This window comes from Vanellus vanellus (assembly GCF_965231255.1).
Source record: "Vanellus vanellus genome assembly, chromosome: 1".
Classification (NCBI taxonomy): Eukaryota; Metazoa; Chordata; class Aves; order Charadriiformes; family Charadriidae; genus Vanellus; species Vanellus vanellus.
The window spans coordinates 214,160,636-214,440,399 of record NC_138905.1 but is presented as its reverse complement, the minus strand read 5'-3'; the positions used below and the strand labels follow the sequence as shown (position 1 = coordinate 214,440,399).

The window sequence follows — 279,764 nt, the reverse complement described above, 5'->3', positions numbered from 1 at the left end:
GGGATAAATTTGCAGTGCTTAAGTGCTTTTCAAAATTCCCCTTCTATTGTTAAAAAAAAAAAAAATAATCCCTATTTTATTATTTCAAAGATGCTGGGCTTTAAAGATTGCAGCTTCTGCTGACATCAGTAGACTTATGCTCCTATATGATTTTGATGCCTGGATTTCACAGCGCTGGCTCTGGGTGCAGAGACATGAGTGTTGGAGCCCCGAGTCAGCCTTTCATTTTTTCCCCTCCAGCCCAACTCATTTTCACCAGCAAATCTGAAACTATTTGATCCATGGGCTTTAGGGCAGTTTCCTTCTCTGTGTCCTGATGTCGGAGTGGGATTGTGCCCCGGAGTAATGACGTAGCCTCAATGTGAGTATGGTCGTTCTCATTTATTAGGTGTTTTAGCAGAGTATATATAAGCTTGCTAGTAGCAGAGTATATAAAGGCTTACAAAAATAGCACACATAAACAACATGGTGAGTATATATATGTTTACAGAAATAGCACACATAAACAACATGGTGAGTATATATATGTTTACAGAAATAGCACACATAAACAACATGGCGATTGGTTTAACCCTCTTGCTTACACGTAACTCCCCCCAACCTATCAGCGATGTGCTATGCCCGTGGACATAGCACACGCTGATTGTTTTCCCTTCTGCAGTTTCGCTCCTGGACCAAGTTTGCTCCCACGTTGTTCAAAATAGACTTCAAGGACAGCACGCGTAGGCCTCTCCGCCTGGCTAAAATTCTGGGTTGCTCATTGGAATCAGATCATGACCTCTCTCCCTCAGGAATTCCTCCACATCCTTTCATTAATACAAGCTTTATAGCATTAATTATATTGCTAACAGCTAATTCTGTTGCTACCCTGAGCCTCACCGAGGTGGGGACCCGCTCTGGCCCCTCTGCAGCCCCGTGATGGAGGACCCCCAATTCCTGGGGTGTGATGCAGAGACAGCAGATGCCCACAGCAGTGAAAAGTGAGAACGTGCTTCTGTAGTGCAGAGCACCCTCTATTTGTGCTCTCTGAGGCAGTAATAAACTATGCCAGCCATTGCTTATCTTGAAGTTGGGCTTTGGGTGCCAGATGTGAACATTTGGGTGCCACTTGGCTGTTGGGGTGCTTTGGGTGTAACACATGGGCATCTCCATACTGGAAATTGTATTTTCTATAAGGCCTCGGTGGTTATATCCCAGCGTTTCCCCGGTGGGGAGCGAGGGCTCCTCGGGGCGGGCAGGGGGCGGCCGCTGCCCAGCTCTCAGGCTTTCCCCTCCGCTGGTGATTTGCAAAATCTTTTAGTTCAATCCCCCAGTTTAGAAAGTAGAGGCAGTGAAACACTGAGACCGGGAATAGCAAATCCCTTCCGTTTGTCTTGTTGTTTTCTAATGTATGCGACCTCTCTGGGTGGTTTAAGCGGTTTAGGTACTTTCTATAAAAGGGATCTTTTAATGACAAAACTAATGTGATTATCTTACCGAGTGTGAGAGGCATATTCAAGGTTTAAAGAAAATCTGTTAGAATAGCTGAATGTATCTGCTTAATCCTTTCTCTAATGTGGGTGGACAATGCTCTGGGAAGCAATTGGTCTTTCTTTCTTAGAGTAAATGCCTGGTCTCCAGAGGTAGGAACTTGTTTGCAGCTTTTTATACCCTTATGCTTCACCTTCTAGAGAATACAAAGGCGCAGGAGAGAGGCAGAGAGCTTTGAGAGGCCAAGTTTTTCCTCAAATAGCTGGGGGTGTAACCAATACGGGCTCAATTCCGGCAGGCGGCCGAGCACCCTCCGCTCCCTTTGACTGCGACCTGAATAGAGGGTCCTCCTTTTGCACTCCTGCAAAACCACGTCCGCCCGCAACGTGAAATACAGAAGGGCTTTCTCCTTTCTGAGCGTGCTGGGATGACAGGACCCTGCCTGGTTTTGTGTGTTGGGTGAGCCGCCCTTCCCAGGCGGATCCACGGCTTTGGGGAATTCTCCAAAGGTCCTGTTTTCCATGTGGACCCTTTGGAAAGGTTTGGACCTGCTGACAAGTCATCGCAGGGTGATGTCTGAGCAGGGGTGAACACGGCTGTGCTCGGACAGGGAGGACAGCACTGGGGGGCGATGCTGTGGGATGCAGCCATGGCTGGACCTCGGCTGGTACCAGCCTGGAGTTGCTCAGCCCCTCTCCACTGTTCATAGGTCTGTGCTTGTGAATTTTTGACTTCCCCGTGTCCTTCTGGATACACAAATCTTAGAAACATTAGGAAATCCTATCGTCCACAACAGTTAGCAAGGAAGGTAGAACCCCTCACCTTCCCAAAGTATTTAACAAAGCAAGTAGTGGCTCTGGGACTCTTTAGCATGTAGATTTGGCTTTGTAGCAGAGGCAAACATGTTGTCTTTTATAATTTGTTATCCAAACATCCTCAAAACAGCACATAAGGAGGAAAAAAGGATATTGAGCTGCTGCCTTTCCCAGTTTGAGTGAAACGCGCTGTCTCTTCTCACCACCCCGTAGAGTAACACAGGGAAAAGAGGTGCCTCAACATCAGTGTATCCTCTTCACAGAGACAGGCACTGAGCTGTAGCCCTACACGCTTCCCGGGCTGTGCAGTTGGCACTGGCTTCTCTGTGGTGGAGAGAGTCAGTATTCAAGGACTTCGTGCACAACCTAAAAACCAGTCCCAGGTTGTATCAAACTCAGAATTTTCTGAAGAAGGTGAAAGCAATTTGTGCAGATGAGACCTTGGCATCTCCCCAGCTGGCTGCTGAACGATCAATAGCCGTGGGATGGTTTAGGTTGAAGGGACCTCAGGAGGTCTCCGCTCCAACCTCCTGCTTGCAGCAGGGTCAGCTGCAGGGTCAGACCAGGATGCTCAGTGATGTAAACATCTGGGTCCTGAAAACCTCCGAGGGTGGATCCTGCACAGCCTCTCTGGGCATCGTGCTCGACTGTCTGCATGATGGAAGAGTTTTGCATCTAATCTGAACCTCTTGTTTCAGCTTACATGTGCTTTTGTCCTCCCACCATGCACCACTATGAAGAGCCTGGCCCTGTCATCTTGATGACCCCCATAGGCATTGAGGGCTGCTGTTAGGTGCCCCCAAAGCTCTTCCTTTTCCAGGCTGAACAAGTCCAGCTCCCCCATCCTCTCCTCACAGGCCAAGTGCTCCAGCCCCAAACATTCCGGTGGTCCTCCCCTAAACTTGCTCCAGAAGACCAATGCTTTCCACTGGGAGGCCTCAATCTGAATGCAGTATTTGATTTGTGGTCACCAAGCACCTACTAGAGGGGGATGATCCCTTCCCTCAATCTCCTGGCGCTGTTCCTGTTCATATAGAATCATAGAACCATTTTGCTTGAAAGACACCTTTAGGATCATCACATCCAACCATTAACCGAACACTGCCAAGTTACCACTAAACCATGTCCCTCAGCACCACATCTACACTCCTTTTAAATACCTCCAGGGATGGCGACTCAACCACTTCCCTGGGCAGCCTGGTCCAATGTTTGACAACCCTTTCAGTGAAGAATTTTTTCCCAAATATCCAATCTAAACCTCCCCTGGCACAACTTGAGGCCATTTCCTGTTGTCCTATCACTTGTTACTTGGGAGAAGAGACTGACCCCCACCTCACTGCACCCTCCTTTCAGGGAGCTGTAGAGAGCGATAAGGTCTCCCCTCAGCCCCCTTTTCTCCAGGCTGAACAACCCCAGTTCCCTCAGCTGCTCCTCAGAAGACTTGTGCTCCAGACCCCTCACCAGCTTCATTGTCCTTCTCTGGACATGCTCCAGTGCCTCAGTATCACAGCTGTAGTGAGGGGCCCAAAACTGAACATATGGCCCAAAAGGCTGTTGGTCTCTTTGCTGCCAGGACACACAGCTGAGTCATGACTAGCTTGATGTCCACCAGGTGCAGAACCTATTCCACAGAGCTGCTCCTCAGGCTGTCGGTGCCCAGACTGCATCACTGCAACGAATCCTTCCTTCCCAAAGGGGCAGGACTTTGTGCTTGCTCTTGTTGAATTCCATGAGGTTCTTGTTGTCTCCTTCCTTTAGCACGTCTGTCTGAATGGTCACCCTTCCTTGAGTGTATTAAGTCTTCCCTCCAACTTGGTGTCACCTGCAAGGGTAAGAAAAGCCAAAGAAAAACTTGAAACCTGATAAGAACATGTTTTCTTTTTTATCTCTGTGTAGAAGATATGCTTGGGCTAGTCTTGGGAGCACTTGTTCTTTAAAATATTTGCAACGTTGAAAGGATTTCATCTTACCTGACCACCTTCTTGCTGTCTGCATCCCTACATCAATTCTGCCATGGGTTCTGCAGCTGCGATCTGACTGACTGCCAGGACAAGGGAGAAAAGCCCCACGCCGCTCTGCCCTCAGAGCCCCGACGTACAGCAGGGCTTTTAGCTGTGCCTTGCCGCAATGCCTGCTGCCACACGAATGGGCTTTAGGAGTGACGTTCAGTCACCGCAGCCTCCATGCTGCAATGAAAACAGAACCCAGTCATTTCTGCGAGGGACCGCGGAGCAGCTTTAACAGTTAAGCACTGCCAAAAAAACTGGCCCAGGGAAGAAAAGCTGCCTGGGTGACCTCCTCTAAAGCAGCAAAGGATTTCTTTTGGAAGATGGTTCATATGGTCAAACAAGTCTGAGAGAACTACGCATTGGGTCACCATTATTATACCATGGGTATTTTACCACCGTTTCTTAAATGAGGAATTTAGACCAGAACAAGACCAGAGAGGTCCTGACTGTTTTTATTCGGGAAGAATTATAAACCTTTTCATGTGATATCACTGTCTCAATCTTAAGTAGTGCTCCAGGGCTGCCCACGAATCCCAGGGAAGTTATCCAGTACATCTGGGCAGATGCTGGGGGTGGTTCAGGAGCGATGGCAGGCACGGTCCAGTGGTCGCTATTTCCAACGCTTGGCTTCCCCGAGCACCCGGAGTTCTGCTTCCGTACCTGCAGGTGCATCAGTTTGATAAGAAGTAACTCAACACTTTGGCTGTGTTTAACACATTGGTGTTCCTCCAACCACCTCCCCGATCCACTGCCTGCCCTCAGCGTCTTGGCTGAGGCAGGTGCTGGGGCTGTGGAGCCCAGTTCCTCTGGTCCAAGGGGAGAACGGTGGTCCCTTCTCCATGAAATGTGTATATACATATGAGCATGCATGGGGAAAAAAATAGCGTTCGTCCTCCAGAAAGAAAGGAATGACCTTCTTCTCCCCACTTGCAGCCTGCTGATGTGTCCAGCCTTGCAAACTGGGCTCTTCAGCTGCCCCTTAACATTTCACCATGTGCCAAAGAGGACAGGAGAGGAAGCGAAGAATGTTATTCCTTTGCAAAGACGAGTCCCCTGTTCTCAATCACCACAAACGGGGCCACTAGAAGAGGCCAGGGCCTCCCAGGTCACGCTGGAGGAGAGCGGAGGCTCCCACCTTTCCTCCCAACAGATGAAGTCAGTACTTGCTACCCAAACTAGACTAATAAATGTCGGGGCAGCAGGAGGTGAGTGCAATCAAGTGCGAGAGCCTGAGTTATAGCGGTAACCTGCTGAATTCCTGGGTCACAAAGTAATTTACAGAATAACCCTAATGTCATTCAATAATTATTCAGACAGCCCGGACCCCGGGGGGCACAGCCTCCCGCTGGCTGTATTATTAATACCATCAACAAGCAGCAGGATGTTGGTGCGAAGAAAAGAACCACAACACAAGTGTGTGAACTTAAGGAACAAATGTAAACCTGTATTAATAGGATATTTTACTGCTCCCTAATGAGCAAAAAAAAAAATAATCTATCTATCTCTCTATCTTGTCCTAGCAAGTCATTCAGCGGAATATGAGTGTGTCCCCTTATGCTTTCAGTGAAAATTGCTCGCGGCGGTTCGCAGCAGAAGGGGAGGAAGCTCGGTGTGTCAGCGGCTGCCCATTGATATCTCCCAGCCTCTGCGATAGTCCCCATGGAGACTGAATGAGGGGGGTTGGGGGTGGTTTCCAAGCGCCCCAGAATAATTTAAATTAATATCCAGTGAACAATGTAAACCTTCTCTTTGACATGGCGTGGGAATAGGCAGTCACAGCGCTCGAAGTGGGTCAGCTGAAAAGAAAGGTAATGCCACAGCCCGGGATTTGATCAGCAGAGTAAGGCAGGGGCTCGACCTCTGCTATCTTCGTGCCTCCCTTCTCCTCCCACCCCCCGTCCTCCAAAACATCTAGAAATGGCAGCAAATTCCCTTTGGAAACTTCTTTTTGTGAATGGAGACTTCCTGGATGAAGAGGATGTGTATAAAACCTTAGAGTGGGCGTAGAGGGCAATGTCTTCTGCAACGCCTATGGACGCCAGCACATGGGTGCCAGGAGGTGCAAGTGTCAACAGGGAAGTGTCGCCACAGCTGCAATTTTAAACCGTTTTACATCACCGCTTCGTGTTTTGTGACCCTTCCTCACTCAACTGAAGCTCTATGTGGCCTAAAGTTTGCTGCAAAGGTGCAATAAGGAATTACGTGGGCAAAGGCTTATGTCAATCACACCCGAAGTAACCTGTGAGTCATTTCTCAGCTGGGGATTGACAGCCGAGGGCTCCTTACCATGCTGCTTTGTCCTGGTACACACTGCTAACAAACAGACGAGCAAAACCTCCCGGGTTTTGACCCTTCCTCCTGCAGAGGATGACATTGTTTATTTAAACGTGGGGGTAAATGTTTCCCAAGGGTATTTCAGGGATCAGAGAAGGCTTCCTGGCATCATCTCAGGGATAAATAGCAGATGTTGGCTTATAGCAGAAGAGATTTTGCTGCAGAGTTGTTCACATAATGCAGTAACAGAGCTGGGCTGTGGCCTCAGGCACTACCTGAGGTGGTAGACCCATGTCCTCAGCTGATCCACCACGTGCATGGCAGAGAGGTCAGTGCCGGTGACTGGTAAGCAGCTGTTGCATCCAGTTCTTCTGCACCAGCTGTGTGTGGAGCCCTCCTGGAGCATCACTCTGGCCACAGAATGAGGATGATGTTGTTATGGGAGAAGCAGCATCAACATTTTGACTTGAAGTATGAGATGAACTCAGTGGTTCTCTTTGGTCCTTAAAATAGCAAAATGAGTAAATCTCCACAAAATTGTGCAGCAAAAAGAAGCTGACCATGGGGAGCTGCCTGGTGGTAGGCAGTGCCCTGGACTGGCGCACTGGTGAACCTGTTCATCCTCCACTGGGAGTGTCTGGCACGTGAGAAGTGAACAAGTGACCATGGGTCTATCTGCAGAGCTGTCTGGGTCTGTGATCCAGCAAAGCACTTACGGCTCTAATGAGTCTCGCTGGCTCAAGTGTCGAACAAATTATAACTGCATTATTGGCTCAGGAGCTGCCAGAACACGGTCTGGAAGGCTGTCACCTCCCCAGTGGAGACAGAGCGGAGCAGGGCCTGCGACCAGTCTTCACATTGCCTATCAGAAGACAAAGTGTGCAGGGTGGCTCCCTTTTCCCACCTGTCACAACTTTGGCCAATTCACTGCTTTTTCACAACTTCGGTAGAATTCAGATGGCTGTTTAACTAAATCAGGATTAGAGCAGAGGTTCAGCAGCTGATAGGTGTTTTTCTGCCCGGGAGAGGTGCCCTTAAACCTGCAAAGCCACCAGACCAGAAGTCCAGTAGGAAGGCATTTAATATATTTAGGATACAGGGATAGATAGTCCTATAACTGGATGGATGCCCCATCATTGGAAGTGTTCAAGGTCAGGTTTGAGCAATCTGATCTAGAGAAAGATGTCCCTGCCCACGGCAGGGGGGTTGGACTAGATTATCTTTGGAGGTCCCTTCCAACCTTCTGTGGTTCTATGAAACACACGCAGATGGGATCTCCAGCTGGGAACTGGGGGGGGTCTAGGATTGACAAGTGTGTCCTACATGCACAGTGAGCAGCCACAGCCTGAGGTCTGGGAGAAGGTCAGCCACAGAGAATGTTTCGGTGACCACAAATGACTCCTCTCTCTGTGGCCTCATTCAATGTTTGTTTGGCAAGTGCTGTTTCCAGTTTTTGGTTTTGCTTTGCTTTTCACTGCTAGTGCCCAGCAGGCAGACAGGAGAGCCACAGAGCTCCACGGGCATTGGTGGCAGGAGGTACAGGGGGCTCTGATGTTAGTTTTGGACTCTGGGCCCTTCCTTTTGTTCACAGTTTTGCAATAAATTTCTAGAGACATCCACCCCCATCTAACATCCCTCCTTGACTTCTCCCACACGTGCCACCACCAGAAGTGACCACAGTTTTGTGCCTGTGCTGCTTTTCTTCGAGGGACCCATGGAAAAAGGGCAAGAGATGCGTTATTCTGATGTTATCATTGTCACTGCCTAAGAACAACATCACCAAAATATTTCTATTTTCCCTTTTGTGCTTGTGCACGGATGTTGCTGCTGATATTCCCTGAATTCCCCTGAAAAATAAAAGAGTGTTTTATCCGTATTCCCCAAGTGCCCAATACAAATGCAAATCAACTCCGGGCGGTAAACCTTGGTTTGTTATTTTTTTTTCCCTGGCTGCCCAGCATCACTTGGCGGGTCTTTTCACTTGTTTCTTTCCCTTTCCTTTAGCCGGTGTGTCCCAAGTGAGGTCCCCAGGAGGGTCAGAGACCTGCTCCATTCCCACACCGCGGCCCTCCTCCTCCTCCTCCTGTTGCCCAAAGTGTTTAAAGCCTTTTTGTTTATTAAGCCGAAAGAGCTGAAGGGCTAAAAGTAAACCAGGACCTGCTCAAATTCCCTAAAATAAAGGTCAGGTGGGCCACACCAGTCCCAGAGGAGAACATCTGGGCATTTTATGTTCACACTTTGCTGCCTCTTCACAGGGTTCATCTCTTGAATAAAATCAAGTAGGAGATCACAGCTGTGGGAGTCAAGATGAGGGGGAGAAAGCTCACTCTGAACTTTCCCATTACTTTAAATAGGTCAGTGCTTTTTAGGTAATAAAACACCTAAATGAGGGACTCCTAAATCCCCCATGAGTGGGATTTGAAGAAGTAGCGTTCCAACCAGTCAGGCTGGTGAGAGTAACTGGTGCTCTAAACCCTCAGGCCAAAGCAGGTGTCTACTCACTTAGAAAATTCATGCATTATTTTTTTAAAAAATACAAATAGCCAGTAGAGTAGGCTGCCAGGTTAAAGCCATGCCTGACATTTCCTCCTCTTCTGAAGTTGGCACATATTCTTCCGTGCCCAAATTTCAGACTGATGCAGACTCTCTGTGCCCTTAAGGTGGCTTTTTTAAAAGAAAGAATTTTTAATTGTACGTGAAGCTACAGCTGAACAGGGCAGTGGGTGACGTCAAATGCACACAGGCTTACTGCAAGGAGAAGTTAAAAACAAGACATCAACATCAAAATTCAGCTCCAGCAAAAGGCAGCCTGCAGGTCCTGTGAGCCCGGGCTGAACATTGCTGCCAGGATCCATCTCTTCCTTCCATGGGTTTTAGATCAACCAAGCGCTCAAATATATGCTCAACTTTGAGTGCATGAACAGCTCCTGCTTACTGAAACGTTCTTGCAGTGGGCTTAGCATTAAGGATGTGCTAAAACTCAAGCGAAGGCATGGTGAAGCCCATGCGGGGCCGAGGGATGCCGCTTCCTCCTCCACTTGGGTCCACCAAGGTGACGGAGGTCCCGTGAACCTGCTGAGCCCATGGGCCTGGCTGCGTGTCATGGTGTTTGGGCCCATGAGGTGGCCAGAGCTGTCTGCTGTTGGTGACCAAGTCTGGGTGGGAGACACGTGGGGCCCGATCGGTCTCTTGCATCCTTCCGTTGGCATCGCCCATCTGCCTGGCGCTGATACTGAGCAGCTTGTTCTGCCCTGAATGCTGCAGCTGAGCCGGTTCCTAAAAAAAGCCCTCAGAGTTAAAAAATTCATTTGTGTGGTTGCCTTTTTTGCTTCTTTTTTTTTTTTTCTTTTCTCTTTTCATCTTCTTTCCTGCTGCTATTCATTTAGCATGAGATAACGTTCCAGATCAATCCTGAAGAGATCATTTGAAACCGTTGCTCTTTTCCCAGTGCTAATTGCTGGGTTGAAATCCCATTCGAATCGCCCTGAATACGCAGCCCGATGTCCCTAAGCAAAGTGCCTACCAGGTATTTTCCCTGATGGGCTTTTATTTTCCTGAACCTCCCCCCACAACCCAGTCCTGGCTCGCTGGTTAGCTTTTAATGGGACAACAGTGTCTCCACAGTACGTCTTGTTTCCGAAGCAGAGCCGTGTTTTGGCAGGAACTGATCGCTGCTGAGTTTCACGGGGGCGGTTTGGTACTCGCGGACCCAGAAATGAAGCAGTTAATTGCCCTACTGGGAAGGAGGAAATTTCTTGTAAAAATCCAGAATCTGGTTGAACAATGTGGCCTTTTATTTTTCAGCCTTGGAATCAAGCCTGGCTGCCCTTGTAAACAAAGAAAGGAAAGAATCACTGAACCAACCCAACACATAAAAACTGACCATGTCTGTCTTTGAAGTTCCCTTTATGTTGTTTGGAAAACTTGGGATTATAGAGGGTTTTTTTTTTCTTTTTCTTTTTTTTTTTTTTTAAGAAAAAGAGGGATGGGAGTTAAGGGAACCTTTTTCTTAAACAGAGCAGAAGTCATTAATTAAGTATCCCATTCATCCCTGAGGCACCGGCTCATCAATCAGATTTCTTATTAGCATTCTGATGACCCGCCTGACCCCCTGTCTATGTACTGTCTGCATGACGACACGGAAAACCAGACCACACACCGAACGGAGGAGGATTATTCGACGCTTTTCCTTACTCCGAGGGGGGGACCAAGCCGGGAAGAGGAACGATGACTGACGTTGTTGTTTTGGGTTGAGGCAAGTCAATAAGCAGCTCCTGGAGAAACAGCCCTGGAACTTGGGAGGGTGACATCAGTGATGTGCTGGTGGGTTTGCTGATGCATGCGTGGGGTTTGGTGGCACGGCAGGGTCTCTCTGCTCCTGTCGTGGTCACGGTAGGCTTAAATCCACAGCGAAGAACAGGATTTTGGCAAAGTGACCACCATGCTCTTACCCTGGGGTAACCCCGGTCGGGAAACAATTGGCTCCTGAAAATGTGCTGGCAGCTTCGGGCCCCCTAAGTGGGCTGTGTCCTCGGGGCGGGTAAGGATCCCGCACTACTGGTTGGACTCGATGGTTGGACTAGATGGTTGGACTCGATGATCCCAAGGGTCTCTTCCAACCTAGACAATTCTACGTTTCTATGATTCTACTGGTCCTCCGGCCTTTCTCCTTCCAGGTTATTCCAGGCACAAGTAATTAGCTGATTACATCTTTACACAACTCCTCTCAGACAAGTTTTTGCACTGAAGAAGAGGGCAGTGACAGCGAGCAGTTATGAGGTGGGCACACGGCGCTTAAGAGGAAGTCAGGCTACAGCAGCCCCGTGCTTAACACGGGAGTTTGCACACGCGTGCACAGAGCACGCAGCCAAGGATGACCCTGGCGGCCGGCGGGGTGGCCAGGGGAGGGAGGCAGCCATGGCAGATCACCAGCTGCTCTCCTCCCGGCTGCAGCGGCGTTACGGGGAGCTGTATGTCAGGGAGGGAGAAAGTCAGCGTGAACGACGTGCCCGTGCCGCTGCCGTGGTGGTGGGTGCAGGAATACGGCGCTGCTCTTAAGGCAGCTTGTTATCAAGAGCTGGCTGAGATTTCTAAATCAGATTGGTTTTACCAAAAGTGTTCTTCTCAAAATAAAACTTCTGACTTTTTCTTTTAATCTGGGGACGCTGTTCTCCTGGCAAAACAGAAAATTATTTGTTTCACTGTTTCCTACTTCTTCATTTTTCTTTCTCTCCTTTTCTCTCCCTGTCTTTTTTTTTTCTGAAAAAGAAATATAATAATGTGACAGACGGAAAAAGGAAAATTGGAAAATGTGGATAAAGCAAAGTTTCTAAAGTGTTTGGGTTTGTTTGTTTGTTTGTTTTTAATAATTTGTTTCTTCTTTTTTATTTGCTTTAGTTGGAAGGAGTTGTCCCCAAACAAGTGTGTAATTCTCCGTTAAGTCTCGCAGCCCTGGACAGTTACCATCACAGCTCATCTCTGAATTTAAGCAATATTCCCTTCATCACACCAGAAACTGGTAGGGATTAGGCACCTTTAGGGGTATGAACCTCAAGGTCTGGCCCAACAAGAAACATCCCTCTGGGCAGGGACTTATATCTGATCTCCAGCTAAAACCCCCCAATGGATAAAATGTCCTTGTCTTTGGGGCTCATCCTCAAGGCAGAGGGTTGCTGTCACAACTGAAGGGGACATCAGGGGGATGCAGGGATGTCCTTCAGTCACTGGAGGATGGAAGCGAGAGGGGGCAGTAGTTTGCTCTTTCATGTTTGGTACCAAAGCAACACCAGGAGCAGATACCTGAACCCAGGGTTTCCCTTCCCAGGCAGATGCCTTTGGCACAAAGCTGCAGGAACACTTTGTCTCTCTGTCCCAGTGGGTCCCGAATTATTGGAAACCAGCGTGAGGGATGCAAGGCAACTTCTTCTGCACTCTGTTTTTAAATTAGCATTTTATTTTCCTTCTGCTGCGTAGTGAAGCTTGGGGCACTTCATAGCATCATCTGAGACTTTACTCCATGAATTCCCTGCTATTGTAGAAGTCCAGACACCGATGTTGCGGGTGTCCTATGGCCCAGGGCGCATAATGGCAAGTGGAATGGATGCTCTATAGATCCTTCTGAACTGCAGGTCTGCCACAGCAACTTCATGTCCTCTCCCTGACAGAGGCCAGAGGAGACCCTTGGGAAGAGCTATAAGAACGGGATGTGCACAGAACAACGCTCTCCCTAGACTGTCCTCATCCCCCTCCAATTTGTGGCTCGGGGACCTCTGACCGCGTAGCTGTCTGGGCTCCATGGCCCAGATGGTGTCTTCTGGTCCTGTATAAGCCTAAACACACACAACCCAGGCAGCCCCTGTGGCCCCAAGCACCCAAATTTGACTAATGTCATAGGGGCACAACCAACCCCTCCTTGACCAGTGACTATGGACTGGGGCCAGCAGGATCAAATGGGGCAAGGACTTGGGCAAGCCAGAAATCAGACTGTCAAAGTGGCTGGGAAGCATCTCCCTGGGCTACCAGCACAGACACATCCTCCACGTGCTCAGAAAGGGATCTGTATATCCCAAGCACTTCAAAAAAATGTCATATTTTTTCTTGGTGGTGGGAAGAGCTGGTGTGCTTAGACGGGCAGCCCTTAATGTCACACTGATGGTGCCTGGCCCAGGGAATCCTCACAAAGTCACCTCTGGTCTCAGCTCCTTTCTCCCCATAAACTGGAGGAGTTTTAAGGAAGCGTTACCCCCTTGGCTGATTGCTGGACCTTTCTACATGCTCCTTCATGCCATGGTGCAAATGATGGACTGCGGGCATCAGACTGCAAGCCTCATCTCCTCGCCTCCATCACAACAGATTACCGGTGTGTATTTTACAGCTGGGAAACACAGAAAGGTATTAAACCTATCACACACCGAGATGATAAGGGTGTCTTTTAGATATTGACAGTTAAGTCTAGTTTTCATGATCCTTGCTAACCGTAGTGCTTGATCTAGTTCCTCCCTGAGGTATCTGTTATGACCTGTGACTGTCGGTGGTCTTTGTGTGCTGTGCCATGCTATTCAATACTCAGCGTATTTTGAATTTAGACCAGCTGAAATGTCAGATATTTCTCTGATGATGTCATTTTTTCCAAGAGTGGCCTGGGAAGCAGCAAGTAAAAAAAATCAGGGAGGGAAGAATGTGTGTTAAGTAGATACTGTCAGAAAAGAGATCAGATGGGGAGACACTTGCTAATGTAGAAGACCTAAAAAATGCAGAGAGTTGTGAGGAAGAAGGCTCAACCCTCTTCCACCTCTCTCCAGTGCAGCAAACGAGGAGCTGAGTTTAACTGGATGAAACTTTGGTGGCTGCTGATCTGGTGCCGAACCATCTGACGCAGTGATCAGATGTTGTTTCCGAAGCCTGCATAAATTAAATTCCATGTACATGGAAAAAAATTTAAACAGCATCCCTGGTGCCAGCAGCTCCTCTTATCGCTTTGTAGCCTGTTCGTGTTCCCTGGCAGATAATCACCATGACTAACACTTATCTGACACAGCCAATTTTGCTACCAAACTCTGTTTTCTGACCTTAACTGACTATTCACAGAAATGACAGCTCCCCCCAAATAGTATAAATGCTAACAAAGCTCTCCTAGGAAATAGATGAATTTGGGGGACACTTTATAAAGTCAAAATAAGATGCAATGAGTGCTCCAGAGAGCTGGATGGAGGGGCTGAGTGACTTTTATTCCTCCGTCTTAGTGTTTGTGGTGGTTTCCTTCACCTGACTTACTTCTTTTGCTGTTGTGTGTTGCATCTTCAAATGTAGAAAGACTTTGTGCAGTTGGATGGCCGCACTCAAGAAAGAGCTGCCTGCCACGCTCTTCATCCCAACTTGACTTCTCTTTCTCTGCTATTTTCTAATCTGTTTTTTCAAGAGGTCTGTCAGGTAAGTGTTTGGCAACGCAGTGAAGGGCACTGGGGAATTATCAGGGCTCAGATGAACCGGGCAAGACTGAAAAAGCAGAGGTTTAACTTTGAGCAGCTCCACGGTCTGTTCACCATGGGGTTGTGCATGGTGCTTGCTCCAGACGGTGGTGGGAACTGGGGCTGAGACAGGGGAAGAAGGAAGGACCAGGGCAGATGCACACGGGTCTGCCTGTGGCTCGTTAACAGATTTCTAATCTAACAGGGCTCTGCTGCCCAGACCAATTCCCTTTGACCTGTGTTTCCGTAGATCTCCACTTAAGTCATGTGCACTGTCAACCCCCAGTTTATCCTCTTGGGACACAGACTGGACAGGAGGGCAAGGAGCCCTTGCTGGTTAGTTATAGGAACCTTTTATCCACAACAAGTTTTTAAGCCCCTGAGAGTTAACTTATCTTTCTCGGGAACTAAATTCTTTAAGTGGGTCTGCCCATTCCTTCCAAAAGGCTGTTGTTTGTTTTTCCTTTGAGTCCTTCTGCCCTCTTTCTCCTTCTAATTCTTCCTCCATGAAGCCCACAGTGTCCCATGAACCCATACCACGCTTCTAAGCAAAATCCACCTTTAAATAGTAAATCCGGGCCGTGTGTTCACTCTGCAGCAGTCCGGATCTAGTGGTCCTCACCTGAAGATCAGAACTGAAGGCTCCAGACTGCAGAGGGATGGCTTCAAGATGGTCCTTTGCAAAAAAAAAATCATCAGATTTCCTCCAAGCAGGACTAAATAAACTGCCTTTAGGCAAATTCAAGTGTGCAATGTTTGTATTTCTGTATCTCGCATGTCTGGCTGTTTGTGAGGGGTATCATGCTCAGCACTGGCTCAAGTCATTGGTTTAAGTGCCCATCCTGCCTGTATCTGAGGATGGTCTTGTAGCCTGAATCCCCTTATCTCTCAGGGTTTCCCAGTGGTTTCTCTTTTCTCCTTGTGCTGCCACCACAAGACTGAATTTTGCCTATATTGCTGACTCTCCCCACCCAAGCTGAATGAGTTCTCCATATTCCTATTCAGATCCTTCTTAAAAGTCCCCTCTGTAGGGCCAAAAAAAATAATTCAAAGCTCTACCCCAGAGAAGATATTGCTCTTCCTCACCTTCATTTTCCTAGAGTATCCATCCAGATGGACAGGGCTTACCACATCATAGAATCATAGAATCATAGAATGGTTTAGGTTGGAAAGGACCTTGAAGATCATCCAGTTCCAACCCCCCTGCCATGGGCAGGGACACCTCCCACTAGACCAGGTTGCCCAAGGCCACGTCCAGCCTGGCCTTGAACACCTCCAGAGATGGGGCCTCAACAACCTCTCTGGGCAACCTGTGCCAGTGCCTCACCACCCTCACGGTGAAAAACTTCTTCCTAATGTTCAATCTGAACCTGCCCTCTTCCAGTTTAAAGCCATTCCCCCTCATCCTATCACTACATGCCCCAGTAAAAAGTCCTTCCCCAGCTCTCCTGTAGGCCCCCTTTAGGTATTGGAAGGCCACAATAAGGTCTCCCCGAAGTCTTCTCTTCTCCAGGCTGAACAGCCCCAACTCTTTCAGCCTCTCCTCATAGGAGAGGTGCTCCAGCCCTCGGATCATCCTCGTGGCTCTCCTCTGGACACGCTCCAGCAGGTCCATGTCCTTCTTATGTTGGGGCATGTATACATTCTTGGCATGAGGATAATTATAGACATTTTGAGATTTTATTAAGCTTGTTAGGATTAATAGGTGGGATTAGATGACTTGGAGAATTTGTTGAGAGATGCTCTGCATTTTGCCTTTCCAGTTTTGGTCCCAGTTTGATCTAAACCTGTAATGAACAGGAAAAGTCACTGGCTGGGTGTTTTCCCCCTCAAAAAAGTACTGTGGTGACCTCTGAGTTGCTAAAAAGCATTTTCAGGACATTTTCGGCACCTGTCCTGCACTGGTTTGACACCTGTAGATCCAAAGGAAGTTGGGCCAAGTTGGCTGGTGCCCTGCAGTTTTTAAGATCTGGGTAGGATTAGTTTGATGAGGTTGATCGTGGGGGTTCCCTTCAAGGTCAGCAGGAAAACAGGCAATCACGAGGCAGGATCACTAAAATGGGGCAGAAAAGTTACTCTGGAGCTGCCTGTTTCTCTCCACCAACAAGAATCAGAGAATCACAGAATCATTTAGGTTGGAAAAGACCCTTAAGAACATTGGCTCCAGCCCTTAATCTAACACTACCAAGTCCACCACTAAACCGTGTCCCTAAGCGCCACGTCCACCGAAGAGGAGCTGTGGGTGAGATGTTTATGTGGGGTCCTCCTCTACAGCCATGATAGTGGCTTTTGGGTCTTTTTTAATTGCCCATCAGTGTCTGTATTTGGCAGTCTGGTGGGCAGCATCTCATGGTCCTTACTGATGTCCATATTGTGGTGAATTATGGCTGCGGGGATGGCTGTGCCCGGGTTCAAGCTGCAATAGCCGGGCTCCTCCTGCGGCTCCCCACGGAGGGAGCACCGAGACCCTCGCATAGGTGACTCGAGGGAAGCTGGGCAATGTACAAATCCTCCATCCTCCAGCTGGGAACCCCCTGGGAGCACCAAAAGGAAGACGAGAGTGTAAACACACACACAAAAAGGGCAAAGCTTGAATGCCTTGGTCAAAACCTGAGCCCCCGACATGGGGACTACCAAAATCCACCTCGCATGAAGTCAGCGGCCCCCAACACGCGTGGCGGTTCGGACACGCTAAGCAGGAGCGGCCGTGTTCCCACCGCCGGGCGCAGGGCGATATGACGGCGTGCCGAAGGATCTTTAGGGGATGGGGGGGTGGGGGGTGGGGAGGATATTCTGGCATAGAATTTAAAATGTGCTCTAACCTTTTCTGCAAACTGAAAGCAAGAAAAATGCTCATAAAACTAGTCTTTGTGCACAGAAAGAAGTCCGTTTTTATACTGTTGCTAAGTTCCTTATTGTTTTCTGGCTGTTTTTTGTGTTTCTGTGGCAGCCTTTTCTGTGGGCCTCTTTCAGTGACTTAGCTATATTGGCCTGCAGATAATTAGATCAGTGCTATCATTTTCACTGTCCTTTTTCCTCTGGGGCTATTTGCATGATAATGGCAGTTTGTGCGACTCTCTCCCTCCGTCTCCCTCTCTCTTTTAACAAGACACCATTTCTAAACATGAAATAATTCGGGGAACAATCTGCAAGTGGCTCTGTTAAGAAAAGACTGAAAACATCTGGTTAAGAAAATATTTCTGATAACCAAAAATCCAACATTTTTGTTATCCATAGCTTTCTAAAAAAAGTCTTTTTTTTTTTTTCACAGTATTTTTAGCCTATACGTGTTTGCTGTATGCAAAGCTCCTTACCACGGTATGCTCCTGCTCTGAGTAAATATGTGTGTATAATGATTTGATATGTGTTTATCTAGATAATTTATAGACAAGGAAGATATTAGGATTCAAACTCTTAATGGATCCTATGAACATCTGAAAGGTAGCTGTGTGCCACAGAATGGTTTTGAACCCCTCTTGCTGTGAACAAAGTCTTATGTTCGGCAAGATATGGCCAAATCTAAGAGCGAGAGTAACCCCATTGAAATACAGAGACTGACTTGGGCGGCTGACGCTTGTGTTGTGTTGATTTAGGGTCTGGGGTTCTCCATGTGAGAAGGTATCGGGGCCAAGGGTGGGCCAAAGAAGCGCTTTGTGCGGGAGCAGGGACTCCTGCTGTCCCCAAGTGCTGCAGACCAGTGGCCATAGCCTACAGATGATGCTGCACCACCGAGAAGGTTATTTTTGCTGTAAGAAAGGGGTCTTGGGACCAGTTCCTGCTTCTGATGGGATTAAACACCCTGCAGACATACCTCAGCAGGGGAGAAAATAAACAGTGAAAAAAATAAAGGGAGTTAATAAAATTGGTGCTGGTATCAGAAGATCATGGAATTTGTTTAAAATTTGGATTTCCCCACAGCAACTCAACAAGAGGCATCAGGTGTCCTACACCCCACATTTTTTGACATGGATCTGCCAGATCTTCACGTCACTCCGGCAAAAACATACTCCTGGTCCACCTCCAGCTTTCAGAGGCGTCCTCAGAGCAGCCCAGTGCTGCAGTGGATGGGTGGTAAGGCTGGGAACAGAAAGTCATATTCGCCTGTTAAGCTTATTAAAAAATGCTTGAACATTTCTAATGGGCAATTTTCAATAGGCAAAACTGGTCACAGTTTTGATAGCTTTTTCAACTAAAAATAAAGCAATTAAAACCCCTCCACAATTATGTTTTTTTATGAAAAAAAAGTGTTCTTGGAAAGAAATAGGGTTTAACAGGGTTGTGTCCCAGTATTTAACTTGAACACAACATTTTTAAAGATGACCCTGTGCTGAAAATATCTCATAACAATTGTAACACACCAGAAAAAAAAATTCCTTTAGGTAAATACCTGCGAGGATTGGGCTCTGTTGTTGTCTGCCACGGGGTCACACAGCTCCCACCATTTCAGGACCTGAGCCCCAGCTCTCTCCTTGGTGTAGACAATGATGAGATGGTGCCAGAGCAGCTTCCATAGGCAGAGGCCACCTTGTTGCCAGTGCCATCACGTTAGATCCAGGTTTGTTGAAGAGACATAAAGGAATAAGAAGAATTACAACAGCATTGCTGTAGTTGTACGTGCCTGAAGGCACCTCCAAGTCAGGGGGTCCCCAGCATGGTTGAAGCATCATTTGAGAGCTACCCAGAGTGGGAGAGAGGGCTGAGCCCAGGGAGAGCTGGAAGGACCAGCAGAGTTTAGCTCATAGCTACACAGAGGGAAGACGTCACATGTCGTATGAAGAGTTTGGCATGGGGTTTCCTGGCTCAAAAAAATCGGTTATTCCCAAAGGAAGGACCAAGAGACAGGGACTGGCTCACCAGAGGCATGGGAGTCGCTGATGCTCAGTAATTCTCAAAATTAGGTCCATTAATTGGAGTTATTCATCACTCCATGAAAGTCAGTGGAAACGGCTTCACTGGCAGTTGGACCAGGTCCTTACTGCAGAGCATAAATAATGAATGAGAAGACTTCTTTCTGAAATGCTGGTGCCAAGCTGTGTATGACCACGGACCACCCACCAAACAGCATTCAGCCATCCTATGCTCTCCCCTGTGTTGTGGATGGAGCACAGCTGAACCCTGAGAAACACCTCGGTGCCTTTGGTTTCAGTCACGATTTTGAGGTACGTGAAGACTATTTTGCAGCATTTACTAAATGTTTGCAATATGTAAGATTTGAGGTGCTCCAGTCCTCCCCAAAACCACGCAGCACCTCCCGCAAAGCCTATCAGGAACCATGAGATCAAATAAACTGGTTCCTGTCAAGCAAACAGAGATTAGTGGAAGGATAGCGTGCAGCAAACAAGGTAGTGATGGACATTGGTTGCTATTTGCTTGCATCTCCCATTTTATTTCCACCCAGCAAAGCATTTCCAAGCAGCACCCTGCACGACTGGTGAAAATAAAGGGATGAGTTTGATCTCAAACCCCACACATTTACCCACAGAAATGTCTCTGAGTGAAGATAACCCCCTGCAAATTTCAAGGAATGCACAAGGACTAAGGAAAAAATAATACGAAAAAATATCATAGAATCACAGAATAGTTTGGGTTGGAAGGGACCTTAAAAGATCATGTAGTCAAATTTCCCAATAATTTGAAAGTAATTTCCTTTCTTATTCTTTTCAAGTATCTGTAAATGTTTCTTCAGTGAGTATTTCTACCAGAAGCCAAGTGCCGGACTATGAGCAGGACTTAATAAAATGAAATTACAATTTCAACTCCCCAAAACAACTTTTCTGAAGAGGCAAGTGGTGGTTTTTGCACAACTCTTGTAGTGGTGATGGAGAGCCACCAGCAATACGTCCAAGTGCTGCATTAGAGAAAGCAGCCCACAAAACTTATCAAATGCAGTATTTTTTGTGGCAGACAAGTTCATGTTTTCACAGTTTTTGTGGGATTTTGATCTATACCAGGTCATTTTTAATCCAGCCACAAGTAATTATGTGAACTTTAGGTGGAAGACATATATGAATAGCTTCTACTCTTCCTGAATGCTCATGTTTTCAGAGAGTATGAAAAAATATTTAACCCACTGAAGGCAACTTCAGTGGAGAGCTGAAAGCCTGCTGCCATCGCTTTCAGAACCGTATAAATTTGAATGAAAGTCACGATACCATGGACAAGATGAGTCCTTCTCCAACTGGCAAGTTTATATAGTGAAAAACCAGCTACAATCTGAAAACGGTAAAAACAACGCAAAGTTTTTTAAGCTGGTGTTGAGGTTTGTTTGCAGATGAGCTGCCCCAGGAATTAGATTTGGACATGGTCCCTTCCCCATGGCATGCTTCTTCTGATCTTGTTGTGCTTAAGCTTCCAGTCTACCTTCCCACAGGTAGATTTCCTTCACAACATATCATGTATAAAGTTCATAACACAGCTGTGGAACAGTATTTATGACTGCTCAGGTGAAGGAGACAAGATGGAAGAGCTGATTCACCACTGACCAACCCCAGTTTTACATTGGACTAACCCCACTGAAATAGGGAATTCCACTCATAAAACCATGAGGTGGGTCAGGCTCAGCTGAACAATGGACTTCCGTATTCCCCCAAAAGATTAAATATAGTCTCCCCATGTGTGGTCCATGTTTCAGCTGAGGGCTGCACTCCTCACATGAGCGGAACAACCGTTGCCTTGAGGGCAATGTGATCCCACACCAGGACACTGCAGGACCGGGCTGCCTAAATCCCCGAGATTTCACAAAATACTGGCAAACGGGAAACAAAGTCCATCCCTGATGAATTTATGAACTTGGCTCCAGTGGAAACTTTGAATACACAAAGTTTATTGGATGAGGGCTTGAGGTGACCCACTATTTCTTTTCCATTTCTAAACCATATATATGTTTTTTTTTCCTGCTTTATTAAAATAAGCATATTAAAAAATCTCAGGTTAAATGTTTCAAGTCCACCTCAGACACTTGTGTCTAGCTCAGCAACAATTTGCTGAAACCCAGGAGTCTCCTGTGGCATCTCAGAGCTCAGCCCAGCCTGGGCAAGGACCAGGAGGGCCTTTACGGGATCTCCCGACGGAGTGATGATCCCCTACACATGGACCAACATAGCTTTGCGCTTTATCTTTGCACAGCTCTTTCCAATGGGATGCATTGCTTAACAAGCACACGTCACCCCCTCACCAGTGCCAGCAGAACCACCAAAACCTGCTTTGCCCTTTCTTCTGGAGGCAATATATCCCAGGAGAACATGAAACACACACTGAGATTGAAAGAGGGGAAGGGAAACTGAGACAACGGCATCCAGAAGCTGCAAGAGGAAAACAGGGCTTCTTTTGTGGGGTGCCAAGTCGGCAGTCCTGTGTCCACCGATAATTTCATCCAAATAAAACGGCATCTCTAAGAAGCCAAGACCATAAAGAAATGAACCGCATATATGCACACGTATGAATGTGCATCACTTGAAGGGGTCTACAGTGATTTAAGGCAGGTGAGGACTGGATCTACAGAAGTCACACACTCTTGTATCTACACACTTATGCTAAACTTAGGTTAAGTGGCTTAAATTTGGCTTAAGCGGAATATGCCTTTCATCCCTCCTTTTGATTTTACTGAATATTTTATTGTAAATTTTTCTTTCTCTATTAGTAGGGAAGCAAGCTGGTATGCTTTAAAATTTCTCCCGCTGTTGCGAGTATAAACTTCCTGAAGATTTTAGCCTGTTAGGAAGAGATTCAGTAAAATGAAGATTTTTTTTTTTTTTTTTTTTTTGTTAGGTCAACATTTTCTTCTGGCAGACTGAGCCTGAAGTGCACTTTATTTCCCTTTAATTTAACAGCTCCAGCAGCTTTTCCAGTTAAATCGACTGTTCATTATTGAGCCCATTTATGAAGGGCTGTGCAGTGCAGTTTAATGAATCCCTGGCACAAAGCTCCCTTTCAGCGTAGGGAAAGAATAGCAGCCTATTTAGGTCCTGTAGGGCTGTATGTCAAAGGCTGCCTATAATACTTGTCAGGGAAGGGCAGAAATTCCCACTGATATAAGAATGTGCAAGAAATCAACTTTCACAACCAACTCGCCGATTAAGACGCGATCAGGAAATGAGGCTGTAGGTTGGGAGCGGTGACACCTGTTTGGGCAGCCGGATTTTCCCATAACTCGATAACCATATGGGCCCTACAACCGGGCAGGGGAAAATAAAAAAAAAAAAGTCCTCCCTTCCCTGCCGAAGAGATTTTCTGACTTTCACGCTGCCTTCCCAATGCCGCAGTGAAAAGAAAATGGGTGTCGTGAATTGTGAGGGCTGGGCTCGGTGCTGGATTTGGGTTGCCATCCCCAAGGGAAGGTTTTGCTACTGATCATAGAAGCGTGGAATGGGTTGAGTTGGAAAGGACCTTTAAAGGACACCTAGTCCAACCCCCCTGCCGTGAGCAGGGGACATCTTCAACAAGATCACGTTGCTCGGAGCCCCGTCCAACCTGACCTGGAATGTTTCCAGGGATGGGGCATCTCCCACCTCTCTGGGCAACCTGGGCCGGTGTCTCACCACCCTCAGCGTAAAAAAGTTCTTCCTTCTATCAGTTTGAATCTCCCCTCTTTTAGTGACGGGGCACAGCATGAGATGTTTCCTTCAGGCTGGATCCTAGTGGGACCCTGTCCCTGCATTGCAGAGGATTTACCCTGGTGTTGGACACTGAGCCGGGCCATCCCACGAGCATCAGGAGGGCGGATTCAGCTTCTGCAGCCGCCCCCGGTGAGGAGCTGCTCCACAGAATTGCTGGCACCGTAACGCGGTCCCCAGCTGGGCGAGGCTTTCTTGTTTGCGCAAGCCGCTCTCTCTTTTCTGGCCTGCTCGGTCCATAAGGATAACTAATTGTTCTTCTTGCTAAGGGCTCGATCGTGTGGCTACCAGCGCAACCTGTGGCCTGTGCAAAGCGTTAGCGAGCACTGCGTGTCGCTGCTCCCTCCGATTCACAGGGTGACCCTGCTGCGGTTCCCTCTAAAAAAGCCAAATTTGACACCGAGAGCATCATTCTGGACAGCCTTGGTTTAACCCCCAGAGCTGGTCGAGATGCTGCAAGAAAATAAACAAACCCAGATGCATTTCCTACACAAAAGCGGGCAAGAAAATGGCAGTAGAGCCCCTGGAGCCCTTCAGTGAGCACTGAATGCCATCCTGCGGGATGGAGGTTTGGGGTGGGGGAAGCGCTTCTGCATTCACTTAAGTCACCTCGGTCTGATGGGGGGGAGCGCGTGGAGGGACCAGGACATCTGGCCCAAGTGTTTGCCTGGGGTTGGGGTTGTTTTGTGGATCTAATCCCACCACTTCCCGGATATTAGACCTCGCCAGCGAGCCGAAGTGGACAGCTGGTGGGGCGTGAGAGCCGCCCGGCGCGGGCTGAGCATCCTCATCCCGAAAGAGCTCAGGCAGAAGATGAGTGCTGGCTCGTAGAGCCGCTGGGAAAGAGAGGCGTTTTGCAGGAAGAACCAAACCGCTGTTTCCTCGGGAAAATTAAGTTTCTTTGCAAGTTGTTGACATCATGTGGCTTAGCAAATTTCCCTCCAGGCATTGCCCAACTCGGGGTAATCAGCTCTGCTTGAGAGAACACGGAGAATAAGCACGTTTAATGCAATTATGAAGGCTTTCTAAATCTCCAGATCTGGTTGAGGATATGTAAATTCGGCTGCTTAGCACAACTGAATGCAAACTTTCCTTCGCATGCCTGACAATTGTTTTAATACTCGCCAATTTTTAGGAGGTAATAAAGTCTCCCGCTAAACCGTAGCTGAGCTCTCAAAGCTGTTTAATCGAATGAATTCAGCCTTACAGAAGAGAAGCCAGGGCTTTCAGCTTTTATTTTTTTCCTCTTAGCCACCGGATATTTAGCCACTCTGCATATAATACCCTCCAGACTCATTAACAACCCCCTTCAGACAGGCTATGCAATATTGCCGCTCTAATGCTGAAGCAGATACCAACCTGAGGACAACTTCATTGCTGCTCTATTACAGGGTCATTTCCCATCGCTCAGATAAGAAATGGTCCCAAACCGGCTGCTCCCATTCCCCGCGTGCAGTTTGAAGTGACCTCAAAGTGGGTGCAAAACTATCTAGCAGAGCGCACAGGGAATATACGCGTTGTCCTTTACATTTCCCCATCCATAAGGGAGCTCGGAGCAGGCTGCAAAGCTTGACAGGGCTTGACGGGACCTCAGGGCAAAAGCTGAGGTAGCTAATCCGTGTCAGTTGTATTTGAGCTAAGTAGTTTAAATCCACCCCCTATGTATACATACTCATTCCGATACGGAGAGATATATACATTTCCCATCGCCCTCTGCCTACCAGGGTTGGGGTTTTTTTTTGCTTCAGTTATCCAGAGCAGCTCCCAAAGAAGAGATTTGGGTTTTGCAAGGAGACCCAGGTCCAGATGTGCTGGCACCAGAGCCAAGGCTGTGCCGGGACCACGAGGCTCTGTTGCCTGTCACTGGGACCTGCTGGGACCTGCTGGGACGCAGGTGAGAGACCAAGAAAATCAGCATTTTTGTTTTGTTGAGGATTTTGAGCCTTTTTTTCCCTCTCATGAAGTATGTACTTTCTCCTCTTTTCTCCTTGCAATACTTGCTTTCCAGTCAGCAAGTGTTTGAAACTACAGTGAGGTGAATTTGGCTGATTTTTCCTTCTTTTTTTTTTTTTTTTTACCACTAAGTACAGTCTTAGGAGCCTGTTTCCCTTCTCTCCTGCAGTTTTGCTTTCTGTTTTTTCCTTCCAATACAAAACTGCTGCACTTCTAATGAATCAATGCAGGCCAAGAAAACTCACTTTATTTCAGTCAAAATGAGATACGCATCTTTATTCATATTTGGATGTACAAAATACGTACAAAATCACTGAAAATAGATCTGGAGCTCAAAGGGTTGAGGTTGTACTGCATCAGTGTAGGAGTTTTCTAAAGGAAAATCAACCAAATAAATACATTCCCCCCCCCAAAAAAAGCTGATAGTTGCTTCGGGAGCTGTTATCCGTAGTTTCAGCAGCTGCTTCACTAATTTTTCTAGCTTCCGTAAGGAAGATTTATACCGCTGCTTCACTAAACCCGTGCAAGTAAAAAACTTGCAAGTAAAAAAAAAATCAGTTTTAACTGAATGCAACCCAGTCGTGTAAAATCTCTACTGGACCACAGCGCTGGATTTTCGCAGGACTTGACCTGACTAGCAAAATGTTGCGTAATGTGCACAGCAATGAGGTTGGGAAAAAAAAAACCCCAAGCAACCCTTTGCAAATGAATTTAGGCTTGTGCATGCTGGCGGGTGTCAGCGCAAGAGTGCGTCCCCGTGCCCTGCACCTACAGCCATATGGGTGATCCAGCATCAGCGGGGCTGACCTCGGGCAGGGGAGCACATCATGTGCCAGATGAGCAAGTTGCGGGGACGGGGGTGGGCAGCGCTGGGGGTGGCTGCACGCTTGGGACGGGGGTCACACTGATGGGGTCCGGGGCATGCTGGGCACCTGGTCTGGAGCGTGTGTGTGTATTTGGCAGTGGGATGGCTGTGTGTCCGGCTCCGGGGGGGTGTGTGTACCTGTCCTGGGGGGGACTGTGTACCTGTCCTAGGGGAGGCTGTACCTGTCCCGGGGGTGTGGGTACCTGTTCTGAGGGTATGTGTAGCTGTCCCCGGGGATGTGGGTACCTGTCCCGGGGGGTGTACCTGTCCCGGGGGTTGGTGTACCTCTCCCGGGGCGGTGTGTAGCTGTCCCCGGCGATGTGGGTACCTGTCCCGGGGTGTGTGTACCTGTTCGGGGGGGGGGGGTGGGGCGTACCTGTCCCGGGGGTGCTGTGTACCTATCCCGGGGGGGGCTGTACCTGTCCCGAGGGGGTGTACATGTCCCGAGGGTGTGGGTACTTGTCCCGGGGGTGCTGTGTACCTCTCCCGGGGGTGATGCTCGTCCCGCCCCTCAGCCGCTGCCGGTGTCCCCGTCCGGGGGGGGGGGTGGGTGGGTGTAGGGGGGTGGGTGCAGCCGGCCCGGCCCAGCCCCCGGGGGCCCGGCGGGGAGGCGGGGAGGGCCGGGTCCAGCCCCGCTCCTGAGCCCTCCTCCTCTCCCGCCCGCCGCCTTTTCCCCGCCACCGCCCGCCCGCCCCGCGCAGCCCTGCGCAGCTCGGGGCGGCGGCGCCCCGCCGCCGGCCATGGCCGTGCCCGCCGCGCTGCTCAGCCCCCACCACCTCCTCTCCTTCTGCTTCCCCGCCGCCGGCGGCCTCCTGGGCTATGCCGACCTGGAGAAGGGCTACGAGGGCGGCGGGGGCGGCGGCGGCGGCGGCGGCGGGGGCGAGGCGGGGGACTTTAAAGAAGCCACCCGGGACCTGCTGAGCTTCATCGACTCGGCCTCCAGCAACATCAAGCTGGCGCTGGATAAGCCGGTGAAGTCCAAGCGGAAGGTGAACCATAGGAAGTACCTGCAGAAGCAGATCAAGCGCTGCACCGGCATCATCATCGCCGCCGCCGCCGCCCCGCCGCCGCCTCCCGCCCCGCCGCCGCCCGCCGCCGCCGCCGCCTCCCCGCCCGCCGCCTGCCCCGCCAAGCCCCCGCCGCGCCGGGAGGCCTCGCAAGCGGCCAGCAGCCTCCAAAGCAAGAGCCTGGCCGCCCTCTTCGGCTCCCTGCAGCAGGGCCAGGCGGCGGCGGGCGGCGGCGAAGCGGCGGGGGGGGGCGGCGGCGGAGCGGGCGGCGGGCGGAAAGTGCCGCTGCGGGACCGCAACCTGCCGCCTTCCTTCTTCACGGAGCCGGCGCTGCCCCCCGCCGCCGCCCGCGGGCCGGCAGCGGGAGCCAAGGAGGCGGAGAAGAGCGGCGGCGGAGAGGCGACCGAGTTCTTGGAGCTGCTGGGCCCGGAGTACGGCGCGCTGCTGGGCCCCGAGCAGGCCGCCCCGCCGGACGCCTTCCCCGCCGCCCCCCGCCTGCCCGCCGAGCTGGGCCTGGAGCACGGCCTCTACGAAGCGCCGCTGCCGCTGCCCGCCGCCCACCACCCGCTGCTGGGCGGGCTGCTCTACCCCGAGCCGCCGTGGAGCCCGGCCGGGCCCTGCAGCCCCCACAAGAAGGCGCCGGCCGAGGGGCTGCGCCCGCTCTACCCCGGCGGAGGGGAAGCGGCCCCCGCGGGCGGCGGGGAGGAGCCCGGCGGGCAGCTACCGGCGGCCTTCGCCCCCTTCTTCCCCGAGTGCCCGCTGCCCCCGCCGCAGGTGGGCTACGACTACAGCCCCGGCTACCCCCGCTCCGCCTACCCCGGGCTGTAGGGCCGCGCCGGAGGGCTCACCCCCCCCTCCGCCGCCCCAACCCCAGGGAATTCGGGGAGGGGACACACAGCACCGGGGGAGCGGGCGAGCCCGCCCGCGGGGACCCGACGGACGCTGGGGGGAGAGCGGGGAGCTCACCCGTGGGGCTGTGTTTGTGTGTCCCCCCGTGTTTCCCCACCACCCGCAACTTGGCCACGGCTCCCGCAGGATTCAGCCCTGGGCTCTGCGAGCCGCCCCCTCCCGCCGGGGTTGGGGGGAGACGGGACAGGCTGCAAATAAAATGTGAAATATTGGGTTCGGTCAGGTGTTTTTGTAGCGGCCGGTGACTACCATTCTGTAGCCTTCCGTAGGGGTCAGGTTTTGTCATACCGTAGGCAGACGCGGCTCGGGGTACCTGTCTTACGCCACGATGCGACGGGGGCTGCGCTTCTCGAAGGCAGCCGTGACCACGTGTAAATGATTTCTGTCTGAAAGTAAAACTCAAAAGTCAGCCCTCGCGCTGTGTTTAGACTTCTTCCCAGGCTCGCCCGCATCGCAAGCGCTGGCCGGCCTTCAGCTGAGGACACAAAGGCAAGAAAAACAAACAAACAAACAAACAAAAAACATTGGAGTGAAGCGAAATGAAAAATGCTGCTACCAAAACTGAGTGTCCTGAAATTTAACAATGTGTTGCAGGATCTTGCAAACAGCAATTTACAGCGGTACGTAAGTTAATTGATGGTGTAAGTTCGGGACAAAAATGTACTGTAGCCACTGCGGCGATGGGATTCCTACAGACTGTTGGAATTCTTCCAGGAATGTGTCACAGCTCGGAAAGCAACGCGGCTCGGTCCCATTGTGTACAGGAGATTATTTGATAATCATTTAAGTTATGTAAAAGAGTCTATGATAGGTCCTATAAAAATAAAGCTACACAATAGATCTGAGATCTGTGGTTGTTACTGCCGTTGAAATGCAGCGTTCGAGGGGCTTTCACCGAGCCTCCATCCTCTGTCATGGTTTCTTGGCAGGAGTTAAGACGGGCAGTGGTTTGTGTTTTTTTTTTGTCTTATCCTAAATCTTTTGAAATGCCGTATTTTATCCACAGCGACCTGTGCTTGTTTTGCCTTCATTTGGACCAGTTGTTCCTTTAACTTACTAGCAAGAAGGGAACGATAATACGCTACAAAGCCAAGGGATGAAAATTGTTACAGTTATGAAAACAGATCAAAATACTCGGAGGTTTCCCATTGAGACCCGAGTCTTAAAAGGCAGCCCCGCAGCCTGGCTCCCCGCCAGCCCCAAGCGGATTGTTTGTTTTTGAAACGGGATCCACATACGGATCAGCCTGAGGTTTTACCCTCCGCGGTGGCAAATCCCGGTGCCTGCTGTCTTTTAAAAGATAACGTGAAAGGTAGAGCGGTTTTCTTCGTTCGTCAGCCCAGATTTAACTTTTTTTGGAGACTTGGGGTCAAGCTGTTGGGACGTGTGGAGAGGTGAAGCAAAATCTTTTGGAAATAAACCGTGGGAGAATTTGCTGTGGCAATTGGCTGAATTTTACTTTTCGACAGCAAGAGCTGTGTCTCACGCTGCCTCTTTCCTCCCCGAAAGCTGCCCGAGGTCTCCACAAGCTGCACGGAGAGGAACCACCGTGGATGAATGGCTGCAGCACTCCGGTGTCTTAATACCCGAACCCCGTCAAGGAAATGCACTTTTCAAGTAGCATTTTGCGGTAGTTTATTTAACTAAGCTTCACCAGAGCGGGTATGAGGAACAATGGGCGGCCGGTCCAGCCAAGGTAGCGACAAATTAGGTTAATCCCGCCCCACTGCTGGTTTCGATGACGGGACAATGTCCTGCTCCGTGAGCTCGGTCCTGCCGCCTTCACTTTGGCAAACCTCCCAGTGAGGAGAAGGTGCGTTCGCACTCGCAAACAGTGCACCGCCAGGTCCAAGCAGAGCTTGAGTGAAACTACATGTTAGATTACCTAGAGAAGACCAACTGGGGGGTTATTTTAGTTGGAGAGGTGTTTTGGGTTTTGTTTTTTTTTTTTTTTTTTTTTTTTGTTGTTGTTTAGCAACTGCTTCAAGCCTGTGAATTTGTAGCGTATATTGGCAGCTGCTTGGAGTATTTCAGCTTGCCGGTGCTGCGCTAATATATATATATCTTATTGCCCGGCTTTGCCACCTGAGCCGTGCGCCCGAGAGAGACCTGCGCTTCCAGGGGAAGCTGCTAACGCGATGGTCTCTGCTCAGGAAAGATACCACCTTTTTTTTTTTTTTCCCTTAGGATTTCGCTGAGCAAGTTAGTTATTTCACAAGCTCAATATGCATAAATGCGTATTAACCGGGGACCTCATCCTGAAGACCTTACAGCCATCCTATTTGTCAGCTGGCTTGCACATTTCAGTGAGGTTTTGCTTGAAAAAATGTTGAAAAGAGGTCTTCAGGAGCAGACTCTGGGGTACGCTATGTAGACATTGCAAACCTGAATGGTTCGGTTGCTCACAGGCCTCACCCTTTCATTCCAAGTAGCCGTGAAGTGCCCCAAATGTGACCTGCTGGTGGTTTTCACTAGTTGGGTGCTCGCTCCCGTCGAGGTGGTGACCTGTGGTGCTCAGCAGCAGAGCATCATCAGCCTTCTTGGGTCAGATCTTGTCTCAAAGCAGTGGGAGAAGCGGCTCTGTGGGTGTCAGCAGAGCTGGGCTGGTGTAGACTGTCCCGGCAGCCGGCTCCGGATGCTGCCAGGTTGGGAGGGTTCTCTGTGGGCTTGCTGGAAGTTGGGGGCTGGCTCCGGGACTCAGCCTGACTCAGCAGCAGCCGCAGATGTTGCTTCAGCTTAGCTTCTATTCTGCAATAGTTCCTTAAAGGGGGAATTTCTGTTTAAAAATAATAATAATAATAATAATAATAATAATAATAATAATAATAATAAAAAATAGATTATCTGTATTCTTTGCAATCCGGCTGCATTTGTGCCAGAGGATGCGTTGGAGGAGTACCTGCTCTGGGAAGGCTGATGAGGCTGGAAAGGAGCTAACAATGGCTGGGTCGATCCCGGCCGCTTTTCCCACAGCGGAGGCCAAACAAAGGACTTCTGTGCAAGTCCTGAGGAGTGCGGGAGTTCCTCTCCGTGCTGCGGAGGAGGCCGGGCCACCGCTGCCAGACCAAGGGTTGCCATCTAGCGGGGCTGCGGCTTTTATCTTCTTTGTGCATGTGTGGGCTCTTTTTTGTCGCCGTTGTTTCCCTCAGCGTGAATAGTGCAGGCACTGAAAATGTCACGTAAGAGCCTCACTCAAAAACACCCCTGGGAAATTGCCGTCTCCACTGAAACGCTGAAGAGCATCTTCTTAAGCAGCTGTAAGAATAAAACCTTTTGTAATCGAGCAAGATATTTTGGTGTATCTGGTGCACCGTTACAAGGAGTCTCTCCCTAACAACTAAAGCTGATCCTTTTTAGCTCTTCTGTCTTAAAAGAAGTGTGTCCCTTTGAATGGAAGTGGGTTCTGTTTGGTTGGATCAAGGTCAGACTATCGAACTATTTCGTTTTACAAAGCCTGCACTGAGTTCCTCGGATATACTACATTCCATTTTGTTGCTGGTGTATTTAATACCTATTATCTGATTGTTTTGGAGATTTTGGTAAAAAAGCATACACAGATTAATAATTTTTCATACGCGGTCAAAGACGATAAAGGGGAATAACAAGAACCCTTCATTGTCTTTTTAGGTGAGGGAATCTTACCTTTCCATAATGGTGATTTACTGATGGGTAAAAAAGGGTTTACCACAAATGGTTATTACTGTGTCTCAATATTTTGTGATTTAAACAGTCTGGGTCTTTTGCGACACTGCTTCAAGAAAGCAGAAAGATTCCTTTATTTTCTTGGATGGGCTTTTGGAACAGGCTTGCTAACTATTTAATGACCTGAGCTTGGGATTGCTGTAATATAGCCTGACTATTGATGACGAGTCATCTTCGATGAGCTTACGCAGTTGTTCAAACAACGTTAGCAAAAAAGATGCAGAGGTTTATCGTAAACTCTTTTTGTTTTCTGACTTTTTGAACAAACTGCTTTTGGCAATAGTGCAAAAACGGAAGGTCAATCTGCAGTTCTTGGCAACAGGAGGAAGAAGGTGATGGAGTAACTCCATAGTGACGTGCGAGCAATTAAGGTGGAAACTGAAGGAGTTCAAGCGTACAAATGTCACTGTATGAAATGGAGTTGGGAATACTTTTAGGACAGCTTCATGTCAGCTGAAGACACTGCAGCCTGCCTTCTCTACAATAAACTCGTATCTCACTTTTAAGATCGGTAAATGCTTAAAATCCAAGTTTTTTTTGTAACACATCTACATAAGAGAGTTAAAAAAAGAGTGTGTATTATAGTGACCCCCTTCTCCCAAAATCTGTGTGGGTAAAGATCGGCAGAGGATTGCTGAAAGGTGACGTGACGAAAGGTGAAGGGAGAATTTATATTTTCTATGTTTTATAATATTTTTCCATACCTCACTGTGACCTTGATTGTCCTTGGTGACCCCCCTCCCTCACTGGCAGAGAACTACTTCACTAGACTGGAGGGTTTTAGCCTTTTGTGCTTTTTGGACCCCTTCCATAGCAAATGGAAATGAACTGTCAAAGCCTTATTTTTCGTGGTTATTTTGGTTGTAGTCCACAGACCCACAGTGGTCCAGAGATCACAGACTCAGCATCACTGCATTGCTGTCCGTGGAAAATATTTTTAATTGCGTGAATTGGCCAGTGTAGGATTTGAGGAATATGCAGCGTTTCCCAAATGATCCTTTACCTCTCCTTCTCGGGGATGGGGGAATCACCTCCTATTTACGAAATCGCTGTGACCCCCCCTGAGGCAGCTAAACCTGCACGCTTTACCCTGTGCTCCCTCCAGCTGTTCCCCGACAACGTTGGGCATATAAGAAAATGCGGATTGGTCCGTAGTAAGGGAGGGAGGACGGGATTCAAGCTTTGTAGGAATGGGTTCTGGTGCTCCCGCTAGTGCATGCTTTGCGTGCCAGGATGCCTCCTGTTGGGCATTTTGGACTGCCTGAGTCTTCGCAGCTAATTGTTATTCAGTCTGCGGGCTCTGCTGCACAAATTCTGGCAACTCCTGCTGTGCCAGATGAAGAGGTGACTGTCCCCATTTGCCACCCTGCGTCTGTGCCGTAGGTGCCATCGCTTAGCAGTGTGGACTGAAGGGGTTGGACCCGTGCCTCCGTTACTCCAGCCTGCCATCGGTGCCCAAGTCCATCTTCAAGGATGGTTTGAAGTGAAGTGGGGGGTCGTACCGGTTAGCCCGGGAACGGCTGGAGTTCAGCTCAGCTGTTTCAGCTCAGCTAAGCAAATCTGCCCCCAGACTGGGAGTGAGTTAAACCTGAGATAATGGGTGACAACATGACATTACCAGTGGCTGTAGGTAGGGAACACAGACTGCTTTCTGTTTCTTGAGTAGAAGCTGGGCATAATTGTTGGTGGTTTGTTTTTTTTTTGTTGTTGTTGTTCAGCTTTATAAAAGATACAGGCCCACTGCTTAAACCTCCGTGTGCTTCCACAGTGGTGAAAACTCAGTGAATAATTTTGAATTCGGTGTTGCCACAACATTCTGCCAATGTAAAGAATCCTGCCCGAGACAGAGTGCTGGGCCGGGGATGGCGGCACAGGAGAGGCAGTGGCCCAGATTTTGTCTCGTTTTCTTAATTGCAGACTGTGACACAGGCTCTGCTATGCTACAGAGTAAAAAATGAGTTTATAGGGCCCCATGGCCCGTTTCACTGACACGTAGCAGACATGGCCACGTCTGCAGGCAGTCATCCAAACCTCACGGTGAAGGGCCCGAGCCTGTGCCGAGTGTACTCGGGTCTCTGCCGTGGGTTCAGGCTGAGACAGCGCTCCAGGGTGGCCTTCAGAGCTCTCCTGGGCCCTCCCTTAGTATGACATAGATAATATTTCCTTCTCCCATCTCTCTTTGATGTGTTCAGCTCTTGAATGAGCTTCTTCGGGTATTGAGGTTGGGCAGCCTGAAACGTGCTCTTTCCTTCCAACAGTTAAAAATGAGGTTCATAGTGAATTTGTGAGATCTCTGGAAATCTCAGCGATTTTCCGAACCAATCCGCAGGAGGTACAGATTAAAATACCATTTATTGTTGTGACTGATGGCTATGTGAATAGAGCCTGGGTGACCACGACTTGAGCTGGACTCTGACAGATCTCTTGTTTGAGTAACACCAGCCAGTGTTACCATTCTGTGATCAAATCCCCTCCCAGTTCCAGCAGTCTCTTCCCTGTCAGTGGTTTGTCAGCTAGCTTCATTAGGTCTGGAGTAAACAGCCCCCTTGTCCTCAACATACAAAAAACGGCGATCAGATAGGTAAAATCGGGCGTGAATTCTAAATAAAAGGGAAATTCCAGCCTCCTGCCACCATTTTTCATCAGCGGGTAACTAATAAGGGATAATTTTTTGCACGGTAACGCTTCATAGTAGAACTGGGCTTTAAAGATTAGCTATAATTGCGTCTGTGCACTCAAATAATTGAATATAAATCAATTACCGCCGTTTTAGGTATTTGAACAGCCAAGCTCGCTCTATGAAGAAAAGCCTTTCTTTCCTGTTTAATAGCCAGACCTTTAGCTTCTTTGTTTATCCACATATCTGGGACAAATGATTCAAGCTCAGTCATTAATTAGTGATTTTATCAAGATTTTCCTTTCAGGCCCGAAAGGTCAGCACACCCTTCAAGTGCTAGCAAAACAAATGTCTCTGATTTGCACACGAAGTCAGGGCTTGGGAGGAAGAAGCCTCAGAAAATGACTTAAAGGGTAGAGGTTTAATTCGGGGTGGCTGCTTGTACGAACACGCCTGGTGCGCTAAGCAGAAACGGGATGACCGGGTAGCCTGAATTTTATCCAAAAGTCTGTGATTAATACTTTTTTATGGATGAGATGACCCTTCAGGCTTAGAGCCCGCTGACAGAAACACCAGGCACAAAGGCTGAAGTAAAAGTCGGGCCAGAGGAGCTTGGGCCTGACCTCGATATAATTTATTTTTACCGTATTGTTCAGAGCCCCTTTGGTTGCCCGAGCCACACGCTGGCTCCTGGCTGCCGGGGACGAGCCTGCGGCATAGTGCTCCGAGCAATGCGCTGGCTCCGTCGAAAGACGGGGGCTGCCGGGGAAGGAAGAACACGTTTTACGATGGGACAAACACTACCCGACTAATCCAGACCAGCTGGGATTATAAATAAAATGCAATTTTGTTAAACAAGAGGAGAGACGTGAGTGTCTAAGCAAAGAGAAGTGAAGGTTTTTTTTTTTGTTCTGGCAGAGGTAATTCAGGTATCAGTGAATCGCTCGGTGTAGCATCATGTCAGGATGCCATAGTGATCCATTCTGGGCTTGAAATAGGTATTAATACTGCCAGATTATTACCTGTATTGATCTCTCTTTCTTGTATTTATGCTATTTTTGCCACTGGTTTCAAGTCACCTCATTAATTTTTTGAAGGAAGAGAAAAAGAACTCGGGAATAAAGGACTTGTTCTGCTGCTGAGAGAAAAAGGGGGAGAAAACAGAATTCCAAAATGATCTGCTAGAAACATCCTTGCTGTCAATTAGAAAACAAGACACAAACAGGCAGCAGCTAAAAGCCCCCCCCAATACTCAACTGGTGTTTTTCCTGCGCTGATTTAATCTTTTTTACTAGGTAATGTGTCTTGTAGGGCAGCCCCATCGCAATTTGTGGTTTCAGTAAGGAGTGTCTCTACAGGAGGTTTTTTCTTGTGCAACACTGGACAAGAAAAAGATATTCCTTGCCACTGGTAAAATGGGATGTCCCACGCACAGGACCTTCTCAGCGAGGCAAAAGCTACGGACAGTAGTCCTCTACAGCCCTCCAGTGTTTCCCTTGGAATGCTACACGTCGGGAAAGCAGTGCCCCAGCCTTGGGGGGAAGCTCCCAGGGCAGGCAGTCGTCCCCCCCAGAAAAGGCACCTGCAGAACTGGCTGTGCTCTGGCCAGCCTTCCCCTTCCCTCCCAGCTCCACCAGTCGCAGGGAGGATGCTCCATCTCCCAGCAACTGCAGCTCCCCAGCCTGCGCTTTCAGCTACAGGGGGGGAGCAAAAGCACCGAACCCGTTTTAGATGGAGGTGCCAAGGCGGGAGTTGGCACTCAACGGCGTGGCAGCCCTCTCAGCAGAGCGGGGTTTGCCCAAGCTCAGGACAGTTTCCCCCGCAGCCTTCCATCTCCAAGAAAGTCAGCAAGAAAGGCTTCAGCCCTCGGCCTCGGAAGCCAAGGGGAAGGCGGCTTTCCCTGCAGTGGGCTTGGAAGGAGTCCTCGTCCGCAAGGGAGGAGAAAGCAACTCAGAAAGTGCCATTTTTTCTCTTGGAGGGAAGCTTACAGGTCAAGCTCAGAGAGAGAAAAGTGACTGCAATGGCCCCCATGGACAGAGAAAGGTCAGGTTTTGGGAGTGCTTTCAGCTGCTTGACATACCCAGACCCTCTTTCCAGAGCCGCTCCCTGGCCAGCAGTGCCCGGAGATTTCCTTCATCCCACTGCACACACAGGTAGTGTACGTCCTGCTGGGAGCAAAAGTGGGCCGTGGTGGGAGAGACACCAATGAAGGAAATGTCCAGGCTCAGTGTCCATTAACGACGCAGGCATGCTGTCCTCAGGGGGCACCTGTCCTGCTGGTCGTTCTTTCCACCAGATATGGCCAAAACCATCATGCCTGGCCTCTGCAGGAGAGACATCCCAGGGTGAGGCCATTGCTGGGAAAGGGTCCTGTTGCCAACCAAGGCGGCCAGTGGCCCTCTGGCAGAGGTCCCTGTGCTCAGCGTTAATCCCTCCTTAGGAGGAGCTGCACAGCTGAAGGAGCACCTAGGAAAAAAACCAAGTGAGGAGCAGATGAAGTTAGGCAGTGCTGCGGCAGAGGACAGTCGAGGGTGGGCAGTTGCCCGGCCCGCAGGAAAGCTCTGCTAGAGAGCTGTCTTGCAGACTCCTCTGGTGCCGCTCAAAAATGGGCTCTTGGTAGCCTCACCCTGTCCCCTGCTGCAAGCGCTGCCCAAGGACAGCATGGATTTCCTCATAACACCAGGCCTGGGCTGTCCCCGCGAGGAATCTTATGACTTCCCACCATGATGGTGGGAAGCCATGATGGCAGCAGGCCATCTGGGGGATAAAGAATGCAGGTTGCCGAACTGTGGGCTGTGACTCTCTACCCCCTGGCTGCTTCTTGTAGGGACTGACAGGGAAGAGGCCCTGACTCCAGCTCTCCCCCTGCGGCCCAAGGTCTGTGGGCTAAAACCTTCCCGGAGCTGCTGGTCACGGGTACCAAGTGGAAGGGGGCAGGCAGAGGTGGGCAGGGTGACAGTCCAGGTGAGACGGTTGTCCTCTGCTGCTCCAGCTGCCTTCCTGTACGGGGTGTCCGGGTGAGGAGGCTGCTGGAGCAGAGAAAGGAAGACCTGTGGGAAGACGGGCGCAAGGGCAGAGCTGTGGAAGCTCTGTGAGAGCTCCGGCTGGCACCCAGCACCCACAGGCAGCTCCACACTCAGATGAGAATCACAGAATCACAGAATTGTTTAGGTTGGAAGGGACCTTTAAGATTGAGTCCAACCATCAACCTAACACTGCCAAAACCACCACTAAACCATGTCCCTCAGCACCACGTCTACCTGTCTTTAAAATACCTCCAGGGATGGCGACTCCACCACTCCCACGGGCAGCCTGTTCCAACGCTTGATAACCCTTTCAGTGAAGAAATTTTTCCAAATATCCAATCTAAACCTCCCCTGGCACAACTTGAGGCCATTTCCTGTTGTCCTATCACTTGTTATTTGGGAGAAGAGACCGACCCCCACCTCACTACACCCTCCTTTCAGGGAGCTGTAGAGAGCGATAAGGTCTCCCCTCAGCCTCCTCTTCTCCAGGCTGAACACCCCCAGTTCCCTCAGCCGCTCCTCACAGGACATGTGCTTCAGACCCCTCACCAGCTTCATTGCCCTTCTCAGGACATGCTCCAGTGCCTCAATGTCTTTCTTGTAGTGAGGGGCCCAAAACTGAACACAATGTTCAAGGTGGGGCCTCACCAGTGCTGAGTACAGGGGGACGATCACTGCCCCAGTCCTGGTGTATGGCGCTATTCCTGGTACAGGCCAGGATGCCATTGGCCCTCTTGGCCACCTGGGCACACTGCTGGCTCATAATCAGACAGCTGTCCACCAACACCCCCAGGTCCTTTTCTGCCGGGCAGCTTTCCAGCCACTCCTCCCCAAGCCTGTAGCGCTGCATGGGGTTGCTGCCTGTGATTCTCCAGGGGTTTTGGGCTCCAGCTCCTCAAACCACGTAGCCCCTGCTACCTCCCACGCAGCATCTGCAGCCAGTGGCCTTGCCCTGTGCCTCTGTAGCTGCTCAGCCAAAGGTCTCTGCCCCGGCCTCGTACAGCACCTCAGCCTGGCGCTGCGTAGGTTCCCCGCCATGGGCCGGGACAGGAGGGGCCTCTACAGAGCCACAGAGACCACCAGGACTCCGCAGGGCAGGCCCACACGCAGGAGTGTCAGGGCTGAAGGGGGCAGGCAGCGTTTCTTGGCCTCCCTCCCTGGACCTGAACCTTGAACCATTTCACTTTTGCTCCTTAGCACTGCTGAGAAGATCCACTGGTAGGACCATTCTGAAGGGTCCCAGAGCTGGGAGGAGAGGCTGGGGAGTCACTGTTGGCCTCCTGCAGCGGTCGGGCTGTGAGCAGAGGAGGGGACAGCATTTCCCAGGGTGAAACCCCACTGTTTAGTGAAGAATAAGGAGAGTTGCTTCCAGCTGGAGGGTTTCGTAATGTATTTGCAGGAGCTGGGAAAGGAAGGTGGGTTGACAATCCCCCAAACCATCCCACAGGTTGTGGTATATAGGATGCAGCCGATGTGTGAAGTATCACGGCATGAACAGTCCCCTGAATGGCCTCACATTTTGCAAGGAAGCCCAGGTGGACCCTCCATCCTGCCCCAAGCAGCTCTTTGTCCAGGCTCACCAGGCTCTCTCCTTCCTAAGCTGCTCCCTGACCTGCCCCTGTAGCCTGGCATTGCTCCCTGCTTGTTCTCTTGGCCAAGGCCAGAGAGATCTTGGGGCATTAGGGAAAGACAAGGCTCTTTTTTTTTTTTTGAGGAAAAGCCTTTGTGGCAGGCACAAGAGAAGCACCAATGGCGGGACCACTTCCCACGCTAGATCGCTTTCTCTCTTGCCCTCTTCCAACAAGAATTCCCCTTAGGAACCCACCCCAGCAGTTTGGACCACCCAGCGGTGTGTCATGGAAGTGGCAGGAGAGGAGCGATGGCCACCCATGGGCACCTGTCCTGTGGAGTGTCAGCATTGGCCTCTCTGTCCCGAGGAGAAGTCCTGCATCTAGGCACCTCGGGCGTGAGCCTACAGTGGAGCAGCACAGCTTGGGGCGACCACCCTGTGCCACGCACCGTTCTCCAGCAGCCATTCCTTCTGCTGCATGTGTGGGTAACCTTGTGGTGAGCACAAGCTGAGGAGGAGACTCTTCCAGTTGCGTGTCTGCAGACTGCTGCCAGCATGGGAGGGCAGCTCCTGTGGGGCCCCAGAAGAAGGAGAGCAAAAGCCAGAGCCTGGATGGAGACCTCTGTCCAAGATGGACATAAGGGAGCCAGAAAGGCACCCTCTACGTGTCTGTGTCATTAGCGTTCCTGTTTCATGAACACTGAGGAGCAGCAGCAGAGAGCAGAAGAGAAGTGTCTCTGGGCTGATTTCCAGGCTCACAAAGGACAGTTTCAGAGGGAGAGGGTCCAGGCATGGGACGCACTTCCCTCAGAGCAGCCATTGCCTCCGCCATGGGAGCCGGGGGCTCGGTAACCTTGGACACCTGTATTCCTTGAAACACGGTGCAGCGCTGTGTGTCACGTGTTCCTCGGAACACCGTACCGCGCTGTGCTCAAGAGACCCCGCTTTTTCTGTCATACAGCCTGGCAAAAAAGCAGGCTTTGAATTCATCTGTGAGGACACTGTCCACCTGTTCTTCCACGAAATTAAAGTCCAAATATGTTTTACCACAGAATTGGTTTGCACCCTGGATTCGGTGGCCGCCTGCAGACATCTCTCCTCGGCGTGAGTGTCTCACTCCGCCAGCACTGCCGTGGGTTCTTGGGAAATGCCCCGAGAGGCCACTGGCAGTGACTTCTCCCTGTGGGTCTGACTCGTCTCCTGCTCAAGCCCGCTGCCGCTTGCCCTCGCGCAAAGCCAGGCAGTGTGCTGACCTGGGCGTAGGCGCTCGCTGTGCAGCTCCTGCTTCTGATAAAGGGGTTGATGGTGAGGGCAGGGAGCTCTGCCAGAGGGCTGCTTTCTGCCTTAGCAGCCCAAAGACTGCTGCCTTGGTTGGCAACGGGACCCTTTCCCAGCAATGGCCTCACCTGGGGCTGCCTCTCCTGCAGAGGATGATGGGTTCGGACGTACCAGGCAGAAAGAACGCCCTTTCCCAGATGGCTTCTGGTGATGTTGTCATGTTTCCCAGTGAGTACGTCTGCTTCTGCAGCCCTTGGGTTGCAGCTTCTCAGCTTCTCTTGGGTCAGCCGGCAGTGCCAGGGCTTGCCCACTCCTCAGGAGCGAGCTGGAGGGAGACTTTTTCCAAGGACTGAATCCTGTTGTCTTCTTGTTCCAGGATTGGGCTTTTTGTAGTACCTGGAAGAGCTGCTGGGGAAGAGTTTCTTCAGACTCCCTAGGGGCAGGTGGAAAGAAGAGGGGAGGAAAAGAAGAAGGGAGAAGCAAGGATGGAGGAAGAGCCTAACAGGAGGAAAAGAAGAAGGGAGAAGCAAGGATGGAGGAAGAGCCTAACAGAACAAGTAATGTGGGAGCTGGCTCCTGGGAGTGCCTGTGTGTGCGGTTTTGCTTTACCTATTAATCTTTTATCTCATCCCAGAGCTATTCCTACTGATGTCCCTCTGCCTCTGTTCCCCATGCCGCTGTCAGGGAGTGAGGAAGCTGTTGGATGGTACTTAGCTGCCTACAATCATTAACCAACCACAGATGGGAACAATGATCAGGGCTGAGTTCATGACGTGGGCAGTGGGCCGCATGCTCTGGGGATCACTCCGTGTGTGTCTGAGCTCGTTCAACACCCTGGGCTGTTCCTGGAGTCCAACGAGAAATGGCTCAAACATGTACAGGGAGAAGGGCCCGGGTGTGGAAGGCACTTTCTGACTTCCCTCAAAACAACCATTGCCTCCACCACCGGGAGCTGAGGGCTGAAGGTACCCAGGTCTCAGGAGCGTCGATGCCTCCAAAGAGCCAGGCAGGGACTGCTGTGTCTCTGGCTGGCCTCCTCTCTACAAGGCATGACAGACAGATATCAGACAAATCCAGAGGATAAAAAGAGGCCCCTTGGCAAGGGCATGGCTCCATCCTCCTTCTCTTGGACTTGCTATTTGCTTGGCCAAGACAAGCTGGACCAGAACCAGTATTCCCAGTTACAGTCAAGAACACTGTTATCCCACTGGGTTAGCATTTGGCGGGGCATGACAATTTTGCAGGGCTAAGGGAGGCCTTCCTGAGGCTCTCTGACATGGAGAGACCCCCAGGAGGGCCTTTGGCTGGTGGCAGTGCCTCCTTAGCAGTGCCCAGCAGAAGATGCAGTGATGTGGCTGTGTGTGGGTTCGGGGGTGCCCTGGTCTTCAGCTCGGCTCACCCCTGTGCATCTCTTGGCTCCTGTGCCCTTGGAGAGCAGCCTGGACTGCAGAGGGGAGCAAGTCTGTTGTCCCCATGGGGCTGAGGGAGTATTTGGGGTTTGTTTCCAGGGGGAGGGGAGGCACAGGACAGTGCCAGGCTGTATGGCCCATGCACCAGCTTGGGTTGGATGAGACTCCCCAAACACTGGGGACTTTCAAAGCAGGAAAGGGTGGCGGTGCCCAAGTGTGCACCTTCTGCCAGGGCAACGCACACACTTCCCATCGCATCCAGAGAGCCACGGGCAAAGTGTGGCTGTTGTGTGTGAGGGATGATCACGGACACAACTGCCACCATGGAAGTGGGGCTCCGAGCTTCCCACAGGCAACTCCCACTGGGAATGGGACTCTCTGCTTCTGAGGTGGCCCAGGTGGCTTCTCCTGAGGCAGCTGAGCTGAGGGCCGGGCAGTACGTTAAGCAAGCAGCAATATACAGCACTGATTGACTGGGATGGGCTGCAGCCATGGGCTGTCTCTCTCCTTGGAGTACTGACTGCCCAGCTTGGACTCTGTTTTATTCCCTACTGACGCGCTCCCACAGAGAAAAAGCAGCGGCAAGTAAAAAAAACTACTTGGATTCATTTACTTTGATCATTCTGCAAGCCTGGAGGTGCATTTATCTCAGCAATGATATGAACAATGGGAACTGATGGAAAAATTGAGCAAACAGTTCTCACAAAAACTTATACATCCTGTGTTTGCATGGCTGCGGGGGGCCACCTGTAATCATCAATAACAAACGAATCGTAATCAGGACTGTAAACGAGCTGTTTCACAAAGGCTTCCTTGTCTGCTGGCTCGGGGTACCAAGAAGCAAGACCATGCTTGTAGGCCCAGTCAACAATCTGCAAAAGGATAAGCAAAATAAGCTGATGAAACAACGTGGGCATGTTATGAAGTTGAAACCAACTGCAGTTTGGCCCTGGCTGTATTTTTGCTCTTTCCCCCTCTCGCCCCCCCCCCGCCCCCAAAAAAGTTGTGTCCTTTTTTTGCTTTTTTCTCTTTGTGCAATTCCTTGAGTCAGCTGCACTTCATCCCTTGGGTGAGGGAACGCAAGCTGCCTGCAATTACCGGCTGCTTGGAAATGCACATCCCCTGCCCTGGCAAAATGGTTGGAGTGTGCAATTAAAGAAGGAGAGCAGCCCTTTAACCATCTCCGCTCACAGCCTTAAGCTCCTCAGCTACACTGTGCATCCACCCGTAACTCCTAGCAGGCCAATGGGATTTGCAGTGGGTGTCCCCTGAACATGAATTACAGATTTGATGTATACAGGGCACCAATCCCACAATTGGACAACAAGCCCAGATCTGGAATAGTATTTAGGTACTTAGGCCCCTATCAAATACAGGAGGAGAGGTTCCAAAATAGCAATTTGAAACCTAAAGCCTTTTTGGCAACTTGCATCATGTTTGAATTTGACCCTAAACCTGATTTTATGAAGTGCTGAGCACTCATAGCTCCAAGCAATAAAGCAGAGCTTTGTGAGCTGTGGGGCACCCAGAAGCAGAAGGTATTTTTCACATTTGGGCTTTAATGATGGGAGAAATCAAAGCAGCAATTCTGGCTGGAAGGGTACCTGAGAACCATTGCTTTGGGCTGTAGAAAAAACTGAATTAAAAAACCACAAAGCAAGAATGATGCCAAGACAATTCCTGCCCTCCCTGCCATGGAAAGTGGAAATAAATGAGTACTCACTTTCACAGCAATTTTGAGAGACACCTTTCTGATGCTGTCCAAGGGGGGATAGAGTCTTCCTTCTGCAAGATTCTGCTCTGTCACCTCGGCAGCAATAGACTAGAAAGAAGAGAAAGGCAGTTTATAGAGATGGTCTCAAGCACGTACCACATTCACTGGCGTTACACGATACGTGGCTGAAACCTCAGCAGTGGCGGAGCTGGGACTAGTTCTTAATGGGAACTGCCGAAGTATTCAAAATACATATGTGTATACGTTTTGTTACAGACTTAAAACTGGAGCCAGAATGATGGAAGTGCTGCACCAGGGCAGCAGTTATGAAGAATGAGGGGAATTCTGTTACAGCTCCTGCACCTCTGTAGGTGCACCGGAAGCGTGAGCTTTCCCTGAGACTGGGAAAGGCTGCGGCATTTTGCTGAGGCTGTGCCATTTCCACTCAACGCATTGCCCCAGGCCAGGTTCTTGAAAACACCTGCAGTAGGTGTATGTGCCTCTTTTACACTCTTTTAAAAATCATTAGTTAAAAGCCAGTTGGAAACCTCTGCTGTGATGAGGAATATATCTTCAGAGATGTGCCGTACTCCGCAGGCGATGACTCCCAGTGCCACTCCTGGGAAGACGTAGGCGTTGTTTCCTTGGCCAGGGAAGAAGGTCTGTCCATTGGGCAGGGTCACCTTTGAGAATGGACTCCCACTTGCAAATATTCCCCGTCCCTGAGAAGAGAGAGAGACAGAGGCATCCAAATTCAGAAGAGACATCTTACGTTTCTGCTGTTTGCCATGATCTGCCCTCAGGAGACTCTGGTGACCAAGTAGACAAATCTCCAGCCAGTCAGCCAGAGGCATCTCCACCAGAGCCATCTCCAGTTGATACTTCTGGAGGGCCTGGTCCCCAGAGCTATAAACAGTGCCATGGCCAGGGCCGTGGACAGGGCCACTGAGCACTGAGTGGGTGTTTGCACTGCCCAACTGCAAGTGCCCTGAACTTGCTGAGGAGTCTCTCTTCCTATCAACCATCTATTGAGTGTGAAGAGGGACTCGTGGGATAAAGATTTGGGGGCTGTGTGACTGCCCTAGCCAACAGCGGGGGAAGGGGGAGGGCAAAGGGGAGAGTGAGACAAGGCTTTCTCTCTCACCCCAAGTCAATCCACATAACAATAATTCTTCAGTGACGTTGAGCCTGAGTTGGGTGATGAAACTGTTACACAAACACCTGGGGTGGAAAAACACAGGGGACAGTAACCTGGGAGGATGGGACACCTCGGGCAGCTGTGGGTGAAGGAGGCAAGTGCTTTTCTTCAGAGGATCACAAAGTAATTCAGGCTGGTAGGAACCCAAACTCCTGCTCACAGCAAGGTCAACTATAAAATCAGACCAGGTTGCTCAGGGCTTTATCCAGCCTGGTCTTGAAAACCTGCAAGGACAGAGACTGCGTGAGCAGTCTGGGACCTTGTTCCACCTCCTGACTGTCCTCACAGCATGCAAGTTTTTTCTTTATGACCAGCTTGAACCTCTTGTGTTTCAACTTATGCCCACTGTCACTTGTCCGCCCACCATGCACCATTGTGGTTTCCTTGGTACAGTCATGGTCACAGCATACCCGGAGCACCCAGTTTCCCTGCGCTGAGCTCCAGTACCTCGGTGAGGCGGTAGCACTGCTCGGCTGTACATTCTGCTTTACTTGTGGGGTTGCTCAGGGCAAAGATGATGGGCCTCTCATTGAAGGCTGCCATGTCCTTCAAAATCTTCTCAGTGAAAGCTCCTGCAACGGCTGCAACACCTAAAACAACAACCGCAGAGTGAGATGGTGCTTTTTGACTGCCTGACTTCAGTGCGTTGGGCTGATCCCTCTTGAATGCTTCTATCGGTAAATGAACTGTGGGAGGGAACAGGCTCCATCTCTGGAGATGCGGGTGGGAATGTTTCTTTTTCATATTACAGCAAGATTAAAAGCCTGTCTCAGAATAAAGCCTTCTGCTCCTCTGGGCAGAGTGGGGATCAGTGTTTAGGCCAGTCTGGCTGCGGCACTTGTCCTCCCAAAGAGCTGCCTGAGCTGTCTGTTGTCATCCTCGTCCTGCCCAGCCTGCCCAGGGCCACGTTTGCTGCCCAGAGCCCCACATGCTGCCCCCCACAGCACCTCCCTCGGCAGCCCTGTCTGGGAGGGCTCCTACAACTCCAAAAGAGAGGAAGCCTGTGCCCCATGGGATCCCAAAGGATGTGGAGAACTCAACTGACAAAATGAGGGTAGAAAAGCTCATTTTGTTTTGACTGGGAGAACAAAAGGAGGCCCTGGAAGAAAGACAGAAACTCTCCTAAGAACTGAATTGACGTGAAAAGATCATGCTAAGGGAACTCCACCTATAATTGCTGTAGGCTTCACTTTCTGCACAACCTCTTCCAGCGTGTCCACACTGGGGTGGTCCTGGGCAAACATTTCTTTCTCATGGTTCAGGTGGCTTCTGCCCTGTGAGGAAAAAAGAGGAGTCAAGCTTTTATCTATCAGCAAAAGATGGAGACATAACGTAGTAACTCATCAGTTCATTTCATCTCTTGGCCCTCTACTTAAACCAGATTCCACAGAGCAGTATGTCAGCATCAGCCAGTCAGGCATTAAGCTGTTGGTGTAACATCATGGTGGGGCTTCTTTCACTCTCCAAAATACATTGATTGTGTGGAGGCAGGATCTGGCTGCCAGGGCAGAGAAGTTGTACACGTAGTACAAATCTCCTCAATTCTGAGGAGGGAGAAGGGCAGAGGTTCTGAGGACCCAGGGAGTGCAGCGTAGAGCTGGGCCAGGCTGGATCACCAAGCAGAGCACAATGTTACTGTTGTAATACTCCATATGACACGCCAAACTTCCAGCACTGCTTGAGACCGTGGCCAGCAGTGTATCCTCCCACTTTAGAGGCCCAGCCCAGAGCGTTGCTTCTAGGGCAGCCAGTGCTGCTGGTGCACTGTTGTCACCATGAGATTTAGTCCTCTGAAAGAAGGAACAGCTCTGCTGACACCAATAAAACTGCAGCTCTTACTCCAGGGCTGAGCAGAGCTCCAAGGTATCTTCCCGCTCTGGCCTCTCTAGCTGGCAGGTAGTGGAGGGGGAGTGGAGCTCAACTCTGGAGACAAATTTACCTTCACAATCAGTCCCTTGGAGTCCACCATCCAAATTTTTTTGATGGCATCCTCTCGTGAAATTCCTTCCTTTTCCATGGCCATGAGGATGAGATGAGCTATGCCCATTGCAGCCTGGAACACAGTATGTAAACACTTCATTGGTGTATCATCATCTTTTGGGAGGGAAGATTTTAAATGAGAGGTGTGTTGGTTCATCCCCCAGCACTGCACAAAGCAGGGAGGCTTTCTGCTCCATGGTTGTACAGTGCCATGTCATGGGGCTGATCTTAGCATTATAGATGCTGCCGTAAATAAAAAACCCCAGTCACCCAGCCGAGCAGGTTGCCCGTGGGGCTGGAGCAGTAGAGGTGGTACCTTGACAGGTAAAGGCGGTCTCCCTCATTTAAAGCAGCTGCTGGAGGGGAGGAAAAGGCACAGCCACGGAACAAACATTGGTGACGATGCCAATCCAGAGGAACTCAAAGCAAAGTGGGATTGCCGTATCTGAAGTACTGCCAAAAGGAAAGTCCTCTTCTCCCACTCCTGCCTGACGAAGCAGCCCTGGACGTCCTGTGTGTGTTAGTGGTCCTACAGCTGTGCCTGGCCCTCCTGCCCAGGTAGGGACTAACAAGGCAGGATGGTCTCTGTGCCACAGGACCGACATGTCTCCACAGGACAGGTGGACAAAGAGAAGAAGCGACTTTTGCTTCACAGAGGAACAGACAAACAGTGAGTAACAGACCTTGCCCAAAGTCCCACAGGTGGGTGAGAGCTGAGCCAGGACCCGGATCAATGCCTTTAGTCCATAGTCCAGGCTTTAGAAACTTTTTCTTCCCCCTCTCTCTTTGAGCAAGGCACCTTACAGACTACCTGACTTCTGCCATGGGGTCAATATGACCGACTCCAAAAAGTGAAGTTACATTCTTACAGTTCTTTGAATCTGAGTCCTTTTGACTCTATTGCTAAGGAGGCTCTGGTTTACCCTAAACACCAGCCCTGAGGATTCAAACCAGCTTCCTTAATGTTCCTGCAGCACCCTGCCTCCTAAGGGACCTCCCTCAAGGAACTTAAAGCCCCACTGACACATGGGCAGCCTCGTAGCATCCAGGAAGTCTGCCCAGGACTCATGGACCAAGAGGTCACTGGAAGATTGCTCTCCAAATTTGAATTTAGATCATATTTAGGAACAAACTCAAGAACATTCCTACCTCTCCAGCTCCCTGGAAAACAAACTTATGGTCAGAGAGCTTGTTCTTTGTGATCCTTAAGGCTGCAAAGATGCCAGCGACTGCAACAGATGCGGTGCCTGAAAAGAGAGAAACAACATGAAATGGTCATCCTTGATTATCTACCTAATGATATGCTGTTAGAAACCTTGTGGTAGGAACCATTCTCTTAGATCTTGTCACTAAAGGATCAAAGTGCCTTCCCTATTCTGAAATATTAATCCTGAGAAGATCCCCACAAGGCAGGAGAACACCAATTTCCCTCTATATAGACTCAAAGGGGCACTGAGTCCCAGAATGCCAGAAGTTAAAACCTAACTCCCAAGGGTTTAAGATGCTGTGTGACTTGTCTAAGGTCACATAAGATGTCCATAGCAAAGCGGTGGTCTGAACTTGGGCACCCTTGTCACAAAATTCTCTGTGATCATGGTATTACCATTCTCTTCTCATTTACCTTCACAGCACAGCACCACCTTCTATTTTTTTTACTTCCCTGATACCCTGACTCAGAGCCATCATGCCTCACTGCCAAGCATTAAGGAGTCATTGAGAACATGAGTTGGTCCCAGATTAGTGAGACAGCGTCCAGTATATGGAGAGCAGAGTCCTCTGTTAGAGCCGCCGTGAGACGTACAACTTTCCATCCATCAAGGCAAGCAGATGTCTAGACTGCTGGTCTCTCCATTCTCATCTTCAGAAGCTTTGTGAGAAATCAGGGAGCGCACAAGTCTTGTGTGGGAAGTCATATGTGGGGCAGACAACAAACCCTTTTAGGCTAATAAACCCGATTTCACCAAATTTCCAGCATCTCCTATTTTTCTGCCCATTTAATCAGCCAGTGCATCAGTGTTTCAATCGGCCATTGCTTCAGTGAGACCCCTTGCAGGGTCCTTAGGGCCTGGGGTGCTGCTGGCCATTGGTGAACGTTCTGGTTGGGAAACGAGAGCAGCTCATGAGCAAAGCGTGACCATGAACAGTGGAACCAGCAGATGGTGCTGCCTCATCTGTAAAGGACTGAGAAAATAAATTCAGCCTTTTCTTTAGTGCATAAGCCACAGCTAAACTAGAAATGTACTGGTATATCATGGCATCGGGGAATGTTTTCCATGCAAGCAGAAAACCTAGTGGCAACGCAATTACTCTGGCAGAGAAGTAACTTTTATTGACATGGCCTCTTTTGCTTAGGGAACCTATATAAGCTACTCTGACAAAGAAAATCTTTGTTACCATTAACTCAATAACATTTTGCTTTTATACCTCAGATAAGTTTAGTTCTCCAAAAATTAATAATTGATGCCATTTCAGAGTGATTTTCATAGAATCATAGAATGGTTTAGGTTGGAAAGGACCTTGAAGATCATCCAGTTCCAACCCCCCTGCCATGGGCAGGGACACCTCCCACTAGACCAGGTTGCTCAAAGCCCCATCCAGCCTGGCCTTGAACACTTCCAGGGATGGGGCCTCAACAACCTCTCTGGGCAACCTGTGCCAGTGCCTCACCACCCTCACAGTGAAAAACTTCTTCCGAATGTTCAATCTGAACCTGCCCTCTTCCACTTTAAAGCCATTCCCCCTCCTCCTATCGCTACATGCCCCAGTAAAAAGCCCTTCCCCAGCTCTCCTGTAGGCCCCCTTTAGGTACTGGAAGGCCGCAATAAGTTCTCCCTGGAGCCTTCCCTTCTCCAGGCTGAACAGCCCCAACTCTTTCAGCCTCTCCTCATAGGAGAGGTGCTCCAGCGCTCGGATTATCCTTGTGGCTCTCTTCTGGACACACTCCAGCAGGTCCATGTCCTTCTTCTGTTGGGGACTCCAGAGCTGGATGCAGTACTCCAGGTGGGGTCTCACGAGAGTGGAGCAGAGGGGCAGAATCACCTCCTTTCACCTGCTGGCCACACTGCTTTTGATGCAGCCCAGGATGCGGTTGGCCTTCTGGGCTACAGTCGCACACTGCTGCCTCATGTTGAGCGTCTCGTCAATCAGCACCCCCAGGTCCTTCTCCTCAGGGTTGCGAGGGATTTTGGTTTAGCAAAGGTGGCAGTGGCCACATTCCTGCAGCAAACATTAGCACTGTGGTGTCCATGCACAGGCACACCGGTACAGAACGGCAACAGCATCATTTCTTATTCATGAGTGCATCACAAGCGTTCAATGTCTTAAACACGAAGTGGACTAAACTAATGGTTGGTGGCTTCGTAAGCTTCTTGCTTGCAAAAAGTCACTTGAGACTTCAGCACCAAGGATGAATTCCCTTCATCAGCTCAGAAAACAGTTTGGATCCTTTTGTTTCTAGATCCAGACCATCTGAGTTCAGTCAGTTTAAAAGGGAGTCGATGGGGAGGACACCAGCCACGGAGTGCTCTGCTGCTTTGGTAGTAACATGTCAACTCAGACAACTGAAGGATACATATGAAGGATTTCTTCTTGCTCCTCCTGCACTGACTCTCTGCCTTTTAAAGCTGTATTTAGAGTAACGTATTTACCTGGCAACATGCCCTGCCATCGGACTAGAAAAATTACAGAGGAAGAAAATGAACATCCAAGGAATTTAAGGGAACACCAGATAATTGCCTAGTTTTTAGATTTTGCTTTTTATGGGTGTCGTATAGCTAGCCCACGCTCATTCTCTGTCTTTCGGTGAGTCTGTAATCAGTGGGACTGCTCGGCTTGCTACCATGCCAGATGCTAAGGGTGGCACTCCTCCGAACAAACCTGTATGACCCTGCTCGTGCTAAAGCAGACACCTGAATGGGTTCAAACGAAATGTGCCTTAAAAGTCAGTTATTTACGAGAGAGAAAAGGTGTACCTGTAGACACTTCTATTGCATACATGTAAAGTTTGGAGGAAGGGATCGCTCCCTGGCAGCCTGAACTGCAAAGAAGTGGGGAGAGCCTGGGGTCCCACAGTTGTCAGCGATGCCAAACTTGTGACACGCAGCAGAATACGAACACCTTACGCGTAGGCTCACACATGCTCACGCGCCATCTCCCAGGCTAACCTTGCACAGAAATCCCCCAGTCCCCGTGGGGGCGGGAGCGGGGAACTCATCAGAGGAAAATGTCCAAAAGTGGAACAATTACAGTCTGACGGCGTAAGTGTCAGGTCACAGCATTAGCAGCAATAGATGCCTGGAAAGTATTTAAAAGAAAGAAATGTAACTGGAGAAATATCTTGTTTCTCTTGGTCCTGACCCAGGCAAAATTGCTTTATACCCTATGACTGTCAAGAAGTCTGATGGGACAAATACTGGTCTCTGCAAGCCCATTTAGATGGGAAATGCTCATGGGACATTCGGCAGAGGGACTCGAGGTCTTTTTAAAAATGTTACCAGCAGGAATTTGAGAAGTGGGCTGTACAGAAAGAAAGAAGGTGCAGGGACTCGGTCTGCAGAGCAGCGTGCATTTTGCAGAGCGGAGACCGGTGGGACTGGGTGTGCCGTTACTCATCCCCCTGCACTTGCGCTGCAGCTCTGACTAACAGCAGGACTCTGCCATTCTTAATCCTCCTCCTCTCTCTCCAATGTGTTTCTAATCCCTCCACGTCTCCCAAACTGCATCTCACCCCCATTACTCAAGTAACAAAGTTACTGTACTTTGGCCTCAGCTCAATATTTTTCTTTGATAATTACAATTTCTGAGCATGGAACAATAGAGCATCTCTATGGAGGAGAGTTCACAGCTGGTTCGCGTAAGGAATTGGCTAATCATTGTGCTTCGATTCCAAAAAGTCCATAGAATGAGATGGGGGGGGAGGGGGAACCCTCACCGTGAGTTGTGGCAAGAAAAAATCAACTACCCTTCAACATGTTGGACTATCTGTTTTCCATGGAGATTGAATGCTGCTATTGCAGATAACTACTTCCTTAAGTAATTAGCAAGAGCCGGCTTGGCTGGTCTGTATCTGAGGTGAGATATGGAGGGGCACAGAGAGGAGAAAAGAAAATGCTCATGAATCATCCCGTCCATCCAAGACTCAAAGTGAATGCTCAACATAATATCACAAAATAGCAAGCAGACCTCAGGAGCCTCTCTGGGGAGCCCAGAGCAACAGGACCAGCAAAGAAAAAAGGCATTTAAAACTAAGGTACACTCAGGCCATCCTCGTAGGAATTAATCTCTGACACTCAGGCACATTCAGAATACTGTAAAAATTAAGGAAACCCCCTCAGAGGCTGATTTTCCATGTGTACTAGTGTAAGTCAGAACGAGCCCCAATAGGTGTCAGTGGAGCTACACTGGAGCAGAACCAGGGGAAAAGGATCTGCTCCACAGCTTCAAGACACTGCTCTAAGATGGAAAAGGCTGCAGCCCCGAGGCACCCATGCCCGGGGACCTTATTCTTCTTTTAGAGCGGGGAGAGCGGACAGAGGGATGAACAGCTTCACACATGGAGTTTTGGGTAGCGCTGGCACGACTGCAAGAGGGAAAGTGCTGCCCAGCGCTGTAGCGCGTGTGACAGCAGCCAGTGGCCAAACAGGGGACATGAGGTGGGAGTGGGGACACTGCGGATGCTTGGGGCAGGAGTCCCCCATGCTGGCGCTGCCCTGTCACCTGGCCCAGGCGCCGGCTGAGCGGAGCAGAGCATCACCACCGCACCAAATCCTCCCGACAACAGCAGCGATGGGAGCTGGCAGCCATGCTGCCTGTTAGTTCATACAACACCCGTGTGGGTGATTCCCCCTTCTCCACAGCACACAGGTGGAAGGGATGGCCAAATTCAGCCTGATCTTTTATTTTTTACCCTTGTCCCGCCTGCTTACACTTTGCCCCATCAAAACCATGCCAAGATGAGGGCCTGGGGACAGCAAACACCAGTTTAACAGCTCCAGCAAAAGGCAGCCAAGAAAATATATCTGAATTTATGGATGCAGAGGAAGCATAGGGCTTTTCCAAATCCTGGTTCACATTAACTCCCTGCAGCAGTTCCGCCTGTTACTGGAAAGCAGAGTGGAGACTGTCCAGATCCACTCCAAATACATCAAAATCAAAAGTCAAACACAACAAAGCTGAAACAAAAAGCTGACGAAGTGTTTGCAGCTCAAGGTCTTCACCTCCATGGCTGCGGGCTATTGCCATCCTTCCCCCAAAGGGCCTCTGTGAGACATTAAGAAAATAAACCTAGAAATAGTGTGGAGCAAGTCAATGAGAACAGCAGTAAAATGCAAAGCATCGATACTCCGGGAAGGAACTCGCTTTCTTCACTAACAGATTTAGGGTGGTGGTATGATGAAGAGCTGTCTGACAACGGAGATACAGAGCTCATCTTAAAGTAGATGCCCACTGGAGGTTGTAGGTTGTCTCTAGGTGTCTGTTTTTAATCTTTGCTCTGTAAAGTGCTGGGACTATAAAATACATTGCAGCGCTCGCCTGCAGCACTGCCGTCACCGCTGCCTGCGTGGCGTGCCAGCCAGCTCACAGGCTATGCCGCGGGCAGACCGAACCCCAAAAGCAGAGGCGACCAGGCAGGCGCCAGCACTTCCCAGGAAAGCATCCCCATCCCCATCGCAGCAGCGGAGACCCTGCGGATGCTGTTTTATACCAATGAGCTAAAGCAGGTCAGAGCACAGCCCTGTTCTCCTGTTGGGTTTTGCCTCCTTAGCCTGGACTTAAAGATCACCGACAGCTCAACACAGAGGTGACATACGCTGTTCTTTACTGCAAAGGAGTTTGCAATGGCGTCCAGCGAACAAGAAAAACAGCGACCAAGAAAAGCAGGAGAGGAAAGGGGACCAAATGTTACAATCCCCCAAATGACAGAAGATCACAGAATCACGGAATTTTCAGAGTTGGAAGGGACCTCTAGAGATCATCTAGTCCAACTTCCCTGCCAAAGCAGGATCGCCCGGAGCACATTACTCAGGACTGCATCCAGGCGGGTCTTGAAAATCTCCACAGAAGGGGACTCCACACCCTCCCTGGGCAGCCTGTGCCAGTGCTCTGTCACCCTCACTGTAAAGAAGTGTTTCCGTGTATTTGAATGGAACTTCCTGTGTTCCAACTTGTGCCCATTACCCCTCGTCCTGTCACTGGGAACCATTGAAAAGAGCCTGGCTCCATCCTCCTTCAACCCACCCTTTAGATACTTGTACGCCATAATAAGGTCTCCCCTCAGCCTTCTCTTCTCCAGGCTAAAGAGTCCCAGCTCTCTCAGCCTTTCCTCATAAGGCAGATGCTCCAAGCCCTTCATCATCTTAGTTGCCCTTCGCTGGACTCACTCCAGCAGTTCCCTGTCCCTCTTGAACTGGGGAGCTCAAAACTGGACACAGTATTCCAGTTGTGGCCTCACCAGTGCAGAGTAGAGGGGGAGAATGACCACCCTCGACCTACTGGCCACACTATTCCCTATGCAGCCCAGGATTCCATTGGCCTTTTTGGCAACAAGGGCACATTGCTGGGCCATGGATAATTTACTCTCTACCATGACCCCCAGATCCTTCTTCTCAGAGCTACTTCCCAGCAGGTCCACCCCTAACCTATACTGGTGCTTTGCATTCTTCCTCCCCAGGTGCAGGACCTTGCACTTGTTTTTGTTGAACCTCATTAGGTTCTTCTCTGCCCAGCTCTCCAGCCTGTCCAGGTCACGCTGGATGGCAGCACAGCCCTCTGGGGTGTCAGCCACCCCACCGTTTGGTATCATCAGCAAACTTGCTGAGGATACACTCTGTCCCCTCATCCAGGTAATTAATGAATATATTAAACAAAATTGGACCAAGTATTGACCCCTGGGGGACACCACTGGTTACAGGCCTCCAACTAGACTCTGTGCCGCTGATCACAACCCTCTGAGTTCTGTCCCGCAGCCAACTCTCAATCCACCTCGCTGTCACCTCATCTAGCCCATACTTCCTCAGCTTCCTAATGAGGATGTTATGGGAGACAGTGTCAAAAGCCTTGCTAAAGTCAAGGTAGATGACATCTACGACTCTCCCCTCATCCAGCCAACCACTTACAACATCATAGAAAGCTATCAGATTGGTCAAGCACTATTTACCCGTGGTAAATCCATGTTGACCACTTCCAATAACTTCCTGTTCCTCAATGTGTTTGGAGATGACATCCAGAATGAGTCGCTCCATTACCTTCCCAGGGACAGAGGTGAGACTAACCGGTCTGTAGTTCCTTGGGTCAGATCTTTAGGGCCAGATCTTTAGGGCCCTGCCCCACTAAGCCCAAGACACTGAGGCCCATTTACACCCAGAGTCCAGCCTGATCTGACCTGCCTCGTTTGGCAGTCAATGGGCGATTCAGACACAAGTCTAAGAGCTGGCCCGTAAATAGTTAATGTAGTAGCATCCAGAGAAAATGCAGGAGCCTCTTCTGTTGCAGGGCACAGCAGGTCCAAAAGGGCCTGGTAATGGTGAACCCCTACAGGAGTGAGAACATCTCCAGATCTATCTTCAGGCTGGGTAAATCCCCGCAGGGAAGGCGTGCTGCTCAGGAGCTGCCTGGCAGGACATAGCCCGCTTTGTTCTGCAGCGGGGTATCGTCCAGCGCTCCCTTCCTATTGTGCTTCCCCCCCCCCCCCCCCCCCCCCGCCTTCCTTAGTTTCCTGTGATAATTACTGATGCATTTTCCACACCAGCTGAAACAACAAAGTAAGATACTGTACCATTTTAATCTGCTGAAATTAGTTAATGTCGAGCCAAAAACTAGCTTCGCCTGCTTCACACGGCACATGGAAACGTGCCTGCAAATTAGGCCACGTTTGCACATGATTGATTTCTAACGTGCCCAAGTGTTTGAAGCCGCTCAGATTTGAGGCGCTGGAATCAGCCTGTTCCCAACCTCAGCTGAGGTCTGGGAGCAGTGTTCCTCCAGGCTGAGACTGCTTCCTGAAGTGTCCTGGAAAGGTTATGGAAAGGTTATCTGCTAGGATAACGAGAAAAGGTGGTTGGTGGGTCAAGACATATTTTGAGGCTCAGCAGCAGTCACGCATCCAACAACAAAGGGGAATCGTTGCTCGAATGAGTGGGAAAAGACCCAGAGAGGTTCTGTGGAAGTGATGACCCCTGTGCGTTGCCTGTAGACTACTTTAGTTGTGGAGGGTCTATGAAAATACAAACGGCTGAGTGTTTTTAAGGTGGTTAGTGATTTGGGAATTCCCATCTTGAAGTGCCTTGAGGAAGTCTCATTTGCACGGTGTAGGTGTTCAGCCTATTTTAGAAATCCTGTTTGTTCAGTGTCTCAAATCGGATATGGATATAACTGAAACACTCAGATTGGTGGTTCTTTGAGAAGCTATCAATGTCGCGCTTACATCAGGTTTAGATTTAAAAGACTGTTAAAGATGCCCAAAACCAGGAGACAGTAGGCTCTCTGCTTCTGTGCCCTGTTCTCTCTGCCCTGTCCATATGTGTGAAAGGCTTTTGAATGACATGATCCGATACAATTAATTAAATAACATATGAGAGATTTCTTCATTTTCCTGCAACTTGCAGAACAACCTCTGCTGGTTAAGCAACCTCGGGGTGAAGAATTCAGGTTTGCTATGTGAATATGGAGGGTAACACACTGATCAACCAGGAGAATGAACTTTTAATAGAAAAAATAAGGTTGGGAGAGATACCTGGAGGTCAGCTAGTCCAGTATCTGCTTAAAGGAGGGCTAGCTTCAAAATTAGATTAGATTGCTTAGGGCTCTCTGGAAGGATAAAAGTCCCAAAGCTTTTCTGCACAACTTGCCCCAGTGTTCAACCACTCGCACAGTGAATAACATTTTTGTTATGCCTGATCGGATAATTGAACCATGATACTGAAGGATCTCTGTTGCAGCGTAAAGATTCCAGCTCAGCAAGCCAAGTCAACCGATTCTAACCACAGGTTGATGTGTCTGATCCCACTTTCGCTTAGCCCAGGCACAAACTCCTGCTGATTCTTTGTTTACTCAGTGCACATCTCTGAAGGCTGTGTTGGGATTAGACAGCCTTCGTACCACAGAGACGGTGAGGCACGTGCACACAGAGCCCCAGCACCATGCTGAGAACCTTAGGTCTGCAAATTTACAGGGTTTCCATGGACTCCTGCCTGTTTAGCAGGGATTATTCAACAGACAAATTCCATGAGACCCGATGAGATGCATCTAAGGATGCTGAGGTACGTGGCCAATGGCATTACAAAGTCAAGTGAGAGGTTGGACTGGGTGATGTCCAGAGGTCCCTTCCAAACTAACCTCTTCAGTGATTTCATGTATTTTCTTGTATGAAGCATGAAGCCAGAGAAACTTGACTCAGGGATTCACAAGACCTGACAACTTTGTAAGACTTTTCAGTTGTCTGCTTTCTGTTTATGCACAGTTAAGTCCAGCAGAGTTACAGCAGGAAGAGAAAGAGCAGGATTTAAAGCATTCTCACGTCCCACCAATTTCATATGTGCTTCATCCCCTGCCCTGGTACTTTACTGGGAAAAAGGAAGAAGTGACAATCAATTTTCTCCTGTAGAGCTGAAACTGAAGCTGTTGCCCCTTGCATGAACCCAGACAGAGCTGGGAAAGGACTGATGTCATCACCCCCATAAAGGAAGGAGAAGCACTGCCTTAATGGGGAGCTCCCACGCGCGGGCACTGCGAGCCAGCTCCTGCGAGCTCCCAGGCTAATGGCTTTCGGAATAAGAGCAATCGCCTCGTCCCAGTTTGTGGTACCTGGCAGGCATCCCACTCAGCATCAGCTCGAACTGGAAGGGGTCTGAGTCATTTTAATTCTGTGGGGTTAGGATGGGTTTGGCAATACAGTAATTTGTGTGACAAAAACCAAAAGTAGGCGTTAATATTGAAAACTGCTTTCTGTAGGCCCTGGGGCAGCAAGAAGGAGGCCTACGGGAGATTAAGTGGAGTAATATATACTTTCTTTCCACACCTCACCTCTGTGTGTGTGTGTGGGTGTGTGGGTGGGTGGGCACGCTGCATTCAGAGTCCCACTAACCAACGGGCAATGACTTTAAACGATTATAGCTGAGGCACTGCGCCTAAGAAGTGTTTTTAAATCAATATACTTAAAACAACGCTGGCTCTAACATGCCGGATAATTCAGGCTTCAGGAAGTCTGTTCCTGCCTGACTTGAGTAAAATGAATCGGGGCTGCTTAAACAAGGCTTTGTATAATTCTCATTCATTAATCATTGAAAACACAATTTGCATTGAACTCTCCCACTTTTTTAAGTAGGCAAGGCACGAAACACCAACACGTTAGAAAAGAGAGAGCCTGAGGCAAACCCAAAGAACAGGAGGGTGTAAGTGAGGAAATGGCACTTCCTACCTTTCTCGGATCACCTGGGGATACAGAGGGGTACATTAGGGTGGGTAAATCAGACTATTCATGCCAGCTGCAACTCCATTAATCTCTGACATGACTCCAAGAGTTAACTGAGCAGATACAAGTTACTTCAGCTTCCCGAAGGTCCTCAAAACTCATTTCCAACTACGACCCTGGCTTGGAATCGCTTTTTCTTTCTGACAGCTACATAAAAAAGCCTGAAACAGTGGCTTGCTTCCCTTGACTCATCTCTTGTTCGTGCAAAAAATCAGCAGGATTTCTTTTCTTATCTACCAATGTGAAACCAGTGCCAGCTAGATGCTTTATTTGAGAATATAAGGGAGTTTTCTAAGAGATAAAATCCTATTGTTTTAACAAGTGGGACTCTGGGGAATTTTCAGGGGACTTGACATCTCCCATGCACCGTGCCAGACATCTAACTGGGGAGAAGCAAACAAGGTCCACTTTATGGCAAAGCTGTTTTACGGCATCCTCTGACATGTGGTTTGCCCCTCCGAGAGTCATTTCCAGGAACAGTCTAAGGCATTTAGCTATGACCTATGGCCAAAAAGACCCTATAAAATAGTCTCCTCCTTCCCACTCAGAATCTTCAGTTTTGCTTTAATATCCTTTTTCTCTTCTCTCTGTCTATCTAAGAAACCGTTCCAATTCACTAAGAAACCTTTCCAATTCACTCTAGTTCCTTTAAGAAAACCTACATCCAGGCCCACAGATGTGCCACATTGCCTGACGTCTTTTCCTTTCAACTGCTGAGTCCCTTTCCACTTGCAGAGAGAGCAACTTATCCAAAATAAATCTTTACATCATCAGCTTCTTGTTACGGGCTTCATCTGTTCATCTCCAGAAAAGTTTGACCTCTTGGTTCCTCCATTCAAGACTTCCATTAAAAAATGTATCTCCTTTTTATGCTCTCCTCTCTGCACTAAAAGCTTTTATTGGTGGCAAGAACACCTAATGAGTCTTCTTGTACAGGAGAATCTATCTCACCTTCTCTGAAATGCCTTAAGCTCCTCTGCTTCTAAACCTTCTTCATGAAAGCATCCTGGAGCAGGACCGTGCATCCCGTCAGACCAACCATATTCCCGCAAGCCGGGGTCTTACTCCCTCTTGTGCCATGACAGATATGAACAAACTGTCACATACGCTGCCAAACAGTGCTAGAAGGGTAGCAGATGCAGAAATAGCGCTGGAAAGTCTGCTCACAAAAGAGTCATCATCGTGTGAAAAATGACACTGGCATTTCTTTCAGTCTCTTTCAAGGACAAGTGAGGATAAGCCCAACTGACTACAAATAATTAAATCAACAAACCTTGGAAATTTCTGCACGTTGCAAGCAGGATGAGACAAAAGAAGAAAAGATGAAACAACTCACAGGAAAAGAACTGGTTATTTGTAATCGCTTGGGAAGATCCTGTCCCTGTCGAATGGGCAAGCAGCCCTTCCAATGGTTTACAACAAAGTCAGAACCAGACCAGGACGTCAGCAATATGCAGCTTGTGTTCCTCCACGCACTGGAGCAATTCTGCCGACTGCTGAGCCCCACAGGGCACGGGAGATGTGCTGGTTACAGCCCCAGCTTTGCTGGTGTCATTTCTCTCTGGTGCTGGAAGAGTTATGTTAACCACTCTAGGGGAGACCACATCTGTTCTCAGATTGCCGTGGAGTTAGCATCCACGGAGAGGAAAGAAGCTGGTTTACCTTTTCACTTGTGCATGTACTAAGGAGGATAACAATAGAGGGACGATGCCAGGATCAGCTAATGACCACCTGGCTCATGGAAACTGAGAGCCTTGCACAACTGTTAAAACGTCACCATTGTTTTAGCTAAATTATAGAAAATTAATGGAACTCTCAAAATTGCCTTAATAATCTAAAGCACATGATCCATTTTCTCCCATGAACAACATTGCTGCAGTGAGCAGCTAAATTACTAAAACCAAAACAACGGAAACTCCCTTTTCAACTTAGACTGTTGTGCTTTTGTTTATATTTTTAAATGCTTATGTGTAAACTCTAAAATTTACCACACATCTGAGTATTGTGTAATAAACAGTCCTGTGATCTTAACCACCTTTCCTCGCGACAAGGTGAAGGTTAAATTTGCATTTTTCTAACAGTACTTACCCTGAATATCATCATTGAACGTACAGTATCTGTTGCGGTATTTATTGAGGAGACGAAAAGCGTTAGCATTGGCAAAATCTTCAAACTGGATCAGACAATTCATGCCGTACCTGCAAGTTAAAGGGTAATTAAAAATGGATACAAATTTTTCCACAACATAGGATGACATATGCATCTTTTACCAGGACAACGCAGCTACAGTCTCTAGCACAGAGAGAAAAGTATCCTAAAAGAAATGCACCATGGTAACAGCCAACGGGATCACACCCTTCCCAAGGTCCAGACACTCAGAAATGTGGAGTGTCTAAGAACAAATTGTGTTCATCGTCTATTCAAGAGGCACAAGGGGCTTCTTAATACCTATATATCTATATTTATATCTATATCTGTCTACCTATATAAGCATCTTTGGATGATTGGTTTGACAAATTTTCAGTGCCGTATTTACCAGTGAGCTTCTCAAAGTGAAGAAGATGCTCTTTTGCAACGGATATTGCAACTGCCATGTTGCAATACAGCCCATCTGACTGCAAAGGGGACGTCAGTTAAAGGACACCACCGAGCGCCCACTTCAACTGCAGGTGACCCAGAGATGAGAAAAAACCCGTGTGTAGGATCACATGGACCTGAGTGCTTCAGGCTGTGATTTCATAGCCACATTTTTGTGCTTTGGAAACATGCTTCTCTCCACCGAGCTGCTTTGCAGGAAACCAGCACGCAATGACAGCTAGTGACCTGTCGAGTCAAAAGGCAGGACTTAATTGCGAACTTTCCGTAATTATCCAGTAATATCAGGGCAAGCGTGCGACTTCTAAAAATTGGGTAATGTTCACACTGCTTCATATCTATACACTTTCTGCACTTTGCATGACTCGAGGCTGCACTAAAGCTTTGCTAATAAAATCTAAAAGGGCCGTAAGCGCTCTTGTCTCTCACACAAATGTGATGGGGCAGTGGGAGAAGCTCAGGGAACGAGTAATGTAATTATTAACAACCTCCGGGCTGCAGGCAGGTGAGAGGGCTCTAAATAGCTGCCCTGTGTTAGAGGCCTGAGCCTCTCTGGGACTGTAGGCAGTGCAGAGGCAGCGTCGCCTTACACACCTCCCATTCAGACTTTCCTCCTTTGCCACTGAAATCAGAGGTAGGGGACACCCCTGCTTTAAACTAGAAATTGATACTGGGTAAAACATGCTCCATCCGAGAACCGTGGCTCCTGTCATGAAAAGCTCTTTTCATGGCACTCACAGAGCGGGGAGTCAGGCTCTCCTGGGAGGGCCTGGAATTTTTTATTATTATTATTTTCCATTTCAGGTATGTCTGTCAGCAAGGAGACAATGATAATTACATGCATTGTGCTCCTTTATTTGTCCATCATGAGAAACTCTCACTCCGTAAACCCTCTGATCTCAAAAAGGGAAAAGGTTGGGCTCTTACTTTTGCTTCACATTCTCTGTGCTTGCTTTTAGAAAAGGACCACACTGATTTTAGAGCCGTGTATGACTCTTTTAGATACAAAAAGCTCAGATTCAACTCAATGCCTCACTCCACTTCAGTCTCCCAATATCCTATGAAGCTTAATATTTGCAAAAAAAAATTAATATTTGCAAAAAATTCAGTGAAAAATTAGGTGCTTGGAGTCTCTGCTGAATCAGGGACACAGAAGCTGTGGAAACTTTTCTATGAGGTCTGCGATGCCGTGTCGTCCCCAGAGGGAAGTGTCACTGCTCCTGTCACCAAAGAAGGGGGCATGTCCACGTTACAGAGCTGTGTGTGCAGAGGTCCCTGACAGCGTACAGCACAGCTCCATGCCAGAACGTGGTGCTGTTTCCTTTCCCCTGGGCACCTTTTGGCTCTCTTCAGCTTCTCCCTTGGTGATGTCGGGAATGGATGTGGCACACATGCAAGGGAGGACATGCCACAGCGGGTGGCTTTCTTCCTGGCTAATGTGGAATCCAATCACTGAGGGCATCTTCAATTTACCTCATGTGCAGTCTGGGTACTTTTCTACTACTTGGGTGCCATCAGAGATGGACTACCATGCTCAGTCCCCACCGTATGTGTTCCCCATATCTCTCCCGAAAGAGAATACAGCGCAGAGGGGTTAAAAACTGCTTTCCACATTAGTCTGTATTAACTGTGTGCCATCTGAGAGCTCCTACTTGATGAAGTATATGTACTTCCCACTCGGCAACGCCAGAGTCCAGTGAGCCCTCTCTAGATAGGCAGATGCCAGCACGACTGGTCATACCGGTCAGAAAGGCAGCAACTATCTTGTATGGTTTACTGTGCTGAAAGGAGCAACAAAAGAGCCCTGTGCAATACGCTTGTTGTTGCACCACTACTCTCACCCGGGCTATGGAGGTTTAGGCATGGATTTTCCAGGGGACCAACAGGCTTTGAAATTCAGCAGGATCTAGATGCTCAGGGGAAGAAATTCCAGCCTGTCATACTTCAAGGGGGAAAAAAAGGTCCTAGAAGAGGGACTGGACAACTGCTCCCATTGGTTTTGTGACTCTGAACAGGACAAATCCTTTCCTGTACCCTATGTGACAGGCCGCATTACGTGGCTCACCAGCAGCTGGAGTCTAGGGAAATTTCGCTTTTCTCTTTATAAGACGCTCTTAAATTGTCCCCAGTGTGCTGCTAACTACAAGTTATACCGAGTATTTGAGGGACAGGCTGCTCCTGCCCTTTAAGCCTTCCCACTGCAGCTATCAAGGAGACATGCAGTATCCCAATTTCTCCTGAAAGCTGAGCAATACTCTGAAAAGCAATAGATGAAGATTCCCAAGTCTCTTTATCTCTGTAAAGTCTTGGAAGTCGAAACGAACACTGTGGATATCCAAGGAATTTGTGCAAATAAACAATACAAAAAGTGCCTGTGAAAATCAGTTTTCTAATGGACAACCCCCTTATCCATCATTTGAAAGTGTGAGGAAAACATGACTAAGAGGGAGATGACACACCATCCAGAACATCTGCTAACATCTCACGGCAAAGAATTAGCAAATCTTTAAGCAACTTCAGTTGCTATAGAAACTACTTCTCTAACACCAGTCTTATTATTTAGTTGTTTCACTGAGGAAGTAACATTACTGATTTGCTTAATAAAACCAGTGATCTCAGCCAGCATGAATGTACGTGTGCCCAGCTCTCCAAAGAGCACAAGGGTAGGTGGGTGGGTTTCCCTGACTACAGACTCAAATTTGCAAGAGTATTAACCTGAACACAAATTTTTTTTTTTTTTCCTCTTTTGAGCACAGAATTCTTTCCTCACTTCACATTCCGTGTCTGCAGCATGAGACAGTGCACAGCTACTTCTGCTTTTGCCTTTGATCATTTTTTACTAAGCAGAGCACAAGGAAGGTATGGTGGACCATAAGCACTTCACTTCTCCTCCTGCCCCTCAGTATGACAGGACAGTGCTGGAACGCAAACGCTTTTCACAGAATCACAGAATCACAGAGTTTTCAGAGTTGGAAGGGGCCTCTAGAGATCCAAAGCAGGATTGCCCGGAGCACATTACTCAGGACTGCATCCAGGCGGGTCTTGAAAATCTCCAGAGAAGGGGACTCCACACCCTCCCTGGGCAGCCTGTGCCAGTGCTCTGTCACCCTCACTGTAAAGAAGTTTTTCCGTGTATTTGAACGGAGCTATTTTTTTTGAAGATTGTTTTGTTTTTCTCTGCAATGTGTCCACTGAGCTTTTTAAAGTATAAACCACATTTTTGAGCTTATGGCAGCCTTTGCATAATGTGAGAACTAAAGTTTTCATTAATAAAGACCACAAATTGGTCATGGCAAGACCCTAACACTGGATGCTTTAAATGAAAGAACCAGATATTTCAGACTCACAGTTAAAGATCATAGAATCACAGAATCGCTGAGGTTGGAAGGGACCTTTAAGATCATCAACTCCAACCATTAACCTCCCCTGACAAAAACCACTTCTAAACCATGTCCCCGAGTACCACATCTACCCTTTTTTTAAACACTTCCAGGGATGGCGAATCCACCTCCTCCCTGGGCAGCCTGTTCCAATGTTTAATAACCCTTTGAGTGGAAAAGTGTTTCCTAATATTCAATCTAAACCTGCCCTGACATAACTTAAACCCATTTCCTCTCGTCAAGGGAAATGGGTTTCCCAAGATGGGAATCTTGGGATGATGATCCTAGTCCTCAAGGACTACCCACCTTACTGGGGTTTTGAGAGGACTTTAAGGAACTTATACCGCTCAAAGTCATTGAAATTAAACACAAATTAGGCAGTTGACTTACTGAGCCATCTTAGAAACCCACTAGTTAATGCTTTCTGCTCTTTCCTAACGGTACTTTGGTGTCTGTATGCAATGCTCCATCTTGGGATGACCTGAGCAGCCTAAGGATAACCTTGGCAAAGAGTAAGAACAAAACAGCTGCTGGGGCCATTTTGCAGTAACGTCCTTGTGTGTATCAACATGATGAGTCAGTTCTACTGTCCTTCCTCCACAGCACACTAACTCAAGATTTATGTAACCTGTTTCATCCCAAAGGAATTCAGAGCGCTGTGCAAAGTATTTGGGTACCATCCAAAAGTAAAACGTAACCAACTTGGGACTGGAGCACAGAAGTGCTTTAATGTGCAACAATGCTAAAAAAAAAAAAATCCAGCTCAGGAGAGAAGGTGGAGAATACTTGTTACTGCAAAGGGAAAGGGTGGTCAGAGAGCTGCTGCTTGTACTGGAATTCAGCCAACAAAACTCAACACAGAATGGGATTTCTTCCACTGCCTTTACATATCTAAAATTTGTCCGTGTAGTGCCCAGCTAGGCAACTCTGGCTGCCTTCACAGATAAAGGAGAGAAGGAGGCGCATCCAACAGCAACTTCTTCAAACTCATTTAAGTGGAAAATGGAAGTAGATAACATCTCTGGAGATGCCTCTTTCTCCACAGTCTCTGCGAAGACAGTCTAAGAAGACCAACTTAAATTTAGATGTCTAACTTTAGACACCTAAATTAGGGGAGATAATCTAATGTTATCTAATTATCACAGCTGGTTAGAAAGATCTTAAGTACACGTCATGCACCCTAGGTCACTGGCTTATCACCCTCTCAACTGCAATGCTCTGCTGTCCTTCAAAGTCTGCAATTTCTTTGTTGATCTTCTCTATAGGAATTGCCCCACTCCATCTCTTGTGTATGCTATCCAAGTGGTACCTATCAGGGTACACGGAAATACTTCAGGATGGAATGAAATATACTGGCCAGTCTCCCCCCATCATAATATTTTTAAAAGGAAAACCAGATTTTGACAAAACTGATCTTGTACAATTATTGTATTTCATTGGAAGCATTGTAATTTCCATTAAGAAACCAAAATTACTGATTTATTGTTGGAGGAATAATTTTTAGTGTCTAACCAGCTCAGAAATTTTGGTCTGCTTAACTTGAGATATCTGATACGAATGCAGTCCCGGTTAGTACACGCTAAAGCACTTACACCATGCTCACTGTCTCTAGGTGCAGGATGCCTCTTTTTCGAAAAAGTGATTGTAAAGTGAGTATTTGAACGGGGATTTCTGAAGATCCCCTTTGCCACATTTAAATATCCTTAAATTTGTGGCTGGAATTGCAGGTGGCTCTGCAGAGAGATCTTGCAAACTGCTGTGGTAGGAAGATGCTCCCGAGGTCAGGTCGCTTGGCTCGTAGCCAGTTCTCACAGATTCTTCCATGCTTTGACCGGTCCACATGACTCATCTCCTAACTTCTCAGCTCTGAGCCTGAAGGAGAGTTTGAAGCCAAGAGCAGCAGGTCACATCAGGACTGAATGTTTTCCAGTCCAGGAAAGGCATGGCCAGCGGAGGTCGTCTCCCTCCAGTAATCTCATCCTGACTGTCAACGACTCACCTTCTCTAGAGCATTCTATCATCTTCTTGGCATTTGGGACATTAATAGTTAAACACCCAGGATCTAATTGCCTTTATCTAAAAGGAAAGCTCAAATGAAGACCATCAGGATTTCAGACAGAGAAGGTACATTGAAACAGAGCGAGTGCCAATCTCCAGTTTGGTTTCTTCCATTCCCCAGTTCGTTCTTCCCCTTTCAATAAAGGAAGGTTGTGGGTTTTGATCTTCCGATCAAAGGTGTTCCCAAAGGGGGAACAAAGGTGTTCCCATTCTTTTTGGGCACACTGAAGTGTGCACTTCTTGGGATCTCTGCAGGCCTATGTCTCCTTGTGGAACCGAAGTTTTCCCATTAGCATGAGTAATTCTTACATTTGCAGGCTGTGGAAGAGGAGGCTTGGACGGTTCATTTCTGTACCTCTCGGATAGAGGCGGTTTTGAACAGATTCAGACATGCTGGATAGAAATGGGGAAAGACTATAACAACAAAGTCTTTTATGGTCACCAAATGTCATCCAGAGTAAAGTCTTAACATTTACTCCTCAACCACTACAACACATTCACACTTTTTGGCAAAAATGAGACCTTTTGGAGTTACAAGCCAAACTTTGCTGTACTGGTTCCTTGTATGGCAGGTTAATGTCCGGTGCAATCCCTGATACCTTTTGCTGAAGGCTCTGCGTGTTTTTGTCAGATAAAACATTGAATCTAATTTCTCTCTGAAAACCAGTTCTTCACTTCTGTCTGGTAACTGGTGACACTACAAGAGTCATTATTTAATACCCTCACCATGTCTCCTGGTTTGCTGTTGGCTGCCAGACCACCACCTGGGGACCCTGTTCTCTACCATCTCTGGAATTAATTTAGCCATTTTATAGAACTGGAAACAAAAAGATACACTTTGTCAGTTTTTCCTCATTAAAAACCCCACTAGTCCTTCATGGTAAATATTATATTGCTGTCTCATCAGTTTGCATATTTGGGCATTTTGTGCCATAAATAATTATGCCCTGAATTCTGGCTTTCTCTCCCATGCATTGCAGAAACCTTCCTGGAAAAATAGCCTCACTGCGAAAAGCTTTACAGAATGGCCCCAAACACTCATTTTAGTCTGATCTTTAGATCTTGCCTAGCAAATTTTGCACAAACCGGATTTTTAATGAAACAATATACTATTGATCAAAATAATAATATGAATGTCACCCTAATGAAGGATAACTCCGGGAGCTAAACAATATTACAAGTCTGTTGCATAAATTATCACCCAAAAATCTTTATTAAGAAATTATTCCACTTCCTGGAAAACAAACAAGCATAGGATTCCCGCGTTGTTTATCACCGTACTGTTGTTGCGGTACTGTTACTATCAACCTAGAGCTACATGGGATCTCTGGGCTGTGCTAACAGGAAAGATGCTGTTGGTAAAGTCCGTATCCCCTGTAGAGGATGATACACATCTCTCTTGGATGAGCCCAAAGCGTGGTACAAAAAAGCATGAATCCCAGAAGAGGGAGGCAGATGTTTTCCTGATTACATTGCTTTTAGCTTCTTTATTCAAGAGACTTCTCAATTGCCTGAACAATCTCATTGTGCAACTTGGTTCTTTCATCCTCATTTGTATGCGTTCGTCCAGACTCATTATAAGCCTCAAGGTCAGAGAGGAAAAAATTCATGAGGCAGCAGTTGCCGTTTGAGAAGCATCTGAGCAAAACTGCGCAAGTCAGAATTTCAAGGGGTGGCCTGAGGACCCGTGCAGCACTTTCGCAGACCAGTATCATAAGGGCATTTTTGTTCATTGTGAACATGGAGTATAAAACATTCCTACGTGTATGAAAAAAAATAATAATTGTAAGAAGGTCCAGTTCCTTTATGGAAAGAATCACAGGGAGGAGGTTCCAAACCCTGTCTGAATGTAGTGTTTTATAGCGCTGCTTTCAGTCATTCACGATGTACGGAATCTGCTTTCATGCACTGCAACTCTTACTTGTAGTCTTAGATAAAACCAGGCAGAGAAAAACCAAATTGTCCTTGCCCTCGTCCTTGAGATTTTCTTACTGTTGCTTGGTACGTCAGCAACCAAAGTTCTGATTTCCAAATGAAACTTCCCATAAGATTTGTGGAGCCCACGATCGGAAAAAAATTGTGCTTGGTAAGTGATCAGCATTCAGGACTGGAGAACCAAAGTCCACTCTAGCAAGTTAAACACCACTAGCACCTGAGTCTGGCCGGTGCCCCGAGGCCATTCTTACTGTGAAATTGTTAGCATCACCCTTGGCAGGCTTTGGTCGGACCAGCAGTGCTCTGCCACACAACTCCTGGCAACAGCTAGGGGCCAGTTTGGTCAGGCACTACCTCAAGAGATGATGGTTTGCCTGTGGCTTTATAGTGGTAAGAGAGCTAAGCGGTATGGGTAAGGCGAAGCGGTATGGATAGGAGCAGCAACCACGATGACATTTGGCCTTACGACCAGAAAATTGCTTTGGCCTCTCTTGTTTACCAGTACAGATGTAACTAGAAAAAAAAGTAGCTTCAAAGCAAGCAAAGCGTTTCCCTCATTCCGGCGCAACCAGGATCTCGCTTTGCGCCTGGAAAGGATGAGGGCAGCGACCTAAGAATCTGCGTTTTGCTTGTGTATGACGGGGAAGCACCCCTGTGCCTCTGCAGCCTTACGGGGTCCTGCCCGAGTGTGCCTCAGGCGGGCAGAAACGGGCTCCGGGGCCAGCGGGGGCAGTCAGAGAGCAAAGGCAAGTTGTTGCCGTAAAGTCTTTGCAAAGTGTGGCTTCACAAACAAGAGCGGCAGAACACCAGGCTGTCGTCCCACCTGATGCCAAGGCTGACTCAAGGCACAGAGCGAGATACGCTTTCATCTACATTAGAAATAGAGACAGCACCCGCAACCTTGAATAAGCAAACACTGGCACCAAGCTAAGAAGAGGCTTAGAGGGAAAAAGTACCTTTGTTCATCCCACGTAAAGAGGGCGCCAGGCCCAGGCTCATTCTTGTTACTGGGGACCCAGTTCCTTCACACCTCTGAGTCCGCCGATAGCCCCTCCGGGGCTCTTGGCACGAGGCAGGTCACACAAAAGCACAAGAACGTCCCAGAAGGCAAAGGCTTTTCTACTGTATTCCACGTCTGGGAAAGCTCACGTCAGGATTGCGCTGTTTGCATATTTGTCTGTGTTTCTGGCCAAGAAGAGGAAACCCAGATAGGTAAAGAGACAACAGCAAGAGGGGTTTATTACTGGGAGGCATGGGGCCAGGCACGCGCGCTAGTCCTTGCCGGAAGAGTTTGCAACATTCGTGTGCTTACAGGCTGCACACAGATGTTACACTTAACATCAGAAAAAGCCTTTAATTTTTTAATACTTCCACATAGCTAAGAGGAAGGCAAGGTTTCCCTTAAAAAACTGACAATGAAAACTAAAATTTTGGTCAATTAAAATAAAAGTTGACCTTCCGGTTCTGAAACCGCTGAAAAAACCCCTTCGAAGCCTCACTCAGTACTGTGATGTGCACTACGTCTGTCACTCATTAAAGAGTTCTACTAGTGTTAAAAGGAGAGATGAAGAGGTAAGTTGGAAAACATGATCACATCTGTCACTTTGTTTTAAAATGTCATGGGTGAGGTTCATTGGTTGTCAGACAATCACAGCACGGTGAAAGCTGGACCCAAGGATCCACAACAGGAGTCATGACTGTTACAGCAGATGCAGCAGTTACGATGGTCGCCATGAGTGAGACAAAAATGCAACTGCTTTGATGCTAGAACGTTTGCTTTTGAGCCAACAGATGGGAGTTTTGCAAAAAAAAACCTTGTAGCCTTTTATATTATAGGCAATACGAAATGTAGAGCTCTAGGTCCTGGGTTTCGAAATCCCATGCCAGGGAACCGCATCGTGGACCCGACAGGAACTGCTGCCTGCCTCACCACCTTCTTAGACCGCAGACAATTTCTAATGTTGGGTAGGAGTCTCGTTAGCTTTCTGCCAACATCAACACAGCCACCGCGCTCTGAGGCACAGAGCCTGCTGCGGATTCGGCGAGCGCTAAATGCAAGCGACCCTTGAAGCACAAAGGTAGCGGGAAATCCCCGAATCTCGGATTACTGGAAGCTGGGGGGTGTGCCAAGGATTGTCTGCTGCTTGTTCCTAGTCATATGCCAGGGCATCTGCCATGAGCTACTGTTAGAGATGGCAAGATCCAGCCCAGATCAATCACAAAGCCCTTGGGGAAAAAAATCTCGAAAAATCGTAGTCAATCTTCATTATAGTCCTGACGGCAGCAAAAGAGCCTCTCCCCTACCCGCCCCCCCCCCCCCCCCCAAAGCAACCAACTCTTTTGTGCAGCATGTCTCAGGACTTCCAAGCACTGAGACCAGCACTGATGGCTGCTATGGCAATTCTTGTGTTTTTATGCAAAATGACATCATCGTCCTTGCAGTGGGTCTGAGGAACAACTGCAGCTGGAGGTAGAAGCTTTGTTGGGAGCAGGGCATAAGCAGGAGATGCAACTACATTAGCGCTGACCCTCAGATGTAGCCTTGAGCTACGCTCTGGCAGACAACATGGAATGGAGCCTCACCACCTGCCTTCCACCCAAACAGATCTTCTCCAGCTACATCTTTCTAAACCAGTTGCGTTAATTGTGGCCAGTAGGTCGAGGGAGGTCATTCTCCCCCTCTACTCTGCACTGGTGAGGCCACAACTGGAATACTGTGTCCAGTTTTGGGCTCCCCAGTTCAAGAGGGACAGGGAACTGCTGGAGTGAGTCCAGCGAAGGGCAACTAAGATGATGAAGGGCTTGGAGCATCTCCCTTATGAGGAAAGGCTGAGAGAGCTGGGACTCTTTGGCCTGGAGAAAAGAAGGCTGAGGGGAGACCTTATTATGGCGTACAAGTATCTAAAGGGTGGGTTGAAGGAGGATGGAGCCAGGCTCTTTTCAGTGTTTCCCAGTGACAGGACGAGGGGCAATGGGCACAAGTTAGAACACAGGAAGTTCCATTCAAATACATGGAAAAACTTCTTTGCAGTGAGGGTGACAGAGCACTGGCACAGGCTGCCCAGGGAGGGTGTGGAGTCCCCTTCCCTGGAGATTTTCAAGACCCGCCTGGATGCAGTCCTGAGTAATGTGCTCCGGGCAATCCTGCTTTGGCAGGGGTGTTGGTGTGATCTCTAGAGGTCCCTTCCTACTCTGAAAATTCCGTGATTCTGTGATTCCATGGCTTAAGTGGAAAGCACAGACAGAAAGCGTAGGGCAGGGGGCTTTTTGACATCTGTAAATGCATTATCCCAAAGGATTTGAAGGCAAGGTAATAAAAGTCCATTACCACAGAGATCCTGCAGCAGCACATCTGGAACTCAATCATTCCTCAGTAGCAGAAAATCAAGCTAATAAAACCTAAATATTGTTCTTTGACTTTACATGTCATCCAGTGGCTAAAAGCGGATCAGAGGAGCTGGCTGATGAGCTCATAGAATCACAGAATCACAGAAGCATCTAGCTTGGAAGCGACCTTGGAGAGCATCAAGTCCAACCATCAACCTAACACTGCCAAATCCACCACTAAACCATGTCCCTCAGCACCACGTCTACCTGTCTTTAAAATACCTCCAGGGATGGCGACTCCACCACTCCCACGGGCAGTCTGTTCCAATGCTTGATAACCCTTTCAGTGAAGAAATTTTTCCAAATACCCAATCTAAACCTCCCCTGGCACAACTTGAGGTCATTTCCTCCTGTCCTATCCCTTGTTACTTGGGAGAAGAGACCGACCCCCACCTCACTACACCCTCCTTTCAGGGAGCTGTAGAGAGCGATAAGGTCTCCCCTCAGCCTCCTCTTCTCCAGGCTGAACACCCCCAGTTCCCTCAGCCGCTCCTCACAGGACATGTGCTCCAGACCCCTCACCAGCTTCATTGCCCTTCTCAGGACATGCTCCAGTGCCTCAATGTCTTTCTTGTAGTGGGGAGCCCAAAACTGAACACAATGTTCAAGGTGGGGCCTCACTAGTGCTGAGTACAGGGGGACGATCACTGCCCCAGTCCTGCTGTATGGCGCTATTCCTGGTACAGGCCAGGATGCCATTGGCCCTCTTGGCCACCTGGGCACACTGCTGGCTCATAATCAGACAGCTGTCCACCAACACCCCCAGGTCCTTTTCTGCCGGGCAGCTTTCCAGCCACTCCTCCCCAAGCCTGTAGCGCTGCATGGGGTTGTTGTGATGTCATCCCACATCAAGTCAGGACACTGGACAGGGGGGTGGCTCTTCCCATCACCATCGCTTCTTCTTTCTGGGTGGCGTCAGAGTCCATCCAGGTATGGCAACTGGGGCAGATGGGCAAGGAGAATACCCACCTTGTATTGCCCTGAAGGCTGGAGTCAGTCTATACCGTCAGCCGTGCCAGAGCACTGGTGATGGTGTGCAGATCTCATAGCAGACACACAGATGCTGAGGGACTTTAGGTGTTAACAGTATTAGGCAAGGGCTTTGTGGAGGCCACTGGTGTCTAAAGACTTTAGTCGTTCAAGATCCATTAGCCAAGTTAACTATAGCACCTGAATAAATATCTAGAGGCAGCTTGTTGTGGAGCAGACTGTGCTTGTTGAGAACACATGGGACCTGACTTGGTATGTTTGTTGGTAAAAGTACCAGGAAGGGATTGGGCAATCAGGTATAAAATAAGCCCAAGCAAGCAAGAGATACTTCCCTTCTTCTCCCCTTTTGAGAAACTGATGTCTTCTGTGCTCTGCCATACGGCACAGGCTGATAGGAAGCTTCTGTTTCCCTGGTCACCCTGTTAATAAGCACTGATGGAAAAGGAAAGGGTAGTGAAATTATGACAACTTAATGAGCCTTCTGCGACACGGTTTGCTGGCACGTGGAGGTGCCTCTCGCGGAGTCCCAGGCTGCACGCTCAGCATCTCCCAGCAAGAGGCTGAGGCCAGCGTTCAGAAAGGAGGCTGGAGCTCGGGAACAGGCCATCCATCAACGCCTCTGGAGTGTCTGCTGGAGCTACCAAGCTGCGCTGTCACTGCATGATGAAACTACAGAAGTAGCAAATGGAACGAGAGAGAGGGTCTCATATCAGATAAGGAATGGTTCTATACCAGCTTCTACACTAGTTTAGGAGAAAAAGGAGGAAAGAAATTTCCAGTGGTAGTTTTCTTTGAAAGAGAGTCTGAAGATTAAACAATATTGTTACTGAAGAGGCTGGGCTGAAGCTCTGCAGAGGCCAGAGAACACGCCCCAGCACAACTCATCTCCCATCCCATTTTGATTTCAACCTGAATTTGCTCATACAGGCAAGCCCCAGAAATCCTGTGGGTTATTCTGATTATGAACCTCGGACACATTGGGTGAATATTTTATTCCAGCCTACAAAAACGTACCAGTTCAAGAATAAGACTGACTTGCCCTTTGCCATGGAAACTGAGGAGAAGGAAAACCGAAGCAGTGTATTTTCCCATACAAAGCATATTACTCATTGTGAGAAAACAGCAATTTGTCAGGCTGCTTCATTCAGTCATAGGCAAGGCTCAGCGGGTCAAATTTGGCATGTATTTGCCTCCCAAGAGGAGAAAAATGCATGGTTCGGAGCTCTTGTTAACGAGCTCAGTCATTTCATGTGTTTTAGGTGACAGAGTAATGAATGGAAGTTTAGGCAGCAGGAAAGTGCAGAAATTTATCCAGGTGTATCAGGAAGGGCTTTTCTTTCTAAAATTGCCCAGAAGTCACACTTTATTTCAAAATACTCTACGTGCTAACTCTGAAGTCTCTGATGCACTCTTTGTTTCATTACGAGGTGACTATTATGAGACCAGGAGCCCTTTCTGCCGACTGTAGGGGTCTCCAGCTATAGAAATTTGACATCTGTTTGATATTATTATTCCATTAGAAAAGTAAATCTTCACTCCCCTGGCTTTCTTGTGGGCTCTGACACATTCCACTTCAGTGACAAACGTCCCTTGAGCCAGCAGTGATTTGACAGGGTGGGAGGTACTCCTGCAGAGGAACTGACAAATGGTTTCCATGAGCAGTTGAAGCACCCTCAGGAAGCTGACGGAATTTCTGCATGAACATCAAGCTGAAAAGGAAACCCCCAAATTGCAAGAGATTTGTGGCAACCCAAAAGTTTCCTCCCCAAATAACTGAATTTGCGTGTGACATTATAGACTTGCATAAGAAACCACAGCAGACCGAAGATGACAGGAGTTCGTACTCACAGGTTTCCTCACACGCGGAAGCAGGCTACAATAAAGCAGCGTGTTCTTGACCTTCTGGACAATTTCTGCTTCCTTTCCTATCAGAAGTGAGAGCTCCTACTGGGTTGCATCCAGTCACTCCAGTGGAAATTTGAGACCAAATGAATCTGTTTCATCTCAGTTGGCCAAACCCAGGCTGATAGCGGGATTATTCACCAACCCAGAGCTCACAGAGGATCATACTCCAACAACGCTTTAAAGTATGCTGGTGGTCAGGATGATAAAATAGGGTAATAGCTCCTTTCACTCAAGGATCTCCAAATACTTTACAGATGTGTGTGGAGAACTGCAAAGTGGAATTTCCCAGCTCCCACTTTGCAGAGAATGTTTTGGGGGCTTACTGTGTTCAAGCAATTCATCCCGGCTAAGAGAAACAGAAAAGCTGGGACACAGGCCCCAAGAACTTGATTCCCAGTACTCGGACGAAAGCGTTAGACATGACATCACCTCCTTGCAAGATAAGAATTCATTGTTTCATGGCTGAGTGTCTTCTCCCTTCAATGCGGAGATTAGCTCATGTAAACTAAACACAGGAAAATAACAGCCAATCCTTCCTCTCCGGCAGCAAGCACAGAAAAGGCAAATTGTTCTGTTCCTGTCACTGACATCGCAGGAATAGTGGGTGCAATGAGCTCTGCATTTAACACCACAAGCATAAACCTCGGAGCCAAATTTGTGGTCGCTGAGACCATTATCTGGGTCTCATTCTATTGTTCCTGTTCTATCATCAACACCAACACTGCAATGCCCCTGTGGTCTCCTGGCCAGAAGGAAGTGGGATAGTTTCCTTGAAGGATTAATTAGTGACTACAATCAAAACAAACAAAAACCCCACAAATCAACCCTGACAACTCTTAAATCTTTTATACTTGTAAAGCCTCTTGTGATTTCCTAGTTGTGTTTCACGAGTTTTCCAGCCTCTAAGAATTTCTTCCCCTTCAAAAACCCACAATATAATACTACACTGTAATCAAGTGACATTTCAGCCACGCTTTCTTAACAAATATAAAGGACAAACCAGAGCACAAACACAAAATTCTCTTCTCTGCAGTCACCCTTAGGTATTTTTAAACCAACAGGCAGGGCAGTGTTATTGTGTTCATACTCACAGATACAGGGGCTGCAGCACTGGCTGATAACAAGTACCTTCACACAGTAAGTGGGCAATTGCAGCTGGGTGGGCTGATGTACTGGTTGGGCGCCATACGGGACATGTCTACACCGTGCTGCTGAACAGCAAAGGAGAGACTCCTGTCCTAACAGCAGCGTCGCGCACGCACAGGGCGCAGCACAGCGCTGCACAGAGCCACCGCAGAGCATCAACAGATGCTGAAATTCTCCGTGATGCGCTCATCCCTCTCAAAACCTGGTTCGTCAGCTGTGACTGAACGGCCCTCAGCATTTCAGCCCCTGTTTCCCACATCCCTCCACCCACAGCCGGTTGGGCAGTCAGGCCGTACGTAAAGACACGCTTCTCAGTGGACGGGTAGGTGTTGTCATTAGACGCTGGACGTGATGCCTCCTACCTCAAGGGAGACAGGACGAACCGAGAGCTGATGACACACGTACCACCCACTCCCTTCCATTTATGCAGGAACACACACACAGAGCTGGCTGGAGACGCAGGAAGAGGGAAGAGCAAACATAGCTCCTTCAGCTGCGAAGAAAAGACCCTACGACATAGAGGCAGGCAGCAGCCTGTTAATCAGGCGCAGACTGCAGCTCTCTGCCACTCCGTATCAATATCATCCACACCTTTAGGAGAGGCAGAAAAAGCTGCATAGGAACCTGGGGCTTTCCAAATATTATTATTTTTTCCCTTAACAGCTGTTCTCACTTTCCTTCTTGTGGTAACGTCTCCGGATAGTCGTGGGATTTTTAATGTATTTTCTTCTTACTGGAAAGAGGGACTCAATGCAGTGCAAGAGGTGCACGTACAGCGCTGAGGCTGCAGTTCTGCTCTCCCCGTATCAAACTCCCTGGTACATCAGAGACCCCCCCAGCCCAGCTACTCAGCAAGAATGGAAACATGCACTCGGTCTGTCCCACCATTAAAAGGACAATGCTTGTAATCCTGGCTGCCTCGCTCCGCGGACTTAAATGCCAGCAGGGGAGCTCCTATTTTTAACAAAGCGATAGACAGGCAGTCTGCAGCCTCACGCAGACATCACCCTGTGGAGCAACGTGCCATTTCCAGTTAGATGACCTCCTTCACAATGGTGAAAGCTAGAAACTTCCTTTACAAAATGTAAACAACCCAAAAGTTAGATTCTGAGTATGCTGAATGAGGCTCATAAATGCACGATGGAGGCCAGACACAGCCCGCAGGGTGTAAGTTTGACACCTACGGCCTATATGGACAGGAAATGGTTATAAATAGTCAGTCTCATTTCAGTTCTCCGAAGACAAATATTTTTGACACAGAGTGCTCAAGCACAAAGAGTCGCTTGTAGACCACCCAGCAGACTTGCATTTAAATGACCTTTCTTTGCTCGGACGATCAATTATACTAATGTTTATTTCACGAGTTGCAACATTTGTTCTTAAATGGAAGCAGCCCAGAGGAGCCATGGATATAATCCCACTTACTTGTTGGTAACTGCCTGCATAAACTCATCAATCAGTTCGTCGTACTGTTTCCCACGAACCCTCTTGTGTTTCAGTCCAATATAGAGTGGATCACTCAGGAGAGCCTAGGACACAAAGCAATTCTGTTGACATCTTCTCTTCCACAGATGGACGGAGATTTACGTCCCAGCCTACCGAAAAAAGTTTGTCTCTTGCAGGCATATTAATTTTACTTACTATGCAGCGAAGGCCAGCTCGCACAGCTCCTCCTGAGCAGAAAGTGTTTCCATAAGAAGCTATGGACTATCTTTTCGTGTAAATAAAGTCAGAGGGATGTAACTCTTCTTGACTGCCGTAGGAAATAGAGCTCTGCATCCCCAGACCAGCTCTACCAAAGGCTCCTGCCACGGTGCCTCACTCTCAGTGAACAAAACTGACCTCGTGTGGGGAGTATTCACTGTGCATTCAGTTCTTAATTTTGCACTGAGGTTACCAGGAAAGCTGTTGACAATAACCAGTGCTTTGAGCAAAGAAGATAGCCTGAAGTAACCTGAAATGACATTTGTCATATAGACCTTTAGGTGACAGCCCAGAGCTGACCAGAACCAGTGACCAGATACCAAAATGTTCCCAAGCCCTGCACCTACATAGAGCTCACCTCCAGTCATCTGCAGGTGTCAAGGCAAGGTTTTTTCATACAACAGATTCGACTATTTTTTGGCTCCTGTTGTGAACAAAATCCCAGGCCATTCCTCCAACCAGTCCTGCAGGTGTTAAGCCAGGACCCCTAAGCCACCTAAAAAGCACTGGGTCAGCACGGAAACAACACATATTTTGGGGAAAATTACAGGACAGGAGACAGGTGGGCAAACACCTCCGTGAGTCACCGCGAAGCAACTCTGCTTCCCTTCCCATTTCAGGAACTGAATCATCCACGTGAGAAGGGGACGAGCCATCTCACACCTATTGTTCTGCAGCCATATGGGCCCTATATATTGGCAGGTATGCTAAAATTAGGTCTGTTTTTACAGCCACAGCTGTTTTCCCTTAGAAGGAAAGATGAATGAGGTCTTCCTCTGAGTTTGATACGTTAACTCTTCGGGGCCATGAAACAGAAAGCAGACCCATCTGCAGGGCTTCACCGATTGCCCCTGCAGCGCCATGTGCTCCGGGGCTGGTTCATGGGGTACAAAATTCTCCCATAGGCAAGCTGAGAAATGCCAAGCTTTGAAAAGAGAGCAACTTGCTGAAAGAGTATACGAAGTATTATGGACTGTCAGAAAGACAAGCTGGGAAGTGATGCTAAAAAGATAATATGACTTGCTATATTTACTCCGTCCTACCTCAGATGCCTGCGTTAGCAACGCAGTCACCCAAGGCTCAACATATATTGACAGGCAGAGATGAACGGGATGAATGCCTATAGGAGGTGTCTTATTTCTGCACTGATAAATGAGGTTACTTGCGGGGCAGGATGCTCCTAGGATGTGCTTAGGGTTCGGTTAAGCTGGGTTTATGTACATGAGAAAGCCATTAAATAAATAAACAAATTATTTATTTTGTGAGGAACTATATTGTTGATATTGCTGGAAAACAGCAACTTCTATATCTTAATCCCAGATGTGGAAAACGCCTTCACAGAGAAGTTCCTGGAGACCTAAGCTACACTTGATCTTGGGCAGAACAAAAGTGCCCAAGACACTGGTGAGTCTCTTTTTCTGATGCCGCCTGACCCTTGGAGATGCCTAAAAATCATTGGTGCCACTTTGGATTTCAGTGTCTCCTCTGGATGCCGAGATAGAAACAGATGGTTGCGCGTGGTCAGAAGCTTGGTGGGGAAGCACTTCCACCTGGGTCCCTCTGGAGGGATGCTCCAGCTGGGGGGCTTAGGGCATGCCAACACACAGTGGTGTGCAGACCAGCATGGAGGAAAAGGAAGAGATGAAGGAGCCAAAGTCAAGTGCAATGTTCTATTGACTGGAAATGCTAAGAAGTGAAAGACTGAGACTTAATTCCTGCTTTAGCCTCAGAGGGTCCAAACTCAGAGTTCCCACTTTTCAGGAAAGACTGCGGATCAGGCTGAGATGAACATACCCTGTATCCCACCAGTCCATGACAGGCTTCTGTGCTAAAGGGACAAAATAATCCTGCGACCGCAGACCAAAGAGTTAACTGGGAATCTCATCCCAGATGTCATCTATGGCCACTGATTTTGCTTTCTTTCATTCTTTTCAAGCATCCAGTGTGAGACACTTGGCGCTGGAGTGAAAGAGGTGCAGAAAAGCTGGCTTTCCAGTGAGCATAGGTACGTCTGAAAATGCTGGCACTCATCTGTCTTCATACACAAACTCAAAGCTCTTCTACCCCAGGTTTGTTATTTCTCTCAAGAAACATGTGTTTGGCTTACTCGGGGTCAAGCGAGGCACAAGTACATTTTACAAAAATGGACAAACCCAGGCCATCACAAATAACTATAGGATATTCAGTTTGAAAAAGGCATCCTCGCAGATGTCCCTTCTGGCATTGCTAAAATGTTGCACTTCAGCCTCTCTGAGCCAGAGTCATAAGGCAAAAATCTGCAAACAGATGGAGTCCTCTTGTCTGGTTATCGTGTGCAGTAGAGTGTGCAATCTGACAAAACACTGAAATTAAATCATTCCCAAACCACCCACCGGGGATTCTCCATTTTTGGAATACAGTCACCTTACGCAGACACGAGTGTCTGCCTGTTTTCTCGCAATTACTACAGGAAGAATAAATCTGGGACTTCCTGTACAAAACCTTTCAACTCACCTTGCCATGCTGAAAGGTGGAGCTGACCCTTCAGCTTCAACTGGCAATGCTCTGAGTCTTCTCGCCAGGGGACCACGAGGCTATTTAGTGTTTATTTCACTTCCCCGTAACAGTAAAAGTTTCTTGAGCATCAAACAGGAATGAAACCTGGCCACTTACCTGCAGTGCCGGTCTGGCCATCGTCTCATCTTGGATGTCTCTGGCTTGCTTTCGCATTTAGGGAACTGGCCTGGGTTAAGCATTCAGCTCAATTCTTTCTCCCCCTTGTCAGATTTATGAAAATCTGTCTTACCTCGTTGTCTGTGCCAACGTCCAGCAGGACAGGGAGACACTGTTGTGGGTGAACTCCACCACAAGCTGTGTACAAAGCAAGCTTCCCCACTGGGATACCCATGCCGTAACTTCCTAGATCTCCTAAACCGAGAATCCTCTCTCCATCTGTCACCACAATAGCCTAGGAGGATCAAAAAAAGACCGTTGTATGGTGTTGCCAAGGCTCTAGAATCAAAACCAGCTCCACTGTCTTCACACCGATGCGATGCCATTTTGCAGTTGCATTGTGCAATGGATATTTGCCACACGACATCACGTTAATGAACTGTTAGGGATACAGGGATGTTCAGTTTTGGGGGTAGAGATAATGTGGCTGATGGGTAGCTGCTCACAGCGTGGGAGAGGAGTGGCTCTGCTTGCCAACCCTTCAATTCCCTTGTAGCAGAACGCAGCCGGCGTCCTTTTTGTGCACCCTCAGCTGTATAACCAGAAGCTGCACAAGAGATCTGGCCTTGATTTTTCCTCTGATTTTTGAAAAAGAGGTCTGTACAAAAGTGCTTGTGCTTATGAACTGCATCTGTGGAAGTACGGTTGGACTCTATGATCCTAAGGGTACTTTCCAGCCTAAATGATTCTATGATTCCAGGTAATTAACAAGGTCATGTCTTCATGTTGTTGTAGAGTAGCTGCGGAGTAGCCAACATGAGATAATCCAAGCAAAACTCATTTTAACTGTGTCCCTTTCCCACTGGTACCCGTGACTGCAAGGCAGGTAGACAGAAGCCATCAGCACGGGCAGCAGCATGGACTGCCGAGGGGCTCCCGCTCTACGGATTTAATATTAGACCCTTCCTCCCCACCCCAAGTTGGACAATAAACAATTGCCATTTAACTCTTTGTGCAATTGGCCTTTTGCTTTTCATCAATACTTTAATGTGTCACCTCACCAAAATCTCTGACCCATAATTTTATGTTTTTCTTGTTATTGTATCATTTCTTTGTGATAAGAAGGCAAATAAAAGCCTGCTTAATGTTTTCCAAACTAGAAGCCTAAAGTTGAGCTGTTCGACCCACATTGTACATTGAGACATTAGGAGGAAAATCATAGAATCGTCTAGGTTGGAAGAGACCTTTAAGATCATTGAGTCCAACCATCAATCTAACTGTGCCAAAACCACCACTAAACCATGTCCATAAATGACCAAGCCTTACAATTTTTAGGTTAACCACTCTATTTGTTGGTTTTGTCCCCAGGGTCAGGCTCTCTTTAGGGCAGTTCTGAAATCCAGTAAGAAGATACTGGAATCCAGTCCCACTGTGGGAGAAAAGCTGTAAATACAATAATAAACTTGAACTTTGAGCGCTGTCCCAGCACTTCAGAGACCAGAGCGCTCACATCCAATGGTTTATCAGACCGCGGGGGACTCAAGTGCACAGTCCAGCTTGGATTTCAAAGGAGAAGGCTGCAGAGAAGTTCTTTATTTGCTGACCTGCAAAGTTAAGGCTAAACTTAGGACATAGGACATACACATGTCTGTGCTTTAGCGAGAAATAAGAGAATGGGGGATTAGAGGCTACCATCTCAATAGATGTACTTCTTTGGGGGGGGGGGGGGGAAGAATAAAGATGCATTAGTTTACTGCTGTGATGGAGAAGCATGTTGTTGTTTAGGAATGGAATAAACCTCTTGCTGCACTTTCCTATTTCAGGAAGAATCGTACTCATCTGTCTCAGGTCCTTTCTTATTCAACATAAACTACATACAGATCCCAAGGCTGTTTTCTCGCTCAACCTAAACCACTGTTTGTAATGACAGACCAGAATTACATCACGTTACATAGTTCAGCAATTGTTTACATCTATTTTGCCCTCTAGCAAAAAAACCCAAAACCTCTAGTAGTTTCAGACATGATACATTTCAGGGTTGTAATGCACATAGTAATACTGACAGCCTATATGCAACAGGGGTAATTTTGAAATGGTCCTGCTATATGTAGAGCATTTGGTTTTGTGCTGGTTTTTTTTCTGACAAGAGCTTCTTGTCACTAGGAGTTAGAATTCCTAAAAGTGAACCTTCAATAAAAAAAACAACCCACTATTAAAACTGAAAGGACTACACACCTATCCTTAGGCTAGAGGCTGACCAAGCCCTGCCACGGGAAATTCACAATCACGGCATTGATACCCTTATTCACCTCCATTTTCACACATTTTCCTATTTTTTCTCTTTCTGAGTCAATGTGAAGTACTAGTGATAGGAAAGTCTCTTTTTGTGTGGGCTCCATCTGTTTCTGGGTGTGCGCTCGCTTCTTTACCACACCCAGAGGATGCAATTGGGACTGGAAGGCAGTAATGGGAATAGGGAAAGCAGCAAGCACTTGCACTGCTACAGATTTATCCGGAAAGTGATGCAAATTATAGGAAAGGGACTTAAAATGCTAACTATGCTGAGAGTCTTGTATTTTTTTTTTCTAAATAATTAAGTTCTAATGAATGAAAATATTTCTTTAGAGCACAGATCCCCTTTCACCCAAACAAATAAGTGCTCTCAGGCAAGGCAAAAAACTTCTTGAGAGCACTTAGATATCCATCAGAGAGAGAAAATGTCTTCAGCCTTAGATGTGCTGCACTCTATAGGTACCAAAGCTCCTCAAGGTAACCCTGAAAAATACAGGAGAACAGAAAATACAGCACGGGAGACATTCCTTGCTGTCTGGATCAGAGAGGGGAAACAGGATGCACATTTGTTTGTGGCTTTTTGGATTTCAAAAACACCGAAAAAAAAAAAAAAGAGCAAAGTTTCAGTGGGTACCTGCTATACAAGCACATTAAAATAATGCTTTTAATTGCTCATGTTCGTATGATCAGGACTCAACAAACAGGCCACTGATCTCTGGCTGAGCAGGACAGACCCTTCTAACTGAACCACCGGTTTAACAATTAGGAACCTGTTTTCTACTTCCAGCTGTGCTACAAATTTTCTTGCTGACTCCAACAAAGTCTTTGGCTAAAAGTTAGGCGTGCAGTTTAAGGCAATCATCTAACTGGTTTCTAAGCTGCTTTGCTAGCTGATGGGGAGAGGCAGAAACCTCCAGAGTGCACCTCCTCCCTCCAGCAGCTGTTTTGGGAAGGGATGAAAGGGGTATTTCTCTTTGAAGATGCTCATTTCCCTCTTCCTTGATCACGGCAGAAGTGCTCACAAGCTGAGACCAGGCACTGACTCTTCAGGCAGCTGACGTTAGCTGAGATGACTCTGGACCATAGGCTGTGTGTAGGTAGCCCAGTTTTGCAACGCCCAAGTGGGAGGCATCTGGTCCAGCAGAGAACCAGAGCATTACGCTGACCTCCGAGCTTCCGAGGCAATGCAGAGGCAAGTGCAGCTGCCGGCATTCCCACTTCCCTGTACTGACTGCACGAGGTCAGCCTTTACGGGATGAATTGATACTCTGCCTTGAGTGCATCATGACTTTGACCGGCCCCGTATGGGAGTAATCCTGACAGGGACTCAGGTCGCTGAGTGGACTTCTAGGGTGAGCACCCTATGGAAGGAGGGAGGGAGGGAAGGAAGGACAGAAGGCCAGTGCAGTAGCTCGCATGGCAGCACACTTGTCTTGGAATAGGAGATACGGTTTCTAGAGTATCCTCTCTTTGAGGTGGTTTGAACGCATAGCCGCCAAGACGACACCCTACCACAGCACCATCCTGTGCGATTCTCCGCATTCCCCCTGCTGTAGTTGGGCCATCATGCAGAAAAGAGTACAAGATTAAGGAACCAGAGAGAAAATTAGCAAGGGGAGGCACTGATGAGGGCTATCGGCATTTTATCCAATGTTTCTTCATGGCAGGATTCATTAGCCACTCTGGAAGAGACACAGAAACCCCACACTCCCACATGAGTAAGCTCAGAAGCGGCTTCTTTCCTTTTTTTTTTTTGCTTCTGGCACTCTGATTCTTTCAGAGCAGCGCAGCTTCAACAGGAGGTGTGGTGGAGATGGGGCACATCAGAGCTTGGCTGAGGCTTTGCTAAGAGAAGCAGAGCACCCTTCCAGCCCTTCCAGGCAGAGGATCCAGCCCTACAACCCAGATTTCCCGTTTCCACAGTAAGTGTTGTTGCCACAAAGGAGCCACAAAGCAAAAGGTAGGGCAGCATCTCCAGGTATTTCTTCACTGTCTTTAATGGGACTTACTGGTGTTGGTGTTCAGCCTTTTTAAAAAACTGGGTCCCTCCGGGGACTTAGGTGCAGTCCGGGTGCCTCCCTACTTATCTCAAAATCTCGAGTGTTCCAGTGCCTGCCAGTTCAGACATGGAAAAGTCTGTGTACAAACACACAGGGAACCCTGCGGTCCAAAACAGCGATACCGATGAAATTGGGTGCTTTTGTAGTCTGGCAAACCTGGAAAGTAGATAGTCCGAATCTCTTCCATGGACCACTACCCTTCCTCTGGTCTCTTTTGGGTGCCAGAGCGGGCTGTTTCAACAAGTCTCTAATCTTTCTGTGCCAGTTTCCCCATCTGCAAAAACATATCTATTAGCCATAATGAGTCCTGCTCATAGTCCTGAGTCAGAAACAAATGGAAATACTGAGATCTTTGGACAGAGCAAGGCCAAAATATCTAGTTTACATCTGTTCTCCATGGTTCCAAAGACAAGGTTATAAGAATATGATTACTTTTTTCTGGAAACATGTTAAATTCCTTTTTTTTTTTTTTCTTTCCCTTAGAAATGGAAAATGCTCGCAAGATTTTCTCAGCTGCCAAACCTTTGTTCCTAGAAGAAACAGCTGACCGATAGGGGACTGAAGCTCTGTCAATAGCCAGGGAAATTCCCAGGCACATGTACTTTCAGATTGATGGAAGCAGGTGACTGGCAAGACCTGTCTTAAGCGTTGACTTTATTTCATGCCAGGGACTTGCCCAGCCCCGAGCTCGAGTGAAAAACACTTCACAAGATCACTTTTTGGGTGGGGTGTCAGTAATATTTTCAGCTGCTGGATATCAAACATTATTTGCAGAGTTGCCAGTGTTCTGGATGCTGCATGACTCATTGGATTTGGGAAGGAGTCAAACAAGCGAGTCGGTTACAGAGATATCTTCAAGAGCTTTGGTACATCTAACAAGTTGCGAGTTAGCCACAGAATTCTTCAAGACACACGTTACTTCTTTGCTAGGAATCCTATTCTGTACAAATTTATTACCATGCACACTCTTTTTATTGCCCGAGGTCCTGCTACCTTTGATAAAGATGTTCTTGACCACATGCACACATGGCAGAGTCTTTGAAATCCAACCATTAGCCTGGAAACAATCTGAGGAAGGGAATATTTCTTTGCTTGTCCTTTTAAACAGGCAATTCTGTAAATAGTGACAAGCAATTCCATTCAATATCCCGTTTTCCACCCAGCTCCCTGTAATTTCACAGTCCATAGAAGACATGCCACATACCTTAATATTTTCTTCAGGCCAAGAGTTTAGCATAGTTGCAATATGGCCTTTGTCATGGATGGTGATAAACAACCCCCTAAGAAAAAGAAAAAGAAGCTTTGTCATAAAAATTAGTAACTCCAAGATAAAATAAAACAGGTGAAACTTGAAAATGCAGGGAAATGAGCTACTGAGCACAAAACCAGGTTATTCGCTGGAACGGAAATGAGACCTCGAGGGACTGCTAATAACAAGTTTAGTTCTCATTTCAAAACCTGAAGGCGTGAGAGCTTTAATGGCAACTTCACTCAACAGCCACTGGTGTTGCTCATTTCACTCTTGTGAAACGTCTTTGCTTCGGGGCACAAACTCTCCTTTAGTGCAGAAGAGCTTTCTAGTTACAATAATTCCGACAAACGCAGGGGAGGCTGATGATTTTACCTTAGACCTTGTTACACGTTCTTTCCCGGGGAGCTTATTTCTGGCAGTTCAAACAGTGAAAGCATGATCTTTCTCACCCAGCTACGAAGGTCAATGATGTGGATGGGTATTGCAGAGCCAGACATTTTTGGCCCCCCCCCCTCCAGTCAACAGAGCTCCGACTGGATCCAATTGGATCAATATTTGCATTTGCTTTGACCAAGCCAAACCTGCCCTTGTAACACCATTTTTTTTTTCCTGAATATCTGACCCCAGTTTTTGACACTTGCATTCACCAAATGAAAACCACCAAAAATTATGAAAAGTGAAACAGAAAATTAAATGGATGAAACCTCAGTATGAATTATTCACATGGACAATAACACACCTGATTGCACTAAGGCTAACCATTTCTCAACACCAAGATCTTCAAGGTTTAAACAAAAATCCCTTCTTTTTAATAAAATCAGGAACTGGAAGACAGCATTCTTGAAAGATGTTTTAGACTTGTGGCCTATTTTTCTCCTCTTTGCTGCTATTATCAAAAATAGTATCCTTAGGAGGGATTCTTCCAATACCCAGGACAGTATTGTTCACATTGGCTGTTCTCTGCGCAGATATTTGGGGATTTTTTGAAGCCCCTTCTAGGCAGTGCTAACCTTAAAGAAGCAACCTCCTCCATATGTGTCTCAGGGGAAATTGCTTATGTTGCTCACAGCGCTCTCTCAGCAGCCCAAATCAAGGGCTCTGACTCAATGGCTCCTCTCGGCAGGAAGAGGCACCCATTCTCCTTGCCTCGTCACCTGGTCACAAAAGCAGGAGTTGTACCAGCGATCAGCATCAGCTGGAACAACAGCGAAATGCATTTTTGCTGCTTACATCTCTCTACTATTGCTCAGCCCCAGTATGTTCAGATCCGGTCACGGTTTGGGGTTTTAATGTGAAAAGTTAGCTCGAAAAGACTGAAAACAACTTTCACTGTAAGTCTGTATGAGTGACGAACAATCAAACATAATTGGGCTACTCTACAGCAAAGACTTCTCTCACAAGACTCTTCTGGGGGACAGATATCTTCCCACAGTTAACTGTGGGAATCCTAATGAAAAAGCCCTTTACTTTGAGAAGAAGGAAAATAAAAGTTCTGACTTCAACACCGATCAAGTCGTAATCACACAGAAAGATCAGAAATGAAACAAAAAAAAAAAAAAAAAAGAAAAGTAGCGGTTCATTTATTCAGCATAATTCTTTAAAACTGTGCCCAGTAACTGACCAACTGATCACATATACGTGGCCCACCTCAAAGGCAGTATTCACAGACGTTATTCTTCATAAAAAAGGGGTACTGTACTGCTGCCATCCACTTCCAGAAAAGTTATTACCCAGGAATTAAAAGCACAGATTAGTAACATCATTGCAGATACTTCCAATTGTGACATGCTTTTAAAAGAACGCTATTGTTTTAACGTAACGTTTTCCATCCATCATGCAGACACCTATTCCTTAAGCACTTTGCTGGGTGTCTTGTACATTCACACCTCTCAAGTGCCGAAGGGAGTCCACCAGCTACTCAACCTTTGAAAGACACCCTGTGGGCGCAGGAGAAGCTGCAACCCAACTGTCTGCCCACCACTGGTGCTGCAAGTGTTTCCCACGAAGGGCAGACACCCACTGCCTCCGAAGAGCTCCTGACTCTGACCATTGTCTCAGGAGGGCACTGGGCTGGTTTCCAGACCCTGCTCCGGATCTGGCAGCAGAGAATCCAGCCTGGGTCTTCCAAAATCTGATGCCTGCCCTCGCTATGTTACTTGGGAGAAGGGCTCTCACAGCTATCGTCATGGTATGTTCTGCCTGAGGAAGGACCGCCTTGGCTTCGATAGCCAGCTCGGTGACTGAGAACCAAGCACGGAGAGGCACCCCGCTCAGAATTCGCATTCCCTTCCTTAATCTTGTATTTATTTGATGTTGAACAGGCCCTCCCATCAAGTATGTTGGCTTCCGTGGATCTTTTTCTGAAAACCAAATGGCTACAACGTACGTTCATCCTCCCTTCAGGCCATGCCATTGACCAGACCCCAGTCCTAGCTGGGACTCTGCTCTCCCAGGTGTGGAGCAATTCAGGTGAAATATTGCTCCTTGCTTTACTCCAGGCAAAACGGCTTAATTTAGACTAATAATTAACACACTAATGGCACTACCAGCTTTGGAAGGAAAACCTTCAGGAGCAGAAATGATGATCCACCTGGGGAACATGACCTCTCTGCCTAACACACCACGTGGGGAAGTGGGCACATATCTAAGCAAGTGTCGTATTCCCCTAACGCTGAATGCGAGAGCCAAGGGCCCAGTTTCAATAAAACACAAAGGTTTCCAATGCCTTTAGGCACTCTGCTGGAGCACGTTCCTGAACCTGGTCCAGGCACCGTGGGCTCCATCAGGTGTTGAAGCAATCAGAAGAGGATCCTGGTAGTGGCGAGCTGGAAGTCCCTTTGCAGACCGAGTATGAAACAACCAACTCTGACAGGCGGTTCAGCGAATTCACTGTTTTTAAGAAGATGTAAAGGGAAACAAACGCACATCAGACTTTAGACTTGGGAGTCACAAGCAAGTCCTCATTTTGAATGGTCCCCAGGAGAGCTATGCTCTCTCCTCTGACAGTAGCCATTACCCACGGAGACGAGCTGGCCAACCTACCTGCTGAAATAAGATGCCTAAAATTGGCAGAGGGTTAATCTTTCCTAAAATCCCTTCTGCAAGGCAGGCAGAAGGAACAGACGAGCTCTGCAAACGGAACTCAGCAAAAGGTTGGCTGAGGACTGAACGGGGAAGAGCAGCAGCCAGGCTTCTCGCAAGGGGATGCAGCTCACAGGAGAGGTAACAGGACCAAAAGCTCATTTGTGCCTTTGAGGATAGCAAAGTAGAGCTCTGAACACCGAGAGCGACAGGCTGGTCTACGTGGACCAGTAGTAAATAAGAAACATCCAAGCAGCAATAAAACCAATTAACTTTTTTTTTTTTTTTTTTTTTTTTCCTGAGGAAAAGGTGCAGCCTAAGCAGTCTGAAGAGGGAACGCAACAGATGCTGCCTTTATCATCATGCCTTCTCCATCTCTTTTGGGATTACGTTTGATAAATTGCTTCAGAGAAACAAAAAGACAACGAGGCAGTTTTACTTTAATTCCCTTGGGACTCAAGAAAAAAGAATTCAATTAAAATAAGAAGCTAAAAAGAGAAATCTTTTTGATCAAGCCAGGGTGTGGGGCAAACCCACGTCATGGTTTTCCAGACCAGAAGACTCACCTCTGCCCAGGATCCTGCCATTCTATGTGGGCTTAATCATCATGTATCTTCATCCCCCACAGAGAAGCAGCTACGCACAGTCAGCTGGAAGCCGAGCACACTTGCATGGGGGTGAAAATACAAGAAATAGAGCTTTGTAAACATTAACTGCCCCAGCAACCTCAAGCCAGAATGTACACACTGTGCCACCACTTCTGGCTAACCAGTAACCTTCAGAGAGCTGTTACCTTTGTGGGCGTAATTCCGAGCGGGGAGTGCTCCAACCCGCGTTCGTTAGCGTTGCAGAGCTCCAGTTTCCTACTCAGCCCGTTAATATCCCAGGTTTCACTACAGCTGCCTTTAGTTAAGGTGGAAGTCGGACTAGATTTTATTATGCCACTGAGCACGTCTGTAAGGTTCCAGGAAACTTCGAGGAGAGTTACAACTTCTTAATTTGTCCCCGAGACAGTATTTCTCTCTGGATTTCAGCAAGTCAAGTCAAGCTGCGAGACCTGGACTGTGGGATCCAGCAGAGTGCAGATCATCATTGCAGAATCTGTCGAAGGGGTTGGATACGTTCACCCATACCACACAAGACCTTGTCTCATCCCTAAGCCAGGAACATTTTCTTTTCCTTTCTGATTTTGTTCTGGCTGAGTTTATGGAAGCGCTCCAGGTATTATAAAGCTGCACAGCTCACCACGTGAGCCATGGGAAGGATCCTGCTGTGGTGCTCAGTACTGGTTAGACCTTGGCTGTCCTGACGGCACTTTGAAAGACCCACAATGAAGACAATCCCAGAATTGCAAGGCTCATTTTTAGAAAGAGTTCCGGGACACAGGAGACAGGACACATCTGATGCCCAGAGGAAGCAATGCCAGACACTGGTGCTGGCTTTTTAGAGTAACATTCATTTCTTTTAGACATTTCGGAAGGAACAAGTTTTAATGTGTCTCAGGTATTAGGAGACAAAAATATTCTTTCATTCAATGAGTGGTTACTTCTTCAAAAAGGCAAAGTGGTGTTCTCCTTTCTGATCTTCGTGGTTAGCAATGCTGCCTTGTGAGCTATTTCCCCTTAGAAGAAACATTCTGTGACGGACCCAGGAGTGCTATTTCTAAAGCACCGTTGTTTATTTACAGACAATATGCAAAGCTTCATTTCCCAAACACACCTCCCTTCTGCCCAAAAGTCTCTCTCCCTAACAGCTTTCCCTTGGCAATTACCAGTGCTTCTGTGGCTGTGTTTGCAGCCCTCCTGGCGTTGTCTCGCCCCACTTTTCTGGCCTACTGCTGCCTCTGACATGCAGTCAAGCAGAAATCCAATGCAATCAATGCCTTTTTTATCAGGATCCATGTGAAACCTCTTTGGCCAGCGCTGTGATCCTCTTAAGGTCTTGTCCTGTGCTGTGGTTTGGGATAGCACCCATACAACTTCAGTTGCCTGTTTACACCTATATAATTAATGGCCTCTTTACACTTATCATATATGAGTAACAGGCAGTGATTATATCCACCAACTTTACCATCCTGGTCAAAAGCCACAGGAGAGCAGAACGGATGACGGCACTGGATCCCTGATTTGTATACTAACATGAAGCAAAAGGACCCTACTCTTTGCTTCACATGAATTTCCCTTTCTAGCTGAGACAGAACCACATTTGTATGGTATCTATGTCCTTGTGGAGGAAAAGAGACACTGCTAGAAGGATCTCAAAAGCTCCTAAGTTTATAGGACTTGAAAAGCTCAAAACCTCCACCCAACCAATGCAGCTTCATCCTTCTTTTCCTCCCTCACTCCTCTAAAAGGGCTGCTCTCTGAAGAAAAAGATACTTGCTTAGTAAGGGAAGAATGTATTTGAACAGCATTATCCAATATTTACAGATACTGAAATGATCAGGACAGTCAGGTGTGGTGGGTTGACCCGGGCGGACCCCAGGTACCCACCAAAGCCGCTCTATCACTGCCCTCCTCAGCTGGACCGGGGAGAGAAAATATAATGAAAGGCTCATGGGTTGAGATAAGGACAGGGACATCACTCAGCAATTAAAGTCATGGGCAAAACAGACTTGACTTGGGGAAATTAATTTATTTTACTGTTAATTAGTAAAGAGAATAGGATAATAAGAAATAAGAACAAATCTTAAAACACCTTCCCCCCAGCCCTCCTTTTTTCCCGGGCTCAACTTCACTCCCGATCTCTCCACCTCCTCCCCGTGAGCGGTGCAGGGGGACGGGGAATGGGGGTTGTGGTCAGTTCATCACAGGTTGTCTCTGCTGCTCCTTCCTCCTCAGGGGGAGAACTCCTCACACTCTGCCCCTGCTCCACTGTGGGGTCCCTCCCACAGGAGACAGTCCTCTATGAACTTCTCCAACGTGAGTCCTTCCCATGGGCTGCAGTTCTTCACAAACTACTCCAGCGTGGGTCCCTTCCACGGGGTGCAGTCCTTTGGGAACAAGACTGCTCCAGTGTGGGTCCCCCACAGGGTCACAAGTCCTGCCACCAAACCTGCTCCAGCATGGGCCCCTCTCTCCACGGGGCCACAGGTCCTGCCAGGAGCCTGCACCAGCGTGGGCACTCCACAGGCTCACAGCCTCCTTTGGGCACCCACCTGCTCCGGTGTGGGGTCCTCCACAGGCTGCAGGTGGATATCTGCTCCACCGTGGACCTCCATGGGCTGTGGGGAACAGCCTGCCTCACCATGGTCTTCACCACGGGCTGCAGGGGAACCTCTGCTCTGGTGCCTGGAGCACCTTCTCCCCCTCCTTCTTCACTGACTTTGGTGTCTGCAGAGCTGTTGCTCTCACGTATTCTCACTCCTCTCTCCGGCTGCAGTTTTCTGTTGCAGTTTTTTCCCCCCTTCCTAACTATGTTATCCCAGAGGCGCTACCACCGTCGCTGATGGGCTCAGCCTTGGCCAGCGGTGGGTCCGGCTGGCATTGGCTCTGTCAGACACAGGGGAAGCTTCTAGCAGCTTCTCGCAGAATCCATCCCTGTGGCCCCCCGGCTACCAAACCCTTGCCACGCAAACCCAATACATCAGTGTTTGGTATAAAGCATGAAGAACAAAAACCCGAACTTCAGGTTCCACATGCTTTCAGCACGTCAGTCCATCGTCCTGTTTACCGGATGCCGGAAAAGAAACATCAGAGACGTCTTTTTTATTGGGCTACCCGTCTTTGCCTTATGTAATTACTTGTTCCTGAGAAGAATGACTGAGGTAGAGAAGCAGATTAAAACGGTAGCTAAGGTCCCTGATTGTCCAGATACTTTCACACCGCTTGTCGTCTAACACAAGAAGGAGTCTGGCTCCTCGTGTGCGTGCTGCTGTATCAGCGTGCAATGAATTAGGAGACTAAACCACGAATATGGCAACAAAACTCAGGCTTTGGTTTCATTTTCTCTCCACTTGTTAACTTGTAGTCTACGTGCTACGAGGAGAATCACAGAATCGCAGAATCACCGAATGCTCGGGACAAAGGTTAAGCATCTCCACTCACAACCGGATGTGATGAAATCCTGCCCACATAAAAATCTTCGAGTGTTTTGACTTAGTAGGGCCTGGACTTCCCTCAGAACGGGTAGGAAGTTCACGGGAAGCCATCGCTTAGAAAAGCAACAAAAGAAAGCGCTTAAAAAAGCAGCAAACAAAAAAGACGAGTTCGATCTTCGCCGGCATCCGAGCTTGCAGGAGGCCCTTGTTGAACAACGATGAAAATGTTGTGAGACAGTGGTCGGGAACCTGCCCTGAGATACGAGGCAGCACAGCAAAGGGCTCTGATGGGCACGGCACAAGCTGACCTTCTGCAGCGATCCCGGCCATTGCCTTACATAAAGGCAGGACGCTCCGGAGAAGCTCTGAGCAAGCTTTGAGCCTCACCTGGCAAAATCATCTTCAGGCTCAGGAAAGGAAAAAGAGGAGTTGCCTTGTCGCTGTGGAAGGACGCCGACTGCTGCCGCACGCCGCTCTGCGGTCTTTGCAGGTTGGCTGAATTATGCCCCAAAGCCAGAGGACTGGGAGGTATTTTGGCTGTCCACAGCTGCAGTGGGGCCACACGCGAGGGAGGGATCAGCTGATGGCCTTGGCTTTCCCTGCGTGCTAACCACAGCTAATTGTCACCGCTGTGCCAGAAGAACAGGCTGGAGGACCCACTCTGGATTCAAAGCCAGCCTGAGCTAGAGATGAAGTAAAATGTGGTTACAGTAAAGCCCTACATTTGGTTTTATTTATTTACACTTTCGAGACTCATACACAAAACTGACAGGTTGAGCAATATGAGCCTCCAGAGACATTTCCACCAGCTGCACCCCTATTGTTGATTTTTTTGGTTCAGGTCTCTGCCAGAACAGGATAAGAGTCTTCAGAATAACAAAATAAACTTTGAAATTGCTTGGCTCTTTTAGGGAACTTGAGATTAGAAATGCCTGTGGGCCACAGGCTTTGGAGAGAAAGTATGTGCTAGCATGCACTGATTTGTCTAAATACAGTACAATTAATCATCAAATTGGACAAAATCTCTGTGGTGATCCATCAGCTATTTTTCCAGATTTTTTATAATAAAAGCCAAGAACTTTTTGTTATTTTAGATAATTTTCTTTGTAAACTGTAGCATGCTGAACAGTACCCTGAGGTAGTGATGAAAAAGTAACAAAACCCAAGCACAATCAACTATCGATGAAATATTTACAGAGATTGATAAGGCAACATCCTATAATTTAAGTATGCGAAGAGATTCGATTTCAAATACTCTGCAAGGCAAATGCTTGCATTAATATTATAAACATCCTCAAAGTTGTCATCATATACTTTAGGCAGGAAAACCAAAATTCAGTGTGGCAGTCAGAAGATGCAGGCTCCAAGGTACAATAAGGAAAAGACTCACTATCCACACCAACCCCCCAAACCCACGCAGGGAAATCTCCATGATCCTAAGGGATGGCAAGGAGCTAAGCTGTAGGAAACTGCCAAAAGATCAGGAACAGAGAGATTTCAATGGGCACATGCGAGTGATTGCTCCCAAATGCAGGCAGCAACATGCACGGGCTCCAGTGGAAGCTGCAGCCCTCCCAGTTCTTTGGCATAGTCCAACCCCTGCCACAGCAGAAAGGTTCAGATCGGAACCCAAAGCAAAGCTTTCGGATCCATTTCCTAGTCTGCCAAGTTATTAACACCCAGCCCTATTTTTAGCAAGTGTTTTGGTTGTTTTTCCCCAGGAAAAGGGAGCTTATGCAATCGCTCTGTGTCCTCTCTTACCTCCTAGTTCATTTCAAGCACATTTATCAGAAAAGCAAAGGTCTCAAAGATGTTTGTTCCTACACCCTGCTATGGAAATCTCTGCTGAGATAAAGGGAAAAGACACTGTAGAGAGGTTGGTGCTGGTCTCTTCTCACACGTAATTAATGACAGAACAAGAGGGAATGGCTTCAAGCTCCCACAGGGTAGATTTAGACTGAACATCAGGAAAGAATTTTTCACAGAAAGAGCGGTCGGGCATTGGAATAGACTGCCCAGGGACGTGGTTGAGTCACCATCCCTGGATGTGTTTAAGAGATGTTTAGATGTGGTGTTGGGGGATATGGTGTAGGGGAGAACTTTGTCGAGTAGGGTAGATGGTTGGACTCGATGATCCCAAGGGTCTCTCCCAACCTAGACGATTCTATGATTCTATGATTCTAAGACAATGGGTTTCATGTCCCCATCACGCTGGGGAGGGGAACATAGACCTTCCTTGGACAGTTATTCTGACAGCTGGCCAAAAAGACAGCTCGCAGCTGGACACACCATGAGCTGCTTCACACCTAGATCCTACTGAGCCCCCGCTAGCCCAGCCCCAGCAAAGCCTCGGAGCCTTCCTGGGCTGCAGGACTAAGCAGAAGGCAGAGAAAAGGAGGAAAACTGTGACTGTAGAGGAAACCAAAAGAAAAAAGGGAATGGTTATGGGGCAGGATCAAAAACGCACAGGTAGGAAAGCAGAGGGGACAGCAAGCAGAGCACCCAAAGCTGTGCCCGCTGCTCACTAAGGAAGAGAAGAGGAAAGGGGAGAAGCATGAGCTCACGTGGGTGGTGATGGTGGAGCACAGGTGGATATAGAGAAAGGATGAAAGGGATGTGGAAGGAAACAGAAGGTCTTGCAAAGGGGACCTGTTAGAGGACAGCAGACAGAAATCAGGAGGAATCCTGGATTCATTGGCTCTGCTAGTCAGGAAACAGCCTAAGGAATAAATAGCCCACTCTTCCTCCCCAGGGAGGGTCAATGGAGAAAGACCAGTGCAGTAACTACTGATATTGGTCATTATGCAGCAATGTGAAAACACAGAGGGTCCCCAATAAATCTCTGCTATCCATAGTGAAGACTCACATTGCTTTTGGTTTGTCATGAGCTGCTTGTCCCTACTGGGTTCTCAGGCAGAAGGGTTTAACCAGAGAATTGTCATGTCTTAGCGTGATTCAGGGGTTAAATCCTGTCTCTTTCGAAACTTCAGAAACAATTTTTTTTTTGCGGTGTCCTTTTCAGTAGCGGTGTTTCAACCACAGTGTTTAAGCAGAGCTCACAGAGAAGATCTACCTAAGGACTGAGCCCCTGGAGCCCAGGGCTGGGTAAGAGCCAAGCAGGTCTCCAGCGTGGGATCTGGCTCTTGCTTACCCTCAGCACCCAGAGCTCCCTTCTTGCTAATGTGCAGGAGGGAGAAAGAGAAACCAGATTGTTCATAACTGCTCTGCCACCCACGTGTAAATTTACAGACGCACGTGGGTAAAGACCAGGCTTTGAGGTGAGACGTAAGATCCCACCAATCAGGCATCCCACCAACCAGCGAGTGTGGGCATTTCCCAAATTCAGTATCCTTTGCTGCTTTTAAACTCATCACGCTCAAGGGGCTTGAAGCCTTCTGTTTGAAAACAACTTTAAGTCTAGGAAAATCCGACTCAGCTCTGATTTTTCTCCACCTTTTTGGAGGCTGAGTCCTAAACCAGCCCCTGTGTTGGACCCCAGCAGTGTCTCAGTAATTGGAAGATTACAGGGTTGCAAAGAGAAACGTGTTGAGATGGGCAATCAGCGCTGTTGCTCAGTGATGTTGACCACGGAGCTCTTATCTGTTTTCACCGATAAGCACGTAATGTATTCTGTTTTACTTGATAGTACAGAGGTTAAGGTGGGATCAAAAATTCTTGGGAAGTTAAATTAAGTCCTACCCTGATTCTATTTCCTTCCTGCGCTGTGCAAATTCTTCCAAGACCCACACCTTCACTTTTAGTGCGCTGCAGGGAGCCCCAAGAACGAACACAGAATTAGGACAAAGTTTGACAAAGAAAAAAAAAAATATTATTTTGACAATACCAGAGAAACCAGCTTTCAGACAAATTAAATCTAACCTGACATATTCTGTCTTAGTGAATCCACCTCAGAAAAATGTTTAACTTTTTGCCATATATTGCAGCAAATACAGAAAATATCAGCAGTAGGTCTTCCACAATCAGGTACTGAAGATGTGCGTGGCTTGCCTTGTCAAAATGTTTGAACGGTGTATGTGCACACAGAGTTCTCCAGAGAAAAAAAAAACCAAAAGACAGCAACACCCAAGGAAGGGAAGAATTATAGTAGCAAAGCCCAGAAGCCCTCACTCTGTGCAGATCTGTTGGCGAAGTCTCTGGCAAGCGCAAAACAGCTCTTTATGCTGCCTATTGATTCCTCTTCTCTTCTCTTTCAGAAACGGATGCTCTGTTACAGAGGATAAGGGTGCAGGCTTGCTGGCTCTGGCACAGCCGTTGCACAGCAACATGAGACTGCATCTCACAGCCACCTTGCAGTGGCACGTAAAAGTCAATAGAAATTATATAATGAAAAGATATCATTTATTCATATAAATATTCCACAAACGTAACAGTTTAAAAAGAGGATTCCTTCTCATAAAAAACGTCCCCAAGTCATGATGCATAGTCCATGGGAGGTTGTCCCACAACCCAATGGATATTGCTGTCCGAGGTTTTCATGATAGCCCTGCAATTTACATCCTGGTATTCATTATTCTAAATAATTCTCCTCCCTCCTCCCTGTCTTTGGCATTTTCTGTTTAAGGTGGGGTTGTTCCTTGTGGCAGCAACATAGATTTATGCCAGATTAAATGCAAACACATCCTCTTGAATTTCCTTCACCAGGTCAACCTCTTTCTTTTGGACAACCCCACCTCTTCCTTTGAGCTTCTCCTGGTAAATCAGGGAATTTCAACAGACTTAAATCTAAATCCCCTCTGACAGCAGGGGAAAGCCTGACCTTCAGAAATTATTGTGAGATTTTGCTGTTAACCTTATTTTGAGATCCACTTAACTGAAGGGCGAACAGAGAAGGGACAAGGATGGGGGTACAGCATGCTGAAAAGACTTGCCTGGAAAAAGTGGGGTCAGCACAGAGGGAGCAGTGGGAACCCTTGAACCACTCTGCCACCTCTCAGCAGAGGTTTTCAGACAGGCTGAGTCGTTCTCAGCAGCCCTGGGCTCCCTCTACGCTAACTGCTTCCTTCTCACCTACTCTAGCCATGGTCTTCTCCTCCTCATTCCATAACCTGATCCCATAACTAGGACTAGATATAAGAAAGAATTTTTTTTACGTTGAGGGTGGTGACACACTGGTCCAGATTGCCCAGAGAGGTGGTAGAAGCCCCATCCCTGAAAACATTCGAGGTGAGGTTGGACGGGGCTCTGAGCAGCCTGATCTAGTTGGAGATGTCCCTGCTCATTGCAGGGGGGTTGGACTAGATGACCTTTAAAGGTCCCTTCCAACCCAAACCATTCTACAACTATATCCCACCTATATCCCCTACCAACGTCTTCAGCGCTTCCTGACTACTCACTGTCCCCATGATACTTTCCACAGATTCCCCCCTTCAGTCTAGTTCAAGACCAGTCTGCTTGTAGTGACGTTATCTAAACACTGATCAGTAAACACGTTCATCTTCTCTTACACTGATGTCAGCTGCTTCTGGAAGGAGGATGAACCAGGCTGGGGGCAACAAGAGAAGTTATGACAATCAGTGGTTTTGCAAGAAATAGAGATTGCCTAAAGGGGTTTCAAAGTACAGTTTTCAGGACAATAATCCAAAACCCAGTCTTCCCACTCACTTTTGGCCTCTGCTCTTTTATAGAAGAGGGAGTGCAGACAATTCTGTGGTGAGGGAACTTTTTTCTAATTTCCATTTGGTTTGGGTTTAAAGAGTCTAGAAACGGCAGGTAACTTTCTCTACTGCTTCTCAGACTGTACAACACCATTAAAAAAAAAATCCTCATCAGAGCCAGATCTGTTGACAAGACAATTCTGTATATTGACTGATGTTTCACTTGCTCACTTTTCATCAGAGACACAGAACACTATTCTGTCAGACTTGATTTTCGTACCATCTGCATCCTGTTAGCTTTCATTCTCCAGGTTCAGCTTCACCCCAACGTGTTTTACGTTGTTCTGCCATCGGTCCTCAAGGATGTTTATGTCTCCAGAACAGAAGAGTGAACTTAAGCAAGTCTTTTTCTGTCCCCATAGCCTTCTTCCGATGGCGACGCACCAACCTGTTCCAGTCCTGCCCTCAGGGGGTACCAAAAGCTTTTGCACAGCAGCTGACAACTTACTTTCAAATACCAGTATGCTCATGAATTACCCAGTGTCTCGAGAGACTGTGGTCTTATGCTGCTGTAATAAACTATCCCTCACTATCACAGAAGAAATAAAACCCCGATTCCGTGACCTGAGATAAGTTCCCTCTCTGCTTTCTCTTTGTGAAAAAGTATAAAGTCTCTTTCCAAAGATATGGTCACAATTAAAGGAGATCTTCGAGCTTGAAAAATACCTTTTAAATAGCATTGCACATGTTCTGTCCTGTGCTGCATAAGGACCCCGATGATATTCGTTAAGTGCATTTTACATTAAAAAAAAAGCAAAAAAGGAGAAAAGATCACAATACTGCTGTGCCCTTTTTTCATAGAGGACTTTGTATCTTCACTCTAAAGCAAAAAGGACTCTCAATCACAGTTTCAAAGCTTTTAGGGCTGGTGAAAGCATTTCCTAAGATAACGGTGACTCTATTAATGAGATCAAAGAATAAAAATTCCTCCTTCCCTATTTTAGTGTCTCAGAAAGTTGCAAGCCCTGCTCTGTTACACATCATTCCTTCCCCCTACCAAATATCCCATGAGGCTGAAGGATGCCCAGGCTCTGAAAAGCAAACGCTTCCTTAGCACCTAGGGTAACCCGCCCTTTGCTCAAAGCTACAATTAGGTCATCGCTGCTGTGGAACATACGCAAAGCTGTTGTCCCCATGCCTTCAGCAGCTTGCTCCTGCTTCTGCACATCTCTAGTCCGGCCCCAAAAATGACTTGGATCTACCCCCATTTATTCCTAAACCAGGTCACCGCACAGATGCACGGACATCCCTGCAGGCACGAGGGTGGTGGAAAGGAGGAGTGAACAACCAGGGATGGATGGCAGGAGACAGACTGCAAAGCTGGGAATTTCAGCCATAAGATCTGAAGCTGTGCAACTCTGCAAGAAATCTCCTTTGAGTCTGGGCCACCCTCGAGCATCAGGAATCACACCTGCACCTGATTCAAACGTCGTCACCTTGGGACACTATTTCCAGCAATATACTTTGGCCTTGACAATGTGAATACATCCGGGTCCCCTCACAGTCGTTCCAGAATGTGTGGAGACGAACGTGGCAGCAGATTTTTTTTCTAACAAAACTACAACCGCAAGACCCTGAGACACAAACTGTGGAGGAGCATAACCTGAGAAGCTCCCCAAAAGTGAGCATATTTGCCCACCCTAGTTTTATTCTCCTCCTGAGGTATTTGCTACCAGCCAGTGCTGCAGACAGGATCCGTGGCTACGAAGACTTCTCTTTGGATATATTTGTTCTCCTCTTGTGCTTATTTAACATGGTCTGATCACAGAAGACAGAGATTTTGAGAGGAACCTTATCATAGGTGTGACAGAGGCGAAATTGCTTGGTACTTCAACCTGTACTTACGGATTATACAATTATTTCTTTATTATTTTAAAAAATACAAAATAAAAAATGACACTGTGCTTTGGCCTGAAGATTTTAATGCTTATTGCATGACTTCGAATAAACAAATATTGGTAACTCAGCAGCGAGCTCTCTGGAAAACAAGACAGGAAAAATGTTATTCAACATAGACACCTTCCAGCAAAAACTTCAGAGCTCTCAGGGGACAGTGCCAGAATGCCGTTTTTAATAACTTGATGGTTCCACCTCCCTTCCAGATGTTCTAAAAACCTGAGTTTTCAGCACACAGGAAAAAGTCTGAGGCCACAGAAAAAGAAAAGGCTGCTTGGAGAATTTAAAGTGACCTCCGAAGAGTTTGGCGAAGAGACGGGAACCTGCTGGGGCACAGGAGCTCTGCCTGGCCCCCCAGCAGGAAGAGGGAGACTACGGGCATCAGAGATGAGCACACCAAGAGCTGCATGGTTGCAAGTCTTTTTCTCCCAGTAGCTCATTTCTATTGGTAAACAGAGAAAACTTGTGTTTTAGGACTGCTGGTTGTGTAGCTTTTCGAAAGGAAAGAACAGCAGGTGTCTGATCCCATTTGGAGCAGATAAATCCGCCGGCAGAGAGGATGCCGGAGCCCTGACCTGAGAGGAGAACTCTCGACACCAGCCCCATAGAAGCGCAGGTAAAAACTCCACCCTTAAGAATTTGTAGAGAGAGACCGTGAAGGGTAAAAGAGGCGTTGAGCCCTGCAATTATGACAGCAGTATCTGGCAAACAAAATCTGCAGCCATGCGAACACTGATAAATGCATTCTGATGAGAGAAGCCCTGCTGAACCTCATAGGACTATTTTCAGATGCTCTTGTACAAGAGTTGCTTTGTAAGCAAGTTACTTGTGCTTTAATTTTTCAAGGCTCAACCTTCAAATAGAAAGCCAAGCGCTAATGGGGCTGAGAAAGATCTCAACACAGGGAAGAAGCTTATTGTGTTCACAGGTCACTAATTGCTGCTGCTGTGGCCGCAGAAAAACCACATAATGTTCTGTTGACTTCCTTCCTCACCACAAGCTGTGCTATATGTGCATGTCCATCCACGTTGGAGCACCGTGCGGTGTTTTAAAAATGAGATATCTCAACCCCCTTGCCCGATCAATAGTATTAAACACGACAGTTTGGACGAAAAGGTAATTGCCGCAGCAAACATTCAGACCAGCTCCCCGTTGCCCAAAGAGTTGGGCTGGGAGGCACGGCACTCCGGAGGACAGATTTAGAAAGACTTTGATTCACTGGAGAGACGAGCCCAAACCAACCGGACAGAGTTCACAGCAGGATATATAGAGAGGAGAAATGTTAAGCACAATTATGGAGTGGTACATATCTGGTAGGGTAATCGTGTCAAAAAGATTCACAAGGTGACAAAATGCATTACAGCGACCAGGCCACTCAGAAAATGCCAAAAAAGGTGAGGGCACGTTGGGATGTGTTAGCAAAAGCTAAAATCTAACTGCTTCAGTCTCCTCGGCACTGCCAGTCCTCCGTGGTGAAGCGGTGCTCACTCTTCTGTGGGGCATTTCAGAAGAAATGTAGCCAAACAGGAGACTCCAGAGTGGGACAACTTGGACGTAACAGCAAGAACTACAGGCAAGAAAACCACCAGGCTGAACATGAAAAGGCTACCATAGAGAGGATGACATTGGCGACGAACATTTAGGTTATATACCAGGAGAAAAACACTTTTCTACATATGTGAGAGTTAGGTACGGGAATGGGCTATGTAGGGCAGCTTTATTGCAGATTTAAAATATAACATAATCAGTTAATGAACAGGATTATATGATAAGGCTTCCTGTGACAGCAGAGCAAGACTGAATGGCTTGGGCATCCTCTCCAGTTCTAGGTGCTATGTTCTCCCTAAAACAACAGTGAAATATATTTACGCGAGCGTAAAAACCTTCAGATACTACTAAAATTAGGTTAGGACAATCAGCTTTTCAGCCTGAAAGAGCTAGAAATTCAAACTCCGATCTTAATTCCTGAGCTCCCCAAATCTGCAGGTCTCAATGATTTTAGCAGAAAGTGTTGGCATCCTACCCTCATCTAAGTGTCTTGCAGGCCAGCTCCTGATGTACCATAATATGCTCCAGAAGAGAAAACATATACTGCAAGACAATAAGAGTCAGATTGACAAAAAAAGCACAGGAGTGCTTCTCATTTTAATCTCATCACTTTACATGATATAGTAGCTCTTTGCTTTTTTGCAACAAAAACACCCTTTTGCTAAAACAACCTTGATTAAAACCAAATCTGAGGCTAGGCTGAAATTTACTCTACATCTTCAGGGAAACAAACTCCCCGCCATAGGAAATTCAGTGTACTAAGGGCATGACAGTTTGCCCTTTCCTGCGGAAGCCACCAGCTGGGATCCAGAACAGCTCCAAACCCAAGTTCAGCAGCAGAACTGTCAGACTACGAGAACAGATGTTACCACATTGGTAAAATACTGTGGGTTTAAAACACGAGAAAGAAGTGAGTTACAGGAAGGGGAATTCTCCAACAGCAACAACTGCAGAAAGAGTCCAGTATACGGAAATAAATCCCTTCTTTCCTGAGGATAACATCAGGGATGGAAAATAAAAGAAGCAAAGCTCCCAAATATTGTTTTAACTTCTTGCAAGGTAAAGGCAGGCTGAAGGCAGAGACACAGCAGTTGTACAGCAGGAATTGCCGCTGCAAATCTTGATTAGCTAAGAACCGGCAGTGTGCTCTTCCCTTCCTGACAGTGCTCACGGCTCAGCACCTGGAGACAGTCTGGGCTCTCTTTTCTCTGCTACCTTTTACTCCTGCCCAGAAGAAGTAAGTGTCCTCCCCGCTATACAAAGGACAACTCCTTCTCTGGTTTCCTCACGTGCACTGAGGAGGAGGAGGGGATATGATCAAAGCTTGACTAGATGAATGACCTCACGGCAGCCCAGCAGATCCAGAAACTGGGTATCGGGGAACAGAACACAATCACCAGGGATAGGCACAAGCCAAAAAGCAAGCCTGAGGAGCAGCTCATGTGAAAGAATCAGTGGCTTTACTAGAAATTGTGATGACAAACAGGATGCCAGCGTGTTTGCCCAGATAATCTTATCCATAATATGCTATTCGTTACCTGTCTGCACAGCCCTTACATCTTTGATGTCTGCCTCAGGATCCCCACTGTGACCTTGAGTCAGTTAGTAGAACTTGCCTCGGTTTCCCCATCTATCACACCACTCTCAGCTGAAACTGCGCTTAAGCCTTATGCTTGTGAAATGCTTTTAAACCAGTATTATTCCATTCCTTTACTTGGCATATTTCTGTACTATTCTGTGATTCTGCGAAAAGCTGAAGTTTTTATCTGCCTACTGGTACATTCAAAGACACAAAAAATAAAGAACTTGCAAAGAAAAAACTGAACCTGACCAGTGAATTTTCAGGCTCGGACTAAAATGTATTTCAGAATGCTAATGAGGGCTTTATCTAAACATTAATCATTAAAAAGAATTATGCAGAACAGGGCCTTCCAACATGGTACACAGTGTTTAATGTTGCATGAATTTACACAGTAACTGTTCTGAGCAGCGAGGAAGGCACTGATGCAGAGCGTCACCTGCTATGAAAAAGATTCTTTCGGGGGGGGGGGACGGGACGTGGAAGCGCATACAAAAATTCAAAATCAGCACAAAGTATCCCAAATCCAACAATTACTCAAACGCCAGCACTGCAGAAGGCACTCAGTGCTCCTGAGACAGCAGATGGGGAGGGCTGGAGCCATAAGTTCCGAGAGGCGTTTGGAGCTTAGTTGCACAGACTGTACAGTACTGTTGGAGAACAAAACCACTCTGTTCGCTGTTTATAGGAAGAAGGCAGAGCTATTCTCGACTCCCCAGCCCATCATCAAATGTACACACACGAAGCTGCTTGCTGTTCTATCTCTTGATGAGGGATCAGGTTTTAGATGTTTCGGGCCACCCACGTAAAGATGGACTGTCGGTACAAAAGAAACATTCACACAGAGTTAAAAAAAGGGGCAAGAACAGTCTCTTCACTCACCGTGGTCTCCTGAAAGCCAAACCATACTGCTGACAAGCCAGGCCAACCGTTGGGGTGTAAACGATGGGCATGAATCTCTCGATGTCGGAGGTCAGCACTCGATAAAAAAGCTTCTCATTCCTGTCTTGTAATGTCATAAGAACAATGTACCTTAAAAGTAAAATGAAATAGATATATATCAGTATTTATGGATGTTGGCAGTTTCATACAAAGCAGTAGCTGGCTGGCTCGGTACGTACTCAGTTCTTCCAAGCCCTCACACTCCTCAGTTCTACATCGTGAGCAGATATTTGGAGCAGAATTTCCCAGAGGACCTGACGGGCTCCACCACCCTCACTGACAGCTCACAAAGACTCGGTAGAGCTGGAAGTCAGACCCACGCGTACCCTCAGAATCTCTGAATTTGCATTAGACACAACTGCAACGGAAAAGGTCAAAAGTAGACTTCAGGGCTACCTGGGACACAGCGGGACATCATCTTTATTATCAAAATTTATTATGCAATCTAGAAGATGAAATATGCATATATGCAAACGTTAATATGCACATTTCAAAGCACTGTCTTTCCTAAAATATTTCCACAAAACTTCTTTCTCCATTATCCTGCATTCTCCATTACTTAATCACTGAAAACAGGACAGTTTAATTCCATCTTGGAAAAAAAAAGACCAAACCATTAACTCAGAAATTGAAAATCTTAAATCAACTTTGCATTCTTAGTGTTGTCCAGACTTACAGATGCATCACTGAGTTTACATGACCACTTTGAGAATTAGAACACGTTACATTTCTCCAAAGATTTTTCTTTCTTGAAAATGCTTCAGTGGCTCTGATTGAATTTGTCAAAACGAAGCCAGAAAAATGAAAAACTCGTAAAGAGAGACTGCAAATGATTTTCTGTCTGACCCACTTGTACGAACATAATGACAAACTCCCTTTTGGGTTCAGCACCTCATCTTGCAGCGTGGCTTCGAAAAGGCACCGCGTGCTGCCAACAGTACCCCAATTCGCAAGATCGACACCGGCGTTTGTGACACAGGAAAGCCAATGCAATTGCTCTGCAGGGGCAGAGTCCCGCTGCCTCAGTCCCCAGATCAATGGCAGCCGAGACAGACGGAGATGCAAACCCCACCGTCCCTCACGACAGGAGTCAAACACCACCTTCCATCAGTAACCATGATGAACGCTGAACGCAATGGCAGCTCAGGAACAGAAAGATTAGTCAACACACATCATTGCTTCTGTTTTGTTTTGTTTTTTGTTTTTTTTTTTACTTTTTTCCTTCCAGTTGGCAGGTTCTTTCTGTTCTTCCATCCAGTGTTCTAGTGAATGTATTGACGAGCATACAGATAGTTACATGCAGTTCACTCTACCTCCAGTGCTCTGGGGCAGGGACTGCCTTTTCGTTGTGCTCTTCTACCCAAAATTAGCGAACTGCCAGGCTTCTACCAGAGCTCTCCAGCGATGTGGTGGTAGAAAACAGTGCAATTTTGGGACTGGGATGACGTGTAACTGAGGTGAAGGCAGACAGGCCAGAATAAAGACTCCTGGTGCTGGAGAGTATGGACAGTTGGAAAAAGGGACTGCGGGAAACCTGTGGGCTTTGAAGCAGGATCCTCAAGTCTTCCTGAGGGCTTAAACAACTGAAAATTAAAGGGGGAGGGAGGAAGAGAAAAGATGTTTTTGACATACTTGTCTAGGTCACTAGATTTGTTCTCATAGTTTTTCATCACACGGAGGACTTGAACGTCTTGGCTCAAGAAGCAAGGGGGAAGGAGGCCATGAATTCCCAGCTGCAGCCTCTCTTCAAGCGTAAAAGCCATTCCCTGGGAAGAAAAGAGGAAGGCATGTTCAAACAGCACGATACACAGTACCAGATAGGATAACCAAGAGGAAAGCAAGCAACAGCACGCAAGCCCTGAGGGCCTGGAGGCAGTCCTCCCCTGCAGCGACCACCCAGACCCTACAGCTTCCGGATTAGCAGTCCCAGTGTCAGCAGGGCTCTGATGATTCACACTCTTTTGCCATTTGAATTTGGTTGGTGTCTATAGTGTATACAACTTTATAGTGTATCTATATTCTTAGGGTTTCTTTCACTTTACACGTTTCAGTGGCCTTCCCGAACGCCCAGCTCTCACCATCCTTTGCAAATCACACAATAGGTTTAGAATGATAGAATCATTCGGATTGGAAAAGACCCTTAAGACCATCGAGCGCAACTGTTAACCTACCAATGCCAAGTCTGTCACTAAACCATGTCCCTAAGTGCCAAATCTACACGACTTTTAAATACCTCCAGGGATGGCAGTTCCACCGCTCCCCTGGGCAGCCTGTTCCAGTGCTTGACAACCCTTTCAGGGAAGAAATGTTTCCTAATACCCGATCTAAACCTCCCCTGGCACAACTTGAATCTGTTTCTTCTTACCCCATCTTATCCTATTGTTACTTGGGAGAAGGCACTGACCCCCACCTCGTTACAACCTCCTTTCAGGTAATTGTAGAGAGCGATAAGGTCTCCCCTCAGCCTCCTCTTCTCCAGGCTGAACAACCCCAGTTCCCTCAGCCGCTCCTCATAAGACCTGTGCTCCAGATCCCTCACCAGCTTCGTTGCCCTTCTCGGGACACACTCCAAAGTCTGTCTTGTAGTGAGGGGCCCAAAACACAATGTTCGAGGTGAGGTCTCACTAGGGCCGAGTACAGGGGGACAATCACTTCCCTAGTCCTACTGGCCACACTATTCCTGATACAAGCCAGGACAATGTTGGCCTTCTTGGCCACCTGGGCACACTGATGGCTCACATTCAGCCTGCTGTTGACCAGCACCCCCAGGTCCTTCTCTGCCGAGCAGCTTTCCAGCCACTCTTCCCCAAGCCTGTAGCGCTGCATGGGGTTGCTGTGACCCAAGTGCAGGACCCGGCACTTGTTGAACCTCACACCATTGGCCTCAGCCCATCCGTCCAGCCTGTCCAGATCCCTCTGAAGAGCCATCCTACACTCAAGCAGATCAACACTCCCACCCGACTTGGTGTCATCTGCAAACTTACTGAGGGTGCACTCAAACCCCTCATCCAGGTCATTGATAAAGATATTAAAGAGAACCGGCCCCAGTACCAAGCCTTGGGGAACACCACTTGTGACGGGCCGCCAACTGGATTTAACTTCATTCACCACCACTCTCTGGGCATGGCCATCCAGCCAGTTTTTCACCCATTGAACAGTACACCCATCCAAGCAGCCAGTTTCTCCAGAAGAATGCTGTGGGAAATGGTGTCAAAGGCTTTGCTCAAGTATAGGTAGACAACATTCACAGCCTTTCCCTCATCCACTAGGCTGGTCATCTTGTCACAGAAGGAGATCAGGTTAGTCAAGCAGGACCTGCTTTTCATAAACCCATGCTGATTGGGCCTGATCATCTGGTTGTCCTGTATGTGCTGTGTGACGGCACTCAGGATGATCTGCTCCATAACCCTCCCCGGCACCAAGGTCAGACTACAGTTCCCTGGATCCTCCTTCTGGCCCATCTTGTAGATGGATGTCACATTTGTCAACCTCCAGTTAGCAAAGATTTAGATTTGGATACTGAATAATATACCCAACTCATCAACTCATCACAGTATACCCAACTGAACAACTTCAGTTACCTTCTAGTTTTCCACCAGACACAATATGTATTAATGGTGTATTAGCAGCACAGAAGACAGAGATGACATGTAGGATGCTTTCTCAGTGCTAACCCTATTTTTTTTTTTTATTGAAGGAGCACATAGAGTCCCGTAAGTCTTATTAAGTAGCTGACACTGGCTCACAACTGAAGCTCAAATGCTACATTGCATGGGATAGCCCTGATCTTACAAGACAATTTCATCCTTCCCAGCAGAAGACTGAGCGTGTCCCACTACCATACGTGCAGGGGCTGATGCTCCAGGTGACCAGCAGCGCCCTGTGGTGGACTCAGCCCGATAAGCAGCAATGGTGAATGCATTCTGCAGTCTGGGAAGAAGATTATAAAAGGTCTTAATCTTAATTAATGGGATTTCTGCTACGCTGATAGCAGATTAGACAGCAGGATAGAAGGAAACATTTTCAGAAGCGTCTAAGAAGCTTAACTCCTTATGAAAACCTCACCCATAACTAACCAACTGATTCATATTTTGATGAACAGCTGGCAGCAAAATATTCAAAATTGGAAATTATCGGAGTACATCTACTCAAGCACACAGACAAATGCTTGAAAAAAAATCTTAATTAGCAGCTTTATGACTACATAGCTTTTAGACTGCTGTTTTCTTCCATGGATTTAGTGTTTCTCTATGACAAATAACTGTTATTAATGTTGCACAAGAAAAACTGAGGATGCATCTCGATGAACTTGGTTTTGGCAGCTTTCCTTCGCCTCCTGTTGCTTGTTCCCGTCCCTGTGCCATCCCAACAGTTGTGCCAGCACAAGCATGTGTGCAGTCACATGGTTAATCAGGGCAAGGAAGTACCTGGATTAAAAATAACCAGGTCATCGGAGCTCAGAGCAGCTCCCCTGGCTGATGATACACCATAGGTGGCTCTGCAGACACCGGCAAACCTGGGCACAGCCACTGGCGACACACAGCAGTGGGAATGGACCGCTGGAAGAGCTGCTCGCTTCCAAGTTGTGCGGATGCTGATGAAAATGTTTGTCAAACAAGCGATGTCACGTAGCCTGTGAAAGGATGGAGGAAAGGACTAAAACTGATTCTCCCGTTTGCCAGATCCATGCCTCATACGTAGTGTGACTCTTCCTTCATTACTAAATTGTGCAATAGTGCCAATGAAAACAATAGTCTTTGTATATTTCAGAAAAGATATTCAGCCTCCAAGACATCTGAAAGGAAAACAATCTTTATCCCGCAAGCATTTTCATCGTTTCTTTCTGCTCTGTATCAGGATAGAGTCAAGTATTTTCCAAATCTTTGAAGCAAGAACATGGCAGAGAGAAGTCATTCCTCTTCCAGCCAGCAGACGAGGAGTCACAGAGTCACAGAGTTTTCAGAGTTGGAAGGGACCTCTAGAGATCAGCTAGTCCAACTCCCCTGCCAAAGCAGGATTGCCTGGAGCACATTACTCAGGACTTCATCCAGGTGGGTCTTGAAAATCTCCAGGGAAGGGGACTCCACACCCTCCCTGGGCAGCCTGTGCCAGTGCTCTGTCACCTGAACCGTAAAGAAGTGTTTCCGTGTATTTGAATGGAACTTCCTGTGTTCTAACTTGTGCCCATTGCCCCTCGTCCTGTCACTGGGAACCACTGAAAAGAGCCTGGCTCCATCCTCCTTCAACCCACCCTTTAGATACTTGTACGCCATAATAAGGTCTCCCCTCAGCCTTCTCTTCTCCAGTCTAAAGAGTCCCAGCTCTCTCAGCCTTTCCTCATAAGGGAGATGCTCCAAGCCCTTCATCATCTTAGTTGCCCTTCGCTGGACTCGCTCCAGCAGTTCCCTGTCCCTCTTGAACTGGGGAGCCCAAAACTGGACACAGTATTCCAGTTGTGGCCTCACCAGTGCAGAGTAGAGGGGGAGAATGACCTCCCTCAACCTACTGGCCACAAGTCAGCAGTTGCCCAGGAGGCAGGAGGCCAACATTTTGCTGTCAAACTCAGAAATGGCACCAAGGTCTCTGCGGTCATTGGTGAATGCTGTACCCAGGACATGGCTGGTTCTGCTGACGTTTCTGACCCAAATTTCCCTCCTGGACCTGAGAAGCCTTCCCCCAAATGAGTTTTGTAGCAGAACTGGTACGTTCCCACAAGATGAAGTCTGAGTTTTGTACATCATCATTTCTTAATTTAAAAAAACCCAACACATTCTCATCAGAAAACTTGCAACTATATGTGTTCTCCAGACTGGAGACTTCTGAAATACCAGACTAGGATCAACACTGGACATCAGCTCCATGTCACTATTTGGCTTTACACTGACAATATTGTATCATGGCAGGGAAAATACAGCTACTGAGGATGTCAAAGTTTATCCGCAGTGAATGGCAAAAAAAGTGTTATAATTTCAAACCATTTACTTCCTGTGACCTTTGAACATGGAGGACAGATGGCGGGAGACAGAAATATTTGGCAGTAAATACTCCACTTGCTTGTCTAGAGAGTCCCATCGCAGGCTGGCCACAGCCCCGACCCCTGCCCATCCCCTGGAACAGAAATAAAGCTCAGCAAAAAAAGAAAATCGGTGGCAATTCCTCTTTCAAGAGAGACAGAAAAGGCAGAAATGCAGTATCCTAGGCATTGCTGCCCCCAACCACTAAAAATCTTCTTGCAGTACTTTTTCAGTAGGAAAAAAAGGCCTTTCAGTTATTTTCGACCCACTAAAATAGTGAAAAGTTTCAATGTTTCATCAAACGATCACACACACCCAATAAAAGAAAAACAAATCTGTATTTCGGCTCGTTTCTATTAAAAAAAATACCACAGCGCCTTACAGAAACAGCAGTCTGCATGCCCACTGGTATCCCCCCTTTTTTTTTTTCCCCAACGGGTCGGGTCCTGCCTGGATGCCATCTCCAACAGCCCGGCACGGTCAGGAGCATCCAGCTTCCCTCTGCCCAGAGGCAGTGTTCAGAGCTGCCATGGAATTACAGCTGCTATGAAGGTTAAGCACTTGTGTTTGGGCACTTGCCCTTCAGTCCCACTGTTTTGTGTTTTTTTTTTTTTTCTTTTAGGAGGAACACACCAGGCTGAAAAGTGTTCCGCAGAGTGCTGGGAAACCTCTTGAAGTGGTATTAGGAATTAATGTAATCAGATTGAATAGGGTCAAAAGAGCCGTTTGTCCGCGTAACTTGGGCTGGGAGGGACACTGTGCACGCCTTGGGCACAATTCTGCTCGGCGCCTAGTTTCTGGCTAGTTTTTAGGTCTGCATAGTGCCAGGAGTGCCTACTCACTATTTCAAGACACAGCAAATGCAAGACTCTGAACTTGAATTTCAAGGAATTTGGAGATCTATGCGCATGAATGCAGGTTTTTGGATTGCAAGAGCAGATTAAACTGTTTAAACACAACCACAGTCGTGCTATTAACAGTCCAAGTGTAAGCATGGTCACACTAACACGCAACATCTCCAGCTCACTGCCCTTTTGCATTTACTGCACCTGAACTGAGCTATACCAGTACACGCATCTTCATACCGGAGCAATTGCAACCACGTGTGATGAGGAAGTCGCTGCATTCACAACCAGTTAAATCTCCAAACCACTTTTAAGTACCGAGCCGGTCCATCACAGAGTGGCTCTGAGGCAGGGCGGGGAGCGGAGCAGAAACCGCCTGCCCTAAATTTGAAGGTCGCTTTCTGAAGTTTCTCGGAAGGTTTAGGAGTCGGACCCCTGGGTGAAGCGGTTATATTCACTGAAACAGCACAGCGTGAAATGAATTTGGAAACACATTCTGCCCCAGATCAAAAGCTGGAATTCACTGAGGTATTGCTCTGTTTAAGATTAAAGCTTTTAGGGTCGGATTTTTTTTTAAGAGTGCCTGAAAGCCATATTGTACCACTCTTTTTCTGGTCTTGAAAGGTCTAACGACGGTGAGCCACAGCCCTGCAGAGCTAAAGCCAGGTGCTCCGACTCATTTTTAAACGCGCGGGAAATGAGTTGGCATGGAGAGGGCAGATGCTATGTCACTACCCAAAAACAAAGGCAAAAATATCCGCTGCCCACAAGGCTTCACGCTATGGTGGGGCTAAGCGAGGGGTTTTGTTCTGAAAAAGGCTCGTGGCGAAGAACCTCAAAAGCATCTGTTTTCTTACCGCTGAGAGCACCCGGTCTGTTATGCAGCAGCTCCCCCTTTGCGGCTCAAGCCCATAAAAGCCGCTTATTTCAGAAACTGAAAGGCGAAGCCAATTCACAGATAACGATTACTTTTATCACTGCAATGAGAAGGAGGTGTTTCACTCAGGGATGAATATAAGCAGGAGGGATGCTAGCATGGCTTAGCCTTATAATTTACTCATTATACTTCGTACTTCTGTAGGTGGGAGCAAAGACACAAAATGGGTAGCAGGAAACTGTCGTTAAGGCAACGGGGGCCTAATCAAAGGCTGAATTAGGCCTTACCTAGGGCAGAACACACAGAATCCACTGCAGCTCAGACCATCTCCAGCTGCTCAGCATCTTTTTGGAGCAAACTCTTGGCTTACCGCACCTTTCCATATCCCTGTGCTCTAGAGTGCCACTAGCAGCCAGGGCTGGCTCCGGGGTGGCCTGGATGGCCGTACCAAGGGGTTTGTACAGTCCCAGGTCATTGCCCTCCGTGACACCGGGACTCAAGCTGCGGTTCTCAGGCAGCCTGTGGGACCACAAGTCCCTAATCCACGCAACTGAAAGCTGACTTGGCTGTCTCTGAGTTGAGTAAACAAGGATCAGAGAACATCTCCCAGCCCTTTGGAAACAGTCCCTGGAACAGGGAACTTCCTAGTCTGATAAGAGCAAAGTGCTGGAAGGGGACGGGGGAAATACGGACACACAGGGATCACCACCGCAGGCTGCAAGAGCAGGCAGAGCTAATCCGCTTCTCCTTTATAATTAGTATATTAACAGCCACGCTAGGGAAGTCCTAACAGTCAGGCAACTTAATAAGCTTATTCCATCCAGATTTTTCCTGTAATGTGTTTTCCATAGATATTTGCACCTGTCCAATTTTACAGCCAGGATGTACTTTGACTATTTGCACGCAAAAGTTCCTCCCATAAGGAGTCAGCGCCAGAAGCTAAACTAATCCCCACTGAGGCTGCACGCAGGGGCTGAGGAGCAGAGAGCAACAGCAGAAAACATTAATTTTCTACACTGTGAAAGATTTTTCTGCAAAGGTCAGATCCTTCTGTGGCCTCCTCAGCTCCGGCTGACTTGATAACCCTCTTCATAGTGCTCCTTCTCAGCTACTCAACCTTCTCCTGCTGGTGTGGACAGACTGCTACAGGCTCTGTCCTGCACTGGAAATGCTTTATGGAAAATATTATTTGCATAAAAAGAGGAAAGGAGGCACATCGGAGTCGTAATCCTTTAAGTTCTCATTTTGAATGTCTTGTAGCTTCTTATTACCTTGAGATTGTGTGTGTGTGTGCTCCCGAGCTTGGAACAAACCCAAATCCATGATGCTTTGGGTATGGGGAACACATCGTTCAGCTTGTCTTCTCTGCAACCTGGAAAGAAGACTCCCCACTGTACCTTCTCAGCAGTTATTGCTGAGAGTTGACCATGATTTACAAACTCTTCTCACAGTGTTTAGGCCTCTTTCTGGGTTCAAAGTCACTAATTGAAAAAATCCCACACTCTTGGCCATCCCCTTTGTTACAAAGTGATATAATCATGGATTTCTAATCCTTTCATACCGTTGTTCCTTCCTCTCCCACAGAGCCTGGGAACGCTAAAAACACCTCCAAGACAAAGATAATTAAGTAACTCAACTTCATGTTTGTTTCAGTTCCTGGGGAACCATCTTTAATGAGGTCCACTAATTCAATTACAGCATAAATTGTCCCTACCATTAATGAGGCTTTACCAGTAACTGTTTTGTGTAAGTAACTTCCTTTCACTGCATTAGAGGGACATATTTCCATTATTCTTCATATTTTTACCTTGTATTACAATAGTGACTTTTGACTTACACCAACGTAAGAGAGTGAGCAGAACTGGAACATGACAAAGTCCCTGTGCCAGAATAGTTACTGACCAGGGATCCGATCCTGCGTGGTTTATCGCAGAGAAGTAAGTTAAGTGTTCTCCTGATGAGGACATCCCTGATGGGCATGTGACAGGCAAGATGTGGCAGGGGCACAGGCAAGAAGAAGCAAAGCCATGCTGTTCCCACATGTTACAGGAGGTTTACTTCAATAAATAAAACTCATAAGCCAAATGTCTTCAGGGTTTTATTCATTAATCCATAGGAAGAACTTCAGTGCAAAGCTCCTCAAGCCCTGCACTGTGATTTCAGACTGCAGGGGTAGAGCTCTATACCGAATTTAGCAGAGAACTCATTATTTCCCACAGTTTGCCAGGCTCCAAGGCAGCAATCTTTCCTCCATGGAAAAAAAAATAAATCCATATGCTAGAAATTATGTGTGTTTTGTCTGCAAACAAGATTCTGGTGCATTGAGAAAAACAGATTTTTAAAACTGAGTTAGACAAACTTCCTCAAAGAACAGCTGGTTTGGCAGGCTGGTTTTGTGAAGGATTTAGGAACTTTTCAGATAGCTAAAAATAGCATCATTGCTCTATTGATAGGAAAGGTGGAGATAGACAATTAATCTCAAGTAAGAGGTGATAAGATACAGCTGTTTTTTAAAGAAACTCAAATTCTGGGCCAAATTCAATGCATTGCTTCTTCCCACAAAAGCAATATTAAGATCCTCACCGAGTTCTAGCCAAACTAATGGGAATACTTCTTTGGCTTTGGTGAGAGATAGATTAGGCTGACATTTCTTTTGATTTTAACTAGATTCACAAATGTCTTTATGTGCATGAAGTGTCTAAATACAAGCTTCAGTGTTTTGCAGTAAAGGAGAAGGGGAAAATCACTGCATGGGGAATAGGACTGCCACGCTACAGTAAACCTGGGTGTAACAGGGAAAAAAAAACCACCAAACCAAACCAGAAAAAAACTGAGAAATTTTTAGGAGCAATAGAGCAGCACAGAGTCCCAAACGGGGTGGGACACGTGGTGCATGCATACACGCACACAGCAGAGTAAAAGACCGTACATGCCTGGACAAGCTTAAAACACAGAGCACTCAGTGCCTCTTCATGTACAGCGAAACACTTGGTAGGGAAGGCAGCCTGATGGAGCAAGCAGTAATGAGAAGATCAGGTTTTGTGCTATAGCCAAGGGCATGGGTAGATTCCTGGGTCACACCCCAAATTCTCAGCCCCCTATCAAAAATATCCCACGTGATCTTGGCACACAGATCCTAGTGGATTTGCCCTGCCGACTCCCGAGAAAATGAAGACACTGGTGCCTCCTCTACATGATTCCCAGGCTCCCTGTGTAATTCCACATCTGTTTCACACCTACCGCTGTCACACCTTTTTATGCCAATTAGTGAGTGAAATGAGCTTGTCCAGGATAGAAATGAGAAGCTCGTAGTCCACATGGCTATCTCAGCTGTGGGGGATGCTATTTTTTCACCTCGTGGGGAGAGGGAGCAGGGTAAAATCAGTTTCTGCAGGAGGTTTACCAAGCACGAACCCCAGTATTTCTGTCAGACTATGGCAGTTTCTGCAATGCTGAAGACGTACATTTCTCCTAAATGTGTTCTTCCTAGACAGGAAGAATTCAGCATAAATTACAATGCTTGCATTCCCGAGTGTATGAAAACCAGCCCTCATCCTCAATTTGAACAAGCAACTATGAGAAGAAAGATCAAGGCAATTTTAAGGCTTAAATGTGATTCAAAACATTAAGAGAAGACAGTTTTAAAAGCCAGCTTTACAGCCTCTGGAAACCTCTCCCATTGTACAGGCAACCGGTCACGTGAATTGTGGTTGCATATAATTTGGGTTCGGTGCTACAGAGAGCACTGACTTCCTTTTGAGGTTCACGCAAATTACATAAAATGAGGCTTGTGCACTTCTTGCTCGCACGCAAACTGCATCACGCTGTGAGTCTGGAGGACAGGAGTCTCTCCGCAATTTGTATCTCATTTGCTATCGACACTCCAGCAAATGAGGTTGTTCCGAATGTAGGTTGGAACTGCATTACAGTTCATGGATGATTGCTGATGGCTACATTTGGTTGAACACCACTGAAAAGCATTGCCTAAGCCCCAGAACTGGCTGGTTCACAAGAAGATCGCTGGGATGGAAGCTTAATCTGAATGAACCCAAAGAATAGTTTGGTTACTGACTTTACCAGAGACGATTTCTCCACTGTACCATTCATATGTCCTCGTATGCTTCTTCTATAAAGCTCTGTAGAAAGGAACCATCAGCAGCAGCTTCTTGAGCAGTACCAGATGCTCTCTGCTCATTCCCATCGAATCCAGGACAAGCAGGCTTGGCTTCAGTACAAGGCTTGGCGTACAAGTATCTAAAGGGTGGGTTGAAGGAGGATGGAGCCAGGCTCTTTTCAATGGTTCCCAGTGACAGGACGAGGGGCAACGGGCACAAGTTGGAACATAGGAAGTTCCGTTCAAATACACGGAAACACTTCTTTACGGTTCAGGTGACAGAGCACTGGCACAGGCTGCCCAGGGAGGGTGTGGAGTGCCCTTCTCTGGAGATTTTCAAGACCCGCCTGGATGCAGTCCTGAGCAATGTGCTCCGGGCACTCCTGCTTTGGCAGGGGAGTTGGACTAGATGATCTCTAGAGGTCCCTTCCAACTCTGAAAAATCCGTGATTCCATGATTCCGAACCACAATTTTGATAGCTGTTTAATGAGATGTAACATATGCCTGCTTCAGAGCACTACAGGTCATTTGAGATGCTTACAAAACATTCAGATACCCCCTCAGATAAAAGATTCCAGAGAAAGGCAATGTTTTCCTTTAAAAAGTAGCAATATGAGAAATAAAGAAGGCTCTAAATAAGAAATCTGTCATCTCAGTAAAACAAATGCACCAGACAAAACACCACTGAGCTGTCCTCCAATTGTACAACCACCACTTGAAGACAACTAAACATGTGTTTACACAGAGCATCCCACAGGAAATCTGTGCGAGCCTCCATTTCCCGTTTGAGTAATTGGCACTGTTTTTGTTTTTCCCTCACTGCTGCTGTGCTCCATCCACACGGCAAGGTTGTTGATGGACGTCAACCCAGGCAGCTTATGCTGGGGCTCAACAGAGAAACTGCAGCTACTGTGATGTGCACAGGATCGAGATACAGTCACCCACTGTGACACCCATCGGCATTGATGATCGGAGGGCTCGAGCACCTCTCTTATGAGGACAGGCTGAGAGAGTTAGGGTTGTTCAGCCTGGAGAACAGAAGGCTTTGAGGACATCTTATAGCCTTCCAGTACCTAAAGGGGGCTACAGGAAAGCTGGGAAAGGACTTTTTACAAGGGCATGTAGTGATAGGACGAGGCGGAATGGCTTTCAACTGGAAGAAGGTAGATCTAGATTAGATATTGGGAAGAAGTCTTTCACTTTGAGGGTGGTGAGGCACTGGAACATGTTGCCCAGAGAAGTTGTGGAAGCTCCATCCCTGGAAGTGTTCAAGGCCAGGCTGGATGGGGCTTTGAGCAAACTGGGCTGGTGGGAGGTGTACCTGCCCCATGGCAGAGGGGTTGGAATTTGATGACAGGAGACGTACAGCACTCTCAAGAGTGTCCAGCTTCCCTCTGGAAGGCAAGAGGAGATCTTTGTGCTGTCCTCATTTGGCAGCTCACCTTAGAGTTTAGCTGTGCTTTGCACCACGGTGATATTTTTTCTACTTCTCAACCTTCCACAGACTCAGCTCTCTGATGGCCTTTGATTTTGTCTCTCAAGGCATTAAGCAACTTGCTTCCCTTTCTTTGCTCCAGCATTTCTACAGCTGTATTTCACAAACCCCCTTTGTAGCACTGACAAGTAGCTAAAGTATCTATATATGCATGCATACATATGGCAAGAAGCACAAACGCATGTCCTTCTCCAATCCAGCCTCCAGCCAGCCCTAAGATGATCTCCACGCTGACCTCAGGGGCCGTTGTTTCGCCAAGCACATGCTTTGCTCAAATGCTGAGATCAGTCATCCAACTGTCCAAACTACTTTTGGCATCACCAGGAGAGTAGCTAGCCTACCGTGACTACCCTATGACCCAGCCCCTCGTCCTCCTCCTCGTCTGAGTATTTAATTTCAAAGTTTTTCCTCCTTTTTAATGCAGAGAGGAAAAAGGAAGATGCATGAAGTGTTCACATACGTGTGATCTGACCCTTTGTGTCTCCAGCTCTCATCACCTTTGCGTGCACTCTCCCTGCTATCTTGGTCTATTGTCAACTTGATTTGAGCTGTCTCTAAGTTATACACAGTTGAATGCACAGCACTCAGCGTGTTTGGCCCCAATACCGGAGCATCTGGACTGCGATTTGTACAATAACACAAATACAAAATGATACATCCTTTCCATCAAACTTTCCCCCCCAGGACCTCTAAATATTCTTCCAATGATATAGCCCTTTTATTTTCCACTTTCTTTGCTCCTCAAAATTTCAGCTCTATTTTTTCCATATGGTGTGAGTAGAATTATGTCCAAATGTTCCAGGTGACAAAATACCACTAATTTCATACAAGTCCTTTAATTTTTATCACTTTCTCAAGGCTGAGCTTAACCACTTCCAGTTTCAAAAGCACCCGCCACACTTGAAAGATATTTACACTAGACTATAAATCAAATAACTCATAAAGTTCCTGAGATTTTTCCAAAAAAGTTAAAAAATGAAAACTCTCATCCTCCCCTTCCAACTGTTTTTAATCAAGGGCAGTATGAAACAAGTTATCCAAGTTCAGAATGGAAAATGAAAAAAAAAAAAGTACAATTACTCTGAGATGAAATTTAAAGATTAAAACCCTTTTGATTCCCTGAGCTGTTTGACAAACATTTCTATGGAACAGGAACTGCAGCAAGATGTTATAAAACATTTATGTCCGTTTGCAACATGCGTGACCACACGTTGGTCAAGACAGCTGAACTGTTCATTATTACTAGGAAGCTGTAAATCACCCCTTTGGCAAACCTTCAAATGAGCCTAGAAAAGAATTGGTTCTGTTCTTGGTTCCATTAGATGCTATAACTTAAAATGCAAATAACAATGTTCTTGGCATGGCTGCTGCCTGTCCACCTCGGCACAACTACTCCAGCCTCTCCCAGCTTAGACGAGTATCATCCGAGGCCAACGCAGCAGCTTCCTTCCTCCAACAGAACATCTATTCTTCTGTAACCGAAACAATTTGGCTAAGTGACGCCAAGATGAAGTATGACTGCAGTAAGAGTAACAAACACAGTCCAGATTCCTTAAATACGCAAGGGTTATCCCAAAATAATCTGCTATATGGATGATCAGGAGAAGACAACGGCTAAAGCTTTGATTTCACTCACGCACCTCTTTGTTAGGAGACACCAGCTGATGCATCAAACCTTCAAACCCACCGTCCAAAGCTGGGTTTCAACTCAGTACTACCTGCCTTGCTGGAAGAGCACGGTGCAGCGCGGGGAGCACTGGAGGCAGAGGCAGCCAGAGTCTGCAAAGGCAGGGAAGGATGAAGTGATTTTCACTTATGACCAGCTGTGAAAGACCTGCATGCAGGACAACAGGATGGCCACTGGTTTTATTTTCTTCAAAACCAGCTGATGACACTGGGCACATCTTTGGGAACAGACCCCTCAAACTCAGTCCAAGGTTTTGATTCTCCTCTGCCTGGCACCACAGCCATGCAGCGACATCCGAGTAAGGCAAATGTAAAATGATTTTGAACTTGCTCAGTGTTTGAAATAACCACAGCCCAGGTATTCAGGGCTGAAAAGCTAGATGGAGACCTTACTGCATCTTTTCAAAATATAAAGGATGCTTATAAGAAAGATGGGGACAGACTTTTTAGCAGGTCCTTTGCGATAGGACAAGGGGGTAACAGTTTTAAATTGAAAGAGGGTTATGTTTAGATTGAACATAAGGAAGACGTTTTTTAAGATGAGGGCGCTGAGACACTGAAACAGGTTGCCCAGAGAAATTCTGGATGCTCCATCCCTGGAAACATTCAAGGTCAGGTTGGATGGGGCTTTGAGTAACCTGGTCCAGTTGCAGATGTCCCTGCCCAGAGCAGGGCGATTGCATCAGATGATCTTTAAATGTCCCTTCCAACACAAACCATTCCATGAGACTATATTCTGGGGAAAACAAGGCCACACTTCAGCATCAGTACGATTTTGTGAGTTCTCAATGGCTATTTGATATTTTATCAGACACAACTGCCTTCTTCCTGGGGCTGAAACTCAGATACAAGAAGTTATCAAAATATCCATCAAATCTGAGTGAGGGAGCACTCACTTCTGAAGCTGTTGTGTTACCATTATATTTGGTATGGAACAAAACCTAAAAAGTCACACTCTGCCTTATTATCCTTTACAATAACAGCATGGGTGCCAGAGTACGTGTCCATATGGAATGTCTTTTGTGTGTTTAAAAAGGATCTGTCTTCCATTCCATCAGTGTGTAGAAGTGCTGACTTTGGCAGGTCAGTCGTTAACCCACATCATTTGCTTCCTGGCTGTGTGTCTGCCTTGCTGCCTCATGACAGCATCCTTTCCCAGCCCAGGAGCCGAGGTCAGCAGTTTTGACTGACTGGTCCATTATTGATGTTGATGAACTAAAGGATGCTCTTAGAGGGAAGGCGTGAAGCCGAACGGCACCCCAGGGAGTTATTTAACAGTTATTTAAGGATGCGCATACAACAGACTCTTCAGTTAAAACCACGCTCTGGACAAAGATCCGGGATCCCTAAAGATGGGATCCCAGTCATGATACCTGTGTAAGCTGACAGCTTTTTTTGGTGGTTGAAAGAACCTAACAGCAATGTAAGAAGAACAGCAAAGTGTTTTGCTTGTGCCTTCATAGCTCTGTAATTATTACAGTATCATGTGTTGGCAATGATAGATTGGTTTGACTCGATGAATTTAAAGGTCCCTTTCAACCTAGACAATTCTATGATTCTATGTGCTTGATACCATATCCTTGTGTCTGAAAACTTGCCTAAGAGTAGCTGGCAAAGCCCAGGGGATCTCTACCCGAGGGAGCAGCAATGTCTACGTGAAGGTGCCAGTCTAGTCCCTCTGGACCCAGAACTCCATCCAAGATGAAGGGTGAGTGAGAGGCAGCAGGCTTTTCCTTCACTGAGCTGCACAGATTGGTTTGCAAGCTGATAATATTGGCGTCTGTTTGAGGGAAATGTTTTCTGCTGAGAAGCCCTAATCAGAGCAGCAGGAAGAGTACCTGAGCGTAAGGTCTCTTGCAGTTGTTTATGCCACCATGTCTTACACTCAGTAATTCAAGGGGATCATATCCTGCAGCTCTGAAAGGCTGCAATGACAACAGAAGTATCCTACTAACCAAGTGCCAAGTGAGTCCAGCCAGCTGGTTAAGAAACCAGCTTGACACACTTCCTAAACCTTCCTGTCAAAAACAGTATGACCAAAAAATAGCAGAATGGGATGGGCAGGGGGAAAATAAGCAGTTGACGGGTTACGAACTGTGCAGCCCTCTAATACCATGCAATGGTCAGGAGGAAGCCTGTGGGACACTTCAGCCCCCACTTGGGGCCATGCACTGCCCCAAGAGCTGACTTCGTTCCTCTGGTGCCCAAGGGGAGCACCAACATTTCCAAGCTCAATTGCATTTTCATTTCCACTGGAATTGCTACTGCTTTATTATTACAACACAGATGTAGCTTGCTCATCCAGTCCTATATCTCTCTTCTGATTTTCTTTCCCAGATAATGCAAAGAAGCAGTAGAACTGATAATTAATGTCAGGTTATCTCGTGGAAGTTGCTATTTCCGGGATGTATCATTTGGAGCTTCCAAGAATGTCAGTGAACATTGTGTTTGGGCTGTAGCAGTCACACACTGTCATCGTATTTCCTCTGATGACTTCCTGAAGCAAGGTTTTTGTTTTTTTTCTAGCTGGTATTAGACGTGTGCATGTCAGAAACTAAGGAAACAAACACTTAGTGCCAAATCTGCAGGATGAACCTCACTGCTGCTTTGCCACACAATAAAGAAAACTTGCCACTAAAATTTGGTTATTTTCACAGTTATTAGTAACTCGGGTTACTTTCATGAACATGTTCTGTCTACGAGTAATGTCAGCGATAAATACAGAGGATCCTTCAAATGTACCTAATGACAGTTCCCACGTGTTTGTTGCTCTAGGCTGCGTTGGGCAACTCGGTGCATACCGATTTGAAGATCACAAAATAACTCCAGTTGGCACAAAGTGGCTCTCTGCTCCCTTTGGGACAGTGGCTGTTTTGAGTCCATCAGCCTTATGTTCAAGTGTATACACTGGTTTCCAGACAGCAATGTTAAACCTTGGGTCTTGCTTTTTTAAAGAAATCAATGGACTGAGCCCTTGGTTACACAGATTGAGTTCTGATAAAGAGCTCGATCTCTGAATCACCACAGTGTCTGGTCTCCTGAGACACGGCAGATATCGCGTCCCAGGGCAAGCTGTGCTGCATAGACGCTGTCAAGGATATCTAGCTTTGGAAGAAGCTTTCAGACAAAGTCAAGTAGATCCAGGGTGTGACCTTCTGGAAGCGACCAAAAGCCTTTCCCTTCAGCAACTATACCCCTCACAATTCAAAATAACCTTTTATTCCTAAAGCTCTATCAACTCAAGCCTTCAAAAACACAAAGCACAATGAAGGAGAGCTTAACCACAGTCTGGACTCCCTGAAGGAATGAGGGCAGCGTCTCCATGGCTGAGTCCCAGGATGACAGTCAGTGATACGAAGTCTCAAGATGAGCAACTAGGAGGATCTAAAGCCAAAAGTGCTGAGTGAATCCTTCTCCTAGAATAAATTTCAAACATGAAAACTTTAAAGCCAACTTCAGAAGCTTGTCTGAAAGCCACCTCTTCAGCCCAAGGCTTGCAGTTGTGTTCTGAGCTTAATGCAAGCCCTTGTTCAGCAGCAGCCTAGGGTGGAAAATATGAAGCTGGCATTTAGGCCACGCAAAACCATACCCTGAATGTACTGAAAGGGAAAGCAAAGTGGACTAAGCTTTCTTTGTTCCTTAGCCGGAGGCTTTGGCTTAGCACTCAGCCTAGCCCTTCTTTCCAGCTTAAGACAAATTGGATTCCGGCAGTAAAACCCTGGCTCCAGTGAATTACACAGCAAAACTCATGTTGATTCCACAGCAGATCAGATATGGGAAGTCTTGGGATTTGTTTGCTAGACAAAAAAAAAAAAGTAAATTATGTCAATGATTCCATTATTATTCAAAAATAAAACCTTCTTTAAGTGAAAGTTGAAGCAATGGCAAGACAGACCAAGGTTTAATCATATTAAATCTGTGAGGTCCTGTGAGGAGCTGGGAGTTGGACTCGATCCTTATGGGTCTCTTCCAACTTGAGATATGCTATGATTCTATGATACTACAGACTTAAGGTTTTTAAAATAAATATAACTTCTGTAAAAAAATAAATGTTACATTATTAAACTACATTTCTTGGAAGGAAAACTCATGCTTTTTAATTTACATAGAATCATCAGAGTCAAAGTCCAGTATCGGGTACCATATGTAACAAATGCCAATTAAGTACACACTTTCAAGCATAAATCCTTTCATTTCTGCTGCTCTGAAATGTCCCATCTTAACGTCTTTGGATTTGAGTTTAGCTAGCAGGTACAGTATTTTTTCTCCATTTGGGCTAGCCACAAAGTTGGAAAAGCAACTCTTATTTGATAAAAGGAGAACTTGTTTTCCTTCTCCATTCTTTTAACAACACAGAATCAAGAATCAAATGCATTTAGTCAAAACAGAAATGAAATTTGCATTTACTTAATGAAAACAGAGCCATATTTTCTAGGGGTATTTAGGTACTTGTAGATGCAGAAAGATACCTACTAGGATTATCAAAGATATATTAATAGGATAGATGTCTAATTTGCATTGTGTTCAGATCCCAGAGATTTAATATAGCACGACCTAAATACCTCCACAACTCTGACTGGAAAGGTAACAAGAAACTAAAGATTCTCTAGTGGCTGTTAGTATTTTATTTATTTTATACATTTGCTTTTCACAGTAAAATAAAATTATCCTAAGAGGGGCTGGCTACACCAAAAAATGCCATTAAAATTGCTTTCAAAGAGAGCTCTAATTTCTAGCCAAACAGCCCTAATATAAAATCAGAGTAAAAGCATCTGGAAAGGGAAAAAAGAAGAACACATATGAGTGGATCTAGACAAGCTACCTGACTGCTTAACTAAAAACAAAATTTTGGGCCCGCCTTCTGATAACAAGAACTTGCTTACAGACAAACACATGCATGAGCATTGCCAGCCAAGGAGAAAGAACATTTAGGAAAACAAAGACAAAATACAAAATCAGGTCCCCTGTTTGTTGTAGGCCAGCCCATCTCACTTCAGTGAGCCAGCACTCCCCTCCAGATCATCCACTCCAGCTGGATGCAGTTCCTGCATCAGTGTTGTAGCCGGGGAGTTGCTTCCACTGCAGGGTTTCACTTTATTCAGAGAACTACCCGAGTTTTATAGATGTACAGTTTGTTGGACAACCAAACTCTTCACCTTCTAATTTTGCGACCTCCTCTGCAATTTCCAAGGCTCAAAGCATCCCAGCATATTAAGAGGATGTGCATGCGCTTGGCATTTATTGTTTTGTTAATGAGAGAGTCCAGAATCACTAATTAGGAGTTTAGCGTCCCTTATGGAAGAGCTTAAGATAAAATGGCATTTCAGGAAAGCCTCTACCAGGTGATTTCTTCTATTTAACCATGAACAAAAAAAAAAAGCAAAAAAAAAAAATTTGAAAGTAAATACACAACACATTTTTCACGTGGAGCCACATAAATGTATTTTTTCTGTTGATTTTTTTTGGTTTAGAGGAAGATGAAATAATGACCCACAGGTATTAAACTGTACCGTGGAGACAGACACATTCTGTTAGCGTGGCTTTGTCAGCAACCGTTTGATTACTCAGAGCTTTCTTTAGAGCCTGGAGCCAAGCCAGGTGGCACCTATTGATGGCACTGTGTATTGGGTTTTCGTGGAAAGGTTTTGGTAGCAGGGGGGCTACAGGGGTGGCTTCTGTGAGAAGCTGCTAGAAGCTTCCCCTATGTCCAACAGAGCCAAGGCCAGCTGGCTCCAAGACGGACCCGCCACTGGCCAAGGCTGAGACCATCAGCGACGGTGGTAGCGCCTCTGGGATAATATAGTTAAGAAGGGGAAAAAACTGCAACAGAAAACTGCAACAGGAGAGGGGAGTGAGAATACGTGAGAGCAACAGCTCTGCAGACACCAAAGTCAGTGAAGAAGGAGGGGGAGGAAGTGCTCCAGGCACCAGAGCAGAGGTTCCCCTGCAGCCCGTGGTGAAGACCATGGTGAGGCAGGCTGTCCCCCACAGCCCATGGAGGTCCACAGCAGAGCAGATATCCACCTGCAGAGGACCCCACACCAGAGCAGGTGGGTGCCCAAAGGAGGCTGTGACCCTGTGGAGTGCCCACACTGGTGCAGGCTCCTGGCAGGACCTGTGGCCCCGTGGAGAGAGGGGCCCACGCTGGAGCAGGTTTGGTGGCAGGACTTGTGACCCCGTGGGGGATCCACAACACTGGAGCAGGTCATGAAGAACTGCAGCCTGTGGGAAGCACCCACGTTGGAAAAGTTCATGGAGGACTGTCCTCCTGACTGTCTCCTGTGGGAGACAGCCCACAGAGGAGCAGGGACAGAGTGTGAGGAGTTCTCCCCCTGAGGAGGAAGGCACAGCAGAGAGAACATGTGATGAACTGACCACAACCCCCGTTCCCCGTCCCCCTGCACCACTCGGGGGGAGGAGCTGGGGAAATCGGGAGTGAAGTTGAGCCCGGGAAAAAGGGAGGGGTGGGGAGAAGGTGTTTTAAGATTTGTTCTTATTTCTTATTACTCTACTCTGATTGGATTGGTAGTAAACTAAACTAATTTCCCTGAGTCAAGTCTGTTTTGCCCATGATTTTAATTGCTGAGTGATCTCTCCCTGTCCTTATCTCGACCCACAGTCTTTGTGTTATATTTTCTCTCCCCGGTCCAGCTGAGGAGGGCAGTAATAGAGCGGCTTTGGTGGGTACCTGAGGTCCAGCGCGGGTCAACCCACCACACACTGAAAGGAAAGAAATGTGGTGGAGGTCAGTCACCAGAAGAGACCTTTCTGCTTCCACTTTGCCAGGTTGCTTGCCAAGGTGGTTGATGGAAACAGCTCCTTTTCATCAGTTACAGTGCGATTCTTTCAGGCCCGTTCCCATCTCCGCCTTACACATGCACAGGCCAGTGCTGAGGTCTGCAATGAAGTCACCACAGAAATGACATGGCGAGCATTTACTGACCCCCCAACTGTGCATCCTTGTCCTGAAATAAATTTGAGCTCAGTTATTATGGTGCCTCTGATTTAATAACTGGCTTTTGGGAGACGCTCAAATGCTTCAAATGGAATCTTGTCTTAGGGTCAAATCCTGTCCCTATTGTAGCCTATGGGAATTTTGCCATCGGACTTTAATGAGACAACAATTTGGCCATTAATCCATGAAAATTTGCTACTGTAGTTCACATTGCACTCCCATTTAGGACCCTGTTGTTCAATTCTCTCTGAACTAGCTTGTTTTCACTTTCAAGAGAATTGCACACACCAGAGAGTAATTCAAAGAACAAGTTCAGCAACAGGAGGCATTACTGCATTAACTACCTGACTGCCGGGTGGACGCTGACAAACCCAGCTGCAGAATCTTCCCCAAGCTGCTAACAGTCACTCAGTCCACGAAAACATCTTCCCCCTCATTTCAACAAAAACACAACAAAAGCCCCTTAAACAGGGAGTTTCTACGGTGCACAGCTTGGGACCGTTAATGCCTTTCACTTCCAAGAGCAGGAGCTGATTTTTTAGGTCAGAGAAGACCAAAGATCAAATTCTGCACGACATACGTCAGGGCTGACATTAATGGGACCGTATTTTCGGACAGGCCTTCCGAATTGCCACTTGCACATTGTATTGCGTTTGTGTAGTCTTGTTTGATTCGTAGGTCACTGAAAAATTTCCAGCAGAGACAAATGTTTTTTAGAAATGTCCGTATTTCGTTTAGCAGATGTGCACCTGTGTTCCTAACCACCCTTCATCGACACGCTTAGAAACAATTCACAGACTCCCGGGGTTCACAGGTTAAACACCAGTGGTATAGAAAATACAGCAGTTTTTCAGAGGTGACCAAGGTCAGAGTAACTCCCACTAATTTTAAGTCTCTTAGCTGACTTTTCCTACCTTGACAATTGCTGATTGCTCTTGTTCACAGCTAATTCTAAGTTATACTCCTGGACTTCATACCTACAACATTTTGGAGCACCTGCAGAAACACCTTTATAAATACAGTGGCAGGTTTCTCTGTGTGGTAGGAGGTTAAACAAGATGATATCCAGGTTTCTGTGGCCCTGGTTAATAAAACATAGCATTTCTCTCCTGTTGCCTCTCATCGACCCTGTTTTAAGTGATCTGGCACGCTCTGAAAATGCACAACAAGGGCTTTATTATGTACACGCACTAGGTACAGCAGGTTTCACTGGACTGTAACTGATTTGTTTCAGATGAAGGGATGCTGTTAACCACCACTGTGAATATAATTGCTTAGTTGATTTCCACATTCTTGTCATTGTTGGCCTGGCTACTGCAAGAACAAGCTGGTGAGGAATTCCCTAATGCTGGTTAAAAAGAGAGAGGAAAAAAAAAAAAAAAAAAAAAAAAAGGAAGTCTTCAAGTCAAACCAGGAGTTCATCCAGACATGCCCCCGCCAGAGGCAACATGAATACCCCCTTTTCACCATTTCACTGCTTGCCCTTTGCTCCTTCTTCACACCAGAACCAACTCCAGGAGGAGAAAACCTCCAGGTGAAGAGGGAAAGGGAACTTTGCAGATGGTGAAAATCCCGAGGTGCCACCTCCGAGCAAGCTCTGGGATGCACAATATCCGATTCCTTTTGTCACACGTGGCAGGGGGCTCAGAAGGCTTTACCAGACTTTCGTTACAGGCTGCCGCTCGCAGCCCATCCTCGCAGAAAGCACAGCTCTGCTCTGACACGTTGCCTCTGTAGCATGTTCTGTGCTATTAAGTTTGAGGGAAAGACCCCAAATTCCAACTGAGAGCAGAGTTGCGTGCTCCCACCTCAGTGGAAAGAAAAGCCACAGGTAATTCATCACATGGGGACTTGCCAGTTCTGGATTCGGTTCCCTCCCCTCTCACACGCTCAGAGCAGAGTGGTCCCACCTTGGAGTCTGGTGGCACCTGCAGCCTCCAACAAAGAGTGATATCCACTCATGCCAGACATCATATACACACGTGGTACGTATATTCTGGTTTAAAGCTTGTTGAGCAGCGTAGCTCTAAGACTGGGAATGTTACAGTGAAGGGTTTTGCAAAGGCGTAACTGGAGAAGTCTGGTAGTCCATGGAAACTGGGTACCCAGGTGACCTGAATATCTCTCTACTGCAGTTTCACGCTACATTTCTAATCCAGATTCTTTGGGGTCTTTTACTTGAGTGAGGAGAAAGGGCTTTTTCTCACTGTGTTCATCACTGAAGGTTTGAATCTTCTTCTTATTGTCATTTTGTCTCTCATGGAAAACTCCCCTGCACATCCTTCCTCCTCTGACTTCGTTCTTTTCCAAACACCAGAAACGAAGGACTCCCGATTTTACAAAGGCTTTTGAACATGCTTTTTTTCTTCATTTGATATGTAATGTCAAGCGTACACATAGTTCTTTAGAGAATGGGAGTCAAAGGCTTTCTTTCTTACTTTTTAACTTATTTCCTATGTCATTATTATCTAAATCTAGGGTGTACTGTGTTACTCATTTCTCAGTAAAAACTCCTTTGAAAATAAGGAGGAAACATTATCATTTATAGTATTTTGAACATTTTACTTGTTTTAAGTATTAATCAACATAAATTTTCCTTATGAAAAAAAAAAAACCAAACCCAAACCAGCAGTGAAACATTGCCCTTTATATAAACAGCCGGGCAGCATTTAGTACAGATGACGACACTTAAGAGCATTGCATAATAGCAGCACAGACAAATAAGCTCAATGCACTCCAGGAGAGGACAGTGAGCTTGCAGACAGACTGAAAGAACGGGAAAATATTTCTTCTCAATTCATTCTAAAGTTTTGTTCTGGACTATGAACAAACCCTCAAAAATATTTGTCTTAGAATAGCTCTTGTCACGCATCACAGCCTTAGGGCCCAAAGCACACTGTAAAAAAAGAAAAAGGAGATCAAAACAGAGCAATGAAAAAAAGATAGGCTCTATCCCAAAGAGGCAACCTGTAAAGAGAGGCAGGAGAGAACAGAGGAGCAATACTAATTAGCACAATGAGCTTCGTTCTCAGCACAAGTCTTACAGTACTCTCAGCACGCCCGCAGCCAAGTCGGTAAGTCAGCTCAAAAATATTTGTTATGTTAAAGTAATCCTTCTGTGCAAGTCGTTTTGCTCTAGCATGACATTCATCGCAGAGGTAAAACACAGAGGATCTTTGGCTGAATTCTTATTGTGAGTGACACTGAGAAAAAACCCTCGCCATAGGACACCGATTTATTGCCTATGGCTCCATTGAAATGTCTGCATGGGAAATCAGGCTACTCCCACCGAGCTGCATGACACCCGGCCGAGCACGCCGCGCAAATTAGGAGCTCTCAGTGCCAGCTTCGGCCTGCTGGGAAAGATGTGGCTAAGCCGGAAAATCATGCTATAGCATAACAGACAGCCAAGGAATGCTTCCTCACAGGGACTGCATCTATTGAACAGACACTATGGGTCTATACAGTAGAGAGGAAAAGAGAGCACATTCTTTGTAAGAGCAAGAAACACCGAGAAAAAGATGTTCCAAATATCTGCCTTGCTTCATGTAATTGGGATGCATTACCAGCCACAGGAGGTACATAATCAGCATAAATTACTTGATCATAAGCTAGCTAATATGCAACAGTTGCCCTCAGGATTAATTGGGTGGGCCAGAAAGGGCAGACTAAAAGTAGACAATGACACTGTATGAGATTTTTCCTGCTCATGCTACTCAGCAGCAGCAGGAGACCAGCCCTAAGCACCTCTCCCAAAATTTTACTCAGAATTTTCTTAGCGATGTTCAAAAGGAAAAAGGCTAGGGAAGCATAACGATGTGATACCCATAACGATGTGATGTTAATGATTCTCCACATTAAGAACCCCAAAAGTAGAATTACACAATCGATGTAAACTGGGGAAGACCCTAAGGGGGAAGCTGTGAGGGTAGAAGCAGCTTGTGTTTCTTTGGTGGAGATATGACCACGTGCCTCGAAAGTAATTTCATGGCATTTACCTGGAACAGGCATATTTCCACAGAACACTGCTATATATGTTTTTGCTGACCAGACTTAGCTAGTTATAGCACTACACATGTTATAGATCATCTATCTATTTACACTACTGAAAAACAAAGACAAATACTAGAAAACAACATTCTAAACAAATGTTAAAAGATAGGTAATGTTCCAAGTACGGTATATTTGAATGCTCAGAAATGTGGTATTTGAGTCCCTAAAGACATTACTTAAGGAGATCTCAATGGACCCCAAACTCCTGTCCTGTAGAATTTGTGTAAAGTTTTATATATAAAAAAAGACACTTTCCATAAGAGAGAGAGAGAGAGAGAGAGTCATTCCCCCTGTTCTCTTACCTGGCGGGTTGGGCTCAGCCTGGATTAATGCCACCCACCTCTCACACCAGGAATGCCCCATCAGTGCTAATGCTGGTGGTCTCCTGTCTCACCAGAGAGCTCCGAGCAGGGCACAGGTATCTATGGCAAAGCTGTGGTTTGGGTAAAGCAGCACCATTTCTCACAGCTGTATCCCATCTTCAGGCAAAATTCTCAGCTGGGGTGATAGTACCCTACAGGTGTTTATTTCTTCCCACTGGTTATAAGGGAAGACCAGGGAATGATCTTTGGTGTAGATGTCGACAAGCTGTGTGTGTCAAAGGCAGGCCAAGGAGAAGGCAGGTCAGCAGGCTGTCAGGAGGTGTTTGGGGCTAGCACTACACCAAAGGGTATAGGTGGCTCCTAGTAATATTCCATCACCAGGGAGGTTGTAATTCAGTCCTATTACATTCATTCACAAATTTTGCCAATACACCGTTGATCCTATGGATCTGACATGTAGTAAATAACAAATTAAATATGATCTCAATTCTCCCAATAGCTCACTTTTCATATACATTTTACTGCAAACGCAAAGACACTTCAGCTTTCCAACACCGCTGCCACGCAAAGTTCACAAGTTGAATTTCGTGGTCTGCGGCTGAAGCGTGCAAAATGAGTTTTTAGTTTTACTGCACCAAAGGGAAGTTTCTCCAGACTGCAGAACTCCAGCCAAACATGGATGTTTAGCTTCAGCCTTGCAGGAAGGGCTGAGAAGCACATGCAAAGCACCCTCCTGCCAGCACAGCTCTTCAGGGAGGTCACAGGCTAAAGGTTTACAGCACTTTCCCTAAAATGAGAAAGGAATTAATTCATTGTTTCCATACTGTACAAAAGGTTAAAGAAAGACTCTCAAAGGCCAGGGCTCAGAGGTAAGCAGATGAAGCCTACTAAATATTTTGCAAACTTCCTTCTCTTCATACCGTGGCACCTTAGGGGGGGTCCCAGCTAGTGAGATCCAGAGTGGTTGTCCTGGAGATGGTATTAACAGAGCAAAAACCTGCCCCAAATAGATTATAAAGCATAGGAAGGTCCAGCTGGTACAGGCATGAATATGTACCTGCAAGATAAGCCATGATTTTGACATATCAGTAGCCTAACTTGATAAGGTAGTTGCTTTTTGAAAAGTTGTTAGTGTAGCAGCTTTGGTGGTACTCAGAGAAAGTTCTTGCTAACAGGAAGGAATGAGAGAAAACAGAGAATATAACAAGGGAACGATGGAGGCTCATGTTGCAGGCTGCTTTGAATTGGGAGTCAACATCTTAACAATAAATAAAAGAAGCCGTGCAACGAGAATCACCTGTGAACCGCTCTTACTGCAAAGACTGGTTTGATTCACTACAGAAAAGTAGAGAAAGAATAGCAGCCCGCAGAAAGGCTAGGAACAAAGCAAAAATGCTTCAGGTTAATTCAGATACAGAATTCTGAAAGCCTGGATGAAATTATAGCTGTGTGACATTTTCAGATAAGAAAGACCAGACATTAGAGAGGTTATGCAAAAAGCAATTGATAACTTGCTGACATACTGAGTACAACCTTTAGAGAGAAACAGTGTATGGGTTAAGCGTGAGGATGGAGGTTGCTGCTGCCTACAGTGATCCAGAAAGAAGGTAGGGAATGAAATACAAAGTTCTGTACCCTAGGTATGCAGAGGTGAGCTTACAGCTAGATACCCCTTAGCAGAGGTCAGATAAGACTGTATCTGAATTAAGCTAAAATGCAGCTCAGAGAGAAAGGACTGTAGTTTGGAAAGAGGTTTGCATGTGGAGAAATATAACTGTAAGACATATAACACATAGTGATAGTAGTTGCATTTGTAGTTATGGTTAAGATCTCTCGAAGATCAAGGAAAGAGAAGGAGAAGGGGACAAATGACAGAAGATACTCCACCAAGAAGTCCATCAGTGAAAAGAAAAATGTGGTGAGAGAAGTATGAGTAGAGGCAAATAGCCCCAGATGGCCAAAGATGCCAGGACTTCAAGAAGAGAGATGTCATGGACTTTGTTGAAGGTGGCTGACAGCGGCATAGAAGGAAGGGTATAAAATACTGACTTTGAGTTTTTCCTAAGATGAGGTCACTAGAAATGTTGCTCCCAGCAGGATTATGCAGTGTGTATCACACAGTTACTTAGAGCACATAGAAATACTGCATTTGAACTTTTATTAAAAGAGAAACTCCCACATCATCAGGATCTGGTCCACTAACTTCCAATTTCTGGTGTCACAGCTGTTCCCTCTGCAAAAAAAACATTGTGATGCACAGGATTTATGACTTTCTTAAGGCACAGATCAGCTGCAAATAGGAGAAAGGGAGAAACACGTGGATGATACACACAGCAAAACCTCAGAAAGGGTGAAGTAGAGCCAATGGAATGACAATAACCTGGGAATGTACCACTCCTGTCCCATGGAAACAGGTTGAACATTTTGGAGTGAAAAGCTTATATGAGCCTTAAAACAGCCACAAGGTATGAAGTCTTTCACTCCTTAAAAATAAATTCCTAATCTTCAAAAGCCCTGCTGAGGAATCGGCTCTGACCAAAAACTCTGGGTCTCCGCATCAACCTCTACGTGGAGCCTACAAACGAGGCAACTCCACGACCAACAGCAGTACTGGGCTACCCCAGTAGGATCTGGAGCAAGGTCCTGAGCTAAGGCAGCAACCTCCAGCAGCTAAGGTCACGGCAGAAGGCCGCCATCAAGAGAGGAGATTCCCTGCAGTTCGGGATCCTTCTCTTTTTTTTTTTTTTCTCTTTTGATTCCTTCTGAATCCTGAACAGCTCATCAGTGCAATTCTTAAATTCAGGGCCAAACCAATTTGAACGCCCATAATGTGCAAGTTATTGAACACTTTTCCCGATAGCATGCATCTTTGTTTATAGTCCCCTTGACTTATACAGGCCCTTCCCAATTCAGAACCTATAGGACTGCGTATTTTAACAGGGTATTCATCCTGTATTAAAAAAGCATGCCTTAACTGTAGCCAGATGTCCACTGAACTCTGCAAAAAACTTTTTCTACCAGTGCCACTTGGTTTACTCTTACATCTGTTGCGTAGCTCAGGAATTAGTAGAATGTAAAACGTTTTATGAATTCCCTCCGCTCTCATTCAGTGTTAATATATTCAACATGTTTTTCTAGAACCGCATGCAGGCACACACATGCACTCTTTTTCCCATTTCTTTTAATTTATTTGCATAACTTAACTCCCGAAGCTAACCTGGAACATTCACAGAAATTGGAGACAAACCCCATCCACCTCTATAAAAGCTCAGCCTATTTCTAGTTCTAAGGAGGATCATTTCCAAAGGGTGAAATCTAATCTTACTGAAGCTAGTGGCAAAACTTTGAGGGGCTTCATTAAAAGCAAGTTTGGCCCCAAACTACCCCCAAGCCTCTTCCTTCATTCCTTTTATTTATGGTTAAGGCCACATATACGAACATGTTTGAGTTAGTATTCAGGAGTTTAAAGCTCCTTGGACTGTGCTTAAGCCTATAGACACCATAATGGCATCACGTTGGAACTATTAGCATCGTGGTTGTTTTTTTCCCTAGACATTTCTTTTTTGTCTGAGACTGAACTTTCCAACTTGCTTTCTCCCCTTCAATCCCAGGAAGTAAGCATAGGTGTCAAATCTGTCAAATAAATCTCAAATCATCTGAGTCTTTTATTTTTTTTTTAAATGAGCAGGGGAAAATGACAAACTGTAATTACCATCTCATTCAAAACCCAAATTGCTTCATATTCTGCATAACTAGTAATTTTGTTCGCTAAAGTAAACTCTGACCTGATTCCAATTTTCTCCTCGGTTAAAAAGTTGGTTGTTTGTTGCATGGAAGGAGAGAGAAAGCGCATGCTCAGAGCTGCTTAACCGGTACAGACTTAACAAGAAGGGTTATGAAAATCAATGAACAGGAATTTGCTGTTCTGGGCGCTGCGTTTCCATCATTCTGATCTCAGACTGTGCTCGCAGTGCCGACATAAATCCACAGATAGCAGCAGCCTCCGCAAATCTCGTGCTTCCAACTGAGCTTGCTACTTTCATTAAAGTGAATTCCTTTTACACACTGTTACCCCAGCTGAAAGCTTCAAGGAGTAAATCCAGCTCCCCTCTCCTCAGCACTGCCCCGCCAGCATAGCCCACATAATGTCACTGCCTGTTGGCACAGGGCAGGAAAGACATCTGGAGGGAGATCTATGCACAATTTTGCAGCCATAAGCCTTTTTGTTTGTTTATTTCCTAATGCTGCTTGTCCCTGTAAGTTCTCCTGGGGTGGAGAGAGGGAAGCACATGATTATTGATCTACCTGAAGAGATTATGTTCCCTGTCAAGTGGTCTTGGGAGACAATTCATTTCCTTCCCACTCAGTCAAGCCTCCATGGAAATATCCCACAGCCAACGTACCTTTTGGGTGTAAGGTCCACTGAGCTCCAAAGTTACTGTCCTTTGGTCCCAGAATCAGTGAGAAAAGGGGTTTGGAAGGGGCATAAAAGGGTCATCTGGTTAATTCTTCCACTATAAGGCAAGATGAGCTACACATACATCTCTCCACACAGACCTTTGGTTTAGTCCTAAGTCTCCCACATTACAAGTTCCACATTGGCCATTCAGTTCACTCCAGAAAGACCTTCTTGTTGTTCAGTCCTCACTGCAGTGAAGCTCACTGCTTCCCACCATATTAGCTTTATTGGGTGCCCAACTTAAATGCCTCTATCCAAGCGCACGTAGCATGGAGGATAAACAAGAGGAGTTAGAGATGTGCACACGCCTGCAGGGCTATGATCTTACTGGCATTACGGAGATGTGGTGGGATGGCTCCTATGTCTGGAGTGCTGGAAAGGAAGGATACAGGCTCTTCAGGAAGGACAGGCAGGGGAGATGAGGAGTGGGTGTCACCCTCTATGTCAAGGACCAGCTGGAGCGCATGGAGCTCTGCCTGGGGAAGGATGAGGAGCCAAATGAGAACTTATGGGTCAAGACTAAAGGGTGTCAGGGACAGGTGACATTACAGTGGGGGTCTGCTACAGGCCACCCACCCAGGAAGACTGAGCAGATGAGGCCCTTTACAGACACATAGGAGCAGCCTCACATTCACAAACCCTGGTTCTCATGGGGGACTTCAACCACTCTGATATCTGTTGGAAGGACAACACAGTAGGGCATAAGCAATCCATGAGGTTCCTGGAATGCATTGATGATAACTTCCTTCTCCAAGTGATAGAAGAGCCAACGAGGAGAGATGCCATTCTGGACCTTGTTCTCACCAACAAGCAGGGTCTGGTGGGGAATGTCACGCTCAAGGGCAGCCTTGGCTGCAGTGACCATGAGATGGCGGAGTTTGAGATCCTTAGGGCAGCGAGGAGGGCGCACAGTAAACTTGCTACCCTGGACTTCAGGTGAGCAGACTTTGGCCTCTTCAGGGATCTGCTTGCTGGAGTACAGTGGGATAAAGGCCCCCTGGAAGGAAGAGGGGCCCAAGAAAGCTGGCTAATATTCAAGGACCACCTCATCCAAGCTCAGGAGCGATGCATACCGACAAAGAGGAAGTCAGGCAAAAAAGCCAAGAGGCCTGCATGGATGAACAAGGAGCTGCTGGACATGCTCAAAGGCAAAAAGGAGGCCTACAGAGAGTGGAAGCAAGGACAGGTAGCCTTGGAGGAAACTGTCTGAGCAGCCAGGGATCAGGATAGGCAAGTGAAAGCCCTGATAGAATTAAATCAGGCTGGACGTGGTCTTGGGCAATCTGATCTAGTGGGAGGTGTCCCTGTCTATGGCAGGGGGGTTGGAACTCAATGATCTTCAAGGTCCTTTCCAACCTAAACCATTCTATGATTCTATGATTCTATGAAATCTGGCCAGGGACATGAAGGGCAGCAAGAAAAGCTTCTCTAAGTATGTTAGTGACAAAAGGAAGACTAGGGAAAATGTGGCCCCTCTCTGGAAGGAAACGGGAGACCTCATCACCTGGGACATGGACAAGGCTGAGGTACTCAATGACTTTTTTCCCTCGGTCTTCACCAGCAGGGGCTCTAGCTGTGGGTAGAGCCTGAGTTGCAGAAGGCAAAGGCCGGGACTGGGAGAACGAAGAATTGCTCACTGTAGAAGACGACCACGTTTGAGACCATCTAAGGAAACCTGAAGGTGCACAAGTCCACGGGACCCGATGAGATTCATCTGCGGGTCCTGAGGGAACTGGTGGATGAAGTTGCCAAGCCACTATCCATCATATCTGAGAAGTGGTGGCAGTCCGGTCAAGTTCTCACTGACTGGAAAAGGGGAAACATAACCCCCATTTTTAAAAAGGGTAAAAAGGAAGACGTGGGGAATTACAGGCCGTTCAACCTCACCTTTGTGCCCACTAAGATCATGGAACAGATCCTCCTGGAAACTCTGCTAAGGCACATGGGAAATAAGGAGGTGACTGGTGACAGACAATGTGGCTTCACTAAGGGCCATTTTTGCCTGACAAATTTGGTGACCTTCTATGATGGCATTACGGCATCGGTGGATACGGGAAGAGCAACAGCCGTCATCTACCTGGACTTCTGCAAAGGATTTCAACTGTCCCACATGACATCCTTGTCTCTAAATTGGAGAGACACGGATTTTATAGATGGACCTCTTGGTGGATAAGGAATTGGCTGGATGGCCCCACTCCAAGAGTTATGGTCAACAGCTTGATGTCCAAGTGCTCCATTTCCACCTCTCCCACTATCTCAGGGCTGCTACTGCTACCTCTTCAGCATCTGGCTTGAACACAGCAAAGACCCACCAGCGCTGGTCTTACACCCTCAGCTCCATTCCTCCAACATACGACCAAAGCTCTGCACTTGGCTATGTCTCAAGCAGAGTATTGTACTTCTTCCTGGAGTCAAGGTTTGCGACCCAGTACTACAATCTCATCTTAGGTAACTGTAAATGCTGTTTTTAATCATTGCATTAAATGTTAGCTTCAGCAATGTCCAGACTTTCATGGGTTTTATAAGCTTTTTTTTTTTTTTTTTTGTAGCTACACTACTGAAACTGTGGCAAGCTGGAAAAAAAAAAAAAGAAAGGGCAGAAACAAAAATGTTTAGAAAACTCATATTATGATGAAGCACAAAATTATTTTTATTTCACAAAAGCAAGAGATATGGGCTAAAGCATTTGAATATGTCAGATGTCTGTACACAGTAGAGTAGGAAGAAATTAGCAAACAACTCAGGTACCTTACTAAACAAAGGACAGAAATAGGTCACGGCAGGTCAAATAGCTAAGCCCAGCTTTTCAGGCCAAACTGATCTGAATTCAAACCAATGATGTCCAATTCTGTAATTTACAGCTTAGTAGCATCTCCCTCTGGAATGTCAAAATAGCAACTCAATGCATAGTCCAGTGCTTTCACATTTCCCTAATGGAGCTATTCACATGCTGAACAAAGCCTGAAAGGAGCCAGGCTAGGGGCAGAAAAGTATGAATCTCACTAAATATTCAGTATTTAAAATGCAGGTCAGAGAACACAAGTGAGTTTAATTAGAAAACTAAAATAGGATCCTGCATGTTAATGCACTTGTTCATTGCCTGGGTTCATTTCAAAGTGTTCCCATTTGATTGTCCTTGGAGACATTTGTGTTTTTATCTAACAAAGGAGATAAAAAATGACAGGAAATGTTTGTTCTGGGTGTATCTGTGTAAATCTGCTTGCAGCAAAGACGTTACTGCAGCACTCCACTACAGCTCTGAGTTCATGGGACAGGAATGGCTGGACACACAGCGCTGTGCGAAAACCTCTTCCCTGGAAAAGCCCTTACTAACCTGCATCCGTAGCAAAATGTAGTTTCCAATGCACTGGCTTTTGACGTTTACAACTTTGGAAAATTGTGGCAAGAATTAGAGCAGTGACATAGACTTGTGTCACAACCTGCCTGGAAATGATCAGGTTTTCAGTGCCTGGGGGCCAATTCCCAGCTGTAGTGCACAGGAATGCTGTGGAAATGAACAGATGCAATGAGGGTGGATTTTAAAAATAAAACTTTACGTGCTTTTTTTTTATGGTTAGAAATAATATTGCTTCTTGAAATCACTGAGTGTAACGTTGAAGGTAGAAAACCCCAAGGGTGTGAAGCACAGTCCCCAGTGAAGCTCATCAGCTATTCCTGTTGATGCTACTTGAATATGATTAGAGTGAAACAAGTTGGATAGCATTCTTATAAATAATTTTTTCAAATACTCTAGAGCTCTTCACTATCTGTTTTTCAAAAGTTATCATATAATATAACCCAGCAATTTTTATAGCTGGTTTTAATAAGTTTTATGCAGTCACAAATAGGGATGTGTTGTGCTTATATTTCCTTTAATTTATGGCTTTTGTGGAAAAAAAAAACATGGGGCAGAAAACACAGCTGTATTAAACACTACAGAACGTATTCAAGAAACAGTTCAGGCTATTTCAGACCAGGACTGACCTGAAGGGAAGATACTAGGGGTTTATTCCCAGTACCCGTATGAAAGACTCCTCCTTCCTTGCCCACAAAGGCATTATATAAAGTACATCTATGGGTACAAGGGAAAAAAAATGAAACATTGACTGGAGGCACACAATATCTGTCTGTGTTTGCAACTAACCTGAAAAAATAGCGCAACGGGAATGGTCTGAAGTGTTTTCAGATTACTCCTATTTTCCTGTTGCATGTGCAGTTCAAAAGTTCCAATGCTAAACTAGTGCACCGGTTCTCAGATTTTCCACACAAAGATCTCCTTTCCTTCACGGAGACCTCTCCTGGCTAGAAGACACCTCTTCTATTTGCACGGCACAGGAGGGGATGGAGGGCAGGAGTCCCAGTGCTGGGACATGCAACAAATTGAACTGGAATCAAAACACATTATGAACAGAAGATTGATCCATGTAGACGCTTGTTATTTCAGCTGAGTGAAATGCAACTATAGCAAGTGGCAGCGAACACACACACACACGAAAACTAAGCTCGTTAGCACCAAATGTAAGATGCAAATCATATTTCTGAAGAAATATTCAAACCTATTTTAAAGCATTATCCACAGATATAGACATAAAAAATTAAAAGAGATAAATCACAGTAACACAAATGTGGTAAAGATCAGGAGGAAGATCCTCTTCTTTGTGACTATCTCAGCCTCAAGAGCAAATGCAAGACTGGGACATGGACGTAGGATTGTCCTGTTCTGGGTAACAGCCACCTGCAAGATGGCTAGAGCCTGAACCGTGAAAGTCTTATTTTGTATTACATCAGCCTGGAAAATGCCAGGTTTAAGGGGTTGCTTGTTGAAATAACTGAATCTCTAGTTCAATGCAGATGGTCAACAGTGGTGGGTGGCTCATTCTCCTCAGTGTGACCTAGATCCATGGGACAGTCCCAAGGGGTCCATCCATGGTCCATTGCTCACCAGTGTCCTTCCCATGACTTTGTGGAACCACCCACAGGGACCTTTCTGAGTTTTAAACTCAGAGGACAACTTGTCCTAGACAAGATCTGCTGCAGCTAAACCAGATTGGCCTAGCTTCTGCCTAGGAGGGACCAGCAGAGCTGGAGCATCTCTCCAGGTGCCCTCATCTGAAGAGCACACACTGCTCTTTAGAGAAGCAGACCGAAACCTGGGAGAAATGTTAACCACCTCATTTGAGTCAAACCTTATCCAAAGGCGCTGGCCCAAATGAAACCAGAATCTGCTTTTAAATCCCTCACCTCCTCATTTATGACTGAGGATGTTCTTGGCTTGCAGATGGCTGTGTGCTTGTATTCCGTCCAGATGAGAGCTGTTCCCCTGCCTGCCCTTAGCAATGTACGGCTGCAGTTCAGGACAGATTTCACTTACCAGCAGCGCAGCAGGAATTTGAGGGCTGCATTTTTCTTTCCCAAAGGGGAGACAAAAGCTACCAAGCATTTCTGCTCTTTTGAACCTTGCAGACAAACTGACAAAAAAAATCTCATTACTTGGGACATATTTTACCTCCTGCAAAGGGTGAAACAGGCCAAGTGCAGAGATAGCTAAAAACCAGAAACCCAGTCACCCCCCCCCCCCCATCCCTGCAAACTCACTCAAGCCTAAAGCATTACCAGAGATCTCCCACTGTGGGGAGCTACAGACCACAGTGCCCTTGTCTCACCCAGAGAAATAAAATTAAGGGGCTTTAAATATAGCAGGTAGGAACTGAATGGCAAGGTTTCCTCCTGGGGAATGTGTAACAAATGCTGCGGTGTACAGAGTCAAAGAGATGGGTACCCACATGCCAGAACCAAGCTGGTCCCCTGAGCAAAGGGAGGTTCACTGTTGCATGTCCCCCTCCAGCCTCAGGTAGCTGATGCCCTGGAGGAATGTGAGCTTTCCTCTTCTTTAGAAACGCTCCTGGCTCTTTGTGTGCTGCTCCTGATAGAGGAATTCCCTTCCCGACCCCCAGCAGGAGATTGGTTTAGGCATGTGCACAGACGGACAGCCTGCTACGCCAGCCAAAACAGGCTTTCTTAAATCCTTCACATTGACATCAGGTCGTTAGTTGATGTCTAAAAGAAATCTGTTTGTTTTAAACTACTGCCTTAGTGGAAAAACTCGTAGCTGTAAACAGATGACCCTGTTTCACCTAGTAGAGAGCAATGGGAAAAATTAAATAACTGTTAGATGAATACTTGAATGAAGTGAGGCAAACCAGCACAAGGATTTCAACGTGGGCTGACCGCAAAACCGAGAGCTGAAATCAGACACGAGCTTTTGGGTCCCAACAAAAAGCCTTCACAGAAATGAGTGACAGTGCAACACAGAAAGCCATGCAGGAGTGGCAGCGAGTCAGCCATAAGCAGACGAGAAGATGTTGCTCCTTAAGATAGCTCCAGGGCTGACTGGTATTTGAGGATTTAGCTTGAATACTCACTCACCTACAAGACTCTAGGGTGCACCCAGGCACTGACCTCTCAAAAGGTCAAATTCTTAATAAGCAGCAGAGTGAAGAAAGCACAAGAAACTGCCTGTTTCCCAAATTCCAGGCAGGAAAAATCCACCCCACCAGCAGTGGAGCAGTGTCCGATGGTGCCAAATTCAGCCCTGCTTGGGGCTGGACTTCTGCTACTGGGCTGAATCTGATCCAAGTAGTTCAAAGACAGTTGTTTTGGTTCTTCACCCCCACACCTCCAGACTGCTACTATTTTTCCACCTTTTAGTCTACTCATCAAAAAATGAAGACCTGGTATAAAGAACATAGGCCAGACAAATAAAAGTTGCTCCATCTGAAATTGCTGATGAGAGAGGCCTCCCTTTCTGGCAGGGAAGTTGAATCGAGTTCACTCACAGGCCTGTTTAAATTTAAGTTGGTTTGTTTAGATTCAGAGTAGAGGCCACAAAATATACAAAAAGCATTCACAGATACAGCAGTGAAGGCTTTATGATACCATATCTTACCAGGTTGAATAAGAAAGTACTTTTCTGCTGCAGGTTATATAAATATAAAATCCTTCTTTCCTGCATTTCACTGTACCTGCTGTATTTTCACATGCATAACCAAAGGGTAATTTGTTAAAAACGCAAGAACCATTGATTCACCAAAAGCACTGGTGATATATAACATACAAAACGAGGCTAAATTTTTATCAGTTCCTCCCTTCCATTTGCCCTACGGCTTCTGTGTCTATCGCCCACTCCCTGTGCTTCAAATCCTCTCCTCTCCCTCCCTCTCCGCATCTGATTTTGGTAGATTATCTGGAGGCATCAACTTTTTGTACTTTTAGGAGCTCCAGTTTATACAAAGTGAGAGAAAAATGACCAAACAACAAAGCTACATTTAAATGTTTGCTCATTACTTCAGAGAGGGTAAGCACCTCCAAGCAAAGAGGTTTCTAGAGTTTGGTGGACCACAGCACTGCAGCATCACACCACCAGCTCAAAGCCTCTCTCACCCACTGTGGGAAAGGCTCAGAGCTTTATTGAATACATATAGACTAAAATAGGATAACTGCATTCCTGGCAATAGCTGAGGAGCTCTTAAGTAAACAGTCTTAGGGAGAAGTTGATGAAAGGAGACAACAAACACCCATTTTAAATCTCTGGGCAGCGCTGTCCGTGTTTATGACACGCTGCAGCAATTCCTTTTTTTGCTCTCTTCCTATTACTTCTTCCACAGCTCTCTGTTGACTTTCCCTCGCTATATTAGGATCACAGAAGATGCAACAGGTATTATCTGTAGGGTGGCCCCAGAGTCAGAAAACGCTTATGTAGAAGCACACACTAACTTCCCATTAACTTCAGCAGAACTGAAATGATGTGGCCACAGTTTATGTCTCGCTCTGGTTCTAACTAGCGCAGGTAGTTTTTCTTCCATAATTGTATACAGGCACACGCACAGCTGCTGAAGTGGATGTAGGTAGGAACTGCATTAACCGTGAAACTCTTTAAAGAGTTAGAAAAAATGGTTGGCTAATAGTCGTTTTTCTCGCAATGGCAATAGACATTTTAGCAAGATAAACACCTAGGCTTTAAATGAAAACCAGAATTAGAAGACAGTAGAGATACACCACCTTTAGATCTTTTGTTGGTAAAGGAGCTAAACTTTGTGTCCTATACGTTAGAAACCCCCTATATTTTCATATCAAATGTACCTGGCCAGAGTGGATGAAAATAAAGTGACAACAAATCACGGGCGAGATACAGGGCAGGCAGCAGAGTGTCACTGTGAATCTTCCAGATTTTAAGGTCCTTGCAGGAACTGCCCTTCTGGAGATTTTGAATGCTACTCTAATAGAAATGTAACATTCGCAGTGCATATTGAGTGTTTGTATTTTCATCTGCAAAAGGAAACAAACTGTGGATCTGGCAGAACATCGTCTCCTTATGCCTTAAGGAGGGCACGCTCAGATGCAACAAAGCAATCCATGGGTGCTGTAACAGAAAAATCCTCCACTAACACAAAGGGAGGGTGGGCGGGTGGGGGGAGTAATTTAGGACAGGACTCAGTGTCAAATCTGGCATATACATTACTGTACTGTGTGTGAAGTATGAAATGCTTGCAGCAAGCTCCACATGGCAAACCCAATGAGATGTGTGTGCACTTAAACATCGTGGGCTTTCTGAACTCTGTAAATGGGAAAAAAATCAGCTTAAGGCCAGAAAAGATATAGTAGTGTAAGTTACACAAGGTCAGGAAAGAAGAGAGAAGTCCATTCTAGAAGCAGCATGGAGGAATCGTGTCCTCCCAGAGCCCCAGTGCAAAGGGAGAAAGAGATACGCATTTTCAACATGTATTTAATTTAAGTTCTAAATCAGAATTCCTATTGAAAAAGCCCCAAACAAGAAGCCTAAAAGGACAGAGAAAGGAGGAAACATCATCCCATCTACGGAAGGCCAAGCGTCAAGCTGAGCGACCCAAGGGCACCACCATAGAACAGAGTCAGCTCTTGGGCAAACCATCCTCGGGTGGCTGGGAGACACCTCTCCCAGCTGCCGTGAGCCAAGACGCTGCCACTGAAAAGGACGGGTATTTGCCTAATATTCTCTAGAAATACATTTCCTTATTATTTTCTTTTCTAGATGTTCAAAGTAGTACTATCATAACTTACGATTATCTTCATTCTATGGAGATAATGGCCAAACCTAACTCTTATTTTTAAATTTTGTCTGGCAAAACTTTGTCAATGATCTGACAGCTGTGGGGCACCACTGGGAGAAGCAATTCATTAAACAGAGTGAAGTGACAAATACTCTCAGATATAAGCTAACTAGTTCTCTGAAGTTGGAGACACTCTTTACGCCCTCCTGAAAGCAGCTGATTTGGTGGGACAACAAACATCTTCAGGTCTCTTCAGTGGGTGAGAAACCATTGCCTGAAGGCAAAGAGCAGGAGGAGTGTGAAATCAGTTGCTGACCCTGAAAACACTGTCTCATTCCATCATTCAGAAATTAATATGGTTAAACTAAACGTCCTGGGAAGAAATAAGTCACTTGAAGGACACAGTATAAAAAGGAGAGTTTGGGCATTCAGGACTTTGGGTTGTTTTTTGAAATTATTTGCCGGGCATCTTGCAAAAATATCCATTTCTGTGACTGCACATGCAACAGAGGTATTACATTATTGAGTCTAAAAGTTGGTGTGTGCTTCAGAGACCTCAGTCTACTCAAGAGTCTTTACTTGCATCTTAATTACTAACGCATTGCCTTGGGACAAGACAAATGTTTGCCAAACGTGACCAACCTTCACATTCTGATGATTGCAAAATTTAAATTTTTAGCAATTTTCATAGTCTTCAAACACAAGCATTTGTAATTATTGCATTATCTAGATCAACACTTTAATACATAAATTAAAATTAATTAGTTAAACTCAGGATCTTGCCTAGCAGCATTTCCTGTTCAGTGATTCGGATCAGCGTGGGCTGATCCTTATTGGAATGCCTGAAACCTTTAATTGTATTGCACGTGAACACAACGGGATTTTCTGTTCATGGCCGTGATTTAATGTCCACTCCCCTTTAATGAACTAAGTCTTTTAAGCAATCCACAGAGAAAAAGTCAACAGCTTTAATACTTTGGCCCACACAGCTTACGGGAGTCCCTTTATTGATCAGCATAAACCCCAATACTTCTTCAACAAATCTCATTGCAAATAAATGTCAGCAACAGTTGGGCTGGTTTGGAAAAGAGCACTGCTCTCCTTCTGGCAACAGTAAAGGGGAATTGTTTTCCCTTAAAACAGCGAATCTAATTCTCATTAACAGACTGGTTTTGATATCACTTATCAGCAATACCTGGAGCAACTCCACTGATGTTAATAACATAACGGGGTAAAATAAGGCTACGTGAAAATAAGGATTCGGTCCCACAGGCGATAAAAGTTTTGTGTCTATTTATATCACATCCAAGCTTGGCCTGGCTGATCTAACACTCATGTATTAATGAAGAACAAGTACGCACAATGCAGGAGAGGTACAAAGGAAACTTGAAAGAGCACATACTGCGATATTTTTGGTTGCTTCTAATCTTGTCATCCTTTATTTATCCAGTGAATGTAAATTGCTTTAGATAGTACTTTTTCCCCCCAATACAGATAAACTTGAAAAATGTCTTTCCTCATCTTTCTTCTCTTCTGGCAGGTCTATAACATCCTTCAGAAGACTGCGAACAATCTGGGGGCTGTACTGTACACCTACATGAAAGGGCACAAAGTTACTGTTCTCACATTCCAGTCTAAACAAACCCAAAGCTGCTCCACTCTGGAAACCAGGCAGCAGGCCACTTCATCAGTGACTAATGTGGCCGCAGGTTTCTGAGGTGGAGCTGTGTTATTCTAGCAGAATCAAGTAAACTCAGGTCTCTCACTTAGATACAATGTGTGTCTTAGCAAAAAGACCCGAGCAATACTCATGAATTTGACAATTGTCACTAATTTTGAGTTCCTGTGTTGAAGCACTGACTGTGCTGAAGTCTGACTCTTAGACACCAGAAGACATGACTTCTTCAAGCTCTGGAGATGGCCAGGACTTCAGAAACAAAATGAAAGCAGAAAGAACTGAAACCAATCAAAATCAACTCGCATCTCAACTTAGGGTCTGAAAAGTTAAGGAAAGTACTAAGAAATTCAGAGGGAACTGGTGACATTTTCAACTCCCTGTTTTAATTCCTGGGGATTTTCTTCCAAGAGATAGCTCAGGAAAATAGTATTCTACACTTCATACATGCTGAGAAAACTAAAGTTGCCTTTGTCCATGCTTTCCGTGCCACTCACAATCTTGCAAACTGAGTAGTCCCAATCTGGTCAATTGTTCCATATATGGAAGCCACTCTACATCTCCGATCAACTCTGCTGCCCTTCTGTGGACCTTTGCCATGACACCCCTTTTTGCAGGGCATGGATGAATAAGCTGAGCAGGACAGATCTCAGCACAGACTCCTCCAGGCCTTCACTGGTAACTTCCTTCCATTCACCCCAAGCCTTTGTTTCTTATCTTCTAATTACTGATACATCCATGATCTTCCCTCCCCTATCAGGCTTGCTTTGCCTCTTAAAAAGCCTTTGGCAAGGGCTGCATCAAAAACCTTATCAAAATCCATATAGACAATATCAACCAAACCATGTTACCTACATACTTGTTAATCCCTTTGGAGATTTATAAACCAAGAGGTTTACGGAAGCCTTTAAAGAAGCCATATGGATTCTTCCTCAGCAGATTTTATTTGTCCAAGCATCCACTCGTTCTATCCTTTATTAGAGTCTCTGCTAACTTGCTGATGGCCTGTAGCTCCCCACATTCCCTTAGAATCTTTTTAAGATGGAAATCCATTATCCACGTTGTAGTCTTCAGATACTGAGAAAGTTTGAAGTCATGATACATTTTACTGCAAGCAACGCAGCTACTTAATGTTTGAGTTCCCCTAGAGCTCTTAGGTGAACACCATCATGTTTGTAGTATCTACAGTGTCATTAACTTTTTCCACAGTAACCTCAATATTGGACATATTCTCTACTGAGTTTACTCCAAAATGCTCTATGGCTGTCTCACCTTTTTCTTCCTTAGTGAATAACAATGCAAATAATTAATTTGGCTTCTCTGCAATGAGGTGTCCATCATCTCCAGCTGCTCCTTTTTAAACTGTGATCATAAAGTGACCCTAGAGAATCCCTGGTCAGCTTTTTGCTCTTGATATGTTTGAAGAATTTAGTACTAGTTCTCAGTCCATTAGCTAGTTCCTTCTTTTTGCTTTATATTTTTATATCCCCTCTGCCAGAGAGATTAGGATCCTTTCCATTTTCACCCCTTGGACATGCTTTCAGCTTTTTGAAGACTGCTTTTCTATCATTTCATAACCTAATTTACTTTGCTGCTTAGCCCATACCTGCTCCCTTTGACCATTTTCTAAGCCCTTATTAAAAGGTGATACATACAAGTGATTCTGGTGTTGTTCAGCATCTCCATACCTCCTGTAAGCGTTTAATTCTCTTACAAGGCCTTTTTAACATCCTTTTACCAATCTTCATCATACACATATACTTAATCTTACAGAAGCTGTGTACAATGGTGGTGGATGTTCAGCCTTTTTACCTCTGTAGGGAAACAATCTAAAATACCTTTTAGTCACTGGTATGAGCAGCACTTAAAACTGCAAAATTTTCAGCCAGATCTGGCACCTTACTTAATGCCAAGTCAAGGGTTGTATTTACTTTCGTGGTGCACCTTCATCAGCTGCTGCAGGAAACAATCGCTGACAGTGTCTCCCCATTGCACCTCTGGGCAAATTTTAGACAAGACATGAAGCAAAAGATATGGTGGTAACCAGATTTTCCACATACAAGAGTATTTTCTGCTCCCGTGATCTCCGTATATGCAGTTGGAGTCACTGTTCTGGTTGAACAGCCAATAGTAAGGATCCAATGTTATATTCTTCCCATTTAGACGTGAAATTTTAATCCAGGTTGCACAGAATGCCTGACAACTCCTGCTACTTAACCCGACCTCTAAACTATTGTGTGGGTATTTTTCAAGTGAGCTCAAGCACGACAAATTCACGTCCAGACTTGCACCTTGCTGTGAATCAAGCCTTTCCAGATGGAAGGAGGTATCTAAATGTTGGAAGTACAGTTGTTCTGCTCTCTCTTATCTCTAAAATAAGCCACTGACAGGTTTTCCTGATGGCCTTTAAAGAAACAAAGAAATCATCTATGTACAAATCTTTTAAAAATAATAATTAAAAAAAGAGTCTAAAAATTGTTGCAAAATATGGATTCAATTTTGTGTGGAACTGCTATCTGTAAGGATTTTAACTCAGTGGCTGTGAGAGATGAGATGGCAGCAACTATCTGTCTGCGTGGCTTTCGCATAAACAAAGCAACGTCAGGAGATGCTATTCTCAGAATGAATTTTTCACATCCTTACAGCACTACATTGAGCACATGGACTCTCATCTTGAGCGATGGCCCAAGTATTTCTAGTGGAAAACAGGTCAAGCCCTGGCTTCAAGTTTTAAATGAACCAGAGACTTTCGTTCAGGAAAACAAGTTGTCAAAGTACTTTTTACTGTCCAGGAGCGGGTTTAACCTATCTGTGAAGACTGAGCAAGCAAGAGCAATGTCCTGGCTCCTCACTGCTTCAGAGATGCTGTATGGATGTGCAGGTTTTTTATTTTTGAGTGCTCTGTGCTTAGGAGTAGGGAAGGAGAAATGAAACAACAGTTCTCCTTGGCACAGATTAAAAAAAAAATACGCCTTCTGCCAAAAGTTGTAGTTTAATTTTGGTCTCACTTGAAAAATAAACATTGCAGAAACATTAAAATCCTACATGTTATATCCCTAAGCATCAAAAAAAGTATCAATTAATGTCAAGCTAAATAAAAAGAAACAAACCAATATTTTTTTTAATAGCTAGAAATGAGAGTCTTCAACCCCTTAAGCTCCAGGCTTCAACCACAAGGACACAGCTGCTCTCTTAGCTGACCAGAGGAGCAGCAGAGGCAACCCCCCAAATATCGTAATAAAATTCACTCTCTCCCTCAGTTACATGAGTACATCACACAGTCACAGATTAATTTAGGTGGAAAGGGACCTCCAGAGGTCATCTAGTCTTACCCCTGCTCGGAGCAGGTCAGCTTGCTCAGGATCACGCCTCCTTAGCGGTTTGCAAAAAGCAGGTGGGTCTGGCAGAGCAAAGAGAATAATGGGACTGAAGCACAACATTGATCTTGTCACTTAGACTCTCTTTTCAGATAAAAGGGATGAAAACAGTAGAAAAATGAAGATGCTTTTGGATACCCATAGCAAACCAAGTTTTGTTTTGTTTTTTAACAACAAAATGATGAGGAACAGAGTCAAAACGACCAGAGAAGCAAAATAATTCTTGTTGCTGAGACCTGGCAAGCTGCGCAAGGTGACCTGAACCATACCTGGCATACCAGACTTTCTCACCCTGCTGAAGTTCTGCACTGACACTCACTGACTGAGGGTCTGCATCTTTGTTCATCTGCCTGAAGGAACCAAAGCCAAGTGCCTCTTGATCTCTGATCACTCCCTCTCCCATTTCCTACTTCTCTCGTGTGGCAGAGGACAACAGAAGGGTGTCTCTCGCTATTTAAATTAACCATAATTAGCACAATGAGACCCCCGGTCACATATGCTGTACAACTCCAGACAATATAATTACAGGAATACATTTATTTTAAGAATTCTTCCATTTGCATATTCCACTTTTGCCTCATTTTTCCTCAGATGGATTACTAAAAAAACTCAGCTGGTTGTGTCCAGTGAGTATCTCTGCCTGTAGGAGCCTTGGAGGAGGTTGGATTTTGTTATTTAAAACTTATTTCCTCCTCTCCTCTTCTGTCTTTCTAGAAGAATATATATACATCAGTTCCCTCCTCCTTCCACATTTTAAACTCCCTTTTCATTACTCTAGCTTCTTAAGTTTGAGCTATTAAAATAAAAACCCCTGCAAGGCGGTAACGGGAAGAAGAGCAAAAACCAGCAGGGAGCCTTCTCTTGTACTTAGTGACAATAAGTAAAACTTCCTTAAAAAGCGTAAATGAAAAAACAGAGAGGTTTAATATTTCATTTTAATCAAAAGCTGGAAAACTTTGAAGAAAAGTTTTCCACTGCAAAATTTTGAAAGATACTTTTGTAAAGGAAAAGTTTTAAACAGCAAATAAATGAAACCCCAAAGCAAGTTCTCACTTTAGGGAGGGTCTTTCGGCTTGGGGACAGACTTTTTGGCAGGGCCTACAGCAACAGGACAAGGGGCAATAGTTCTAAACTAAAAGAGGGTAGATTTAGTCTAGATAAAAGGAAGAAATCTTTTATGCTGAGGGTGGTGAGACAATGACCCAGGTTGCCCAGAGAGCTGGTAGATGCCCCATCCCTGGAACCATTCCAGGTCAGGTTGGACGAGGCTCTGAGCAACCTGATCCAGTTGAAGATGTTCCTGCTCCTGTAAAAAGTCCCTCTCCAGCCTATCTGAAGGGGGCCTACAAGAAGGCTGGAGAGGGACTTTTTACAAGGGCATGTAGTGATAGGACGAGGGGGAAAGGATTCAAACTGGAAGAGGGGAGATTTAGATTAGATATTAGGAAGAAATTTTTCACTCTGAGGGTGGTGAGACACTGGAACAAATTGCCCAGGGAAGTTGTGGAGGCCCCATCCCTGGAGGTGTTCAAGGCCAGGCTGGATGGGGCTTTGAGCAACCTGGTCTGGTGGGAGGTGTCCCTGCCTATGGGAGGGGGGTTGGAACTAGATGATCTTTAAGGTCCCTTCCAACATAAACTTATTCTACACTTATTGAAGGGGTGTTGGACTAGATGGCCTTTAAAGGTTCCTTCCAACCCAAACTATTCTATGATTCTATGAACTGAAGGGCTGTTTCTAGCTGTTCCTATTGACAAAGACATTGGGTTGACCACTTGTCCAGCACTACCAACCCTACTGGAAAAGTTGACTAATATTTTCAGCTGATTTTCAACTTCTAAGTAGGCTTCAAGACAAAACAGCTCACTTCCTTGCACTCTACCACAAATCACCAGAGAACCGCAGAAAGAATGCCAGGTCAAATTCCCTGGATGCAAGTGAGGTGAATTATAACAACCATAACACATACCCCAGTTACAGTCTGAAAGAAAAACAAAACAAAACACCCAAAACAGAATCCCCAACCATGGTGATGACAAACAGCCAAGACAGATGAAACTGCACAGACCCATAGGGCTTCCTACAGAAGAAGCTTGGAAGCAGGTCCCAGGAGGGCTGCTTAGGCACCTGGGGTGCAAAAGCTGACAGATTAAAGTCACAAATTATGCAGTTGGTAAAGAAATGTATTTTCAAGCCAAAACTGAAGAACATTTTACCAGAGCTGCGCCCCTCCAGACAGCAGATGAGCACTACTGGTCATACTGGTCCTCACAGGTGTCTTTATGGGCACGCTGTCACTCTGAGGACAATACTGAAGGCTAAGTCTACAGTTGCCCTGACTCCCCTTCTGCCCTCAGGTCATCCTTATGTGTCATCTCCAGCACTGTAGTGGCAAAAACCTCCCCACAATTTTGAATGAAGGGACAGTGCTTTCCATCTCCATATTCTCCCAACCAGCAATTTTTTTTTCTCCTTGATTCTAGGCTTCAGTTTTATTTTCTTTTACATTTTCTGCAGAACCGAAGTCCAGTGTGAGATACTCAGCCCAGCTCAGAGATACTCCTCAGTGAAGCAGATAAGTGCCCAGTAAGGTATAGCAGATGGGTTGGGAGCATAAATGAACTTCAAGGTCTCTCCTGCAGCTCCACAGGACATCCTAGGGAGTTTCTGCTGAGGCTGCGAGGATGTACCCACTGGTTTTGCATTCATTCCCTTACCAGCTAGTAACAAATCCTCAGAGCCCGCTGTGCAGCGGATGACTTCAAAATACGTAGAAACTTCAAGCCCAGCCTGCAGCGTCACAGCTATTTATTTATTTTAAATTAAAGCCAGGCTCAGATTAGATTATTACATAAAAGAGACAAGGGCTGTCTCCTTAAGAAAAAAAAATTTAGTTTACAGTTTGTTTTTTTTTTAAAAATCCAACATATAAAAACTGCTGTAAAGACCCCTAAGGCTTATCTCTATAGCTTTACCACCACGGTGTTGTTTACTCTTTCACAGAGCTATCTGTATTGAAATTCTACCATATCAATTTATTAAATACGTTTTGAGGCTATGGAATATGTGCTTATGTGATGCACTTGAAGTTACAACTTCAGTTTATGGAAGTAATTTCCATTGCAGAGCTGTATTCTAGACATTGCTATAGAATTCTTTTCTTATAAAATGAGAAAGTTGACTTCTTATATCTGCACATTTCAAATTAATTTTCTAGCTCTGCTCCATCACACTAGGGCTTTTTACTATCAAGACTCCTTTCTATTTTCAAATTTTCCACTCATTTCCCACGAGAATTTAAGCAACTGGCTGAGAACCAATCACTTCTAAAAAATTCCTTGATTTTAGTTGTGCTAATTTCCGGTGATCATTTTGTGTAGGGTTGGGGAGAGTATTTTTTGGTTCTTTGTTTGTTGGTTTTTAACCTTGGTGTCACTCAAAACTAATCTCCTTCAAAGGCAATCCACGTTTCCTGACTCTTAGTGTTACTCTCTTCCCCACACATCCTGGAAAAAATGGTGTTGAGATTCAGGGGATCATGAACATCTGAGCATTACTAATATATTACATAAAGCAGAAAACTTGATAATAAAGAAGACATACCCACCCTACCTAGTTAGCCTTAGTAAGTGGTCCCTAAATCTGAGAAATTGAATTAAGACTAATACATGTTGTCCTGCTCCAGAGCCTTCATCCCACCACCACAAAGCCTTCATCAGTAATACTTTCATCCCATCACCACCTCAGGTGCTGAGATTCTCAAGAAGTGTCTCTTAAGAGAAGTTGCTGGAAATCATATTTCTCCTGGAAGGACAGAGAAAGCTGTAGTTATTCACAGTCTTTTCTAATAGAATAACAAGGAGATATCAAAAATACCATCAAACTGCAGGTTCAAAATAAAATGAGATTTTTCTTTATACAATACTCAGCCATCTTAAAGAACTCCTTGCCTTGTATGTTACGTCCTTGAATGTGGAGTTTAAAAGCATTTAACAAATGGGGGGGGGAGGAAGGAGTATTTCAAAGGCTATTAAATGTGATGATTTAAGCTAGTAGGTCCCTGACCACAAACTGCTGGCGGTAGGAAGCGCTGTCGCTGCTTGCTTGCCTATCCCCATTTTTCCCTAAGCATCTGCTGTTGCCCACCGTGAGGATACTAGAATAAATGGTCTGGTCTACCTGAAGCCACATGGACATATCCAAGCAGTAAAATTATCAAGCTACCTGAGACACAAGAGAAGGAAGGCTACAAAGAGCCATGTGGTTGGCAGAATACAAAGAAAACCCAAATTAGTTCAAGTTTCTCATGTTTTTTCATACTGATTCTTACTGTGGGGTTCTCCACAGGCATCTTTAGCATCGATGTTCCAAGGCCAATTCATCGCAGAGCCGAGGCATGTGCCAGGGGACCTTACCACACAGTTTGTGCAGAAACCAAAATGCTGCAACTACCAAGTAGTGGCTTGTAACTAGATCCCCTAAAAAGGCAAAAGTATGTTCTAATAGTTTATAAAGCACTGAAACAGCATCAGGAACCACTCAAGTAGCTGCACATCATGGAACTTATTCTTAACACCAACGCGAGATTGCACTTTCTCTGCAGTAAGCTTCGCACTGAGGTGGTTATTATTCACAGGGGAACTGGATTTCCTAACGGCAGAGGACTGGGAATGAAGTAGTGGAATCTCTGAGATTTCTTCACTTTCAGATTTTTCTTTTCCAAGCTGTGGAACACGGGAAAACAAACCAGAGGGTGGGTGGAGGGAGGACAGAATAGAGTCAGCTTGACCAGCCAAACCCTACTGACAGAGCCAGATATCATCTAGCATCAGTTATTGGCCAAAAAGCCCTATACGGACTCAAGTACGTTCTGTAATTGAGATACATGTAGTTCTAGTCACAGCAGCTAGGCAAAAATGCTGACATAAGCTCAAACATGGTAGCGCTACAGAAATAGCACCCCCGAGACAGTGAAACATGTATGAATGGCTTTAGATGAACAGGCTGTAAAGTGATAGATGAAAGAGTGTTTTTGCAATTTGAAACTCTGTGGATGTAGCGCCACTGCTAATGCAAGGCTATCCAGAAGGAAATTTTACTCTATAGAAAGCAAGATTAAAAAGCAGCTACATCTTCCAGAGGTGGTTTTTTTTTTCTGTATGTTCACACACTCCTAAATATACCAGGATGTCTCTCAAACTTCTGCTAGTGGGGAAACATTCTGGCCAAGAAAGGTCTGTACAGAAAAGAGGCCGACTACGTGAACTGTCACTGAAAAGACCAGCAAGGCACAAACATCCTTTGGAACAGCAGCACAAAACCCATCGCACACTCTCTACTACTAACATGTTTAAACGTAGCCAGCTAACAGCGCTCACTGGATTTAGGCATGTTTCCCTCAGATAAACGGTCAGGACAAAACTGATGTCTCTCGGGCTTGTGAAGCTAGAAACTAAGACACAGTGCTCCTTGAAGGATGCTTAATACATCCAAGAGCTGAATGCCTTTCTGAAGCGTTGAAGTATAGCACAGAAAAAGCGTGCGTCATTCGGTTAGATCCCCCTCCCTGTGCCAGATCCGTCTGAAGCCCTGTGCTAACACCTGACAACGCTTCTGAACTGAGTCTTGCTAACCATAAAGACAGCAGGCTTTTCCTGGTGTTTAATGGATGCGAGATCTGTCTGCAAAAAATACCCTAAAACAACTTTTCCCTTTTTATACAGAAACACGTCCTTTAGTTGTAGAAAGGAGACTTGACAACACTCTACAAATGAGCGGAGCCCCTTCAGGGCTCACAGATGCAGCAAATCCTTTCAAAATCCAAACACCCACGCAGAAAGGGTTGCACCACAACAGATGAGGGTCATCGGAGGGTCTGTGAACCGCTATGGTGGCAAAGCTTTATGTTCAAGCATGAACATTTGCTTTAGGGTAGAATGTGTGTCACAAGGCCCTGAAGATAATTGCTCTAGCAGTTTAAGATCTTACAGTCTCTGATGGTCCAGTTTAATTGTCCAGCCTTGCTGAAGTTGATTGCTTCTGTAGTAAAATGAGCAAGAGTCTAGTGTGTTCACATTGAGCACAAATCAACAAACGTAAATCACTGAAGGAACAATTTTGAAGATAGACTTAACTTTCCAAACTTCCCCTGAACTTGACTCATTAACTCCAGAACGCCAATTACTTGATTACTGAACCTCGTTCAAGCTACTTCCCTTGACAAGTATCTTTTTTGGAAAGAAGACGAACTACTGTTTGAAACAGAAGTCATCACTTATTCTGGAGTTGATGAAGTACTACTTTTTGGAGGTCCACCAGACTACTAGCCACACATTTGGGACCTCTTCCACCCAGGTATCTCTGTGGAAACCTTTTGCAGATACCTTTCTGTCCTGGTTTGAGGTAAAACAGGACCAATTTTGTTCAGTAACTTTACTTTTTAGCTGGGCCTCTTCTAACTACTGAAATTAACTGCATATTGTGCGCACACTTTTCACTCTCAGAGCAGTAAGACCTATGTTTATAGTTGATGCCCGGGCATGGTATGCAGAGAGGCTCCTGCTTATACTCGTTGCTATAACCCCCAAGGGCAGATAACTTTGTTATTTGCCCCACTGGGAGGGTCAGAAGCGGAAAAGTGTAGAGGGGTCCCACCTGCAGGGAGGAGCGGACAGGACAGAAGACCCAAAACTGACCAACAGGGTATTCCATCCCATCTGCTTCATGCTCAGTATAAAAGCTGAGGGATCAAACGGTCAGCCTCTTTCTTCAATGGCCGGCATCCGAGGAGGGCTTTGTTTGTTCGTCTGCCTTTGATTCCAATCCTGAATTCAGATCCAGAATCCACTTCCTGTCCGTCACTGAATCCACTCTGGGACTTCCCCAGTGCCAGCAGGTGACATGATTGGCATCTTGGAAGCTTGATATGGTTTTGTATATATTTCGTTATTTCCTTTTCATTATTACTAATATTTCATTAAAGTAGTTTAGTTCCTTCTAAACTCGTAAGTCTCTCTCTCCTGCCTCTCTCTTTGAAGACAGGTAGAGGGGAGCATCTGTCATTCACCCAGTGGCCCGTTTGGCCCAAACCACAACACTTTGAATCACACAAACCTTATAGGTGTTGCAGGTAGGATGGCATTTCCATCTGTAACTGCTTAGTGTAAACCAATTAGGAATGCAAGATTTAAAAAAACATTATTATTAAAAATATTTCATTCCGTAATAAATTTTGAAACCTAACATGATCACTATAATTGTATAAAGTTATCTGCAATTATTTTCTCAGCTTTCATACTAATAACCATTGTGAAAGACTAATCCACAGGAAAACTACTGTCCTGGGGCAAAGAACTACCTTCCACTTGGAAATGCTCAGCAAATACATTAACCATTAACCATTTCTGGATTAACTGTATGTATTGTCATTCTCAGCATCAAAATTATGAGCTCCTGGCACATGTCAATCATTTCCCTTTGCGCTTGGCTATGCCAATCAATAGTCAGAAAAAAAAAAAAAAGAAGGACAACCTTTCAGGGTCACAAATTCTTCTTCAAATACTGGAAATTTTTGTTTACTCTAGACCACTTAACCAACCTGTAATTTGTGAGTTTAGTTCTGCATGATTCACCAACGTTGAGGTAGCCCACAAGAAATACAATTTTTAAAGAATTCCTTAAAAATATGTGGGTGGGAAATCCCTGTTTGTTGCATGAGGTCTTCAGCTCTTTGACTCTGCTGTGGACTAGTGTAAAAATCAGCAAGCAGCTGTCATACAGACCACACTGGATTTACACTGAAAAGGTGCAGGCGCAGAGGTCTGGGGAAGGGGAGTTGTACTGACACTCAAAGGGGTCAGTGTACTTTTCCCATATTCTAAGCTTTTAGCCACCACTTTGGAAGTCTTACTAAAGCAAGACACTGTCACATAAAAAAGAATAAAGGAAAAAAGTAATTCTTAATTTAATTTGCACATCCTATTCTAAAGCAATAGAAACAGACACAACAGCACAACTGAGGTACATCAAGGACAGTAAGGCCATGTGAAGTTCATCTTATATTTTAAGAACATAATTATATATAGGTTCTGCTCCACTAAGAAATTCTGCTTCTATCCAGAAGTGGCTCATATTGGGATTCATACACCAGTCCCCAATTAGAAAGCATATAACAAAAGAAATGAGACCCTGGGGTCATCACCGATGAAAAAAAAAACAACAACAAAAAAACCAAAACAACCCAAACAACCCCAAACAGAACAAAACAAACAAACCCACAACCCCTCACCCTGACACACAAAAAACCCCAACAAAACAATTGAACGAATTAAAAGTTTCCCTAGCTGAAAAAATTGAAATAGTAAGGTAAAATGAAAAACTACAGGCAAGCTGTAAATCAGTTGCAGAACTAAAACCCTAGTCTGTATTTTGAGATTTAAAGAAAACTTTGCTAACAAAAACTAAGTTATACTTTTGTTAATATCAAAAGCAGAATTGCAGTTTCACAACAAATTATATTAAAAACAAGTGTAGGGGAATAATTAAATAAATACATAACAGTGGCTGATCATCAAAAGCTGTAATTACCAGTCCTGTAATTTAACTGAAAACCCATGATGTCTCCCAATAACAGTTAGATTCAAAACTTCTGCTGACTATTTACAAGATTGGTGATTCCTGGATTGGCCATTGGGAGTTACAATGGGTCACAGACCATACCCAGTAAGCAGACCCACTGTTTTCAAGGGTAAGAGTTTAGTAGTGTGTGGGCAAACCTTGCAGCTGGCTTCAGTAGCAAAGAATGGTCTTGGGTATGTTTAATTTGTTAGTACAGATACTGCCTACGTCTTATGTATGTCATTTGGGGTTTCTTGAATTTTTACATGGGCAGGTATCCACTACAACACAACATTCAAAGCAGCCCCATTCCCAGAGTGTGTCGACTAGAGCATTCCCATGAGACAGGGATGAACTCGTGCTATAAAGTCTGTATTCAGAGACTGTAACCAGATTATGAATATAAATATTTAATTATGTCATTGAGACTAAGTCACATGGCAAAGCAGCTCATCAGCTGGGGTTTTAAATGAGGCTGCTAGTGATCACAAAACAGTTGAGATCTGGCAGATTACCTAGATGTTGAGATGGGTAATATATCATATTTTATTTTGTAGAGGTCAAGCTACAGCCTTCCTGGATATCACACACACAGAAACCTCTAACCACTTTCAAAAAAGCTTATGGCCACCATTTCCCCAAGAGCTTACGTATTATTATCTACAAAAGCTACTTCTGAAAATTGTTAAAAGTTACAAACACCTCTTTTAACACCATCATACCTCCAAAACCTGACATCTGATAAAGCACAGTGAAGACAAACAAGTATTTCTAACAGAAAATCCTCAATTCAAATCAGGCGCTTCCCTCAAGTCTTTGTAGAGATATCAGAAAGTTCAGTAAATTATGGGCAATTAAAGTAGGTATATATTCACATCCAATTAATAAATTTATTGGGTGCAAAAAGCATCTGGCTTAAAAAAAGGTTTTCTCTCTTCTTCTTCTGGTAGCTAAAGAAGTTGCCAGATTAATAGAATATCTCACAAATCTTAAACTTCACTGTGAATTCTCACCACTTTTTGAGTCCTCTAAGGGCAAGAGTGAGGCGTATATATTCATTCTACCTTTGTTCTCCTGAGATTCATCAGTAAAGTTTAAAAAGCATGATCCTCTCCTTGACTTTCGGATGGCACAAAATACCAGTATCTGTACTAATTTGCCACAAACTCAAAGAGCTACTGACACAGAACGGAGTGGCAAAGTACACTGCGCTGCAGCTAAAGGGTATTTTATACATTTAAGTTGCATTATGTAGACTTCACTCCTTTCCCCACTGTACGGGATCAGTTTTTCTTTTATTCATTTTGAGAGGTTTATTTTTGCTTAAAGATGTAGAACAGTAAAGTCACTGGAAACAAAAATATTTTATACAAGACTTCAGAAACAGAAATACCACCTACTTCTACAATGTCTTCTATAAAGCCAAGTTCAAGGCCTATTTCACCACTTGCCCATCCTGTTTACCCTCAAAAGTCCTCTAAGGAGCATTTCCAGAGGACCAGGCTGCTACGACTAGGAAAAGTCCAAAGTACAGTCTGTGCTTTACAGTACACTCAAGCACATGTCCATCTGCTGCATGGCAGCAGTTCACTCTGAGGTTCAGATGCCCCTCTCTCTCATCCTTTTATCCAGAGACCTGATGCCAACAGACAAGACCACACATGTTGCTTCCTGAAGGGTCTACACAAGGGTCTTTGAATTTCACAAACAACCTGAAGTTGGGCAGTTTACCAGGAAAAAGGGACAGACAGAACCAGGACCCGGGTTCCTCCAAGCCAGCCCAAATACAGTGTAGATACAAGCACTATACCAAATTGCTTTTGCTATCACTCATCATTTTATTACAGGACAGAGATTTTGCTTTTCATTTCCTTATCTTGCACTCCTGATGGTAAAAGAAAACCTCCCACTGTTATATTAAAGTTCCTTTTTGACACATATGTCATATTCAAAATAAGGTTATATTACTAACATGGAATTTTTCACACTTTTCTCAAAACTGTTACAGATTATCCACAGAAAGTAGCATCAGGCCTGAAGCTACGACTGTGTTTCCCAAGCATTTCCATTCATGATCTACATCCAATATTCATAAAAGGAGAGCTCTAAAAGAGATGGCTTGTGCAAATACATCTAGAATGTACTATTCAAAACTCAGCACTTGAAAGCTGTTATTGGTTCGCAGAAATGTTTTTAATCTATAAAATACAGAAGTGCACAAAATAATGGGTTAATACAAAGCAGATAAACATGTCATTTGTCCACCACCAGAACACACTAATTGAAGTATGAATTACTGGCTGCTAAGAAGCACCATAAATTATCTGATGCCCACCTAACAAACTGGTTACATGACAAGACATATTCTGTCTCTTAAGTTCAATGTTTAACATAACATAAGGATATTCCTTTGAACATTCTTTAAAAGTCATCATATGCTGAGAGGTCAGAGTGATTTTAGCATGATGTAGAAGATGTTGATGTTTTGCAGATGGCAGTAGCAATGCCTCTTCCTGCAGGAGAATCAGAAGGTTTTCATTTCAGAGAACAGCAGGGGTGAATTAGGACTCAGAATAAAGAGGCCCGATTCTGCCAAAAATCATGGTCCAGGCAAATGCATGTGCTTTCTTATAGGGAAAAAAAAAAATAAAAGCCAGCAGTTTCAGACAAATTTGACGTAAAGTTCTATTTTGACGACTATCCAAATTATACTAAGGTTGCTCAAATCCTATACTGTTGAGGATGTTTGTTTTGTACCTATCAAAATCTTACTTCAGACTAAAACGTTTTGATAGGTGCAGAGGAGTGCCCCTGCAGCTGCACATTTTAAATTAGCTTTCTATTACATGCAAGTTTATAGAATCAGGTACCTCCCTATTCCCTTATGCTTGCCTCAGTCAAAATTTCTGCATAAAAGTTGCCCTGATGTTTCTCCAAGCCTTTTTTTCCCCAGACAAAAGAAAGTAGTTCTGCAAAGGTTGAGGTTAAAAGGTATTTTCCAAAAGCCACCAACTTCTACACTACATTTATCTTGGAATGGCATTGCTAAGACACAGCATGAAGCAAACATTCTACATTTGTCATCATTGAAAATCCATGCCTTGGAGTATTTTTTACACAGATCTGGTCATCCACATTCATATTATTCACAAATCTTTCTACCACCAAATTTTCCCATCAGATCTCAGAATTTGTGCATCATCCTGAACCTGCTATCAGGTATAGATCTTTCCATATGGATCAAGGAGACAGGATTCCACTTCATGACTATAAGGGCTGCATCTAAGGACCCGCAGGATCAAGACCCAAACATTTACACAGTGTTACCGATACCAGTTTTCTTTTCAAGAAACACACAGACTTTTTACTTGCAAAGGTGCCTGGTATGTAGAAGACAGACCAAGTTTGCCATGGCTGTGGGTTTTTATTCCTTTTTGTCATACCTTACATGCAATCCTCACTGTGCTCTTTGTTACTGCTACACTTTGCTTGTTTTTCCTAACTTCCCAAACCCAGGAATGAGGGACTTGGGACAAGACAACTGTGACTCAGAACAGCAGTTGTATCAGAGTATTTACTTTTGCACCAAGAGAAGGTGAAGCAAAATTTGATATCTAACTACTTGTGCATTGCTGCGCTCCTACAGGAAGGGAAAAGGGTTGCGCCCCGTGGCCTGGGGCAGACCCTGGCTCCAAGCACCCTTAATCTGTCTATTTAATCAATCATACTGTCTATTTCATCAATCATACATCAATCAAAGTGCTCAGTTACTGCATAGTACATGGGAAGAACAGGTCAAACTCCTACACTAGCATTAAAGAATGTAGGCTCTAAGATCACTACTAATAAAAGGGTCTGTCGTAACTGCTTCAGCACTTTCTTCTTTCCTTTCATCCACTATTCTTCTGCTCTTCCTTTCTTAAATTAAAAGAAGAAAGTGAAACAGTGAAAAACTTTCATGTCAGCTCAGCAGTGTGAAGCTGAGAGCAAATTTATAGTTTTAACACCTGAAGTGACTGTGTCACTTTGTAGGGTATTTATTACCTGTTTTTCTTATTATTTACTTAATAAAGCAAACACCAACTGGAGACATTATAAGCTGTCTGAACCTCATTCTGCAAGTTCATTTTGATTTTACAGTTAGTTTTCTTATATCTGTATTATTGAGTACCAGAGAGATTACTGCTTTTTCTTTTTGTTTTTGTTCCCTCTGAATGCAGAGCAGAAGTGCATCACCATTTGTTTACAACCCAGCTGTGCTCCTGCATAGCTAGTCCTCAGCCTTTGGCCAGAAGACACTCATAGTCTTACAGCAGTGGGATACTAAATCAAGAATCATAGAATGGTTTAGGTTGGAAAGGACCTTGAAGACCATCGAGTTCCAACCCCCCTGCGATAAGCAGGGACACCTCCCACTAGACCAGGTTGCCCAAGGCCACCTCCAGCCTGGCCTTGAACACCTCCAGGGATGGGGCCTAACAACCTCTCTGGGCAACCTGTGCCAGTGCCTCACCACCCTCACAGTGAAAAATTTCTTCCGAATGTTCAATCTGAACCTGCCCTCTTCCACTTTAAAGCCATTCCCCCTCGTCCTATCACTACATGCCCCAGTAAAAAGCCCTTCCCCAGCTCTCCTGTAGGCCCCCTTTAGGCACTGGAAGGCCACAATAAGATCTCCCCGGAGCCTTCTCTTCTCCAGGCTGAACAGCCCCAACTCTTTCAGCGTCTCCTCAAGAACCTATGCCCCAGTTCAGCAAAGCACTTTCTTAAACAATATGAAGCCAATAAGGCTAAAGCTCCGAATACTTTACTGCAAAGAGCTGTAATTACTCGTTTGTTTCCCATCAAATTCAATCTGCTTTGGATCTAGTCCTAGACATTTGCTGGAAGGTGTCATTAAATAAAATGAGAGGAGAGTCAGGCCAATAATCCCTCAATTTCTAAGAAATCACTGGTTGTAGCATCTTTCTAATCAGATGCTTATGCAGCAGCCACAGGGGGACCACACATCACACCCAGATCTCTGGCCCACTATCTTTAAGCATAAATATTTACCCTATTTTGGTTCTCTTTGAATTATTACTTTAATAATACGACAAGGTAATTACCTCAAGTTTACAGGTGTTGGCATCTGTAACTTATACACAGTGCGATTGGAAGTTTTGAACTGTTATGTAATAAAGACAGAAATTTTAAGTTATTAACTAAGCATATTAATGGAAAAAAAAAATTAAGCAGGTTCTGGTAAAGAGCATTAAAAAAAGTCTTCCTAGAACAGCTGCTTATTAGGGCTAACTTTGTTTGCACACACCTTTCGGGAAATATTTCACAAAATGCTTTTCATTTTATAAAACAATGCATATCTGATGGCATCTATGGGATATAGCAGTTGATATATCACATGTGTTTCTAATAGGCTGTGGTTGAGATCATTGCTAGCAGAGGTAAAAGACGCTGTAATACAACTGAGCAAACAGGTATGCTGGCTGAATAGTTAAGTTAATTTGGAGAGTCTCATGTTCCCTTGCCACAGACATCCCATATTACCTCGGGCAAGTAAAATCAGTTCCCCGCTGAAGTGAGAATAACTCCATTTCCCTGTCTCAGCAGAGTGCTCCAAAACTAAACGTGTAATATACTTCACCAATACGGTACCCATGACTGCCTGATCCTTTCTTGAATGCATATCAGTGACTCAGAAACTGCCCTCCGTAACTATTTGAGAAGAAACACAACGGCGCTCAGAAGCATTAGATGTAATGCAGCAAGTGCTCTTAGGACTCTAATAGCTTCAATGCCTGAATGAATCTCACTAAGGAAAAGCAGAAGGTGAATGATACATGCCTTGAAAATCATATTATGTGCTGAATGCCTCCAAGAATGAGGAATAAGAACTAATAAACCACAAGTATTTCTTCCGTTCATGTTGCTTTCATGTTTTTTCCACGTCTCTATGTTCAAACTCAATAGTTCCTATATTTTGCCGCAATCTGGCAACCGCAGCCAGGTATGATGTGTCTAATGACAACCTCAGTGATGCGAAAAAGCACTCTGGCTCTCCACTTCAGACTCAAGTTGCAGAAAATTCTAAACCTAAGTCGTACATTCTAGATAATTAAGAAATTTCTTAATTTGTGGAGCAATAAATAAGTGCCTTGACAACTTCCAGTATCTTTTTTCTTCACCTCATATTCGTCAGGTTAATTACCAAACATGTATACAGATGTTCTCTCTAAAGAACAAGCTTTGAGATCTACTCTCTCACATACCGGTATCTCAAGGCATGCCCTCTGTTTCCACCTAGATCATTTTTTGAGGGAAAAAATTTAAGGACTTTGGCCATTGTCTCAGGATTTCTGAAAGTCCAGAAGTTGGCTCAGAGCCACAGTCTTACGTGCAGAGTTAATCTGCAAGTGGACAGTAAATCCAATGCATGCAAAAGGCGATCAGCCTCTGCAGATGTACAGACTATATGCAAAGCAGATGCTGGATGCCCAGAAGTCGCAGATATATGGCCCATCTCATCCAGAATGGAGATGAGGAATATCTGCAACGCACGAAGTAACGTGTCCAGATGGTCCCACCACAGACTGGAAACTCTCACATACTAGAAGCTCCTCAGCCCAAGCGCCTCACCTCTCCTAGCAGCGTTCTTCTGCCTGGATAGGAAAAAGCAATTCTGCTTCAAAGTTAAGGTTGAAGCCTCTTTTTAAGAGACATAAAGCATTTCCCACAGTATGAAATTACTATGAACCCGAAAGGGAAAGAGGCTCACAGGACTTGAAGCAAATTTGGGCTGGGCCCCAAATCAGCGTTCATTGCAATCAGTTCAGAGTTTAAGGAAAATTTTGCAACACTAGGAAAATTAAAACCAGCGATGAACTGACCCAAGTGACTGTTTTATCAACAAGACTGAAGTTTTATGCCTCCTACAAGCATACTTGATACAGTACTACAGTTCAGAGATCATGATGATGCCAAGCAAAGACATTGAGAAAGACTTGAGAACAGTTTCAGCTGTTCATTGCCTCCTATCAGATCTGTAACCGTGTTCACCGTTCTTCTCCCCTACTCCAGTGCTGTGGAACATTTAAGGTCCTGTGAGCTGCTTTATTTATTCTCTGACAAAAAATAAAAAGTTAAAAGCATTCACTTTACTGAATCTGCTGTTCTTCAGGAAATACTAATTGAAAACTTCTTGCTCTGTATTACAAATTGCAGTGCAAATATTATGATTCTCTAAGTCAAACAAGATAAATATTCCTCTTTCCCTGCAGGAAATCCTAATAAATGCTACAAGGGTTTCCAGCTTTGCAGGAAGTGAAACTGCTGGACTCTCATACACTTTTTTACTTGGCTTCAGTGGGAAACTCATTTCGCAGCTCCACCAAATACCAGTTACATTCCTACAAGCAAAGCTGTCCAGCTGCCAGTCAATAGGACATTTGACCTTGCAGAGAAACCTGAAAGGCACTTGTACAAAACAAGATCTGGTTACAGTTGCACTCTCACTGCCAAATCCATTAAAGCTTATCTTTAAAATGCAATTAACTTTTTAAAAGTGGCCAATACCAAACCTGTTTTCCAGCAGCAGCCAGAGCCTTGCTGCTGCTTTCCAGCACCTTTGCATCATTCCTTTTCTATTTATATGAGCAATGACTTTGCTATCTTATAACATCAAATACAGTTAACATGTTAAATCCCAAACCATTACTTGTCCTGAGGGAGAGTGGCCCAGTTTCAGCAAGCATCAGTCATGCATTCATTCTGGTTTCATAATCCCAGTTACCCTTGAACAGTGGACATTTGGAAGGTCACAATTCAAAGGCACTTTTGTAAGTTTTATTTAGCTTCCACAAGAACTCTCCAGGGCAGCTTCAAGCTCTCCAAGGTATGTCGCTTAGTGCCCTCATTTTTTCTCCAGAAGCTCTTGTGAAGAAGTCCAGATCTTCTTCCCTGCATGCCAGAGGACAGCTTTTGCATGGGAAAGGCATCACTGAGTTGGTTGCTCCAAAGCGCACACGGAAGATGAAAGAACTTGGACAGATGATGCTAAAATAAAGAATACTAAAAAGCACTTCTGATTTTTGAGATACAGAACTACGGAAGCAGCTGGAGCCTTCACGTGATTCTCTATTAGTAGAAATTGATGATATTGGCAAATGCCATTTTTACTTTGAGATTTTCCCTTAAACAATTAGTAAGCACATTTTTTCACATATTCTTCCATTTTAATTACTATCTATTAACAGAGCAAGATGGTGAAATTTCACACTATACTGCCCTTAATCTTATCCTTTTGTGATCAAATAGTCCCACATTTTGAACAGTACCGTTGCTTGTTCCTAAATTCAAAAAAAGGCTCAATGCAAAGTTGAAATCAGGGGAAAGCCTCCCAACGGCTTAAGCATATGCTGCCTCTTAGAAACCAAAGAGCAACGCTCAGGGAGACCTCTGCGCTGTTGCAAGCATTTACCCCCCCACCCCCCGACATAAGCCAGTAAAAGCTGCTGGCATCAGCACACGGAGCAAAAGGCATGTCACACGTCTCCTTCTAATAAATACTGCTGTACATCACAACCTGGGCAATTTACCAAACCTAAGAGGAATCTGTTGCATGTGCGCAATGAGAAACAAGTCCCAGTAGTACATGCTCTGAAAATCCTCCAAACTTGAGAGGGAAAAAATTCTTTTATTAACTTTGAGCAACTGAGTTTGTGTTTGAATGTGATTTACTTGACAAGCTTGTAAGACACCAATGTAAACAAACTCGCTAGTGAATATAAAGTGGCAGACACCACAAAACACAAGCCATTCTGCATTACGATCAGCAGTAACTTACACTTGGAAAGTTTTCTGTAGACGCACCTACCTGGAGCACATGGTCACATTTACCATTTTCTTCCACCACTTTCACCCATCAAGCCAAGCCATCTGCTAGACACTGGGGGAAGACAGAAATTTTCAAGTCCTCTTTCCAAGATCCCCATCCCTTCAAATACTTTGAGATCCTCTTGTGCAAACAGCATCTCTCACTCAGAAACCACCTGAACTGTTAAACTATTCCAGTACAAGTGTCTTTCATGCTCCTGCAACTGTTGCACAAGCCTTTCCTCTTCCCTACAAGAATGTCTCCTGAAATTCAGACTTGTGCACATCACACTAGCACAAATGGTTTGCTCTCCCAGCAACAGAGGGTCTGTTTAAAAAAAACAATCCAAATCAATGGGAGATACAATACATTTTTCGATTATATTTAGTTTTTTCCACAGTATGCAGACTTAGCGCTTCAGCAAGTGATTTTTATTTGGCCCATTTCATGGCTAGATTTAGGAACTTTTATACAGTATTAGGGGAGAGAAGGGCCTTGTCCCTCCAACAATCATGACCAAAGGATCTGATTTACAGATGCAGTTGTTTTATTCCAGCAATTACCTACAGACACAAATGGCAACATGAAGACATTTTGTTTTGCAGTTTGGGTGGATTTTTTTGTCGTTTTTTGTTTATTGGACCAACTGATCTAGTTGGACATAAAGAAAAAGTAAGTTGCTAGAAGGGCTATGAGCATGAAAGTCCCTGGTTTTACTCCCCCTCCCCTATCTAAATGAGTTGGCCTAATAGAACACATTCTCTCTCCCTTCAGCCCCTGCCCTGATTACATGCTTACACCATCTTGACAACAGAAACTCTTAATCATCTGGACACTACCAAAAATGACAGGATTTGGCACGTATAATCCATTCTCTCATTTGCAAATAATCACAGCTAAAATTACCTGCAGGTTTAACATCAAACCCTTCAAATGAAGATTGTTAAACAGAGTAGTTTGATAGTTTCCATAACGAATTTAACCACTTGGCAAAGCGATGAATCCATCAACCAAGCCAAAGAGTTAAAGTCCAAGATGTCTTGTCCAGAAGAACATAGCAGTGCTGTATTTGAAATAACTAATTCCTTCGTATGTTGAGAAACATAGGAAACATAGCCTTAAATACTTGTTTTATGAAGCTGAACAGAGCTAATCCATATGGACATACTACCAAATAGACCTATCACTTTATAAGTTAGACACACAGAAAAAAAATTCTCTGAGATGTGGAGCTAATCTTTTTTTTTTTTTTTTTTTTTTTCATATACAATACTGAAAATCTTTTTTGGTTCCATGCATTGAAAAAGGATACGTGTGCAAAAGAGAGCTGCAAATTGAAGTGAAGCAGAGAATGTTGATATGCAGAAAACTTTTATACTGGCATTATTTCCTTTGTCAGAACCATAGTCTGCTCAGTTTATGTCTGAGTTTTGTGTTCGGCAGCTGCAGAACTATAAAAAGCTTTGCCTTTTAAAACATTTTTAAAAGAAAGATATTGTATTAGGCTGACAATACATAAGTCATTTATCAAAACGTCATGTTGTTTGGGGAGACAGATAGCAAGTGTCACACCTGGGCCTCAAAGAGAGGTTAAAAATTAAAAACATACTTATCATCTCTACTAGAGCATATTATAAACTGAAAGCAGTCAAGTTTGCTGTTGTGCTAAGCCTACCATTGAAAGACAGGGAATTACAGCACAGTGTTTATTCTCCCCCAAGCATCAAGGCCTGATCTGCTCACAGAAGCTCTAAAGCTAAGTCTGTCCCAAAAGAATTTATTTGGGTGAAAGCTACAATAAGCTGTTCAAGGTTTGGTAGCAGGTCTGATAAGTCAGTGAGAAAAAGACGGAAGAATAAGTCACAATCAGAGGAAAAGCAAGAGACAAAGCAAAAAACTTAGTTTTTTCAGCCTGACTTGTCTCCTAGATTTTGCCATGTAAGAATAATTCTGGATCCAGAACACCGAGGAGAATTAAAACAACTGTTTGCCTCTTAGCTCCCTGCTCCCTTGGTAAAAGAAAAAAAAAAAAAACAGAAAAAAAACAAGAACAAAACAGGACAACCTATACTCCAGCATGGCATTTAATGAGCAGCAGGTACAGGCAAGGCTTCTCCCATGCAGGGCAGCGTTGAGCTTTCGGCTACAGCAGGCACGAGCATTGGCAGCTCCAACACCAAACACCAGGCCCTGCCTCTGCACTGGGCTCGGTGCTAGAAATGCCCAAGTGCTGTCTGCGCAGGGGCACGTGCCAGCAGTGGTACTCTCTGAAGTGAAGAACGAGTAGAACACTCAAACCACAGGAGAGCTGCCAAAAGCAGATGCTTGCACAGTACCTTCCATCAGCCAGGCAAGTTAAGGGGGGCAGGAAGGTAAATCAGCATCACTTCCAGCAAGTCAGAGAAAGAAAACTATCCCAAAGCCTTGGAGGAGCCTAAATACTATAAACAATCACAACCTCCCCCTTCAGCAAGGGGTATCAACAGAGTGCCATTATTCATTAAAGACCCACTTTTCCTTTCTCAGCTCCAAATGAATGCCAGTAACAGCAGCTAGAGTGTTCTTCTGGAGGTGGCTCCTACAGAAGCTAAAGAGGAATTCAATTTACATTTTCTTGATCCAAAATCAAGTCAAATGGAATTTGCTCAGTTTTGTTCAGTGAGTGCCAGATCTGACACACCAAAAACAAAAATTCAGGGGTCAAACTGCCACACAGCACTACAAAGCTGGCAGACCCATCTCTAGTAGGTACCTTACTGCATGGCAAATCCACCTGAAATCAAAACCAAGCCTCTTTGTCTTGTGAATTAGCACTGTCTTTCAGCAGCTTCAGTTAAATCATCACTAATTCTGACGAGCACCGATGACTCATCTCAATGTACAGCAGCACATAGTTCCTAACATCAATAACATTATATGTCATGCTACTTACGTGGGGCAAGGCTTGAAGCCTGCTGAGGTCAATAGAGTGAAGACCATTTACAGGACCAGTCCCACGTAAAATATGCTCAGTCTTCCCACCAACATCCACAGTGCTTCCACAGTAATCAACTTGTTCTTTGCCACACATTTCACTACGTGCAATGAATAGGAATGTTGAACAGGCTGTAACATTCAGCCCTAGATCCTTTCTAACTGCAACAATATCGATCTTCATATATTTATCAAACAGGTTGTGTTACTTAAGTGCAATTCTTAGTCAAGTGCCAAAAAACTTAGTCCACCCTATGAAACAAGAGCTACATTCAGTCTTGGCTCTGCCCTACTGAAACACGTCTGGTGTAAGGATTAAGACTTCTCTAAAAGAAAGGGCATGATAAAAAGAAAGCAACATAGGCAGCTGTCAATCTGTTTAATTTCCACAACTTAAAGGCAATTTTAACGGTATTTTTATAACATAAACTGCTCAGAAAACAGAAACAAGTATTTTGGTCCAAATGCAATTTATTTTTATTAATATCTTATAGTGACTTCCAAGCATAAACTCAGCACTTATAACAGTTGCCCAATCAATAAATCCAAGACCTCTCAATCCATTTACAAGAGCTAGAGGCAAACCAAAGACCAACGTACTACAGGGCTAGTACACCACCGACCGAGGTAGGGTCTGCACCAGCACCCCTCTCACCTTGGCACCAACAGACTTCCTCTGTACTTCCAAGCTTTTCCACAAGAGCTCTACTCCCAAAGCATTAGTGGTATCCCAAAGGGGAGAGAGACAGCGTTGGCAAGAGATTCTGCAGAAAGACAGAAAGGTAGATGGCCTCCTGGTTTGGCTATGATAACAGAGAGCAACTGGAATCCAAACTGGGGAAGCAAATGGACTTTTGCAGGCTGCTGCCAGTACCAGAAGCACTGACAGACTTAGCTTGGGCTTAGTCTGCTGACCACGCCATAATGACAAGTTCTTCGGTATCAAAACATTAGGAAATGCCATTCCAAAAGATACTTTGGACTCAAAAAAAAAAAAAAAAAGATATGCTTGACATTAACACCAAACAAACAAAAATGAAACTCCACACGTCAGGAAGAAGGCCAAAAGAAATCTAACTGAGCAATCGTATTTCCAGAACACCGCCACATTTGCCAAAACACTGGTCCAAAGCTCATCTCCTTGGAGTTTACTGCCACTGGAGTAAGTGGCGATAAACCTAGACTTGACTGATGAAATAAAGAACAAGTTAAAACACAAAAACAGCCTCTCTGCTCTGGACACCACCGAAAGCTCATCACAGTGCTCCATCTCACTCCCATTTCAACTCTAGAAGAGTTAGAGCATGATTCGATAAAGAGCTTGCTCTCGCTCAGCTATGGTTGGCTTGGGTCTGAAGTGGCCCATTGTGCCTGCATTTTGCCCATGAAAGTGTCTTGTTTGATATACCTAGAAACATGAGAGTCCTATCAGGTCAGTTCATCTACGTGAGCATCCTGTCTTCAGCACCAGCCAAAAACCTTAAGATGAGTAAATAGCACAGGTTAATAGGATACTCTTTCCCTGCACATCCCCATCCTTTCAACATTTTAAAGATGGGGACTTTCTAAGCCAGGTGTGGGTTTCAGTGTATTTAGTAACCCACAGTGGATTTTTATTTTTTAAATGAACTTGTCCAGTCTAAAACTTGTCCCCTAAAACTTGCTGGAATAGCCACAGGCTCCTGAAAAATAAAGAGGGGAACTCCAAACTCTGCCCATCTCATACACTTACTTTGCAAAATGTGAACAGATGGTAAGTTAACAAATGCTGGGAGTCACACAGCCCCTTAAAGCCCTGTGAGTACCTCAGTAGTTACATGTCTATCCAGACCTAAAGCTGGCCAACCGGAAACGCTGCTTGTAAGAATAAAACCTTGTGGATTTAGAGGGAGATTTACTAATTTGAAAACAGAATCCTGCCTCGATTTGATCTTGCCAACTGCCATTTCAGACACACTGTTCTTATGCTCATTACTTATTGTGTTTAAATGCAATCATTTCACAAATCCAGCTAATTTTAGGCCTGTTTCACCACAGTTGCCAAGTACAGCCATGTGCAAGACCGTATCAGTTTTTCTCAGCTGCAGTGGCAAATTACTGACACTATGTTCAAAGAACCCTCAGTTAGCTCAATTTTGATCCCTGCAAAGCTGAAGGACAAACAAACTTTCAGCATTTTAATGATGTGTACAGCAGTACATTCCAAAAACACTGCAGAAACCTACAGCAATTCTTTGAAGTTTCATTCTTACCTATCCAGACTGGCAATTTTGTTTTGTTAGGTTTGGTCGGTTTTGAGAATTCATTATGACACATTGCAGGAAAAGCAACGGACACCATGCATGCACATCAAAAGAGTAGAGGGTATTATCCAGCTGTACACAGAAGACCCCAAATTCTGATCCCTGCACTGCACTTTGCAGAAAATTTTTGTATATTGTCTCAACCCTTCAAATATGGCAATATCCTGCCACTCTGAAAACAAACTGTGACCTCCAGTTCTGCATCTGTTTGTGATGGCAGACCTCCAAGGAGGCATGATTTATCTCAAAATTAGGGCTTCCAAAAAAACGCATGAAGTGCCGTCAACCTTCAAATTGAACAGTGCACTCAGATGTCATGAACAAAAAAAAACCAGTCAATATTGGACATGACAAGATTTTTGAGTCCCTACAGGTATGTGGTCAAACTGGGAATTGTCCAGCTCAACTGTCATTGCTCAGTCCAGAGAGGGCATATGAATTTGACAGTCCCTGGAAGAACCGGGGAATCATAAACAGCACATCTGAGATGAGCAGAACTGCACAAATCTTAAGAATGGACAGCAGTGTCAGAAAGAGGACACAACGTGGCCTTGATCACACCAAACACAAGGCAACTTTGATAAATAAGGTAGTGGGTAAGACGTGCCCCATCTTTCCTCCCAGGGTCTGGGTGCTGAATTAGCTTTTCATAAGGCTGAGGCCCCACAGCAGAACAGACTTGACTCTCAGCCAGTCCAGTCCTGCTGCTGCCCTGTCAGCATGTCACTTACTTACACGTGGCCAAAGCTTCTAACAAATGCTCCTGCAATCCAGCTTGCATTTGGATCGCCACAGAGTGGGCTCACCGGTTCTCTGTGGTTATCTGACATTGTTAAAATGTTTAGGCTTTCCAATTTTGCAGCATTCAAAGGCAGGAAAAGAATTACTTCATGAGGCACTTCAAGAAAACATGCAACAAGCTCTTCTTCATCCTATTATTTCCAAGACTGTTCTGTCCCTGAGAACAACTGCTATCTCCTTTTAAGACTGCAAGTACCCCTCAGAAGGATGCCGACATTTCCCGAGTCCTGCCCTTGGATCAGACACGGGCTGTAATACCTCGCAAGAGAAGGAAGAACAGCATTTGAATAGTACAGAAACATGCAGTGTATTTAAAGTTTCATCAGCATAGATGAAGCGTAACCGGTTCTGTCTTCAAAGTTCCTCCTACTGTCTGAAGATTTAAGCTAGAAGATTTCCTTGCATGTGACTTCCCCAATGTCACACAGAAAGTCTGAGACATAATCAAACCCAGCCTCAGAGATGGAACACTGTTTTGCCTTAACTGCAAGACAGCTTTTCCCTCTACATTCTCCCCAAAATGTCTAGTCAAGCAAGCTCTTTTACACAATGCATAGATTGGCCAAACAATTTAAGGACTGGATATAACTCATTTACAATCCATGCTTAATACAGTGTTGACACCCTTTAGGAATTTAATTCACTTACATCATAAAAAACAGCCAACTTCACATAGTAAACAATGACCAAAGGAAATAAACAACTGCAAATGTCTTACATCCATCACCAGTTTTTCTACTTCTTTTTTCTTCTCAGACAGATTTGGAAAACAGAGGAGATTCTCAGAGGACAGCCTGCTTTCTACTGATATTTAGGTTATTACAGAGGATCTGGCAGCAGTGACTTCCAAGTCTGCTGCTTCTTCAATGCACCTTCAACCTAGTAAGCAAGCAAAGACTTGGATCAATAACCTCAGACCATAAATCTGTCTGTGATTCTGCTGGAGGAACATAGTCTTCTTCATTGAATAAATACCACACACTTCATAGCTTTAGACTGACACTTCAAACTTCACCCAAAAGCTATAGAACAGCCAGGACATTGAATAAAGCAGGAAAACACTTGCTGCCCAAACCCTGACTTTAAAAAACCTTGTCAAAGTTCTTGGAGAGAAGCAAGGACAAGGCAGAGAAGCCTTCGATCAGATGAAAGCTTAGGTTAAAGCAAGATCTACTGCAGAAAATGGGCAATGACCCCATGCCCACATTTACCTACCAAAGGGGTAAACAGTAATTGCTATGTGATGAGAGTACAACAGCTGAAAACCTAGCGAGCTCCCTAATTCTGACCTGCAGCACAGCAAACCAAAGGGCCATCAATCATACCTAGACCACATACAAACTGTCTGAAGTATCTCGTTTCATTTGAACACAGTTAATTGCTTCGATATGCAATGAACTGTTAAGAACAACAGAGAAATAAAAGCCTGTTTAAAAAAGTTTGGAAAGAGGGCCCGAGTGTTTACTAATGACTAGTTACTAGTTAGCTAGGTGCATAAACAGGCAGTCCGTATCTCTTACCACAGATGTCAGCCATTTCTGTCCTCACTTGGATCTCCTGTAGATGACTATATCAATGCTTGTAAGGTCTGTACTGACACAGGAACATAACAACGTAAACAGCAAACACGCAGGCTGAAGACCAGCTGGGAGATTTCTCACAGCCAATTAAACATATATACAGAGGTATGTTTTACCTCTAACAGAAGCAGTTTTCTTCCCTTCTCTCCACATGGACCAAAATTTCATTTAGACTTAATGAAAAATACTTTATTTCACTGGAAGAGGAGAAAACACTTTAGAAAAACCTCAGTTCTGAAAATTATCAAATGGGACATTCAAAGTCTATTTCTGTGGTAGTCAGATCAATTTAAAACGTGACAGATTCAACTGTTTGTGTGTTACTATTGCATTACACTGAGCAAAGGTAAAAGTATTAATTTTTTAGTTCAGACTGATACACGCAAGACTACTAGAAACATTAGCTATGTTACTCTTCATAACTGTCACCAAACACCAAAGAGAACAAACCAGATGTTGAAGAAAAACCCATCAAAACCACATAATGCTGATGAATTACTGTTGCTTATGAGATGGTTGGCAATTCCTCTTTTCAGTCTTACAGATGTGCACTCTGAAATGACTCAAACCAGATTCCCTACAAAGTTGTTGCATATTCAGTAACATCCTGTGCCATCACGTGCCTCGGTGCTTCGGGGTGCACCTCTATGGATGCTGAAACAGGACCAGGAGATGCAGCGTACAGCACACTACTCAAAGTATAAGTTGTCATCCAAAGAGTCTCTAGTCCAGAAGACACAAGAGACGCACACAACAACTACATACCAAGCAGATGACAAATAGTCACTGTCCCATCAACTATCAATACCATGTTTAATATCTGCTTATTTTGAAGGTAATTAATGTATTTTGTAGTTATTTCCAGCAATATTAATACAAGAAACTGGAACCCAACATTCTTGAATCTGATGTATTTGATCCCAAAATTTGCATTCAGATTATTTTTTTCACCTCCAAATTACGGAAAGGGATGGAAAAGTAGCGTGGGACTAAATTACAAGGTCTCATTTTGCACACCTTGCAGACTTTGTTGAAAACTTTTCTCCGAAAGCTGCTTTTTTTTCTCCCCTTTTTTTTTTTTTTTTTAAAGTCGAGGTTTCCTCAGTATCGAGCATGAATACATCTTCATCCCAGCAAAATACGCTGTTTAGGTAGCAGAATGCAGATTGCCATGAAAGGAAGATTTACAAGAACAACCACGCATGCTTGTTTTAACATGAAGGTGTGAACGAACAGTTGCACTGCTACACACGTAATACAACACCTATTGAAATACCCCAGGTTTTGGTACTGGATTTTTAGGACAGGCCGTGCTTTCTCCTTCCCATTTTTTTGTGATTTTGGGCAAATGGCTTCAGGTCCCAGCCAAAGCCCTACACCGGCTCTTCCAATGCCACCACTGCCACAGTGGCTGGAGGGCAGCCAGGCGACCGGCTCCGAAGGAAGCCATCAATGCCCAACCAGCACCTATAGAACTCACCCCGCGCTCTGTTCAGATCAACCCCCGACATTTCACCCCCTCTTGGAGTGGGGCTGAACCCCGGGGACGGTCACAAGCAACGCTACTCTATAACCGGGACACCTGCAGTTCATATCGAGTGCCTTCCCCCACCTCCCACCCACCCCATCGGCCACCACCGAGCCCCTCTCCCCTCCCTCTCACCCCCCCCCGGAAGACAAATCCTCGGCGGCACCGACCTTGTTGAGGTGGGGGTTCCTGGTGATGTCGTAGCCTCGCTTTTTGAGGGCCAGGGCCCTGCCGTGGGCGGCCGGCCCCCCCCCGGCCTGGCAGCTGCGGCCCCGGGTGAGGCTGAGGAGAAGCGGCCTCCGGCCGGCCCCCGCCATCCGCAGCAGGGGGCCGCCCGCCCCGCCGCACACCGGCACCATCGCCCCGCCGCGGCTCCTGCGGGCGGAGAGGGCGTTCAGGGAGACGGGGGCCCGGCGGGGCGGGAAAGGGCGCGGCGAGAGGGCAGGGCGGGCCCGGCTCAGGTGCGCCCGGCCCGGCCCCTCACGGCGCGGCGCGGCGCGGCGGTCCCCGCCGAAGCGAAAGGAAACCCGGGAAGCAGATCCCGACCCCGCGGCGGTCGCGCCTCCTCCGTTACCTGTTAAGGCTCAGCCGGCGGCTGAGGGGAAGGGAGGGGGGTGCCCGCCGGGGCCCCGCCTCCGCCGGGGACAGCGGGGACAGCGGGCCCGCCGCCGCCCGGGGGCACAGCGGCCTGAGGGGAGGGGGTTTGCCCGGCCGGGGCTGCGCCGTCCCACCGTGGCGGGGCCTGAGGGAGCCCCGTGCCCCGCCGCCGCGTTGCGGTCCTCTCTCCTGTAGGATTTGCCTTTTCTCCATTAACCTTAACGAAAGAAAAGCCCGAGCCCCGCGCTGTGGGGAGTGGGGGCAGCCTCGGCCCCCAGCCCTGGGGTAGGGGCAGCTGCGGCGGGGTTCAGTGCCATGGGGCATGGGCAAAGAGCGGGACCCCCGGTGGGATGGGGACGGGGACGGGGACGGGGACAGGGGATAGGAGACAGGAGAGGGGGAGGAAAGGTGCTGGGGAGGAGCTGCTGGTCATGGGGAAGCACTTTGGTAGGACCTTTTTGCCTCAGTCTTCACTGGCAAGGACAAAAGCTGCAGCCACACTACCCTTAACGCAGAATGCGAAGACGAGGATTGGGAAAATGGAGAACTGCCCACTGTAGGTGACGATCAAGTGCGAGATCACCTGAGAAATCTGAAGGTGCACAAGTCCATAGGACCTGATGAGATACATCCGCGGGTGCTCGGGGAACTGGCAGATGAGGTCATTAAGCCACTAGCCATCATATTTGAGAAGTCGTGGCGGTCTGGTGAGGTTCCTGCCAACTGGAAAAGGGGAAACATAACCCCTATTTTCAAAAAGGGAAACAAGGAAGACCCAGGGAACTACAGGCCAGTCAGTCTCACCTCTGTGCCTGGCAAGATCATGGAGCAGATCCTCCTGGAAACTCTGCTGAGGCATGTAGAAAACAAGGAGGTGATCGGTGACAGCCATCATGGCTTCACCAAGGGCAAGTCATGCCTGACAAATTTGGTGGCCTTCTACGAAGGGGTTACGGTGGCAGTGGACAAGGGAAGACCAACTGATGTCATCTACTTGGATTTGTGCAAAGCGTTTGGCACTGTCCCACACAATATACAGGTCTCTAAATTGACATGGATTTGACAAACGGACCACTCAGTGGATAAAGAACTGGCTGGATGGTTGCACTCATTGTTGCGGTCAACAGGTCGATGTCCAAGTGGAGAACAGTGACTAGTGGCGTTCCTCAGGGGTTGATACTGGGACCTGTACTGTTCAACATCTTTGTTGGCGACATGGACAGTGGAGTCGAGTGCACCCTCAGCAAGTTTGACTATGATACCAAGCTGTTTGGAGAGGTAGACATGCTGGAGGGGAGGAATGCCATCCAGAGGGACCTGGACAGACTGGAGAGGTGGGCCCAAGCCAACCTCATGCAGTTCAACAAGGCCAAGTGCAAGGTCTTACACCTGGGTTGGGGCAATCCCAAGCACAAATAGAGGCTCGGCGGGGAGTGGCTGGAGAGCAGCCCTGAGGAGAAGGACCTGGGGGTGCTGATTGACGAGAAGCTCAACATGAGGCAGCAGTGTGCGATCGCAGCCCAGAAGGCCAACCATATCCTGGGCTGCATCAGAAGTGTGGCCAGCAGGTCAATGGAGGTAATTCTGCCCCTCTGCTCCACTCTCGTGAGAACCCACCTGGAGTACTGCATCCAGCTGTGGAGTCCCCAACAGAAGAAGGACATGGACCTGCTGGAGCGTGTCCAGAGGAGGGCCACGAGGATGATCTGAGGGCTGGAGCACCTCTCCTGTGAGGAGAGGCTGAAAGAGTTTGGGCTGTTCGGCCTGGAAAAGAGAAGGCTCCGGGGAGATCTTATTGCGGTCTTCCAATCCCTAAAGGGGGCCTACAGGAGAGCTGGGGAAGGGCTTTTTACTGGGGCATGTAGTGATAGGACGAGGGGGAATGGCTTTAAAGTGGAAGAGGGCAGGTTCAGATTGAACATTCGGAAGAAGTTTTTCACTGTGAGGGTGGTGAGGCACTGGCACAGGTTGCCCAGAGAGGTTGTTGAGGCCCCATCCCTGAAGGTGTTCAAGGGCAGGCTGGAGGTGGCCTTGGGCAACCTGGTCTGGTGGGAGGTGTCCCTGCCTATGGCAGGGGGGTTGGAACTCAATGATTTTCAAGGTCCTTTCCAACCTAAACCATTCTATGATTCTATGATTCTATGACTTGTGCACCTTCCTTGTGCATCTAAGGTTCCTTAGATGGTCTCAAACGTGGTCTTCTCCTACTGTAAGTGGTACCTCATTCTTCCAGTCCCTGCCTTTGCCTTCTGCCACTCAGGCAGTGTGGGTGGAGGCCTTGTTGGTGAAGACCACGGCAAAAAGGCCTCCTGGCTTTTTTGCCTGACTTCTTTGTTGGAATGCATTGCTGGAGCCAGATTATAATGGGGGAGATTCTTAGTGCATTGAAGGCACAAGAAGGAATTTGCCACTATTATTGCTTTCTTGCATAGGTATAAATTGGAAAAATCTTGAGACTTTGATCTTGTGAGGAACAATGTGATAGAAGATAAAGTGCCAAGCTGAGAGCTTGCACAGTGAGATTGCTTTGCACAGCTGAGAAGTGTCTCAGGTAGTAGCATTAGCTCTCTTAGCGATAGATGTCCACCCTCAGGCTCTGAGCAAATGCATTTACTATGCCTTGGAGAATCTAGACAAGCTCTTCCTACCCACTGGACCTAATTCCACCATCTAGTACTTTCTAGGGGAAAGATTCACCAATTACAAAATTCAAAATAAATCAGTCTACTTTCAAATCATAGAATCATAAAATGGTTTGGGTTGGAAGGGACCTTAAAGACTATCTAGTTCCAACCCCCCTGCCATGGGCAGGGACACCTCCCACTAGACCAGGTTGCTCAAAGCCCCATCCAGCCTGGCCTTGAACGCTTCCAGGGATGGGGCATCCACAGCTTCCCTGGGCAACCTGTTCCAGGGTCTCAGCACTCTCACAGTAAAGAATTTCTTCCTGATATCTAATCTAAATCTGCCGTCTTTGAGTTTAAAATGTCCTCATCTTATCACTGCACTCCCTGATAAACAGTCCCTCCCCAGCTTTCCTATTCCAACTTTGCCTGTTTTGTAAAATACTGCATGCCTCTTGGAAAAAGCAGCCCACAATGAACAGCAGAAAGCGTGCCAGTTAGTAGCTTAAGCATCTTGAATTGTCAGGAGTCAAAACCATCATGTGTTATGGCGTTATGAAAACACCTGGGAGTTGATGCATGGGCTTCATCGCTGCCTCTTTCATAAAGGAAAAACTCCATTCTTAATGATACAGAGACAGTATTTCCAAACAATCTACACTTCAACCTCAAAAGTATCCAATGCAACATTTTCACAAACTGTTTTGCTGTTTTTAACCCAGTACCTGCAGACAGAAAAGGTTTCCTTGTATTTTGAATACTATATGCCTAGTGACAGCTGGACACATACACGAGCCCTACGAGAGAAGGAAAGAGAATTTCAGGGCTGGGTAAAATCTCTCATTATGTCAGTGTAAGTAGGTGGAACAAATAATTTGGGAGGGTTTGAGACATGCAATGGACTAAATTTCCAACTTTTTGGAAATAGAGACCTATAAAAATGTAAAATATTAAGTATGAATATGATCTAGTGAAAACAAGGGTTTTTTTTACAGTAATGATGTTTTACTGATGAAAACTGGTGTTGTCACAGAACATTTTCATTTCTACAGAAGTGCTACAGTTTTTCAATGAAGCTGAAACCCTAACTAGTCTCAATTTTGAATTAAAAAATCAATAATAAGAAATTGCTTATAAACCAATTATAAGAAATAAATTACTGAGAACAGATTTTCTGAGAATTTTTTACTGTGTGAACTTACTCCTGAGTTTGATTTACTTAATTTAATGCATTTAACAACAACAGTTCCAAAATTTTATCTGAAACAGGTTTGAATCTTTAGATCAACCCAAGCAAGAATAACTTTTATTTGGTCTTTTGCAGAACTCATTACTTAAATTTACTCATCTCTACCTGTCGTCATTTAACCCCAGCTGGCAATTAAGTCCCACGCAGCCACTCGCTCACCCCCCTGGTGAGATGGGGGAGAGCATTGGAAGGGTACAAGGGAGAGAACTTGTGGGTTGAGATAAAGACAGTTCAATAAGCAAAGCAAAAGCTGCGCACACAAGCAAAGCAAAACAAGGAATTCATTCCCTGCTTTCCATTGGTGGGCAGGAGTTCAGCCATCCCCAGGAAAGCAGGGCTCCAGCACGTGTAATGGTTATGTGGGAAGACAAACACCGTAACTCCGAATCTTCCCCCTTCCTTCTTCCCCCAGCCTTATATACTGAGCATGACATCATATGGTAAAGAATATCCTTTTGGTCAGTTGGGGTCAGCTGTCCCGGCTGTGTCTCCTCCCAACTCCTTGCTCACCCCCAGCCTACTCGCTGGTGGGGTGGTATGAGGAGCTGAAAAAGCCTTCACAACTTAAGCAACAATGATGACAAACATTAGCACGCTATCAACACTATTCCCATCCCAAACCCAAAACACAGCTGCTAGCAAGAAAGTCAACTCCATCCCAGCCGAAAAAACGACAGGAGAAAATACTGAAGATATAGTACTTCCCTGTCTGAGAAAAGGGCAGGACATTGCCAGCTTCCATAGCTACAAACCATGTAGCTTCAGCCTCCTAATCCTCTAAATCTTCTGGTAGATCTTATTTTTTGCATCAGAGGAGAAATAGATGACTAAGGACTATTAAAGACAAGATGCAAAAGCGCAGCCATCAGGACAGCTACCACAGAAGGCAGACACCAATAATGAAAAACAAATTTATGGTCCATGCTTGCTTGATAAAAGACAGGGAAGCTGTAGGAGGAGGAAATAAGACATTAAAAGGCCTTTCCCACGCCACGGGACTACTGGCCAGGCTGACAGCTTTGGTCTGTTCCTGAATGATGTGGGGAATTGTTATTTCCAAACATTGGACCTAAATGAGTGAAGGTAAATGTGACACCTCATCGGGCTGGGCTCCAATTTTCTAAACATTATGGGAATTTTATTTTGTGCCTTAATGTTCTTCGAGGTGCCTTCTCAGAACTCATGAACCATGCCTCTTTTTGCACAAGCATGAGCAGAACACCTTATTTTAATTAGGAATGCCCATAAAATAGCACACAGTGAGCTAACTGAATTAAGTCATTATCATCAAACGGATTTCACACAGTTTTCTCAAAAGTAAATCAGCTTCTCCTGCCTGATACTGTTCCAAAGCAGAACAAAACAAAGGGGCTTCGTAGCTTGCTTTGGGGCTTGTCAGACAATGTTCTCCCAAAACAAGCATCTGAAATCGAGAAAGCTCCTTGAGCCGTTGGTTCAGCCTCTGGCTGGGGGCACAACTTCCACTACATCCCTGAGAGAGTGCTGCCATATAAATCTTGACTTTGTACATCTATCTTCTACCCGTCAGTGCTGGATCGAGGGTCATGACAAAACCATAAAGCTGTGTGTGAACTGTCAGAAGAGAAGTCTGTTTTCTTTTCCTGTAGAATTATTATCTCAGTTTCAAGAGTGCCTGGAAATATGATAGAAGCCATGCAAAATAAACCCTCAGTAAAAGTTAATGGTCTATATGTGCAAGAGGAACAGATACAGGCAGGGAAATGGAGACATCCCTTGCCTGGGGCTACACAGCAGGTCAAACAGCAGAGGTGGGGATTCCTGCACACCCCTTCTACGATGGGCTGGTAAAAAGCACGAGATGGGGAGCGGGGGAAGTGCTGTGTCTCTCGTATCTCATTTCTAAATGGGCTGCAGAAATGGCCACGTATAGGATCTCCTGCTATTGCCCGCTGAGGATTTAGGATAAGGTTTTAAGAAAGGTTATTTTTAACAAGCTCACAGCGTTTTGAACATTTTTGGCTCATGCACACACTGCCACAGGAAGATAGATATATATATACACACACATATATGTGGGTTTGACTTTATTGTTACTGTATTGACTCTTTCACATACTTTATTTCCTTCGTCTTAAAATTCTAGCTTATATGCTTCTCCGAGCAGGAATGTATCGTGTATCCATAAAAGTAAAAATAAGGTTTTCTCTGCAGCCATGAATTATCTCCCCACTGCTGTGTAGACGCTGAATGGTGCTTTGCCAGGGGACTTCTTATCTTCTACCTCCTATTGGCTGACAATAACCATCAAATTGATTTTTTGCAACTTAGCGAGAAATAAATTACAAGTGCTGGGTTTCTAAAATTTACCTGGCACTGCAAAAATAAAACTTGAACCTGATTTAGATTCTTTATCTCCACGATGCAGAGTGCTTGCTGTCAGGTGCGCATGAATGCACTTTGTCTAACATGCCAGCCTCTCTCGAATGCAAATTTGATAGAAGCAATGGTTAAATTCTTGATTGAAAAAATAGAAAGAGTGTTACAAAAAAGCTATAAAAGCAATGAAATGCATACTTATATGCAGCATTGAGCTCTTAGGATTTCATTTGAGCTGTTATTCAGCAGCAGGAAGGAAACAATGGTTTGTGGAGTGGGATTCTATATACACTTGGGGATTTGCAGGTTGCTGCAGAATACAATTGAAGTTTCAAAGCATGTTATAAGAGGTAATTTATTCCTCCGGTAATTTAAGAAACCTCTTTGTGCTGTGGCCTTGCATTTAACAGTTTGGCATCTACGAGAATGCCAATGAAATACTCTTTAAACTTACCAGAGAATGAATCTCTGACATATACAGAGGGACCTTAGAGTGTCTATTCTTCTATGGCATTATCTTTCCTCTCAGGAAATGAACTGAGCTGCAGTTATAAATTTACACGGTAGTGGTTTTCAAACCACATACCTAGAGAATTCTTGGCATTGTCCAGCCCTGTGTGTGTCTCCTGGTTTATTAGATTTTGCAGACACTATATACTATCCATTCATGCAGACTGTTAATTTAAGCTCATCGTGACGCAAGAAGCCAAACACAACCGGGGCCATAAGTTTTGACCTGGACCCCTCTGTACAACAAACAGTGGCAAGAAAAACCGTAAGTGCTACAGAAGAGTCGGGAGCCAACTGGATCACAGAGAGCTGTGGTGAGCTCCCTGTGTACGAGGTGATAGAACATTTTCATGCTGCGGTATTTAGACTCCTCTTCTTGGTCATAGTGCTATATGGAAAGTATATATATATGCATAGCTGTATGAAGAGAGAATTTCTGTAGAGTAATGTATATGTACTAAAATACATACATTATAAAGGTATGCTTTAGCTCAGTTAAAAGCTATGGGCACAATTTATTTGGCATACACATGGTATCAAACTGGGTCAGACCATGGGGTCTGAAAGCACCACAGGGATCGTCATGCCAGCCGTCCGTGACTGCAAGCGATTATATACTTGGTGTTTAATCCACAAGGATTCACAAAAGTCTGCTGCACATGCAGCAGCCCCAGAACTCTTCTATTCACCTTGAAGAAATACAAGACCTAAGGTTACAGACAAAACACCAGAGATGATTGCATGCCACCATAAAATAGCAGCTCCCTGCAATGGGATCCTCTCTGCTCTTAAAAATCTTTATTGCTGCAGCCAGTCCCATGCAGCACACTTCAAAGTCTTTTTTTTTTTTTTTTTTAATATAAGCATGGTTAATGCCACTGTGGTGCTAACTCCATATTTTCTCACACACATTACAGATGGAGGGACGTGCAGAGGGTTCTTGTTCATGGTCACATACTCAGACAGTGATGGAGCTGGGAACAGGATCCATACGTCCTGGCTGTCAGTCCCTTGCTTACGTTGCCATCTATCACTAGGCTCCTTTGGTCACAGTTTATTTCCTTGACTTATGCTCTCACAATGTTATTCTTCAGCAGCGAGAGACTTCACTGTCGACCAGACAAAAAACATCTGCAGTTGTGCAATTAAGGCCTTGGTCAGACCTTTGGACCTCTTTCCTGGCTTTGGCTAGTTTTAAGTGATAATGATGATGGTTTATACTTACACCCCTTAAAATGAAAACTGAGCATAGACATAAACACACTTCAGTCAATAAATTCTCCTGTCCTCTCTAATATAAATGTTGGCGCTTTTTTTGTGTTTTCCTCCCATCTTACTGCAGATGTCCGAAGCAGTACGTTAACCCCTGCACATGCGTGATCCTCAGTGTCCAAATTCTTGAAGAGAAAGGGGCAGAACAGCAAAGACAACACACTATTTAACATCTTAAGTTCTACTAAACAGAATCAATGTATAGTGATACACAAGCATATAAATTTGATTTATTTTAAAACTGTTTTTTTTTTTTCATAGGCATAGGCTTTGAGCTTCATCCCATAGAAGGTGGCATAGGTTTTACAGTTGGTTTCAATAGGACTTGAATACTGCTATAGTCCAGCTATAAATTTTAGTCATATTTTATATTTAAAAATAGTTCTCTATACAGTGCAAGAGTACATTCTTACATCTAGCATGATGGTACTATTTTTCAGTGACATCATACATGTCTAAACAGAAGGTTTTGAAGACAAAAAGGAGGTGGGTAATCTTTTTCCTTAGAAGTCAGTTTGTTATTTGAAGGAGCACAACTAACCTTCCAGTTAGTAGTGTGCCAGAGGTCTGACCTGGACCGTTATTTTTGCTAGAAAACTTTGTGCAACTGAAAGATTGCGTTAACAATATGGATTCATTAAAATGATGCTGAGTGAGACTTTGCAGCTCACAACAAAAAAAAAAAAAAAAAAAGAAAAGATATCCTGATAATGCCTTATGATACAAAAGAAGTCCAGGAGGCGATCAAAGGCTCAGACACATGAACAAGAGCCGTTATACAAGTTACTGAGGGGTAAAATTACTGTGTCAGCTGCTCCACCCGTGCGCATCCTCATTCACTGCTGCTGTGAAGGCAGTTTGAGGCACCTTAATTACAAGTGAAAGTACCCCCCGGTGATCTATATTGCCTTCAGCCTGACTGGGGTAAGCACACAGGTAGTTGGGTCAACCTCCTTCTGAATAGCTCGCATTTGTCGTGGCATGGGAACGTGCATGCGTACAGCTGAGATGCAACAAGTTTAACAAATCACGGAAACCAAAATTTTAACAGACCCCTCTGGCTTTCAAGCGATAAAATATTTATCATCATGTCAGTATTTGCAGAAGAGCATGGCCAAAGGTTTTAATAATGATCTCTAGAGGTCCCTTCCAACTCTGAAACTCTGTGATTCCATGATTCCGTGATTTGCTGCCACAAAAGTAAGCATAACACAATTCTGAACAATCTTTTTTGACTGTGAAAAACTGCAGTAAGCACTTGACTTCATCAATTCAATTATTTTAGGTCATGTTCTGACATTCCTGAGCTTTCTAGGGCCGTACGAGTCTATATGATGAAAGGACAAAACAGTGTGCAAAGCTTCTAATGAGAGATGATAAATTATACTTCATTACCATTGCACTCGTTGCCTTACCAGTGTGATTTTTAAATGTTTTCCTTATGTGTGTGAAAAGGTGAGTTTTAAAAATAGCTATTTTTGAATACTGCAAAATGAGAAAATAATAGCAGATTGCACATAGGTGAATATTATGAAAATACCCGCAGAGCCACGTAAACCTGGAAATCATGGAAAAAGATATCATGAAGCAACCTGCATGCAAAGCATTTCTTCACCCTTCTCTCTATGACCAGGCAGTTGTCATCCCTTCATTTTTGGAAGCTCATTCCTAGAAGACAAGCCTTTTTAGTGTTAGGTGGAGCATTTTCCGGGTGCTATATTTATGTATTACTCTCTATACTCACCCCTATCCCAAAGGGTGTCTTGCCCAGCAGGCACGTCTGCAATATGAACTGTAGTAAGGACTGGAAGAATTCATCTGTTGAACATTTCCGAGGCTCTTAGAGAAACTGGTGCCATCATGGTACAAAGACTTTCTAGAAATCCACTTTAACTCAACTGGACTCTGTATAATTATATGGGCTCTACAATTAAAACTCAGTAGCTATCGAGTTGAATTGCAACCACGGCCTCCTAGTAAAGTCATCTCGTTAGCGCTGTATCCGAAAGCGTGCTTTCTTCAAACTCATTGGCAAGGGGAAAACACCGGCACGAAATTTCCACCCGAAAACCGGTTCACAGAGGGCAGCAGCCTCCTGCTGAACTTTGCCGTGCATCCAGTTACGCATGACAGAGCTCTTCAGAAGCATATTGATGAGATACAGGACCGATAAGGAAAGTAAACAACTGAAAGTGAGAAATAGCTCGAAAGGTCAGTGGTACCGCTGAAGAGGTGCGGATGTACTCAGCCTCTGGCACGCTCTCCTACCTGGAGCGCAGCTCTCAGTCTCGCTGCGTTTAAAAAACCCCATGTGTAATGTCAGCGTAAATGTTTTGCAGTGTCCTACGCAATGATAAAAGAAAAAAAAAAAAAGCGACAGGCTTCTTAAATCATGTCGCATAAAAGTATGCTATTTACATAAGTAAAGCAGAAATGTTTGCTGGGTTTCTCGTTAAACGCTCTTTTTTTTTTTTTTTGGCAATACAAAGATTTGCAAAAATTTTATCTGTTCATCAAGTCTTCAGTCAATTCTATAACCTCCAAGATAATCTTCCAAAAAGCCTTTGGGTCTGATTTTGGGAGACTTTGCGTCTCTTATGCCTCTTAAAATAAATCAGAACAAACATTTTAAAGTCAATGGGCCTATATTTTTGACTGAAATAAATCATTGTGGCTTTTTTTGACATCAGTATTCCTCTTATTTACACAAGCAGAAGTTTGTTTTAACAGACTTGTATCACTGATGATCACTTCATTCCAAACACAGCATTTTTCCTGAGTGCTTGCAGTTATAAATGCATATTTATTACAGAGACAGGAAAACCGGCAAATAGGAAATTAACGCTTTAAAAGGTCATTTAACAGAAGTGCAGGAAAGTTTGCCCTGCTAAAAGTCAATTAATCTAGATAGTTTGCTGAAAAATCTCTCTCAGATATTCCGTGGAGATGTAACACAGTTTAGGTAAAATACTTTATGTTGTGGAGGCAGCACACGTGATCCAACTGTAGGAATTAATTTTAATCAATGTGTTCATTTTCCAATCAGAACTGCTGCCCATCGTTACAAATCGTGGCCTGGACTTCGCCCTGATGCTGCTGGGGACCGGGCAGACCTTCGCTGCTGCTGACTCTGCCCTGAGAAAGGAGCTGCTGGCAGAGGGGGGGCACAGCCGGCTCTGCTGATGCTGGAAACTTCTGCAGCACAAGTTGCCAGACCTCGCGTGTCACAGAGAGATTTTTTTAAGGGCAGGAGAGAAAACAGCAATCCTAACAGTGTACCAGGCAGAAACGAATTTGGGATTTGGGTTTTGTTCTCTTTTGTTTTGTTGGTTTTGTTTTTTTTTTTTTCCATTTGCGAATAGACATTCTTCAGGCCACAGTGGGGAATTTTGACAGTGCAAATGGGATGAATGAATTAATAGGCAAAATAAGAACAGCCTCCACTTGTGGCTGTAATGTGCAGAGGCTGCCAGCACATCCGCGCAGGCTGTTGGGTCCGTGCAGAAGCCCAGGAGGGTGCCAAAAGCAATTTCAATGCATGGCAAATGCCACAGGTGAACGTTAATGCTTTATGAATTGCCATCTACTACTTGGGGAAAACATAGATCATTGGAATGGTGAACTGTGCAAGATGGCTAATTTATGCCATAATGAATCTTAAATGATGAACTAATTTGTGTTACTTCTAGAACAGGAGGGAAGGATACAGCAAGCCAAAGGTCCATCCCTAGGGAGCTCAGACTAACTCCACGAACACCTATTGGCATGTGCAATGCTGATGAATAAGCTCATTTTCCGGGGCTGAGTGGAGGCAATTCATTGCCGATACAGAGAAATCTGCAAGCAGCGAAAATTGCAGTGAGCTGGTCTTAAACGAGGACACACACCCGTAGAATCTTAAAAAGCACTTTGGTATCAAAATCTCTTCACATCCAAAACTCCTGCCAAAATTGATGTAAAACTGTATGTCTGTATCCCAACATCACTACGGCCAGCAATGGAAGGGGCAGCAGGGGGGAAAGGCAGAGCAATGTGCCAAGTTCAAAGCACACGCACAAATTATAGATCATCTTTAAACTCTGAAGACCTGCTAAGATGAAAACATTTCCAAGGATAAATCACACATCTAGCAGCAGTTTGTGGGTGGAATATTTGTTCATACTATGCAGTAGTGGATATTTCCCCAAAATGGAGCTGTGAATGTCAACATGGCCATGAACAACTCTTAAGTACCCTCCTCTCCTCTGACATTTGATTAGCAGAATACATACAGGTTCAGAGCAGTGAGTAACTGAGTGTTATTGAAACAAATTTTCAAAACCAGACTGCCGGAACAAAAAAGAGGAGAGTGATACCACCTCGTTACCACCCGCTCAAGTGTCAAATTGCTGATGTGCTGTAATAAAACCTTGTGTAATGGAAGAAAATGAATGAAGGACCTTTTGAAGCCCGGAACCACACAAAATGCTCCTAAGTCATTAGATGTTGCTAAACCACTGCAAAGGGGATGGCTAGCCTTAGCTAGGCGAACAGAGTCTAATCTTGAGCGAGGGCACTTTCTGCCATCCTAAACTATGAGTTTACAGGGTGGTGAATCACCAGCTGGGAAGCGCCGGACTCCTTGCATCCTAAAACACGGAGGTGTATGTTCAAGCTGCTGCCTAATATTTATTTAAACAGGCAAAATTGATTCAGATTAACCCTTCTGACAAGCCTGCTTTGCGTGCCTCGTTCACTGCAGTTTAGACATTGAGTTACAGCAAAGATGAGTTTCCTCTCGCTGAAGCTGGCTGCCTCCTGCGCTGCGTATTCACGTCAGCGTTCGCTGGGAAAAGCCAAACTTTTCCTGCAGCCAGAGGAGGGTTTCAGCTGACAGCGAACTCCTGCTGAGATGTTGTATCTCTAGAAGTGAATTCTCGGTAACTGAAGGATGAAATGTGAAAAAGAGGGAGGTCTACGTGTGTGCTGGAAGGAGGGTGGAAGAGGAGACAAAATACAGAAGCAAAATTCCTCTGGAGTACTGAATGTGCTGGGAACCCCCGGTGTGACAGTCTGCGTACCAACAGCTGTAACTGAAGCGCAGAAGGACCCTTAGAGCGTGCCAGGCTTCTCCCCCGTCCCAATCCAGGCAGATACAAGAGATCTTCCCCTTCCCACTCGCATTTTCTAAAACCTGGATTGACACACGCTCAGCTGCTTTTGGGAGCCTGGGTGAGTCACGGAGCGAGCGTGTATTACTCACTGCTGAGCAATAGCTAAGGAATTAGGAGCTCCGGGGCTCATGTGTCGGTGGTCACTGTATACGCGATGTTAAATACGGCAGGTTTGCCTGGGAACCCTCCGAGTCATCCCTCTTTTTCCTTTATTTCTTTATTTAGTTTTCAACAGGGTTCAGGGACAGGGTGTTCCTGCTTTCTGGGTTATTTTGTTACCCTTGGGTGAACAGACAAACTTGTGCAAGAAAATGGATTTTATTCATTGTGGGAAAGTGAGTGTATACGGGGGAAAAAATGTGTTCCACATTCTCTCCACATGATGAATTTAAGATTCATGTGGAGATAAACCAAAAATACCCATGAAAGGGCTTTGGTTTTTGCATTTCATTTCCACAGGAGATTCCCAGAGTTGTTTGTTTGAAATAAACAACATAAAAGGAGACCCTCTGCCCACTCTCTGATGTGAAGTAATTAATGGCCGGAGCAGCATTTCCACTCTTAATTCTGCTTTTCCTATGGTTTGTTTTAAAAATTTGCTCCAGACGTGAACTTAACATGTAATAATACTTTGCATTTCGGAAAGTCTTTCATCTGAGCAGCACAAAGAGCTTTGCAACTATTAGCCAGTTGAGATTCGCAGCACCGTGAGAGATACAGGCTTTTTTTCCAGAGAGAAACTGAGGCATTCATTCAGGGGTCAAACACCCTGGTGACGTTTTGCCTGGTGATACGACAGAGTATCAGAAACCCAGATTTCTGCTCACTAGTTCTGATAACGGAAACATCACTGTTTCCATGTCCTACTTAAAGATGGCTTTTTATTTTTTTTTATACTGTGAAGAAATTTGAAATAATTATTTACCTAAAAATTTTCTATGTAGCTAGATGCAGCTTCGTGATATACGATACTAATAAATACTAGATAATAATAAAGATCTCGTGGTGTGTATAATCATCCTGAATTGTAACAGACCTCGTTAATGAAACAGTGGGAGCCACCCACTGCTGATCTGCAGCCATCTTACGGGTGTTGAGCATCAAATATTAACAGCACCCTACATCTGCACTGCAGCAGAGTTTAGAACAGCTACTGCAGATGGGAGGAGGAACTGTAAATTGTACTTAACCTGGGGCAGAACTGGCCTTCAGGCTCATGATTATTGAACGTCTGGATGGGGTTTAGTCTGGGTAACTTAGGCAACTAATTTACACCCTAAATTTTCAAAACCTAGTATAATTCTTGGCCGTTATAGGCTGGTGTCCCATAATGGAAACTCAGGACAGCTGGGTTTGCTGTGGTCAATGCAGAGCTAGGTGTTGTTGAAGGATTCCAGTGAGAAAGTCTGTCTTAGTTTGGGTACCCAATTTTGGTGCCTCTGGAGGTTTCCAAAGGCACTTGCGCCTTTCCATTGACCGTGCAGACCATGTGGGTTCTGACTTTTTAAAAATTTGCTTCTTAGATGGATACACTTCAGGGTGCAGCTGCGATGCTTCCTTTAGACAGATTGGATGCGTGTCTCCTTCTGATGTTCTGCAAAAATTGCAGTGGAGTCTACAATGCCCAAGTGTCCCCTCCAACCCCCAGCATCATTTCAGCACTTGCTGCAGCGTTTAGGGCTTGCTGAAGGACCTCTCGGCACACTATTTGGAGCTGGTCTCCTCCGTGCGGACATGTAAGTTCTCAACACTGCACAGCCAAACCACAGGTGAAAATCTTGTTTTTACAGGACAAAGAAGTAAGTGTAAAAGTCTTAGTATTTTTTGTTCTTGCTCATTCTGCTCCAGTAGGACAGCTGCTAAGATGTTTTGCACTGTAGCAGGGAAGGTTGCCCTGCATGGTGGGACATTCGCCCAAAGCCTCTGGGTGCTCTGTGTGTTATAGGAATGACCTATAAAGGACCAAACCATGACAAGGAATAAGTCAGAAATGATCCCTGTCCCCTTCCAACCTTGCCACCTGATTTATGGAAGATTGCAGAAGGTGGTTATAACAAGAAATCAGAAGGAACTGAAGGAGGAAAAGAGATTTTATAGGAAACCACAGGATTATATAGCTCTAATGAATACACAAGGAAGTGGTTTCAAGTCAAGTAATTACAAAAGAGTAAATTATATGAAGCAGGCACAAAATCAATGAAAGTGAGATGAGATGCCTTTGCCTCTCCTGACCATCTGCCCAGCCGCGAACAGTTGGCATTTCCCTGTAAGCACCATGGAACAGCATGGCACAGAAGGTAGCGGCAGGTGTGGGAACACCTAACCAGCACAGTGGAAGAACTGAAGCTGGGCTATTAACGTCCTAATCATCTCCTGAATCCCAGAATTCCCAAAATTAAGCCAATGTGGCTTAACACTACATGTTGAAAGAGTTGGGGCTGTTCAGCCTGGAGAAGAGAAGGCTCCGAGGAGATCTTATTGAGGCCTTCCAGTACCTAAAGGGGGCCTACAGGAGAGCTGGGGAGGGACTTTTTACTGGGGCATGTAGCAATAGGACGAGGGGGAATGGCTTCAAACTGGAAGAGGACATGTTTAGATTAAACATTAGGAAAAAGTTTTTCACTGTGAGGGTGGTGAGGCACTGGCACAGGTTGCCCAGAGAGATTGTTGAGGTCCCATCCCTGGAGGTGTTCAGGGGCAGGCTGGAGGTGGCCTTGGGCAACCTGGTCTGGTGGGAGGTGTCCCTTCCTATGGCAGGGGGGTTGGAACTTGATGATCTTCAAGGTCCTTTCCAACCTAAACCATTCTATGATTCTATGATTGTTACAAGGCCAAGTGCAATAGGGCTTCTGGTTGCAAGTGCAGTAGATAGGAGTAGAAGTAACCCTGGTGGCACTGTACCAGAAGCTGAAGAAGCTGCACACAGTTGCAGGAGGTGACTCTAAGCTGCTGTATGGCACAGAAATTGAGGACAGCAAAGGGACTGACATAGGGATTGTAGCAAGAAGGTATGTCCCTGCTGCGTACAGAGCTAAGGCTTTGGTTCGTGTGGAAGCTTGTGATGTTGCATCTTTTTTTTTTTTTTTTTTTTTTTGCTTGGATTAATCTGGGGCCATTGTTGGTAGTATAAAATCCTTTTACCACATCGCTTAGGGCACGGCCCACTGTGATCAAGGGCAGCACATTCAGTCCCTGTCATTAAATAGCGCTGCCTTTAATCCCCGGGGGTGAATGACGTTCTGTATTTTACAATGTGGCAAATGCATCTGGCAATGCTCAGATACGGGTTATGAGAAAGTGTTTTTTTACAGGCACGCAGGCAAACATATAAAGCTGTTCTGAGCAAGGTCAGAATAATTCACAATACATATTTTGGCTCAGCTTGAAGATCATCTGCAAAACCTGCACAGAGAAAATTGCAGGCAAGACTAATAAAAAATTTAATGAGCCTCAACCAGCAGGAATAGTTTATTATGATTTGGTTTAATAGCCCTTTCAGCTACTCTTTCCTCGTGCCAATAAATATTGGCCATTACCTGGCCATGAACCCTTTTTTAGCTCACCATGAATCACACCTCTGAAAAGACACTGTATGGGAAGTGTGTTTGTGGAGACACTCAGTGGGTCGGAAGGACCAAAGGCAGATGTCCTATTTTATGTCCACACCCAGAACAATTACATCGGAGTCACTTCTCTGTGTCAAAAGTTAGTTTTAAAGTACAGTCTTGTTTATAATGAACTATTCCTTTTTAAGGCTAGCGCCAGAAGATTAGATGCCTTTGGTCTGTTTTACCTATTATTCGAGGTTGTTTTGTTTGTCTGATAAAATTCCTACTTGAATGTCTGAGATTTATGCTGGGGAGCACAATAACAGGATACGGTCACATCAACAACCGGTTGGGAGGTTCGCTAGTGGGGAACTTCTAACGCTTCAGCTGTTTCGTGGTGAGAGCCCTTTGCACGCTTCATCCCCAGCCGCCGGGGAACGAGCTCCCTGCAATCAGGCCACGCTTCCCATGGCGTATGTAGGCTCCAGCAGTTACCAGGACGTGACTGATGCTCTGTGAACCCGTGTCCTGACTGACCCCTCAACAACCTGCTCATGGTCCTAAACCCAAGACATTTACAGCTGTAACACACCGTAACAGGGACCCCTCCGCATCAGATGATAGAGAATGCTTTTGTCATGTGAAAGATTTGGGATGTTAACAGAGGGTGGGAGCAACAGCTTTGCCAGTGAGTGGGTTTTGAGACGAGCTTTGAAGGAAGAGAAGGGAGGATTCCTGGAGTGCAGAAAGCCTGAACTGATAGATTTTTTTTCCCTCTCTAAATAACAGGCAAAGCAGTGACCACAGGGTCTGCCCATCCTGAGTCCCTGGGATACTGGAGGGAGACAATGATGAGTGATCACTTATTAGAAACAGCTGCAATATTGCTTTACATCTCCATTAATTATTACTGTAGCAATTCCACTGTCTTCATAACTTCCTTTAACAGGAAATTTTCCTTCTGCTGTCTGAATGCCGAAGACAATTTTTTCTTATTATTGTATGTCAACAGCTTGTTTTGAAATAAGTTTGTCAGATTGCCCTGAGTGATGCTGCACCTCCTCAATTAACCTGCGAATGTGGAGAGCCACCACAAAGCATTAAACAAATCACTCCACCTATAGGAAACAGTTTGTAGTGCATACACATCCCTCCGGAGCACCACCACATCTGCGTTCCCAGTGCCAGGTATCCACCTTGGCAGGACACCACCCTGCAGCTTCTGAAAACAAACCTGCCACCGCAGCAGGAGGGTGTCACGGGCTCTCTCACGCGACCAGCTTTAGCTCCCAAGCTGGAGCTGGGAAGCAGCCTTTGAAGGGGTGCCAACAAGGAGAATTGTCCTAACCATCCCAAAGGGCAAGTGTGCACCATATCTATGGATCTATGGACTCTATCAGTACTAACGCACAGGTCAGACAGCATGTAGGACACCTAGGAACCTGCATGCTGAAAACCCCAACGATTCAATCTGCAAGATTCTCATCTGCGAGATCCAGAGGCAGGAACACACATGAAATAGGTGTTAGTCGTGTTGTTCTTGCTCTGCACAACACTGACTCATTCCTTCCATTTTGACAGGCTATATCCGGAAAAACAAGGCCGGATGGTGGCTGTGTGTTGCCTACAACCCTGGCAGAGATACAGCAAGATAGATCACACCTCTTTTTATAGATGTAAAAAGGCCAACGGTGAGAAACACATCAAGATAGAAGGCGGCATTTTTGTTTACTCCACAAAGCTGTTTGAGAAGTAGGTACGTACTGTCCCGTCCTCTCTGCCCCTTTGTCTGGGTTACTTTGTCACTGGGACAGGTTCTCACCTTGCCTACCTGGAGATAAAAACGTGGGGTCGGTTGTAGATAACCTGGCCTTACATCTGCAAGCTCAGCTTGCATGGAGCTCGCTTTGCTCCCGGATGTCTTAGATGAGTGTGTGTCATCTGGGAGAGCCGGAGGTTTCCTTTGAGACTCTGACAGAAAACTCACATGGGAATAATTCCTTAAAGCAGAGCCACATCCTCTTAACAGAGCTCCACACAGAGGGGGAGGAGTGCTGGGAAGGTTTAGAAGTGCTGTGGATCAGGAGCGGTAACTGGAGGATGTGGCTGCTGACAGAAGGGGGGAAGGTCCAAGTAGCTCAAAAGAGTAAACCTTGGCTACCAAAAGGTCTTGCTGCTGTCCTGTTTTGAGGATAACCTAGCTCAAATGCCTGAGATAAGACTGGCACTTAAAAATACTCTGCAAGGTCCTCTGAAAGCTTGTGGGGCACCAATTGAGACGGGCAGTGCGTGGGAGAAGGACGCTGTTCCTTCCCTTCACCCAGTGACTCGCCCGTGACCGTGGAGGGAGCTGTGGCAGAGCTGGACTTTGCACATGGGAGCCCCAACGCCTCTCTAACCTCCAGCCAACCCTATTTGCTGATTGCAGGTGATGCGCTTCTCTCATTAACTGGACAAAGCCTGAACGCCACAAATGTGTGAAAGGCAGGTACACGAAACTGGTATTGTCTCACATAAGAAGCACAAACATCTCTCATACAAATCCACAGGATTATAAACATTTATAAGAAAATAAAACTAACCCCAAAACCTGAAGACAGTCAGTCCCATCCTCCTCTAGGGTGTGCTGCAGTGTGTTCACCTTTACCCACAAGGAAAGGATGGGAGAACAAATACTAAATGCCAGATGTTGGATACATTGCATGATGTATTACTGGGAAATAGTATAGAACAAATAGATTAATGGTGAATGAAACAAAATAAATAATAATAAAATGCACAAATACAAAACAGAACAAACAACTCTCACGCAAGAAGCCCTACTAGGCTGAGAAGCTGTTACCTACAGGAACCAGAGGAAACTCCATCTCCTGTCAGAGTTTCAGCTGAAGTGGGAAGAGCACTAACATACACCCGTCAGGAATACTTGCAGGAGACTGATCAATCATATTATCTAGATCACTTTCCCATCTCTAGATAAACATCAGATTATCAAAAAGTCTATTATAATACATTTGATTCACATACAAATGGTCTGGGTTTTGACTTGGTGAGATAATTTGTCAGAAGCAGATTTCCTTATTTATTGCCTTGAAGATTTTCCTAATGTTAGGTAAGAATTAAGAACAGATTCTTTTTATCTCACTGAAGAAAAAAATCTTTCATAGTGATTGCTCCACTGCTTCCAAACACTGGAACTCATTGTAAATTTAAGCCTATGACTAATCTCTTGGTGTGTATCTACACACATTTGCCTGGGCCACCGACTCCTATCAGGTGGAACCTGAATTCTGAGTCCCACAGTCCCGTGATACCAACAGCTATCAGCCATTCTCCTTTAGTTCAGTGTCTGCTTTCCCTGGGGTAGAGTTCTGAGCCACACGTTCATTCATGCAGTGAAATTTTAAGTAACTATAGCTTGAAGGCAACATCTGTTCTAAAAGGTGAACTTCTAAGAGACTTTGGGATGAAGGAACCAGCAGACACTGAGATTGCATTTTAACAGCCTGTTTCCTGGCTTAGTATGCCACTTACTTACAAGGAGCAAGGTCCATTGCATGGTTTAAACCCTAAGATGTGATTTACACAGAGGCAACCAGCTTGGTGCAGCACAGACTATCTTTTGGGAGAACCATTTAAAGTCATTGATTGTTTTCCTTGCCTCTACTTTTCTCCATGTCTTGCTCCTTCCTACTGTTTCCTGGCTCCAACATGACTGTCTGGATACACCACGGAACAACAAGAATACTGAGTCTGCACTTATTTCCTAGAGAAATGCTTGTGATACGTGTTGAGAAAGGGTACAGCAACAAGAGGACGGTGACAGATGGCAGGAAGACAGCATGGGGAGGGAAAAGAAAAAGGTAAAGGTATAAAAAGTAAGTTTTTACACGTTGCCCTGATGAACTCAATAGAAACACCTAAAAGAGGAGTAGGGCGTGGAAAGTGCTGATATACAGAGCCAGACCAAACAATTGAGATACATCAAGTAGCTTCATCCTAAGGCTAGGGACATTGCGGTGCTGGAGAGGGTCTAGAGAAGGGCAATGAAGCTGGTGAAGGGTCTTGAGAGTAAGTCTTATGAGGAGCGGCTGAGGGAACTGGGGTTGTTTAGTCTGAAGAAAAAGAAGCTGAGGGGAGACTTTATTGCACTCTACAACTACCTGAAAGGGTAGAGAGGTGGGGGATGATCTCTTCTCCCAAGTTACAACCGATAGGACAAGAGGAAATGGCCTCAAGTTGCATCAGGGGAGGTTTAGGTTAGACATTAGGAAAAAACTTCTACATTGAAAGGGTTATCAAAGACTGGAACAGGCTGCCCAGGGAGGTGGTTGAATCACCATCCTTGGTTGTATTTAAAAGCTGTCTAGATATGGTGCTCAGGGACATGGTTTAGAAGTGAGCTTGGTAGAGTTACATAATGGTTGGACTTGATGATCTTAAAGGTCTTTTCCAGCCATAACAGTTCTATGGTTCTATGATTCTATCAAAGAGCAGGGAAAGGGAAGGACAGATGAAGATAATGGCATTAGTCATGGCCCTGTCATACGGGCATCCTTGCGCAGAGGGCAAAGTACGTGGTTTCATGTTGTAGAACAGAACTATGGCTTTGAGCTCTGGGGTTCGGGGGGGAGGACAGGGGCTGCCCTTTCAGGCAGCCACTAAGAGCTCAGGGGTGCAACAAACAGGCTGCGTCACTGCAGCTTAATGAATCGCTGCCCGTCAGCTGAGCTGCTGCACATGCCAACGTATGACAACTTCACTGTCCTATCTGCAAGACAAAATGTGTTAACTGACCCTACCGTGAGGGAGGAGCCTTTCCAAGGCACTACGAGGGGACTTTGAGCAAATGCATGTTGATTGGCTATTCAGGCAGGCTTAAAACGAACCTGAGGTGCATTGTAGCAGAGAGATGGCGAAGTCACAGTAACCATATTACTTTTATCCAGACAGTCATATAAACAGCCATAGTTTTGGTTTTGGCACTGATAATCTACAGTCAGTTATTTCCCCATATATTCCATGGGCTTTCCTTATAACACACACCGAGTAACTTCCCAAAATAATTCTTCCTTCCTTCTTTGGACCCTGTATATATAAGAAATATATGAAATATGAATACTATAAAACTGCCTTGGGAATAAAGGAGAGGAGGAAGGAGCCACGCTCTTTTCAATGGTTCCCAGTGACAGGACGAGGGGTAATGGGCACAAGTTAGAACATAGGAAGTTCCGTTCAAATACACGGAAACAGTTCTTTACGGTTCAGGTGACAGAGCACTGGCACAGGCTGCCCAGGGAGGTTGTGGAGTCCCCTTCTCTGGAGATTTTCAAGACCCGCCTGGATGCAGTCCTGAGTGATGTGCTCTGGGCAATCCTGCTTTGGCAGGGGAGTTGGACTAGCTGATCTCTAGAGGCCCCTTCCAACTCTGAAAATTCCGTGATTCCGTGATTCCATGACTGAGTTTCTTACGTATAGCTACACTATTTTTTTATTTAATCCCAGCCCACATCACAAGGTACCCCTTGCGTATTATAAAAGTAAAAAAATCATAAGCCCCTTAAGTGGAGGAAGAGTTAGGGACTGTTAACCTTTCCCTTTATGGTCTGCACTCCAAGCAGTTTAGAAACCTCCCCTATTTTTGTGCTGCAGGCGGGTATTTGAGTTCAGCAGAGGTTTCCTAGTGTTCATGTGCCCTGTGCAACACCCTCCATTCCAGGGTCACCAAGCAAACAGTCACTGGTGTTGCTGGTGTACTGCAACACCACCCGACTGCTCTGTTAGGAAGGGACTAGTAAAAGTGCGTGGGCCAGGAAAAAAAAGTGCTGAGCCAGGAAAGCCATTTACGAGATTATCTTTATATTACCTGTGCCCAAATGAGGTTGTCCAAAAGGCATCCCGTGGCCTGTTAGCTAGTGAGGGAGACTTTGACCATGATCACAGAAGGTTTCAAGCCTTTGCGATGCCCTCTTGGAAAAACTATTAGACTCAGAGCCCCATCCTGGTTTGGTTTAAGCAAACTACCTTCTATTCCCTGTGATAATTTTCTAATTTCCCCCCTGTTGCTCTGGCATTTGAGAATCACAGAGCCTGTTTTAGACACCAGCTGAAATTGTCCAGAGGTCACGCATTTTTTTTGTAAAACCATTTCAACACCAAGTCTTTTTCCATAAAAAGCAGCTAAGTATCACCAGGCCTTTTTTAACGATTGCTCAGATTATGATGCAGAGGTAATTTTAAAAATAATCGTTGCGTTGTCCCTGAATTCCCTGAATGTATGGAAGCACCAAAGGTGCAGGATACCCAGTTGCCCAGAGCTCATCCTTCTCACGGCTGCATCAAGCTTTGTGTTTACACAGCATCATCTCGTGTGAAAAAGGCTCTATCATTTCTCTTTCTGTTTTTAAGATACTGATTTATTCAAAACCCAGTGGGTCTCAGTTCAGACTGGGCTGTTGGATACAAAAGTAAATGTGGCCAAACGCAATAGAAGACATGTAAACTTTACACACACAAACACACACACACAGATGTTTGGCATATGTGCATGTAAATAGTGCATCTGAGGCATATGTATGCTTAAATAGTGGGTTTGTGTGCCCTGAATCCTGTACCCTTGAATGAACTTTCCCTCAGAGCAAAAATGTAGGTTTTTTTATTTGTACTTACAATTTTTTTTTCTCATAAAAATATTTTAATGGTTTAAGTCCCATAAGCCCAAGAGCTCCAGATGCATATTTTAGTTGTTTGTCATAAGAACTATCCAAGATAAAAAATTACCATCCTTTCAGCCAGAATGAGTTTGCACAATGCTTAATGTTAAAGTGAAGTAGAAGAGGTTTTAATTATAGTGAAATAAGTCCTTATAAAAGTGTCATTTGTGAAGCTTTAAAACCAGCAGTGGTAAATTAAGATTTCTTGCCATCTGAAATGCTTTAAAAAGAACTAGGTCTCTAGAAGGTGAACTCCAGTTCCTATCAAAGGCAGCAATAACCTTCCAATTGTTTTCAGGGGTGCTTAGATTTTACACCGAGATATAGCTTTTAGCTTTTTTACCTTTTGACTTTCTGGAGTCTTGAATTATTACCAATGTACCCGTAACTCTTTTGGGAAGAACTATATACCTACCACGCATCGATCAAACTCTCCTGCAAGGGTAAGTCAATAAAACAATCAGACATGTTTTTCCTAACTCATCCTAATAGATTAATGAAACCAAGCACTGATTTTTCCAGAGGGCCACACAAGACATTGCTCACTTGCCTGTGATGTTGCTAGATCAAGACAAGACACGGACCGACCTGTCTGGTTTCATATTTTTCCTACTGGGAGCGTCCAGGTTCTTTGTCAGGGCTTGGATGTGGATGCAACAGAGGAACCCAATGGAATTGCATGTATATATGGAAATAGACGCCTGTACTTCAGAACAAACTGGAATTGCGCTGATTTCAGGAGGTAAAATTCACTGTAATCTATTTAGGAATAGGATACGGATGCATCTCTTATGGACCTTTCTTCCAAATGTACCTATCTCTACCTCTTTCTGGAGAGTGCTTGCAGAAGGATCTGCTAGAGGGAGCAGACCATTTCAAGTCAGACGTGGTTCACAGAGCATCCTCTTCTCATCTATATATGACAGTGTCATCAGTTATCCAGTTCTTTTTCAAACTGCTTATCCTTCTCTCTTTGTTAATGATTTTCCCATAACGCTGTTTGCTTCCGGAATTACTCAGGTGATGCCCATTTAATAGCCTTGTGTCCTTTTCACCTTGGGATGAACTCATATATGAGGAGTGATTTACCTAAAAGGGAAAGTTCTTGCAGCCTTCAGTTAAATATTTACTTATGCCTTTTATGGTTTGCCTTGTCCTTGGTATTCCCGTGTCATTTGAGACATCAATATCAGTTCCCACTGGCTCTATAGACACTTCTCTCCTCAGGCAGGGTTAGTCAGCACTGTTTTGGACACGTTTTCTACCTCTTATCTTGACTGCAGATATTTTCATATTTGTGTTACAAAGGCCAACAGAGACCTCATGGACAATTTCTTCCTGTTCTTAGAAAAGTACGTGGAAGCGTGGTTAGGATGCAGACATTGCAAACTGGGTCCAGACTGGACTGCAGGACCAGGCTGGGAGTATTAACCTATATAACTCAGAGCGATTAAGAAATTCGTGAACGAAGGACATAGGTCGCCCTTCCCTCATCAAAGCACATTTACTGAGTATCAGTAAAATGAAGACCAGTGCTGAGGGACCTTGAAAACTCTTGGCTTTTCATAAGAGGAAGCAACAGAGAAGGAAAGGAAACTAGGGGAGCACCGTGGGCCTGAAATACAAGAAAAATGAGATCAGATTCAAGATAATGTACAGATGTGGCTCAGCACTGAAGGAGCGACCCCTCATACTCTCTGTAGCAGCACATTAGTTACCTAGGCTGCCCATTGTCTGAACAGGGAGCATTTTGAGGCTGTGAAAGGGAGCAGGTAGCATGCTGAATGGGGAATTTCCACAGCCTTGTGGTTAGGGGGCTCCCTTGACGCCCACGATGTCTCTGCTCAAAGGCCTTCTCGCAGCAGGGACTTGCTCTCCAGCTGCTGTTACCTTTGGTGACTGCTCCGAGTACCATCTTGTTTGTTATTATGAAGCTGGTCTTTCTTCAGCTCTCTTACTTCCCACACTATACTAAATAAAGAAATATTTTTTAGGTCAGAGAGAATTGTTTGAGCCAGCTTTGAGTATAATAGGGTGTACGAAGTGCGAGTATTTAGAAAAGGCTGGAGTGGCTGAAGGCAGCCCCTGGTGAGGACACCACTCACTTGGAATGTGAATGAATTCAGACAGGGAAAGAGGTTAAACGGGAGCTTCTCTCCTGCCCCAACTGAGTGATGCTAAGGTGATACATGTAAGGGGCAGCACATGAAACGGAGGCACTTCCCAGATGTCCTGTCCTGGCTGGTTTTTGTACCAGACCAAGTAGGTAGATATGCTCTGAACCCTGGGGAGAAGAGAGTAATGCCCATCCTGTGGGTCCCATCAGAACTTTGTCTTTAATAAAGACCCCTAGCGACGAGGTGGTGGCAGGCTGTAGGAGGCTTTATTCATACACTGAAATATTTCTTCTTAAGCATTAATGAGGACTTTTCCTGTGGTGTTCTGCAGCAGCTGACATGGCTCCAAGGCTGCCAGCAGCACTCCAGTATTGGACTTCTATACCTAAATAAGGATTTTGGTGCTCGAAGTCCATTACAAACCTAGACTTTAATGTCTGCAGTCCAGAAAACGATTTTTTTGTGTACTTCTATCCTGTACATGTAGCTGAAGAGAGACGCTTTTCTGTGTTTCCCTCTCTGTCCCAACAAGGATCCCTCCCTCTCCATTCAGTTGTAGCTAGACACTCAGGATCTCCACATGGGGTGAAGTTCAGTAGGAACTGATGGCTCAGTCAGCTTTCTGCCAGAGTCTTCACCTCCTCAAATGATTTAGCATTACCAGAATTGCTCATGGCGAAAGGTAACGCCCATGCTTTCTGGAATGCGATGTGTGTCATTTCTGCCCGTCCCTTGTCTAGAACTGACATTTATATGGCAAATATACAATACTGAAACAAAAGAGAAATATTACAGAATTGTCTCTAATCTCTAAGATGATTATGAATTTCCTCCTGTGTATTAACATTTCTACCAAACTCAGCCGTGCATGTTTTTATCCTACAATATTTGATTTTGCAAACCATAATGATGCTTGGTTTGCCTTTTTGCCTTTTACTGACTGACCAGTCGATCCACTGACCCTGAGGTATCCTTCTGCCCAGTCTGTGCCCACAGATTTCTGGGTTCAGTGGCCTTCAACAGCTGAAACAAGAGGGAATAAACAATGCTGGCAAGAAGCAGAGTCCTCAAGTCAATCCTTTTCAGCGTCCAAACTCTTTCCACAAGTGGCACACAAGAGCAAAGAGGCATTCTTTACCTCTGTGAAGATATCTGGGTACTGTCATACTGAAGACCTACTTTGGGTGGTGGCTGGCTGAGGCAATCCAAACCCTCCCATTTGGTTACTCATGTAAAAGCACCTCAGGTTAGAAGTTATTGGTGTTTACTTTGAAGATAACTGATCAGATTCAAGCCAAGTGTCTTGAACAAGCCTTGAACATGCCCACAGGCAGGGAAAGGTATTTGGGAGGGACAGTGCTAAGCCTTCTTTGTGCACATTTAATCTCAGGTTGCTGATAAAGTTTGGAAGTGTGGTGAAAACCTCCTGACACAGCCTGTGCTTTGACACAGCACCAAGCCCCGTGGGGAAATGTTGTGTTCTTGCCCTGAAGGGGATCAGGCTGCTATCTACATAATATGGGCTTTCTCCAAAAGGTACCCAGTGATGCTTTTCACAGTTTGCTTAACTGGTCCACAGATCTTGTTATTAAAAAGTTCCACTGGTTACATCTGTACTACTCAATGCAACAGAGCAGTGACTCTTGCCTGGCATGAAGCCAAAGGGCATGTTATGATTCATATCCACATGACTAAATGCTTTTCCCCCTAAAAACAGCGTGGCCGCACCCAGGCTGCCTATTGGGAATGGTCCCAAGAATGTGCTGTTCTCTACACAGTGCTCAGGTATTTTCTGCTAGCTGATGCTAAGCCATGTCAAGGGACTGTGAAACAATATAGACAAGCATGCGCCAGCGTTCACGCTAGTGTCCTGGCCATGTTTAATTTGCTAGTCTAGACATAGCCATTAATATCGAGAGTTTAGCCGGGTTTTTGAAAGGGCCAATGCTTTTATATGGCTACTAAGAATATCCAGAGGAACAGGAAAAATATTTCAAACGCAAAAACCAGATCAGGTGTTTTGGCAGTGATAAAGTACTAAGTTCCTCTGGGAACAGAATACACAGAACTGCTTCTTACAAGGTTTCTGGTATCCTACCCAGCAACATCTGGTGCTGCAGGTTCTTGGGAAGAGGATGCTGGACATGATGACCCTCTGCCCACTCTGCTACAGCAGTCCTGGTGCTGACTGCCATGCAACGTTATGCTTTTGGTAAAAGGTATGGAAAGACTGTGAAAATACCTCTCAGGACCTCTCATTTCCTTGACTCGCTCCCTGATCTGAATTGGGCAAAGCTTGGAGTTGGAAGCTGGCAACTGGCTTTTACCCCGTGCTGCATCCAGCTCAGCAGGTCTGAGTGCTGAGTGAAGCTGTACTGCTTCACACCGGGGCTGGGACATCGGCACCGATGTGGGTTTGGTCTGTAAGGCAGTTTTACTGCCTGGTGTCTTTATGCTTGTGGGAAGTACAATGCTGAGTTGTGTCCGTCATGATTTTTGAACTGAATTCTTCAACTGATCCCCAGCTTAAGCTTTTTCTTATCTTTTCTTATTTAAGTCTAAATAAACGAAGGTATTTAGTGTCTCCCATGCACGCATACCATGGCTTGCCTCCTGGGTCCCTTCTCTTACCTCCAGGATGCAACTCAGGGTCTTGTTCCAAACATGCCTGCGGTGTGATGAGTTGGAGAGTTTTAACAACTTCCACTCGAGCTTTCATTTGTGAAAGCCCATGAGAAGCAGCAGCTGAAGAAGAAAGGGCCGAAGCAGCTGTGTAGAAGTGGCACCATGGGCAGACCCAGCCAGCAGAGACACTGATTCTTCATAGCAGCCAACCCACACGATTGCCCTGGCTGGAAATATCAGTAGATTATGAGAAGTCCAGAATAGCCACAAACAACGTCTGCACCCTCTTTCCTGAAGGCAGAATCTGGGACACAAACGTAGCCATTATATGAAAAAATACAGCGATGCCTGAGCAAAGAAAAAGCCTTAGCAACCCACCCAGAGTCCCAGCGGTGCCTGGAGCAGGATCCCAGGGGACCGAATGCACGGTTAGGTCCCCAGTTCGCGCCATGGTTCAGGCACGATGCCTCTTAGTGTGGGAGTGAAGACACGGATTGTGTAATCCCTATGGGAGACCCTGAGCCAAAATTACTCATGTCACCCCGTTCCCTTCAGGTGGATGGCACTACCTTCGATCGGTGGTAGTTGGTCTGCAGATATTTTATGCGCAGTGTCCATTTACATTGAAGAAATATTATCCTGGATAATATATCCGTATGCCCCTTTCATTACAAAGGCAGGTTTCATGTATGAAGTGAAATGTGAAGCCACATCCTGTATCTCATGCTGACTCCAAATTCCCACCAAAAAAGGGCTGTAGAAATAGAAATATAAAATCAGACCCAGGCAAAATCTAAAAGCAGTTTGCCCCTCTTCTTTCTTGTGGGTGATATTCAGTCCGTTACTGAGGCTCAGCACAAAGCCAGCACTTAAGCCCCTCGGCAGGGTGTTTAAGTGGCGTCTGGGCTTTGTGCTGGGTCTCTGCACCAGCGTGAATTTTTACCAGTGGGGAGAAAGGTTGCTTTGTCCGTATTGAAAAGTACACAGCCAGCCTTCCTTGTAGTATGTCTCTTAATTTCGTTTCGATTTAATCCTTTGCAGCGAGGGGATGCTGGTTGCCCTAAAGGAATAAAAGCTGCCATTCTGAGGCATGTGCCTTTTACTATCCGTGCGATCCAAATAGTGACATTCGAATCAAATCAAAGCACTTCAAGAGCCAAATCTAGAGTGGTTTTGCTTAACTGGCACGTAAAGTTTTAGTTCCTTTTGCTAATGTTCTAAGGCACGTTAAAAGCAGTATTTTAAATGCTGAGGATTAAGCACAGTAGCCTCAGACGTGTGAATACTCCCACGCCTCTTACTTTGTGTGATCTACCTGAGCTCTGACTAATTGTAACCACAAGCCTTTGAAGATGGCACAAAATCCTTATAAGCTGCAATAGCTGTATTAGGTATGGTTCATCATAGAAATATTAACGTATTAAAATGGATGTCCACTTCCAATGCTAAATGTACCTTCACTTTGGACTGTACACACAGGCTTCCCTTCGTTTCTATTCTGCTGCCACTAGCAGCTGCTTTTTGGATGCCAGGACATCAGATACTGGCCACATTGCCTTTGCATAGCGGGTTTCTAGTGAAAGACTCAAGGATTTGGGCTGTAAAATAGCTAACAAATAAAAAGTGGAGCTGAAAAGCTCTGAAAAACTGTCAGCTGGAATATAAAACCAAAGTTCTGGTTCAGTGGTTTGGTAAATATTCCAGGAAATACTCCTCTCTCTATGGCATTAGGGGGGCAATCCTCCCCCGCTTTCCCTGCCTCCTCGTGGAGGCGGATGTATCTGGGACTCATTAGGGGGTGGTTAGAGCAGTGGGATCAGAAGAGCTCAGATTATAGTCGTGAGGCACTGCGGTCTCCTGGTTCAGGCCGGGGGCTGCGACTCAGGCACCCTGACCTGCATTCCCGGGTTTCTCACGCTGACTCACGGTCAGGCTAAAGACAGGACCCGGGTACTCAGATGCCTTTTCCCCATATATTCAGCACACATAGCGCTCTCCAGCTGTGTGCAGGGGCTGGGAGATGCTTTGGTGGGAAGCACTGCAAATGCAAAGATGCTGGCGTACGGGGGATGAGGGAGAAGTATTTTACTAAGTGGACCTACAGATATGGTGATTGGGAAGATGAGGGTGGAAACAACAGTCAGTAACTAGTCAAGAGGCAACACTTGTCAGAAGAGCATGATGAGCAGCCCTGACCCAGGTGACCGGTAACAGCTGAGAACATGAACAAGCCAGCCTTGCTTGGTTCTGGAAGGTCCCAAGTATGGGGCTGCGAGCATGGGCTTAACCACTGAGCTTAAATCCATAAATAAACAGCTGCTTTCCAAGAGCCCTGAGCACCACAAGGAGGTTTTCTCGAGTTTCTTTGAAGTATTTAGCTTATATAGACCTACCTTGTCGAGGTAGATGTTGGGCTGTCCCTCCTTTCTGATGAGTGGGATCGTCACACGGAAAGAGTTAACCCTGTCCTTCACACAGCTGTGTTGTCCTAGCCCATCTCAGCTAACTTCAGACATTTATCTCATACATCTAAGGCTATGCCTCCACTAAGAAATTAAACAGGCCAAGGAACGTTACAGGGCACAGGGACTTGAACTGCTGCTATGCTGTCAGAAGGGCCCCTGACATCGGTGTAGCGGAGGGTACTAGCCCTCTCCCAACAGGCTCTGGCCATGACCTGGGAGCCCACCAGGCTGGGACCTCTCCTAGCTGGTGGTCCCTACAGAGACACCTTGATTAGGAGAGCAGGAAAATTCACTCGCCTGGATGGCGGCTGCGTGGTGCCAACGGGCCTCCGGGCTAGAGCTTGGACGCATTTTACTTACTAATACAGACCAAGTCTAAGATCTGGAAAGATAAAGACGCTACCAGAGTCTGAGTCAGCCCACCCAGGGTCTGAATTACTCCTGGAGGTGTCTGTCTGTCTCTCTGCACTGGGAGATTTAGGTGTTAGCTTCATGGCAGCTGCCTCAGCTGCGGGCGTGCAGTCAGGGCAGAGGGATCTGGGCAAGCGGGGGTAGCCAAGGTGTATGGGATTAGACCGGAGGAATGTATTTTCCTTTGTACTTTGCTGGATGATAAATGAATTAAATGACTGATACTGTTTTTAATGCTCCTATCCCGGTTCCCCAATCACTGTAATAATAATATTTAGTGCTTTGACAGTTAATCTGGACGCTTTGGAATAAGAATTTAATACTTTGCATCCACCCAGGGTCACAGAATGCTTTATAAATTGTAATTTGTTGCTATAATGTTCTCAAGAGAACTCTGAGTAGTAGTGTCCCTGCTTGACGAATGTGTAAACTGAGGTACAGAGAGCTGAAAGGACTTTTTTGCCTTTTTATCCCCACATAGATAGTCAGAGATGAAGCTGGAAGTGCAGCCCCTGGGGGTCGGTTCCTACTCTCCCAAACCTGCCGGCCGAGAAAGTGTCTCACTTTGTTTTAATGAAGTTCTGTTTTCTATTTCATTTTACAGACTGTTAGCCCAGAATAATGGGAAGTGGGTACCCTAATGGATGACAGGAAGCCTTTCTAATTTGTCAAAGTACAATTAATAGCTGGCAAGCTCGAGACCGGCTCTCTGTCAGTAAATATGGAGTCACTTAAAGGTTTCTGTCCTTGTGCCTCCGGTTGGCAGGGTCAGCTGCAGCTCAGTCTGGAAGCTGAATCCCCAAGTGCAGAAGCAATCCTGATCCTGCAGAGCCTTCTTCGAAAAGATATCCCAGGCCTCCAAGACCATGAGTCTTTTACATCTGGTCAGAATAAAGGCAGAGAGACAGTCAGCAAAGGGCGAGGTCTGATTCGTGTTTTTTAATGGAGTTTTGTTGTCCTCAAGCTCTTCTCCGAGGTGAATATTCTTGCCAGACATTATCAGCTTCAGTGGTTTGGCTCAGATTTTTGCTCCAGATTCTTTTGTCCTGTTGACTTTTGGATCAACTCTGCACTGGCTCTGTTTTGAAAGTTGCTTTACCCATATTAATGTTTAACTTAAACAAGTATTAAATCATAAGTCTAACATGGAAATGTTTTAGTCTCTGGACAGTTCCTTTCCTTGCTGCTTTCGAGCTGTACATGAGTACAGCTCCACTTGGCAGGATTTCTTCTGTTTGGTGCTGGTCTCATGACACTCTGTTATTACTGCTGCTTTAATGCAGTGGAAAACAAACAAAAAATCCCCCACTATGGTATTGTAGGCAATTCTGTGGGCTCCTGTGAGTCAGAGCAGCCCAAGACAGGGGGAGAGAAGTCTGAAACTAATTTATTTCACACTATATCCATCCAGCCTCCACGGAGAGTGTTTTGGGGCTGGGGACTCGGTGGTAGATCTAGGGGCTCTATGAAGAAGGAAAATGTCCCTTACTATTGTCATATACCCCTTTACAAGTCATCAGTCATTGTCTGGGTGTTAGATCCCAATTCTAATAGGAACGGGAGAGAAAAACAGATATTAGGTGTATCAGGACAGGTTATCCCCATGAAGAGTAACTTAACTTTCCATGGTGGTGTCTACTTTGTGCAGTCTTTCCAGGGAACCCACTGATAGGTTTGCTGCTGTTTCCGCTGCCCTGAGTTGCCCTCAAGATTTCAAAGTGGAGCTTCTAAAGGCTTAAGACCCTGACTAGCAGTGGTCTACCACTGTCCTTTTCTGATGTTACTTTGTCCCACATCCTCCCTTTGTCTGTGCCACCCTCTGCAGAAGATTAATATATAGTAGAGTCAAAAGCCACCTACCTTGTCAAGCTCCTGGGTGGCTCTCCCTAATTGTAGAATCATAGAATATCTCAAATTGGCAGGGAGCCATAAACAGTGAGAATAGGAGCAGTCACAATTATCAGACAATCGACAATGATTAAAAATTCTGCCAGCCTCAAGGGCAGCAGAGCTTGGCCCCACACTGAGTTGGGGCTGTCCCCTCCGTACCTCTGAAATATTCAGACTGCTGGTTTTCCACGTGGTACAACCTCTGCGTGGTCTCTCTGGCCCCAGTTTGTAGAGGTTCCCTGTGAGCACCTTACAGACCACGCTCGCTCTACTTGAACTCGCGCTCTCCACCATGCACATTTAGTAGCCCAACTGCATGGGCTGTGGTCTTCTCCTTGTCTCCTGCTCCTTAGGCAGTTCTAGAGCCATGGCAGGACAGCGGAAATAGGAGCCTCTCCAAATGCCTACAGTCCTCATTCCATCCATGTTTTTCTGTGGAAAAGGCTTTTAGAGGAAGAATGACTTATTTAATCTTTATTTCCGGCACACCCATTAACAAACAACCCTTGATCTGGGTCAAATGATATCTAATAACGATGGCTGTCTGCTGCCTGATAGTTTGCGGTCTCCTGCCTTTGCTCCTGCAGGTGAGGGTGCCGTCAGCTTGCATTGCTTCAACTCACTCTCCTGCTGTGTCTCCACTGGGACACATTTTGAAGGAAATGCTGTCGTTGTGCTCAGCGAGGGGAAGGCAAAACAGCCTGGGAGTGAGGAGAGGAGCTCCACACATTAATCTCAGGGTATTATCTTGCTTTTCTATCATCTCCTTCTACAGCCCCAGCAAAAAGCTCTGCCTTTGTAGAAAGCCACCCTTCCTAGCGTCTGAGTGAGGTCTCTAAACCTTTCTGCTCTGCCCTGGAAGCGTGCCTGACCTGCCCATTCACATCCATGGCAGAGTCTTGGATACTGCACATCAAGCACATCAAGCACATTGAGCCATAGGTAACTGAGGCTGCTGACCACCTTCTGGGGCAGAAACACAGTGCAGGCGCCTAATGTCTACCTTGTTCAGACAAACTGGGGGACAACCAAAGGGCCCAGAGCTGTGCTTCCTCCCTTAGCACTCTCCAGAGCAGCGAACGTGCTGCTCATGACCCAACAATGCTGAGGCTATCTGGGCGCACCGAGTCCTCTTCCTCACCGTTCAGGGTCTGAGTGGATATGCTTATGATTTTCAACAAACTTGCAATTTATAGTGTGATTTATAGTAGATTTTATAAATCTAATACTTAAAGCACACTCTGCTTAGCGCTGAACTACCCTCGTCTAGGTTTGTGCTCAGCAGAGCAACTACTCAAACAGCGCCGGTAGAGCTGTTAAGGTCAGCGAGTGACGGATAAGTATGCAACCGCTACTGTCAAAGCAGTGCAGATAAGTACATTGTACTTAGATTGGAATTTGTCTAAGAATCATAACTGAACAACTCCTTCTTACAAAAAGATTTCAGGGTCTTCAGGGAGCGTGGGCGGTTTGGTCTTCAGATTTATATCCCGGGCTCTTCTGGCAGTACGTGTGCCATAATATGCAACGGGATGTTTGCCTGCTGTTTAGTCAAACAAAAGTCACTTTCTACGATGACTGGAAGGGTCTTTTGGAGCCTGTCTACTCCCTCCTGACTTCTGCTGCTGCTGCTTACAGGAGAGATCTCAGCCTGAGGGTAACTCTGGCATCTCTGCCTGGTTTCATAAAACGGAGCCAGAAGCCAGTGGCGTGAGTAAGGCAGAATCCCATGTGACTGTGTAACACTGCTTTCCATGGGAAGATATTTCTCACATCAGAAAGTCCAGCGAGTGGGTGGGGGGAAATCTATAGCAGTGATTTGGCTTGGGACTGTGGAAAAGATATGTGATGCAAGCTAAGCTACTGGCCTCTTTCACCTTTACTTGGCATGGAAAAACTGTTGCCTCTTTCCAGCTCACAACTGGCAAGGGCTGTGCAAATGGTTACCTACTAAAAGGTGCTGTAGTTTGGGTTCCTCATTGTGATTTGTATTTTAATAGATGTAAAAACTGTGGCTTTCTCCTGCCTATAAATAAAGAGACTGGGCAGAATCATTCCTCCAACAGAGTTCCCCGGAAAATGAGGAGGAAGTTCACTCAGTGAAGCAAAGGGGTGGTAAGCGGAGCTGTGCGCATCATTCCCTGCTCCATCCAGCTTACGGAGATAGCTTGCCAACTTCACTCGTCAACAATAATGTATTCCATTTTCCTCCCCATGACATGTGAAGTTTAAATTAATCAGAGCAGCAAACGGAGACAGAATCTCCATTGACCATTTTTGGCTGGAAGTACATTTTCTGATTTCCAACCAAATTCTTCATGGAGGTTAAGACCGTTTTATGACACAACCATGTCTCCCTGCTTTTATGAGAATACAGCTGGATTCTACAAAACAGGTGTGAGTCCACGCTCTTAAAGTTTCAGACTCTATTACAATAATAAACGGAATAGATACAAGGGCAAGTTTTCTCCCTGTCTGTGAAACAGATGCTATTAGATCTAGCTGAAACTTCAAGTTTCCATTCCACAAGAAATGCCAACGTTTTAATACCAGTCCTATTATGGTAAGAAGAAAGAATGCTGTTCTGACTTTAGCTTTTTGGAGTATTAGTATAATGTAATATAGAACAAAATATGTTTGGAAACAACAAGTCGTTGTGAAATGAAAAATCAGTCAAAGGAATCAGACCAAAATATCATCAAAGTCAGCACTGTTATAGAGGAAATTTTCTGTGAAGATGGAACAGGAAAAATATGCTGTCAGAATATTTTTAGGCAGTCGTAGATGCTTTAATTATAGTTGCATTATGATATAGGTAGACAAAGACAAAATAAATCTATGGCTCTTTTTCTGGTCAAATCCAGACACTAAGTCAAAACGCCCTTTGGTTTGCTCTTACACAGTGTCAACACAGTTTAGTGAGAGATGCAGCTAACTTATACATATATATGTGCGTACTTGGTATAATCCAGCAAATAGGTGGATAAAAACTTTCCACAGTGATACGTTTCCAGGAACAGTGCGAGAAGACTTCCAGAAAGAAAGTCTCCAGCTTTGAGGAGAAGACAATGGAGGAATAAGCTGTGTTTTGGCAGTGAGGATTTTCCCAGAGGTGACTGTAGAGGCAGCTGCTCACCGCATTAGCACTGCCCACAGCACCCTCTGGATCAGCCAAGCTGTGTCTCTGTTTCCCCGCCTGCTGTTAGTCCTGCAGATACCTCCACCCTTGCCTTGTGTTGTAGCGAGCTCGCAGGGGCACATACACGGCGCGTGGAACCAGCTGAGCTGCCAGGTTTTGAATCACCTGTTTTCACCAGGGGGATATTTTCAGGCAGCCTGACGCAGGGAAGATAACGTGTCCCCGAGCCACGGAGCAAGAGAAATGCTGACATTTTAGAACGCTTGGCACGAACCCCTGCCTGGCTACCGGCTCCTTGTCCTTGAGACATTCGAGTTCACCTGTGATTTTGATTTGATTGCTGTATCCCAGCAACTCCGTTTTGCCTGCCTGAGTGCCGGCCGCTCCCTGCACCGCACTGCGCCCCTATGGACTCTGTCAAATTGCACCATCCCACTGCGGGTAACTTGGTCCCAATTCCCTTACGGCAGCGTTGTGCATCCTTCCTAGTTTGCGTGGCTTCTTTTCTCCATGTGAAGATCTGGATCTTAGAGTGGGAAGATCAGAGATGGCAGAAATAAAGTATCAGCACAGTTACCTATACATATCTTATTTAATCATTTGCTAATTGCCATTCCCTTTCTTACGCTGCTGGCAGACAGGAGCGGTGCCCAATTAGGTAACTCCATAGAGCATTTGATGTTGACTGCATTCAGCTTCTTGGAAAAATCTCATCTGGAAAAATTATTTTCTGGGCACAGCGGGGTCCCTAGCGTGAAAAAAACTTTGCCAGTCTGCAGTCTTGCCCAGTTAAGTACCAAAGGATCTCTTTCTTGGAAATCATTGGAAAACATGGCTACAGAATTAAGGTGGCAACTACCTCCCACCCCAGTCTTTTGCTGCACATTCCAGAAGGCTCTTTCTGACAGGGTCCAGCAGGACTGGCATCCCAATAATGAGGAGACTGCAGGAACTACTCAAAGCAGTTAAGCACAGTACTACATACTTCCTATCCATTGCATTTAAACCATAGTCTAATAAAACAATTAGCTGCTTCTGTCACTGGACATTAGTTTTCACATGCTTTAAATTAATATAATTGAACAGGCAAAGAATGGTCAGAATCAATTCTGACAGATTCTAAGAAAAAGTCTAAATATAAGCTCTCAAAATCTCACTTGGCAATTCTTTATGTTATGGCTTTGATAACAGTATCCCTTCAAATAATGGTTTGCAAAGCAGCTTTCAAAGTGAATTTTCATTCCAGGTTACTGTTTGCTGTAACAATAGAGAACGATACTGCCTGCAGCTGGGCATGGAAATGATTACGGGTTTCTGGGCAGCACAGGCAAATGTTCCCTCTTCTGATGGCTCCAAGGGGAAAGGCCAGAGGGAGACATAGAATCATGGAATCATAGAATGGTTTATGTTGGAAGGGACCTTAAAGATCACCTAGTTCCACAACTTCCCTGGGCAACCTCTGCCAGTGTCTTGCCACCCTCACCATACAAAATTTCTTCCTCATATCTATTCTAAATCTCCCCTCTTCCAGTTTTGAAGCCATTACCCCTCATCCTATCACTACATGCTTTTGTAAAAAGTCCCTCTCCAGCCTTCTCTTAGGTCTCTTTCAGGTACTGGAAGGCTGCTATAAGGTCTCCCTGGAGCCTTCTCTTCTCCAGGCTGAACATCCCCAACTGTCTCAGGCTGTCTTCATAGCAGAGGTGCTCCAGCCCTCCAATCATCTTCATGGCCCTCATGGCCCTCCTCTGGATCTGCTCCAACAGGTCTGTGTCCTTCTTGTGCTGAGGACTCCAAAGCTGGATGCAGTACTGCAGGTGGGTTCTCACCAGAGCAGAGTAGATGGGCAGAATCATCTCTCTTGACCTGTTGGTCACAATTCTTTTGACGCAGCCCAGGATCTGGTTGGCTTTCTGGGCTGCAAGCGTACATTGCCGGCTCGTGCTGAACTCGTCAAGCAACACCCCCAAGTCCTTCTCCTCAGGGCTGCTCTCAATCCATTCTCCGTTCACCCTGTATTTGTTCTTGGGATTGCCCCAACCCAGATGTAAGACCTTGCACTTGGCCTTGTTGAACTGCATGAGGTTGGCTTGGACCCACCTCTGCAGCCTGTCCAGGTCCCTCTGGATGGCATCCCTCCCCTCCAGCGCGTCAACTGCACCACACAGCTTGGTGTCCTTGGCAAACTTGCTGAGGGTGCACCCAATCCCGACATCCATGTTGGTGATAACAATGTTAAATAGTACTGGTTCCACTACTGACCCCTAAGGAACGCCAGTTGTCACTGGTTTCCACTTGGACATGAAGTCCTTGACCCCAACCATTGGAGTATGGCCATCCAGCCAATTCCTTATCTGCCAAGCGGTCCATCCATCAAGTCTGTGTCTCTCCAATTTAGAGACAAGGATGTTGTGCAGGACAGTGTCGAGTGCTTTGCACAAGTCCAGGTAGATGACAGATGTTGCTCTCCCCTTATCCACGAACTCTGTAAACCTGTCATAGAAGGCCACCAAGTTTGTCAGGCATGACTTGCCCTTAGTCAAGCCATGTTCGCTGTCACCAATCACCACCTTATTTCCCATGTGCCTTGGCAGAGTTTCCAGCAAGATCTGCTCCATGATCTTGGTGGGCACACAGGCGAGACTGACTGGCCTGTAGTTCCCTGCGTCTTCCTTTTTACCCTTTTTAAAAATGGGGGTTACATTTCCCCTTTTCCAATCAGTGGGAACTTCACCAGACTGACATGACTTCTCAAATATGATGGTTAGTGGCTTTGCAACTTCATCTGCCAGTTCCCTCAGGACCTGTGGATGAATCTCATCAGGTCCCATGGACTTATGCACCTTCAGGTTCCTTAGATGGTCTTGAACATGGTCTTCTCCTACAGTGAGCAATTCCTCATTCTCCCAGTCCCTGCCTTTGCTTTCTGTGACATGGGCAGTGTGGGTAGAGCCCTTGTCAGTGAAGACTGAGGCAAAAAAGTCATTGGGTACCTCAGTCTTGTCCATGTCCCAGGTGACCAGGTCTCTTGTTTCCTTCCAGAGAGGGCACACATTTTCCTTAGTCTTCCTTTTATCATTGACATATAGAAGTTTTTCTTGTTGCCCTTCATGTCCTGGCCAGATATGAATCGATCAGGGTTTTACCTTGCCTAACCTGGTCCTTGGCTGCCCAGATGTTTCTCTGTATTCCTCCCAGGCTACCTGTCCTTGCTTCCACCCTCTGTAGGCCTTCTTTTTGCTTTTGAGCATGTCCAGGAGCTTCTTGTTCATCCATGGAGGCCTCCTGACTTTTTTGCCTGACTTCTTAGTTGGGATACATCACTCCAGAGCTTGGAGGAGTTGATCCTTAAATATTAACCAGCTTCCTTGGGCCCTTCTCCCCTCCAGTGCTTTCTCCCATGGAACCCTACCAACCAGATCCCTGAAGAGGCCAAAGTCTGCTCTCCTGAAGTTCAGGGTAGTGAGCTTTCTGCACACCCTTCTTGCTGCCCTAAGGATCTTGAACTCTACCATTTCATGATCGAGTCTGGGTCCCTATATGGAGGGTTGGGGAAGATAAAATGTCATCAGGCATTTCAGAGAGAGTCCAGTTAAAGGTAAAGTGACTTGGAGACATCAGTGCAGGTTTAACTCCCTCTGCTTAGCCCACTCCTGTGTCTTAGGATCCTCTATCCCAGACCAGCCCTTCATGAGACCCACAGCTTTAATTTTTTGCTGTGACTGCTCCTTAACAGGCAGGGCTTCTAATGCTTCACAGTAGTAAAATGCCTATTTCTAGTACAGAAAACCTGCTCTGCTTGTACTCTTATCATTTAACCAATTACAGTTTCTTAGGTTGCCCTGTTTTCCTCTATAAATGCAGTGCTTGCAAGAAGCAACCGAATGTGAGTCTACCAAAACAAGAACTGAATACTGACTGACATTCCCAGACACAAGTGATTTTTCAGCAGAGGATGTCAGGAACTTGTCTTCTTGGCAGTGTCTTTTTAATTCCAGTTTTATCACTAATTTTGGCAAATGACCAGGAGGGAAAAAAAGAGTTATCTAGCAGAATGCAGAGGGCATAAACTGTGAAAAGGGAAAATGGACAGTGTAGGTGGGCCTCTTGACGAGAGATCTGTGAGGCTGAAGAATAATCCTCCATAGCATGGAGAATCCTCCATGTCTCCTGGAGAATTGCAGAGAAATTTAGTTTGTAAGAGACCTCTGGAGATATCTAAACATCTTGTATGCTGGAGCTCTCCTCGGCACTGAGGACTTCCCGTCTTCTCTATATCTCCTAAAAAGTGAGTGTGCATGTATTACAGCTCCCTCTGAGTGCATGTATGCAATCCAGTCATGCAAACATCCCACACGTCCCACACATCTGTAATTGCAGTGATGGCATAGTTCTGCAGCTGCACAGACCTCCTATTCCTCCTATTTGTTTCCCAGACAGTGTGTTAGTTGCAGGAACTCCCCAGGATGTCCTCTGTCTCTGGGGAGTGTAGGGGCCTCCCTCAATGCTCTTTCTCCTGTGTGATTTCATCTCCATCCACAGAAGAACCTACTTTAAAGTCTTTCTCAGTGGGTTAGAAAAGATGTCCAGAGGAGCATTTTTCTAGGGCCAGACAATGGTGAACCAGACCGGGCCAGACCTCTAGGTGACCCTGCTCTGGCAGTGGGGTTGGACTAGATGATCTCCAGAAGTCCCTTCCAACCCCTATCATTCTGTGATTCTGTAGTGACACATGGAGCTTTTCCCTTTGGTCAGGCATTCAAATCAGGCCCCAGGCCGCAGCAACCAGAGTTACTGTCAGCTGGCAGTCTGGAGACATGGGCTTCTAATCTAAATCCAGTCTTCCAACAGCACCACTTTTTGACATATTTATCAGTTGTCTCAGCAGAAGGGCCAGAGGATGAGTGAATGAGGAAGACCAGAGGATCCCCTTGCTCCATCCTGGAGAATGCCACCACGTGCTAAGGGGGCAAGTTGCTGGTGCCCAAGAGGTCCCTCTGATGCTACAGCACACCACCGATCCCAGTGGGAAATCACAGAGGTTGTTACCTAAACTAAAAGTCTCTTTTTAATTCCTGTACTGAATGATCTCAGTCAAACTATGCAATTAACCACCAGGAGGAAACAAACAGCTCCTCAGATAACTTTTGGAATGAGAATCGGTTTAGCCTCAAAAGCTGCTGTTCTCCAGCTTTGTATTTCTTTTGCTTTCTGTCCCTCAAACATTTCCCAGAAGAAAGAAAATCAGCTCCACACATTTATTTCTATCTCCTCAAGCACATTAGAGACAAATTAAAAGTTCTGTCCTTCACCAAATGTCACATGGGATCTCTGTCAGTCTCCTGAAACTTCTATTAGAAATATGGAATATGACAGAATATGAAATCCAAAGGTGAGTAAGTACTAAGGTTAGGGATGTAGCTGAGAAACCTAATTAAATTGGAGGAATATTGCCTACTGGATGGGGGTTCAGGCAATGTTGGCTTTATTCCAGGTTGTGGCAGTAACGTGGTGTGCAAGTATAGGCAGAGAGACTGTTTTTTCTTTGATTGCAAAATAGGGTGAGAAAGTATCTTTTCTTTTTCTTTTTTTTTTTTTCTGGAGCGATACAAATAATATATCTAGCAATATAATACAATACTGTTCTTAATCAGACAGAGCTCCCATTTATTTCAATGAGAATATTGCCTGCAGGATCAGGTCGTCAGGTCCTAATTAAGGCTCAGTCAGCTGTCAGCTTTCCCTGCCGAGTTCAGTACCGGGGACTCAACTTCATCTCACCCTCCTTCTGCTACTCGCCTGCCCTCACAACAGAAGCTCCAAATTCACATTCAGAACAAGAGCATTCACGAGACACTGATTTAATTCTGACCAGGCCTGGCATTCCCCTGGCTTTGTTAACGTCTGCTCTCGCTTCGGTGCCGTCCTTTATTGTAAGCCTAATAAGTACAGAAAGGCTGTGGAACGGGGATCCGGGCAGACTCGCAGCAATGAGCTTCGAGGAGCTTGTTTGCCCGGGCAGACAGACTGGGTAAACAATTACCTCCAGCTCAAATGTTCAGGTCCTGTAGAAGAATTGGATGCTTGGCACTGGCCACTCTCCATGACATTCAAAATTTGGCTTTTCTCCAATCAAATATTTAAACATTTGGGATCGTTTGTGCAGCCCCACAGGCTCAGTTAGGAATTTCTGCTGCATTCTATTTTTGCAAATGGAGATACAGTGATTATTTACCAAGAACTTTGAAAAAAAACGTGCTTAGCTTTACAGCAAGGGTAAAAGAGAGTTTGTTTGAAAGTCATAATGGAACAGGTCAGCAGCTACCAGCATAATACTCTAAGCAATGTACACTTAGAGTATAACTTGGAGCGTTGCTGTCACAGACCCTTCTGTGTACATTGCTGGTAGCAAACAGCTGGCTTTTAATGAAACATAATAGAGAATTTGTTATTTTAAAACTGCCTTCCATGTATAACCATGCCTGTTGCAGTACAATGGAGAATTGTACCCTTATTCCTTCATGCTGGTAATGCAGGAAATATTTAACAAGTGCTTGCTAAGTATTTATTTTAAAATACATTCATGGTGTGTCTCCAAATCAGAAAAGTAAGTATACTTTGAATCGTGCACACATGTAATTTTTGTATCAGGACATCATGTTTATTATAATTCTTGCATTTCCTAGTTTCAGACTGATACAGTAAAAGATGCATAGTATTATCTAAGTTGATCTCCTGTATATCACAAACTCCGACGTTTCACCCTCTTTCAGTTTATCCAACCCACATCCTCAGTTAGAGTAAGGAACTTGAGTAAGTTCTCAGGAAATTAATCTGCTGTATGCGACAGGTCTGCCAACCCAGCTTCGACACAGTAAATAAATAAAACAAATCTGGTGAACAACAGATTAAAAATTGCAGGGAACTATTTTTTTTATAAGACATTTGAAGAAAATGGGGGAAAAGAAGGTGCTTGTTTTTCATTTATCTTTGAGAACAGAATCAAGCCATTCTTGTACATAACCACTAAACTTGCTCTTAATTGTTTTTGTCAGCCATATATGCACAAGATGTTTAGAAAAGAACAGAGGGTATGGGGTGGATCGCTGTAGTTGTCTCAACCTGTGAGGCTGTGCGCGTTCCCATAAAGAACTCACAACCTGTTCAAAGGCAGCGGATGGTCCTTTATGGATATTCTGCAAGAAAGAGGCTTTATTGGTCTGAAGAGGTGAATTTAAGGCTCAGCATTGGACTTGGTCCTTCTTTGAGCAGGAGGCTGGACTAGAAGACCACCAGAGGCAACCTAAATTATTCTATGGTTCTCTAAACAGATTTAATGACTGCTGATGGTCTAAGTGAATACTAATGACAGATCATCTCATGTACTACTGAGAGCAGAGATCGCAGCAGGGAGATGCTTAGAAGAACATTTAGGTGATCTGGAAGAACTGATAAATGCTAGGCAGAAGCTAGGTAAATAGTTCAAGTTAAAGCTTTGAGAAATGTTGGCCTGCTTTTCCTAGGGAAATGGGACAATTTAGATGGCCTCCAAATCAAGAGAAAGACATATAGACTTCTCTGGGATCAGGCTGGGGCATGAAGCTGACAGAAAAAGAGCAGAGTGAAAAGGTAGAACAAAAGCACACGTGTTAGCACAAATTTAAAACATCGTGAAAGAAATCAGCAAAGCAACCAAGAGTCTTGCAAAACAGAAAATGTCTAATTTTCCTTAAGCTAATGCTCAGTCTGGAAAATAAGAAAGAGGAATTTGTCTGCTCATTAGTAAACATCAGTTTGGCCTAACTAATAGTACTGAATTTAGTGGCAGGATTTCTGTGATCAAACAGTTTAAATCACTTGTTATAACTAAGCCAGCACGTAGTGATCTCAAAATAGCAGAAACTGTATGTCAAAAATGGCATCACCTCTTTCTGTCACTGATAAGGGAAACCACTGATCTGAAACATTTTTGAACCACAGGATAAATATCTACTTAAAACATCTCTCTGCAATGTATAGAGAAAGTGACTTAGTTTGAAAGATGTATTCTGCATTTCCCACAGTGACAGTGGGACTTTCTAAAAATTACATACAACAGTTTCCTAGACCAAAAATCAACATGGAAAACATATATTAGCCTGGCCAGCTAACAGAGGTATCATTCCAAGAGTTAAACATTATTACTTACAGATGTTACTAAAATTAGACATTTTAAAATCGGGAGTTTTCAAAAAATTGTCAAGAAGCCCTCTTGACCATTACTATCAATTTCCAATTAGTCCTAAAGAAGAAGGAAAACTGTAAAGGTCTGGAAGAAAGTGAAGGTGATATAAGTATTTGAATAGGATATATGGAATTACCCAGATAACTGTGGGCTTTTCTACTTGATTCCAATCTCAAATCACATAATCAGATTGATTACACAAAGGATTAACATAATATAATTAATATAATTAATTAAGATTTACAGAAACAGATTTTGTCAAAGAATAATACTGCTTTTGATGAAATTGTAAGTTTTAGAATAACAGTAACTGTACTGATACAGTATACTTAGACTTCTAAGGCTTTTTACCATAACATATCTTGATAAACAGCCAAAGTATAAATAGAAATAAGTAGACAATGATGAATCGAAGGCTGTAATGTATACCTACACTGTGATAATTTTTAGCTCAAGACTGACTCTTCTTTCAAATGTCTTTCTAGCTCAAACAAGGTTAATGAATTGGGGCAGAGAAGCCACCAGGTAGTGCAAGACGTCAGTCTTGATTGCAGTGCTTCCGTCCAGCTATAAAACCCACTCCGTGTGGGTAACTTGACCATCAAGTGAAGACAGACCAAAGTGTTTTGCAGCACCTAAGGTACAGCCAAAGCTGGTACTTCTGGCTGGGGTCTTTCCTCATGGTCCAGGTCCACTACTCCAAACAATAGTTATGTCGGATCCTCCTACTAATACACCAGGATGAGGGCAGTGTTAGGACTTTTACTTCTCCTGAGTGTGGCTGAACTGTCATTCGAGGAGTTCCTGTGTAGATTTCTGGGTCGGGTGTGCTGGTCACTCCTCTCCAGCTCTAGGAAGTCTTCTGCCAAGGTGGCCATGGAACAATGCCATGGAGTTATATGGGATGTGTCTCAGATGTACTGTCTTGGGCTGTTGCTAAATTTAGGCAGATACCTATATTGTGCTTGTCTTAGTTCATATTTTCCATGAGGATGAGGAAGTTAATGTTAAATTCTAAATTATATTTACAGCTTTGATGCATCACTCAGCTCCTGATGCAGTTTTGAGGTCCTAGACTCAGGTCCATAGTAGCTATATTTTTAAGTGATTTGCTTTTTGCGAGGCTGTATACATGTCATTAAAAATTAAATTTTTCCATGTAAGTCTCTCTCCTTGGTACAGAAGGGAACCCAGCTTAGCTGAAAGAGTGTAGATTGAGTGCATAGTTTTGACACTCCAGAAACAGGCTTTTTCACTGAGTATGCTTGAAAGAGGAAATATTTACAGACCACCAGTAAGTACCTGGTACATAGTATGGAGCAGCACATGGCTATTTTTCGATATTCATCTTGTGAGTTTTAAAACGCACTCAAAGGCACACTGTGTCAGAAATAAGTTAAAAGAAATCCAGACTTGCTATAAATATTCCTTATGGGACGTGTCTCTGCAAGACATATCATCAAATGGTTTTCTTATCTTCTGGGCTTTGAACTGTAGATTGTAGTAATTAGTGCTGGGAAAGACCTATTGGATTACCTAAACTGCTACATGATATTCAGGATTGTTCTCTTTCCTAATGTTTTGCCTCACACAGTTTATATATCCTTGAGGGGGGGGGAAATCCCCTGGGATACTATTTCACAACTAGTTTGCACAGTCAGAAGTTTTTCTGGTGGCATTTAGCCTAAATATGTCTTTTCTTATCTCACTGCATTGTACTCTTGTCATTATACTCCTTAGTGCCATGTAAAATAATTCCTCCTTAGGGTCCTATATACCCTACACTGCAAGTGTAGGGTATTAGATTCATCCTATGATAAACTATACAAGTTTTCTTTATTTACCTTTAATCATTTTTTGTTTGTTTGTTGTTTTTTTTTCCTTAATCACCTCCAATTTGTTTTCGTCTCACATGGAACTAGGAAGACAGAACTAAATACAGTTCTGCAGCTACAGTCACAGCTGAGAAGCATAAAATCGCAATTATTACCCTGCAAATATAAGATGTCATCTGCCACAAGAGAAGAAAAAGGATCATAGGTTAGTGAAACAGGTTGCCGATTTGGGAGAAAAAACATCACATTTTTCATACCTGGATATGCTAAATTTGGAAAACAAGCCAAGCTCATCTTGACAAGACATGAACAAGAGCTGCCGAAGGAGCAATTCTCTGATGAGGAGCACTTAACTCCAAATGGTGTATTTCCATCTCACTTTAAAAGCCAAATGTCCTCTCCACATGAGCTGTCTAGGCTGCCTCTGTTGACGCCCGAGAGACAGTAATTTCAGACTGCGGTTCATTCCGCAATAACTGCAGCATCTAATACGGGTGGGATGGATTGGCCTCTGGAGATGCCTCCTCTCCTCTGACTTAAAGATGGCCTTCCTTAGGTTACTGGTTTAATGTCTATGTGGCTAAGATTAACTAAGGTGAATCTTGTTTACTTGTTCCCAAGCTAATCATAACTGACCTCTCCTGGTTCTAATATGACTCCTCTTCATGGTTCAGACCAGAGGCCCCTATCAAACAGTCCCACATGATGGCTGTGACGGCTAAAAAGCCCTCCTGTATGCCCTGGACCCCTATTGGCCTCACAGAAATTATACCTTCAACGGCTTATTTGACTGAGAAATTAAGGCAGAAAGGCTCATTAAAATAGTCAGAATCCCTGCTTGGTTTTACTTCTTTGTGTCCCTAAGCTGGGGAGATGCATCTGCTTCAGGTGTCCCTGCAGGGCCTACATCCATTGCAGGATAATCTTGCCAAGATCACCACCTTCAACCCTGGCTCTCCGTGAGGGAAGTTTTAACTGCATAGGCTCTGCCAGATGGACTGAATATAGTCTGAAATATCATGTGGTCCCTCACTTATGAGTCACACCGGTAACTTCAGGGTGCAACATGACCGCGCATCCAACTAAGTCCGAGCTCAAGTATCTGATTAGAAACCCTAACAGTTCATGCTGTACAAGAGGGCTAAGAAAGGCCCTGCCCAGCATTAGCCTCACAACAGCGTTGCAAAGGCTGACAGGCGGGTCATGAAAGGTTGGGGCCAACCACTGTGCCCAGCTCATCTGCTCTGCAAGCCTGGGCTGCCACTGCGAGGAGAACCTCCTCCTTGGCCATGAGCATTGAACACGGGCATCTCTTTAAACAAGCTGGGCACGAAGCGAGTACGATCTCCAACAGGAGCTGAAAAGCAGTCTATTAGTATCCTTAATGACCTTCTAACTATACAGTAACTTCATGGGCACATACAGCACTTATAAAATGTTATAGCTCACTATTCTTAGATGAGTACATGGCAGATTCAAAACTGACAGACGGAGCAGTGAAACCCACAGCAGAATTTAAACCCAGCAGACAGACGCAGGCTAGCATGAAAACAAAACCAGTAGTGATGAACGTCATCCAGTTTTGGATAACACTGAAGATCCCCCTTTTCAGGAAATCACTGAAGTTCTCAGGGAGTGCAGTTGCAGTGGATGTTTTATTTTTAAGGTGTTATTTTGGGATTACTTCACTGTATTGATATGATATTTATCCAAATGGTGAAGATGCAGTGTCTTACAAGAATCTCAGTCTTGTTGGAGCAAATCCAGATGCCTGTTTTATTTCAACAAGTTTTCACTATCAAGAAATTAAAGGGGGACTGTTAGTTTAAATATCCCTTCTCAGACGTGTTTTCAGTAATATGAATAGCAGTAATTCCCAAGATCTCTGCAGTTAAGAATATGCATATATATACATAGCTATGAATTTTGAACCAAGCTGCATTCAAAATCATAGAATCATAGAATGGTTTAGGTTGGAAGGGACCTTAAAGATCATCTAGTTCCAACCTCCCTGCCATGGGCAGGGACACCTCTCACTAGACCAGGTTGCTCAAAGCCCCATCCAACTTGGCCTTGAACACTTCCAGGGATAGGGCGTCCACAACTTCCATGGACAACCTGTTCCAGTGCCTCACCACACTCAGAGTGAAAAATTTCTTCCTAATATCTAATCTAAATCTACCCTCTTCCAGTTTGAAGCCATTCCCCCTCATTCTATCACTACATGCCCTTGTAAAAAGTCCCTCTCCAGCTTTCCTGTAGGCTCCCTTTAGGTGCTGGAAGGCTGCTATAACATCTCCCTGGAGCCTTCTCTTCTCCAGGCTGAACAACCCCAACTCTCTCAGACTGTCTTCATAGAAGAGGTGATCCAGCCCTCTGGCCCTCCTCTGGACCCGCTCCAACAGGTCCATATCCTTCTTGTGCTGAAGACCCCAGAGCTGGATGCAGTACTCCAGGTGGGGTTTCACAAGGGCAGAGTAGAGGGGCAGAATTACCTCCCTTGACCTGCTGGCCACGGTTTGTTTGATGCAACCCAGGATATAGTAAAATGTTTTTTCTCATTTTCTCCTTTTGATGCATCTCATAGATTGATCAAAGCTTTCTACATAACGTACTCTATTTCAAGGAGATATTTAGACAATCCCATGCCCTGTCTGACAGATATAGGTAATCCCAATAAGCCTTTCAACTGAGAATTCTGGGGGGGAGGGGAGAAACAACTACAAAATTATTCCTAAACGTACTGTATTTTCAGTCCAATGTTATATCTCTTGTCTTTCCCATAAAGTAGTAGATTACTTTTCCAATAATTTTAGAAACTTCTGTAAAGCTTGAGTTGTCTCAGGCAAAGCTCTTTATTTGCACAGTCATGTCTGCAGGTGGAACTGTGCAGTAGAAACCTTTCCCTGTTAGGATGAATTGCAACTGGATGCTCAAATATCCCTATTCACCCAGGAAGAAGATGGACATACTGAATGGGATTCACTTCACATAACCGTAGGCATCAAAAAGTTAGATTTAACCTCTCCTAACAGACAATGGAAGGAAATGAGTGCCTTTATGAACGGTTGTCTGGCCTATTTTATATCCTATTTTGGGATGTAATATATCACCTTCTGAGGTAGCCCCTAAAGGCATACAAAAGGAAGCTAGAGTCGTCATGCCTGGCTTTTAGCTGTCTTCCACCCTGCTCTACTGTGTCACACTCACAGACGACAAGATTTTTACCAACACTGGAAGGACATTGTATACATTTAACTGTCAGTATTCCCACTTGGCATTCTTTCCCATAAATCAAACAACTCAGATTCTCAGTCCTCACGTGCTTCCTTTAAGAGCTGACAGTAAAAGCAGCTTGCTTCTGTGAAGTAGGAATAAGCGTATAAGTGCATCCCCCACCACAGTCTTGGAAAACTTGAGAAAAAGAGTTCATTCTCTTTGGGTGGTATCATCTTATGGTGCAACACATCTGAGCGAAATGTCTGGCCTTCCCCTTCCCGTCATCACAGTACCCAGTCATGGGGCAGTCCCCACTGTATTTGTCATCATAACAATGCATTGAGATAGAAGTTGCGCTCACACTCGTTGCACAGATTGGGAACCAAGGTCACAGAGCCTTCCTGAAGTCCTACAATGAAGTAGGGGCAGATATGAGGGTAGGACTTGCTTCTCCAAAGTCCCAGTCTGCATAATCCTTGCCTTCAAAAGAGACCGTTTCCAAAGGGACAGAGAGTGTCTTCTCCTTCAACTTCTTCCTCCTGCAGTTAGAAAGAGCTTTGAGAAACAGGACATCTGCGAGCAGGGGTCTCTGTCCCGGGGAAGGTGGAGGGAGCCTGCTGGACCGCTGCCATTGCAGTGGGGAACTCCAAGGCTTTTCTGCTGCATTACATCAGCAGTGAGCAATGGGAGGACTCATTTGAGCCAACTGTGGGTTGTCATTCTTCCTTCCAGACTCAGTGGCCTCTGAAATCACTCCATTGTCTGCAGCGGAATCTGGCAGAGGCCCATAATGCCAGGTTACTTCACTTCCCTGCAGAATAAAAGATTTCTTCAACCATGAGAAATTATCTCCTGACAGTGCCATTCATTAGGGCTCCCACCTGTAGACTGTTTCATTTTCAGCTTACTCGCAAGGTGCTGAAAAGTCAGCGTGTGTGTTATCACTTGACAATATAGTACAGCTAATGCCTATTCACCCTTACGTATGTTGTCACTTACTGCTCTTTGCCTCAACAATGGCTCACAGTAACACTCAGATTTCGGGCTTCACTCTCTTTTTAAAAAAGCTTGTGCAGCCCGATTTCACCAGACCTCTTGTTTCTTAAGAATTATACATGTAGGGGAAAAAAAATAAATCTATTTTTTAATTAGAAAGTTAAAACATTAGATTGTGTCTATAGATGCTGGAGAGAACTGGACAGCGGTTCTTTCTGAAGGCAGGCATTGAGATAGGACAGGAGAAATGCCCTTTCTGAGCTTATGGTTCAATGTGTGCCCTGAAAATAATAAAAATCTAGACCTTTTTTTGGCAACCGAATGTCTTGTAGCTAAATTTCAACCTCAACAATATTCTCCACTCCTTTTGGCATGTAAAGAAGTTTTGCCCAACACTTTCTTTAAGGTTTCATTCTCAGGAGGACTCCTGTAGACACCAAGCCTTGTGGATCCTATTCATCTGTTGTACGTAGTGGCACATAATGTCTTATAATCTGTATAACTGAAATACCATGGAATGGTAGCTACGGACCAGCTCCCCATGGTGACTGGTGCTGTACAAACATAACACAGTAGGAAATAGAGAGAGAGACAGGAACACAGAGACACACCAGGAAACCATCGGAAGTGTGGTGGGATGTCTCTAATGATGGACAGTGACACAGACAGTTTTTCTGGATGGAGTGCCTTCATCTTTTCCAGGACTGACTTTCATCTGCTGCTGCAGACGGGGATGGTCTGTAGTCCTGTACTGTGTCGTGGATAGCCCAGGACATCCCAAACACCTGCAGTTAAGTGAGGTGTATCCCACCATATATATCTTAGCAGTGCCTTGTATCTCTGCCCCTCTCTCTGCTGTAAACATTTCTATCAGTGTCATACCTTCTAGGACTGTATCTATTTGAATTTGTGGCTGGAGATTGAACAATTTTTAATCAGTCAGAATTTATTCACAGTCACAGTAAATAAAAAATTGGGGAAAACAAACAAAGAAAACAATTATGCATAATATTTGTTCCTTCTTCCCACTGAGACTCTTGAAAACAGCGGTGTGATACAGGAAGGCTGATCCATTTGAGAGAAAGCAGGAAAGCAACATATAGAGAGCTGTTCAGTGGAGGGTTTGCAGTCGTCTAGAAGTGACTGCTGGGCCGTCTGTACTTTGTCAGAAAAGTAAAAGTGATCAAGAGGCCTTGTTTGGTGTGGTGACCTACAACAGCCATGAAGACCTGTGAGAGGAAAGCTGGGAAAGCCCTGGAGTACACATGTCAGTTGTGACAGAAGAAGCTGTATGCCCATGGAAAGCAAGAGCCCTCCTGGACCACAGCTGCAGCCCCAACTCCCACTACGGAAGCAAACCTTGCAATGCTTTCACCCCCCTACAAGACATAGACGACCTCCTCCATCCATGCAAAACAGCAGAGGTGCACAGGGCAAAGCCTCCTCAGCAGTGGGACTGCGTATCTCATCGGGAGGTGAGTGGATGAAGTACGGTATTGCTGATGCGTCTTACTTGTGAGCTGCCTAGTGATACTCCAGGTATCTTCTTGGCTGTTGCACAATCATTTCCTGGTGGCCCAAGAATGGGTGTCACCAGCCCTTGCTGCCCCCGACACCAGCCGTAATCTCCAGCTGTGTTTCTGCTGGATATGTTTGCCCTCTTCCCTCAGGGACCTCTCCCTCACGTTGTAAGTCTCCTCTAATCATTCATAGCCGAGAAAGACTTGTCTGAGTAGTTACGATTTTTGTAGCACTTGCTTTTTCCAACCATCTGTTAAAACCTTTCCACAGCCCCAAATGGGATCGGTGCTAGGGCCAGGTAGATGCAAATTAGAAAAATCACATCTAAGAATGTAAGATCCTGTAAGGTCTCAGCTCCTCACGTAGGGTCCATGTGTAGGGCAGAGCTTTTGCCATGCTCCAAGCTCTCTGGGTCCTTTGTAAGGGTAACAGCATGGCGAAGAGGTCAGTGGAAGGCAGAAAATGAATCGATTCCTGTGAAATTTATATTTCCTTTCTGGGGTAATGGCGATCAGCTGGGAATTTTGGCAGAACCTTTTGTGGATTTTTCTTGCGGAGTCAAAACACATTGCAGGATTTTTGCCTTCTTGGCTCTGTTTTCCTCTTTTCTTGCCAGATGTCATTGTAAGGACTCAAGAAGGATGAGTAATTAAAACCCATGCAAAGAATGTGTCTGACAATTAAATTCAAATATCTGCCTGGTGAGGCAACATAGGGGACAGACTGCAGAGCTCCTGGAGCTTATCCCCTGTGGTGGCCGGAGGGACCCCGGGGTTTCACCCTATGCCTGGGGACCCTCCGAGAAGGGACCTGCCACGCTGGGGACCTGCACATTGGGGACAAAGAGCCCGGTGCCCTCGAAGCCGTGGAGGTGCCACCACTGCACCCCGAAACCTCCCACTGCAGCCGTGGGGTGAGGGGTTGGTGGCCCCTGAGCCACCCGTGTTGCCGGGACACCCTGAATAAAACCACGGATGAGGAAAAAAAAATATGGTTTTCCTCAGGAAATGAATGAAAATAGCAGTATAAGAGGGAATAAAAAGGGGGTGATGCCCCACGGGGTGCACTGGGGCAGCGGCCCGCGGGGGGAGGAAGGTCTGCGAGGAGGCACGGCCTTGTCCCCGGGCTCGCCCAGCGCGGCCCCCCGCGGACGGACGGTGGGGCGGGCGGAGGGCGCGGGCGCCGGCGGGAGCGCTGCGGAGCGGAGGGCGCGGGGCCCGGCGGCGGCGGCGGCGGCCGCGGAGGCGGCGGGATCCACCTGCGGGAGGCGCCGCTCCGCCCCGCGCCGCTCCGCCCCGCTCCGAGCGCGCCTCTGAGGGAAGGCGGCCGGCGGGAGGCAGGGAGGGAGGTGCCCCCGAGCCCCGCGGAGGCGGCGGGAGGGATGGGACCGGTCCCGCCACCTGCCTGACGGCTCCCGGAGACGCCGCCGCCGCCGCGGGGAGCTGGTAGGTGCCGGGAGGGTGCGGGTCACCCCGGGGGACAGAGGGGCGGCGGGGAGGATGGCGAGGGCCGTTCTCGCCCCTGGGTGCCCCCACGGCGGGGGGGGGGGCAAGCCCTTCACCTGCCGGCGGGCGCGGGGCCGAGGCGCTGAGGGGGCACCGGCCGCCCCGGGTGGGCTGCGGGAGCCGCTGTCCCGGCTCGGGGCGAAGCCTCCTCGCACAGAGCTTAATTTTTAACCCGGCTGGCATCGACGGGAGCGCACCCGGCGCCGCCTCTCCGGCGGCGGGCGAACAAAAGGGATGAGGCGGCTTCTCTCCGCCGGTCCCCCCGCGTCGGGTCCGCGCCGGCCGCTGGCTGGTCGTCGGTGACTAACTTTGGAGGGGCGTCTGGTGAGGGAAACGGCTGATAAAATAAATAATAATTCGGCTTTGCCGCGTTTCACACTTGGGAGTGACAGGAGTAGCTGTAGCGGTGCTATAGTTTGATTCATCAGCGGGACTGAGAACATCAGTATTTTGAGGTTGGTTTGTTTTTTTTTTTTAAGAAATCCATCAATTCATCACCCGTTCTCTTCAAGCGAGCGGTCGCCGGAGCCTGCGGCAGTTGTTGGCCCTCTGCCCCGGGCGAGGGCCGGGGAGGTCCCGCCGCAGCCCCCGGGCGGTGCGGCGGCCCCGGGGGTGCCTGTCCTTGCCGACGGCTTGCCCCCTTCCTATTCAAGTTGACCGTCGCTGTCTGCCTGTTGCACAGTTTGCTCTTCTGCAGTGAAACCGAAGCTGCTTTATCCGCAGGGGAGAGAGAAAGAGGAAAGGAAAGAGGCAGAAAGGAGGCGGTAAAATTATTCTATAGGAATTGGGCGAAGGACACATAATATCCCTTTCCTCTGTGTGCCTGTGTGTCGCTGACACACGCATCAAAATACCCGCTGTGCCCGTTGTATGTGTTAACAGACACCCTTGGCCCGCCCGTATCAAAGTTCGCTTCAGGTTTTCTGAGACGTCTCTTCTTACGGCGCTCCGTGGGGCGGGTGAGGCAGTGCGAGTCCCACAGCACCCTCAGCATCGCGGCCAGGCTGATAGAGACGTTAGATTTCAATGGCAGTGAGGCTTCTGTAGTTCTTAAAGCGCGACTCAATTATTTTTGCTGTGTTTTAACAAGTTCTGCGACTAAGAAAAGCAGCCGAGGTATTTTGGCACGGCAGTGATTTAGTTCACCTTTATAATTTAGTGTGAGGCAGGTTTTTCTCTCTTACTGTGCCGGTTTTATTCTTTTCTTTTCTTTTTTTTTTTTTTGCCATGTTTTTTTGCCATTCTGGCTTCTAGCACTGTGGAAAAACTTTCTTCATTTCAAAATGTAATGGAGACTGTTCGCTTCACAGGCTTTCATACTGCATGTTCCAAGATTTATTGTTATTTAACCATCTATTACAAGAACCACCCCAGAAGTAGTGAACTCTTCCAGAAAAATTACTTGCTTATTAGAAAATGATTCATGTCCGTCCTGAACAAGGCAGTTCTCTTTCACCAACATCTATCTCAAGGCGTGAATGCCCATAGCAAGCAGGGAAATGTGTCTGTAAAGTGTTTTAGCAGCGTGGGGAGCCCCGGGGTAGCTGTCACTGTTTCCATTCTCTAAACAATTTTAATGCCATTAGCAAGTGTGATTATGTACAAACCGCTTTCTAGGGGGTTCCTAGGCTGGATATCAGAGCAGGGCTTTGTACTGAGTCAAAGGGTGGATTGAGTTTATGACACAGTTTAAATAGAAACAGAAGAGCAGTACTACAGTAGAGCAGCACATCGTAATTCATTCAGTACCGTTTTGTGTTAGCTGTTCAGGGGAGTACTCGCTTCTTACCAGTTTGTTCAATTTGAGAACATCTTTCAGGGTCACCCATGAGTAAAATAGCTGAACACAGAGAGTGTTAACCCTGGGTTTCTTTTGCAGCTTTTTGATTTTGTTTTAAACAAAAAAAGAAAAGTGAAAGGAAAAGGAAAGGAGAGGCTAACCGGTAGGTCTCTCTTTAAATTGAGACTACTTTTTAAATTCCTGCATTTTTGTGCTTAACCATTTTATTTTTTAAAGAGGGAGGATCTACACAGAAAGAGGTACTATGCACTAGTTTGGCATCTGGTTATAAATAAGACATATTTATTCTAATTATTGTAGCCCAGAACTGATTTAGTACCAGTTGTGTCTCCAGGTAAGACATAATTACAAAGATGGCAGTAAATGCCTTGGTTTGTGGGCACTGTTTAGTTTCTATGTCAGGTATAAGCTCACAACTATATTTTATTCTTAGGTTTTAATAACATTTTAAATAATAGAAAAGTTCTGTAACTGATGAAAAGGCTTTTTTATCCCATATATCTGCAGTGTGATCATAGCACAGAGGCAGCAGGAGTGTGGGGAGGCTTGCTCAGAGACACGAAGGGGAGTAAGTACTGCTTTACAGAACACAGCACAGACACAGATAACGGTCTTCTGAAGCCTTTTTTGGGGACCAACTCAAGTCCCAGCTCCTGTCTTGTTCTCTTCATTGGGCGGCTGCCCTCTACTGTCTGAAACTGCCTTGGAAAGCATTGGCGTTGCTGCAGTGGTGATGGCAGGGAGATGAGGGAAGGCACATTGCAGGGAGAGGTAATTTTCCTTCTCAGCCCCGGTAATGCTCTCAGAGGAAGCAGAGAAGCTGTTGGGCATGCAGTCCCTTCATCAGGTCGCTGTGCTGATGGGCACAAGGGAATCTCGCTGCTTGTGCAAATAACTACTGACAAGACCCTTCTAATTTTCCCCTGCCAGCTAAATAAACCAGCCAAAGGCCAGCATTGGTTCAGTTCGCATGAATGATTATTAGATCCAAGAAGTGGGATAAGTGGTGCAATTTAGACTGAGAATCCATCTACCAGGAAAGCTTCAAATGTGATTTGTGTGAATAACTTTGGTGTGAAGCAGACTGAGGGCAGATTGCTTCTAAACATGTGCTCTTAATGATGGGATCTGCTACCTGATGCACAGCATAACTGTGATTTAGTCTGTTCTCAGCTTCTAACTGGGAGACGAGTGAACAAGTAGGACAGTTAACAGTTATATATATATATATAACAGTTACACTAGTGTATATTGTCTTTGTGGGAACGGAGTGGTATCATTTGTCCCTGTTATCTTCTTTTTCTGTGTTTTCCTAATCACTGGTATACAACAAGTATATTTGATATACAGCAAGTGTTCCCTGGGCCATCCTTATACCAACATGGGATTGTCTCATTTGATAGCTTGCAAAACCTAGCCACATCAAATAATAATCTCTGCCGTGGAAGGAGCCAGAGGAGCTGATGGTTTTCCATACATAAGCAAGTCTTTTCCAATTTCAGGACATCCAAAATTATGCCATTCTGATTCATGTTTAGAGTGACCTGTATTTTCCAGCATGACTTGCCCGTTAGGTATAAAGCAATACGTTCTATAGAATTTAAGACTTTCAGAAAAAAAATACATCCCTTTAAAGGTGTCCTGTTTGTTACTGAAAAAATTACCATCAGAATGGTCACTTCTGGAAGAGTCAATATCTGTCTCTGTGGGTATCAGTAACATCAGCTCTGTTCATCTACGTCTGTTTTTTTGGAATGGAAATATTTTGATATCCTGCATGAGTCAATTGATATTTTGAACATTGTGTGCTTTAATTATAGCCTCTGTTCCCAAAGAGGATGCTACCAACAATGGAAGAATCCAGGCCTAATATTTGAGTTGGACACCTTTGGACTTTAGCAGTATGTAGCTTCCGGAGTCTTTTTGGGTGCAGTTTTGGGATGGAGTATTCCTACAAAAAGCATTGGAGAGAAGGATTTTTCTTTTTTGTTCTTAGATAGCTGTGGTCATCTCCTGCATGATTTGCTTTGGTTTAGTTGTTTGAGGTATTTCAGGAATGATCCTGCAGTTGTGATCAGTTTAACCTCAGCAGGGTTTTAAATATGTGTAAGCTCAACATAATCGTGAAGTTTTGTTTGAATAATCTTTGTGTGAGGGAGATCCTGCCTGCCTTCTTGCCCAGGGCGCAATGCCTCCTGCAGTGATTCAGCTGTATGGCTAATTTTCAAATAAACTGAAGTTACACATTTTCTTGACACAGTACTAGTGCACGCTGTTCTCTGCAGTCTAAAGCACTCTGCCTGTGGTTCATAAACACATTTACAGTCCCATTTGCCTCCCTGTGCTCAGAAGGGGTTGGTTTGCATTTATAATTAATTGAGTTTATAAAAGAATAAGCCAGTATGTTAACTGAAAATTCCCTCAAGAATTGTAAACTTACTTCATTGGCTAACCTCATGTAATCGTATCACCCTTTCTCGTGTAAGCTTAGGGGAGAGTGGATGCTACATGGAGCAGAAACCTTCCTCTTGTATAACTGCTGCCAAGGGGAAGCGAGTCTCCCGTGTGGTCATGTTCTGCAACCCACCTCCTGTTCAGGTTACCTTCTCTGTCCACCCGCTTGTTCCTGCCATCAGCTTCGTGTCTTCGGCTAAGACAGCAAACGGTGTGAGGTGATTTAAGGACTTCTCTCAGTGGAGTCAGAGAGTAGTTGGGAGCTTTCAGAGAATACTGTAATCTAGCTGAAGACAGACTCATTTACTCTTTGCAGGAGCTATGGTTTCTGAATGCAGGAATTTACACGGAGTCGGAACTTTCTTTACACCGTGTGAAGACAAACACCATAACTTTCCACTGGTGTCAGCTGGGAGTTGGTGGCTCAGCCCACCTAAGGGTTAAATGCCCTGTGTTTTGGTGTTAACCTGGGGTGCTTGTTTCAAGACAGAGGTTAAGGCATTAGTTTAACACTAAGAAATCTGAAGTACTTAATGATAGTTGGCTCCATTCAAATCTCTTGACCCTTATTATGTATACTTGGTTAGCAAGCCATTACCTAGCCAGGTAGATTAATCTCGCAACATGTCTGCGTGAGTAACCGGACTTCCTTTTGCTTTCCACAGACCGGCATTCAGAATGGCAGGCTTGTCCACCTTAATCCTCCTTTTGTGTGCTGCTAAAGATGTGATGCCCTCCAGTTCTCACTGGAAGCCAACTTGGCCATCTTACAGAGTTCCGGTTATCCTGCCACAGTCTACCCTTAACTTGGACAAACCTCAGTTTGATGCTGAAGCCAGATTGGAAGTGGTATCTCCCTGTGGCCCAGCGTGCCACAAAAGTTCTCCGCTGCCAACTTATGAAGAAGTGAAGAACTATCTGTCCTATGAAACCTTATATGCTAATGGTAGCCTCACTGAAACTGAAGTGGGCATATATATTCTGAGCAACAGCGGTGATGGGTCTCAAGGCAAATCTCGAACTAAGAGGCAGATCTATGGCTATGACAGCAGGTTTAGCATTTTTGGGAAAGACTTCTTGTTGAATTACCCATTCTCCACATCGGTGAAGCTATCTACAGGTTGCACGGGGACGCTGGTGGCTGAAAAGCACGTTCTTACTGCCGCTCATTGTATCCATGATGGCAAGAGTTATGTCAAAGGAGCTCAGAAACTGCGGGTGGGGTTCCTAAAGCCCAAACTGAAAGATGGCAGCAAAGGGGCCAATATCACCAACTCAGCAATGCCTGAGAAAATGAAATTCCAGTGGATCCGAGTGAAACGGACACATGTCCCCAAAGGATGGATCAAAGGCAATGCCAATGACATTGGCATGGATTATGACTATGCTCTGCTGGAGCTCAAGAAGCCTCATAAAAGAAAGTTTATGAAGATAGGTGTGAGCCCACCAGCAAGACACTTGCCTGGAGGGAGGATTCACTTCTCTGGTTATGACAATGATCGTCCGGGAAACCTGGTTTACCGTTTCTGTGATGTCAAAGATGAAACATATGACCTGTTGTACCAGCAGTGCGATGCCCAGCCGGGTGCGAGTGGATCTGGGGTGTATGTGAGGATGTGGAAGAGGCAGAATCACAAATGGGAGCGTAAAATTATTGGAATATTTTCAGGCCATCAGTGGGTGGACATGAATGGTACCCCACAGGATTTCAATGTAGCTGTTCGCATCACACCCCTCAAATACGCACAGATCTGTTACTGGATCAAAGGCAACTACCTTGACTGCAGGGAAGGATAAAGACAATGAAACTCCTTGGAAGCACTTAATGACTGGTTTTAATTACTCACCTGAGGATAGGCTAGACTTCTGCTGCAAATGTGTGTGATGCGATCTTGTAAAGCCACCATGTTCTCAGGACAGGGGCTGTGTGGTGCTGTCATTACAGCTGAAACTGGGGAGAAAGGAACGTCTGCTGGGTGGGGAAGGAGCAGGTGGACTTGCTGAATTTGCAGCTGAGCAACTGAAGATTAATTAGGGGCGGATCAGTAAACAGTATGAGATCAGAACCGTCTCCAAAGAATCTTACAAAAGGGACACTGTTGACTATCTCATGCCTACAAAGTTTGTTTTAATAAATCCTAGGATTAGTAGAAATGCTTTGATGTGAACTTTTAAAAGAAAATATTTCTATGCTGTTGGGGGCTGAAGAGGGGCATTTAATGGTGTTTGCAACCCAAACATTACAGCTTTGTGTTCCTGCATGAAAAAGGGAGTGTGAAAAGGGCAAGGCGTGCACTGTGGGAGATGAATGCCACACAAATAGCGTGAAGGGTAAATAACTGCATAACACTTCTAACCTTCTTTTGGTCTGAGTGATTTGAGACTTTATGAGTAACATAGTTAAGAAAAATGCTTTTTGAGCAAACAGACCTTGACGTTGCAAGGACTTGACTGTGAAGATGATGCTGGTCGTACAAGCAGTGCCATTGCATCCTGCTTTGGGAAACACATGAGCTTAAATCTTTATAGCGCTGGGGCATAGCCTTATGCCTAGCAGGATCCCTATGAACATACTATTATAGAAAGCGTATGGGGACAGAGGCATGTTTTCTGTTATGACCTACTTTTAGATCTTTTAAGGAAAATCTCATGTCAGCAACTCAGTTTTTCAGAGGGGAAGCCTGTCTTGGGTCTTACTGGCTGTCTGAATTGCTGCCTGCAAAGCAGGTAAAGGGGAGAGCAGGACAAAGGTTCAACTGATTTTTCCCCCTTTTTGTTGAAGATCCATGCTGTGCTACCTAAAAATACACCAGGTAGAGGGACCCTAGATTTATAAGTGTCTCTCTGTCGTATCCCTTTGACAGTGTAATTTGTACGGCATCTTGACTTCTGTTTCTTGTGTTGTTTGGGGTAGGAATTCTCCTCCCCATCAAATTGTCGAGTTACAAATAATTCTTGGCAAATGCACAGTTCAGTAATTCTGCAGCTGGAACAGAGCCACATTATAGGGTGCAATCTGAGTTCACTATGAAGTGATGCTCTTACAAATAACAGTTAGTTACATTTTTGCTATAGCAGAATTGTAGTTTGAAACAAGAACTGTCTTTTATAGGTGAAATCAGTCCAGCCAAAGACTTGTAGCTCAGCAAACAGCATTGGGAAGTCAATGTGGTCTGTACAAACAGCGTTTCTCAGGTGGATTGTGCCACTCTATCGCAGTAACGTGGTTAAGTACATGCTGCCATGCCAATATTATTTTTTTAAATAGGGGGATAGACACTGGCTCCAGTTCCAGTTTCTCTTCCATCCGTCTCTCACTGTCTCCTGAAGCTTACCACGTTGCCCATGGTGCTTGGTGTTGTAGGGCAAATGCAAGTCCCTGGTGTGAAATGGCAGAGCTGGGAAGGAATGAATCTAGGCAAAGCATCCCTGTACTATACAAGGAAAATGTTAATTCAGCTAAGCCTTTTTTACACTCTACTAATTACTATGGCATTTGTAAACATATGCCTGATGGTGCTTTATCTTTGTGATGGCTTTGGCTCTAGTTCTGAAAAGCATTTTTTGCTAGAGCTGCCTATGATTATTATTTTTATAGGTGCAGCGTACAAAAACATGGACCCTCATGTGGGCTTTTGGTGCACTCAGATACAAGCAGTTACTAGTGCTTTGAAATATGAATAATCACCATATGTATCTGATGGTCTTTTTCTGCCTTTTTATTTTAATTTCCTTTACTTTATGGCTGTTATCTGGAGCACTTTTGTTTGAATGTATCACAGTGAATAAAGAAAAGTTATGGAATTTCAATGCAGACATTCTTGTATTTGTACTATACTTGAGTTGCACTTTCAGTCTCATTTCAGTTACTTATTTGTATCTGTTCAGATACAGAACAGATGTACTAATATCCTCAATGCTTTTGCATTTTTCTTCAGTTTTCTTTTGTCCATGCCTGTTATAGAAGTAATATTTTTTTTTTTTTCAATAGGCTTAATTACTCTGTGTCTTTGGACAGTAATAATCAATCTTAGCTTTCACGTAATTGTTGCGATTCCAGAGCCAGTCATGAGCTCAGTTCAGTTAAAGCTGAAAATGACCTATTAGACTAGAGAGTCACATTTTTTTTATTAACTTTAGCATCGATAAACTATGGAGGAATTTGAACCAGTCAGTATAAGGTCATAAATCACGTCCATCTCTTTCTTTTAGTTGATGCAGCAAGAAAAAAGTTCCTCTTAAGCCAACAGTGAGACCTACATTTTTTTGAGGAACACTGGAGTGCAGAAATATTCTACTTTTTGATTTGGGAATTGCTGTCCGTACACCTTTACTGATTCCTGGATGTGCATGCTATTTCACGTGGGATTGAGAACATCAGTCCTGGCGTATGAGACATATTTCCCATCCACTGGTCCTATGTTCTCAACTGCTTCGTTGGACTGTAGACAGATGTTTTATTCTCGAGATGACTGGCAGAGTGGAGTTATGCAGAAGTCAAATGAGCTAGAGTAACTTGAGCAAGTTTTTGTAAAAAAAAAAAAAAAATGTATGCAGCAAGTTTAATGTAATCAGGGCTGGGAGAGTTGCTTTCTGCTGTACACCCTATGCAAACATTCCAGATTGTTTTTGGAAAGAAAAGGAAATCTCAGATAACACAGGCAGAATTATTGTGCTAAAGCTCAACATTGTTTCACCTGCATCCACCTAAGTTGGTGGTAATTTTGCCAGCGTATTCATTCAGAGTGGGGTTGGGCCATTGCAAGGCAGGTTTGGAAATTGCTTTTGGAGTATATTCGCTTTAATGCAGTAAACAGGGCTTTTTTCAAACCAGACCTTTAAACCATGAGAAAGATAGCCATGCGGTCAACATAGTTCATCAAGGAGACACAAGTAACTAAACTATATACAGGCACAACACCAGAAATTTCTTTGTCCATCTGATCGTGACTGCTGATAATCTGCAGAGCTGAATTGACTGCCTCGTTATTCTTGTATCTTAAGGCAGAACAGCAGACGGGTATAGAGGGGCTGTTTTGGTTGTGAATGGAAGGGATTACAGTCTTCTGCTCCTGCATCTTTAAGAAGCTGACGTAAGAAAAATTCTAATTAATATGATATAACTCCCTCAGAGAACAGCAGTGGAGATGGGAACTGGGGTCTCGAGAAAGCACAGACCATGCCGAGCTCTTCCAGAGCACGCAGTGAACTTAGCCTACCAGAGACTGCTGAATATCGTCAAGTTTCTTTCTCAGAGGAAAGGTATTTTCCTTGCATCTGTAATTGTTTTGCAACTGAGTTCCCAGGCCTGCCTGTTTAGAGGGCAGCCCTCGTCTTAAAAGTTGCACGCTGAACTCCAAGCAAGTATAATACATGCTTGAAATTCTTTTCCGTGTTTCCACTTAATCTGCCATTTGTTAGTGGGTTTTGGTAGCGTGCCAACGCAATATGCACAGGCCTTGAGAGGAGAAGCTTTCAAAAGAGTGGATAAAGTATGATGGGTGGGTAAAAACTTTGCTTTCCTGGAGTAAAAAGGAAGCGTGGACAGAGAAGAGCAGCAAAGAGTGAAAGGGCAATATGATTTGTATCACAGCAGCAAGATTCCTTGGGAATCAGTGTATGGATGTGCATGTGTGTAGGGTTTTTATGAATAATGCTGTTCATTTCCATTCCCTGTTCTACTAGGTATAGAATAAAATCCTACGAGCTGAAATAAATTAAGCCTCTTAAAATGAGTATGTAAATACTAAATGTGAAGCCAGTGTGCAGCACGTATGAGTAGTTTAGACTGTGACTTCTCTATAGGTAGACAGGAAAAGCATAAATCAGTGACGTTAGAATTAGGAACCTGATCTTTTCCACCCAGAAGATGCTTTTTCCTGTTTCATATGGTAACTATTAGGTTGCATGTGCACCATGCCTGCTGCTAAAGGTAGTGTGGGCTTTTATAGATAAATGATTAAACAAGAGAAGAGAAACATCTTAGCATGCCCCAAACACTACTATCAACGCTGATTATTCCCAGGATAAAATTATCAGTGATGCTTTGGGTGTGGATTGATTTTGAACTAAATGGGAATAGGCTGAGTCATGAAGCAGGCTCATACTTTTTTTTTAATCTAAAGATCTTTAACAGTAATTAAATGATTGTGGCTCAAGGGGAGACAATGAATGTTCATCTGCAAACTTTTTGTGGACAATGTTTATTTTTCTTACAATTAATTCCATTTAAAAGATAAATGTGCATCAGCAGAGATCTACAAGAAGTTAAACACTTCTATTACTTCACCAAGCAAATGATCATGATATAAAATACTCCATAGTGCATATAAGTGACAATACTTGCTCATTTGCACTCATTTCAGTTTTGGAAATCACTGTTCATGCCGATTTGGTGAGGAGAGAGTATTTTTCTGGCGAGCACAGCCAACTCCAATACAAAGAGCATGTTCATGAAAAATTGACATGTGATAGGAGCACGAAGGTTGTTAGCTCTTATCAGAGGGACAGCAGTAATAAGGTATAATACATTTTTCCAGCTTACCCTAAACAATTTCCTATAACTATTTTATGCCACATTATCATAGATTTGATGATTTTTCACAGGTTGCATACATGAAGATGGAAATTTGAAGATGATTTAGATATTTTTTTTTTTTTTGCATCCCCTTACCTGTGAAGCCAGATGTATTTACTGCTATGGGCAGGTCAGAAGAGGACAAAAACGTTCACATTTACCAAAGTTCGTTAAAGGTTTGTCTAACATAAAGTCGCACTTCTGAGCTGAATTTGAACTATATTTACCATCATACAGAAAGGGGTAGGTTTAAATAGGGTAGTTTAGATGAATTTAAACCCGAGTCAGCTAGAAACCAGCTCCTTTTTGGTATTTCCCCACTGTCTTCATCCTTCTTTTTCTGTTCCTGCCCATACTTGGAAAAGAAAACTTCCCATGATGAAAAAAAATGGAGATCCTTAAAAATAAGGGGATAAGGTGCACTTGAGAAAATCTATTCAACGGGTATATTTTCACTTTTCTGCTGCAAAGAGGGTGCCTACCCAATGGCTTGGCTGTTCTCGTCATTCTGGGACAGGCAGGTGGCAGTTACTCTGGCTTTGACTGAAAATTTCCGTCTAGGTGAAAGAAGCTTTTCTGGTAAATACTTGTTTGAAATCAGGATGTTTCAACAAAGCTTTGGTTTCTGTGGATTACTATAAAAGGTTATTTTTCTGATGAATTCCCAATCAGACCCTGCTTCAGTAAACTTTTCCTGTGGTGGTGTTCTGGTCCCCACAGGACGGGTGATGGTGTCCCTGCTTGAAAGATGATATTATGGCTTATCAACAGCATTCAACAAATTTCTCTTGTCCAAAAGTCATATTTTACCTGAATTTATTGCAGTCTTGTTCATTGTGAATAGAGCACATAAGGGCTTGTTTCGTTGTTGGTAGGGAAAGGAGCATGTGAGGAGGTACGCACCACTGCAGCACCACCGACTGTGGGACCGGAGGCTACAGAAACAGGTGGAACAACAGGGGTTTTCTGGCCTCCGCCGTCTCACAAAAGCTTCACTCAGCAAAGAAGCGTGGGGCGGAAGAAAATGTCACACTGGGCTTCATCCCGCACCCACCAAAGTCTACTATTGTCTTGGGCTGGGAGCAGGACCCGTGCGCAAAGGGATCTGCCACACGGCTTAAATGTCACCAGTCGTGTGGGAGCACTTCTCTCCAGCCAGCTCTTCTGAGGGATCATTGTGGGCAATAAAAGGGCAGGAGAAACTTTCCCGGAGTGTGTGGGTGAGGAAAAGGCAACCCTTCATGCTGGGAGCGCACCAGATGTGCGGATAACTCTGAAACGTCTTTTTGCTGAAATAAAGGGTTATGTTGAGTGAGGTCTGCAGGTGGAAGGAGGGCAGCTTTGCCCAGCAGGACTCCTCCCCATGCCCAGAGATGTCTCTGGCTGCAGCCGAGCAGGAGGAGGGGACTGCCACACTCTCACCTTTACAGATGAACCACTCAATACCTGCCACCTGCCTCCTGCGGGAAGTAATTATTTAACAGGAAGAAGAATAAAAAACGAGCGAATAATCTGAAAGAGGCTGTGAGTTGTGTTCTGTTCACAGTACCAATGAAATAACTGTTTACAAATGGGCACCTAGACATACTCGTATTTTTTCTAAGTACCTGTGTCCACTGCTGTTGTAGCCAGTGCTAAAAAGCTTAACTGCCTGGGCAGGACCCAGGCTTGTAGGTACTGTGGAGACATCCGCATTAGAAATTCTCATTTCCCAGGCTTCATCATAAAAACAGACTTTCTGTCTCCTTGTTTCCACCAGACCTTATTCAGGAAACACAATCCCCTTTTAAGTGCATGATCTTAAGCTTTGTATAATGAAATATCTTTAGGGTATTTCTCAGTAATCGGCTCCCTGAGTTCTTCCTGTGAGATATTCTGCTGCTCTTCCCAGCTTTATGTCATCAGGAAATTTCATTAATGTGATCCTGCTTCTTGTGCAAACGTTGCTGGTGAATGTATTTAGTTAAGACTGGCTAAGAGTGATGCTTGAGAAAATGTGCTCGTAACCTCCCTCTATCCTGATGGTTTCCCTTTCAGCACCTTTTGTCTCTGCTTCAGCCAGACCCTTTTGCTAATAATTCCCTATATGGCACCATTTTAATTGCTTTGCTGAAATCCAGTTAGATGAGGTCCCCACAAACCAATTATTATAAATTAAATTGTTGCTTGAGCAATGCTAAGAATCTGCAATAAGTTATGTGCAAAATAGATGACCTATTTCATCATGCTCACTTTAATGTTTATTTTACTGTTCACCAGAAAGAAATACGTCAATTAAGATTACTGTTTTGGGGCATAGCTTTTAGTGTAATATTATCAAAATAATTGGGGCTCTTATGGGACAAAATCTCAAAATTATCTAGGTTCAAGCTTAGGAAAAAGTTGTATACATTCATTTTTATTAAGCTCTAATCCAGAACATAAACACTGTATTGCTTCTCTGTCTTCATGTAGCTGGTTGTTTAGAAGCTGATAAACCACAGATAAAGCCTAAGGACATGACTGTGGTTTTTTTAGTCTCTATAGCTGCCTTATTTGCATTGTTACTAATCTGAACCGACGCAAGATCTTTAGCATCATCATGATGATAAAACAGCTCATTCTTTTGATGTCAGATAAAACGCAATTTTGATGTGATTCTGAAGCCAAGAATCATAAAATATGCTGTCATAATATCTTCCTCTGCTCTTGAAAGGGCTGTGAGACATCTGGAAATAGAAGAATCTTTTCTTTTGCCCCGTAAAAAATAGCGTTGCCCTCTTTTCCCTCCCATTTTTGACTCTTGCAATCTGGAAAGATTACAAAAACAGTCTGTGAGGTCAGTTTATGAAAGGATTTAGTAGAAATCCTCTGTTTGTGGTATGAAATATTTTGCATATTTGAACGGAAGAGTTAAATCGGGAGTCAAAGTTAAGAATATCGTCACCACTAGATCACTCAATCCCCCACTATTTTGGAGCTGCCACCGATGAGAAGGGCACCGTTCCCTGCATCACCACCTCGCCTCTGCCACAGCCTCGGAGGGACCTCCAACCTCCAGGGGTGACCTGCCAGGACACCTATTTCCCTCACCGTGGGGCAGCAGGAGCAGCTCAGGTAGTCCTGGCTGCTTGGCACCGAGCTGGGATTTGTGGTTTCCGGAACCATCACGGTGCAAATGCCAGAGCCATGTATCCATCTGACCTGAGAAAATCCTGTTTGATCAGTCTTAGGTTTGACCAAGGTACTTCCATAGCTCCTTTTTGGGTTATTGGGGTTTGGGTTTTGGTTTGCTCATCTCTTTTGTTAGCTGTTCCCAAATTTCCATGATAATGTCTTCCCTTGTGATACAGGGAGAATTGCAGCCTCTGGACTGGTGGGCAGGGAGACTTTTTATTACATTTGTACCAAACACTGGCACCTTCACTGTAGTCGCTTGCTCTCAAGTGCAATATTTTTCCAGATATCCTGTTGCCGAAGGTACAAGCCATAGGAAACCATATTGCCCAGCAATGCACGCTTGCTTTTGTGAAAGATCTGTAGGTTGAAGGTGAAAGGGGAACAGACTGCAGGATTTAATGAACTATTTCACATGATCCCTCTGAATTTAATACATATGGTGGCTTCAGATCTCACAACACTTCACAGGAGACCAAGTACCATTGCTCCTATATTCTTTAATAAACACGGAAATCAAAGTCTGCAACTTCTGAGTTATGCACATATTTTTGCTGCTTAGTGCATGATATGTGTCTGCGAAACGTTCTTACCGAGGCAGAGCATGGTATATTTAAAGGCATGTAAAAGAGAAAGCATGGCTTGCTTTGATCTTGGGGGTTCTTGCACTACTTGCTACTGAAGGTTTACATTTGCTCTTCATACACTGTATGCAATTTGTTTGGCTTTCAATAAAAATGACAGACAGATTTAATAACAGCCCTGATATCTCATCAGGAGATGCATTCCAAAAATATCTGTCTATCTACACAGTGACTGTATGAAAGCCTATATAGGATCCTTGTCGATAAAATTCTTCTGCTCCACTCAAAGAGGGCCTTTTCATTAGTTTGGGAAAATGCTTTCCTCATTACGATGCCTTACTTTCGTGCATCCAAAAAGATACAGAATGTAACTGATTATTTCTAAAGAGTAAGCCTTTCACACTACTACTGCCTAAGAATGTTCTTTGTGGCAAAGGATGAGGCTATGTTGTAATGCTCTGGGACATACTGGAGAAAGCCTGTGGTAGTTTTTAATTAAGAAATTTTATCAATGTACATCAACCTCGAATTAAAGCTGCCAAGAGGATGCTCACATATCTGAACTTTGGAACAGTTTGGAGATTGCAAATTTAAACAGCTCTACAGGGATCCATCTGGTACCCACACTGGTGAGCAGCACATGTGGACTATGGTCTTGCACTGCAGACACTCCATCATTTGAGCTGAATCAGAAACTGCATCACTAGATAGTTGGGGTTTCTGAGGGTGGGCCAGCTATGTAGCCAGGGATGGGAGCTGTCTTTGTCCTTACGCTTCTCAGACACTTCCTGCCAACAAAGGAATGGTTAAACTTAGGACTCTCAGATTCCAATCTCTGCCCTAACGAACAGAAATTCCTGTGTATATTTTCCTGCCAAGTTTTATCTTGTCTGCTGCACTCCTCTTTCTTCCTCATCACTACCATCTGGTGCTGGACTCATTCCACTTTGTGTTGTCTAAACTGGTTATCAGAGAGTTAATGAGTACCTGGGTAATACGGGATGGAGACATGCTCCGTCCTTCCCGCACGTCCTGTTCAGTCAGTGGGATTTCCCCCTCTCCTCAGCTTTATTTTTGATGCAGTAAAAATAGATCAGCAGTGTTCCATGCAGTATTGTGAGCAGAGTTTACTTTTAATCAAACTATGAGGTCTTTTTACAAAATCAGTGAGAAAGCTGCTATTAAATACCTTTGAAGTTCTTCATAGCCTCCAACCTCAAATGCTCTAGCAAAACAGATCCATTAAAGCTTTTAGCTAAAAGATAAAGAAGATGAGTAATGGGAGCTTGGAAACAAAGCTGGCTCCATTTCTTTTGGAGTGTTGAACAGCTCTTCAAATTCCAATGGGCATGAGCAAGCCCAGCCTAGGAAGGGAAGGAAGATAAGAACATGTTTGGATGCAATCCATTCTCAAGAAGACGCAAATGATGAAGGGGCAACTTTCTCACAAACAAAATCATAGTTTTGTGTCAAACACAATGTCAAGCCCAAGGACTGTCTTTATGTCAAAAATGGAAATATCCACCAGCTCCTGTGTGGTCTGGGTATCATCAAGTTGAAAACAGGACACTGGTCTCTTAAACTGCGTGGGACTTATGTCCTGTGGGATCCAGCTGCTAGACCATGTCTATCCACAAGGTGATAGGTGATGTTCAACCCTTTCTCTTGATTGATGACTGTCCAAACACCGAGAGCTTTTTCTAGTAAGGTCAAAGTCAAGAGGTGTCTATAAAAGTGCTAGCCCAAGAGACTGGTAAGAGTGGGCCTCTGCCTGGAGACAGCCTGTCTACCATAGGAAGGAGCTGATCTATAAATCAGTTAAAAGCCCATCCAGCCAGAAAAAAAAAGAAAGCATTAGAGATTAAAATCATGAGGTCACGGTACACCGGTTTGCTGTGAATGTGACAAACCGGAACCCTTCTCCACCCCTGCACTATTTCAGTGGGAACTGGTCCCTCCCCTGCCTATGTGAAACAGTAACTGCACATGCAGGTTCCTTGGAGAAGACTGAATACAAAACCTTCTTTCTCCCAGGCTCATTCATCGGTCTTCTCAGTCCAGTCCCCATCTCCTTCCACAGCCAGTTACCTCTTTGCTGGCTTTTCTTCATCTTTTTAAGCTCATCCCTTCACGTGGGCTGTTTCCTGTCACCAGTGGTCTGAGCTGGCTCCCACAGAGATAGGCGAGGAGGGTATCCTGGCCACGTGTTTGCTTCTTCAGCCTATATGTCACCTCTGCATTGGCTCCAAATCTCTGTCTTTGACTACCTGTCCCAAACCAGATCCCCCAAGTCACAGTCTCACATAAAAATTTAGATCTTTCTCAAATTCTCTGTCACTCCTTCCTAATCCCAAATTTCCAGCTGCCCACTAATCCTTTCTCTTTTCCTACTCCTATCTTAAACATTTTCATACTTTTTTCCTGGTGCTTCTGGGAGTCTGGGTCACCCTGAGCAGAGCAGATACCAAGTCCCAACTCTCGGTTCCAGCCCCAGCCCCAGCTCTTCATCACTGGCAAAGTCAATGTTTGTCCTCGTCACCTTCAACTGGAGCAGTTGTAGAGTTCTGGTGGATTCGATGCCTTTGCAGTCAGGTTAGCGCCAGGCCCTGGGTAGCACCATGCTCTCAGGAGTGTAAATGGTTTGAGCATATGGGAAAAAATGAAAGGTTTGAGCACGAGCAGTAAGGGCAGACTCTTTGAAGACAGTAGCTATTTGCACAGAAGAAGCTTCTGTAGAGCAAATATAGGGTGGTTTTTTTTCTAACAACTTAGAGATTGGTCAGATTTAGGCAGACTTTTAGAAAACAAGAAGAGAAATACAACTGCTGCAAACAACTGGTCTGCTAAATATAAAGCTCCTCTTCCGAATCCAGCAGCACTGGAACAGTTCTTTTCAGCCAAAATGTCACTAGCTTTTTCTTTTAACCTTTGCAACAATCTCTTTCATCTCCTTCTTTCAACCCAGGAATGAGTGAAGTTTCCAAGAATATGTCAGCAGAGAGCTGAACATCAGGGACGTCACTACCTTACAGCTTGAGTTTGCCAAGATCTTGGGACCTTTAACCGGGATATTGTAAAGGAAAGTAGTAGGGAACCTCAATAACAGGCAGAGTCAGTGAGGTCAAAGACTTGTAGTTGAGGGCTGGCAGGAGTTGGGGAGTGGAGGAACTGAGACAGGAGAGGTCAAGAGCTCTAGAGCTGCTCAAAGTGTTTTGAAGGCAATACCAGGAAGAGCTGCATATGGAATTGGATGACTGGAGAAAAAGGGGTGTTAAGGCAGCAAAAAACCTGTGAAAGATGGACTGAACATCTGTTTCTTCATTATGGGAATTGTGGTTCAGTTACAGGTAGAAGTGGGTGGAAACCCCCTTTCCACCTCCCTGGTGAAGGAGAAAAGCTCTGGTAGGCAAGGGGAGAAATTTGGCATAGAGGAAGAGAGGCATACACGGAGGGAAAAGAAGGCAAGATGATTGTTTTTTCTGGGAAATACAGTGTTTTAGTTGAGTTAGCAGAGAAATTTACTGCAGACTTTAATAACTGAATGATATCACTACAAGAAAATCCTAGAAACCATTTTCACTCTATTATACAACTTCATCTAACCTACGGCAGAGGATGACAACTCAAACAGCTGTAGAGCTTTTTTGACAAGATTCAAATGTAGATATCCGAAGGAAAATAATTTGTTGTGATGTAAATCTGAGACATATTAGAGCTAGGATTAAGTTTTAAATGATCAGACAATTTAATTCTGAGCAAGAATTCTAACACGGAGGAAATACTGAGATTTGACCTTCTGGGGATATTTATGCTCTGTTGAACAGAAGAACTCAAACCATATTGGCCTGTTTGGAGAATTTAGTTGTAACTGAAAGAGAAGCTAAAAACAAACCATTTTTCATTTTATACCAGACCCAGAAGGAAGATAATCCAGTGATCAGAGGTTAGACTGGAATTCAGACCTGGATTTACTTCTCCTGTCTGTGTAACCATGCACAGATTTGGAAGACATTTAAATGTCAAACTCCAATGAAGTAAAGAGAATTAGTCTGGGCTTTAGCTTCTCTGGATGCAATTTGGGCTGAGTAAATGCAGATGTCTATGATGTGATAAACACTTCTTCGCAGTCAATGAGAGGAGAAGCCATTTTGTAGGTCACGATTCAAGTTTCCCTAAAGTTGATGTTTAAAATAGATCAGATGAATCACTGAATAATGTTGTTTCTCTCTAAAAGGAGCTGAAGGCTCTTAGCTCAGTTACAGGAGAACAGAACTTTCCTGTTTTGGAAAGGTAGCTGACAGCTAAAACTGTTAAATTTGGAAGGTACTCAGATTCTGGTCTAGCAACATCAAAGTACTATAGATAGATTTAAAAGGTCAGCATGGAACACACTTTGTTTCCTCTTAAAATTCAAAGAGATTTGAGTCAGACATGAGCTCCACAGCACGTCATTAGCGATTCTGCCCATCTCTGAGAATTGTTTGATTTCCTGGGATCCAGCGGAAGCCATTGATGCGAGGGAGAATTGGGAAGTCGTCAAAGGAAAATGCAAGCCCTAATCACCAGGCAGACGTGGGATGGGCCCCAGCACAGTCACTCCTTTCCTTTTGCCACTTGACTTACTGTGCCACAGGACAAATAAATTAAGGAAAGGCAGTACGGAAAAAAAACAAAACATAAAATTGAAATTGTCCCTGATTGGCCATGCCTAGCTTGCACGTTTACAGGGCTTTGTGTCTTTTCATCGTATTTTATAAGTTCACTTTTCATTCCCTCTTTCATTACCTTCTCCCCTTCCTCTCTTTGCAAGGAGTGTTGCTTTTATGTTGGCTGCATCACTCTGGACACATGGCCCAGTATCACATCACCTGCTCTGGAAACCACCATGAAGTCAGGAAACCTGTGCTTCGTGTCTAATTCCATATTTGGTGTTGTTCTGATCCTCTGACCACATCAAACACTAGCAGAAACCACCACATTCACCACAAGGCATGCCTACTTCCGCCCAATCCCTTCTGTATCGCTTCAGGAACAGGAAAATTACTTCGACCTTCAAAGAGGTTTTCCTGGTTTTGTGGCACCATTTGTAGGTGCCCGCCTCTGTCCCAGATCCCTGGGACCTTTACAAGAGAAGCCTCCATCCCTTCCTATCTACTTGTTTCCTCTCAGATGCTTTTTTGCAGCGTTTAGCTACTAATCATTTTCTCCCTTTACACGTGACCTTTCCAAAGCCATGCAAGATATTTTAGCACAAATCTCAAAGCCACAGTGTGTCTGCTTCGCTTGGGCAGCTCACAGCACTAGCTTTTCCCTCCATTGCTTCTTATCTTCTCCTTCACTTCACAAAGTTCATGTGCGTGTTGCCATACAGGCTCCTCCAGAGCTGGTGCCGTGGGTTGTTTTAATGTGCTGTGAAGCCCCCACATTAAAGACGTGTTGCAGGATAGTGCTGTAGTACGGAGCAAAATTTGATGCTGTGTTTGTGGGTGGAGAAATTGCCCCACCACCGCCTTCAAAAAAAAAACAAATCACATGAAAGATTGTTCATGGTTGTTCTTCACAGCATTGCAAGACTATTTAGGGGAAATACAGAGCCAGGTTTTTTGCAACTTTCAACATGCTCGAGGATCCTTATGTGCAGAAAACCTACGATATCTGGGTGTCTCTTATTCCAGGAATTTGGGCAATAGGATTCTGTTCACTTCCACAGACACCACCTTCCTATCCAAGATTCTCAAAAATCACTTACCTGTTTTTCACTGCTTTCTGCAGGTTTACACCTCATGAGCTCTGAGTACTGCTCTACTCCTTCTCTTCTGCCATTTTCTCCAGATGCTTCCACATCTCCCTTTGCCATAACTTTCTTCCCTGAGAATTTCCTTCTCACTCATTGTACACTGTTGCCTGTAATTCACCTCTTCTTACCTCTGAAAAAACAAGACTTATCCCATCTTTTTGATTACCTTTGCTTATCATAAGGAAGGAAGATGACACCAAAACACTCTGGTCCATGCTGAATGGGGTTCCTAAAGGAGATAGAGAGCATAGGGCTTCAGAGCAGTCCCAAATTGTTTTCCGATAATAAGCTCACCAAAATGGTCCAAAAAGTCTTTTGAATGCAAGTTTTGTTAGAAAACAAACACAAGGCAATGAAAAAAAGGCTCCTACATCTCTGCTGGCCCTCGTGGCATGTCTGGAAGCAAGATTTCAGCTAACTCGGGAACTTTCTGAGCTGTAGCAAACTACACAGAGTCTTTGTTCATGCTTTCTTTCCTGCTCCTGCCCCACTCGCCTTCATCACAGTTCCTCTGTGGAGCTGCAGGACCCCAGGTCTGAGCTGGGACACTGTCCTTGCCCCTTGCCTTCTGGAGACACCCGGTTGCCTCCAGGCAATGGGTAATTTTCCATCCACCTGCTCTGATCACTGAAAATATGACCCAAACTGGACCAAGCAGGCTAGAGGTGTCCTGTCCCTCACAAGCTCGTTGGGTGATTTTATCCTCTAGGCAGGAGATTTGTTTCCCACCGCCTCAGTTGCTTCTGGTTCCTACCTCAACCTGCACTCTGACAGCAGCTCCCAAGCCTTTTTCCTCTTTACAGACTGTCACTTGGCTGTTCTGTCCTTTTTCCGGTGGTTTTGGGGAATTATAAAAATTCACAGAATTGCTGTATTGCCTGAACTGCACAGCAAGCCTGGCAGTGCCTTTGGCTTTTACAGCTGCTGGGTGGGTTTTTTTTCTTTTTTTTTCTCGCAAGTCTTACAAGAGTCTTAAAAGTGTCTCCTGCTATCACGTCCTTAGTAGCACTCTAATAACTTTAGAATCACAGACAGTAATGGCAAAAAAGATTTATTTCATCATCTAGTTCATCCCTCTGCTGTTGCACAATTATTCCCCGGGGAGCACTTCAGGCTCCCGTCCAAGAAGTTTTTATGTTTAGCTTCAATCTCAAAAGCAGCGCTGCAAGCATGATAGCGCAAGGCTCATTGTCTGCCTTTCAGCCATTTCAAAAATTAATTTGCCCAAAGTACAAATAAAAGGTTATTTTTTTTTTCTCCCTTCCAACAGTCAGGCCCGTAAACTGTTTAAAACATCAAAGCCAAACTGCATTTCTTCTGGCTCTAACTTCATTAGCCAGAAAGCATCTGCAACTGGAAATGAATCTGCAGCTGTGTTGATGGTTTGCAATCCAGAATTAAAAAGCACTTCACTTTCTCATAGCTCAGTTAGCGCTTTATAGCAAGCAGGAGGGGAAGAGAAAGAAATCGTATTGGAATTAATATGGGTAATAATTTTAGAAGAGTGATCTTTATTGAGTAACATTTGTATGTATCATTATTTCAAGGAACTCCATATTTAAAAGGCTGCTTAACTCTGACAGTCACTTTAGGTAAGATACGAATCGTGATTCATTCAGATCAAGTTTGATTAGACACACTGACTTCATCAGTGGTGAGAGGGAGCAGGGACAGGTGATTAACAGAGCTCTGTAGGGCAGGAGACAGATTTCTTCTCTTGAGCTACCACGGGAGAAACTGCTTTTTCTTGTCTGTGCCTCTGTGACTCTTCTCTGAGCAAATACCATTTACTGATTTGTGCCTTTTGCCTTATAAATGGTGCATCTGATATGAGGGAGCCACGGGGACATAGGTAACCCCCAAACGCTCATTTTGTTGAATATGCAGAAAATGCACAATACAGGCACCCACCCTGTCCTTGGGGTATGATTCAAAGAGGTCATGAGACATTTTATGGGATGCTCACCCACACTCACTCACTGGGCTAGTGTGAGGATTAGTTCATGCTTATTGAATGTACTTTCAAGAGCTCCAGACATGTGTAGTGACAAACTTCACATGGCCAGAAATAGTAAAAATGTGTTTTTCAGACCCTTAAGGCAGATTAGCCTAGAGATAAATGAATGCCATGCGGAGGCTTTCCCATTGCTTTGATCAAAGAACAGTGAGGTTTTCTTTATGGCTGAATTAAAACCCACAGGTCTGTTTTTCCCCTCATCCCCCCATCATCACACCCAGCTCAGCCGAAAAGGCACTGCGCCCAGAAGGTCGCCTTATTTCCAACTTTCCCTCTTTCCATCGCTTACACCCAGAGCTTGTCGCTATGGGGTTAGCTTTGCTCAGCGGGATTTAAGCTGGGAAAGTCCCTTGCTAAAGCTCAGCTTTTGGAGCATGGCTGGCATGACGAAGAATGGCAGGGCTGGGCGTTTGTACCAGGGTTAGAAGCATTAGCTTGGTCGCAGCCCCGTGGTGGGATTGCACAGAGAGGTTCACAACCCCGTGGTCCTTTTTGCCATTAAAGGCATGATGTGGGCAGTTTGGGAGAGCTGTCTGCATCCTTGGGGTGCCCGTGCTGAATTTGCTGGTGATGGCTCAGGCTTTGCAGGGTGGCAGAGGAAGAAGGGGACTCGGGTGAGGTGTGGGAGTGCTCCATCAAGGGCGATGCTCGAGCTGTGGGCTGCAGGCAGCTCCCAGCGCTGCTCAGGTCCTGAGGGTGCAGGAGACGAGAACCTGAGACTTAAAAAACAATTCTGTTTTAAAACAGTCTGTGCCCCTTGGAATGTACTCTCTCCTGGGCTGAGTGTTTGCAAAATGTTACTTAGTAGAGACATAATATAAAATCTGAGCTCCAGACGCACCCGGCTCTTGGTCCAAAAATAATCAAAATCTGAGGCTGGAACCACATGCCAGTTTTGCAACTGGCTCCTTGACAGGAGTTGAACTGTAACCACAGAATCAATCAGCTCAGCTCTTTGGGAGGTTGAAATCCAGGCCAGATTTTGAAATCTGGGACCTCTCTTTAGTAATTTACAGCATACAAAAAGAAATTCAATAATAAGCCTGGTTTAGCTTCCATAAAACCTTCGGGTCGACAAAGAAGCACTGCCACATGTTCAGATCTGTTGGGTCCCTCTACTCTCTTTACAGTGGAATCCTTCCACAGCATGAAGTGAGACAAGTTAATATTTTCCAAACTTTTTACATGGATTTTAAGCTAGTTCCCCTTCTCTCTAAGGAGGGATGGGTCCCAAGGAAGAGGTCTTTGCTTCGCAAGGAGGCAGCTCTAAACGCAGACCACACGTGACACAGTGGAGCAAATGACATTTCTTCCCTGGTCTTGTTGACGAACTGTTTAGTTCTGGGTTTGTTTTTGCAGCAGTGGATCTCTCCCCTCGCTTGGGACTTCTGGGACCTTTGTCCTGCAAATATTTCAGATCCCTAAAAAGCTTGAAAAACAAGAGTGACTACGGGATATTAAACGCTTGTTGCTTTTAAATGAGCAGATGGTACTTTTACCAAATGCTATCATTTTGGCCATATTTTTCTCATGCTGTCATTTTTTGATAGCTTATTTTTACTGTAGAAAAGGTCTGTGAAGCAGCTGCCAGCAAAGTGATGGTAACTGGAAAGCATCTGTACATTTGAAAATCTTCCTAAATGATATGCAAGGGAAGTCTATTAAAACATGTTTGTCTGGAGTTCAGAAGGTATTTCATGCAGGGAATTGTTCTGCTGCAGCCTACATCTGCTTTTTTTTATTAAAACACAAAATTAAATTATGGTTAAAAAGAGTACTTAAAATGTTATTGGAACAAATTATCGCCAGATACCCTGAGCGACGTGGTGGTAGCTGTGTGGTAGGGCACAGGCCTGCCCGTGCTGTGCAGCTCAGACCCTAAAGAACGGGCCGCTTTGAAGCTGCATCTCAGCACATACGCTAATGAAATGAAGCGGCGATGAGTGTTTATATCTGCATGGGATAAAAGGGATGAGAAGGACTAGCTCTCAGAGGTCAAAAGAGGCTCCGTGTGGAAACACGAAAGATACCACGTGGAATATTTCTTTTCAGATATTCTTAGCAACCACCACTTTTCAGTGCAATGTGTTTCATTGCCCGGAGGTAAGAGCTAGGAAGTCCCTCTGCAGCTCCTGCGAGAGGCCGTAAGTCTTCCTGTTGTGAAGAACAAGCACTAAGAGTTTCCCACCCATCTTTTCATTACCACTAGCCCTTTCTCAAAAATTTTCAGCCTTATCAAAACACAGGTTATTATTAATAATACTTTGCTGTTCAGATATGCTTTTCAGGTGATGATCTACCTGCACGTCATCCGAAGCGAGTATCAACCTGTGTTGTAACCACATAAAACAGTAATGTGATAAGACTGAGAGCAATTCTGAGAAATGGGCCATTACAACCTCACCTTATTGCTGGATAAATTAGGCTAGAAATGGCATATCCAAAGTTCCCAAATCTGAATTTGAGACTGAATGATAAGAATGCTCAAGTCCTCTTGTCTGAGCTGGGCTAGAAGAAACCTTGAAAGTCTACGGATACGTGTGCATGAAGCTTTTTTTGGTGTTTTGGTTTTGGTTTTTTTTTTTTTTTTTTTAGTTTGTATAGAACGTACACTTTACCATGACATAACATGTTATTTTTAACCTGATTATATCTACATGTAAATCCACAAGCTTTCACCTGACCCCTTTCTTCAGACCTTTAGATGGAGTGTTGAGTTGGCTGGCCTGGAAACCGAATCTCTCTTCAACTGGAGAACATCCGTATGTCTTCAAGGTGCTCTTGAAGGCCACTTGTCTCGATTTGACTTGCAGTGAGAAGACCCATGCCCGGCTGCCTTGTTCATAGGAAAGCTGTGCACTTGCCAAAGCTGGGAAGGTCGGTGATGCAGGGTATGCAAAGCACTTTGGGTGCCTGCAAGAGCCATCATTAGCTGCTATTGGGGTCTTCATGTGTGGGCTAGTTATATGATATTTAAGTGCCTGCTCAGGAGCAGTAAGAGTAGGGCTGCTCCATGAGGGATGACAAGCTGGAAGCTGAGAGTGATACCAGCACGGGCAGTGCTGTCCCCAACAGGGCGCAGTCACAAGTGGCCCAAGACCAGCACTGTTGACCATCCAGTGACCATCAGACAAGTCAAGGTCTGGGGTCCATCCGGGCAGCCTGGTCAGGAGCAGGAGGAGATGGGGCCAGAGACAGGACTGGAGACAAGGCTACTCACAGCATGGGTGCAGGGAGGTCAAATCGGTCAGGTCAGTTAATGAAGGCCTATGATTGGTCTCAGGGTCCTGACACCGCTGAGCAAAGGCTCACTCATTAGCAAGGCAGCGTGGCGACAGACAGCCCCTGCTCCGCAGGATGACCGTGCAACAGGCAGTGGTGCTCTCATATAAATCTCTCCCCGACCTTCACACCTGCTCTGCTTCTACAACTTCTAGCGCTGTCATCTTGGCCTGAAATCTCAAAAGCCCTGAGCCAGCGTCCTCGAAAGTAATTTGGATTCTTTCCACTGGCTTCAGTTTTGTTTGAGCCAGCCAGTTACTGGGATAGGCTCTTCCTGGTCTCCCAGCACTGCCGCCGAGCGTGCTGCATTTTCCATCCACTAGAAAGGCAGTCATCAGTGGAGAGGTTCAGGTCGGGTGACAGCCAGGGAGGTTCGCTTGCAAATGGCTGTAGGGAGCCCAATTATTAGAAATTAAAACCACACCATGGAGAGATGAAAACAATTCTTGCAAGTGCAACAGGGTCTGTTAGCCAGAAGGTACTCCTCTGCTTTTGATTAATTTTTGCTTTTTAATTAATTCTTCTTGGAACTTTTCTGGAATAACAAAATGACAAATCTAAGCAACCGAATATGTTTTCGCAGGGCTGAACCTGGACCGGTCTGTGTTTGGTTTTCCCTGGCTTCAGGGAGAGCAGGAGCAGCCGTGCCCGGAGCCCTCGGTGCGCTGCCTGTGGCCAGGGACTGCCCTGGGCTGTACGCATCCCAAGGGAAACAACGTGCCCTGTGGGAATAATCCACGTTATCCTCTGCAGGCTTCCCAGGGGGATTGGGCTGACCTGTGGCTGGACCAGAGCTTCATCCCACGTTGGCAAAGGAGACAGTTTGGGTTTCAGTTCCCTTTTGCTGCTGGGCCTCACTTTGTGCAGCTCCTTGGCTGAGGAAAGTCCTCGCTCCGTCCTTGAGCTCGATAAGCAGAAGGCTTTTTTTTTTTTTTTTTTAACAGGAAAAAGCCACTTGGCTCTATTTGTCATTCTTCATTAACCTTATCTCAGTCCCGCTTTATCCTCCTTTCTCCCGTGTTGCCTGGTCACTGTAGCTCTTAATACTTCCTCTCTTGATAAAGATGTCTTGTTCAAAGTGTATTTATATCATTAGTTTCAACTGCCTTACTTGGCAATGCGACCCTTTGTGATCGGCTTGTTTGTTGTTTTCTCGGTCTCACTCCAACGGGCAGGGTTATAAAAATGTCCCGTGCATTTGTTGAGGCCCACCACTTCCTGGGAAGCATCTCCGGGCTTTAATCTGTGCCTTCGCAGAACATCCCTGCGGGATCATGTGAGGTCAGTGCGGCGGAGCTGGGCGAGGGGGCCCATACTGCTGAGTGCTCAACTCTTCAGCCCCGGCTCTTGAGGAAGGGGTACCCCAGGAACGGCAGAGCAAAAAGCAGAGACGAGGAGCCCTGAATGCCAGTTGTCCCCCTCCAGTCCCTTCATTTTCTTTCGTTTTTCAATACATTGCCTGGGTATGTTCTTTTGAACACCCGCATCATCTTATATACTCTTTGCTATGCTTTAAGCGAGGGTGATGCCGAGTGCTCTGAGTGTTTCTGATTGCCAGGACAGCCTTGGTTAAGCTCGGTTGTAGCATTTCTGCAGTCGCTCACTGGGCTGCAGGCACACACCTCCCCCTCTGTCAGCATCCCTCACCCTTTCGGACATTTAACTCTGAGGGCTTTGGGGCTGATTTTCCCTCCCTTCCTGTCCTTTGTTATATAGATTAGATATTGCAGGGCACTTTATGAACATAAGAAGCCCTTGATTTCCAGTGTCACCCTGCAGAGATTTAAAGGTCCGTGTAACAAGAGTTAGTGATCAGGCTTCTGTTGCAATTTGCCCATGGAAAAAACATTGTGAAAATGAATGAACAAAAAAAAAAAAAAAGGAAAAAAAAAAGAGGAAAAAAAAAAACCAAAAAAACCAAACCAAAAAGAAACAAAGCCAGAATAGTTCTTAACATTTTGAAGTTTGTGCCAGTTCAAAGATGTGCCAGGGGAGGCTGCAAGGACTGGTAGGACAGTGTTTGTATGTGTTTGGTTTCCAAGATCGGCTTTCATGGAAACAGCATGATAGAAAGTGGTTTTGGTCAGGAATCTCAATACCTTTTGTGCCAGCACACTGCCAAGTAGATAGCCTGTAGATAGCTGTGTTGTCCACGTGGACAAAGCTGGGAACTCTTTTGGCATTTTGCTTGGAGCTAGAGTGTTCAGCTCTGGGGTTTGGCTCAGCGATACTTTGGGAACCTCAGTTTCCTTGCTGTGAAGAAACAGATGTGCAGAGGAAGAGCATGGTGTGCACAAAGGAGTGACCTCTGTGGGGAGTGTGCCTGAAACACAACTGGTTTAGACAACCTTGAGACATTTTCACTGCAATTACACAGATCATCTATATTTTAACATCTGGTTCGGGATTCAGTTAGACACTAAAACACGTAACTGCTGGTGCGTACATGAGGTCGAAATGTCTATGGTCCCTTTGTACTCAATGGAGATCCAGCTGATACACACCATGGAGCCTTCAGCATAATTTGGTGTACCCTGAAGCAGTCACCGGATAGGTAGTCAACTGAGTCATTTCCAGACTCCACTGACTATGACTTTATTGCAGACTCCGTCCATATTTAGTATAATGAGAGCATAGTCCCTGGTTCACATGCAGACGCCTACAAGCAGGTACCTGAATCCCACCCACCCCAGTTTCCTTTGCAGTGCACACCTCTGGTGTCTGTTAACTTACTGGAAATTTTGTAGAGGTCAAAGTTTCAAGCAAAGACATTATCTTTTACCAGAGCCCCCCAGAAAGGAATTATCTCTTAGGCACCTGAGTTTGAAAATCTTGACCACTGTTGTTGTTCTCGGATTTCACCTTCTAGACAGTTTGATTTGCCTGGTTCTGGATATGGAACAGAAACCCTATACCAAGATATTTCTCCAAGCTCTGCTGGCTTCTCCATGAATACCATCGTGTGTGACTCATGCTCTTTGGCATGGATAAGTAGCTAGATTTAAAATACGGGTTTGTACTTCTTGTGATTTCCAAATAAAGCCTAATGGAAAAATATTATTTATCCCTGTACTTTATGCATTAAAAAATACAAAGTTGATTGCAATAAAAAACTGTTTTATTCCCTACATTAAAAAAAACCCCAACAAACCAACAATGTTTTTACCAACCATTTTTAAGTCTGAAAAATCTAAGTTTCTCATTAGTGCAATCTTTTCTGATTAGCCCTGGCAGAGGAGTACTTCCCTGCTGTCCCAGTGTCCTAAAGCAAGGCTTGTGCTACCTGAGAGGGTGTTTGGGATGCATCTCAGTGGAGATTAGCAGGAGCTATAAAGCTTCTGACCTTTTAAACACTAAAGCAAAATCTGAATTCTCCGCTTGTAAGTATTCACAACTTTAAATCTCAGGCTGTGTCTTTAACCTTGTCTTTAATTAGACACCCGAGTAATATCACAGCAGAAATAACCCAGTGTGTCAGCGCCAACGTAGCCTTCAGCAGTAGACGCAGATGCTGTTTGGCAGCCCGGCTTCCTCCAACACTTGCATTCCTTCTGTGTGCACTCACCTTCCCCGCTGGTATCTAACAGCTCACTCCTGGCTCTGATGCTGGAGTAGGGAAAATCATAAAGAAATTAAGGAAGAAAAACGCAAGCTTGGTGAAGTTGGAGCCAGTGCAGTCAGAAAGAAAAGGAGATGAATGCTTTGTCTGTACAACATGTTTTCCAAACCCAGGTCAGACAATGTTGGGTTGAGCACCCTCCAGAAAAGGAGGTTTGTCTTGTTGCTCTTCACTACCGTCCCCCGTTGTCATCCCAGCCGGTGCCTCTGTGTGACCTGAGGAAAGTCACTTAAACACTCTCTTCTTCAATTCTTTCTCTCTCCAGAATTATCATTTCCCCATGCTCTTTGCTCTCCCCCCTCGGTCACACCAGCCACGCAGAGGAACGCAACCTCAGCACCCTCCTAACGTGGTCACACAGCCTTCAGGTCAAAGCTGGCTTAGGTCCCACCTGCTCTGAGCCCTGGCGAGTGAGTTCGTGTCTGCCCAAGGTCTCCCATGCAGATTTATCCAAAGTGACCAAGTCTGAGTACTGGAAGTCATTAGTGCAGTGCACCGTGCAGGTTAATTTATCCTCCTGAAAGCAAATGGTGTGTGAAAAGAAGGCTTATTATCCAACTTCACTGACAGGACATTCAGCTATGAAATACCTCAATCCCTTCAACATTAATCTCCTTGCTATTATGGGGATTGCCTCGTACTAGAAGGACTTTGCACAATGCTTATCTCAGGGGGGTTCTTATCTGAATTGCTCTATATAGGTTCTATTGTAAGAGTGACAATTATAATACAAAGCTTTGGAAAGAATAACAACTTAAATGTCCTTCTTTTCCATTTTTAATGGCATTTCCCTCATTTCCTAGTGTTTAGGGAAATTAATCTTTTTTCCTAATAGCTGGTTTTAGCTTTATTTAGGAAATTCAGCTTTATGTGACATTGTCTCAGAGGAAGGACTAGTTAGGTCTGTGTAAACGATGAGTGTTTTGAAGGAAAATTAAATGCTTTTGTCATTTGCATTCAGACAGTGAATGTTCATCAAAAGTAAACTGCAAATGTTTTAATCCAGAGATGACCTTGCAGCTGAGACAGAAACAACAATTACTTGCAGTGACGAAGACTGAGTCACATTTTGACAGAACTGATCCGGGCAGGAAGGGTTTACCTAATTTCCTAAAGGTTCTCAGGGACTGAATTTGTCTGATCTCTAATAGCCAGACTCCAGCGAGAAAAAAAAGCCTCTTTGTTTTTTCTTAAGCTTTATCTTAGGTTTTTGTTATTGCTGAGATAGTACCACTAAAATGGGCTTGGTCACTGGTACAAGAAGCTGCCAGTGAGCCAGTGGAGACACCTGTGCTCACGGAAACCCAAAGGATGGAGAAAGCAAGCTGAGCTGGACTTGTATTGTCTTCACATTCAGATTCAAATGGGGAATCACAGCAGGTCAAATGGGAGGTCATGAAGGCATGGGTCACCAAGGCCTCATCCGGGAGGAAATAAGGGCATTTCTTAGCTTGCCAGACATGAAATAAAGTGATTTTAGAGTGTTGTCCTGTGGCCAATCCAAACTTAATGGGTTCTGAGAAAGACTACAAGTATCAAGCGATAGGACAATAGGAAATGGCCTCAGGTTCCATCAGGGGAGGTTTAGATTGGATATTAGGAAAAAGTTCTTCACAGAAAGGGTTGTTAAGCATTGGAACAGGCTGCCCAGGGAAGGGGTGGAGCCACCATACATGGAAGTATTTAAAAGACGTGTCGATGTGGTGCTGAGGGACACAGTTTAGTGGTGTTGTGTGTAACATGACAGCAGTGTTACGTTGATGGTTGGACCTGATGATCTTAAAGGTCCCTTCCAACCTAGATGATTCTATGATTCTATACGTCAACATGGGGACAGTGGGGAGACGTGTGCGACGGAGCGATGTGAGGTCAGTGGCCAAGTGAGCTCTTTAAAGCATTTCACCTTTTTGACCAGCATCACTTTGGTCTTGCTTGGGTTCATCTGAGCCATTGCTGTCTGCAAGGTGATTCGCAATGATGCTGAGAGGTGCAGTAAAGAGTCACCACTTTTTGGCCAAGACCCTGGAGTTGTGGTCTCAGACACAGGTGCCACACTGATATGAAGGAGAGGTACAACCAGTGTGAATATTTTCCTGACACCCTCCAGGCAGAAGCCATGGTTTCAGCTGTCACCTCACTGCTGGAGAAAAATGGTTGGACCATCGCAGTGCTGGGGACCTGCTGTGGCAGTGCTACAGCACAATGCCCTGGGCCACCCCCGTGCGGCAGAGAAAGCCCATCAGAAAGGGCATGCAAGTCTTAAAAGAGGCCACAGCCATACAAAAATCATTTTTTTCATGCCACAAGAGCAATCCCTGTGTTCCTGATGAAGTATTATATGTTTCCCATTAGTTTTGCTACTATCATTCTCTGAGAAGTCAACAACATCCACACAGCAAAGGAATTAATAAGACTAGAAACCATAACCTGCACATCTGAAGATGTTTGAATAGTTTTTTTGCTGGTCCTGGAAGAGACACTGCAGACCTAGCTGCAGAAAGTAAAGAAGCATCAGCAAAAAGCCACATGACAGCTCATAAACAGGAATTTCCTGCAAGGAGGAACCCACCACTTTGAAAACGTGACGAACGTTTATGAGAATTATAGGTATAGATGGAAGCTGAGCCAGCCGAACAAACAGCCAGAACTGAGCAAAAAATTAGGCAAATTACATGAAGCTACTATTCTGCCAAACCCAAAATGCTCGCTAAAGCTGGGGAAGTCTTAATGGGAGCAGGACGAAGTCTAGGATCCAGGTGGAATTTTGTTCATCTGAAAGCATGCAAAACTTGGAGATTTTGGTGGTGGTGGCTGTTGAGTGACTATGGAAACATGTAAACATGTCTGGCCCTTGCTTATGCAGCAGGCTGAATTCCTGCGTATACACAGGACCTTACAACTGACTTGATTGACTAAAATAAACTCGCACTGCTGCTTCTCCTTGCGAGCTCTGCAGGGACAACACAGTTCACAGCATTAAAGTGGGTTTCTGGTTTCTGGTTTATAAACATAATTGTTTATGAAGGTCCAAACACAGATTAATGGTGATGGAAAAGTGAGAGAAAGCCAAATTTGACTTTCAGATTCAGCTTCAGTTTGTAGACTGCAGGAGGAAAGTTTGGGGTGAAATCCTGAACCCGCTGTAGCTAAGCAAAGTTATGCTACTGAGTTTAGTGGAGCCACCCTTGATTTTCTCATAAACTTGGCTTTCTTGCTTCAAAGATAATCAAGGCACAGATAACCCTGACTTCAATTCCCTGCCAGCAGCTGTGCATGGTACAGCTGACTTTTCAGATGGAAATTTGTGACTTATTCAGGTTTGAAAATAACAAAATTTATTAAGCAGAAAAAACAAGATTCCCATGGTCTCACCTGCTGAAATGTACAGAGCCCAGACTGCAATAGAAATATGAGAAAGGTAGGTGGGAAGCCCCTTTTCTTGATTTGTTTGGTTTTTGTTTTTGTTTTTGTTTTTTTTTTTTCTTTCTTATTTTGTAAGGAGCATGTATGTGAATAACGATCTCCGTATCCAGAGAGGCCATCTGATGCCAATACCTCTGTAAGATGGGCCAGAAGGGGTGGTTATTTTCTTCAACATATTGGCTTTGATTTTTCAGAAACTTAGTGTTATGATGCCATCTGGAACTAATAAAATTTCCCTTTAGTTACAGCAATCTCATTTTGGACTATATTTTGACTTTGATTGTCTTATAAACGACTCTTTGCAAGGACTCATCTCCATGTGACTCCTGGCCCCTCTTCCATCGTGGTCTTCAGCAACGTCATGGCTGTCGTGGGATGCTTTGCCTTATCCCCAGTTTGTATGTCTTTAATTCGGCCGAAGGCTATTTCACACTGGTTTCACTGCAAAAATTAAATATGCCTTGTGTCATTTATGGCTTCATCAGGATTATTTTCTTTTCTTGTGCCAGTGAAAAAGGGGACAAGGGAGTAGTAGGGGATAAAGGGGAGGGAGTGTTTACCGACAACTGAATGCCTTCCCTGGCCTCAACTTGGATTTTCCTCACACGTGCTTTGATTTTGTTAATATTGTCCCTCCAGAAACATGTTGCTTTTTTGGAAGCTTATTTGCCTGTATAGAGCAAAACAGATCTCTGTCAGAATGACTGTGGAGCTGGGAGAGGTCTCCGTTTTGGGATGATTGTTTCACACTCTTGTACCACATGTAATTTACTGAATGAGGGTCAGGGTATGTAGAGGAGAAGGAACTCCTATAAAAACATATATTTATTGTCAGAGTCCCACAGAATAAAATGAAAAATGCTCTAGACTGGGTTTATTGGCGTTTTTCCCAAGTCCTGTTCGTACTGACTCAGACCTGATCTTGGTATTTCCCTTTGTGCTTTTCCACTGCTGCAAAAGGGATGAAAACTTGCCTGAAGCGTGAGTGCCCGCACTGGGAAGAGGAGGGAAGGGCTATAAAGACAGCAGAGCTGAAGCACTGCGTCACTGCAAGGCAACGCGGTACCTGCTTTCACCATCACAATCTGAGCAGCTATTTAACTGCAATATTTTATGGAAAGGGGCAGGAAAGCAGGGAGGTGACCTGTATCCATATTGTCTCCCCACCTCTTTGTGTCCCAGCCTCCTGGTGGGAACAGCAGGGCTGACTTCAACCTTCACGACTGCTAACAGAAATGCTGGTGTCTTATGTGAGACTGACGGAGACACATAGAGGCAGTGCAAATATTTAGATTTCTAATAATACCAGTAGTGCTTCAAAAGACTCGCCTTCCCCCTAGAGTACAAGTGACAGCAGATTACGGTGACTGGCAAACAGCACTGAGAACCCACTTGGCATTTTCTTCTTCATTCTTAATGTTTGCCTTCCTATCAAGAACATATTTTAAAAATAAATGTGTTGTTAGATTTGCAAAGGACGTTATTGATATGATCTAAACAAGCCTCATAGACCTGGCCTGCTCGTCTCCTGTCACAGGATGGAGGCTACCTGCTGTCCTCCCAGATGTTTTCTCCGATCTAGCAGAGATGGCTGGACTCGCCAGCAACTCCTCACCGCAGGGCGCAGCGAAGCGTGGTGCCTGATGGCTGGCTGGCTCCAAAACTGGAGCTGCACACAAGCACATCAGCCTTGCTTATGGGTGGGCTCGTAGGTACAAAGTTGCACTGATGTGGACCCCCTGCTTTGCCGAGGTGGTATTTCGTGCCGCTCCGCACCCCGTGGATGCACAGGCTCAACGGGTTTTAAATCACGGTCTTTCCCCAGTAATTCATTGTACAAAACCCTACACCCTTGGATAGGACCAACAAGACCTCCACAGCAAGGGAACCACCATTGAAAATGGCCTGTCAGTAGACAGCCCTTAGATATGCCTGAAAGAAATGAAAAGAGGAAAGGGTTAAAAGAACATGAGCTTAAGTACAAACAGATTGGTAGCGGCCCATTAAAAAGACGTGGGATATTTACATTCAAATCGTATAGGCTTAAACCAACACTAACAACCCGGAAAATCGGGGCTGGTGAAGCAAATGTATGTTGAAAGTAACTGTCCTTCTTTCAGCCCCGCGGATGCCGTGAACAGCCATCTCCTGCAGTAGCCGAAGTGATTTTCAAGGATAACCTAGGCAGGGCATTTCACGCTAATCTAATCTGCAAGCGAGGGCTATTGGACACTGACACCCCTGTTTGCCAAATTCAGGCTGACTAATGCTTCCCTGACCTTGGCTCCTGTTACCATATGAATCTGCGCCGCACAGGAGAATTGGCAGCGTGACAGCAACACAGGCACTTCATCTTCAAGGCATTTTCTTTAGCATTCCTGTGAAAAGGGGGGCTATTAAGACGCCCGGTTTACAGAGGGAGGAGAGGTGACAAAGGGCTGTGCCCTGGGCTGGGGGCCGGCGGCTTTCGGGGCTGGAATTCAGGCTCAGGAATGTCCTAAGGAGAAACCCTCTCTGCATCTCCTTCTGTTTCCCTGACAGTTCTTGCGGTCACAAAAACAACAGCCTAGTCTTTTTCTAATATTGTGGGGCCTTTTTTCCCCCCCCTTTTTTTTTCTTATTAGAAAATAATCTCATCAAGGCAGGAATCACCTTCGTTTAACATCCTCTCACAGCCTCTGCTAGCCTTGAGCCAGGAGTTGTGTCAAAGCGCATAACTGGGATTAACTCCTTGTGCTCCTTTATTCTAATATAAAGCAGAATTTGGACTGAAGTCTCCAGCAGAGTGGAGTAAGAACATTCGTGCTGTTTCTTAAATTTCTTTTAGAAACCGTTCAAGACTCCAGGATACCCAGGAGATGCATTAAAAAAAAAAAAAAAAAAAAAAAACAAAAAACAAACCAACCAAAAAAACAAGAAGTCTAAGAGTCTAAGACAGTATTTTCAATCTGGGATATTTCCACAACGATTTGCTGGGCTGTGATCCTTTGCTGGCTTTCTGGGGCAGAAGGAGGCAGGGATTTGACTATATTTCTGCTAAAGGGATAGTGTGCACTGTTCCTCTTTGCTGAAAATAGTATTAAGGTGAATTGGACAAAAAGGTCACAGAGGTAAACTTCATATTGAACCAGAGATTTATCCTATATTTTGGACGGAGAGTTGTCGTCGTGTCATCGTTTTTCTCTTTGGGATTGGGACCCAGAATCCGTCGGGAGCAGTGGTTTCTGCAAGTCAGAGGCAGCCTCATCAAAAACTCTTCCTGAGTGGAAGCAATTGGGTTTGCTTCCAAGGCGTCCTCCGCGGGCCTCCCAGGAGCCGGGCTGGCCCCGGCTCCGCTTTCTTTCTAACAAGTGAACCAGTGAGGGAAAAATAAAAGCCGAGGTGTAAACAGAGCCTTTTCTTTTCCTCATATGATCCTGCAAAGCGCTGAGTATTTTGACCCCGCTCTAATAAAACACACGCTTAATGCAATGCACAGAGCAATTCCTTAGAGTTCACTGAGTATTCACTTAAGATTATGCAGATTTGGGTCAGTATTTTGCTGAATTCCGCCCGGGCTCCTCACCAGCGGCTGCGGGGAGCCGCTCGCCCGTCCTGGGGAGCGCACAGGCTGCTCTTCACAGCCTCTTCATAACCATCTCTGTTCCAGCCTGGGTTTGTTGCATTCGCGCAACTCCCTCTGGTGGATACCTTCGCAGGATTCCTTTTCGTGGATGTAGCCCATTTGCTGAGGCCTTTTTCCTAAGGATGGAGTGGGAGCAAAGGAGGAAGAGTTCGTATTTTGCAAAATGGGCTTAAGAAGTGAGGATTGAGGGGTTAGATTTCCCTGCAAGCCACTGGTACTGAGGATTTTCGCCTCTCATTCCCAAGTCTTTTTTCCTAACTTCCAGCCTTTGTCATGCTCGGCACTGCTGTCACATGCTGTATGGAAATGCTAAAAATTAATCAGGCTGATGTTTTTCTGGCTGAGTGGGCAGCTGACCTGGGAGAGTAGCAGATCGTGGTCTGCTCCCAGTTATGTCCACTTTTCTGAAGATTCCTGGCAAATGCATTTCCCAGGGAAAGGGAGTGGTGCCCATGCCTCCTGTTGCCCAGGGCAGTACCTTAATCACTAAGCTGTTTCTGTTTTTTCTTTGATTAATTCCTATTAAATTGCTTGCCCAGTGGAGCAGGTCCCAGTGGAGGAAAGGAAGGAAACCACAGCTGGAACTGTAGCCCGGTGGCTGTGGGTTCTGTGGGAAACGTCTGTGTGGCTTCCCCCAAGCTGCACCGACGCCGGGCAGATACACAGAGGTCCTTGGAGGTGTTAGATCTGCTCTGAGGTGTTCACGTAGAAGATCTCTGGAAGAGCAAGAAACCCAGGCTGACTGCGTGTCGAAACAAACCTGAGAAGAGCAATTCCTTTATGTAAAACCAGGATACCACAGGTACCTGGCACGGAAGTAACCAACGCAAGCACATCAGTAATCAAGAAGGATCAGCTTTACGCATTTCATGACTTTATTTAGGGGTGTTGGTTCGGAAATGGTTAAGATGTGACAAAAGACTTTCATGAAAACAAAATATTCTGTTGTCAATACAGCTGTCAAAATATCAACAACTGCCAGCGTATATTGATGGCTACCAGCAGCGCTCATGGGCTTTCCTCGGAATGCTGAGACTTGCTAGCTGGTTTTCACAAAGAGCTGTCTGGTATGAAATGAAAGCCATGGAAACTTTTACAGGTGAAAATACAACGGTCATTTTGTACAATGAACGAGGGATCAAGATTTATTTATTTTGTGTTCTTCACCAATATGCACAGCTGTAAAGTAGGTTTGCCAAGGTCAGTCTGTCATCTGGTAGAAGTCAGCTCTTGAATTAACTTACTAGTGACACAGACACGCAGAGCTACTGAAATACACGGAGATTTAAGGGGCAAAATGCAATATACAGCTTTGACATGGTGAGATAAACATATCAGCTTTACGCATAAGTACTGCTGATCAATTGCAGGTGAAATCTGAATAAAAATAATGGAAGTTATCCATGCAACGATATCCAGGTCTGAACGCAGAGCTGCACTGCTTTTTCTTGCCCTCTCCCAGAATAACAGTGGTCTTGGCTCTTGTATTTCATCTTTGCTGTTGGATTAGGAGCACTGGATGCCCAAGGGACACAGATCAGGTCCAAAACTTGCTTGGCATACAGTGCTGGCAACACAGCTCTTCAAAAATAATGTGAATTGGCTCATCGCACATAGGCAGAATTGTAAAACTAAGAGTTTCTCTTTCAAATTTTCCTCGTGGGTATTTCAAACATCCTATTTGCAGAGTTTTTTACTGTAAAAACAAAGACCAGAATTGTTTAGGTTTTGTTTTAAGAGGGAAGAGGAGAGGCTGACATAAAACCAGCATCTCCTGGAGAGGTACCTTTGTAAAAGGGCAAAGATAGCTGTAGTTGGCTCAGTGAATATTTTAGTGAAAAACAACACACATTTCAAAGACTTGATGCATGTAGGTCTCAAACAGCCCACCTCTGGATGTTTACCTTTATTTATCTGTACCTCTTTTGCTTTGGGAGCTGCACAGCAGAACCCACAATCAGATCTTCCAAAAAGCTTTTCAGTACCTCCTTATTCAGCTTAAGCCGAAGTGACCCAAGAAGAGCCATTCCACAGATATTTTCTTCTGAACTTCATTTTCTCAGCTGATCCCAGGAAAAAGTAAAAATGTCTGCTGTCAGAAAGTTTCAGATTCATTTTTTATTTCGTCCAGATGTGTTTCCCCCCCCCCCCCCCCCCCCCCCCAGCTAATATGGTTCAAACATGTTTCTCTCACTGGATAGGATGTGTAACTGGAAGAATAGCACTGGCATGGCCAGAATGATATCAGCTGAGAGATTTATGAAACAGTCAGTGCAGTTGTAGTTCTGATAGATGCGCAACAGCAGCTTGGTTATATGGCAAAAATTGAAATGTTTCAACAGCAAAGAAAAAGCAACACATGGACTTTAAAGGTCTGTGAGTAACAGAATGTGAGTACTTGCTGGCATAGATTTTATGGTCAGAAGATGACTGGATCACCTATTTTGACTTGATATAATGCAAGCTATAGTGTATCAATCAGATATCAGTATATGGAGACCAAAGGCTTGTCCTTACAGCTTCAAAAGTGTCTTTGTCTTTACAATTTCAAAAGATGGCAAATCCAGACAGTTCCCAAGGTATCCACTCCTGTGCTCTTTCTCTCTCCCCGGGAGAGAACACTTGGTAGCAATGGCAGACGTCTGGAACCCCAAATCCATTATCAAATGTGAAAGCAGAGAAGTGTCAATAAAAATGCAGTAATTCAGATGGTATGAGAGAAGATGATAGACATTGTCAAGGGCAGCCAAGGACAGTAAGGGAAAGAGTGATCTATAGTAGCATTTCATCAGAAGACTCCTGAAGAAGATTCTTTATACCTAAACCAATTAAAGTTACACAGAGTACAGTATGGCAAATCCCTGATATCAAACAGGAATCTGTTAGGCGATATTATTCACTGAATAACATGTCTTCTCTGCTTTCTGATGTTTCTTCTTAGTTACAGATATTTCTTACCACAGCTCGGTAAATCATCAGGTGAGGTGAGGTTAGACTTGTTCTTCAGACCTGCTAGGATCAAGTCTTCTGGCTGGTGCTACTTGGGCAGATTTGCAGCATCCAGAGCAGATGTATTTGAGGAAACACAAATAAGCGCTCCCCGATATGATAATGGTGACGATGATAATGATTGTAGCGCTAAGAGCCGGTGACACCGTATCCTCCAGAACGGAGCGGTCTCCTCCGGTTGTGGAGAAGGGAGGCGACTCTGTGTTCTCGCCTAAAAATGACGTAGTAGTCACAAATCAGAAATTACATCAGGAACTGAGCAAAAAAGGTAACATTGGTGGTATTTAAAAAGAAAAAGAAATAAAAAGCACAAAATAGGGAGCACTAGCATTCATCTCAGTTACTTTTAGACATTTTCAGTGTACATGGGAACATCTGAGCTGGTACCTCTCAGCATGCTTGCAAAGAAAAGCAAGAAATGGAATCTTTGAGGGCACAAATGATTTGCCTAAATTTAGCTGTCTTTAACGTGAGACACATCTCTCCCTCAAAATGCTTTGTCTCCGCAGAGAGTTTAAAGGAAGTTGGAGGGTGACTAGTTTGGAAACAGATGGCTGTATTTGGTCAAATGAATCCCATACATGATGTTTTTCATTCTTGGAAGAAAGAAAACATAAACCAGCTATTGAACCTGGTCCTGTGGAAATATTCTCATGATGGCACGGGAATTAAAAAAAAAAATAAATTCAATGCAGTGAATATGAGGATGAACTGCTATAATAACTGAGGCATGAAGCCCTGAAAATGCTTTTTTTGAGTAAATGTGTTCCTGAGCGGTAAGAGGTTATTTGACACACTTTGGCCTTGATTTAGCTTAATCAGTTCATTTGGACTATCCTTGACACTGACCTTTACCCTGGGGTTAGATGCTTGCTACATGCAAGCAAAATCCTCTAGAGCTATGGGCACCCAAGATCTGTCACTTGGCAAATCCACTGCTGGCAGATGATATTATTTAGCTGGGGTTTTTTTGATGATCAATATGCAGTTTTTCCCCCCAAATACCACTCAAAAGCAATGCACTTGTCCAGCAGCACAGACTAAATCACTCTTGTCCACTGAGTTGCTCTTCCATGTCCAAATCAATGCCAGGTGCCCCCTGCTCTGCAATACTGTCCCCTGTTGTGGCCCTCAGTCAGGAGCGTGATGAGTACGTTAGGCACACTTGTGCTAACCATACAATCCTGTGCTTGGGTTAAGAACGTGACCACATTGCTCTAAAACCTATGTCTGAGCCTACTTTCTGTTTACCTTCCCGGTTCCTGGCTTTTTGACATTCCTGTATGATTCACCACTCCTTTAGAGACGACATCTCACACTGGTATTATTTTTTAAATCACCGTCATAAAGAGAGCTCTGGCTTGATGCAGCACGTTTACCCCTCTGCACAGGGAGCGATACATCTGATTTTTGCACGGAGAGTCATATTCTCTCAGCAGAGGTAGGGTGATTTTGCAGGACCTGACAGAGCAGAATCCTGCTCTCAAAGTACGAGCAGAAACAAGACACACACTCCATTTTTCTCAGTCATCTTTAACCCTGAGCTTGTTTCCTTTGCCTTTGGCACAGATGATTATTTATATATAGCTATACATTGTGAATTCTGCTTACCTATCTCTCTCTGCTGACTGTGTTAGCAAAAAGAATCCCAAGCTGTTATATTTTTCATGTGGAATTTCATCCAAGTTCAAAGGACAGCACACTGTGTTTTCTAAAGGAGTTATTCCTATGTACAATTCCCAGGGGAATCTATCAAAATGAGGAAACAGGAGCTTTAAATAGTATTTTCCTTTGAATGCTTCACTAAAATCGCCATTTTAATCAAGAGCTTTTCTTTAATAGGGGCCAGATTTTTCCATCCTTTGTCTTGTGAGTAGAACAGTGATGCTGACGAAAGTTTTTAGAAGTCCAAAATACGCTGTGGCTTTTATTGCTGTTTCTCATCTAAGACTTCTTTCTCCAGCGCTCAGGCTACTTTAAACGGGAGGTCTTGAAGTGCAGCCACTACTCCTACTGTGCCGATATCCCACTGATTTCAAGATCATACTAATTAAAAGCTCACCTCTTATGATGCCAGACAAAACACACCCCAGCAGAGCCAGGCTGTGAGAACGCCAGCCTTGATTCTTGCTGCGCTTAGGACGGTTGTAACCCACTAAATTTATGATCATTTCACTGCTACTTTGTCCTTGTCGCCTATTTTGGTTTTCCTTGCCCTTTCGTCTGGCCTTGTACGGGGACTGTAGGCTCTGCCGTGCAAAAGCTCGTTGAATGGGTGCCCGGTGCCTCAGAGCGAGGACGGTGGGTCTGCCAACGGGGCTGCTTCTCGCTCCTGCAGTGCAAACAAGCACGAGCGCCAAGATCGGCCCTCGCGGTCAGCTCACTGAGAAAGCAAAGCCGGTGCAAAATGTGCAGCGCTGCCAAAGAACTGAGACGGTGACACAAGAGCGAGTGAATGCCACCGAGAGCTCTGCGTCTCCCTTTGTACCGTTTTCAGCTGCTCCAACCAAGTAGGAGTTCGTTTTTCACCTGCCCCGTCTGTTTGCTTCTGCATCTCGGCGGCTGTAGGAACGTATGCATGGCAACGCCTCCGAAAGAGGGAATGCAACTGCCCTGGGATCGTGTCGGTCTGAGCTGCCACCGGCAGACAAGTCCTCTCTTTCTGTGAATAAATGATATGCTAATAGCATGCTAACCCTCCCCGCGCAGATGCCGGCAGCGGCCGGGGCCTGTCCCTCTGCAAAGGGGAAACACAGAGGGCTGTTCAGGCGCGTTCTTTCTCTGCTGTATTGACTTTTCCTATTAAGTTACGCTGCCTCCAGCTTTAATGGCAGGGAGATGGCCAGCTCGGATCCCCACAGCGCTGGCCCTGCTGCTCTTTGTCAGCGAACCGACCCACCAAGTAAGGGAAAAGGGCCGGTCTCACTGTTACAGACAGGGATGGGGAGCAAGACTGCACAGGAGAGAGGAAGGGGTTGACATCTCTGCACTTCAGGTGTCCCTTCTCTGTTGCATCAAGTTCCAGCCACGTGTCCCCACATCCAAAGACCCTCATAGCTCTGCTCTGTCTGGAAAGATTTTTTTCCCTCACCAAGTTGCTTCCGATAAAGCCGTCTTTATCCCGTATTTGTTTATGTTTCCCACGATCCTATTTACACTTTACATCTCACTCAGCCCTAAACTTACAGTCTTTCTCTCTTTGAAATTCCTCCTGAAGACCTAATTCTCTCCTCTTTTGTAAGAAATCAGCCAGCACACCCTGCATGGAGTGGAGGGCAGTCCTGCTTTGTTTACAGCATTTAAAATTGAAGATTCCGTAAATGTCCTGACTTGCCCATCTTTTCCTATAGCTGAATAAAATCAACCGGCTCTCACACCTTTGAAAAAATGGGCTGTTCACATACGTTGAATTGTGTGTGTTTTGACTGTCTCCTCCTCACTGACTCAAATTATGCTGTTTGCCTTCTCATGCTGTAAAAATTTTCAGGACAAAACTGCCTGACGTATTTGATGTGTTACCGAAGCATAGATAAACTGTTTGGTCATGCAAGGGCACACATATAAAGAATCACTTACGGGATTTGTTTTCTTTTATACAAACAAATGCTCTAAAACTGACCTTCCCCATGAGTATGTGGAGTGATTTGGAAAGAAGTTGAGATGAAAATTTGAAGGCATTTTTATAACAAGTCGCTGTAAGTACTGTCTACAGTGAGTTGGATCAAAATGTCATTTCCTAGCCTGAGTGGAGTGGTGACTAGCTCAGATTCAGGTTAAGTGCTTGTCCTCTTAAAAGATGTCTCTTCTGTCAGGACAAATTTTCCTGAATGACCCAAGTCCAGGAAAAAAACAGTACTTAGCTCTTTACAAAGCAGAAAACACTGACTCACCCCACACGGGCATGATGGTGGAATAAAGCTGGAGAGTATGCACCTAAGGATTTGTCTCTGCTCTGGTGGTTTAAAGTACCAGTCAGACCTGATATTTAGATCTTCCTGACTACAAACCTGCCATGAAGTTATGGCCCAGGTAAGAAGCGAAGTTACTGAACAAAATTGGTTCTGTTTTACCTCAAACCAGGACAGGCTTCAAACTGGAAGACGGTAGATTTAGAATAGATATGAGGAAGAAATTTTTCACTCTGAGGGTGGTGAGGCACTGGCACAGGTTGCCCAGAGAAGCTGTGGCTGCCCCATCCCTGGAGGTGTTCAAGGCCAGGCTGGATGGGGCTTGGAGCAACCTGGGCTGGTGGGAGGTGTCCCTGCCCATGGCAATGGGGTTGGGACTAGATGATCTTTAAGGTCCTTTCCTACCTAAACCATTCTATGATTCTATGTTGGCTTTGTGAGAACGGGTGCTGGATCTTAGTGCTGGGACTTGGCTGAAATAGCCATGGGGTAACAAACACGGAGTTCATACCCCAGCACTATGGAAAAGTTTCTGGTATGTCTTGAGAATAAACTAGTGGTGAGTCACTGCTTAAATCCTGAGTCACTGACTCCAGTAACATATGCTTTCTCTGGGATGTAGAAAATACTTGTGTTCCTCATGAAATAACTTTCAGTGATCATGAAGGGCAATGGTCCAAAGTTCATCAGCCCAGCTACTTTCACTCCCTGCAGGGGCCAGACAGTGGGAAGAGGAAATGAGGTCCAGGAAAAGATGGCAGAAATTCATCCTGCAGCGTAAAATAAGCAGTATTTGCCTTACACCACGGAAAGACCAGCCGCTCCTTATTTATTAGATAAAATGAGATGTAGACCCTAACATTGCAAGTTTCTACGACAGTTTGTCAGATAATTCAGTCAGTTTCATCAGATCAGAATTTAATTGCTTCAACAGTTTTCATAGTTCTCCAAATTGTTAAGATGGGAAAGGGAGAAAAGAAGACAAAGAGAAATGGGGCTCGAGACTAAGGAAGCACAGATCTGGAAAACCCACCAGACTCATTTTGGAGGAGTACGTCTGTCTTTCAGAGGGCAATCATTTCATGTGTTGAGACAGCTCAGGAAGAATGACAATTCATATATAACAGGTCAACTGAATATACATACAAAGATACCACTATATTTGTATACGTTTTGGTCTATGTGCTTAGCCCAGGACTGTAGAATTCTCTAGTTTGTTTCTGTTTGAGGACAAACGTACCATGCAAGTTGAACATTTTTTGTCTGGAAACCTTTCTGGGCAAAAAGACTCTACACAAAGTCCCACTTCACTCTAGAAGCAGAAACAAAGACAATCTATCAGCAGTTGTTGAAGTTAAAGACAATTAAATGCATTTGGTCAACCCCCCGAGCACTCAGCCCGCGCGAAGCCTGGCTTTCCGCTGCGCACCGGGGTCGGGTTCATCGCTGCTCCCTTCCTCTCTGCTTGCTTTTTCCTTTGGGACTGCAGCTCTGTGAAGCAGACCCAAACCAGGAGTCGTGATCATGCCAACTCTTTCCTTGTGCTGATATCGACACAGCGCTGGTGCAGATTGGAGCTCTGGAGTGGGATGTGTGCCAAATAATGTACAAGTAATGTATGTTACCTGACTGCGTACTGTGCTAGACTCAGTGGTCATTTGTTGAGCGTAGGCAGATGTCTTCAGACCTGGACTGCCACCGTCTCCAGTCTTACTATAAATAATGTTCCAGTTTATCCTCCTAATCAAAGAGATGGGGTTTGCAGCTCTCTGCTCTTCCTCAGACTGGGAGAGAGAGAGGAAAGGAGGCCCTGGGAGCTGGTAAATGTCTGCAGGGTCTCTCTGTAGTGCAAGGGTGAACTAGCAGATTTGCATGCCCAAAGGAAGGGGATGTGTGTCAAGTGAAGACTGACAAACACATTTTACTACAAATAATGTAATTTTTCATTAATAGGATCCAAGCTTCAGGAGATTTTTAAGGACACACAAAGTCCTTTCGAAGTTCTTCTGGTGCTAAGTGGAAACACGCAGGCTACAGTATGTTCTTTACTCAGGTGTGAAGATGTGAAGACCAGGAGTTATCTCCTCCTTGAATGCAGCAAAGGTATACGGCCCTGGAGGGTACATAGTGGGATCGTGTGGCTCCTTACAAGCAATTCTGTGTGCCTCCTAGCCCTCTGCCCACACAGAGGGCCCACAGTTCTCCCGTCTCCTTGCACAAGGTGGATTTGATGCTTAGCATTTCTGGCCTGTAATCAGACACTGTTATTCCTTCTGTCACAAAGCTATATGCCAAGAACATCTCACTAGATCAGGCGATTAGCAGGAAAGCCTCCAGCTGTTTGCAAAGGTCTCTCTCTGCAATTTTCTCTCTCCAGCCCTGCAATTCACCCTGCAGCTCCTGGGAGCCAAACGCAGCCACCTGTCCGTCAAATCCTGCCCAGCAGCATGAATCCGCTTCTTGGCCTGTGGAGATGACTGTCCTCAGCCATTAATAGTTTCGCAATACCTGTGATCTGCAAGAATGTCCTAGAGGAGCAAAATACAATAGCTTCAGATAGCCGATTGCCCAGTACTTCTTCATCCCATCTGGCTAGCAGAAGAAGGCTCCCTATGTATCTCCATTGGGTGCAAGGTGTTCTGCAAACATAAAGACAGAAAAATAAAGGTCGCTGTCCCAGGTGTGAGTCAGCTGGATCTGGGAGAATGAACACAGCAAGCTGGAAAACAGGAGATATCATCAGGTGAGAGTGGAAACAAAGAAGGGGAAGAAAAGTCCAGAGATATTTGAGGAAGAAGTACCGAGATCTGCTTGTGAAAGAGAGATGTAAGCTTAGGTCCCAGGTACCATCAGGCTGGCGGTGCTAATAGTAAGGAAGTACAAAGGGATTTAGCAGCAGTATGCTGCAATTCGTAATTTGTATCTAAGCGTCTTACTGCAGAAGCGGGACACAAGTTCATTACTCCAATTAGCACTGAAATGCAAATGTAGACCCCACACCCTGACCTGTCTACAAATCTTTTGCTGTTTTCTCAAGAGAGTAAAACCTAAAATTTTCATGAAAAACATTAAATATCTTATCCCAACTGCTTATTTCTCTTAGCGCTTGTATTGTGCTGGAAGACCTAGGAAGTGTTTTTAGGTTGGAGCCTGATACCCTGTTGGTTTGCAGATGGTATTTTATAAGACTGAGACTCCACAGCTGTTAAAGAAGTAACAGGAAAAATGGAAACCCCTCCGTGTATTTAGCCAAAGTGGAATTTAACCATAACTCCAAATAGGTTGCCACAGCTTTATACTCATGCAAAGTGCTATTGCATTTTAGTGGCTGGCAGGCAAACAGCAAAGATGCCAGGACAAACACTGGGCAGTAATAGCGATTTTCCTGCCCTTTCTCTGCGGCTCTCTGTGACACAGGAGCTCTCATTCCCGTGGAGATCGTCCAGGATACTCAGAAACCCAGAAATACAACTTAATACTTCAGTTTTCAAATCTGAACCAAGGAGAATGTGAAAATCTCAGGAAGTGGCTGTATTTTGAATAAAACCCCTTAGATTTCCTGTCACAAGTGATGGCCTTCAGCAACTGAAGAAAACAACTTGGTGTATCTTCAAAGCAACGCTGATTTCCATGAAATATCTCTTTAAACTCCATATTACTAACTGGAGGAATGAATCTGCCTTTTTTGAAGCCAAAAAAGAAATCTCTTTCCAATGGAGAACTAGATAGAAAAGAAATGGACTGTCCAAATGTGTCTTATTTACTTAAGATGTTAGTCTAAGAATTCAAAAAAGAAGATGGGTTTCTGTAATTTAAATGAGAATTCGGTGTACGAGGTTGTTGGAGCAGAGCAGTTGCCTTTGAAGAGTGCGATTTGGCTGCTTTTTGCCTTTTGGCTTCGTCTTGAGGTTTAAGGCCAAATTTTACTTTTCTAATAGGATTGCTTATGCTCAAACATGCTACAATTGCAGAATAATCATTTAGAGACATAAGTACCAGGTAGATTTGCCAACTTGAAAAGATCAAGCAGCACCTGAAAAGCCTAAGCTCTGCAGGGTCACTCGTGGGCCTGTGGATAAGCAGAAACCTGTGGACATAGAAAGTCAGGACCAGTTTTCCAGCTTCCATGACCCCACACTCCAACTAACAGCGCTGAAGAGAAACAGAGGAATCCTCATCCGAGCCTCCAGCATTGGCTTCCTTCATCCTGCAGTAGAAGACCGAAAGGTATGGGTACGTAGATGAGAAGCAGTAGTCAATCATCAGATCATTTTTTGGTAGTCTGCTCCTGGTACAGTTTAAACAAATATTATTCATTAGTAAGCTGTGCAGCCATCTGGATTCAAGCTTTATTAAAACACAGCTAATTGCAAATTTTCTAAATCCATGACATCAGTCCGGAATTTTACGGTGCTTAAAATTAAAAAATTCATTTCAAGGTTGTTTGGCTGTTTTTTTTTTCTTTATGGGCTATTTTTACTTGTCCATGAAACTGAAGATTCACTGTTTTCAAGCTTTTCTTTTCAAACCCAAGGACCCAGCTACAAACCAGGAAAACTCAGATTGTCATGCAGTCTTATCACTCTGGCACTTGGGGCTTCAGAAAGGCACCATATTTCACAAGGTGCTTCGAGCACATCTGATTACCATCCTTCCCTGACGCATTTCATTCTTGTTTCGCTACCAAAGCAAACACGAAGTGCCTGGAGAATCTTGTTTCTCATCAGCTGCCATCTGAGCAGAAAATATTGGTAAGTTCGCAGTTTATGAAATAAGGTTATTTGAACAGCTTAAATCCTGTAGTTAAAATTGCTAAGGTCTCCAGTGTTAACGATTTTGTTTATTTTGTCCTTCCTCAGTGCTTCTTTGAAACCCTATAATTCAGCATGTTAATATCGATGCTGATTAATCAAATACATGCATTTTTCCAAAAGCAGTGGAGTGAAGTAGTTTTAGTGTCTTATCCATGGGGCATTTTCCAGGAGAGTTAGCGACACTTACAGCAAAAAGGTGCCCTGTATTCTCCTCCAGGCTACCTATTATGGGCCGATCTGGCTCACTCTTCACTCCCTGTGTCAAAAGCTACAATCCGTAGCAGATGATGTGCAAGGCTGATGTCTTGCACTGTGTTGTAGGGCTCACCAAACGTGAATGACAACCAGAAGGCACTCTATAGCTACTTGATGTTATTTTCCTTCCAACACAAAGATGTCCATCTTTGATCCATATCTCCAGGAAAGAAGAATTGCCTCAAGAAGCAATTTCGCAGGGCATGAGCCTCCTACAGCTGTTTTACGAGCCTTCTCTTTCTTTTCAGTGTTTTTTATTTTCCTGATGCTGTAGACAAATCGCTATTATTTTTGCAAACCCACACCCCATATATTGAAAAATAAGCAGATACCAGAACATTAATTTCCATGTAAGTATGCAAACTGAGCAGAGGGAAGAGAACTGGGTTCGTGCTAAAATCTAAAATCCCAGAAATGACATGAACAACAGCATTTTTCATCCTGTTCTTGAAATAAATTCTTTCCTCAGGGTCTTACCCTTTACATCCCCTAAGGAAATAAGCAAATAAATAAAGTGACTCAGAAAGTCAATGGTTGTTATATTAGTTTTCTGTTAAAAGATGTGGAGTCACCCCTCTTATTAGGACTCAAAGCAAAAAGAACATGAGAGAAAGAAATGCTGGCTGCAGGCCTTCCTACAGCCTGCTTTTGCATTCCCACATCTTCTCTAACAATTAACGGGAAATAAAAATCAACACAGCACAGGTGCACACCCTCCTGTCCTTAAACCTTCATCACTACTACAGAAATAAAACTTTTCATTTCAGAAACTCCCACGTTAAGTCTTCCAGGACCTATCCGACGTAGGCACAATGTCTCCATAGTCCACAGCTGTACAGCGCACAACCGGTGTGTCTGGTACCCAGGGCTGCTTCCAGCTGTTCACTCAAGCTTCAAATTGCCAAACCTTTCCAATCATCCAGTCCATATAATAACCCTTCTGCTTAGCCTAGTGTGCAAAGTAATTCACTAATAAAGCTCCTGTTACTTTTTCTACCGTTCTGAGCTTGCAAATGCATGCCCCAAAGCATCCAATACAAGCAAAGAAGAAACTCCCTTCCAAAAAGAAGAAACTGCCCACCAAAAATGCCAGGCAAACTGTGCTCCCCGAAACGTGGCCCTCTGTGCACACACCGCCTCTACTCCCGAGCCACCGGGAACGGCTCCTCCGGCACCTGGGTGGGACCGACCCATCTCCCTCATTTTTGCAACTAAAACGAGTGTCGCTCAGTTACTGCGCGGCCTTGACTAGCACACGCTTTTTACATGACTAAATTCAGGTGAGAAAAACACCAGCTTTAGGACCACGTTTAAAATGATAAATCAAAGGGTTAGCTAGCAATGGCATTAAAAGCGCAGAGGCTCTTAGGAAATTTAAGCCCCCAAGTTAGTTATTCACTCTACATTTGTATGTGATTCATGTTTCCACCTCCACATGCTTCCAAAGCTCCCTCTGCCCTACACCTCAGGTTCAGAGCCTCCATACTCACTAAGATGTGTTTCTTGTACCATGAAGCCAGGACCACTCATTGCTCATCTCCATGGGGACCTATCCACACTGTGGATATCCAAACCAGCTTAGCTCCTTAAATAGTCTGAAAGGGAAACAGTATTTCTGCTTGCATCCCTTTCTATCAAGATAAAGAAAGCTTTCAAATCAAATCAGATCAGAAAAATAACATGAGGTATAAGCTGTGGAGAGTCAGGGCCAAGAGATGCACAGATTCTTATGGGATATGAATATACTTAAACACCAAAAAATATTATTGAACCCCAGTAGAATTATTGATCAGTGAAAAGAGGGTTGTTTCTCTTCATCTTGTTTTTTTGGATGCAATTATGATGAAAAATGTGGCGGGGGGGGGATACTGTCAGAGGCTTT

General features: G+C 45.3%; 3 protein-coding genes across 3 annotated transcripts; 2 read left to right on the top strand and 1 right to left on the bottom strand.

Moving 5' to 3' along the window:
- Window positions 1-26,689: 26,689 nt before the first annotated feature.
- Window positions 26,690-27,838, top strand: FAM181B (family with sequence similarity 181 member B). Its single transcript, XM_082492928.1, has one exon. The coding sequence runs from the start codon at window positions 26,706-26,708 to the stop codon at window positions 27,798-27,800; it is 1,095 nt and encodes a 364-aa protein (XP_082349054.1). The 5' UTR covers window positions 26,690-26,705; the 3' UTR covers window positions 27,801-27,838.
- Window positions 27,839-42,068: 14,230 nt separating this feature from the next.
- Window positions 42,069-175,970, bottom strand: ME3 (malic enzyme 3). Its single transcript, XM_082479389.1, has 14 exons — window positions 175,762-175,970; window positions 105,591-105,724; window positions 103,899-104,048; window positions 85,151-85,226; window positions 79,728-79,889; window positions 76,664-76,767; window positions 59,931-60,040; window positions 47,525-47,622; window positions 46,335-46,448; window positions 45,564-45,669; window positions 44,843-44,985; window positions 43,746-43,919; window positions 43,207-43,305; window positions 42,069-42,355 (listed from the first exon to the last, which is right to left on the bottom strand). Exons 1-14 carry the CDS (start codon window positions 175,948-175,950, stop codon window positions 42,194-42,196), a joined length of 1,821 nt encoding a protein of 606 aa, XP_082335515.1. The 5' UTR covers window positions 175,951-175,970; the 3' UTR covers window positions 42,069-42,193.
- Window positions 175,971-229,372: 53,402 nt separating this feature from the next.
- On the top strand, window positions 229,373-237,620 carry PRSS23 (serine protease 23). The gene is made up of 2 exons (XM_082498376.1): window positions 229,373-229,501; window positions 234,482-237,620. The coding sequence occupies exon 2, from the start codon at window positions 234,495-234,497 to the stop codon at window positions 235,611-235,613; it is 1,119 nt and encodes a 372-aa protein (XP_082354502.1). The 5' UTR covers window positions 229,373-229,501; window positions 234,482-234,494; the 3' UTR covers window positions 235,614-237,620.
- Window positions 237,621-279,764: the final 42,144 nt, after the last annotated feature.

Bases quoted from the DNA above. Each gene is read 5' to 3' on its own strand.
- FAM181B (XM_082492928.1), top strand. From the start codon at position 26,706: ATGGCCGTGCCCGCCGCGCTGCTCAGCCCCCACCACCTCCTCTCCTTC.
- ME3 (XM_082479389.1), bottom strand. From the start codon at position 175,950: ATGGTGCCGGTGTGCGGCGGGGCGGGCGGCCCCCTGCTGCGGATGGCG. The intron at 46,449-47,524 runs GTAGGAATGTTC...ACTGTGTTCCAG, and splicing joins TTTTCCAGGGAGCTGGAGAG to GCTGCAATGGGCATAGCTCA. The intron at 43,306-43,745 runs GTTTCCAACTGG...TCTTCTTTCTAG, and splicing joins TATTCCTCATCACAGCAGAG to TCTATTGCTGCCGAGGTGAC.
- PRSS23 (XM_082498376.1), top strand. From the start codon at position 234,495: ATGGCAGGCTTGTCCACCTTAATCCTCCTTTTGTGTGCTGCTAAAGAT.